This window comes from Chiloscyllium plagiosum, unplaced genomic scaffold (assembly GCF_037043375.1).
Source record: "Chiloscyllium plagiosum isolate Xiang-an unplaced genomic scaffold, Cpla_swu_hap1 HiC_scaffold_21, whole genome shotgun sequence".
Lineage (NCBI taxonomy): Eukaryota > Metazoa > Chordata > Chondrichthyes > Orectolobiformes > Hemiscylliidae > Chiloscyllium > Chiloscyllium plagiosum.
In genome coordinates, this window is record NW_028270159.1 from 68,527,060 (window position 1) to 68,815,417 (window position 288,358).

Here is a 288,358-nt window from a genome sequence, read left to right on the forward strand (position 1 = left end):
GGTGACAGAGCGATGGCTGGGCAGAGAGAGGGGCCAGAGAGGAGGACAGAGAGAAGGGGACAGCGAAGGGGACTGCGAGAGGGTGGACAGAAAGCTGGGACAGAGAGTGGGGGCACAGAGAGAAGGGGAACAGAGACAGGGGGACAAAAGGGGTGACAGAGAGTGGGACAGAGAGGGGGAGACAGAGAGTGGGGGGACAAAGAGAGGGGGACAGAGAGTGTGGACAGAAAGAGCGGGTACAGAGAGGGTGAACAGAGAGACGGATACAGAGAGAGGGGAGACAAAGAGAGAGGGGGACAGAGAGACGGGGGAACGAGAGGGGGACAGAGAGTGGGACAGAGAGATGGGGCAGAGAGAGGGGACAAAGAGAGGGGGACAGAGAGAGGGGACAGAAAGAGGTGGCACAGAGAGAGGGGGACAGAGAGGGTGGACAGAGAGAGGGGACAGAGAGACGGAGACAGAGAGAAGGGTGACAGAGAGAGGGGCAGAGAGTGGGGGGAGAGAGAGGGGACAGAGAGTGGGACACAGAGAGGGGGCAGAGAGAGGGGGCACAGAGAGAGGGTGGACAGAGAGAGGGGACATACAGACGGAGACAGAGAGATGGACGACAGAGAGGGGGACAGAGAGTGGCACAGAAAGAGAGGACAGCGAGGGGACAAAGAGAGGGGGACAGAGAGAGGGGACAGAGACAGGGGGCACAGAGAGAGGGGACAGATAGGCGGAGACAGAGAGAGAGGGGGCAGAGAGGGGGACAGAGAGTGGGACAGAATGAGGGGGCAGAGAGTGGGGGGAGAAAGATGGGGTCAGAGAGTGGGGAGACAGAGAGAGAAGGGCGACAGAGAGAATGGGGACAGAGGGAGAGGGGGACAGAGAGGGGACGGGAGAGGGGGACAGAGAGAGGGTGGACAGAGGGAAGTGGAGAGAGAGAGAGAGATAGGGTGGCCGAGATGATGCACAGAGAAGGGGACAGAGAGGAGGGACAGAGAGAGAGGGGGGCAGAGTGATGGGGACAGATAGGGGGGACAGAAAGAGGGAGGAAAGAGAGAGGGGGACAGAGAGAGGGGGAACACAGAGGGGGCGCAGAGAGAGAGGGGATATAGAGAGGGGGACAGAGGAAGAGGGGCAGAGACAATGGGGACAGAGAGAGGGGCCAGAGAGATGGGGACAGAGAGAGGGGGCAGAGAGTGAGATAGGGGACAGAGACAAGAGTGGAGAGTAGGAGGGGGGCAGAGAGTGGGGGGACAGAGAGAGCGTGACAGAGAGAGAGGGGGCCGCAAGGGGTGACAGAGAGTGGGACAGAGAGTGGGGGCACAGAGAGAAGGGTGACAGAGAGAGGGGGACAGAAGGGGTGACAGAGAGTGGGACAGAGAGGGGGAGACAGAGAGAGGGGGGACAAAGAGAGGGGGGCAGAGAGTGTGGACAGAAAGAGCGGGCACAGAGAGGGTGAACAGAGAGACGGAGACAGAGAGAGGGGAGACAGAGAGAGAGGGGGACAGAGAGACGGGGGAACGAAAGGGGGACAGAGAGTGGGACAGAGAGATGGGGCAGAGAGAGGGGACAAAGAGAGTGGGACAGAGAGAGGGGACAGAAAGAGGAGGCACAGAGAGAGGGGACAGAGAGGGTGAACAGAGAGAGGGGACAGAGTGAGGGGGAAGAGAGAGGGGGCAGAGAGAGTGGGCACAGAGAGAGGGGGACAGAGAGAGGGTGGACAGAGAGAGGGGACATACAGACGGAGACAGAGAGAAGGGCGACAGAGAGGGGGACAGAGAGTGGGACAGAAAGAGGGGACAGAGAGAGGACAAAGAGAGGGGGACAGAGAGAGGGGCCAGAGAGAGGGTGGACAGAGAGAGGGGCCAGAGAGAGGGTGGACAGAGAGAAGGTACAGAGAGACGGAGACAGAGAGAGGGAGAACAGAGAGGGGGACATAGAGTGGGACCGAATGAGGGGGCAGAGAGTGGGGGGACAAAGAGAGGGGGGCAGAGAAAGGGGACAGAGAGCAGGGTAGAGAGAGGCGGCAGAGAGCGTGGGGAGATAGAAGGGGTCAGAGAGTGGGGGACAGAGTGTGGGGGACATAGTGGGGGGGGGGGCAGAGAGAGGGGGTCAGTGAGGGAGGGACAAAGGGGGGAACAGAGGGAAGGGCGGTGCAGAGGGAGGGACAGAGAGAGCGGGGTCAGAGAGAGGGGATACCGAGAGGAGGGACAGAGGGGCGGGACAGAGGGTGGGAGGACAGAGAGAGTGGGTGACAAAGAGGGGGGCAGAGAGGGGTTCAAAGAGCGGGGACAGAGAGGGGGTAGATAGAAGGGATCAGAAGGTGGGGGGCAGAGAGATTGGGGACAGGGAGTGGGGGTACAGAGTGTGGGGACAGAGTGGGAGACAGAGAGATTGGGATAGAGAAAGGGGGGACAGAGGGGGCAGAGAGTGGGGGACAGAGAAAGTGGTTTCAGAGAGGAGGTCAGAGAGAGAAGGGTACAGAGAGAGAGGGGTGCAAAGAGAGGAGGGCAGAGAGGGGGACAGAGAGAGGGGGGCAGACAGAGGGGGACAGAGAGATGGGGACAGACAGAGGTGGACAGAGAGAGGGGGTACAGAGAAAGGGAAACAGAGAGAGGGGCGGGACAGAGAGAGGGAGGACAGAGAGATTGGGGACAGAGAGAAGGAGGACAGAGAAATGGGGACAGAGAGAGGGGGCAGAGAGAGAGGGTGACAAAGAGAGGGGGACCGAGAGGGGGTACAGATAGCGGGGACAGATCAAGTGGGACAGAGGGAGGAGAGAGAAGGTGTCAGAGAGTGGTGGGCTGAGAGTGGGGGCAGAGAATGGGGTTATAGAGTGTGGGGACAGAATGGGGGACAGAGAGAGGGGGACAGAGAAAGTGGGCAGAGAGAGCCGCGGAGCAGAGTGGGGACAGAGAGTGGGGGACAGAGAGAGGGGGTCAGAGAAAGGGAATACACAGAGAGAGGGGGTAGAGAGAGGGAACAGAGAGATCGGGGACCGAGGGGGGACAGAGAGAATGGAAGGGAACAGAGAGAGAGGGGACAGAGACAGAGAGTGGACAGAGAGTGGGGGGGGGACAGAGAGAGAGGGACAGAGAGAGGGGGGACAGAGAGAGGGGGACGGAGAGAGACGGGCGAAAGAGAGAGTGGGGACAGAGAGAGGGGTCAGAGAGGGCACAGAGAGAGAGTGGGGACAGAGAGAGAGGGGGACAGAGATAGGGGACGGGAGAGGGTGCACAGAGAGAGGGTGGACAGAGAAGAGGTGGAGAGAGAGAGAGAGACAGAGAGAGAGAGAGAGAGAGAGAGGACTGAGAAGGTGGACAGAGAAGGGAGGGGGGCAGAGATAGGGAGCGGCAGAGAGAGAGGGACAGAAAGAGGGGACAGAGAGAGAAGGAGTACAGAGAGACGTGAGGCAGAAAGAGGTGGTCAGTGTGGCAGAGAGAGGGGGGACAGAGTGATGGGGGACAGAGAGAGGGGGACAGAAAGAGGGAGGAAATAGAGAGGGGGACAGAGATAGGGTAATAGAGAGAGGGGGACAGAAAGAGGGAGGAATGAGAGAGGGACACAGAGAGAGGGGGACAGAGAGAGAGGGGATATCGAGAGGGGGACAGAGAGCCTTGGATAGAGAGAGGGGAACAGAGAGAAGGGGGCAGAGACAGTGGGGACAGAGAGAGGGGGCAGAGAGATGGGGACAGAGAGAGGGGGGCAGAGAGTGAGATAGGGGACAGAGAGAAGGGTGGACAGCGGGAGGGGGCAGAGAGTGGGGGATAGAGAGAGCGGAACAGAGAGAGAGGGGGACAGAGAGGGGGTGACAGAGAGATAGCTGGACAGAGAGAGGGGCAGAATGGGGGACAGAGAGGGGGGCAGAGAGAGGGTGACAGAGAGAGGGTGGACAGAGAGCGGGGACAGAGAGTGGGGGCACAGTGAGAAGGGGGACAGAGAGAGGGGGACAGAAGTGGGGTCAGAGAGTGGGACAGAGAGAGGGCAGAGAGAGAGGAGTCAAAGAGCGGGGGACATAGAGAGGGGACGGAGAGGGGGACACAGAGAGAGGGGAGAGAGAGAGGGGGACAGAGAGGGGAAACAGAGAGACGGACACAGAGAGAGGGGAGACAGAGAGAGGGGGACAGAGAGAGGTGGGACAGAGAGGGGGGACAGAGGGGGGACAGAGAGTGGGACAGAGAGCAGGAGACAGAGAGAGGGGGACAGAGAGCGTGGGGAGATAGAAGGGCTCAGAGAGTGGGGGGACATAGAGTGGGGTACATAGCGGGAGGGACATAGAGAGGGGGTACAGAGAGGAGGGACTGAGGGGCGGGACAGAGAGAGGGAGGACAGAGAGGGGGGTGCCAAAGAGGGGGAACAGAGACGGGGTACAAAGAGCGAGGGCAGAGAGAGGGGGGAGATAGAAGATGTCAGAGAGTGGGGGGCAAAGAGTTGGGGACAGAGAGTAGGGGTACAGAGTGTGGGGACAGAGTGGGGGACAGAGAGAGGGGGACAGAGAAAGGTGGGGCAGAGGGGGGCAGAGAGTTGGGGCAGAGAGTGGGGGTCCAGAGAATGGGTCAGAGAGAGAGGGAGTACAGAGAGAGAGGGGTACAGAGAGAGAGGGGTGCAGAGAGAGTGGGGCACAGAGAGGAGGGGACAGATAGAGCGGGGGACAGAGAGAGGTGGACAAAGAGATGGAGGACAGAGAGCGCGGGGACAGAGAGAGGCGGACAGAGAGAGTTGGACAGAGAGAGGGGGACAGAGAGGGGGACAGATAGATGGGGAAAGAGAGGGAGGACAGAGAGCGCGGGGACAGAGAGAGGCGGACAGAGAAAGGGGAACAGAGAACGGGGCGTGACAGAGAGAGGGAGGACAGAGAGAGGGGGACAGAGAGAGAGGGGGTGACAAATAGAGGTGAACAGAGGGGGGTACAAAGATCGGGGACAGAGAAAGTGGGACAGAGAGAGGGAGGAGATAGAAGGGGTCAGAGCGTGGAGGACAGAGAATGGGAGTATAAAGTGTGGGGACAGAATGGGGGACAGAGAGAGAGAGATTGAGAAAGGGGGGATAGACAGAGGCGCGGAGCAGAGTGGGGACAGAGAGTGGGGTACAGAGAGATGGGGTACTGAGAGACGGGGTTCAGAGAGGGGAGACACAGAGGGAGGAGGGGCAGAGAGAGGGGAACGGAGAGAGAAGGGCGACAGAGAGAGGGGGACAGAGAGACGGGGCAGAGAGGGGACAGATAGAGAGTGGGGACAGAGAGAGAGGGGGACAGAGTAATGGGGATAGAGAGAGGGGCGACAGAGTGTGGTACAGAGAGAGGGGCAGAGAGGGGGTGTACAGAGAGGAGGGGAGAGAGAGGGGGACAGAGAGGGTGGGACAGAGAGAGGGGGGACAGAGAGGGAGGACAAGACAGAGGGGGTAGAGAGAGGGGGTCAGAGAGAGGTTTGTCAGAGGGGTGACAGAGACGGAAGACAGATGAGGGGGAGAGAGGGGGAAGAGAGAGTGGAGACAGAGAGAAGGGGACAGAGGGCGCGGACAGAGAGAGAGGGGACAGAGAGAGGGAGGACAGAGAGAGGGGGGACAGAGAGGGGCAGAGGGAGGGGGTTTCAGAGAGAGGGGCAGAGGGAGGGGGTTTCAGAGAGAGGGGCGGGACAGAGAGAAGGGGCAGAGAGAGAGGTACAGAGAAAGGGGAACAGAGAGATGGAGACAGAGAGAGTGGGACAGAGAGAGGGTTCAGAGAGAGGGGGACAAACAGAGGGAGGAGCGAGAGAGGGAACAGAGAGAAGGGTTCAGAGAGGGGAACAGAGAGAGGGAGGGCAGAGAGAGGGGGGCAGAGAGAGGGGGACAGAGAGAGGGGCGGGACAGAGAGGATCGGGACAGAGAGGGGGTACAGAGAGAGAGGGACAGAGAGAGGGGGACAGAGAGAGGGGGGACAGAGAGAGGGAGGACAGAGACAGAGGGGGTAGAGAGAGGGGGTCAGAGAGATGGGTGTCAGAGGGGAGACAGAGAGGGGGGACAGAGAGAGGGGAGACGGGGTAAAGAGAGAGGGGAGATAGAGAGAAGGGGACAGAGGGCGCGGACAGAGAGAGGGGGACAGAGAGAGGGAGGACAGAGAGAGGGAGGACAGAGAGAGGGGGTCAGAACGAGGGGGACAGAGCGTGGGAGGACAGAGAGAGGGGGACAGAGAGAATTGGGACAGAGAAGATCGGGACAGAGAGAGAGGGGGACAGAGAGGGGAGACGGAGAGAGAGGTGGATAGAGGGTGAGGGAGTACAGAGAGATGAGGGACAGAGAGAGGGGCGATGGGGGCAGAGAGAGGGGACAGATAGACGGGGACAGAGAGAGAGATGGGGGCAGAGAGGGTGTGACAGGAAGGAGTGGTACAGAGAGAGTGGTACAGAGAGGGGGAACAACGAGAGGGTTGACAGAGAGAGGGGTACACAGAAAGATGGGGGACAGAGAGGGGGACAGAGAGAGTGGGGGGACAGAGAGTGGGGGACTGAGAGAGGGGACAGAGAGAGGGAGGACAGAGAGAGGGGGCAGAGAGAGGGGGGACAGAGAGAGGGGGCAGAGAGAGGGGGGACAGAGGGGGGGGGGGCATAGAGGCGGGACAGAGAGCGAGAGGACATAGAGAGGGTGACAGAGAGAGTGGGATAGATAGAGGTAGGGCAGAGAGAGGGATACAGAGAGAGGGGGACAGAGAGAGGGGCGGGACAGAGATGATCGCGACAGAGAGAGGGGGGCAGAGAGAGTGGGGACAGAGAGTTTGGGACAGTGAGAGGGGACAGAGATGGGAGATAGAGAGAGAGGGGGGTAGAGGGAGTAGGGGTAAAGAGAAATGTGGGACAGAGAGAGGGGCGATTGGGGTCGAGAGAGGGGGACAGTGAGACGGGGACAGAGAGAGGGGGCAGAGAGGGGGTGGACAGAAAGAGGGGGAGATAGAAGGGCTCAGAAAGTGGGTGGCAGAGAGTTGGGGACAGACAGTGGGGATACCGAGTGTGGGGACAGAGTGTGGGACAGAGAGGGGGGGCAGATAAAGGGGGACAGAGGGGGTGCAGAGATTGGGGGACAGAGAGAGGGGGTTCAGAGAGGGGGGTCAGAGAAATAGTGGGAACAGAGAGATGGCTGGACAGAGAGAGGGGGCAGAGAGGTGGACAGAGAGAGGGCGACAGAGAGAGTGGGACAGAGAGAGGGTTCAGAGAGAGGGGGACAAACAGAGGGAGGAGCGAGAGAGGGAACAGAGAGAAGGGTTCAGAGAGGGGAACAATGAGAGGGAGGGCAGAGAGAGGGGGGCAGAGAGAGGGGGACAGAGAGAGGGGCGGGACAGAGAGGATCGGGACAGAGAGGGGGTACAGAGAGAGAGGGACAGAGAGAGGGGGACAGAGAGAGGGGGGACAGAGAGAGGGAGGACAGAGACAGAGGGGGTAGAGAGAGGGGGTCAGAGAGATGGGTGTCAGAGGGGAGACAGAGAGGGGGGACAGAGAGAGGGGAGACGGGGTAAAGAGAGAGGGGAGATAGAGAGAAGGGGACAGAGGGCGCGGACAGAGAGAGGGGGACAGAGAGAGGGAGGACAGAGAGAGGGAGGACAGAGAGAGGGGGTCAGAACGAGGGGGACAGAGCGTGGGAGGACAGAGAGAGGGGGACAGAGAGAATTGGGACAGAGAAGATCGGGACAGAGAGAGAGGGGGACAGAGAGGGGAGACGGAGAGAGAGGTGGATAGAGGGTGAGGGAGTACAGAGAGATGAGGGACAGAGAGAGGGGCGATGGGGGCAGAGAGAGGGGACAGATAGACGGGGACAGAGAGAGAGATGGGGGCAGAGAGGGTGTGACAGGAAGGAGTGGTACAGAGAGAGTGGTACAGAGAGGGGGAACAACGAGAGGGTTGACAGAGAGAGGGGTACACAGAAAGATGGGGGACAGAGAGGGGGACAGAGAGAGTGGGGGGACAGAGAGTGGGGGACTGAGAGAGGGGACAGAGAGAGGGAGGACAGAGAGAGGGGGCAGAGAGAGGGGGGACAGAGAGAGGGGGCAGAGAGAGGGGGGACAGAGGGGGGGGGGGCATAGAGGCGGGACAGAGAGCGAGAGGACATAGAGAGGGTGACAGAGAGAGTGGGATAGATAGAGGTAGGGCAGAGAGAGGGATACAGAGAGAGGGGGACAGAGAGAGGGGCGGGACAGAGATGATCGCGACAGAGAGAGGGGGGCAGAGAGAGTGGGGACAGAGAGTTTGGGACAGTGAGAGGGGACAGAGATGGGAGATAGAGAGAGAGGGGGGTAGAGGGAGTAGGGGTAAAGAGAAATGTGGGACAGAGAGAGGGGCGATTGGGGTCGAGAGAGGGGGACAGTGAGACGGGGACAGAGAGAGGGGGCAGAGAGGGGGTGGACAGAAAGAGGGGGAGATAGAAGGGCTCAGAAAGTGGGTGGCAGAGAGTTGGGGACAGACAGTGGGGATACCGAGTGTGGGGACAGAGTGTGGGACAGAGAGGGGGGGCAGATAAAGGGGGACAGAGGGGGTACAGAGATTGGGGGACAGAGAGAGGGGGTTCAGAGAGGGGGGTCAGAGAAATAGTGGGAACAGAGAGATGGCTGGACAGAGAGAGGGGGCAGAGAGGTGGACAGAGAGAGGGCGACAGAGAGAGGGCGACAGAGAGAGGGTGGACAGAGAGGGGGGACAGAGAGAGTGGGGGACAGAGAGAGGGAGGAGAGAGATAGGGGTGACAGAGAGAGGGAGGACTGACAGAGGTGGACAGAGAGAGGGGGGACAGAGAGAGGGGGCATAGAGGAAGGGGACAGAGAGCGTGGGGAGATAGAAGGGGTCAGAGACTGAGGGGACAGAGTGTGGGGGACATAGTGGGGGGACAGAGAGTGGGGGTCAGAGTAGAGGGACAGAGGGGGGAACAGAGAGAAGGGCGGCGCAGAGGGAGGGACAGAGAGAGGGGGACAAACAGGCGGGACAGAGAGAGGGGAACACAGAGAGAGGGGCAGAGACAGTGGGAACAGAGAGAAGGGGCAGAGAGATGGGGACAGAGAGGGGGGGCAGAGAATGAGTGGGGGGACAGAGAGAAGGGTTGACAGCGGGAGGGGGGCAAAGAGTGGGGGGACAGAGAGAGCGGGACAGAGAGCGTGGGGAGATAAAAGGGGTCAGAGAGAGGGGGACAGGGAGAGGTAGGGCAGAGAGAGGGATACAGAGAGAGGGGTCAGCGAGAGGGGTGGGACAGAGATTATCGCGACAGAGAGAGGGGGACAAAGAGAGTGGGGACAGAGAGGTTCGGGACAGAGAGAGGGGACTGAGAGGGGAGACAGAGAGAGAGGGGATAGAGGGAGTAGGGGTAAAGAGAAATGTGGGACAGAGAGAGGGGCGATGGGGGTCGAGAGAGGGGGACAGTGAGACGGGGACAGAGAGAGGGGGCAGAGAGGGGGTGAACAGAGAGGAGGGGTACAGAGAGACTGGTACATAGAGGGGGGCAGAGAGAAGGGACAGAGAGGGGGTGGACAGAGAGAGGGGGCGATAGAAGGGCTCAGAAAGTGGGGGGCAGAGAGTTGGGGACAGAGAGAGGGGGTTCAAAGAGGGGGGTCAGAGAGATAGTGGGAACAGAGAGATGGCTGGACAGAGAGAGGGGGCAGAGAGTTGGACAGAGAGTGGGCGACAGAGAGAGGGCGACAGAGAGAGGGAGGACAGAGAGGGAGGACAGAGAGTAGGTGCACAGAGAGAAGGGGGACATAGAGAGGGGGACACAGAGGGGGGACAGAGAAAGGGAGAGAGAGGGGGTACAGAGAGATGCGGGACAGAGAGAGGGGCGATGGAGGCAGAGAGGGGGACTGAGAGAGTGGAGAGAGAGAGAGAGAGAGAGAGGCGGACAGAGAAAGGGGCCAAAGAGAGGGGGACAAAGAGAGGGGGACAGGGAGAGGTCACAGAGAGAGGTGGGACAAAGAGAGGGGGACAGAAAGAGGGGAAAGTGAGAGGGGCACAGTGAGATGGGGACAAAAAAAGGGGGTCAGAGAGGGGGGACAGAGAGACGGGGAAGAGAGAGGGGAGACAGAGAGAGGGGGGCACGAGAGGGGGACAGAGGGGTGAGATAGAAGGTGTCAAAGAGTGGGGGCACAGAGTGTGGGGGACATAGTGGGGGGACAGAGAGAGGGGGTCAGAAAGGGGGGACAGAGGGGGGAACAGAGGGAAGGGCGGTGCAGAGGGAATGACAGAGAGAGGGGGAATGAGAGAGGGGGTACAGAGAGGAGTGACACAGAGAGGGGGACAGAGAGTGGAGGGACAGAGAGAGAGGGACAGACAGTGGGGGACTGAGAGGGGGGACAGAGAGGTGGGACAAAGAGGGGGAACAGAGAGTGGGGTACAGAGATGGGGGACAGAGAGGGAGACAGAGAGTGGGGTCAGAGAGAGGGGGACAAAGAGAGGGGGACAGAGAGAGGGGGAACAGAGACTGGGGGGACAGGGAGGGGGAAAGAGTGCGCGAGGGATAGAGAGTAGGAGGACAGATAGAGGGAGGACAGAGAGAGGGGGAATGGAGAGGAGGACAGAGAGTGGGACAGAGAGAGGGGGCAGAGAGCGGGGCACAGAAAGAGGGGGACAGAGAACGTGGGGAGATAGAAGGGGTCAGAGAGTGGGGGGACAGAGTGTGGGGGACATAGTGGGGGCAGAGGGAGGGGGTCAGAGAGGGGGGACCGAGGGGTAAACAGAGGGAAGGGCGGTACAGAGGTAAGGACAGAGAGAGGGGGACAGAGAGAGGGGGTACAGAGAGGAGGGACAGAGGGGCGGGACAGAGAGGGGGAGGACAGAGCGAGGGGAGATAAAGAGGGGGACAGAGAGGGTGTACAAAGAGTGGGGACAGAGAGAGGGGGAGATAGAAGGGGTTAGAGAGTGGGGGGGCAGAGAGTGGGGGGACAGAGAGTGGGGGTACAGAGTGTGGGGGCAGAGTGGGGGACAGAGAGACTGGCGGCAGAGAAAGGGGGACAGAGGGGGCAGAGAGTGGGGGAAAGAGAGAGGGGTTTCAGAGAGAGAGGGGTTACAGAGAGAGAGGGGGACAGACAGTTGGGGACAGAGAGAGAGGTTTCAGAGAGGGAGTCAGAGAGTGAGGGGGTACAGAGAGAGAGGGGGACAGATAGTGGGGGACAGAGAGACGGGGTTCAGAGAGGAATTAGAGAGGGGGGACAGAGAGAGAGGGGTGCAGAGTGAGAGGGGGACAGAGGGGGGACAGAGGTGGTGGGGGTCAGAGAGATCGAGAGAGGGGATAGAGAGGGGAGGACAGTGAGAGAGGGGACAGAGAGCAACGGGGACAGAGAGAGGGGGTACAGAGAGAGGGGAACGGGGGGTGCAGAGAGAGTTGGACAGATAGAGAATGTGGACAAAGAGAGGAGGGCAGAGAGAGGGGTCAGAGAGGGGTGACAGAGAGTGAGGGACAGAGAACGGTGGTCAGAGAAGAGGGACAGAGAGAGGGGGAGAGATAGTGTTAGAGAGAGGGGGACAGACAGAGGAGGGACAGAGAGAGGTGGAGGAAGAGGGCGGGCGCGAGTGGGGTAGAGAGAGGGGGACAGATAGTGTTAGAGAGATGGGGAGAGAGAGAGAGAGCGGGAGACGGGAGGTGGAGACGGGAGGGGGAGAGTGAGGGGGAGAGAGAGAGCTTCAGTGAGTGGGGAGAAAGGCAGATAGAGAGGGGAGAGTGAGAAGGCGAGTGAGGGATTGAAAGAGGGACCGGGTGAGAGAGGGAGAGAGAGGGGGGAGAGAGTTCGGTGACAGAGTTGGGGGAGACAGTTAGTGAAGAGAGAGCGAGGGGGGAGATAGAGCAGAGGTAGAGAGAGGCGGGGAGAGAGAGGAGGTAGAGAGAAGGAGAGAGAGAGAGGGTAGTGAGAAAGGGGGAAGAGAGCGATGGGGTAGAGAGAGAGAGAGGGAGTGAGGGAAGGGGAAGGGGAGGAGGAGAGCGGGGATAGAGACAGCGGTGTGGAGAGAGGGGGTAGAGAGAGGGGAGTAGAGAGAATGGGAGAGAGAGGAAGAAGGAGGGGAAGGGGGGGGAGAGCCGAGGAGAGGGGAGATAGAGGGGAGAGAGTGGGAGATAGAGGGGTTGTAGAGAGAGAGTCGTGGAGAGAGAGGGGGAAGAGAGAGAGGCAGTAGAGAGAGAGGGGGAGACACTGAGCTGGACTGAGTGAGGCGGAGAGAGAGGGGGAGAGAGAGGGGTCGAGGGAGGGGGCCCAGAGGGAGGGGGAGAGTGAGGGGTCGAGGGAATAGGTGAGAGAGGGGACGACAGAGGGGAGAGAGCGGGGGAGAGAGGGGGTGATGGAGAGAGGGGAGATGGACAGGGGAGTTGGAAATAGGAGTTGGAGAGGGGAGAGAGAGGGGAGAGAGAGGTAGAGATGCAGGGCGGGGAGATGGAGAGAAGGGTAATGGAGAGGGGAGTTGGAGAAGGGAGAGAGAGGGAGGGGAGAGAGAGGGGTCAGAAGAGGGGTAGAGGGGGGAGAGAGAGGGAGGTAAAGAGAGGGGAAGAGAGGGGGAGTAGAGAGAGGGTGGAGAGAGAGGTTGAGAGAGAGGGGAGAGAGAGAAGCGGAGAGTGAGGTGTGGAGAGAGGGGAGAGGGAAGGGGTAGAGAGGGGGGTGAAACAGCTGAGAGAGAGGGGGTGAGAGAGTGGGGTGAGAGGGGGTCGAGAGAGGGGAGCGGGAGAGAGGAACGAGACTGGGTGTCGAAAGATGGGCGAAACGGGGGGCGAGAAGGGGGCGAGAGGGGGTCGAGAAGGGAGCAAGGGAGGGGGAAAGAGAGGAGGAGAGGGCGAGAGGGAAAGAGGGGGAGAGACTGAGGCGGAGAGAGTAGGGGAGAGAGTTGTGGGAGAGAGGGGTGGGAGAGGGGGAGAGATGGGGAAAGATGGGGAGAGGAGGGACAAAGAGGGGTAGAGGGGTGAGAGAGGGAGAGAGAGGTGGGGTGAAGGAGAGAGGGGAGAGAGGGGGAGAGAGTGAGGGGAATAGTTGGGGGAGAGTGTGGGGGAGAGTGAGGGGGAGAGTGGGGGGAGATATTGGTGAGGGAGAGTGGGTGAGAGTGGGGGGGGGTGAGTGGGTGGGGAGAGTGGGGAGGAGAGAGGGGATGGAGTGAGGGGAGGGAAAGAGAGAGTGGAGGGAGAGCGAGGAGATAGAGAGGGGGAAGAGAGAGGGTGAAGAGTGAGGGGGAGAGTGAGGGTGGAGTGAGTGGGGTTGAGAGAGTGGGGGAAAGAGTAGGGAGAATGTGGGGTGGAGAGAGAGGGGGAGAGAGGGGGAGAGAGCGGGTGGGAGAGAGAGGGGGTAGAGAGACGGGGAGAGACAGGGAGAGAGACGGAGAGAGACAGGGAGAGAGGGGGAGAGAGGGAAAGAAAGACGGGGAGAGAAGCGGGGTGAGAAAGACGGGGAGAGATAGACGGGGAGAGAGAGACGGGTAGAGAGCCGGTGAGGGTGTCAGAGCGAGCGAGGGGAGAGAGAGTGGGGGGGGGGAGAGGGGATTGAGTAGGGGGAGAAAGGGGAAGAGTGAGAGGGAGGGAGTGAGGGAGAGGAGTGAGAGAGAGAGGGTGAGAGAGAGGGTGGGAGAGTGAGGTGACAAAGTAAGGGGGAGACCTAGTGAAGAGAGATATGGGGAGAGAGAGGGGAAGAGAGTGGGAATGAGCGATGGGGCAGGGAGAGGAGAGAGAGTGAGGCAAGAGAGAGGGGAGAAGGAGGACAGAGCGGCAAGAGAGAGGGGGCGAGAGACAGGGGGCGAGAGAAGGAGTACTAGATAGGAGGTGAGAGAGAGGGGGTAGAGAGAGGGGGAGAGAGGGGGAGTACGAGATAGAAGGTGGGAGAGAGGGGGCAGAGAGAGAGGAGAGAGGGGAGAAAATGGGCGGAGAGAGAGGGGGTGACAGAGAGAGGCAAAAAAGGGGAGTGGGCGTAGAGAGATTGGGAGAGAGGAAGAGAAAACGGGGTAAAAAGGGTGTGAGAAAGGAAGAGAAATTGGGAGAGAGAGAGTATGGGGAGAGAGAGGGGGAGAGAGAGGGTGGAGAGAGAGGGGGGTGAGAGAGGTGGGAGAGAAAGGGGAGAGAGAGGGGAGAGAGTGGGAAGAGAGAGGGAGGTGAGAGAGAGGAGAGAGGGGGTTAGAGAGAGGGGTAGAGAAAGGGAGTGAGAAAGGGGGAGAGAAAGGGGAGAGAGGGTTTGGGGGCGAGGGAGGATAGTGAGTGATAGGGTGAGAGAGGGAGGAAGGGGAAAGAGGGACGGGGGTGAGAGAGGGAAGGAGCGAGAGAGGGCGGAGAGTGAGGTGACAGCATGAAGGGAGAGAGAGGGCAGAGAGGGGGCAGAGAGAGCGGGGCGAGAGAGGGAGGGTGAAAGAGGGGAGAGAGAGGAGACAAGGGAGAAGGTGCAAGGGAGACCGGGAGAGTGAGGGGGAGAGAGAGAGGTGAGAGAGAGGGGCAAGGGAGGGGAGAGAGAGGGAGGGGAGAGAAGGGGAGGGGGAGAGAGACGGGGAGAAAGAGGGGGAGAGAAAAGGGAGAGAGAGTTTGGGGACAAAGTGGGAGAGAGAGGTTTGCGTGATGGGGGAGAGACGGGGAGAAAGAGGGGTAGGGAGAGTGGGCGATAGAGGGGTTGTAGAGAGAGTGTCGTGGAGAGAGGAGGGAAAGAGAGACAGAGGCAGTAGAGAGAGAGTGGGAGAGAGTGAGCTTCCACCCTCGTCTTCCCCCTCGACTTTCCCCCTCGACTTTCCCCCCTCGACTTCCCCCCTCGACTTCCACACTCGACTTTCCCCCGACTTTCCCCCTCGACTTTTCGTCCCCTCGACTTTCCCCCTCGACATTCCCCCCTCGACTTTCCCACCTCGACTTTCCCATTCGACTTTCCCCCCTCGACTTCCTCCCTCGACTTTCCCCCCTCGACTTCCCCCCCGATTTCCTCCTCGACTTTCCCCCCGACTTTCCCCCCTCGAATTCCCCCCTCGACTTCCCCCCTCGACTTTCCCCCCAATTTCCCCCCTCGAATTTCACCCCTCGAATTCCCCCCTCGACTTTCCCCTGGATTGAATGACAGATTAAAAAGAGGATCTCTTTTAATGCAGCGTTCTTTCTCGAAATACAACAGGGCCCTCACATAAACCCCGCAAAAACACACAAGCCCGTCCTCCCCTCCCTCCCTCTGTGTCTATATATATCGATATATAACGTTAAACATCACACAACACTAGCTTTCTGAGAATCCAGTTACACTATAACCTGGTGTTGTCCCAGTCCAACACCGGCATCTCCATCATCGAAATATAAAGATCACCATTGAGCTTTTCACCAGATGCTTCCCCGTCTTGTGCTCTCCCCATCTGAGATCTCTCTCTCTGTTCTCTCTCTCTCTGTTCCACCCTCTCGCTGTCTCCATCTCTGATCTCTCTTCCCTCCCTCTCTCTGTTCTCCCTCTTACTCTCTCCATCTACGAGATGTCTCTGTTTCTCCTGTCTCTCCCTCTATCTCTCAAATCTCTTCCTCTGTGTTCCCCCCTCTCGCTGTCTCCATCTGGAAGATCTTTCTCTCTGTCTCTAGATTTCTCACATGACTACGCACATGGCTCTGACATTAGAATGGGGCTTTGGAGAGAGTTTCTCATGTTAAGGTATTAATTCCTTCCTCCGGGACTGCTTCCTCCCAGTTCCTGGGGCATAACCTGTTTGTGTCACAATCCAAAGGCCCCAGTTTCTTTAACCCCAAGCCTCAAATCCATTTTAAACCAATGAACCTTCCACTGGGACAGTCTCTTTCACTACTTCCTCTCTCTCTCTCTCATTCTGTGTCTCCCGCCCCCTTCACACCCCCATTCTCCCTCCACCACTCTCTCTGTCCCTGGAGCTGGAGTGAGAGAGGGAGGTCGTGACATCTGTGGGATCAGACTGTGCAGCAGCTCCCCTTCCATCTTCCCCGTCCCTTTGTCTCCCACAGTCCAGACCAGAACCCGCCCCCTTGTGGTAAAAATCCCAGAGACAGCCTGAACACCACCAGTCTTTTCCCCACCCGTGTGGATGTGTGTGTAAATGAACGACAAGGAGACAGGACAGTTTCTGATTATTCTCTCTCTGTGTCTGATGATTCCTCGTGGCAGAAGTGATTTAATTCTCTCTGTCTCTGCGTCGTCCCGAGCTTCAGCTCCTGGATCCAATCTCTCCCTCACTCCCAGGGTTAGGTGAGCGGGGGGTGGGAAACACACTGAGAAATAAAAACAAATCAATTTGAAATAAAATACAACAGTGGCACCAAAAGCACAGCAAGATCCCACAGCTCTCTGCCTTCCCCAATCTCCCACGTGACCCTGGTTCAGTTTAATTATTGCAGGATGAATGAAATGCTGACCATCACAGCGACATTGAAATACACAGACATCACCGCAGAGCAGTTTACCAGAGGCTAGAAACGTTAATAAACACATACGCACAGCAAGATCCCACAAGCAGCAATCTAACCCCACACACATCGTGGGTGATGCTGGTTAAGGGTTGACATATTCGTGTAACATCCCAAGGCTCCAGTTACCTTAGCCCCAGGCTTCAAACCTGTTCAAAACCGACAAGGCCACAATCCGACCGGACCCGGTAAACCAGAGGTCCCGGTAAAAGCCAACCCCCCCCCCCCTCCCTAGAGAGAGGAGATTAAACCTCGGGGTTATACATAGACAAAACTCACCTCGGCCCAACAGGCTGCAGTCTTTCATACAGGCCTCGGGACTGCGTTCCTCCTCTGGAGGAAGCTCTTGTTTGAAGGTTTCCTGCTCCCAAACACACTCTTTTCAAATCCTCAAGTGGCCCGGAAGATCCCTTTGGGAGGAAAGAAACAGCATTAGTGGAAGGTTGAGGAGGAAAATCTTTCACAGGGAGATAGCACAGCAAGATCCCAGCTTTTCCACCCTCAGTGAGACAGACAATTTCTCAGCAACATGCAAACACAAACACGTCGGGTGATGAGTTGAGTTTTCATGTTGAAAAGTTTTTGAAATGACGGGTTAGCTGATTAAAACCACTCACTGCCTGCAACGATGGCATTAGGGCAATTAACGCACAGCAAGATCCCACAAGTGACAGTGGTGCAGAAGCTCAAAAATCTGATATTTTTTATTTCCAGTTTAATTATTTGCTGTCACCCCAGAATCAAATATTGCAGCTTTTCACAATCTCACACTGCCCCTCCATCTCTCTCTCCTGCTTCTCTTGCTCTCACCATTTTCCATTTCTTTCTCTCACTCTCTTTCTCTCCGTGTCGAATTCGATCATCCTGGCCTCTCTATGACCCACTTTCCTCTGATAGTGTGACAATTCTTTCTGGAGTGTCAGATTTTTGGGTTACAATTCCCTCCTGAGGGAGTCCGTCTCCCAGATCCTGGGGGTTTCACCTGTTTGTGTCACCAATGCCCCAATTACTTTAACCCCAGGCTTCAAACCAGTTTTAAAACCGACAAGGCCGTGATCTGACAGGTCCCAGTTAACCAGAGGTCCCGACAACCCCCCCCCCCCCCACCTCACCCCCCCTCCCCCAGAGGAGATGAAACCTCGGGGGATGAAACAGACTCCCACTCACCTGGGCCCCAAAGGGTGCAGCCTGGCCAACAGGCCTCAGGCCTGTGCTTCCCCCCTGAAGGTTGTTCTTGTCCAAGGCTTTCCTGGCCCCCAGGCATTTTTGATCTTAAATTTCCTGCTTTCCCAACAAAAGTTACTCGGGATAAAAGAGAGAAGAGATGAGTTGGTAGGGGGCCGGCGGAGCGGGAGCAGTGTGATGCAAAATTACACAGCAAGATCCTAGTTTAAAAACCATCCCACCATCCCTTTCTCCCATCCCCAATGCATTTCATAACCTCACAGCAACATCAAAATAAAAACAAATCATTAGAAAGCAATTAACTAGAGGCTGGAAACATTATTAAACACACAGAAACACACACACACACACTCTCTCTGTCTCAACCAGTCGGGGAGGGCTGCTCACTCTCCATACAGAGAGAGAACAGGGTTTGAGAATGAATCTGACCAATTCCTTGCGCACATTTATTCTGGGTGAGGGGTTAGTGAAGCCCACCCCTGCCCTCTCTGACACGTTGCATCGTCTGTCAGTCTGCTCTCTGGGGAGGGCTCTGTCTGATTGACATGTTAATTCCCAGGACAGGAGCCTTGTGGGATCTTGCTTCCCACTGAGGTGTTAATTCTGGAGCAACAAAGTGTAGTCTTTCCCAGTTGCTACAACTCTCTCTTTTTTAAGCCTTGTTTCTTGTGTCAGTGCAGTGTGAAAATATTAAAGATTACTCCCACACTAGCGTCTCAGAGCCTGAGACACACACACACACACACACAGGGCTGGGAATGGAGAGGGGGATATTTGCTGAGGATTTCTTGGAATTTTCCTGCTGTATGTGTGATTCCCAGAATTAATCTCTGTCTCTGTCCCTGTCTGTCTGTCGCTGTGTGTGTCTCTGTCTGTGATTCTCTTTCTCTCTGTCTCTTTCTCTCTGTTCCTGTCGCTCTCTCTCTGTCTCTCTCGCTTTCTCTCTGTCCCTGTGTGTCCCACTCTCTGTCTCTCTCTCTCTGTGTCTCTTTCTCTCTCTGCCCCTGTATCTCTCTCTTCTCTCTGTCTCTGTCTCTTCTCTTTCTGTCCCAGTGCGGTTTATCTCTCTCGCTCTGTCTCTCTCTCTCTCTCTGTCTGTCTGTCTCTCCCTGCCCTACTCTACATCCAGCCATTTCTAACTGGATGTTCAATCTTTTATTGCCTTTCCCTTTCTCAAAAATATTTGCAGAGTTTGGGAATTTAAATCATGGATCACGTGCATGCCCCTCAACACCCACATTTCACCTTCTATGTTCCCCTGCCTTCACCCCCCCCCACACACACATAGACAGACACACACACAGAGACACAGATACAAACAAAGACACACACACAGACACACACACAGAGACACACACAAAGACACACACACAGACACACGCACACAGACATACACAAAGACACACACACAGACACAGACGCACAAACAAACACACACACACAGACACACACATAGACACACACAGGCACACACACACAGACGCACAAACAGACACACAGACACAGACAAGACACATACACACTTTCACTCACTCATTCTCTCTCTCTACACTCTCTCTAACACACTCGCTTCTACATACTCTCTCAGTTACACACACTCTTACACACACACTCTCATACACACTTTCTGACACACGTACCCCCACACACTCACATTCCCCATCTCATATATTCTCTCTCTCACACACTCACTCTCTCTCTCCAAAACGCTCTCTCTCACACACACTCGCAAAGTCTCTCACATACACTCTAGCACACTCTCCTGTCACACACTGACACTTTTTCTCACACTCACAATCGGTATTTCTCTTGTGCAGACTCATACAGTCTTGTCCCCTCTCTCACACACACTGTCTCTCTCTCACATACACACAATCTCTCTCTCTCTCTCTCTCTCTCTCTCTCTCTCTCTCTTTCTCTCTCTCTCCCCCGTCTGTCAGGCAAACACTCCACAGAAAGTGTGATCACAAAACCTTCCTCTCACATGCAGACACTCGCATGCACACACACACTCTCACATGCATGTGCTCTCTTTCTCTCTCGGACACACACACACTCTCATGCTCTCACATTCTTTCTCACATGTGCACGCGCTTTCTCTTGCACACACAAACACATTCTATCGTGCACACTCTTCCACACGCAGACACTCTGTCTCTCAAACATGCCCTCTCTCTCACGTACGCACTCACTTTCGTTTCCTTGTACACACACACTCTCTCACATGCACACACACACTCGCTTGCAATCACCCTTTCACATACACACAGACACTTCTGCTCTCTCACTCTCACACTCTCTTTGTCTTACACACACACACACACTCATTCTTGCACACACACAAACTCTCGCACAATCGCCCTCTCTCTCTTCCCTTCACACGCTCTCTCTCGAGTTCACACACGCACACTCTCACGTTCGCAAACACTCTTTCTGTCTCTCTCTCTCTGCCCCTGTGTCTCTCGTGCTCTCTCTCTGTCTCTTTCTCTCTGTCTCTGTCTGTCTGACTCTCTCGCTGTCTCTCTCTCTCTGTCTGTCTGTCTGTTTCTCTGTCTCTCTCTCTTTCACTGACCCTCAATCTCTCTTTCTCTCTGTCCCTCTCTCTTTCTCTCTCTATCCCTCTGTCTCTCTGTCTCTCTATCCCTCTCTCTGTCTCTCTGTCCCTCTCTCTCTGTGCCTCTCTCTCTGTGTCCCTCACTCTCTGTGTCTGTCACTCTCTCTGTGTCCCTCTCTCTGTGTCCCTCACTCTCTCTGTGTCCCTCACTCTCTATGTGTCCCTCTCTCTCTCTGTGTCATCACTCTCTCTGTGTCCCTCTCTCTGTGTCCCTCACTCTCTCTGTGTCCCTCACTCTCTATGTGTCCCTCTCTCTGTGTCCCTCACTCTCTCTGTGTCCCTTACTCTCTATGTGTCCCTCTCTCTCTGTGTCCCTATCTCTCTGTGTCCCTCCCTCTCTCTCTCTCTGTCCGTCACGCTCTCTCTATCCCTCTCTCTCTCTGTGTCCCTCACTCTCTCTGTGTCCCTCCCTCTGTCTCTCTGTGTCTGTCACTCTCTCTGTGTCCCTATCTCTCTCTGTCCCTCCCTCACTCTCTGTGTCCCTCTCTCTGTGTCCCTCTCTCTCTCTGTCTGTCACTCTCTCTGTGTCCCTCTCTGTCTATGTCCCTCACTCTCTATGTGTCCCTCTCTCTCTGTGTCACTCACTCTCTCTGTGTCCCTCTCTCATTCTGTGTCCCTATCTATCTGTGTCCCTCCCTCTCTCTCTCTGTGTTCGTCACACTCTCTCTATCCGTCTCTCTCTCTCTGTCCCTCACTCTCTCTGTGTCCCTATCTCTCTGTGTCCCTCACTCTCTCTCTGTCCGTCACTCTCTCTCTGTCCCTCTCTTGTTGTGTCCCTCACTCTCTCTGTGTCCTTATCTCTCTGTGTCCCTCCCTTACTCTCTCTGTGTCCGTAACTCTCTCTGTGTCCCGCTCTCTGGGTTCCTCTCTCTGTGTGTCCCTCACTCTCTCTCCCTGTCCCTCTCTCTCTCTGTCCCTGTCTCTGTCTCTCTGTCCTCTCTCTGTCCCTCTCTCTCTGTCTCTTTGTCCCCTCTCTCTGTGTCCCTCTCTCTGTCCCTCAGTCTCTCTGTCTCCCTCTCTGTGTCCCTCTCTCTCTCTCTCTGACTTTCTGTCCCTCTCTCTGTCTGTCTGTCCCTCTCTCTCTCCCTCTTTGTCCCTCTCGCTCTATGTCCCTCTCTCTGTCTCTCTCTCGCTCTCTCTCACTCTGTCCCGCAGTCTCTCTGTCCCACTCTCTCTCTCCGTCTCTCTCTCTCTGTGTCCCTCTTTCTCTTTGTCCCTACCTCGCTCTCTCTCTCTCTGTCCCTCTCTCTCTCTCTCTGTGTCCCTCACTCTCTCTCCGTCCCTCTCTCGCTGTCCCTCTCCCTTTGTCTCTCTGTCTGTCTCTCTCTCGGTCTCTCTCTACCCCCTGTCTCTCTGTCCCTCTCTCTTTCTGTCCCTCTCTCTCTGTCTCCCTCTCGACTTTCCCCACCTCGAGTTTGCCCCACCTCGACTTCCCCCCTATACTTCCCCCCTCGACTTTCCCCGCTCGACTTCCCACCCTCCCGACATCCCTTCCCCGACTTACCCCCACCCTCGACTTTCTGCCCCTCCCCTCGGATTGAATGACAGATTATAAAGAAGATCTCTTTACCCCGCCCCCAAAACACCTAAGCCCGTTCTCCACTCTCTCTGTGTCTATATGTATCGATTCACAACACTAGCTTTCTGAGAATCCAGTTACACTATAACCTGGTGTTGTCCCAGTCCAACACCGGCATCTCCATCATCGAAATATAAAGATCACCATCGAGCTTTTAACCAGATGCTTCCCCGTCTTGTGCTCTCCCCATCTGAGATCTCTCTCTCTGTTCTCTCTCTCTCTCTTGCCCCCTCTCGCTGTCTCCATCTCTGATCTCTCTTCCCTCCCTCTCTCTGTTCCCCCACTTACTCTGTCCATCTCCGAGATGTCTCTGATCCTCCCCATCTCCCTCTATCTCTCAAATCTCTTCCTCTGTGTTCCCTCCTCTCGCTGCCTCCATCTCGAACATCTTTCGCTCTGTTTCTCAGATTTCTCACATTTTATCCTCCCGGACTATGCACATGACTCTGACATTAGAATGGGGCTTTGGAGAGCGTTTCTCATGTTAACGTATTAGTTCCCTCCTCCGGGAGTCCTTCCTCCCAGACCCTGGGGGTGCAACCAGTTTGTGTCACAATCCCAAGGCCCCGGTTCCTTTAACCCCAGGCCTCAAATCCATTTTAAACCAATGAACCTTCCACTGGGACAGTTAGCGCTCTCTTTCACTACTCTCTGTCTCTCTCTGTCTCTCTCTGTCCCACCCCCTTCACACCACTATTCTCCCTCTACCCCTCTCTCTACAATTCCTACAAATATCCTGTCAAGGTAACTTGTTCAACTCCAACTGCCACCACTCTCTGTGTCCTCCTGCAGTCACTCCAGTCCTCCTGTTCTCAGTAACTCCAATAGTCATTCCATTCCTCCCTAATTCTGTAACTACCCCCAGTCAGTCCGATCCTCTCTCGTTCTGTAAATTCCTTCAGTCACTCACACCTCCCATTCTTTATAACCTCCCCCAATCACTCCATCCATTCCTGTCTTTGTAACCTTCCCCAGTTATGATAGTCTCTGTATGGGGTGAAAGCAGGAACAGGGCACCGAATAACATGGTCAGTTGTGATCACATTGAATAGTGGGGCAGGCTGGTGGGGATGAATGGCTGACACCTGCCATTCTTTCCTATTGTTTTGTGAAACTCCCTGCCTCTGTGTCTTGTTTATTCCCTATTATGCTCTCAACTGTCTCACCTACACAAACTCCTATCACTCGAACTTTCTCAGACCACTGAATCCGCTCTGTCAAAACTCCTCCAGTCTATCCAAACTCTCAATCTGTTTACTCCACCAGCCAGATATCCCTTCCTATTTTGGTAAATTCCTTTAGCTGTTGGAACTCTCCCTTTGTCTGTTACATAATATCCTGCAGCGTCCTTAACTTTGTGTGCTCATCAGATCCATACAGTCGTCCCTGCCTCTGTGACCTAATCCCACACACTGACACTGCTCTGACATTGAACACTTCTCTGCCTCTGTTAACTCCTTCTGGTCCTGCAGACCTCCTTGTCTGTATAGTCCTGTCTAGTTCATCACTCCACATTGTCTCTTCTGTCTAAACCAGACTCCGTTTCCCTCCTTCCAACTGTAACCTCTTCCAGACCCTACAATCATCTCTCTTTGCAAATGATCCAGCAGCTATGTCACTCCCCATCTGTCAGGCCATCTCCAGTCCAGGCAGATTCTGCCAGACTAAATCTGCATCTCTTGTAGCTCCAACTGTCATCGCTATCTCTACAATCTCCCTTTTCCTACAATCCTCCCTGTCTCTATAACGCCTGCAGCTCGAACTACCACCTCTGCCTATGTAATGCCCAGTCGCTATAATCCTCCATTTTTCTCTTTCCTTTAGGACTCATAGCCCTTTACGTCCATGTGGCATATGTCATCTGACAATCTATTTGATTACTAACCAGCATCAGTGTTCTGAAACCACCCGAATTCTGCTACATCCTTCACTCTCTCCAAACATTCTTTTATCTGTAGCCTTCTCTCGTGCCTGCATTTCCCTTTAAATCCGGATTTAGGTCCATGCTCAGGGAAGCAACGTCTCAGTACCGACCCTGTAAGAACTCTAACGATTCTTTGCTGTATCAGTAAATTTACCTTGTCTTCTAAATTCTAATGAGTTCAATTTCAATGTTCGCCATATCTTCACATCAATATCCCCACATTTCGAGGATCAGTCCAGTGACCTCTGGTTTGAATTGCCTCCAATGCAAGAACATTTTTCCTCGAGATAGAAAACCAAAACTGTTCACAGGGTTCTCGGTGTGCGCTGATTCCGGCTTTCTATTGTAGTTACAAGCCTTCCCTATTTTTATTCAAAACTCCTTTTGAAATCAATGCCAGCATTCGATTTGAATTCCTTGAAGGCCTGCTGACCCTTTATCTTATCTTTATGAGATTTTTGCAAGGATTCCCAAATTAGTCTGTGGCGTAGCACACTGCAGTTGATCTGAATCATAGAGATGCCAGCAATAATAAGTAAAATGCTGGAATTTAAACGATATGCCAGAAATGATAACTGCACACTTAGAAAACAATAGAATAAGCACAGCCCACAAGGCCATCACGGTGGCACGAAGGAAGTACGGCTTTTCCCATGGTTAGCATTGCTGCTTTACAGCGCCAAGAACCCGCGTTTGATTCCAGCCTAGGGCAACAGTCGATATGGAGTTTGTAGTTTAGATCAGATTCCTTATAGTGTGGGAACAGGACCTTCAGCCCAACAAGTCGACACCGACCCTCCGAAGAGTAGCCAACGCAGACTAATTTCCCTCTGATAAATGCACCTAACACTATGGGCAATTTAGCATGGCCTATTCACATGACCCCCACATCTTTGTGACTGTGTGAGGAAACCGGAGCACCCGGAGGAAACCCACGCAGACATGGGGAGAATTTGCAAACTCCACATAGACAGTCGCCCGAGGTTGTCATACAACCAGGGAAACAGGTGCTGTGAGGCAGCAGTGCTAACCACTGAGTCACCATGCCGTCACCTTCTCCACACTTTTACGTGCTTTTTTTGGGTGCTCCAGTTTCCTCCCAAGGTCCAAAGATGTGCAGGAGTAAATGATTTCGCCAAACTAATTCGTCCCAACTTGTCAGGGATGCGGCGTCAAATGCATTAGTCAGGGGTAAATGCAGAGTAATGGGATAGGGGAATGGGTCTAGGTTGATTACTCTTTGGAGGTTCGGAGCGTTCCGGTGTGGGCCAAATTGCCTGTTTCTGCATTACAGGAATTGTGTAATTCGATGATCAGGTATAATGTAAATCATTCAGACAATCGAGTTGAGTGCATCATTTCATTATCGCTGAATTGTTTCTCAACCCCATTCTCTCACCTGTTAAAAAAATCACACAACACCAATAATAGTCCAATAGGTTTATTTGAAAGCACTGGCTTTAGGAGTGCTGCTCCTTCATCAGGTGATTGTAGAGAATAAGATTGTAAGACGCATTCTGTGTTTTACAATCTTATTCTCTACAATCACCTGACGAAGGAGCAGCGCTCCGAAAACTCATGCATACAAATAAACCTGTTGGAAAATAACATGCTGTTATGTGATTTGTGACTTTTTACATCCCAGACAAACAGCAACATCTCCAAATCATATTTATTTCTGAGTCAAATACGCTGTTTACTTAGCCACCACAGCCCCTGGATCAGTGTGTTCCACAGGTTCATCACCATCTGGACAAATAAACAACTCACTGTTGCCCTTGGGCCCTGGTCTATCCTACGAGTTGAAACATCTCCACCACATCCACTCCACCCAGACCCCTCCGTTTTCTGTAAGGTTGAATGAGATCCCGACAACTCCTCCTAAACTTCATCGAGTACAGACTCAGCGTCTTCAACTGCTCCTCACGTGACCACCATTTCACCAGTGGGATCGTTTTTGGAAACCTGTTTCCCGTACCCTCTCATCTCCTTTCTCCCGATTGTTAATGTGTAGTGTGTACAGTGTGGTCCCAACATGTCCCCTTTGGAGTTCCACTTGTCAGCTACTGACTCCTTTATATCCACTCTCTGTCTTTGGACAATGCCAAGCATGTTGTTATCAAAGCGAGATTTCACTTCAGAAACAATGCTGGATTTGTTTTTCTTTTCTATCCGGCTGTAAACAGCAGAGTTGAAGAAAGGTTTCTTGCAATTTTCAGAAACCTTTCAACAAGGTAACACTGATGAGGTTGATTAGCAAGGGTGGCTGATTTGAGATTGGAGGGATTGCACTGGCATGGATTGATTTTTTTAACAGACAGAAAATTAGCGGGAATAAATTGATTACTGCTTGTCGCCTAACTATTCACAAATGGATTTGAGAAAAGAGAATTTGTTTTTGACCGCGGAATATTTTATTTGTTGGTGTGAATACGAATGGCAGAATGCACAAGGGTAGGCGAGGGGGTGGTGGTAGGGGATATTGTTTCTTTGACGTTTCAGAAGACTTTGGACAAGTTTCCTTAAGAGCTAAGAAGTAACTAGGGAGAGAATAGGACCTACTAAGGATCAATGTGTTCAACTATGTATGTAAACAGTGGAGCTGAGTGAGATGTTGAATAAATATCTCCTTTTAGTATTGACTGTGGGGAAAGGCATGGAAGCTCGGCATCTTGAGGAAATAAATGTGATGCTTTCAGATTAATGTCCACAACAGAGAAGAGAAGGGGCTGGAATATAAAAACAAATAAAGATAAATCGATCCTCCGGATCTTATCAGGTGTATCCCAGGATATTGTGAGCATCGTTGGAAGAGATGGCATTGTCCTGAACAGACATTTGTATTATCAACAGATGCAGTGAGGTGCCAGAAGACGAGAGGGCGGCTATTACTGTTGTATCGCTTAAGACGTCCAGGGCAAAGCCAGAAAATTATAGACCAGTGAGACCAGTGATGGGTATGTTGTTGGAGGAGATTCTGGAAGAAGTGCTACGTGCATTTGGAAACGCAAGGGATGATTAGAGATAGTCATCATGGCTCTGTGAATGGAAAACTGGGTCTCACAAAACTGATTGTTAGGAAATTACACAAGAACAGTTTATACTGCAGCGGGGTTATTTGAAAGTACAAATAATCCCGTTGGACTATAAACAGATGTTACGTGATTTTTAACTTTGTTCACTCCAGTCCAACAGCAGCACCTCCATTCAAACACGATTCACTCTTTGAGGAGGTGGCCAAGAGATAGACGAAGGCAGAGCGGTCATCGTTATCTATATTGGCTTCAACAAGCACTTGACAAGTTTCCGTGTGGTAGACTGGGTAATAACTTCAGATCAATGTGTGAGGATATTAGATCCAGGAGGAGCGAGTGAACTGGATATAAAATTGATATGATGGTAGGAGACAGAAGGTGGTGGGAGACATTTAAATTTTATAACCTGAGGCATGTGACTAGCCGTATAGTGTATCCACTGTTTGTAACTTGGATAAGTGAGTTGTATACGAATATTGGTTTCATGATAAGTGGGTTTGTAGGGATCACTAAAATTGGTGATAAAGTGGGCTGTGCTGAGGGTTGTCTCCGATACAATGGGATTAACATTATTTTCGGGGATAATGGGCTGAGGAATAGCAGGTGGAATCTAATTATATAAATGTGAAATATTGCATTTTCGTGAGACAAACCGGCCGCGACTTATGCAGTTAATGTTCAGGTCCTGGGTAGTGCTGTCAAATAGTGTCATGGGAATGCAGGTGTACAGGTATTTCAAAGTGTCATCACAGGTAGACACGCTGGTGAGCAATTGTTTGTTATGCTTGCCTTCATTGGTCAGAGCAGTAAAAATAGGAGTTGGGATGTCATGTTATGGTTGGACAATACATTGGTGAGGACAATAGAAAAGCATTGTAGGTCAGTCAGAAGAACTCATTTGGTTCATTTATGTCGTTGCGGGAATGACATCTGACATTCAAACCTTGTCTGTTTGATATTTGACTCCAGATCCACAGCAATACGGCTGACTGTGAGATGTGCACTGGGTGATTAGCAGTGGGGCAAAGAATGATGATCCAATCATGAACACTCACATTACATGAATGAACAAATAAAGGTAATGTTTCCATCCCTACGACTGCAAACATTTCTAGCTGCAGCAGCTGGTACTGGCTTTGTAAAAAAAAATCAGGCCCTGGTCTCTGTCAGTAACACTGTCAACATCTCCAGCACAATCACCTCTACCGGTTCCAATCGTGTCATTACCCACTGACAATGATTCCTCATCCCGCTGCAATGCTGCAGCAAGAGCATCCTTCGCATTCCCCTTAATACTTATCTTGAAAATATTCTCTCGGTTCAGAATTGTTATTACTTTTTGGTCGCATAATCTAGTATGAACCATTTCGTCCTGAGTGAGGGACAGGTGGGAATTTCTTGCTGAGGTTCTGACTGGTTCAATCGAATGTCTTGTTGAATGTTTTATACTATTCCTGTAAGTATTTTTCAATGTTTCCTTACAGACACAAATTCCAGTCTCTTTACCTTGTTCTGGTCGCAGTCTCATCTAATTGGCTATTTTTATTTCTCGTCGTAGTCTGTTCATTATGTGATTCACTTCAAAGTTTTGTAATTCACTTAGCTTTCACTTCATCACAATTTCTCAATGGATCTCTCAGTGTGGCATCACGCATTCACTCAGGTTCATCGCACTGCAGTCGATCTGAGACAGTTCCGTTCGTAGCCAGTTGCACATTGTGTTATTCAAAGAAACACTGTTAAAATAATTCTCTGAACTCCACTTCCAATACCATTATTGCTCGTGTAATTGTCCCAGAATATGCGAATATTGAACTTTCCCAAAAGCATCAAAATGTTGCTAAAAAATTCCATAATATTCCTGTTTTATGTAGTGATGAGCAGGGAAATGGCTAGCACGTGACAACTGGTAGAAATCCTGACCTTAATACCTTTGAAGTCCTACTTTTTAAACTTAGCTCCAAACGCTCGAGGTCTGCTTGGAGGACCTCATCCTGTTTCTTCCCTTTTATCTTTGGTGCCTCCATGTACCTCGACAACTGCCTCTTCACCATCCCCCTTCAGAATATCCTGCAGTCGACCTCAGTCAATCCTGACAAGTGCACCTCGGAGGCAACATACCACTGTGGAATCTCGCTTTCGACCACGGATACGCCCTTTACCATTGATTTCCCTTGGACTGTCGTCCTTCCACTCCTTCTCCGCCCTTCTGTACAGGAAAGCGTGCTGCAGTGCCATGAAAATGACCACTGCTGTGTTCCCTGGTAAGCCATCTCCCCAAAATTATCTGTAATAGTTTACCTTTTTGGAGGGAGACGATGGAAGGGGACATTTAGACTGCCATTCTGCTCTTTCTATGTCTTCTGCTCACCACTTCACTTGCCTCTCTCCTTCAGCAATCGCAATCTGTGGTGTGGTGAATTCGGTAGACGCGCTATACACGACATCCTCAGCATCACTAATACACAAAGTGAGTCCATCCGCATTTCAAGAGTAATCTTATGATCTAACGAGAGCTACAACTGGATATACGTCCTGCACGCGAAGGATTCAGGGATGTCAGCTGTGTCACTGAGCTCCGACATTGAGCAAGAGGAGCAAAAACCGGGTCTCTGAGCTCTTGTCCTTTTTAATCATAAGCTTAACTCAATATTAACTTAGCTAAACGAAAAATGAAAACCAGGAAATGTTTTTAACCAATCACATAATAAAAAAAAGGAAAAAACACATTATCGTATCAACACACATCTGAGTTCTGAGGTAATGGGATCCTGGGCATCAGAAGTCATGAAGGAGATGGGAGTGAGTAGGTTGTGTCGCATATTTATGTGTCAATATCTTGGCCATGGGGGACTGAAGAGTGCCGTGATAAGTGGAGATAAGCAGGAGCAGGCCGAGACATTCGATCGACCTGGTCCAGTCGGGTTTATGGATTTTGTGAAAGAGATAGAATTGGGTGGTGCAGTGTTGGGGAAATATGAGACTGAAAGCTGAGGATGGGAGATCAATTGTGATGATGAGATTGTGGACAGTCTTGGAGATGATAGATTGATGCTGAGTGTTTGTGTCTCGCCAAAGTGGTGGGAAAAGAAGGTGTCAGCATAGATGGTACTTGGCCTCAGAGATATAGAGGAGAGTGCACCAAACAACATATGCAATTCCCTTGTTGGCAGGCATGATGGTGAGGTTGGGGTTGGAGAGTAGCGATGGGAGAGCTGCGTGTTGTGAAAAACCGAGGAGAGGGGATGAGAAGTGTGGAGAGATTGAGGTGGTTGATGGCACGATGGTAGCTAGAATGAAGAGGGTGACGGAAGGTAAGAGGTCAGGACCGTGTGCACAGAGGACACAGCTTGCTAAAGTCCGGAGAAGGGATCAGTTGAGTGTGAGTGTGAGTTATGATAGAAAATGTAGGCACGGAATTGCAGGCGACAGAAAAAGAGTTCAATGTCACTGCATCTATGGCATTTGCTGAAATGAGTAAGTAGTAAAATGAAGGTGCATACTTTGCTGAGGACTAACAATTCCTCCTGCGTGAGGGTAATGTCTGGGGATTTGAGATATCCGACAGTGCTTAAAACTGGGGGTGAGTGTTGAACTAGATTTCCTTTTGGCGTTGGTGACTGTGGAATGGGGATTTGCATGGGAGCGGTCTTGTGATCGGTGGTGATGCCAGGGCAGTTGCATAACCTTTGGCAGGCGTGGACGTAGAGTATTATAAGGCACAGGCAGACGTTATGTCGGCAGCAGTACACGGGGAGGAAAAGATGCATGGTGATGGACGCAGAGGGGGAAATAACCTTGTCGGTGGCACCTGTATGGATGCAATTGACGTTGTCAGTGGCGTTCCCGAATGTGGTGAATTCAGAGGCATATGTGCAGTTGGCAGCTGCAGAAGTGATGTCATAGATGATCTGCAGCGTTCATGTTCATGGACATGCTGTGCTCTCCTTTTACCCTCCTGTGACCTCTGCGTCTCCAACTGCCATCGCAACATTAATCACCTCCATCCCTTCACCCCTCGCAGCTACTCCAATCTGCTGTACTCACAACGCGCTGCTGTCTGATCACTCTGCTTGGACCCATACTCACAATCAAACCAGCTGACAAGGGAGGCGCAGTGGTTGCATGGCAAACCGACCTCTACACATTGGGGACAGAGATAAACTCGCTGACAATTCATCCTACGATCTCTTCGACGACGACCGCACTTCTCAACACCAAATCATCATCTCCCAGACCATCCACTAGGATATGTAGAGCAGCCATTCTTCCACAGTGACATCGGCACAATACCCTACCGTCCACTCCCCTTCACTGATGACTGCGCCGGCGCTGTTTTGTGCTCCCACAAGAAGTTTCGACAATTCACTTGCTATGATAATACATTCCACAGTGAAGTCAAAATCACTGGGACCATCTCCAAAACCACCCTGCCATTTGTTTAACTCTCATCCCCATCTTCATCAAACGACTTAACATAACTACATCGACTTCATCTCCTCCCCAACACCCAACCCAGTTTAAGAAAAAGATACACGATTCCGCACTCCTAGTTTCTTCAAGTTCACCATATCGTCCTCCAGGATGAGCGATTCGGCTGTGGAACATCAGAGAATTCGTCCGACTTCAAGAACCAGAACTTTCCCTCCACTGTATCAACAACGTCCTCAATGATTAAGTCCTCAAACGCATCACCTCCATTTACTGCAACACTGCCTTCGATTCTGACCGCCCCTCCTCTGCTATCACACGATTACAGGATCCAAGAAACGTACATTCCAACGCACCAATCGCCAAATCCAGGGTATCATCCTCTACCCTTTTCATCTTGCACAGTCAGACATCATCATTCAAATATATCGCTCCATCCCTCTCTACATTCCATAGCAGCCAATTATTGGCAACTTCCTCTTTGTTTGACCTTTGATGTATTCAGACGTTTGTGCCGCCCACACGTCCCCATTCACCTCTTTCCAAGGTCCCAACGAATCTTTCCAACTCAGGTGGAGATTTACTTGTATGTCCTCAATACTCATTTGTTGCATCCATTGCTCATAATGTCGTTTCCTCTACAATGGAGAGACCAAGTGCAAACTGGCGGGATGGTTCAAGGATCATCTGTGGTCTGCATAGACCAATCAATGGCACATTCCTTTGGGCATCCTTTGCAACACCTCTTTCACTCCCCCGATGACAACTCATTTTTTTGCCTCCTCCAGTGCTTAAACAAGGGCACCTACACACTGGAGGAGGTAGACCTCATCATCTGCCTGTACAGCCAATCACCACACGACCTCAGCATTGAATTCTCTGTCTTCAACTCTCCCCTCCGCCATTCCGTCCAACATTCAGCTCTCCGACTCAGCTCCACACTCTTGGCCTGATCTACAAAACTACATGTCCATCTTCCTTCCCACGTATCCGCTCCACGCACCCCACCAACCAAGTAAAATCACCTCCTATCTTTGTCCAACAAGCACTATCCCTACTACATTTCCTTTCGCTCCATCCCACCCCCATTTGTTTCTCAGCCCCTTGCCCCTCCCTCATCCAGAAGAAGGGCTATGCCCGAAACGTCGACTCTCACACTCCTCAAGTGCTCCCTGACCTGCTGTGCGTACTCAAGCACCAGAATCTCCCGACTTTGAGTGTCCAAGATCTGCAATCCCTGCAGTCTCCCACAAGAGCAGCGTCAAATCACTAGAAGGTACTATTGAGGAGATGATTATGCAAATTGCAGACGCTTAAGACTGAATGCTCAGTTTCTAACAGGACTGCAAGTTAAGCTATGGCACTTGGACAGGTTAAAGACACTCAAAATTGGTTATCGATAAAACAGGGACATGGATTGCAAACTGTTATTATATGAGCATGCTTATGTTCGAGGTGAAAAATTGTCACTGTGGCCACGTCATATTCTGATATTCACTCTCTACCTGTGAATATAATAACAACCCAAACTAACAAAGAGTTGAAGCACAGATCAGAAAAGGTGATCAAATTAACCAATGCAAGTCAGATACAAAGACATGCATGAACTGAGCTCAAGATAATTTTCTGCCTGTTTTTGCTCCACTACCCTCCCAGTCACCATTAAAATCATTTCTCATTGAATATGACCCATTCTTCCACGTTCATACCTGAATATTCATTTTACATACATTACTCTCTGAGTTATTTTGCACTTCACTGTTTCTGTACACCAGCTTTCTTGTTCCACCTCCTCTGTGTCAGTCTATATTGTGTATTTAATGAAAAACTAACTGTTTATCAGTTGAAATGTGCACTAGAACAGGAATCACACCGTTTACCCTGTCACTCTGTCCACAGACTCTGCCAGAACCATGGAATTTCTCCATCGTTCTATGTTGTGGTTCATTAATTCCAGGGCTGGACAGGATAGATGGAAATCAGATATTTTTATGTCTGCACGTCGGGAAAATTGGGCAAATTTCCTGTCGTTCCTGCTCCCCATTCCCTGGCACAATTGCATTAGAAGATCGAAAGATTTGATCAAACAAAATATTCCTTCTTTGAAAGAGAGCTTTGGTCTCTGTTTAGTTCTGTAGGTGACATGGTTTTACAAAGTGTCGCTCCCTCGTATGTCGAAGCAGCTCAATCGTTGGGACCATAGTTCGCCATTCATTAACTCAGGTGACACACCTTCTGGTGGCATATTCCTGATCTCACAGAGGAACCGTGCTGCTGTCACAGAAAGCTTCCCAGCAATTTCAAAGCAACAGAGCATTTATTCACTTGTTTGCTAGTTTGGATCACGTTTTTTCTCCTATCATTAATATTTGGCCTGTTTACGGTGAAGGATCTTTATTCAGCTAGGTTGAAGTTTTTTTTTGGTAATTCATGATTCGTTTACTCTGTAGTGTTTCCATATGCAAAAACAGGCAGAAAATTATCTTGAGCTCAGTTCATGCATGTCTTTGGGTTGTTATTATATTCACAGGTTGGGTTAGTTTGGGTTGTTATTATATTCACAGGTAGAGAGTGAATATCAGAATATGACGTGGCCACAGTGACAATTTTTCTCCATTAAAGAGAGTAGTGGAACATAGCAAATTCAGTGTTCAGGTGCACGGTTCTCTGAAAATGGAGTTACAGCTAAACAAGGCAGCGGATTGTTTTTTTGGGAAACTGGCCTTCAAGAATCAGGGCATTGTGGACAGAGTTTGATAAGTTATGTGCCGTTCCATCGGACTTTGGTGAGGCTGCATTTGTAGAATTGCATTCAGTTTTGTTCGGTGGCAGAGTGTTTTGGGCGGCACAGCGGCAGAATGGTTAGGACTGCTGCCTCACAGCGCCAGAGACCCGGGTTCAATTTCTACCTCAGGCAACTGTGCGTGTGGAGTTCGCACATTCTCCCCATGTCAGCGTGCATTTCATCCGAGTGCTCCGGTTTCCTCCCACAGTAAAAACATATGCAGGTTAGGTGAATTGGCCACGCTAACTTCACCGTAGTGTTAGGTGATGGGGTAACTGTAGAGGAATAGGTCTGGGTTGGTTGCTCTTTGGAGGGTCGCAGTGGACTTGCTGGGCCGAAGGGCCTGTTTCTACGCTGTAAGTTATCTAACCATCTATCTATCTATCTACTATATGAAGGATGTTCTTAAGCTGGAAAAGGTGCAGAAGAAATTTGCAATAATTTTGCCAGGACTCAACAGGCTGAGTTATAGCGATGGTATGGAAAAAGTCGGACCGTTTTCCTCAGTGCATAGGAGACTGAGGAAGGAACTTATAGAAATAACAATGTCATGAGAGGCAGGCATAGGGCGAATATACTCAGTCTTTCTACCAATGTTGCGAAATAAAGGACTAATCAATTTAAGGTTAGAGGGGAAGAAAAAAAGGAACCAACCACGCACATTTTTAAATAATATGTGGTATGCATGTTGAATGATCTGCCAGTGGAAATGGGTGAGCCCCATCCATTTGCAGCACGTAAAGCACATTTGGACATATACACGGATACAAAACGTTAAGAAGGTTATTATCCCAGTGATGGGAAATGGAGTTACAATGGATGGACATTTTCGATGGCTTGGACCAGATTGAACTAAAGGACGTTTCTCTGTGCTGGACGACTCTGCGATTTTGAAAGTCAATCAGATTAACAGCCATTCTTCGAATGTTTGCAAATTCCAGACCCAGCCTTCGCAATGTCTTTTCCTATGACTGCCGCAATAACTTCAATAGCAGTCTAGCAAAATGTATTGAACTTATATTAAGTGGAAATATCCTTTGTTGATTAGCAAGTCAATTAAAAATAAATCGAAATAATCTACCTCTACTGTCCTCCAAAATATTAGCAAGATGTTGTTACTCTTGTTACTCAAACCGTCTTGTTGTTTTCTTTGTTAATTATTTGAATAATTGAGTTAACCGGGTATTTCACCATGCTCTGGAGTTGATCTCTGAACTTTGATTGTGTAACAACGTAAATAAATGTGTTGGTGCAGCAACTTAAGTTCATCAGGATGTTCCCGGTTTGTTGAAGAATATAGTCAGAATCACTGTAATCTCTGTGATCTGTCCCGGTTATGTTGTAATAAAAAAATTCAATCAGATACGTCAACCTCAGAAGGAGGAAGTTTCCCGATATGGTGAAGAGTAAAATTGCGGACTTCCTCCTGTTCTCCATCTCTGGGTCAGTGCAATTGCTTTCCTTGTTCTGACCCTTCAGCTGCTTACGTACTCGACTGACGATAAATACATATCTGACTGTCAGAACATTGAGAATAAGAATTAAAGCGAATGGAAGTAATGGAGTTAATGCTGTAACAAACCAGTCGAAGATGATCCAACCTATGTCTGCTTCTCAACACAGAATGTTGGTACATTGTTGATGATAACTCCAGGTTCAACTGCAAAATGGTGGGCAATATTTTTTAAACAAACAAGAATGGACGTTGTTAAAAAGACAATGGTCGCTGCACGCCCAATGCAGTATTTTGTTTTCAGGTTCTGGCAGCAAATGGCCACAAATCGATCAACGGTGAAAGTGACGGTGAACCAGACAGAACCTTCTACTGCAACACGGCTTAGAACAAGATTGACACTACAGGAAAAGTCGAAGACCAGGAAAACGCCCGGAGAGTAATAAGAGCTGATTCGCCACACTATGACATAAGTGACAATGACCAAAAAGTCCGCTGTTGCCATAGCAATCAGGTAACGAGTGGTGCTGCTGGAAAGACCACATTTTCTCCGTGTGAGGATCATAATCGCCATTGCATTAACTGGAAGAAATGATTAAAAAAGAATGTTATTGATTCGGATCCTGAGAGTTCAACAAGGAAATTTTGTGAAAGAGTCATGGGCTGACATCAGTCCATAAACCAACAGTTCATATGCTCATGCACAATTGCAAATTCATGATTGGCGTTAGTCCTTCATTTACAACCGCGAAAACAGCGAACAGTTTGATGCGTCTGTGGTATATGCTTAAATCATTTTCTTGTCTTATGTTTTAACACAGAAGACAAATCGATTGCATATATTTTCAAATATGCAAAATATTCAAAGATTGTTCATGAATGCCCTGGAGGGATGGAAATCTGCTAACCATATCTGTTCCTCAGCGTATGTGACTCAAGGCCCCCAAGCAATAGCGTTTACCTTTTCTGTCCTCTGGGCAATGACGGATGGTCAACAAATGCTGCTCTGTTCAGTGATGTCCACATGCCATACTTTTTTTAAAAAAATAAGTAATATAAGCAAGGGAAGAAAGCATTGAACTATGCAAATTCAGTCAGCGTGGTAGGTCTTGAAATGATGCAAAATTGAAACATGAAGGAATCTCCTGGTCACCATTGTGATCCAAGGTAAACACCTGCATCAATATTTTCAAATTCTTTAAGAGTTAAATTCGATATTGTGATGGCCGGTGAATTGAATGGATAAATATGCACGAAGATGTTGAAATTTATCTGATTTTTTTTTTTTGTCACGATTTAGTACTAAAATCGGAATGTCTCAATCAGATGAGGCCTCATTCTTTTTAACTCATTGTGATTGGAACGCTCAGCTGCTGAACCTTTTGTTCATTTGACAGTCGTTCCTTGATTTAATTTTCATATTGTTGTAATGCCTACTTCATCGTAACAACACAATTAAATGCAGTGAAATGTTTTGGTTCATAGCCATGACAAAACAACATTTTGAGTAACTAAAGATTTAGCCAATAAAGAAAGATACAGGATGAAGAATGAACATCAGTCCTGATCCAGCTCATTACCTGAACGACACCATCCAACCACCACTGTTTTGCTGCATTTTGCACCACAAGCAAACAACATCGAGGTTGCGACCCTCAGGTGCTATTACTGCTGCTGGGCGATATTCCTTCAACACAGTCTGCTCAGCGGACTATGTTGGATCGACCAGTATCAGAGTTGTGTTTCTATTCGTAGGGCTTACCTCATCGATATTCATATTATGTCCGACTGCCAACACCAGTGCCAGACCCATGCAATATGCTGATACACAGGTGGATATTATGCTAATGTGCCTACCTCTCCAAAGTCTCCTCTGTAATTTATTAGCCTCTGACTGCTAGTATTATGCCTGTTCAGGAAATGTAAGTCGATGCTCACTCTTCTCCGTGCTTATTGTGCTCTAGAGCCACGTTTTCGGCTTACACAACGTCCATGCTCTGGGTCTGCCCGGAGTCTACGGTGCACTCGCCCGAGGTCTGTGCCCTGTGCCTGACTTGAGTCGATTCAAATTCAACGAGCGTGTTTCTCGCTGTCCATGATCACCAGAAGACAATTCGGTTAAAAAGAGATTGAAAGCATGCAGCTTTCTTATTAAGCTACTGTGAAATACCTCCAGTGAAATGAGTTCTTCCACTTAATAATCAGGCAAAAACTGCTCACAAATTTTGAAGATGAAGTCTCAGCAGAAACTGACACTGTTCGAGTCATATGTTCCTGCGTATATCCTTCAACACTCTTCACAAAAGGGCCAACAATTTAGTCGCCTTCTTGATGAACTATGCCATGGAACTCTACGTTAGTAAAGCAATTGTAGTAGGTTACATTAATTCTCATATTGCATCACAATTTGTGTAGTTGGCAAATGAGTTTAGGAGCTGCAAGCTCATATCAGAATTGAACGTAATTCATGCCTTTAAGTCATTATGCCACAAGGAATATGCATAGATTCATTGACTTTGTTTAGAACTGCTGTTTTCCAGTTGTTGCTCTCACAAACATTGTGCTCTACATAATGCCTTTTGGGATGTTGCCTCAATGAAAGGTAATTCCCAGATGATTCCATTCCAAGTCAGCATGGTGTTTGATTTTGAAGGAAGCTTGCAGTTGGCAGTCTCTCCATGCATTTGCTACTGTCCTATTCTAGTTTGGGCATATCAGACGTCTCGAAGGGCCTGAAGAATTATACAAGTTTAGTTTCTGAAGCTGTATCTTCGAGATGTTGGAAATTATTTGCACTGTGCATCTTTAGTGAGTAGCGTGCAATATTGCTGTTGTTTTAAGAAGTGGACTTGGACCTGATTCTTTCAGAGAGATTGAACAAGAGGTATCGATCTGTCAAGTGTAGCATAAGTAGCTTGTGACCTTTTACCTTTTAAATTTTGAACAATAGAAGCACAATTTCGAACAGTAGATGGGTATTGACAGATCTCACCACAGAACAGTATTAATTTTGTTTAGCTTTTAGATTCGGGGAAATGTGCTGGCGTTTTCGAGAAGCCGAGGCTTTCTTTCAGCTATCTCGGTTATAACCAGAAGCTGGGGTTTCTCTTCTTACAATGGGTGTTGCATGTGAGAAAAATGTGTTTATGGAAGGTTGCTCGTTTCAAACAGTTACTAAGTAACAGTTACTGTATTCACTGCCGTGTTAAGCTTTACAATAGAGTTACCTTATTCTCAGTTCTCATTTCTTTGTTGTGTTGTAAATATAGTCTTGAAAAAGTACTTTTTGGAAACGCCAGCTCGTCTAATCAGAGAGTAACGGTAGGTATGTTTATCCGAACAAACGAGGACAATTTCGTCTTTCATGACACAGAATAAGATATACCAACTTGAGGTCATCCTAGTTGGAATGAAATGAAACATTTTTCATTTTAAAGACTAACCAGCCAAGTCATTTCTGGATTGGCCAATTGTGTCGTCGTCAACAATCTGGTAATTTTGAGTCACACATGGAAGGAACACTGATTAGCATTTCTCCCAATTTTGCAACTACTTCGAGACGAAGGCTTGATGAAGAAAATGGCTAACATTGATTTTGCTAAAACCAAAGTCCCATTGCTGGACCGTGGCATGGTACATATGAGGGCAGATAGCCTCACATCTGTGAAATAAATGGTTTTGGAGAGTTTTACACACCGTCGATGAAGAATCCGAAAAGATACTGGGTTTTAGTGTTATTTAATTGTAAGTTCGTACTTAACTTTAGCAATGTGGTTGCTCCACTAACTGAATTATTGAAGAAGGTCAGAAAATTCGAGTTGACAGCAGACTGTCAGAAGACATTTAAAATATGTAAAGCTGGTTTTAACCACTGACCTGGGTTACCCACATTTCATCACACACAGCCATTCGAGTTAGCTGTCAATGTGATATATGTGCATGTCAGTGCTGTCCTTTCCAAGAAAACACTGAGATGATGGAAAGTCAATGTGAGTATTTTTCCAGAAAATTGAATGATCATCAACGGAAATGTTCCACAATAAAGAAGGAATCCTTAACCCTGGTGGTGGCATTAAAATATTTCATAATTAATCTTTGCAATGTCTGGAAGGAATGTCTATACTGATCATAACATGTTAACGGTTTTGTGAAAATGTAAGAACAAACCATCCATACTGACTGGACGGACATTATTATTGTAGCAAACTATTTTTAAAAATTATACACATGGCAGGACGGTAGAACATAATTGCAGACGCATCGAAGCGCCTTTGATGAGGGAAAACATAAGCGTTCAATGTTAGGATTATGCAGAATGAAATAGACGATAATAGTGAATGTTTGCAAACTTAGTGTGAGTGTTATGATTATGCATTGTATTTTACTAATATTACTGGGTATCAAATATGAAACAATTTCTTGGATATTGATGGTTATTTGCAATGGGTCTATCTGTCAATCCTGGTATTTTAAGATATGTATTCTGTCCTGGTTTGTTGTATGGCAGAGATTGAACAAAAGACATGAGTTGACTGTGGTAATATTCTTAGCTTGTGAGATCGTTTTATTAATTTGGAAAAATAGAAGCAGCCTGGATGGGTGTGGGCAGTTCTCACAGGCCCGGAATTTAAGGCATTTTATTTTGGATTCCGTTTAAGCTGCTGGAGCTTTGAAGAAGTAGAAACTATTATTTCTCTCTCTGGGTTACAGCTCGAATCTTTCATTTCTCCAGGTACTGTGGGCGTTAGACTGAGAATGTCTGGTTTCTGAATTTGCATTTTGCAACGTTGTGTATTTTTGGATGTTACTATAGTTGAATAGTAAGTTAGTAGTAATTACTGTGTCCATTTTTCTGTTAAGTTTAGCAACAGAATTAATTTATTCTAAGTTTTTCTTTCTTACATTGTATTAAAACTAAAGTGCCTCAATAAACTGGTGTTTGAGGAAAGCCACGTAGATTGACCATTTGATTTACATCTGCAAGATGACACTTAATGGTTTCCTTTAAATATGTTAAGGCTGCCGTCGTAAAATATTTTGAGTGGGACTGGTCTGGTCCATTGAAGGAAGCTATCCTTGAAAGCGTTAGTAACATGCCAGTCACTTGATAATTTGCTTACATTTTAGATGCATTTTCTGAAGCTTCTTGAAGCTGTAACTATTTAGAAACTTGCACAGTATTTGGACAGACCCCTGACTTGAGCTCTGCCGACAGCAAATGTTTCTTGGAAGTCAGGATTGTGTTATCTGCCCTACATTTCTCCGATCTTCCTTCTACTATAGCTATAAAATTAGCTTAGTTCATTTTCTGGTGAATAAAGCTCTCCAGGACGTTAGTAATTGAGGATTCAGTTGCGGCCACTCAATTGAATATTCTAATACCTTTTGCGCCCACCGTCAACAGTAGACACGCCTGCAATGCGCATTCACTGAGATCAGGATCTGGAAATCCATTTGTTGATTCTTCCTCATTTATTTCCGCAGTGAGAGCAAATCATTTCCTTATAGCCATCGGAACTATGCTGATTTCGAACTCTATCAATACTGCTGCATTGTCTGTTCATCAAAAGCATTGAAGTGCATGTATTCAGGGGCTTGACTTTCCAACACATAAGGAGCAATGGGATGCAAAATGTACTAAGGCCGCGGCCATTGATGAACGTCGAGGAACGGGCTGTCAATAGATGCTGGACAATAATGGCAGCAATATCCACTTGAATTGAACAATCAAGAAAACCATTCAAGCAGGCAAAAGAGGCTGTGCAATACAGTGTTTTACTGAATCTGATCGCAGAGCGTGTCCAGCTCAAGAATATTTCGAGTTTTTGCTGAAAAATGAAATCACAGAATAATAAAGCAAATAAAGAGCTTCTTTTGTCCACCTCGTGAACACTCACCACAAACCCAAAGTGATTAAGTTCAACTTACCAATATTTTCCAAAACATCCCACTAAGCCCTTTCTATCCATCTATCCATTCAAATGTCCTGATTACACGGGCCGCAATTACCTCCTCTGGCAAGTCTTTTCATACATGCAATACACTGTGAGCGAAACCTTTGCCCCTCAATTCTCTTTCAAATGTTGCCACCTCATCTAAAACCTATGCCATTCAGTATTAGCCTCCCAAACTCTGGAAAAATACAGGAGGTAGTGACTCTATCCATGGTTCTTATGATTTTATAAACCGCTGTATGGCCGTCCCTCTTTATTGAATCCAGGCCCAGCTTAGTCATGTTCTTCCTGTTATTCCAAATACGATAACACAAAACCTTAGTTTGTCTAATTCCTACGGACTTAAAAAAAATAAAATGCTTTACATTCTACGTTCAAGTAACGCATAATTCAAAAATTAAAATATTTCGTGGCAGAATTAATAGAGACACCAGAAAATAAAAACAAAAGCATGCATGCCATCGTTGACCATATTCACTCACCAGGAACTCCAATAAAAGCAAGTAACGTATAACATATCTTCATGATACCGTCCACAAGCTCATGCATTTTCTCAGTCAAGCTCTGTATCTTTATGTTGAAGGCAAGGTCGTTATGTTTAAATTTGTGTCAGGACATTGCAAAGACGTTCAATTTATACCTTAAGAGAGATTGCCATGGGAACACAGAACTTGCGAATTAATGTGTCTTATTGAAAATGTAACGAGGAGTTTGCTGATTAGAGTCAGTCCCTGATGGAGCACAAGCAACGCAGCAGTGGGACTGGACTAATCTTCTAAATTAAATGAAAAACAAAGCAGGAATTTCGTTTTGTCAGCAATGTTCTATTTTATTGTGCAAACTTTCATAGTTCAATTCTTAGATCTGATGTTTTGTTTTCTTTTATACTTCTATAATATCTATGCATTACCTACTGTGTAAAAGCTATTGTGGATCCCAAATTTCCCTTCAGTAGTTGTTATACTTCCTTCCAAAACTCATGAAGTTCAAGTGGTGGAGATGCAAGTATAATGTTGTTAGTAAGGATGAGTGTTATTTTTGTGTCGTCCTGTTGACTTTCGAAGTTCCAAATATTCAATTGTCTGTCCGATGACCAAATTTCTATATCCTTGTATGATTATTCGCATCTACGTGTCGGGATTCTTTAATAAATTTATTTTTAGTAAGTACATGTATACATATTGACTTATTACAGACATTTAGAAATTAACTTTATTGCTCTAGGTCTAGAGACAGATCGTTCACAATCCAATAGAATCAGCATATTTCTTGCCGTCAAGGATATTCACAAATCAGACATGATTTCTTTTGACGTTAATATTACAGATACCTTCTTCATATCCAAGATTCAGGAACTGCATTCAAATAGCAGTTTTACCATGAATATGCACACATTAAATCTGCCTTCAAAACTAATTTGGATGGTTGCAATTATTTTGCAAGTTGAGTACCAAGCTAACTTGAAACACACTTTCTAGGGTTCTGCAGTTGTGCTAATTCTCACAATTGACAATCTGAGGCAGCAATGATCACAACCATACAAGACAATTGCATGACATCTAAATCAAGACCATCCTTCACTCTATAATGACTTACTGATAAGTCTTGATTCTCATAAGATGCAAGTCGTTCAACAAAAAAAGATGAAAAATCTACGCATCCAAGTAATATCGCCCTGTAAAGTTTGAAAATCTTCAATAACATAGATAATATTCTATAGAGACATGGCCGGCAACTAACATATCCGAGCCAACTAACCGAGTATTTCTAATATATAAAACGAATCCATTGCTTGCATATAATGCAGGCAAACAATCTAATGCAGGAACAGTTGCCCACATTGATTTTCCAGCCGTTAAGGTCCAATCGATTTCTGCTATCTAATTAATGCTATAGGATGACTTACATTACGAACAATCCTGCCTCTTGTTTCGAATGGGCAATCCAGGCAATTACGTAACAAAGAATGTGATTCCTTGCCCAATTGTTTCTCACTATTCTATTATCAGAAACATTATGGGATGTGTCTTGAAAAGTAGTGTGACATATAAAGAGCTACCATCCTCACAACGATGATCTGTTGTTGGCAGAAAAGAAGATCAGTTCAGACTATCGGGACATATCAGAACTGTCACAGCTGGTAGAAAAGAAGATGGTGGTGTTTGAAAAAGGTTTAAATTCTTAGCAATAACTTCGCTTTTAAGGTGTTCCTCTGTCGAATACCCTTAGCCTAATCATACACTAATGATATATCACATTGTCATAAGCTTGTAACAATCTCATTTGTACATCTCCACTGAGGATGCCAAGGCTTGTGTAATATGACTGACACCTCGGATCCTAAATCAAACCATGGCTGAGTGTTTAAGAGCTCCACAATGTCCAGATTTGGTGTGTTAATTTCAAGCCATTTTTGCCCATGAAATTTTGAGGCAATGACTAATTCTAACTTGAATAACAGTAGACATTATTTCTCCATATTTATTTGGAGCTGCCGTTGCTAATCATCTGGGTATGAGCATTCTGATAGTTAATTGAGACCATTATATGAGCCCACTGTCTCCCTAAGTGACTGATTTCAGAACTCTTTCAATTGACGCTTCCGATTGATTCGCATTGCTTCTGTTTTTGCAGTCACATTTACACCCGGCCCGCCAAATCAGACAATGTCCTTCCCAAAAGCACATTGTTGAACTAAACGTCATTGTCATAAGTTTTCAACTATTATAAGTGTTCCGTTAAATTAGTTGATTTATATTTAATTTTAATTTTAATTCACGATTTTATTAAATGCATTTTATCATTTTCCAAACTTATTTGACATTTGTTTTCATTTGTGATTAAGTATTGGATGACAACAATATTGTGGCATGGTCCAGGAAAAATAGTAGGAGGTATGGCTGAGGTGCAGGCAGCTGGGATCAAGGAAATCGCGTTAGGTATTTAGGGAAAATCGGGATTTACTGAAGAAAGCAACCAGGAATGCAAAAAAGGGGCACGAAATAGCCTTGGCTGAGAAGATTAGCGTGAAACCAACAAAAAGATATTTTCCTGTATTTGAGGAAAACGAATAACTATAGAGTGGAGAGGACCCATCAAGAATGGAAGTGAACATGTATGCGTAGAGCCAGAGGAACTTGATAAGGTCCTCAATGAGTATTTCCCCTCTGTGTTTACCGTGAAGAAATACATGTAGACTCGTGAACCTGGGGAGGTTCGTTGCCATTTCTTAGGGACTAACCTTAGCACAAGAGAGGAGGTGTTTCATATATTTAATGTGTTTAAGTATGAAGAAAGATAAACTTCCTGGTCCTGATCAGATATATCCAAAACATTGCAAGAGCACAAAAATAATTTTGGGGGGCCTCGCTGATGATTTGCATCATTTTTACCCACGGGTGAAGTTCCAGAAGACTGGTAAGGTAGGGAATGTTGTTTCCTTATGAAAGGAACGTTGCAAAGGCAAGTCTGTGTAACGTAGGCTAATAAGCCTAACATCTATGGTAGGTAACTTACTTGACAAAGTTCTGAGCGATAATAAATACGTGCATTTGGAAAGACAAGATTGGTTGGGAATAGTCTGCATGACCTGATGTAGAGGAGATTATGCTTGACAAAATTAATAGGGGGTTTACCAGAAGGTTTGACAAGATTATGGTGATAGATGCAGTGTATATTGATTTCAGTAATGCCTTTGTATAGGGGTCCACATTGTAGGATTCTCTAGCAGTTTCGATTGCATGAAATCTGGGCGGAGACAGCAAATTGGATGGACAATTGTGTTGATGGTTGGAATCAGAGGGTAATATTGGAAGGATGCTTGACAGACTGGAGGTCTTTGACCAGTGGAGTCTCTCAGGACGCCGGGCAAAGCTAATTGCCGTTTGTTATCTATATCAATGTTTTGGAGGAAAATGTCCTAGGCATGAAGAGAAAGTTTGTAAATATATTCTCGGAGTAGGTGTTGTGGACCGTGAAGAAGGTTGTCAGAAATTGCATCAGGACCTTAATAATCTGGGGAAGCAGGCCGAGAAATGTGAAATCTATTTTAGTAGTGACAAGTGTTAGGTCTTACATTTTATAAAGTCAAACCAAGGTAGAAGAATCACAAGAATGGTAGGGCCTTGCGAAGTGTAAGGCAATAAAGGAACTCTGGTATTCAGGTGCACGCTTCATAGTTTCACATTTTCTTTGAACTGGAGCCAGTTCCGCTTTTCATTAAGACACATGACAGATCAGTCCATAGTCTCAGCTCCTACTACTTGCACTATCTCCAAAATCATTAATTCACCCACTATGTAAAAACCCATCGAATTGGGTGCGAAGGTTATTAAATGAAATTGCCTTCACTTTTTCCTTTGTCACAAATTTTTAGAAGTGGGGTCGCAGGTAGACAAGCGAGTGAAGAAGGGATTTGACACACTGGTCTTCAACACGCAGGGCATTGAGCATAGAAATAAGGAAATGATGTTGCATTTGTAAAGACGTGGATGAGACAGCACTTGTTGAACTGTGTTCAGTTCTGATCACCTTGTTGTATCAAGGATATCAATCAAGTAGAAACAGTGCAGAAGAAATTTACTAGGATTTCGCCAGGATTCAACGGTCTGAGATGTAAGGAGAGAATGGAAAATCAGGACTTACATCCTTAGAGCGCAAAACAATATGAGGACTGGAATGGGGGATATCGTATACATGTGTATAAGGTGATGAGAGGCGTGGATCGGGTGAATACACTCAGTTCGTTTCCTCGGTTTGGGTAATCAACGGCTGGAAGGCATCATTTTAACGTTCAAGAGTATAATCAATAGAAGAAAGCAAGTTGGATAACACAAGGGGTTGATTGCAAGTGGAATGCGCTGACAAGGGAAATTGTTGAGGCGGGTACATCAACAAAATTTAAAATGCACTTGAACAATTACGAGGATTTGAAATATTTAGAAGGATGTGGGCCAAGCGCTGAGAAATGTGGTCGGAGTTCATGGACATTTTGTGCGGCATGGACTAATTTGGGTCGAAGTGCATCTCTCTGTTCTGTAGAACTCCATTTATCAATGAGTCTCCAACTCTACAAAAAGGGATACAAGGTCACAGCTCCCCGAAAGTGATAACACAAGTAGATAAGATGGTAAAACCAGCAGACTGCGTACTCGCCATCATCGGTCGTATGGGTGATTGAAGTATTTAACAAGTCATGTTGCAAGTTTGTAAGATTTAACTTCACCATATTTGAAGAATTGCGAGCAGTTCGTACATTCAGAATGTTGGAAGGATGTGGAGGTTTTGGAGAGGCTGTAAATGGAGTTGATGGAATATAGACTTGATTGGAGTGCACTGGTTACACAGAGAGCATGGGCAAACTTGGATTGCTTTTCTGAGAGCATCGGAATCTGAAGAAGCATAGAAGCATATGAAAATGCGCAAGCTACTGGTAGCATGGTTAGACAGAACGTTTCAGAACGTCTCAAAACCTACCTGATTAATATCAGTGAATAGCCAGACTGCCAAAACTAAATCAAACCAGACAAAGCAGAGCTAGACACTCCATTTTCATTGTAGAAGTGCTTTATTTTTATTTGAAAGCATTTCAAGTAGATTAACTCCAAACCGATCAGAGTACGTGTCTTTACACCCTGATGGAAAAATAGTTTAATCTAACTTTGTGAAAGGAGGAGTATCATCACGCCCTTTATAAAAATTAACCATCAATGTCCAAAGATAGACTCCTTTTAAAACCCCTTATACTTAAGTTGTTAGTATACTAAAACCCCCACACACGTTACATTGACAATAATCGTGCAAGCATGAACTAGTGTATTTTGTTTCAGTCTGCATCGCGACTGCCATCAAAAGCACATTTTTCTCATTCAACTCTCGACAATACTTCGGAAATCATGGTTCTCTCGTCATGTTGCATACACCACTTTCATATTAAATAACTGAATCACCAAGCTCCATCGAAACAGTCTGGCATTTTTGTCCTTGCGTTTTGTTCCAAAATCTTCAATTAATTATGGCCAATGTCTGTGACAGATACGTTACTGAAAACATAAAGATTGAAATGATGTAATACCAACAGCATGATCAAACTGTCGAAAATTTCTGCTGATTAATGTGCATTTTTCTGGAAAAATACCCAATAGGTCTTTCAATCTTCTCTTCATCTTCGTGTAAGAGTACAGCACCGATACCCATATCACTTGCATCGATATTCACGTGAAAAGGCTTTGCGTAATTAGGTGTGGCTGATACTGGGGCAGGAGGTAACACAGCTTTTACGCTACCAAATGACTTTGACAGTGTGCTGTCCAATGAAATATCTCCCATTTCGTTATCAATTCACAGAGTGGAGCAGGCATATTGCCAAGATTTGGTGCGGACGTTTGATGAAATGCAGTCAGTCGCAGGAATTGTATTAACTGTCTTTTTGTGCATGTTATGGGAAACTCCCCAGGTACCTTTGTTTTTGCATTCACTGGGACAACTTGTTCATGTACAATAACATGGCTCAAGAAGTTGACTTGCCTTTGGCAAATTCACATTTCGCCACGTTTCTCCCCAAGCCTACCTTCTGAAGTTAATCGAACAAATCCCATAAATGTTTCATATGTTCCTTCCATGTGTTAACTAAAAATGACCAGGCCGAAATATGTATGACACAAAATTGGGTAATCCAGAAATGACCTTATTGCTTTTTCTCTGAAATGTCGTTGGTGCGTGTTTTTCTATTCCAATGGCATGATTTCAAACACAGTCCATTTGATGTTAAAAAAGCCAAAATTATTTTTGAACTTACAGACAGAATTACCTGCCAGTATCCTCTGAGAAAGTCCAATTTAGTAATATAACTTGCTTTTCCGACCTTATGGACACAGTCTTACATACTACAAATGGGACGTGCAGCAGTCTTTGCGACGGCATTTAACTTGAGAAATCATATTTGTGTACCATTTGCCTTTGGCACCATGACAATGGGTAAGCTCCAGTCAGTGTAACGAATTTCGATGATGTAATCTTGGAGCATGCGTTCAATCTCCTTTTGAAGCTGTGCCAATACTCGTGTGTTATGCTTAAAAGTCTTTAGATTACGTCGAACAGCATCTTCACGATAACATAATTAATTTACGACTTCCCTGTTTATTTCCAAACGTCTCCCAACCTGAAAATAGTAACTCTTTCAGGTCATTTCGATTTTCCACTGCAAGATAAAACAATAATATATTCAAAATTTTGACAACTTCTTCATTATGCAGGTTCATTTGATGTAAGTCCCATTCAGACTCCTCTGTCCTCGGTTCTTCACTCTGTGGTGTAATAAATAATGTAGTCTCCTTTTGCTTTCGTTCCCTGTCAAAATACCTTTTGAGCATATTTACATGACACATTCTGAGATTTCTTTCTGTCTGGAGTCCATATGAAATAGTTCACCTCACTCAATTTCCTTTCGACTTGATAAGGCCAATAAACCTTGATTTTAAAGGGTACTTATCACGGGACATAACATTAACACCTTATCTCTCAAGCAAGATTGCGAGTTTTCGATTTCTTGTCTTTTTCCTGTTTCATTGTGCGCTGTGATAAATTTTAATGCTGTCAGGCCAACTATGCCGCTCGATGTCGTCGTTGCCAAAAATGCAACACATAGTCTAAATATGTGTTTGCTCAATACTGATGACCAATTTCACATTAATAAATTTTGATGGTCCTCTCACTTCATGCGTAAATCTAATTCAAATGGAGGGTTCAGAATAGGTTTAAAAGCACGTTGCCAGGGTATTTGGATTACAGCTGTAAGGAGAGTCTTGGTAGACTGTGGCTATTTTCCCTGGATTATCACATTGTGACGGGTGACCTTATAGATGTTTATAAAATCACGAGGGACACGTTTTGGAGACATGGACAAATTCTATTCCCTGTGGTGGGGGAGCACAGAAATAGAGGGCACAGCTTTACTCTAACATGGGAGAGATACAAAAGGGACCTGAGTGGCAACTTTATCACAGAGGGGGTGGTGCGTGTCTGGAATAAGCTGCCAGAGGAAGTGATGAAGCCTGGTAAAATTACAGTATGTAAAATGCATCTGGATGGGTGTATGAACAAGATAGGTTTGGAGGGATACGGACCAAGTGATGGCAAATGGGAGTAGATTAGTTTAGAATATCTGGTCAGCATGGAGGAGTTGGATCGAAGGGTCTGTTTCTGTGCTGTGCTTCTCTGTGAGTCTAAGATTCTATGACTTAATTTGGTAGATTCATTTGCTACATCACTGACCGCAAAAAGTGCAAAACAGAATTCCCTTATCAAAATTATCTGGTCTATTGTTGAAATGAAGTCATCAACATGTTATATAATGTCTATTATCACTTTTCGTGCACTCCCTCAGATTCTAGAGGGTATGTAGTTAATTTGTACTGTTTTATTCTTAAGCAGTCCATAACCTTCTCCAGTAAATTTGTTGTAAAATGTTCCCCTTGATCTGATAGTACCTCTGTGAGTAGTTTGTATCTAGTGAACATTTTGAGTCACTCATCCAGAATCCTTTTAGTTATGATATTCCATAATGGAAAAGCTTCTGCCAATTTAGTGGACACATTCGTGAATGATAATAAATACTGATTCCATCCAGTTGTTATATGCTTAGGTCATACGGAAACTTGGGAAAGGTTCACATACATTTGCATGGTGCACGTTTTATTACTGTCTGTGGTTTTCAAATTACCTGGTGCATATGATGTCTCTGGCAAAATTCAACTGCAATTCTGTGCAATGCAGGGCAGTATCTTTTTTTATTTCTTAGATTGCGTTTTTATCACTCCGAAATGATCCTCCAATGGTAGTCCTTGAAGCATCTGCAACACTTCCTTTCCAGAACCCACTGGCAATACGACTTCATGAACTTTTGTCCATTGATCATCTGCCTGACGGTGTGATGGTCTCTATTTCCTCATTAAGATATTTTTATAATAATATTCAGGGGTGCAGCAGGACTCTTTTTCTGCGTATTTTTTGCATGCAATTGATTTAACTTTTAATTGCTCTGCCGTAGCTCAGTTAATTCTTCTGAACTAAAGATTTCGATATTCTCATCTATCTTCTCCTGGTTTGTATCAACCATTTGTTCAAACAGGGTTTCTGCCTATTTCACCTGTTTTCTTATCTGTGCTATTTCGTCTCTCCTGTCTCAGTTGATGACTTGGTGACCCCATTATCACATAAACAGGAAAATTCCTAGGATGAGCGTCCAGCGAATGTTCAGTTGCCTGGGTTTCCACTGTCTTCTCAACCACAGTAGTCATCACTCCTACCTGTGAACCAGCTATACCATTTAAAATGACACATTGCATCCCTGGACTTTGGAGTTTGTCCACTACTCCTACCATGACTTCGCCAGTCTTCACTGGACACGCCAGTCTCACTTTACATAACTGAGCGCTTCTTGCTTCACAATATATTCCCATTACGTTTACCTTTCCTAGGAATGGCCCTACAGAGTTGTATCTGGTCATCTTTCAACATCACAGTTTCAGAGGATCCTGCATCTGTTTATGTTGCATCTTATTGACGTGCTGCCCCTCGCCTTTCTGTCTAAACTTTACCAATGCAGGTATGCAGTTTTTGAAGACATAGCACTTCCTCCTGAGGCAAACTTTTAAAAGGATACACCTTCTGGTGCAGCTTGGAAGCCTCCACTCTGCTTCACATAACAACTTCAAAACGTTCAGTGTCTTATCCTATTTTCCTACACCTGGTTTCCAAGTGCCTTCCTAAACCACCAAAACTCAGATTTCTTGCGACCTATTATCTTGCATTGAAAATAACTGAGGTTTGAAACACCTCTTTCTTTGTTATCCTATGGTAAACTTTTCTTATGATCTCACCGAGATTTTCCACGCAAGATTTCCACGCAAGATTTTCCAAAATTGCTATCGCTCCCGGATTGAAATTGATTTTCGAATCCAAACTTTGATGTATGTACTGGCTCGTAATCATATGCCACTTCAGCTGCTAATTCTAACATTCTAAATCTCTCTCTTTTCACATGAGTTCTCAGTACTTCAGGAAGCGACTTTTGAATACCTCCAAAATATTTGTCTCTCTCAGAACAGCATAGTCTTGCTCTATTTTTAAGTCTCATCCACTAAGCAAACTTATTTTGATCCTTACATATGCTGGCAGATATGCTGAGATTTTCCAGCATTTTCTCTTTTTATTTTAATTGATCTTTGCACCAGGACTGTGTCTACAGTCGGTTTATACATCATCACTTTCCTCCTCACTCAGCTTACGATCAGCCTTTTCTTTTTCTCCATTCTTTCAATCTGACTTTCCAGGAGCCAATTTCTGATTTCCAAACACAATGTGTTTTGTCCAAGTCTTTCTTTTCTCTCATTCTATCTCTCTTTGTCACTCTTCTCTCTCGATATTTCTTTCTTTTTCTTCTGCTAAAGCGATTCATTCAATTTTTCTCTGTTCTGCGCTTTTAATTTTAATTCAAAGTGTTTAATTTCTGTTTCACTGTAGCTGCCTGTTGCCTCTAACTGAAAATAGAATGTTGAACATAGAACATAGAACATTAGAGCGCATCATAGGCCCTTCAACCTCAATGTTGCGCCAACGTGTGGAACGAACCTGAAGTCCATTTAATCTACTCCAATCCATTTTAATTCACCTGTTTATCCAAAGATCACTTAAATGCCTTGAAGTTAGCGAATCTACTACTGTTGTTGGCACTGCGTTCCATGCCCCTACGAGATTCTAAGTAAAGAACCTACCTCTGACATCTGTCCGATATCTATCACATGTCAACGTAAAGATTTGTCCCTTCCAGCTAGCCATCGCCATTCGAGCAAAAAGGCTCTCACTGTCCAACCTATCTAATCCGCTAACTTTCTTACATGTCTGAATTAAGTTACCTGTCAACGTACTTCCCTCTAACGGAAACAGCCTCAAGTCCCTTATCCTTGCCTCGTAAGACATTCCCTCCATACCAGGTTGCATCCTAGTAAATCTCATCAGAACCCTTTCCAAAGCTTCTACATCCTTCTTATAATGTGGTTGACCAGCACTGTACGCAATACCCCAAATGTGGCCGCATCAGAATTTTCTACAGCTGCTGCATGATCTTATGGTTCCGAAATTCAATCCTTCCAACAATAAAAGCTTACATGCCGTATGCCCTCTTAACAACCCAATCAACCTGTGTGGCTACCAGGTTGCAAATTTGAAGATCTATGTACCTGGACTCCGAGCTTTCTCTGCTCATATGCAGTACCAAGAGATTTTTGCATTAGCCCAAGACTCTGCATTTCGGTTACTTCGTCCAAAGTGAATCACCTCACACTTTACCTCATTAACCTCCATTTGCCTCCTCTCAGTCCAGCTCTGCAGATTATCTATGTCTCTCTGTCACCGACAACATCTTTTGCCATTATTCACAAATCTACCGAACTTCGTATCTTTCACAAATTAGCTAACCCATCCTTTTGTATCCTCATCCACGTCATTTATAAAAATGACAAACGATAGTGGTCCCAGAGGAGAGATTTCCGGTATGCTTCGCTTTCCATTGAATTTTAATCATCTTTAAATGTTGAGATGGCCTTTCAGTTAATTTACCTGATGAGATAATGGCGTAATTATCTCTCCCTTCTTCAAGAAAGAAGGCGGTCCCATCCACTGCTTGTCTGCTAGTTCCAGCAGCTTCACCTTAATCACTTTTCTCAAAACGCCCAAAGTCACTTCTTCCACCCCCAGAAAATTGTTGGACAATGGAAGAGCCATTGCTATCGAAAGAACTACTTAAACAAATAGAATTCCACATTCAAAACTAAACACAAACATACAAACAACCCTTATCCCAACTAGGAAGCAGAAGACAAATGCCAAAAAGAGACCCTCCCCACCCCGCCAACTGTTATGGACTAAGGCAGACACCCTCAAAACATTTCAGGAATGGCGTCCAGATCATTACTTTGCCATTTGTTTTAAGCAGGTCTACCTTGGATTATTACAGGCGGGAGTCAGCTGATCAAACCAAATTATTTTGAAAGAAATCAGAATTGAATTGCGAAAGTATTGAATTAAACACAAACAAAGGAAAGCAGAATACAGGACAATGTAACAGATTTGAAAGACCAGTATGTTATATCAACATAATTATGTGTCACTCATAAATGCAAAAATCCCCATAAATAATCCTTGACAAACACAGGGTCCTACACGAGAGAGATGGCAGCATGGATCAACATCTTCCATGTAGCTGTTTCTTGGACCAGCAGCCACAGAACCAGCCTGAATGCGTTCAATGAATACCCAGCCTGCTGTGACGAGACTGCTCATCCTGGCATGGTTATGTCGTCCATGACATTTCTTTCAGAGAGGTTGTAGACGTCCCAGAGTCCGAAACAGCTACAGTTTGGATGTATTTTAGGGCATGTTTGTTTAAAAATAACTGATACTGCCTCAAACAGGACGCTTTCAAGTTTGTTTTTAAATAACTTGTCTCATCAAAGGAAAATGGTCAGTCGTAGCACGTGAGTTTTTACTTCAGTTGAGCAGCAGTATGTATGAAGAAAGGGGGCCTGGAAAGCCCAGGCTGGACTCTCCTTCTAAATGCTAGCCTGTTAGCCCTAGTTTCATTTTTCACCTTTCGGACAAATGTATTTGGCATTTTTACAACTAGTTTGGAACATCATCATTAATTTGGGATGGTATCTTGAGTTCGGATATAATAAGTCATTCTGTGTTCGGTTTCCTGTTCGTTGTGTTTCATTCATTCACCTCATAAATAAATTCAACTTTTGTTTTAAATCAAGATGTATGACCAGCAAATTTTCTCAGTGAATATCGATTTTCCAATTGTTTAGTTCAAAAATAAGGTAAGTGTCTGGGCTACCTTCTTGAAACGTTTTGAATGAGCCTGGCTTTGTCCATAACAGATTGGAGGCTCTTTGCGGGATTTGTTTGTTAGTCCAAATTGGGATTTAGGATTTAGGATTACTTTGACTCTCAGAAAGCGAGTGGAAGGCGTTAGTGTTTTTATTTCGGGTATTGATATGTTTGGGTAAACAGAGCTTGAATTGGCAATGCATCTTTCTGTCACCAAGAGGTTTCTGTTGGTGTAAGAAGTGACCTTGGCGCTTTTCCAAAAGGTAGGTAAAGCCAAGGTGCAGGAATTATGAGACAAGCTACAGTTGAGGCTACCTCATCCCGTGACGAAAGATGAGATGTTTACAGCAATAGCTCAGCATTTACATTTGCCGGAAACACCATCAGGATTTGGAGAGGTTCCTAAAAGCCAATTGTGAATGATGCAGCTTGAGATAGAGGCGCGAGAACAAGAAAGGGCAGCAGAGAAGTGAGAATTTTAGTTACGATTGATGGAAGAGAGAGAAAAAGTGAGAGAATTTGAACTGGAGAAAATTGCACCTCAAAGGAAAGTCAGCTTAAAAGAATGGAGATGAAGGCTGAAGATATGTTCACCGAAGAACAGCAGAAATTTAAAACGGCAAAGTTAGCAGTTCTATAGTTTGATGATGATGAGTTGGCACATGACACACGATTTGCCTTCCCCAATCAACTGCAGTCCACGTGGGATAGAAATTGGGGCAAGGAGAATTGCTCACTCGAAACAGAAAGGTTGTTATCAGTGTAGATCATAAGATAACTTAACACGGGATAAGAAAAAAAGCAAACAATTGATGCGGACGTTAAAGTTAAAAAGCTCCAGTGTTTTCATTGCAATAAAGTGGGTCACATAAAATCACAGTGTTAATGGGCTAGGAGAAGCACCGGAAAGCTCAATGAACGGAAACAACACAAGCCTGGAAGTTTAGTTGCCGTGTAGCAGAAAGCCCAATGGAGGCTAAAAAGCTGCAATATGCAAGCTGATCGAAGGTAAGTTAAAGAGGAAAAATCACATCTGCGGAAACATTTCCCTGCAAAGGTAAAGTTTATTCACATTGGCCAAGAGTAGCAGGTAAAGCGGTTACAATAGTAAGGGAAACGGAAACCTCTCAGTCTATGATGCTGAAAGATGAGGAGGTATGTGCTACTGAAGGACTATTGCGAGAACAGGTTTGGGGAACGTGAATTCACGGTGAGACAAAATATGCACAAGCATATAAAGTGAGGCTACAGTGCTCAAAAAAGTGTGGTGAATATGTGATAGGAGGACTGGACAAATTTCAACTCCAAGAATACACGTTGTCCTTAGTAATGGCATAGCTGATTCAACAGTTCAAGTGCTGATGAATGTCATCCAACAGACAGTTGAGTCTCAGGCAACTGAAGTAATGCAGAAGACACAACGTGTTTTTTTTTCAGATTATGTGATAACATGGTCACAACGTCACCAATGAAAACTGGAGTGATCAAAGAGTACAGTCAATGCGGCTGAAGAGGCATTAGGCAATGATCAGACGATCAGAAAAAAAACCCACCATGCAGAATCTTTCACTCAGCTACATTAATTGAGCTACAGCAGAAAGATGAAAATGTAAAGTTATTATATCAAATGATATATAAAGAGAAGAAATCGGAGTGTATCCTTGAATTATATTACCTTAAAATAAACTCTCAATGAGGATATGGACACCACCATATATTCAGTTGACAAATGGACAGAAAGTTGGCACTTCGTCTTGCGTGTGGGGTATAGAAATAAGATTTTGCCAGTAGCGCATGAGCGACCAAGCGGACGTCGTTTACAACTGAGGAAAACATAGTATCAAACATTTTTACTGGCCTGAAATGCACAATGGTGTCGTTGATATTTGTTAAACATGTCATACCAGTGAGGCAATTGGTAAAGCACAGACGGTAATAATACCTGAATCTGTTATATTTATTCCAGTATTTGAAGAATATTTCACAAGAATAATAATTGTTTGTGTCGGACCCTGACACTGTATGTTAACAGTAATGAGTGAATGGACGAGATCTCTGGAAGCCGTTCCATTACGTAAAATCACAGCTAAAAGGACTGTCAGAAAATAAATCAAAATTTTAATGAGATACCGACTCCCAATAGAGATGTAGTCTGATCAAAGGTCAAACTTCAAATCAAAACTATTCAAGGAAATTATGAAGAGCTTTGGAATAAAGCAATTCAAATCTACTGAGTACCATTCAGAATCACAGGGAGAGCTAGAATGGATGCATCACACATTAAAGATCATTTTGAGGGTTTACTGTCAAGACTCTCGGATGATTGTGATAAGGGAATTCGGTTTATGCCTACTGCAATCAGAGATGTGCCAAATGAATAAACCAAATTTAGACCATTTGAATTAGTATTTGATCATGAAATGAGAGAACCGTTGAAATTCTTAAAGGTGAACCGTGGTTTTCAGTAGATTTGTCGCTCAGGTTATGTTCTGGATACATTAAGGATTCTGATTGAGGAGAAGTTGGTAAGTCACAATTCAGAGACCACGACATGTCAAATATTGAGGGACGACTAAATAGAGCAGGTGAGTTGGCTCGAATGCATTTAAAAGCATCAAAGCATACAATAATACAAGAAGCAGACGAAAATTCGCAACTTTGCTTTCGGGAGTAAAGTTTTAGTGTTAGTTCCAGTAATAGGTGAACCTTTAAAATCAAGGTTTTTTCAATCTTATTAAATCACAAGAAAACTGTGTGAGAACTACTTGATAGGGTCTCCAGACAGAAATAAATCTCACAGAGTGCATCATGTGAATATGCTCAAAAGAAATTTTGACAGGGGAGGACAGCAAAAAGGAAAGGTATAATGCTTACAATACAGAATGAAGAACCAGGTTCAGTGGATTCTGAATGAGACGTTCCTCAGATTCAGTTGGGCAATGAAGAAGATGCTAAAAAAAACCTGGATAAATTATTGCACTATCTTCCTGAGGAAAATTAAAATGACTTGGAAGAGTTATTAGTAGTCCCTGGGAAATATGCGGAAATAAAATGGGAAGTACTGACCTAATGGTGCATGATGTAGATTTAGGAGATGCTGGTACGATAGACCAACAAACCTACAGGCATAACCTTCTAAAGTTGGCAGAGTTTCAAAGGAGATTGAATGTAAGCTCCACAACGACTAAATTTAACTGAGTTAAAGTGACTGGATCTCATTTATGGTAATAGTGCTGTCGATGGAAGTGCTGTGCGTTCGGTGTTGTACTCCTAAAGGGAGACGACAAAAGATACAAAGACTTTTCGGGTTTTCCTCCAGGAAGTTAATATTCATCAGCAGAAATAATTAACATTTGAGAATGAGACTTTGAGCTTAGTGTTGGCATTACGACTTTTCAGTGTTCTTTGTCAACAGTAACGCATCTGAGATAATCATCTACACCGACTGTAACCAATTGAAGCGTTTGGAGAAATTTAAGGACAGCGTTATCAGACTATTTCGATGCAGATAGTTGTTCGAGACAGTCCAGTGTGTATGTGACAGAACGAGAAAATGTGACGCCCAACGCATTGCCTCGAGTCGAATAAGAAATGGAGACGTTCAGTGGCAGGAGTACCAGAGACTGAAACGGAATATTGTTGTGCATGTATGCATTTTTATAGTCAGTGTAATGCATATGCGTGTTTTCGGATACTAACCACTTTTTTCGGGGTTTTGATAAATGAAGCCATCTTAAGATACTGATAGTTCATTTAATAAGGAGGGAGGAGTGACGAGGATGCTCATCCTGGAAAGGTTATGTCGTCATTGATATTTTGCAGAAAGTTTATAAACGGACCAGACTGCGAAAAATCTGGGAGTTTCGATAGATTTTAGGGCACATTTCTTTACAGCGAACAGATACTGCCTGAGGCATAACACCTTTAAAAGCAAAAGTCTGCATCATCAAAGGGGAGTGGTCAGACAGAGCAGCTGAGTTTCTGACTCAGTTCAGCAGCAGTATGGGTGAAGGAAGTATGTTGTGGCCAGCTCAGTTTGGACTCTGTCTCTCCTTATAACTGCAAGCCTGTAAGCCCTTGTTTCCGTTTTACTTTTCGTGTCAAGGTGTGTTTATTCGAACTGTTGCAATTAGTTTTGTACAACATTATTAAGTCACGATATTCAGTCGGGTTTGGTTAGAAATAAGATATTCTGAGGTCGGGTTTCTGTTTTTTGTGTTTCATTGATTAACCTTGCAAATAAATTCAGTTTCCTATTGAATACTAAGTATTCTGACCGGCTTATTCTCTACTGGAACATCCTCTGTATACGAGCTTAAATCAAAGAGGAAATTTAGCGTCTGGGCTAACTTCTTGAAATGTTTTGAACACTGCCAAAAACTAATCAAACCAGGGTAATGCTGATCGGGGAGAACTGGTCACTCCCCTTTCATTATCCAAGTGTTGTGTTTTAAAATTGACAGCAATCACAAGTAGATCCACCCCAAACATTTCGGAGTCTTTTGTATTTACGAACTCCTGAATGAAAAAACCAAGGTCAATGTAACCTTGTTAAGGGAGCAGCATCATCACAATGAGAAATAGGAAAATTGGAGACGAGGAGGTATAAAACATAGAACATAGAACATAGAAGAATACAGCGCAGTACAGGCCCTTGGGCCCTCGATGTTGCGCCGATCCAAGCCCACCTAAACTACACTAACCCACTATCCTCCATATACCTATCCAATGCCCTCTTAAATGCCCATAAAGAGGGAGAGTCCACCACTGTTACTGGCAGGGCATTCCATGAACTAACGACTCGCTGAGTGAAGAACCTACCCCTAACATCAGTCCTATATCTACCCCCCCTTAATTTAAAGCTATGCCCCCTTGTAATACCCGACTCAATACGCGGGAAAAGGTTCATACTGTCGACCCTATCTAACCCCCTAATCATCTTGTACACCTCAATCAAGTCACCCCTAAACCTTCTTTTCTCTAGTGAAAACAGCCCCAAGTGCCTCAGTCTTTCCTCATACGATTTTCCTTTCATACCAGGCAACATCCTGGTAAACCTCCTCTGCACCCGTTCCAATGCCTCCACATCCTTCCTATAGTATGGCGACCAAAACTGCACACAATATTCCAGATGCGGCCGTACCAGAGTCTTATACAACTGCATCATGACCTCAGGACTCCGGAACTCAATTCCTCTACCAATAAAAGCCAGTACGCCATATGCCTTCCTCACCGCACTATTTACCTGGGTGGCAACTTTCAGAGATCTGTGTACATAGACACCAAGATCCCTCTGCTCATTCACACTACCAAGTATCCGACCATTAGCCCAGTACCCCATCTTTTTGTTATTCTTCCCAAAGTGAATCACCTCGCACTTAGCTACATTGAATTCCATCTGCCACCTTTCTGCCCAGCTCTGCAGCTTCTCTATATCCTGCTGTAACCTGCCACATGCTTCCTCACTGTCAACAACTCCTCCGACTTTCGTGTCATCCGCAAACTTGCTCACCCAACCTTCTAACCCCTCTTCCAGGTCATTTATAAAAATGACAAACAGCAATGGTCCCAAAACAGATCCTTGCGGAACACCGCTAGTGACGGCACTCCATGAAGAAACTTTGCCATCAACTACTACCCTCTGTCTTCTTCCATCCAGCCAATTCCTAATCCAAACCTCCAACTCACCCTCAATGCCATATCTCCGTATTTTCTGCAGTAGCCTACCATGGGGAACCTTATCGAACGCCTTACTAAAATCCATATATACCACATCTACCGCTTTCCCCTCATCAACCTCCTTCGTCACCTTTTCAAAGAATTCAATAAGGTTTGTGAGGCACGACTTGCCCTTCACAAAACCATGCTGACTATCCTTGATCACATTATTCCTATCTAGATGTGCATAAATCCTATCCCTTACAATTCTCTCTAAGACTTTGCCCACAACAGAAGTGAGACTCACCGGCCTATAGTTACTAGGGCTATCCCTACTCCCCTTTTTGAACAAGGGAACCACATTTGCTATCCTCCAGTCTTCTGGGACTACTCCTGTAGACAAAGAGGACATAAAAATCAAGGCCAATGGCTCTGCAATCTCCTCCCTTGCTTCCCAGAGAATCCTAGGATAAATGCCATCAGGCCCAGGGGACTTATCTATTTTCACCTTTTCCAGGATTTCCAACACCTCTTCTCTACATACCTCAAAGCCATCCATTCTACTTATTTGTGCCTCAGTATTCTCATCGACAACAATGCCCTGTTCCTGAGTGAATACTGAAGAAAAGTATTCATTCAGTGTCTCCCCAATCTCTTCCGCCTCCACACGCAACTTCCCCCTACTATCCTTGACTGGACCTATTCCTACCCTAGTCATTCTTTTATTCCTAACATACCTATAGAAAGCCTTAGGGTTTTCCCTAATCCTATCTACTAAGGACCTTTCGTGTCCCCTCCTTGCTGCTTTTAGCTCTCTCTTCAGGTCCTTCCTGGCTACCCTATAACTCTCAATCGCCCCAATTGAACCTTCACGTCTCATCTTGAGATAGGCCGCCCTCTTCCATTTAACAAGGGATTCCAATTCCTTATTAAACCACGGCTCCCTCGCACGACCCTTTCCTACCTGCCTGACAGGTACATAATTATCAAGGACACTCAATAGTTGCCCCTTGAACAAGTTCCACATATCATTTACACTCTTGCCTTGGAGTCTACTTTTCCAAGCCACACATCCTAAGTCATGCCTCACCGCATCATAATTTCCCTTACCCCAGCTATAATTCTTGCCCTGTAGTACACACTTATCCCTCTCCATCACGAGTGTAAAAATCACCGAATTATGGTCACTATCCCCAAAGTGCTCACCTACCTCTAATTCTAACACCTGGCCTGGTTCGTTACCCAGAACCAAATCCAGTATGGCCTCACCTCTTGTTGGCCTGTCTACATATTGTGTCAGGAAACTCTCCTGCACACATTGAACAAACACTGACCCATCTAACGAACTTGAGCTATAGCTTTCCCAATCAATATCAGGAAAGTTAAAGTCCCCCATAACAACCACCCTATTACTGTCACTCATCTCCTGAATCACCTTCCCAATCCTTTCTTCAATGATTCTAGGACTATTAGGAGGCCTGTAAAAGACTCCTAACAGGGTGACCTCTCCTTTCCTATTCCTAACCTCAGCCCAAACTACCTCAGATGGCAAGTCCTCATCCATCGTCCTTTCCACCGCTGTAATACTATCTTTGACAAGCAATGCCACACCTCCCCCTCTTTTACCCCCACCTCTAAACCTACTAAAACATTTAAATCCCGGAACCTGCAACAGCCAATCCTGTCCCTGTTCTAGCCATGTCTCCGTAATAGCCACAACATCGAAGTCCCAGGTACCAACCCACGCTGCAAGTTCACCTACCTTATTTCGTATACTTCTTGCATTGAAGTATACACACTTCAAACAACTTCCCTGTTTACAGGCACCCTCCTTGGAAATTGATGCCATGTTCCTCACCTCCCTACACTCCAGGCCCTGCACCCTGAAGCTACAATCTGGGTTCCCATGCCCCTGCCGAGTTAGTTTAAACCCCCCCCAAGAGCACTAGCAAACCTCCCCCCAAGGATACTGGTTCCCCTCAGGTTCAGGTGTAGACCATCCTGTTTATAGAGGTCCCACCGTCCCCAGAAAGAACCCCAGTTATCCAAAAACTGGAACCCCTCCCTCCTGCACCATCCCTGAAGCCACGCATTTAATTGTTCTCTCTCCCTATTCCTCGTATCTCTATCACGTGGCACGGGTAACAAACCAGAGACAACAACTCTGTTTGTTCTAACTCCAAGCTTCCAACCTAGCTCCCTGAAAGCCTGTCTAACATCCTCAGCACTCCTCCTACCTATGTCGTTGGTGCCAATGTGGACCACGACTTCGGGTTGCTCCCCCTCCCCCTCCAGGACCCGGAAAACACGATCAGAGACATCACGTACCCTTGCACCTGGGAGGCAACATACCAAACGTGAGTCTCTCTCGTTCCCACAAAACCGCCTATCTGTGCCACGAACTATCGAGTCCCCAATTACTACTGCTCTGCTCTTCTTCACCCTTCCCTTCTGAGTAACGGGGACAGGCTCCGTGCCAGAGACCTGAGCCCCGTTACTTACCCCTGGTAAGTCATCCCCCCCACAAGTATCCAAAACGGTATACTTGTTCTTGAGGGGAATGGCCGCAGGAGGTCCCTGCACTGGCTGCTTCCTCCCAGTCCCCCTCACTGTAACCCATCTATCTGCCATCTTTGGAGTTACTACTTCCCTATAACTCTGATCTATGACCCCCTCTGCCTCCCGAATGATCCGAAGTTCATCCAACTCCAGCTCCAGTTCCCTAACACGGTCTTGGAGGAGCTGGAGATGGGTGCACTTCCTGCAAGTGTAATCGGCAGGGATGTCGATGGCATCCCTCACCTCATACATGTTGCAGGAGGAACATTGCACTGCCTTCACTGCCATCCCTCTAAAGCTAACTGTTTAAACAAAAACTGTGTCTAAATAATACAAGCAAAATTCAGCACTTACCTGCTTGCCACAACAGATGTTATTATTAGGTTAGAGGAGGAGGGCGGGTGGGAGGCACTACCCGTGTAGTGCCTCGGGTTCCTCTCCTTCACGCTTTTAAAGGGGGAAAAAACTAACCCAGCTAAGCTTACACTAACTGCTTCCGGGTCTCGGCTGCCCCTCTGCTTGCCGTCACTTCCTCTGCTGCTCCCGCTCTTTCTGTGAAGGAGAGAGAAAACAAAACACCGATGCCCGCTACAGGTAAGTAATTTTGAAAAAAACTCTTACCTTAGCTGTAGTCTCCCGGGTTCACCTCAACTCGGCCGCTGCTCCCACTCAAATGACCGTTGGTGGTGAAACAGTGAGTATTTATACTCAGTTCTCCTTCCCGGCTGCCCCTCTGCTTGCCGTCACTTCCTCTGCTGCTCCCGCTCTTTCTGTGAAGGAGAGAGAAAACAAAACACCGATGCCCGCTACAGGTAAGTAATTTTGAAAAAAACTCTTACCTTAGCTGTAGTCTCCCGGGTTCACCTCAACTCGGCCGCTGCTCCCACTCAAATGACCGTTGGTGGTGAAACAGTGAGTATTTATACTCAGTTCTCCTTCCCGGCTGCCCCTCTGCTTGCCGTCACTTCCTCTGCTGCTCCCGCTCTTTCTGTGAAGGAGAGAGAAAACAAAACACCGATGCCCGCTACAGGTAAGTAATTTTGAAAAAAACTCTTACCTTAGCTGTAGTCTCCCGGGTTCACCTCAACTCGGCCGCTGCTCCCACTGGTATAAAAGTATGGAAGTTTGCCACAAAGATCTGAACAAAAATGTGGCAACAAAATATTAATTTGTTTTCATCTCAATCTATAGCAACATTACAGTGTGGGAAGAGGCCATTCGGCATATCGTGTTTGGAATGACCATCCGAAGTGCATCACATGTGGAATCAGACACCCAACGTATTCTCATTTCCACTACTCTGTAATTCCCTGGACGAAACTAGTCAATTTAGTCCCTGGTGCTGTGAGGCAACAGTGCTAACGCCTGAACGACTGCACCACCCCTAATTCAGAGATTCATTCGCTGAGAAAACATAGCACTGATACAATAATTACATCTGATACAAATGATTTTCGCTGTTTTCTATTTCTGAATTGGAAAAAAAAGTTATTCCTTTCGACTTCAATTGACATGCATATCACAATTCTGAAAGTGTGTAATGTCTCAGTTCTTGCAACGCGAGATTTTCTGTTCATTCTCTCTTCAATTGGAATGGTCACGCAAAGAACTCTATTTCGGTAGAGTTGAAAAGGTTCAGTGAATTGAACTGAAAAAGGACGCTTGTTTAACCTGTCGAGAGAAAATCTTTTCATTCCTGAAATGAACCTCGATTGCTTATGCCATTATTCGTTGAAACTTTGATTATGCTATAGAACTGTTTTGAATATTATCAGTTCTGTGGAAACAGTTATCTGAGTTTACATTTGTGTGATTTTGTGTGTTTATGCAAAACAGTTCTGCGAAAGATCGAGTGAAAGTATTTGAAGGGTCGCCCAATCACACGAAAGGGTGGCGCATCTTCGTTATCAAATTATGGAGCTCTACCACACAGAGAAAAAGTTATATGGCGCATTGCGTCTGCTCTTGTCAGAAGCAATCACTTTTTCAGCACCAGTCCCACAGTCTTATATGAATTCACATCGCAATTGCAAACGTAAATAAATCATAATTGATATGATTGTTTCTGTCTTTAGCACCCTTAAATCAGTAGGTTCCGTATCCCCATCAGAATCTGGCTTAAAAACGAATTGCTGACAAGTTCTATTGAATATAATTCAGTGTGTTGACACTGACAGACAATGAGGGACATAGAAAGCATTTGATAAGGTGTCACTTTGCCTGTTGGTAAGCAAATTAGAATAATTTGATGGGTCGTTGGCAGCAAGTATAAGACGTTAACGAGAAGCCTGGAAACACAAACTGGTTAAAAGATTGCCATTTCTCAAATTGGAATCAAGGGGAAAGTGGTGCATCTACAGATCAGTTCTGGGCCCACGTTGTGGTTTATATTAACGAGTTAGAGTTGTGTGTTGAGAGCAAAATCTCCTGATTTGCATACTGTACTAAACAAAGGAGAATAGAGCAATGTGAAGATAACGTGAAGCGACTTCAGATGGACATTGACATGTTAGTCAAGTAGACTGACAAGTGGCAGAAGAATGTACATGCAGAGGAATGTACGAAAATACATTTCTCTCAACGAAATATCGAGAAAGAGTTCTGAATTAATGGTGCAACGTTGAAGGAAGTATAACAACAACTTTGTGGTGCAAGTGCACATATTATTAAACGAGTCCAATTAAGTTCGAGCGTCCATTACGAATGCTTGTCGGATCTTTGGATAAATACACAAATGCATGGAGATTAAACCAAGGAGAGGACGCTACATCTCTTCAAAGCTATAACCGGACCACATTCATAACATATTGTGCTCGGACTGGGGGTGCTATTAACGGTAAAGTGAAAAACGTCAGGTGAGAGTGAAAAATAAATCTACAAGAATGACACCAGATATTAGGCACAGGAAAATATTAATGAAGTTAGACATATTCTCCTTGGATCTGTAGAGTTTGAAATTATGCACAGTTTTGTCACAATAATTAAGAATATCCTGCTTCCACTAGTTGTGATGTCAGTAAGTAGGGTCATAAGTACAAGATTATCAGTAATCGAGATACGAGTGAAATCAGAGGCAGAAAACAACTTTTATGTGCAGGGAATTGTTTTGAGATGTATTATGTTGCTTGGAAAGTGTTGAAGCTGCATTCCACATAAGGTTACAAATTGAGCTGAAACAACATTTGGATGTGATGGGAATTGAGTCTACAGAGAACATGCTGGATAATAGGACTTACTGGATAACTCTTCCTGGGCCTGGCAGAGTAACGAAATGCTTAGAAATGTGTTGCAGTAAAAGCGCAGCAGGTCAGGCAGCATCAAAGGAGCAGGAGAATCGACGTCTCGCGCATAAGCTCTCCTTCAGAAGAAGGGCTTATGCCCGAAACGTCGATTCTCCTGCTCCTTTGATGCTGCCTAACCTGCTGCGCTTTTACTGCAACACATTTTAACGCTCTGACCTCCAGCATCTGCAGTCCTCACTTTCTCCTCCCAGAAACGATATGTCAAATAATCTCCTTCAGTCTGGTAAAATTATACTATTCTTTCAGAGTCCTGCAATATTGCGAGAAATTATCAGTGTGACAATCTGGATCAGTGACTATTTTTCACTTACACCTGTTCTGAAATATTTTTATTTTGAAATATACACGGCCCTGACAAAAAGCATGTGAAGTCACGACACGAAAACCAGCACTGTGAAAACCCCCTTCTGTGTTATGTTGATATTCATGGATGTTGGTGTTGACAATACGTCCAGTATATGTGTGAGCAAAAGTTCTGCTAACTGCATTTTGGATTTGGAGCTACGGTTTAACCTACCGCAGAGCATCTATGATATTGGGAGTGGTGTGAATAACACATTCAGACAGGTGTTTATACACAGATGAGGAGAACATAAGGAGGTAAGACATGGTGTCCAATGGCAGATGGAAATAAAATCCTCTATGACCATCTCATGTCTTAAAATGTATACAGTCTTTTAACATTGGGAATGATGACTTCACACAGAAGAATTGGGAGCCACGTGCAAAAAGCAACCAGTTGCTCTGCTGCACAACGGGGGAGGAGGAAAAGCAGCACACCTGCAATGCAAAAGATTTAGTTGTCATGATCGTCGGGAATTCTTACGAGACTGCATGCGAGTGAGTAAAGGGTTAGTAACTTCGTTCATAAGAATTATGTGGAATGATGATCCATGAGTGAGGGCTTAAAGTTTCTCTTTTTTTTTGTTTTCGTAGGACGTGAACAAAGGAAGAGTTGCACCTGAATTGGAGCGAAAACAGTGCCTCTTGGAAGAATTAACCTAATATGCGGTGGGAATTGGATCTTAAGAGAAATGTTCACAGGCGAGCTGCGCACGACAAACCAGAAGTGGTGACAACTGAGTCGGGAAGGCAGGTAAAGAAAATGGCAGTGACAGCAAAGTAGTGATTGAGATGGGTCAAAATGGATTATGCCTTATTTGTTCAGACCACTGAGTGTAGGAGTGGGAACATAATATTGCGAATGCATGAAACGTTGATGAGGCTACCGTTGGTGTGCTTTGTGCAATCCAGACGCCCTGCTACAGAAGTTATGTTATTAAATTGAAGAGTGCGCAGAAAAGAATTATAAGGATGTTGCCATAATTGGAGGGTTTAAGTTATATGGGCAAACTGCATAGACTGGAACATTTGCAATTTCATTACAGGAGGTTGAGATGTAACTTTACACGGGTTTTTAAAATCATGAGGACTTAAGGTAAGATGAATCCCTAATGTAGGGGTATTCAAACTGAGAGGGCACTTTTATTTCACTTGAGATGAAATAAAATGACAATAAACCTGAGGGGCTTTCACCCAAACGGTGATTCGGACATAGGATGAACTTTTCGACAGTAATATGAATATGTAAGTTCTAGGCGGATATAAATCGAATGCAGGCAAGTGAGATGAATTATGTTCGGGAAACGTGGTCTGCACATAGGAGCAAGAGTGGAAGTGCTGTTTCTTTGCTGCATGCTGGCATTATGTTCTATGACTCGCTATGGCTCAACGTTTGAAGCGATATGGGGAAGAGTGGCATGGAAATAAAGTTATTGTTAAAATCAGATCAAACGTAATAATTTTGGAAAGAAAAAACTACGTTAGATCCATATATTGTTCATATTGTTTATAATATCCTGATCTTATTTTTTTTTGAACAAATACTTCTTTGGAAGCGATTGAAGACACCTTCACTCGTGGCAACTTCAGTAAACCTTTGTCAATGATTCAAAACCTCCTATGCACATATTCATATCGACACATTTTCATTTTGGCTTTGAAGTTACTCAATATGTTTGCAACATTCAAATGATTTTCTGTTGAAACATTAGTTCTCGCCACGCCCACTATTTATATTCTTATGTAGCATATTATATTAGTTTTATCTTTTTATTCTGCAATCACCTTTGTAAAACATTCAAAAATTGTTGTCAGCTAATGCAGACGATGGTTTCAATTACTGTGGCAAATGCCCCTACGTATTGTGTCATTCGTAAAATCCCTACAAATTGGAATGAGGCTATTGGAGAGTGAAGTGTCAAATAGGAATCTTCAGTGCTGTGTTGCTCAGAACAAGCAATCTTTATTAAGTGTTCTGATACCATGTACGTATGAATGGCCGGAGACGACTCCAAAACGGTGTTTCTTGTGGGACGTAGTTGCCCTCTTAAATGCAGTTGGGAGCATACGTCAATTCCATCTGAGTTCCAAAGCGAAATGCTACGAATCATACTCTTTGCAATACAATAATTGCATGCAATATTGATGTCAGTGTTAGCCACATCCAAATAATCTATAAACATAATCTACTAAAACACGATCACTGATGGACAACTGTATAGTCAAGTGTACGTACTTCTGTAATCACATGATGTCTAATGGATGCCTTCATTATGTACCTTAGGTCATTTACAATGCTTCTAAAGTTCTTATTCCTTGCCAGGCATTTGCTAGCTGCCCGGCATTACTTACCAAAAATCTGAATATTTGTTTTTCACTGAGAACGCGTCTAAATTCTGTACAAACTTTAGTATGGAAGGATATTAATTTCTACCATTTGTTATAAAGTATTTCAAATGAATTCCAAGATAAAGTTACCATAATACAGCTGACAAATTAAGAAAAGGTCATTCTCACTTCAACCTGAGAGATCAAATGACAATCAATGTGACTTGCCAACTTATTTACGACTCCCCGCTATTTCCTCTGGAAGATAACTCAATAATTTATCCCAATTTTGACAACTTCCTCATTAACAAATTTAATTTGAGGAATGTCCAATTCAGAAGGCTGTGAACTTAGATATTTCTTATATGTCACTTAAGTAACAACTATACCTTATCGCTTAAAGCAAAATATCATATTTGTGATTTCTTATCTGCTTCCTGTTTCATGGTATGCTGCGATACTTTTAAGTAGTGTCTAGCCAACTCCAATTCCCTGAAATTTGGAAAAAGAGTGTTTAAATACTTGGTCTCTGAATCCTGACTTACTCATTTCTCCTGAAACATTTTTAACGATCTTCTCACTTCATGCCCAAAAACCAATTCAAATGGACGCATTTAGCCAATTCATATGGTGCATCTGTGATCGCAACCATCTGGATAGTCTTGACTATACGCTCTCAACATAATCTTTAATGTGTGATGCCACTTTTCTCCCCTTCCCTGCAATTACAGATCGTATGAAGTATAGTTGAATTATTGTAATTTTAATTTGTCCATAACTTCGTTGAATAACTTTAATGTGAAGTTTGACCCTTGATCTGACTATATCTGTATTGGGAGAAATAGTTGAGTAGTTATCATTTTAGATGTGATATTGAATTTTGGAATGGCCTCTTGAAATCTCGTCGATACACCCAGTATTATTAACACATCCTGATTTACAACTTTTTACCTGAGGTAGGGGAAATATGTGTCTAAGCCTCCTTTAAAAGTTTTCGCAGATGCAAGAATAAGTATTAGATGTGAAGGTTTTATTACTGCCTGTAGTTTTCCAAATATCTGACAAGTATTTCTCATCTGTAAAAATTCAACTATATCCTTGTGCAGTCCAGGCCAGTAAAACTGATTCTGTATTTTAGCTTGTCTTTACCTCACTCCTAAATAATCCGCAAGTGGTAGGTCATGCGCCACTTTCAACGCATCCTTTCTGTACACAACTGACAATACGATTTGTAGAATTTCTGACCAGTTCTCATCTGCCTCAACCTGTTACTGTCTCCGTTTCCTCGCTAAGACACCATTTCTATGGTAAAAACATTTCTGGATGCATTTGGATTCCTTTTCTGTGTGTGCCTTTTGATAAAACTGCTTTTAATTTCCACCTTCCTGTTGTAACTCAATTAATTTATTTGAGCTAAAGATGTCTGCATTGTCATCTATTGCTCGCAATTTGTGCCAACGATCTGATCAAACAACTTTCTTACCTGTACTCTTTGATCTGTCCTGATCCTACTAATGAATTTGTGACTTACTTACCTCATCGTCAGGGAAGATTCCAGGATGTGTGTCCTGCAATTGCCCAGTTCCGTGAGTTTCCACTTGCTTTTCAACCACGTTAGACAGCACTGCAATCTGTGAAACAGCTATATCATGAGCAAGTACAAATAGTCTTCAGAGAGCTGATAGTTTGTCCTGTACTGCTATCATGAAATCTGCACTCTTTACTTGACACCCTAACCACAAATTACATAATTGACCGCTTTTTGCCTCACCGTGAATTCCCGTTGATAGTATCTTTCCTGGCAATTCAGGAGTAAGTATCTCCACATTTTTCACATCATAGACTGAGAGTATCCTGTGTCCCTCAGTTTTGTAACCTCTTTACCTGTTGCCCCTGCCCTAAGCGAATGAACTTTACCTTTGCAGATGTGTATTTTAAGAAGATGTGGTACTTCCTCATCAACCAATCTCTGACCAGAATATACATTCGGGTGCAACTTTCTAGCTTCTATTGTGTTTTCGGTTAACACTCCAACACAATTCATTGGATTTTCCCGTTTTCCTACATGTGGCTTCCCAGTGCCTCCCCTAACCCACCAACACCGTGACTTCATGTGGTCTACTTAATCGGAATAAAAACACCAGAGTGTTTTTTTGACTTCTCTGCTAGCCTTAAGGTTTCCATTTTACCCTGTGGCAAGTTGTCCTTATGATTTTCACCGAGATCTATATTTCCTTTTCCACTTGAGGATTGTTCTTTTACAGAATTTCTATCCCTCACAGATCGATATTGATTCTGGAAGCCAAACTTTGCTTTATGGTCAAGCTTGTAATAAACAGCCATTTCAGCTGCGAATCTTGGCGGGACAACTTCCTGCTCATCGATATGAGTTCTCACGACGTCATGAGGTGAAGTTTTGAACCCCTCCACAATAATTGTCTCTGGAAAAACGTTGTACATTTGCTCTATGTTTAAAGTTCTTATCCACCAATCAAAATCACTTTGTTTGATTTTCAAAAAACAGTATTGCTTTAAACAGGATCCTTCCTTAGATTCCTGAAACGTTGTCTGTAGGCTTCTGGCACAAGCTTATGTGCACTTAAGATGTCTTATTTCACCTCCTCATATGCCTCATATACCCCCTGTGACAATGATGTGAATACCTTATTCGCTCTACCTGCAGATGTGGTTTGGATCAACAAAATCCACATGATTTCTGGTTACTGCATTTGTTTCTCCACGTATTCAAATGAGGTAAAATACGTTTCTGCATCCTTCTAATCAAGTTAAGGCAATGGTTGAATATATTTAAACAGATCAATTCCAGGTCTTTAACTACCATAGGTTTGCTCACCCTCACTAAGCTTACCTTCAGCCTTCATCTTCCTCCTTTCATGCTGACTTTCCCAAGTGTCAATTTCTGAAGTTCAAAAGATTTCTTTTTTTTCTCTCTCTGGTTTTAACCGTAATTTAAACGGTTTCAGTTCCGTTTCCCTTTCGTTGTCTTTTGCCTTGAACAGCAACTGTTTCATTTCCAATTGAACGTTAGCCTTCTCTAAAGATTCTGTGAGTGTATCCAACAAATATGAATATTGAGCTACTGCTGTAATTATTTCTTCCTTCTTCACGGAAGGAGGCAGCTCCAAATCTCTCTTGTCTGCTGCTTCCCACAGCTTAGTCTTTACTGTTGTGGCACAGGCTAGATCAGGAAAGAACCCTCAAAACAAATCAAGAAAGTAGCCCGGGCTTTAATTTTGCTCTTTGATTTTTAGTACGTGTATAGTGGATATTCGACAGAGAATCAGATGGTCGAACTACGTTGTTCTATGCAAAACTGGATTTATTTACAACATTACTGAAGGAAATAGAAAGAGCATAAATCAGAATATTGAATAACCTGTCCTAACCGAAAACACAACAGTCTATCCCAATTTAATGATGATAATACTTTCAACCATCACCATAAATAACACACACACACACACACACACACACACACACACACACACACACACACACACACACACACACACACACACACACACACACACACACACACACACACACACACACACACACACACACACACACACACACACCCCTGAATTCCAACCAAATCAGAGAAAAGCCGAGATTCGGGAACTGGCCACTCCACTTTAATTATGCAAGTTTTTTTTTCAGAATCTCACATCCCAAGGTTTTGCAGTAGACCACAAATGAAAATGGATTGTTGTTTTTCACTGACAGTAGATGATTGGACTGTATACGTCTGTAATATTACTGCTTCACTATTTTTTCCTGTGTTGTTCTGCATGGAGCTGAGGAAAATGAATCATTATCGGGGTTGTTTGAAACCAAGATCATTAGCTGTCTCATAATTAAGGTGCAGGAACGCAGTCAGTTAGCTGTATCATTGTTGTAGTTCTAAGAATATTGGTATAAGACGCCTGCATGTTTATGTACTATGCATTCCGAGAACAGTCAATAATTGGACAATATGTCTTGCAGGTAATGTTCCCATTAACAGGCCGTCAAGAAAGGGCAAGTGACAATACCAATAATAAAGCTCACCTGCAAAACATTATCAGTTGACTTCAAAATCTCCAGCAGAAAGATCCACGTTGCTTACCCTGGCTGGAAGAAGAAGGAACTTGACTGAACAGAAAATCCCTTGATATTTAAGTAAGTTAACTATTAAATCAGACTTGTCGTTGCTAGCATCAAAGAATCACAAAAGTGTTTTGATGGGTAACCCTCAACGTTTACAAATAATTGACTTTAAGGCTGTGTAACTGGCTGAATTTCTTTCCACAGACTGCTCACTAGCACGCTCAATCTGTGTCCACATGCTGGAATTTTCCAGTAGAATATTATGGTGTTCAGCACTGATGCCTCACAGCGCCAAGGACCTAATTTGAACCCCAGCCTTCGGTGACTTCCCGTGTAGAGTTTTCACATTCTCCCACGTGTGTGTGTATTTCGACACACAGTACAAGGTGCGCAGTTTAGGTGGCTTTCCAACTGTGGCCAGAGATGTTTGGGCGAACGATTGGAAATGTAGGGTGGAGTGGTGACTCTATGTGGGATGTTCTTCAGACATTTGTTGCGACTGGCTTGTTTCCACATAGTTCTGATTCTATAATGCTATTGTTTAAAACCTTCCAGATGAACGCAGTCAAAGGTAACATGAAGGTCCTGATGAATCGAGGGCCAGTCTAAGTTCTCAGGGCGATGTATGAGCTAAGTTCCCATCAGCACATCTTCTCTTACACGTTCACTTGAAAACAAAATTGTAACACTCAGCTCTGTAAAACAGAATCGACATTTTTGCCAGGCAAATTTATCTCCTGTTGAACATGTTTCCTTTTGGTTCCCTTCAAAGTTATAATTCCATACGCCTCACTCTCCTATCAACCTTAACCAGAATCCAAATTCTGCTTTGGAAATTTTTTTCGGAAACAAAAGTCACAATTCGAGACTGCAATGTATTTGATAATTAACTTTAGTCACTCACCATCACAAATCATTAATCTGATCACGCTTGATCGACCAAACAAAATATCATCTATTAGTGATATATTCCTTACTAACAGTGTGTCGATTCAATTCTAAATTGTGATTCACAGAATTGTTAAGTAAAGAAGGAGGCCATTCAAATCATTGCATGATCACAGTGCTATGTCCACGCTTTCTGACTTTCTGCAATTTCCCAGCATTCTCCAGGTAATGATGTACTTTGTATCTGGTTAAAGCTTATATAATGTCCTTGAAAGAACACAATACAACAAATTCTTGATCTAATTACTCGCTGTGTGAAGTTTTTTTCTCACATCACATTTAATTCTCTTTTTATTTATTTGATATCTCCACTGATATTGTCAACATTATTTTTCCGACTGGAAACATTCTATCACTTTCTTTTCTGTCGGGAACTTGCATGACTTTGAAAACTTTTTTCAAAAATGTTCTTTCAGCCTTCTGCGACAGAACCTCATGGCTAAAATGTCTCATTGCTGGAGCCTGTCATGGCTAGGTGGTTTTCCTAACCTGCTGGAGTATCTTTTGTTCATTATTTCCCCACGCATTCTCAATTACATCTGGAAGCAGTCTAGTAGTCCATCCTGGTTTCTGACTCCCTTCATGCTGGTAAATAAACTCCTATATGTGTTGGTCAGAATTAAGGCAGTGTTTCCAATCCTTGTTCCAATCTGCATTCCGACCACATCACTCTCTCTTGGAATTCACAGATTCAGCCTCGACTGCTAACCCATGGCCTGCTTCCTGAACAAAACCTGCAGCTGACTCCATCTGATGACAAAGACAAAACCGTCTGATTTTAAATTTCCGAAACATGCCGGGTATTTTCTCGCCTCACCCTGTAAATATGCCTCGGCCCAGTCCATTTCGTGGCAGCCCGTTGCTTGTGTCGCCCTCGCCGGTATTCTCCAGCGCAACCGCTTCACACCACTCTCTGCTGGGTCGATGATTGACAGCAGCGACTGAATAACAGGTTTAGGAGGGCAGGCTGGCTTGTCTTCCAACCACTGAGTGAGGGAGAAGCGGGGCTGAGCCGATTGACAGTGGAGGCCACTGAGTGAGACAGTTTGATCTGTTCTCACTTAAACAAGATGGACTGGAAAGGAGCAACCCATCTCAAAGACAGTTTCTGTCCACAAGGAAGATGGGGGATCCCATCACAATGCGCACAACAGATAGCGCTAAAGTATTGCCAAGAACCTTCAGGCAGAAATGCGGAATGATATAAATCTGTGCGATTCGGTATCAACCCCCTCTGAAGCTCTCCAGCATCGACGTATCAGAACAGCAGGCAGTCATTTGGACCTTTGAGCTTGGCCTGCTGCTCAGTCCTAAGATGAATGGTCATAATATTTAGTGCATCGCTATCGTTTTCACAACAGCGAACCTAATCCAGTGTAACCACAACATTCGGATTGACGCACATTCTTTAAAACTGGTCTTGATAATGTGAAGTCCACAAAAACAGGACAACTCAACCCCACCGATTATTCTACTAATGTCGATCAACTCTCCATCATCAGCAAAATAATGCAAGGCAGTAACAACAGGACAACCAGGTTGTACTCAATCGTCAATAAACAGATCAATGATACTGTGCATTCAATCAGAGCCACTCCGTTTTATTTTTGTCGTCAGTACACAGAATTTTTTTTTTACCAGGATGCTGTATGATTTCAAGTGAAGGACGTCGGGGGAATGTCTGAGTGGCTTGAGACTAAATTCGTTCGAGAGAGGACGATGAAGAGGTGACTTAATAGACACAGGCAAGATGATCAGAGGAGGAGATAAAGTGGACAATGGGAGTCCATTACTTCGGGTGGTGATGGCTAACTCGAGGGGACATAGCATTGAACTGAGGGGAGACAGATATTGGGCAGATTTCAGAGGTAGCTTCTTTACTCAGACCATAGTAAGGGTATGAATACATTTCGTGCAAAAGTTCCAAACTCTTCAATTTTTGGGCGAGAGTGTGGTGCTGGAAAAGCATAGCAGGCCAGGTAGCATCCGAGGAGCCGTAGAATCGACGTTTCGGGTAAAAGGTCTTCTGCAGGATAGTCCTGATGAATGCTACCTGATCTGCTATGCTTTTCAAGCACACCACACTGGACTCCAATCTCTAGCATCTGCAGTACTCGCTTTTGCCCTTTTCAAACTTAAGGGCATTTAAATGGTCATTTGATAAGTAGATGGTGGCATTGGAACAGTGTCGTGGAGATGGGCTTAAGGTGGCTTTCAGATGTCGGTGCAACTTCGAGGGCCGAAGGGTCTGTACTGTGCTGTATTGTTCAATATTCTATGTTCTGTTTTCAATGTACTATGTTATATGTTCCATGCTCTAACTTCAGCAGAAGCAGTCCCCCAACGTGCATCATTCGATCATCAATTAAAAAAAGAATTTCATCTCTTTGACGGAGCTTAACAGGAGATTGGATTTGAAACCCAATCGTATGGCCGAGATGGAGGGACATTATGAAGCATGTGCATATTAACAGTAAAATCCAGTCGCTTTCATTACTCATGAAGATGCTGTTGCGTCAGCATTTTGAATATTGCAGCGAATCCCTTCCCACACTGCGTGCAAGTGTACGGCCTGTCCCCAGTGTGAGGTCGCTGTGCATTTGAGATGGACATTCGAACTCACTCCCACAGTGATAAAAGCCGAACAGTCTGTCATTAGTGTGAACATGTTGACGGGACATCAGAGCTCCAGAGCATTTTCAGCACTTGGCACAGTCCGGGCAATTTTCAGGTCCGTCCTTTGTGTGAATTCGCTGTTGTTGGAGCAGGGTGGATTTCCAATGAAATGTTTTCCCACATTCTGAGCAAGTCAATGGCCTCGCCCAATATGGATCTGCTGGCATTCAATGAGAACAAGATGATTCTTTGAACACATTTCCTCAGTGAGAGAGCCTGAATAATATCTCATCACTGTGTGCATGTCAATGGGATATCAGTGACCCAGAGATTTTAAAGCATTTCCCATCTTCTGGACAATTAAGTGATTTGTCATCTGTGTGAACTTGCTAGTGATTCAGCAGGGTGGTTGATGGAGTGAATGCTTTCCTACAGTCGGAACAGAAGAATGACCTCTCACCACCGTGACTGTATTTAGGTTGTGAAAGGGCAGATGTTCTGTTGAAGCCTTGTCCACACGGACAGCACGTTTACGGTTTCTCCCCGCTGTGAATGATGGTTTTCCCTTCCATTTTCAAAATCCAATGTTATTCAGGCTGTAAACAATTGTAATTGCGTAAAATACAGAAGTGATGTTTGGTTTTAAGATTCCTCCGTGCAAATCGTCCTCCCCTGTTAAATTCGTTGAAAATATTTTTAAAAAGGGACTGGTGAGAGCCCAGTAAATGAAGAAAACAAGATAAGTGGAGGTGAAGAATGGGCAATTCAACCAATAGAGTCTACTCTCACCATTCAATAAGATCAGGGTTGTTGTGATAATCGTCAGCTCGACTTTCCTGCCTTATTCCCTTAGCCTTGATTCCCTTACTAATTAAAAATCTGCTTCCCTCAGCCTTAGATACACTGATCAACCAATCTCGAAAGCACACTGCGGAAAATAATTCCACAGATTGAGCACCCTGAGAGAAAGAATTCGTCAACATCTCTATCTTAAATATGTGACTCCTTTCTCTGAGATTATATCCTCTGGTCCAAGGCTCGCAGACAAGTAGAAGCAATAGTTCTGAATCTATCCCGCCAAACCACTCTTTTTTTTTTACCGTTCAGTAACGTCTTGTCTCATTCTTCTAAATATCGATAATGTCAGGAGCAGTCTGGAAAATCTCATCCCTCGAAATAAATCAATTCATGTCCACCATCATTCCTGTGAAAGCTTTCTGGACTGTCTTTCCTGAAGTAAGGCGATGTGCATCTTGTGTTGTTTTAGCAAAACTTTCATAGTTTCCCGGCATTTTCTTTGCGATAAGATAGACATATCATTTAACTTGCTTATTACCATCAGAACGTGGATGCGATATTTTCATCTTTCAACAGAAGGCTCCACAATTCTCTCTGTGCTGCAGATTTCTGCATTTTTCCCCAATTAATTAACATTCACCTCTTCGATTCGTCCTGTCAAAATGCATAAACCTCATTTTTTCCCACACCATATTCTATCCGCTATGTTGTTGTCCACTTGCTTAGTTGTCTATAGCCCTCTGTAATTTGTTGTTCCATCCTCACGAGCTGCCTCCATGTCCGTTTGGTGTTCTGCAAACTTGATTACAGTGCATTCGTTTCGATTGTACAGGTGACTTGGAAGAAGTGCAAATAGAATTGTGGTTAGTATTTATTATAAATAGATGTCGCTTCAATACTGATGAACGTAGGTTTCTACATGTAACCATTTGCGATCATAAAGATGTTTTTTTCGTCTCAACTCAGTGTCTTCAATTCATTACCTAAGTCTTGGTCAATATCCTTGGCTGACTTTTCTCCTCAGCAGTATTAGCTCAAGGGTTCTTCCTTTTTGAATTAATCTCACCTGCAATACCATGCAGAATCAATTTTTGAAATCCAAACATATTTGGTCTGTTGATTTCCCCAAAATCTATCTTGCTGCTAACCCCACAAGTTATTTTAATAAACGAGTCAGCTGTGGTTTCCTCTTCACAAAATCATGCTGATTCTGGTTGATTTGATCATGTATTTCTAATAGCTCTGTTGCTTCCATTTTTACAACAGAGTTTCATTTTCCCAATCACAGAGCAGTTTGCAAAATGCAGCTGAAAGTATCTGCTAGTCTCTCAGGCTGCACACAGAACAGGTGAGTAGGAAGCTACGATATTTATTTGTGAAATACCCCAACTGATCAATAAATGTCCTTTTGACTGGCTACCGGTGTGGTCAAAAGGACTCTGGGCTCCATGGGATGGTGGGGAGGTGGGAAGCTGATGAAGGAGGAGATGTTGACTGAGAGGGGTTTTATTGGCTGCAGCTCAACAAGAAATTTCGTGAACCCCCAAACCCAGCCACTTTCACGACCACTAACATCACTAGTAGTAAGTTTATGTCAGTATCAACAATAAGAAAATAAGACAAAAGCAGAAATCAGGGCATTTACCTGACCGACACTGGTCCAGCATTCAATGACAGCTGATAAGTTTCTCAGCTGTCTCCCTGTAACCCTTAATCTCCTCGACAGTCGAGAACCTATCCATCTCGTTATTTAATACACTGAATGAGCTGGCCTGCACACCCCTCTGTGTCAATGAATTCCATACATTCACCATTCTCTGGCTTAAGACGTTGGTCCTTATCTTCGTGCTGTAAGGTCTTCCCTTTACTCTCAGACTGTGCCCTCGTGTCCTCGTCTGTTCTCGCAATGGAAACATCTTCTCAACATCTGCTCGGTCCAAGCGATTCAGCATTATGTCTGTTTCGGTTGGATCCCTCCTTATTCTTCTAAACTGAATCGAGTGGAAAATAAGTATCCTCAAACTTTCCCCAAATGTTCAGCTTTAAATTCCGAGGGCCATTCTCATGAACCTCCTTTTAATTCGTTCCAGGGCCAGGACGTCCGTCCGGAGATATGGGACCCAAACTTCAGATAACACTCAGAAATAAATCCGTCCTTTCATATGCAAGTTCTGGCAAAATACATACCATCATTGTATTTGTTGTTAATACCTACTGACTCACCGTGAAATTTTACTTTGAGAGTCGTGGAATGGAACTCGCGGTTTCTTTGCACTTCTTGATCAATATAAATTGAACCTGGCCTTTCTTTCCCCGTACCACGAGCACCTCACTATCTCTAATTGTATTACACTCACTCCTTCGTCACCAGTTTGGTTGGAATAACGAGCTGAGACAGGAGACACTGCAGACTTACTGCAGAATGCTGTAGTCATGGCAAACCTGAAAAACTGATCATTCTCATTATCTCCAGTCACCAGTCTTTCACTTTACACCAACAATAAAGACATCATTGTCATTCTATTATTGTGCTGACATTGCGTTTACTTTGCAGTTGTCTATGGATTGTATATCGAAATCTAAAGGCTCATGATATTTTGAGGAAATACATGTTTCCTTCCCTGAGAAAGAAGTAAGAGGCAGTTTTTTCGGAGCAAGTCAGTCCGGTTCTGCACACTGCAGTCGAGGGCTAGGAGTGCGTAGGTAGAGTGGTCGGGGGTTCTCCTCCGCAGCTCCAACCTCAAAGTGTGTCCAGCTTTGAGAGTTTACACAGAGCAGAAATCGGAAATGACGTATGTGGATCGAGAGTTGGAGAGTGAAAAAATGGGCGAATTCCATATGCAGAGATAAAGATTTGCAAATAGAGGCAGTTATTGTGGTACACAGTGAAAGGCTCAATTCTTCATTCGACAAATTTGATTAGATTTAGATTAGATTAGATTACAGTGTGGAAACAGGCCCTTCGGCCCAACAAGTCCACACCGACCCGCCGAAGCGAAACCCACCCATACCCCTACATTTACCCCTTACCTAACACTACGGGCAATTTAGTATGGCCAATTAACCTAACCTGCACATCTTTGGACTGTGGGAGGAAACCGGAGCACCCGGAGGAAACCCACGCAGACACGGGGAGAACGTGCAAACTCCACACAGTCAGTCGCCTGAGTCGGGAATTGAACCCGGGTCTCTGGCGCTGCGAGGCAGCAGTGCTAACCATTGTGCCACCGTGCCGCCAGAGAACGATCAGAAACGAAAAGAAAAGAGCTAACCATTTATTCAAAACCTTTCACCAGCTCAGGGCAACGGATGCAACATTAGAGCTGGTGTACCATTTTAAATTTTTTTTTATATTGACGGTTTTAAGCTTTTGATAGATTTTGATAAATATGCTGCTTTGCAAGATAAAAAAGATGATTTCCCTAGCATTATCATATCGCAAAAATAACAAAACGGTTTTGTCCATCTGAAACTTTTACGATGATTCTCTCACAGATATTGCCAGGCCTGCTGAGAATTTCTATCAATTCCTATTTTATTTTCAGATTTCCATCATTCACGGTTCTTTGTTTAATGTTAACCTTAGTAGTGTTTGCAACAATATCAATTACGTGCCAACTACAGAGAATATTTCCTGATTCAAAAAATCCATCAGAAATGCTTGTCACCATGATGTGTGAACAGAGTGGAACTCCTATTTCATGACCGGGCACCAAGCCCGGGTGGCAGCGGTGAGAGTGTCGCATCTTGACCACGAGACTACCAGGGAGGCCAACACGTGCCGTGATATCTTTGTTCCTTGACACTGTGTTTGCCATTTACTTTGTGACCATTTTCGCTGCAGATCAGATCCTCAATTTCTTCCAGTTATTACAGTGTGAAGAAATGCTATGTGGACCATCGTTCGGTGTGGCTCACAGCCATTTATCTATTCCATTGCAAGTCTCCAGTATTTATTTGAGAGCCACGTGTGCTGTGGTGTTTGCAGGGCAAACGGGAAAGTATTCCTCTTGCGATCGTAAATGACTTAATAATGGGCCTGAGTTGACTTGGTCCCATTGCGTTATAATCCCCTTAAGTAACACGTCCTCATTTTAACTCACGCAGACGCTTGCCCGAGACGGGTAGATGCCTCACGATTATATCCACTCCATGTCCTTCACGTCAAGTCTTTGGACCCCAACACAAGATTCGTTGACAAAAGGCAACTTTAGGTGTAACGCAAGCCATTTCCCCAGACAATGACAACCGTTGTGGTTAGGTGAGATATTAAACGGGCGGTGAGCTGGGATAGAGCCTCCAACCTTATCATGTGCACAAGAAATTTCAAAATCACACTGACCCAAGGAGCCTGGCAAGACAGCACTCAGCGAACATGTGTCAGGAAATTTCCATCAGGAAATTTGTCAAATTCAAATATGGGAAAGCAGAACGCTCCACTCCAGGTAGGAGTCAAACTGACAATCTTCGTACCCAACGTTAGACACGTGACCCATCACGACATTACGATACCGCAAACACGTGCGTCATAGCTTGTTGGTTTGTAACGGGGAGATAGGCATAAACAGATTTACAAGGTGAACAACCAACAAATGTAATGGCTGCCATGAATAACGACCCCAGATCTAACAAACGGTCCCTGTTAACTTTGTTTTCTCCATAGGTTCTGTCAGACCGCTGAGTTTCTTTGCATTTGTTCAGATTTATGTAAATCGGAATGAAGCTTGAAACAATTCAGCGTATATGCTGCTTCTGAAATTTAATAATTAGTGATGTGTAACGACACGGCAGTGAACCTTCTGTAAATTAAACTGAACACCATGATTACCTCATCTCGCCTCTTAATATGTTAAAATATGAATGATACAAAACTCCAAAATTCCACGATTTAAAGAAAAGGGTATCGATTCATTTTAACAACTATTCACAAATCAACCATCGCTTTCTCTTAACTGCTAAATATCTGCCTCTAACTCAATAAAATTGTCCAGTTCCAATGGAACAGTTATTGAAATTATAGCAACTTAATCTTAAATCGATGCAGGGGCTGTGGTTGTCAGTATGTTCCTTTTTCTGGCTGAAGATCTCCTTGCATCAACTTCGTCCTTTTACTGCAAATATGTTTCAAATTATAAAGGTACCTTGGATCGAGAGTGTTTCGTTGACAGTTACACTCTTGATATCAGTTACTCTGTCTGACTTTGAAGCTACCTGCCTTTTTTATGCCTCCAGGACTAGATCGTCGAATTCCTGGATGTTGGCAAAAGCCATAAATTCAAGTTGGATTGGGTTTGCATTTCCTGGGGCATAGGAAAGACCGAATTGTTAAAAGGTAACATACTCAGGTATCTATTTCACAGCCAAATCTGCCACATCTTCAATTTTCCCGAACACTATGAGACTGCTGGTTAGTCATGTGGCAGATATTTGTAAGCTCTCAGTTCAGAACAACATTCACTCTCCCTTAACGGTACACTATACGCCTTCAACTTCATAACAATTATCTTCACGATAAATTAGTAGAATTCATGAATTCGAACTCCCTGAACGGGAATGGAACACTGACTGTGGTTCTGAGTGCATCAAATCCTCACCAGTAAGCTATCAGGGAAAAAGACGGCTCTCTTCTGTCTTCTCTCACTGATTCCGTTTTTAACTTTTCAGTTGCGATCATTTTGCCTCCAGATCAATTTCTCCCTGTCAGTGTGTTTATACGGCATGGAAAATCACCCTTTGTGACATCGTCTCGATGAAGAATATCAAGGATCCGTCTCATGCATGTCCAAGTTTCCAGCGCTTGTGTGTTCTGACCTTTCAAATGCTCATGGCAATGAGGTTACCCCTTAATCGCCAATTGCAGAGGAGAAAGTTCCAGACTATCAAACTCCGTTCTCATCCCGTGGGGAAACTGCAGGTTTTGGGTCGGTGCATTTTGGAAATTGAAATTTGCACAAGAGCAGCGAGTATAACTATTTAAGCTCACTGTCCTTTCCATATCCCAACTGACCACAAAACATTCTCATTATCTGGAGAAGTAGGTTGTGTTCCACCTAAAGCTGCGTTTTGTCGGAGCACCTTGCCGACGTTAAGCACATGGAACTCTCAGGCGATATATCGAAATGTTTCCCTCTGAGTCTGGTACACTTCTGGTTCAGAACTTGAGTTTCCTGATTATCAAAAAAAAAATTTCTGGACCTGAGAGAAATGGGCGTTGGTTCAGATGGGTTTTCAGTCTGTCAAAATGAACACAGCTGGAAGTCCTTTGAAATTTGCGATCTGACGAAATGCAACCCGCAGTCCCAATGGATTCATAACTCATCACTTCAACATAGAACATAGAACAATAGCCTATCTGTAGTTGTGGCTGAGTGGTGAAGGCGATGGACTTGAAATCCATTGGGGCATTCCCACGCAGGTTCGAATCTTGTCAACTACAGAAGAGGGTGAAATTGGAGTGGGTGGCACAGTAGTTAGCACTGCTGCCTCACAGCGCCAGAGACCCGGGTTCAATTCCCGCCTTAGGCAGCTGACTGTGTGGAGTCATGCACATTCTCCCCATGTCTGGGTGGGTTTCCTCTGGGTGCTCCGGTTTCCTCCCACAGTCCAGAAATGTGCAGGTTAGGTGAATTGGCCATGCTAAATTGCCGGTAGTGTTAGGTGCAGGGGTAAATGTAGGGGAGGGGGTCTGGGTGTGGACTTGTTGGGCTGAAGGGCCAATCTAAACTAATCTAAACTCTACAGCACAGAACAGGCCCTTCGGCCCACGCCCCCACCACTCTCCCTGGAAAAAGAACCTACCCCTGACATCCCCCCTGTACCTTCAACTCTTCATCTTAAATTTATGTCCCATTGTAACACTCTGTTGTACCTGGGGGTAAAAGTCTCTGACTGTCCACTCTATCTATTCCCCTGATCATTTAATAAACCTCTCTCAAGTCACCCCTCATTCTTCGCCGGTCCAATGAGAAAAGGCCTAGCATTCTCAACCTATCATCGTACGACCTATTCTCCATTCCAGGCAACATACTGGTAAATCTCCTTTGCATGCTCTCCAAAGCTTACATATCTTTGCTAAAATGAGGCGACCAGAACCGCACACAGTACTCCAAATATGGCCTTACCAAGGTCCTGTACAGCTGCATCATCACCCCACGACTCTTGAATTCATTCCCTCTGCTAATGAACGCTAATACACCATAGGCCTTTTTACAAGTTCTATCCACCTGAGTGGCAACTTTCAAACAGCTATGAGCATAGACCCCAAGATCCCTCTGCTCCTCCACCTTACAAAGAACCCTACCGTTATTCCTGTATTCTGCATTCTAATTTGTCCTTCCAAAATGGACAATCTCACACTTGACAGGGTTGAACTCCATCTGCCACTCCTCATCCCAGCTCTGCATCGTATCTAAATCCCTTTTCATCCGACAACAGCCCTCCTCACTATCCACAACTCCACCAATCTTCGTATCGTCTGCAAATTTACTGACCCACCCTTCGACTCCCTCTTCCAAGTCATTAATAAACATTACAAACAGCAGAGGACCCAGAACTGATCCCTGCGGAACTCCACTTGTAACTGGGCTCCAGGCTGAATACTTACCATCTACCACCACTCTCTGACATGGACCGGTTAGCCAGTTCTCTATCCAACTGGCCAAATTTCCCACTATCCCATGCCTCCCTACTTTCCGCATCAGCCGACCACGGGGAATCTTATCAAATGCCTTTTTAAAATCCATGTACACTACATCCACTGTTCTACCCTCATGCACATGCTTGGTCACCTCCTCAAAGAATTCAATAAGTCTTGTAAGGCAAGACCTACCCCTCACAAATACGTGCTGGCTGTCCCTAATCAAGCAGTCTCTTTCCAGATACTCATAAATCCTATCCCTCAGTACCCTTTCCATTACTTTGCCTCCCACGGAAGTAAGACTAACTGGCCTGTAATTCCCGGGGTTATCCCTGTTACCTTTTTTGAACAGGGGCACACCATTTGCCACTCTCCAGTCCCCTGGTACCACCCACGTTGACAGTGAAGACGAAAAGATTATTGCCAACGGCTCTACAATATCCTCTCTTGCTTCCCACATAATCCTAGGTTCCAGGTACTTTCTCTCTACAACTGACGCATCCATCAGCAGCAGTGGCAAGCAATGTCAAGCTCTCATAGTTATTTACGTATTTAACTGATACTTCATAGCACTGTTTGGAAACTGAATATTTCCACGTAAGAACACAAATGAAGGCACAAAGGAAGATGTATAACGAATGTCTCCTTGTTGAGTTAAAGAATGTGACAAAAGATACATATTCGCTGTGAAAGTTCAGATAAAGCAGGAACAATAGTTCGATTTTTCATTTTTCGTCATTTCTGGGAGGTGTGTTTTGGTTATTATGACAGAAGTTATCGCTCATTCCTAATTAGCCAGAAGTCAACTCGGATAAATGCTGCAGATTTTCAGTCAATAATGACATTGGGCAACATGATCATATAAAATACTCGAACACCTGATGAGGAGCCAAATACTACTGTAAACAGATACCTATGAACGTGCATTAATTGGGAATATCGCAATGATGAGAAGAAACAAAAAATAGTGATGGGGCACGTATCAGCATTTAACATAAGCGATTCTAAGATATGAATTCATGCAGGCATGGTCTGTGGCAATTGTGGCATTTGCAACATTAAATTTTCTTAGACGTTCTTTGAGGTGATTCATCTTTCTGATGGGAAAGAGAGTTGGACACACATGGGTGAGTTAACACGCTGGTTCAATGAAATATTCTGAATGCATGTGTTGTCAGTTATTTGCCCCTGTGGACTTGATTACTGTAAATAAATGAGGGATGATTTGTTTGCGTCTTAGAGATAATGTGGGAAGCTTCGGGAGTACTTCCACTTTTTGAAAGACAATGCACGGTGCAGCGAACGGCCCATTCTTTGCAATTTGCTACCCCATTCTCGCACTTATTGGTGTCCCTGGTAAATAACGTTAACTACAAAATTTTGTTGTTTTTTTTAGCTACGAATGTGTTGCGTCTTTTATTCATGATCAAGCTCATGTTCTTATATGTATTGAAAAATTTTCAATTATTTGTTAATGTGTGCACGTGGTAATTTATATGGTTGCATTCTATGATGTGATACAGTTTAAGGTTGAATTAGAAATTAAAATTACAGGGGTTCTATTAATATTAATCCACTATTTTCAGAGCATTGCGTTTTCGTTTTTAGTGTTGGACAAAAGAATCCCGTCGTAATGCAGAAACACGGACTACGACGGGGTTGTGCGATTATTATATTACAATAATTCTACTTGATAGTTGCGAGATCAAATATAATTTAGTTTATTGGCATAGCAATCTACATTTTGATTATTGGATCGATGCAAATATTGCAGTCTAGTATGTTCACAATGGAGATTTTTAATGAGATTTGGGGACTTCCTTTATTCATTCATGGCACGTGGTCGTTGCAGTACTTGATGTTCAACCATTGAATTTCAGAAAGGGTTGAGGAATTGAGTGGAAATGCAATTTTAAAAAATGGATTATGTATTCAAAATGTTACCAATGGAGTATTTTCCGTATGGAGTTTGAAATGGGTCAGCCTATTTTACTTGTGTTCGATGTGGTTGACACTGACATCATGAATGTTGGTTGCTTATCTTTGATTTCTATTTGAAATCGTCGGGTTTGACTTGATCCATAGAGGATTGCCTTAAATACGAAGGGGTCTTTCATGAGAGCTTAAACAAATGAAGGTCACCATGAGAGACATAAGGATAAAATAGAATACAGTGCACAAAGCTTGAATATTTCATAACATAACAGAGATAATTGGAAATAAGATGGAACGATGGAGCCATTGAGACATGAAATCGCACAATATATCGTATGGGCAGTGGAAGACATCATCACCACTTTTGGACATATATCAGGAATTCAAGAAATGGCAGATTTAGAGATCAGCTGTAACCTCAGTTAATAACAATATATGACATCGATTGACGTGACAAGGATATGTGTTAATTGGAAAGTTAGAAAGTTCCATCGAAATGCTGTTGGATGTAGACATATTTTACATCAGCAAACATAGTGTTGCTGGATGGATGGGACATGGTATGCATCAAAACGTCGCAGCAAATATTTTGCATTTTGCAGATGCTTATTTTGATAGCGAGACGTGAGTATTGGTTCACTGTCAAAGGTGGGGTGGGGGAGGCATTGAATTTATGAAGGGGTAGTTTGTGTTACTCCATGTGCTGAAAAGTAATTAATCCAGCACTGGATGTCAAACATTTATCAACGGATTTGACAAAACCAGAATCTTAAAGGATAAACTTGAGCAATACATTAGATGATTCAAAAGCTGGTGGCATATGTATCATAACATATCTCTGTCTCTACCTCTCACAGCAAACTTGATAGCAATTGCAATCCTCTCCCGAGGACGGTGTGGAATTTCCCGGTGCATCACCTATTATTTGGTGGCAATAGCAGTGAGTGACTTCATTGTCATCATTTCCGCTGTTGTACTGAACCGGATTGGACGCATTTACTTTCGGGACAGTTACCTATCCACCACGCTTGCTTGCAGACTCGGTGCAGTGCTGGTCCGTTGCAGCCGGGATGGTTCAGTCTGGTTGACCGTGGCCTTCACTTTCGACCGCTTTGTAGCCATTTGTTGCCAGAGATTGAAGGCCAGATACTGCAAGGAGAAAACTGCATCGTTGGTAATTGGAGTAATCTATGCCATGAGCTGTATCAAGAACATCCCTTTCTACTTCATCTATCAACCTTTGCACACTGTGAATGGAGTGGGCTGGATTTGTGACGTTCGAGTGATCTTCTATACTTGGCCAATCTGGCAAGTCTATGACTGGTTGGACCACACATTTACACCTTTTCTACCATTCTTGCTTATCCTGCTTCTGAACAACTTGACCGTAAGGCACATCTTAGCAGCCAGCAGAGCACGCAGGAGGGTCCGGGGTGCCGACAATCGTGGTGATGTGGAGATGGCCAATCGCAAGAAGTCCATAGTCTTGCTCTTCACAATCTCCATCAGCTTCCTCCTCTTGTGGGCAAGCTATCTCGGGCATTTTCTCTACGTGCGAATTACAGGTGAAGGCTACTTCTCTGGCCTGGATTTTAATGACCCACGGTATATAATTCAAGAGATGGTTAATATGCTTCAGTTGCTCAGTTCCTGCAACAACGTCTTCATATACGCAATCTCCCAGAACAAGTTCCGAGAGGAGATAAAGAAGGTGCTGGTGTGTCCTTTCAGCACGATCACTGCTGGATTTAAACAGGAAAAATTGAGAAGAGAGAAACGCTAGTCATGTGTGTATAAACTCAGCAAATTCAAGGTAGCAAAGCCAATAGTCAAGCAAATTCAGTTTCTTGTTGACTACGCAGAAGGATCCGAAACGTTCAAATGTGATGGAATGTGACAGAAAACCTCGATCTGTGAGTGGCCTCTCAAATTTAAATAAGGCGTCATGATGTTAATATTTCAAAATAGAATGGGAAACGGTCTCCTCAGCTCCTTTACAAAATATTTGTTCGGAACTTTTCACCACTGAAACCAATCTTATTGTTTTTTTGTGCTTTTATCAATAATTCTGAATGATTCTGTGCACGTTGTTTTATTACAAGTCCTGCTTAACTTCAGAAAACTAATCAATTGTCTGTCAAAATTCTACAGTAAGAAATAGAGCATCTCAGGTAATCGAAACGGTTCGGCGATGGGCTAGAACAGTTGCTACATGTCATATGGATAGAGTCAAAGAGATGCGTCATTTCAGCAAACGCCAAATAAATTCATGCCAGTTCCACGTGCAAATATAATACAAAAGAAGACATGTTTTGCATCCTTTACAATTGAAAAATGTTGAGATTATGGTTAAATATGCACCGTAATAAAAATTAAAACAACATACAATCATAAAACTTCGCAGATCAAAAGAAGGCTATGAAACACAATGTGTATACAGTAGCTCAGGAAAGAGCGAATCAGCGAAGCCTATTCTCCCGGCCGATTTTCGGAGCCCTCTGACGTCGTCACTTTCAAACGTCTATCCAAATATCTTTTGAAACGTCATATGGAATCTGTCTTACACTTTCCTGGACAACACACTCCAAATTCGAATAACTGTATGAGTAAAGAAGTCTCTCTTCACCTCACTTCTGGCTCTCTTGTTAACAATATTGATACTTGTACTCCTTTGTTTCTAATGCACCATTTTGTGGAAACAGAATGTCCTTTGGGCGGCACGTTGGCACAGTGGCTAGCACTGCTGCCTCACAGCACCAGAGACCCGGGTTCAATTCCCGCCTCAGGCGACTGACTGTGTGGAGTTTGCACGTTCTCCCCGTGTCTGCGTGGTTTTCCTCCGGGTGCTCCGGTTTCCTCCCACAGTCCAAAAATGTGTAGGTCAGGTGAATTGGCCATGCTAAATTGCCCGTAGTGTTAGGTAAGGGGTAAATGTAGGGGTATGGGTGGGTTGCGCTTCGGCGGGGCGGTGTGGACTTGTTGGGCCGAAGGGCCTGTTTCCACACTGTAAGTAATCTAATCTAATCTAATCCTTCGTTGCACTCTAAATATTGTCTGTAATATTGAGCTGACCAATAAGGTCATCTTTTAATTTCTCTGCTCCAAGCAGAATAAACCTTTCTAACCTTCCTTCCCAAAGGACATTTTCATTTCTGGAATAATTGTAGGAAATATCCCTTGTCCTCTGTCCAGGTTTATGATATTCTTCTTTCAGTAAGGTACCAGGAACTGAGCCAGAGATCCGGTTCTGACAAATGTTTTTTTTAGAGGTGTAGCAGCACTTCTTCCTTTTCAGCATTATACCTCACTGATAAATCCAAGGATACAAAACGACTTCTTAACAACTCTTTAAGCTTTACTGGTTAACTTCAGAGAATGCTTTTTTGTGCTTTGGCAGGACCACACTCTCGACCCTGTTCTCCAGCATCTGCAGAGCTCACTTTCACGTTATTCCAGCCTTAGCCGCTCTCCTGCATTTCCGAATCTCTTACAAATTTATAGTACAATTAATATTGCAGAATGTATAATATGCCTCCTTTATCCTCCTTGTATTCCCATCGATATCGTGATATATTCACTCTAGCATTACGTAGCCTACAATTATTACTCATATGCACATATTTAGTTTCAATCATATTTATCTTTCTTTTGAAATTCCCCCATTCTCATCCAATGATTTATCAACCATAATGCATTACTAATTAGCTTAGTCACGTTCAAAGTTTAGATGCCTAAGATCCAGCCGGGGATCTTAAACATAGCCTGATTTCGACCCACTTCCAAACAATTTTCTGTATTTGCCGTATTCTGATTACTATTTTTCAAATGCTCCGCCATTCTGCTGTTCTCCACATGGCCTGCCTCATTTACTAGAACCAGATTCCGGACAATTCCATGTCTGGTACGACTGGAAATGTACTCTTCCAGAAATGTATACAACGTACTTTGTCGACATTTCTGACTTTCATTGTCCCATACTTTACACTTCTCACAGTCCGCCCTAATGTATGTAAAATACAAAATATTACAACCCAAATTGCCCAGCGAGTTTCCTTGATCTGCACGCCAATGCTCTCATTTACTTCGTCCCCAATAGTTGAAGATCTCTGGTAAATACCCACAAGCTCACCACTCTCTTTCTGCTTCTGACCTGCAGGCATGCAGGGCAACGGCATCATATGACTGAGATGCTTTCTGTGAAATGCTGCCTCGCTTGCCAACTTCATAATGATTTTGAAGGAGAGTTGTGTTCAACAGGAGGAAGAAAATCCAACAGAAGGTGGCACTGAGAAGAGACTGTTGAGGATTCTGAGAGAGGTTGCCTTGCTCATCATAATTGTGAAAGGCCCCTTGAAGGATCCAGCGACACAAAAGAGTGAAGCCCCAAAATTAGATAACTGTAGTGTTTCCTTCCCTTCCTCCATCCCCGCTGAAACGAGAGAGAGAGAAAGAGAAGACTTTAGAACGACTGATCATATTTAAGGGACAGCAGGTCATCAGCATGTTGCATCATCTTGATCTTCCAATATGGCAGAAACTCGGGGAAAGCTCATGATATTTGGGCTATATAAAACGTGTGAGGTTTTGGATTACTAAGGTATCAAGAATGGTCAGATCTGCCTTTAGTGTCAGACAGTTACAGTTCTTGAATAACACGTGGTTGACTTGGAGAATCAACTTTTCGCACTGTGCAGCATTCAAGAAAGAGAGAGGTTTCTGGAAGAGTCAACCAGAGGGTTATCACGTGACATCGTGATAAGCAGTCAAGGAGCAGTGCAGAGATGGCACGTGAACTGGTGACCATTCGCCAAGGGAATAGAGAAAGCAGGTGCAGGAAACACAGTATCCTTGGTTCTGTGTCACATGTATTATATTTTGGAGTCCGATTTGTTGAGCAACTTGAGTGAGTCTGGGTGATGACGTGAGAGAAAACCACAGTACCATTGTGTCAAGGATACGCTGAAAGAAAACGGAGCGGCTGGAAGGCAGATTAGTCATGGTGTGTGACTCAATCGTTAGAAAGAACTACATTTAGTTTTGCAGCTACATCGCGAGGACGTTATGATGTCCTGTCTGCGGGTGCAAGTGTTTGAATCATAAAGAGAATGATTGCATAAGTTAGAGTAAAACGTCAGTCATTGGGGTACATGTTGGAACCAAAGAGATGGCGATGGACAGCGTGGAGAACATGCAGGAACCGTTCCGTGGATTTAGATGTAGATTGAAAAGCAGGAACGAATCCATAGTAGTAATGTGGCAAAAATCTTAGAAATGTTTTGCATGCCACGAGTTTCACCATTTACGCAAAACCCATCAGCATGACTTGAGGGGTGACATACAGTGGAGGAGTTCTGATTTCGCAGAGACTGGGATCATTGTTGCGCAGCACAATGGTCTCCTGAAGAGATGTGCTTCTCCTCATCACAAAGAGTACAAAATTTGTTGGGTGGGATTTAAATTTACAAGGTCGGAGAGTGAGATGGGTAATGGGTGGAGATTCGGAAAAAAAACATGTGAAGGCAAAAAATGAGAGTGTGAAATGGGGAAGAAGAAGTGATGGAAGTCATGCGTATTGACAGTGCCAAAGAGATGGGTGTATTGAAATGTGCAAGAAATCGAGCAGGCAGGTGTGGAAATATTCGTCAAATAAGAAAAAAACTGGGGAGCAAGATCCAGAAATTGCTTTCTGGGTTATGATATTGCTGCATTGAAAGAAACAAATCTTTTATAAGTTAAGCAACCTGTGCTCCTGTGCAATATTAAATAAGGCAGGTTCCAGTGCATCCTAAATAGCAAGATCTATTTGCAAAAGTTCAGAATGATGTGCTTTTAATGGCAGTTAATGGAACTTGAAAGGTTTGTATAAACAAGTGGAGTCATATTACAGGAGTTTCTGTTGTACCATGCATCTTTCCTGCGCTCTCAGTGGAGGAATATTTCCGGAAGGAAGTCAAGAACAACTGTAATGAAATAAGACTAGATGAACCATCTTCACAGACATCTTAGCGCACAGATAAGAGTACAAAGAGCCAGAAGAAATGTACGCATTATTTCCCTCTCACAACCACATATATACCCATACATATGAAAAGAAACCATCGAATGCAACAACATAATAAGTCAGATGACGCAAACAACCAATTAGAAATGTCATCAGCATGATCATTTACCACAGTTTGTTTTTCTGAATTGACTGTGACTCATGAATAAAACGGAAAAGAATGAACACGTAAACCTATTTGGAGTTATGATTTGGTCGTTTCTCTTGTCAGAAGGACTAAAGTTAAAGGTACACATATTGAATTGTGTTCTCATTAAGATTCAATATATCGCCTCTTTCCTTGAAGAACTGAAGCTGTACACTTATATGTACCCCACTGGGCAATATATTTTTGTAATTTTATGTGGTTTGTTCGACTTAGAACAGATAATGTTTCCTGTACTTTTGCTATCCTGTGTGGGTTTAGGAACTGCTTCTATTATAACGAGAATTCGTTTTTGCACGCAGAACTATGAAAACTGTATTATGCTGTCAGACCACAACGATCCCCTTTAGGAACTATTCATTCTGTGAGGATTATCTTCGCACAATCTCACTCTCTGGGCACATTCCTACCTATCGTTTACTCCTGCATCCCGCCCCCACACTTCCTCTAACATTTATATCTTTCCTAACTGCAAACAACTCTGAAGATGGATACTGCACCCGAAGGAAAAAGAACAAATAAACTTACAGCACCGGAACAGGCTCTTCGAAACTGCAAGCCTGCGGGGATCCAGAGCCTCTATCTAAACCTGCCGCCTATTTTGTATGGCTCTATTCCCTTTGCTCCCAGACCATTCATTTGTATGTCCAGGTACATCTCACCGACCGCCTTTATTATTGTCCTACCACCTCCGCTGGCAACGCATTCCAGGCATCCACCCCCTCTCTGTGAATAACCTTCCCCTAAACGCTTCCCATCTCACTGTGAACTCGAAACCCCAGGAACTCCCCGAATGTTAAGTCTGGTTCTTTTTCCATAGAAGGTACATGAGATGCAGAACCTTTCCAGTAACACACTTCAAGATTACTTAATGAAAAGTGTGATGAAGCACAGGTGGATTGGTTGGGCCGGGAGAAATTGAAATAAACAGGTGTATAATCTCTCTTGCTTTTGTAGGTGAGCATTATTATACAATGGGTCAAACTCACAGTGTAGGAACGGAAGGGCAAATAATAACAAAATCAGAGAGTTTTGCAGGACAGAAGGGCACCATGTGATCATCTGCACCCACTCCAGAAAGAGCTCCCCCGGTAGTACCACTGTCCAGCGCTGGGTCGGTCGTTCCCTATCTTCATCCCTTTAAAACATATATTCAACTCTCTTTTGAAACATTCTATGTATCCTGGCTTCAACACTCTCCCTACCAATGCATTACAACTCAGACAATCTCTCTGTGTAATGACATTTCTCTTAAACAATAGACAATAGGTGCAGGAGTAGTCCATTCTGCCCTTCGAGCCTGCACCACCATTCAATATGATCATGGCTGATCATCCTTAATCAGTGTCCTCTTCCTGCCTTATCTCCATAACCCTTGATTCCACAATCCTTGAGAGCTCTATCCAACTCTTTCTTAAATGAATCCTGAGACTGGACCATCACTGCACTCTGGGGAAGAGCATTCCACACACCCACCATTCTCTGTGTGAAGAAGTTTCTCCAAATCTCTGTCCTAAATGGTCTACACCGTATTTTTAAGCTGTGTCCTCTTGTTCGGAACTCACCCATCAGCGGAAACATGTTTCCTGCCTCCAGAGTGTCCAATCCTTTAATAATCTTATATGTCTCAATCATATCCCCTCTCGGTCTTCTAAACTCAAGGTATACAAGCCCAGTCGCTCCAGTCTTTCAGTGTAAGGTAATCACGCCATTCCAGGAATTGACCTCGTGAACCTACGCTGCACTGCCTCAACAGCCAGAATGTCTTTCCTCAAATTTGGAGACCAGAACTGCACACAGTACTCCAGGTGTGGTCTCACCAGGGCCCTGTACAGCTGCAGAAGAACGTCTTTGCTTCTATACTCAAACCTTCTTTTTATGAAGGCCAGCATGCTGTTAGCCTTCTTCACGACCTGCTGTACCTGCATGCTTACCTTCATTGACTGGTGTACAAGAACACCCAGATCTCTCTGTACTGCCCCTTTACTTAAATTGATTCCATTTCGGTAGTAATCTGCCTTCTTGTTCTTGCCACCAAAGTGGACAACCGTACATTTATCAAACATTAAACTGCATCTGCCATGCATCTGACCACTCACCCAACTTGTCGAGGTCCTAAAATCCTCATCACATTTCACCCTGACACCCAGCTTAGTAACATCAGCAAATTTGCTCAAGTTATTACTAATACCATCTTCTATATCATTATCATATATTGTAAAAAGCTGCGGTCCTAGTACTGATCCCTGATGTACCCCACTGGCCACTGCCTGTCATTCCAAAAAGGAGCCGTTTATCACTACGCTTTGTTTCCTATCAGCCAAACAACTTTCCATCCAAGTTAGTACTTTGCCCCCAATATCAAAAGCTTTCTGAAAGTCCAGGTACACCTCATCTCCTGGATCTCCCTCGTCCATCTTCAGAGTTACATCCACAAAAAATTCCAGAAGATTCGTCAAGCATGATTTTCCCTTCATAAATCCATGCTGACTCTGACCTATCCTGTTACTACTATCCAGATGTGTCGTAATTTCATCTTTTATAATAGACTCCAGCATCTTTCCCACCACTGAGGTCAGACTAACTGGTCTATAATTTCCTCCTTTCTCTCTCCCACCGTTTTTATAAAGTGGTATAAAATGAGCCACCCTCCAATCTGCAGGAACTGATACAGAATCTATCGAACTGTGGAAAATAATCACCAACGCATCCACGATTTCTCGCGGCACCTCCTTCAGTACCCTGGGATGTAGACCATCAGGCCCCGGGGACTTATCAACCTTCAGTCCTAACAGTCTCTCCAACACCAATTCCTGGCAAATATAAATTCCCTTAAGTTCAGGTCCTTCAGCTACTGTTACCTCAGGGAGATTGCTTGTGTGTTCCCCAATGAACACAGATCTGAAGTACCAATTCAATTCTTCTGCCATTTCTGTTTTCCCTTAATATATTTCCCTGTTTCTGTCTTGAAGGGCCCAATTTTAGTCTTAACCATTTTGTTGCCTTTCACATACCTAAAATAACTTTTACTATGCTCCTTTATATTATTGGCCAGTTTACCTTCTTACCTCATTTTTTCTCTGCTATTTCCTTCTTAGTAATCCTCTTTCGTTCTTTAAAAGCTTCTCAGTCCTTCGTTTTCCCACTTATCTTTGCTATGTTATACTTTTTCTCTTTTAACTTTATATGTTTCTTAACTTCCCTCGTCAGCCAAGGCCACCCATGCCTCCTCCTAGGATCTTTCTTCCTTTTTGGAATGAACTGATCCTGAAACTTCTGTATTATACACAGAAATACCCGCCATTGTTTCTCCACTGTCACCCCTGCTAAGATATTGCACCATTGAACTTTGGACAGCTCCTCTTCACCTCATTCCTCGTCGTCTCACTAACAATATTGAAGTTACGACTACACGTCACTGACATATTAATTAATCGAAATAAAATATGCTTTTTACACGATTAAAATCATACAGAATTTTAATTACGTCATTGGGATCACCTCCTTATCTTCTCAGCTTCTAGAAAAACATGACCAGTGTCTCCAATTTTTCCTTGTATCTAAACACTTTATTCTGGTACGATTGGACGAAATCTCCTTTGCACTCTTTCCATAGCCTAAATTGGCGCCATTACTGAAAAAGTTACTCTACACGTGGACTCACCAATGATTTTTAGCGACGTGGCATCATTATTTACTTGTTGTTTTCCTCCAGATCCCTGTTTAAAACCTCGAACATCCTACAAGTCTTCTGAAATAATGTTTCAAATTATCTGTTCACCTTCAGAGAATTATGTGGAATGAACCCTCATTCTGTCCTCTCCTGTGCTAATCTCAAAAGTGTGCTTTTGAGCCCGAATTTGTCTTTATATGTTTCTGAAACCAAACTGTAGTACCTCACAGATTTCTGCATTAAATGTCATCTGACAGGTAACTGATCATTTGAACAAATTTTCAAAGTCCGTCTTAAGTCTCTCAGCATCATCCTCACAATTCACAACTCTCACTGGCGTCGTATCATCTTTAACTGTAGATCAATAAGTAACTCCAAATCGGAGAAAAGGAAGATCCCCACAGTTTGCAAGGGAACACCATTTTCAACTCATGTTCAATGTGAGAAATGACCAGCTGTAACTATCATCTGTTTCATTTCCTTTCGCCAACATCGATTGCATGCTGCCAGAGACACACCAATCCTAAGCATTCCTCCTTTGGTAATTAACCTGTTATGAGGAACCGTATCAAAACATTTAGGAAAGTCCAAATGTACAGCATCCATAGCGTTATCGTGATCTGCTACTTGCATCACCTCGTCAATGAAATGAACCAAACTTTTCAGACATGAACTGCTTTTCGCAATGCTATGCTTGACTGTCTGGAATTACTTCAGTTTTCTCTACCTGTATATATACCTTATCCCGTGTTAGGTCTGCGATCAGTTTTCTAATCCCGATGTCAAACTGACTGGTTTGTCGTTTCGTCAGTTATTCTTTATCCCTTTCTATTGAACAAAATCTAGGGAGGCAGACCTTAAGCATTAACACGATGCATATTGGGAAACCTCACTGTCCAAACAGTGGTTCGGTAAGACTCCGAGGTAAAGCAGCAAGTTAAAGAGTTAGATGGGATACAAGATCCTTGCTGAGCTACAGGCTGACCATTAAATAAAAAGTGCCAGTATGGTTCACGGAGGTCCCAAATCAGGACCCAGCTCTCGGAGTCAGCTCTAGTTGATGATACGTATTCCAGAAGTGGACAGGAGTGAAAGTTACCACCTAATATTTTGTTTACAGAGATCAATAACAGATGTCCTTGATTAGAGAAACATTGTAAACTAATTGGCGGGGCTTTGCATGCTTGACCAACTAAACTACATGCTCGAGTAACACATCACAATGGGGAAACATTAAGCAGGAGGACGGAGGGGCCTTGAACAGAGACGCTACACTTCGCCATTACCGTCTAGTGAGAGATGAACTAATTTATGTACAGGAGGCTGTGAGACAGCTTATTAAAGCTCCATGCCAAGGACTAATATTCTGCCTGCTGAGTGGCATTTCAGCGAAATGGTTACTTAACCGGGAGGGAAGCCATTAAGAGCAATATGATTTCCACAAACTCTTCTTTTGTTACATAATCAGTTGAGCAGGGTCAGGAGCTTCAGTAAAAGAGGAATGTAAGCAGAGCCAGGAGATTGTATGGACATGGAAGCTCAGATTCGGACTGATAGTCCTCAGAATAAGAGGTCTCAGCGATGTTAGGTGTGGAGTCTGGGGCTCAGTGCCCAGATTAGCCAGGCAGATGCTGATCAGCGGAAATTATAATGGGACAGCGTGTAGCAGCAGTGAAACAAAGCATCCACAACCTGCTTAATGAAACTATTAAGGACCGCGAGAAGTGAAAAGAGAACAAGGACAATAAATCCTTCCAGTAGGGCGCTGCTGCAGGACCCGAGCGATGAGCCCACCCAACTCCACATGTCCCACCAGGAGCTGGGCTCCCTTTGAGGCGGTGTTCTCTTGTAACGAAATTTGTGCGTCCACACGAATATTGCTTTGACTTTGACTACTGTGTGGCATGCTCTCAGAACCAGGCACCGGCCTTGTCCCCTCGGCTCCAATTTTCCCTGGTCCCAAGACTGGGTGTACCTGTGAATATAAACTTTGGACAGTTTTGGTTAACTTGTGCAGATATTTCACACTTGTCCTCCACTATTGTGGAAGCAGTGTCAGACGTTGGAAGCGTTCCCATTCATCTCTAAATACATTTGCTATTATTAGGCAATATTTGCAACAATTTACTCGAGGCAATTCTATGAAATTAATTTGTGAACAAATGAAAGGGCCGACCACGCAAGCGAGTGGTTCGAGAACCCCCCTTGCTAAAGTGTGTACAACTACGCTCATAATCAGCTAAAATAGGAAGGATGTTTCCACAATGCTCCGTAATGGTGGGTCACACCAAAAGCTCAACGAGAGTCAGTGAGTAGTTTTGCAAGTTTTCCTTTTGTTAGGATGCAAGCATGTTGGTCCGAGCGTTAGCTCCAAGGCAGCCCCACGGGCACTTCGCTTCTCAGTGGCCACATTTCCACAGTTAAGGTAAGGGCCTGCCATTGGTCCTGGGGTTTTAGCTCGCTTGTTCCCAGTCCCAAAGGTGTAGTACCGGGTCCTGCTGTCATGTTTTCCATGGTCCTCTCTGGAATCGGTTCTCAACAGTCATTGCTGGGTGGATATCTGAGGTTGATGTCGCCCCCCACGTGCATGTAATCTCAATCAACGTCTTCAGTGTTGGCACACGGCGTGCATGGATCGCGAGGTTGTTGGGCATATTGTCTTTTGCCAGTAATTTGTATCGTGGCATTGTGAGCGGCACGGTGGCCCAGTGGTTAGCACTGCTGCCTCACAGCGCCAGAGACCCGGGTTCAATTCCCGCCTCAGGCGACTGACTTTGTGGAGATTGCACGTTCTCCCCGTGTCTGCGTGGGTTTCCTCCGGGTGCTCCGGTTTCCTCCCACAGTGCAAAAATGTGCAGGTCACGTGAATTGGACATATTAAATTGCCCATAGTGTTAGGTAAGGCGTAAATGCAGGGATATGGGTGGGTTGCGCTTCGGCGGGTCGGTGTGGACTTGTGCCGAAGGGCCTGTTTCCACATTGTAATCTAATCAAAAATTCTGTTCTCCCCATTTGCGAACAGAAATTCTTAGACGATTTAGAAATTGACAGTACTGAATTCATGATCTGTGGGATAAAAAACATTCACAGACCTCGAGCTCCAGGAAGCAAAACTTAAACATTCAGTGACCAACAAAAAAATGTGATTTCAACGCAAACCACAAAATCATCCCTTCCTGCTCGTTTCTGCAAGCTTTAGTTCCTCAACGCTGAGGTGGGATCTTTTGCTCTCTGTCAACTTTCATCCTTTTCCAGTTTTTTTACCATCTGTTGCTTCCTTGCTCGTTCGGGGAATGAAACATTCACATTTCACAACAGTCAAAATGAGAGAGTTTCAATTCTAACAACATTTTCACGCCAAATTGTCTGTGCTTCTGATTTAATCCATGGCCCAGGGGAAATATAATGGAGTCTTTAGTGGTCGTCAAATGTGTCGCCTACACTAAATTCATCAATGTTTGGAAATCCTGAGGCATGCAAATATAAGTACAAAAGATTTGTACTCGCCAATTAAAAAAATGTTGATCACTAGAGTGGGTCAGGTCTTCTTGCATCATGCTCCAGACTTCAGAGCGGATCCAAGGCTTGTGAACTTGGATTTATGTCTCATAATCCTCGGACAAGCAAGTTTTTTTTAAAATTATCAATCACCGTAAATCATAAGATGCTTGCACCATCATGGCCTTTCCAGAATTTAGACCATGTTGAATATTAACACGAAGAGCTTGTGGACAAGTATCGTGAGCTGCAACAGTATTTCGACCAGCTTTCTGCCCCTGGCCATCCCTCCTGCTCGTTTGGCAAGCGATAACAGCGGCAATCCGGTCTGGGACGGTAGTTGTTTGGAACAAAGGGGATTTGGGTGCTGGAATGGTGGGAGGGTTTACGAAAGAGTTCCCTGGACGCTGATCTCGATTATGTTTATCGGGGGTTGATGGCTCTTTGCCACTTCCTTAAACTCAACAACGGAATTTCTGACCTTCAATGTTGCACCTCGTCTGTTTACCATGGCAAACCATAATCTCCTCTGAGCGGGCAAATGTACGGCGACCCGTCTACACGAGATTGTCTCGAAACCCAGGGCTGCACTTTGATCTTGTCTGGCACCGGGTCCAATTCATCAAGGCTTCACCAAGCCTGGCAATCAGCAACGTTTTTAATCCTAGGCATTTAGATCTGCCCATCTTCCATCGCGCCACAAGGAATGAGCCTTCAGGCTGAGATCAGGAGTTTGCCAATTTATACATTAAGAGACACTCTCTGCCTATTATTTTGCCTTGCCTCAGGGGAACAGCCAGCAGGGGCAAGTCAGGATTAAATCCTTAACCAAATGTACGGCTTTAATGTGATCATTTTATTATTTCGTCTTCCCTCAAGGGATCAGCCTGCAGACTCAGGTCAGGATCATGCCCTTAATCAATTTTAGCGATTTGATTAGCTCTACACAATACTCACCCTTTGTTATACACCAATTCAAATTATTGATGACACTAACATCGGTTCACACAAGGTCATCTATTGAAGGCGAAAATGCCAGTTGTTCAACGAAATCTTGAGAGGCAGAACGCGAGCAGTAAGGATTTTATTTCAAGCTGAATCATAGGTAGAACCTCTGTCCTAACCGTGGATCGGTAGGACTCCGAAGCACAGCAGAAATTTACAGATCTATGTAGGAACCAAAAACCAGGCTGAGACACAGGCTGACCATTACTTACGAAGTGTCAGGATGGTCTCAGGAGCTACTGAAACACGGTTTAGCTATCGGCATCAGCCCTAATTGGTGCTACGTATTACAAATGTGGACCGGAATGAAAGTTATCACGCAAAATGCTTTTTACAAAGATCCGTTACACATATTAAACAGATGTCCTTTATTAGAGGAACCACACACATTGGTAATACACCATAAACTAATATATGGAGCTAAACATGTTCGAGCAACGAAGCTACTTGCTCCCTCAATACATGACAGTGGGGAAACATTGAGCAGGCAAACCGAGGCGCCGTGAACAGAGAGGCTGCACATTGGCATTATTCCTAATGAGAGAGGAAAGAATCTATGTCTAGGATCATGCAAGCCAGACTCTCACAGCTACATGCCAAGTACGAGTGTTCTGCTTGGTGCGGGGCACTTCAGAAAAATAGTTCCCCCACTGAGAGGATAACCATAACCAAAAAAATGACTTCCACACTCTTGTTTCCTCAGACCCCGAGTCTACCTCTCTTATGTTCTGATGTCTTAATTACTTATTCATTTATGTTTTTGTTAAGATGTTGCAATTTTGTTATTCATGTATTCCCTTTTACGCTTACCATCTTATGATCATATTCTCTGATGCTCCTGTTTTCTTATCCTGTGACTTTTATTCTCCTCAGTTATTACACTCTTCTATTCTTTTGTCTGATGCTATTATCTCCTACCCTTTTCTGTTCTCATTTCGTTATGTTGTTATTCTGTCATTCATACCTTTACTGAGTTCCTTGTGTTATTATTCTATTGTGTTGATGTTCTGTTCGGTACTTCTCTTACGTTCTTATGGTCATATGTTCTCATTATTTTCTTCACTTTCGATCTTTTGATTCAATTCTCCTCTCTTCTTATTCAGTCTGCTGTTCATTTCTTATGTACTTGTCTTATTGTGCTCTTATGTTATTATGTTCTTATTCAGTTTTATCGTTATGTTCTCGTACTTTCATGTTATTATTAACTTACGTTTTTTACTATGCTCATTATCATGTTCCATTATTCTCTGCTGTTCTTATTTTCTCATTCGGCTCTGTATTTACTCTCTTCTGTTATTCTCTATTGTAATCGCATGCTATTAATTCAAATATTTTTATTCTTTTCTTTTCTCATTCTCTTATGTTCTTAGTCCTTTATGTTCTTCTAGACCTGTATTCTTATTCATGTATGTTGTTACTCATGTACTTTATTCTCGTACTCGTGTGTTATTTTATTAGATTCGTACTGTCTTATTTTCTTACGATCTTTTACTCTCATATTCTTATCATTTTTTTTCACATATTCTCTTCTGCTATTTTCTATTATGTTCTTATTGCCTTATATACCATCCTCTTTTTTCTTGGTTGGTAATCTTATTCTCTTATTCAATGATGATTCTATTCACTTATATTCAGAATCTACTTTTCATATGTGTTTGTATTCAATCGTTAATATCTGTTCCTCATCTCTTCTGTTTTTATTCTCTTGTATTCATTTTCCATGATATTCTTGTTCTCTTGTGTTCGTAATCTCTAATTTACTCACATGCACACGTATATTTTGTGGTGTGAATTTACACTTGCAGAGTTACATTGTACTTTGCTCAAAAAATGCATGCATTCATGTAGAACTCTGATCTCAAAAACTGCATGAATTTTTGTAAAACACTGTTATTTCACTTTTTAGTTTAGAATCAATTTAAACATCAGGTCATAGACAGAGAACATAGGGGCCTAACACCTTCAACATATTGTCTCGCTATCACCATTGTTAACAGCTAACCCAAGAATGCAACTTAAAAGAAAAAAGGTTTTGTGATTTACGCATGAAATAAGTGAAACTATCACTGTATTCTAACAGATGAAAGGCTTATCAGACAATCAATTTTTCAATGTATAATTTCAGTTACATTACACTGTAAATTTTTGCTATAAGTTCTGTGTTACGACCGAGCCCTCCACTATCACCTGATGAAGGAGCGTCCCTCCAAACGCTCGTGAACTTCCAATTAAACCTGTTGGACTATAACCTGGTGTTGTGTGATTTTTAACTTCGTACACTCAGCCGTTTCATCATGAACCAGTATCATTTCACTTTTCTCATCCTGCAAGGCAGTTACATCCACTTCAGTAACCATTTTCCGGTTCAAATATTTATGAAAATCACAGTTTTCCTGCATCTGTTTATATTCTGTGTTTGGTTTACATTTAAAATCTAGCTTTCCTTTCTTTGTTGCTTGCTTAATGTTTTTTAAAAAAGTTTCGCAATCTTCCTGCTTCCCAGAAATCTCGGCTTCTTTGTAAGCCTGGACATTTCATTGGATCCCTTCCATTATTTCCTTGATTGTCCAAGGCTGGCTCTTCGTACCGCTGTTATCTTTCTTTTAGACCAGAATGTACTATCGATGAACATTGTAAAATATCTATTTTAAAGTCCTCCAGTGTTCCTCAGATATTTCGCCGTATAACTTGTTTTCCTCGTCTAATTTAGCCAGCTCCTTCTTCATTCCATAGCTTCCCGTGATTTAGCATAATTCACTGATTTCAAATGACATCACTTCACCCTCCATTGCTGTCTGAAAATCGATTGTACTGTTATCTCTCTTCCCCAGAGGCTCTTCGACGACGGTAAGTTATATTATGTTTGACTTCTGTTATGTTATTATTCTCTTATATTCTTATGTTCTTCTCCTGCTGTTATTCTGTATTGTTCTTATTCTCTTAATCTCTTTTTCCTAATTACTTATCCTCTTCAGTTCTTATTCCCTACAGTTATTTTCCCTTATCTTCTTATTCTACAATGCATTTCACTTCTTATCCTTTTATTAATATTCTTTTTATCGCTTATTCATTACTGTTCATTCATGAATGTTCTTATTCTTGTATTACATGTTAGTGGTAGTTTCGGATTCCCTTATATTCTTAATCTATTATGTTGTTATTTTATTGTGGTTCTATTTTCTTATTCTGTTATGTACTTATATGATTATTCTGTTTGGATAGATATAGGTTTGCTCGCTGATCTGGAAGGTTCGTTATCAGACGTTTCGTCACCATGCCAGGTAACGACTTCAGTGAACCTTCAAAAGAATCACTGTTAGCGGTGCCCATTTTCTTTTTCGATGTTTGAGTTTCCTCGAATTGGTGATGTAATTTCCTGCAGTGATGTCAGTTCCTATGGTGAAATCATTTCCTGTTCTTTTTTCTCCGGGCGTGGTAAATGGGATCCAAATCTGTGTGATTGTTGACAGAGTTCCGGTTGGAAAGCCATGCTTCCAGTAATTCCCGTGCCTACCTATGTTTGGCTTGTCCTAGGACGCATGTGTTGTCCCAGACGGAGTGGTGTCCTTCCTCATCCGTGTGTAAGGATATTTGGGAGAGTGGAATCTTTAGTTATGTGGCGAGTTGATGTTCATGTCTCCTGGTGGCGAGATTTCTGCCTGTTTGTCTAACGTAGCTTGGGGCGACACGGTGGCTCAGTAGTTAACACTGTTGCCTCACAGCACCAGAGTCCCAAGTTACTTCCAGCTCCAGGCGACTGTCTGTGTGGAGTTTGCACATTCTCCCCCTGTCTGCCTGCGTTTCCTTCCGGTCCTCCGGTTTCCTCCCACAGTACAAAGATGTGCAGGTCAGGTGAATTGGCAATGCTAAAATTGTGCATAGGTTAGATGCGTTAGTCAGAGGGAAATGAGTCTGGGTAGGTTACTCCTCAGAGGATCAGTGTGGACTTGTTGGGCCAACGGGCCTGTTTCCATAATGTAAGGCATCTAATCTAGTGTTTGTTACAATTCTTGCAAGGCATTTTGTAAAATATATTGGTTTTACTTGTGGTATGTAGCGGGTCTTTCAATTTCATGCTCCCATGTCCTTGTTCAGTTATGTCCTCACAACCTTATGCTCCTATGATCTGCCACAGTTACGTTCTTATTCACCTCAGTTGATTTCCCTTACGTTTTATGATTTATTCTCTTACGTTCATCTTTCAAAATCATGAATGTTCTTATTTACCTATCACTTACGTTCTTATTCTTTTATTCTCTAATTCTCATATTTTAACTTTTTACTCTATTTTGCTCTTACGTTGTTTTTCTTTGTTTTGTTCTCTTATGATTTTATTGTCTTACTCTCCTATGTTCATATGTGTTTAGCTTTTTAATCTCCAATGTACTTATTATTTAAGTTCTGGTTCCTTTGTATTTTTATTCGCATATTCACTTTGTTCTGGTTCTCATATGCTCTTGTTTCCGTATTCTGTTGTGTAATTATGACCTGACTATCTTATGTTTTTATTCTGTGCTCTTTTTATTTTCTTCTGTTCGCATATTCTTATTGTCCTTTGTTCCTATTGTCTCATTCCTTTATGTTATTTCTCACTCATATTCTTATTGTAACCTTATCTAATGTATTTATTCTCTTAGTTTCTCATTATCTTATTCTCTTTTTCTCTCATGATATCATCATATTAATGGCTTACATTCTTATTATCGTATTCTCTTCTGTACTTACCATTGGCTGGTCTTACTCTGGAGTAATCTTATGTTCTTACTCCCGAATATTCTTTTTGTTTTATTCTATTATGTTCTCATTGGATCCTGTTGTATTCTCATTTACTCTTATTCGGTTATTCACTTACTGATGTCTTTTTTTATTATTATCATTGCCTTAAGACTGATGATATCTATTTCTCATGTTCTAATTCTCTCGTTCTCTTAGGCTTGCACTATTATTCTCTTCATTTTCAATCTTTTATTTTCTAATCATATTGTCTTAGTCTATGATTGGCTGATGTCCTTATTCTCTTCTGTTTTTATTTACTTATGTGTTTATTCTTTTGTTCTCTAATTTTCTTATTCATATTCTAATTCTTTAATGCTCTTATCTTCTTGATCCAATATGTTCTTATTCTCTTAGTCACTTACGTTCCTATGTTCTTACCCATTATGTTCTTATGAACTTGTGCTGTTTTTCTCTTTGAACCTTATGTTTCACTCTGCTGTGTTCTTATTTTCATATCCTAAATGCATCTATCTTCTTATTCATTTGTTCTCATATGTTCGTATGTTTGTATGTTGTTATTATCGCAGGTTCGTATTATCTTACCACCCTATTCTCTTACCTTCTTGTTCACCTAATAACTTGTGCTCAAATTCGCTTACTCCTTTTGACCTTGCCTTCCAATTCTATTGTGGTCTCATTCACAATGTTCTTTATCTCCTAAGTTTCTATGAATATCAATTTGAATTTTCTTATGTCCTCATTCGCAGATTCATATATATGTTCTGATTTACTTGTGTTCTGATGTTCTCATTCGCATTTGTTTCCTGTCCTCACGCTGTTGTGTTCTTATTTAATGATGTTTTATGATCGTATTTTCTTTGTACTTATTCTGTCACCCTGTAGTTATCGTTTGTTTTATATTCTGTTCTGTTCTTGTTTTCGTATGTTCTCCTGTTCTTCCTTTCTTATATTCTCAAATTCTCTTCATCCATTATGGCCTTGTTCTCTTATGCTATTGCTCACTTGTGTTCTAATTATTTTGTTCTTGAATTCTTTTATTTATTTTTTACTCTCTGAAGCTCTTATTTTCTTGTTCTACGTTCTTATTCTCTTTTATTCCTATTCTATTATTTTCATTTGTTCCGACGATCTTTCAGTCATATTCACTTAAGTTGTTTTTTACTTGTTCTTTTCTTTTCTAATCTTATGTTCTGATGTTCATATTCATCACACATCTTATGTCTTAATTATCTTATTCTCATCTGTTCTTAAGGTCTTATTATGTTAGTCTCTTATGTCCTTATTATATCATCTTTGCTTTCACTTATATTCTCAATCGCATATTCACTAAGGATGCGATGTTTCATGTTTTTGTTATCTTACCGTCGTATTGTCTTATGTTCTGAATCACTTCTGTGCCTACGCTCTTATGTTTCCATGATGTTACATTCTTAATCTGTTCTGTTAATATTATTTGATTTTTATTACAATTTTAACTCTTTTGTTATCATGTTCTCAATCCCTTATGTTCTTACTCAGTTATATTTTTATTATCCTATTCACTTATGTACACATTCCCTAATATTTTCATTCTCTTATTCTGTTACTGTCTTCGAGCCTTGTTCTCTTTATCTCGCACATTCGTAGACGATTATGTTTATATTTTCTTATCTTAGATTCTTATTTGTGTCTTGCTCTATTAGATACAGATTCTCTTATATTCTGATGAACTTAATTTCTCATGGTCCAATTCTCTTATTCTCCAATGTTCCTATTTTCGTCTATTCTTGTACTCTTATATTCTCTGTGTTTTATTCATTTCTTCCACTGTTCGTGTACTCGCATTCTCTTCTGTTGTGATCCTCTTACGTTCTTAGGTTTTTAGTCTAAAAGTTTAATTGTGTTTCTCAAGCTCTTATTATCCTATGTTCTTACTACCTTCTGTTTCTATAATCCGCTTCACATATATTCTTTTTCACCTTTGTTCATTTATCTGCAATTTTTTTATTCTGTTTCCCTATTGTTGTGGTTCTGTTTGCCGAGCCGGGAATTTGTGTTGCAGTTATTTCTTCCCCTGTCTAGGTGGCATCCTCAGTGCTTGGGAGCCTCCTGTGAAGCGCTTCTGTGATGTTTCCTCCGGCATTTATAGTGATGACATCACAAAAGCGCCTCACAGGAGGCTCCCAAGCACGAAGGATGTCACCTAGACAGGGGACGAAACGTCTGCAACACAAATTCCCAGCTCGGCCAACAATGAGCACACAAGATACAAATCTTCTCCCAAACTCTGTTTCCTTATATTCTTCTTTTCATGACTATAAATCGTCTTATGGTCTTCTCAACTTATTTTCTTGTTATCTTGTTCTCTCGTACTTATATTGAAAGCTTTGTTCTCTTATGATATTATGTTGTTTTTGACTTATTATTTTTCTCTTTATTCTTTATGAGGATGCGGGCATCGCTGGTGAAGCAGCATTTATTGCCCATCCCTAATAGCCCAGCGAGTAGCTGAATGTCAGCCACTTTGTTACTGAGCTGGATTCACATGTAGGCCAGACCAGGTAAGTATTGACAAGTTCCTTCACGAAAGGGCATTAGTGAGACAGATGGCGTTTTTATTTCGAGCAGAGGCAATGGATACAGAGCAGTCATTAGATTTTTAATTCCAAATATTTGTTGAAATCAAATTCCGCATTCTGTCATGGTTCGATGGATTTACAGTCCACTCATTATACAATTAAGCCATCACATCCCCATCACATTTTATGAGCATGCTTCTGGTGTTATTCTGTTCCTCCTCACATACGTAGTTTTGCACTTATGTTGATTTCTCTTTAATTCTTATAATTTTAATTTCTGCATTTATTTTGTTATTCATAAATGCTCTGACGTCTCATTTCTATTACTCTCCTATGCTATTCTCCTCCTACATTTTAAACTCGATTGTGTTTCTTATTTTAAAATCATGTACCCTTGTGTTATTATTCGCATATTCACTTACGTTCTACTTCCTTTATGTCCTTATTTTCTCATTCAATTATGTGCTTTTTCTCTGGAGTGCTCATTATCTTAAGAGATAATTCTTATCTATTTTTATTCTCGTATTTTTCTTAATCTCTTTTGCATTTATAGTCTCACTTTCTTAAGCTCTTATATTCTTATTAAATTATTACCAGATGCACTTATTATCTGATGTTCTCAATCTCTTATTTGATCATTGTGCATTCTGTTCTTACGCTTTTCTCACCCTTTAATATTCTCTTATTCATAATCTCGAACATTCTTATTCTCTTATTCGCTTGCTTATGTATGTGCTTATTCTATTATTTTCACATTGGGTCAAGTTTAAATTACACAACACCAGTTTAGAGGTGAACAGATTTCCCTGGAAGCATTATGTTTCGAAGCGCTGCTTCGTCATCAGGTGGTTGTGGAGCAGAATCATAGGACACAGAATTTGAAGCAACAAGATTGAATTGTCATGGAATTAAATATTTAACAAAATTAGCTTTAGTCCTTTATCATTAGGAATAATCATGTTATTTTCAGTTCCTTCATATGTAAATCCCAGATTTTTAAAAAAGTTATATGACCAACACAGTTTTAAAAATAGGAGCCATTTCAGATCAGATAATGCATTGAAGGTGTGAGGTTAAACTCTGTGTCCCAATGTTCGTTCAGACTGATTGCATATCTAAAATGGGATTTGCAGAATCTTAAATGAATAATGCAGTTTTCGCGCAAAATAAAATGTTGTGCAGCAAGTACGAATTCATACAAAAAACTTTATATATGTGTGAGTGCAGGGGCGGCCAAGTGAGTGTGTTCATGTGGGTGTGTATGTGGACACGTGAGTGTCCATGAGAGCGTGTGTGTATGTGTGTGCAATGGGGTATATGTTATTGAAAGGGTGCGTGCATGGATTTGAGTGTGGGGATATATGTGTGTGCGCATGAGGGAGAGCTTTTGTGTGAGAGAAATTTTGTGTGAGTGTCCAGGTCTATAGCTGTATATGTGTGTGTGCGCACGCGCCTATGTGTTTACGTGCATGCGCGTGCTCGTGCTTGCATTTGTGTGCATGTTTGTGAGATAAATCTCAATGCAGTGAGGTCATCTGTGGTGTGACATGAACTCAAGTTTATGCTTGACGCCATCCCCATGGGTACCAAACTTGGCTGGCAGCCTCTCTACGGCCACTGTGCATTTTTGCCTAGCTCGCAGTCAGCCTTGGAGGATGGAAAACCGAAGATTCAAGGCCGAATGTCCTGGACCACTGAAGAGCTCCCCGACTGCGAGAGAACACTCCTGGTGGGTGATTGTTTCCGGTTTCGACTCAGCCTTTGTTGTTGCCTCTGCTCTTTATCGCCAAAAACGCGTATATGTTGCATTCTCATGGACTCCTGTTCTATTATTGTCTTTTTAAATTTTTCATTCTTTTAGTTTGTTATGTCTTATATTGTTATGATATTCAGATTTCATGTTCTTATTGTCTCGTTCTCTTAGTGCTATACCTTTCCTCTGTTTTGTTTTTATTCTCTCGTGTTCTCATGCATTTAATCTTATGCTCTTATTGTATTACTTGCTTACGTCCTAACTGTCATGATGTTATTCATTCATGTGTCTATGTTCTGATTCTGTTATCACGGTCTTCTTCTCCAATGTTCTTATTCTCTTATGTCTCTATATTATATTCTTATTCACTTTTCGATTTTTCACTTCAGTTCTAAAATGTTTATATCTTATGCGTTTAAGTTTACGATCATAAATGTTATTATGTTCTTATTCCCTTATTCTCGTATGTTTTAACTCGTCATTCACTTTGGTTCTTATTTAGTCACAATGCTATTCTCTTATTTTCTAATTCACATATTGATGTATGTTCGAATTCACCTATATTCTTATTATCTAACTTTCACATTCCCTTATGTCTGTATTTGGATACTCACTTATGTTGTGCTGCCTTCGTGTATTGTAATTCTCTTTTGTTCTCGTGGTCACACACACCTGTGTTCTTATTCAAATATTTTCTTATTTTCTGTTTACCTTATGTTCACATTATATTATATTCTTATTCAGTCATATTCTTATTCTCTTGTGTTTTTATGTTATTTGTCTCTTATTTTCCCCTTTATTCTTCCCCATGATTTTACGGGCGTATTTTACCAATCACTTATGTTCTTATTCCTTTGCTCTTGAAATATTTTAGAGATGTTCTTGTTCTTTTATGCTCGTCTGTTCTTGTCTTTGCGTGTTTTTATTCTCTTGTGTTTTATTCTATTCTGTTCATATGTTCCTACTGTCCTATGTCCGCTCTAACGTCACTATTTTTTCTATTCTTGTCTTGTTCTCATTTTAGTGTTCGCAAATGCTATGTCGGTGTTATTTTCTTATTTCCATATTATCTTATGCTCTGATCTTATTAATCACTAATGTTTGTACTGCCTTATCTTCATGTTCTCTTTTTGTTCTTATTCACCGAGACACTTATTTTTTAAGTCGCTATTGTATGTATTCCATTATATTCTCATTATGTTATGTTCTTATTCTGTTGTGTTCTTAGTCTCTTATGTTCTTCCTCTCTGATATTCTGTTTTCTGTTCTACCTTATATCCTTATTGTATTATTTTATCAGTCAGTATTATTCTTATTGTTTTGGTCTTGAATTTGAATATTCATGTTCTTAATGGAGTGTGCTGTGATCTTCTTGTTCTCCTGTGCGCTTATCCTCTTGTGTTCTTTTTTCTAAAATGTTCATATATTCCTGATATGTTATGTTGGTCTTCAGATATGCTGTTTTTCTCTTTTTTGTGAATTTTCATTCACTTACGTTCTTACCTGAATATTTACACATGTTCTTATGGTCTTATTCTCTTTGTGTTATAGTTCACCTATGATATTATTATTGTACCTTCCTATTCCCTGATGTTTTATTTGCATATTTACTTCTGTTCTGATTTGCTTCTGTACTTATTCTCTTTCTTTATTAACTTACGTTTTTATTTTGTTGTGTTCTTATTCTCCAATGTTAATGTACTTATTCTCTTTTGTTGTCGTTTTTTCATTCCCTTATTTTCTTCCTAAGTTATTGTCTTATTAATTTATTCTCATGTACTGTCATTCTCTTATGTCCTCATTCTCTTCTTCTGTTATTCATTTGGAGTGTTATCGTCTTCATCTCTAAATTTCTTATTCACTTACGTTTTTATGCTGTTATTTATTATTGCCTTATGTTGTATTCTCACGTATTCCTATTCTCGTCAATTCGTTTTCTCCTACGTTAAAATTCTTTTATTCTCTTTTTCTAATATTCATATTCTATAGGAATCTTTTGTTTTCATTCTTTTATGTTCATATGCCACTAAACATATTCTTAATTTGTCTGTTTCAAATTCTTACATTCTTATGATTATCCGTGTTATTCTTTCTTATGTTCTTACTGCTTGACATTCCTATGTTCTGCTCACTTATGTTCTTCGTCAATTACTTTGAATTCTATTTTAATCTCCCAATTTTAGTCTCTCATGTTCTTCTTTTCCTAATCATAAATAATCTTATTTACTTATTCACTTACATTCTTATTCTACTTTTCTCTAATTCTGATATTCTTTATTTATTCTCAAATGATCTTGTGTGTTATTCTTATGTTCTTTTTCTTTTATTTTCCCATGTTGCTGCTCTCTTATGTTCTTGTTCACATCGATTGATTTCTTTTTCGTTCTTATTATTTTATCTTATGTACTCCTTTTCTTGTTCATAAAAGCACTTTGCTTTTGTTTTCTGAAGGTCTTATTCTCGTACCATCGTACGTTCTTATACTCTTACATTTTAAACTCTACTGTACTTTGTATGTCCTAGTATATTTATGTTCCTATTCACTTAGTTTCGTATTTTCCATTTATGTAATTCTCTGGTTCATGTGCTTATTCTCTAATGCTCTTCTGTTTCTGTTCTCCTGTTTAATTATTCCACTGTGATCCTATACTGTTATGGTCCTATTTTTATACTCACTTATGTTCTTACTCACTTAGATTGTTTTTTTCGAATTAGATCTCATTTTTTTTATTCTATGTTCATATTTGCATATTCATAAATGTTCTTATTTCCTTATTCTCTTATACTCGTATGTTGTCATTCTTTTATCTTTTATTCGCATAGGTTCTTCTTATTTTATCACCTTCTTCCCTTTTGTTCTTATTCGCATATATAACTGCTCAAATTTTCTAACATTATCATTGTCTTGCCTTCCCATTCTCTTATGTTCTTATTCATATATGGACTTATAGTCTGATGTTTTTGTTCCCTTATGTTTTTGTTCACTGTTGTTCTCACAGTCTCACGCTCTTATTTGCTTACTCACTTGTGTTTTGTTTTCGTATTTGCATCTGCACATATTCCCTTAATGCTGTTTTTATCTTATGTTTTCATTTCGTTCTGGTATTATTTCCTTATGTACTCCATCTCTTACATTCTCATATTCTCTTCTTCTGTTATATCCCTCTTCACATATTTATTACTCACTTATGTTCTTATTCTTTTGATCTCGAATTCTGTCACTCTTTTTTTTATATGTACGTCTTTTCTTGTTCTCCCATGTTCATGCGCCCGTGTGTTCTTGTTCTGTTAAATTCATATATTTCTCCTCTCTTATTTTTGTATTCACTTATGTTGTTTTTCTCGTTTGTTTTGTGTTTATATTATCTTCTGTTCTGAGTTTAATATTCATAAAATGTCTCGCGTACTTATTCTACTCCTGTGTGTCATATGCTCTTATCATGTTGTCTCTGACGCTCTTATTATCTTAGTTTCCTGTTCTGTAATGTTCTTATTTTCATGTTCACTTATGTTCTGATGCGCATAATACTTAATGTTGTCATTATCTTACTATGTTAATCTGTCCTGTTCTAATTCACTTTTGTTCTTCTATTCTTTATCATAGTTTTATTCAGTTCTCATTCCCTAATGTCTTATTCGTTCATATGTCATTATCTCATTGTCTTTTGGGCTCATTCTCCGTTGTACTCATGCTCTTATTCTGTTATTCCTTCAGAGAAATATTCTCTTAATCTCTGATTTTCTTATTAGAACTCAGAACATAGAACATCACAGCACAGTATAGACCCTTCGAAATTCGATGTTGCGCTTCTCATGTCGTCCATGTCTGAGGTCCATCTATCATACACTTTTTATTTTCATCCCCATGTCTAACGAAAGACCATTTAAATGCCCTTAAATTTGAGGAGTCTAAAACTACTGCAGAGAGTGCGTTCCACGCTCCCCCCTACTACCTTCTGAGTAATGGAACTACCTCTCACATCTGTCGTACATCTACCACCCCTCAATTTAAACCTTTGTCCTCTCGTGTTAGTCATCAGCATCAGGGCAAAAAACGCTCTCACTGTCGAAACGATGTAATCCTCGGATTATCTTGTATGTCTCTATTAAGTCACCTAAAACGTTCTTCTCTCGAACGAAACTGCCTCAAGTCCCTCAGCCTTTCCTCATGAGATCTTCACGCCACACCAGGCAAAATGCCTCCGTATTTTGTGCAATCGCCGACCGTCTGGAACCTTATAAAATGCCTTAATGAAATCAATATATACCACATCAATCGTTTCAGTCTCATCCACGTGTGTGGTCACCATCTCAAGAACTCAATAAGGTTTGTGGCGCATGGCGTACACTTTAGATACTGTATTGATAATACTGTATTCATAATACTGAATCAACTTATTCCTCTGCAGATGGTAATAAATCCTGTCTCTTCTATCCTTTTCCAAGACTTTACCCAAAAGCCAAGAAATGTGCACTAGTCAATATTTACCAGGGTTACCTCTACTCCACTTATTGATCAATGGAATAACATTTGCAACCCTCCAGTGGTCTCGCACGATTCCTTTGACAAAGACCAAAATTAAGGCTCTGTATTCTCCTCGCTGGCTCCCAGGGAACCCTCTGGCACAGGGGTTTCATCTATTTTCACACTTTGCACAACTGCTAACACTTCCTAGTTACAAACGTCAATTCCATTTAGTCTAGTTGCATTTGTCTCAGTGTGTTCCTCGAAATTATCTTATATTCCTTAGATTTTGAATTCTCGTGTTTTATTTTCCTATTCTATTGTGCTCGAATTCTCTTCAGTTCTTTTTCTCATATCTTCTGATGATCTTACTCTCTTATCGAATTACTCCTTTACACTTATTTTCTTAAGATTTTTCATCTTCTGTGTCTTTTGTTTGGAATCGTTATCTCCATTTGTCTTTTCTAAGTTCTTATTCTCTTTTGATGTTACGTTCTTGATCTCATATATTCTTACTGCCTTCTGTTCCTGTATTATGTCTCACGTATATTCTTATTTACCAATGTTGATTTCTCTTTAGGTCTAATGATTTTATTCCGGTATGTTATCTTAAATGTAATAGTGGCTTGAAGTAACTTTAATTAGGGCATTATTTGCATCAGTATATTATTTTGGGTTTCAAGGCAGAAAGTTTTAAGAGAATGTGGGTTAGAATTAAAATTGTTTGTTGTCTAATGATGAATTTTAGAGTTAAGAGACAAATTGTTTTTTTACAGTGGAAATTAGGAGTTTTCTGTCACTCCTACTTTACCAGATTATGAAGTGAGATGGGATTTTTTGGGTGATTCCTTCATAAAGCAGAAGTGCTCACCGCCGTGTCGAAACAGTTTGGGGCTCGAGTCCATGGTTCCGACGGTTTTAGACAAATCCAATCTGGATTTGGAGAGATTTGAGTTGATTTTTGGTTGGAAAGGTCCAAACAAAATGTAAACACATGCCAATTAGTGAATCACATCTTTAAAACAAAAGTGAAGGTGAGATTTTAATTTCGGTTACTTGTGTTTGGTTAAATGGAAAGTGAGATAATTGGCTTTAATATTGCAAACATCGCTCTGGGATTTGAAGACTATTCCCAAATATGTTGGTAAAGTTCAGAAAGACAGAAATACGACACAAGTTTTAAATTAGCAAAGAAGTTAGAATGTGGTTTAACAAAGGACAAATGTAATACTGAATGTGCTAGGGAGTTAATCAAGCAGGTAGGTCTGTCAGAGAAACAAACAAGTGCAGCAGAGTTAGAAAAAACACTTATATTATATGTTCGGCAAATGGAGTTAGAAGATAAAGAAAAGGAAAGAGAGACACAAAGACAGAGAGAGATACGAGATAGAAAGAAGTGAGAAGAGACAGAAAGAGTAAGAGAAGGAAAAAATAGAGTGAAAAGAAATAAAGAGAAGGTGCTGAGTTGAACAGGGAGACATCGAAGACGGGAAAAAAAGAAGAGCGAGAAAATAAAGAGAAAAGGAGAGAGAAGTTAATCTTCAGAATTTGCACCATATCCAGGAAAGTCAAGTTAACCATGTGGATATGAAGAGAGAAGATTGTGATACACACAAATATGTTAAAGCGCATCCACATTTTGATGAGAATGATTTAGAAGCCTTCTTTATTTCATTTGAACAATTGACTCGGCATTTGGAGTGTTTGAATTGTGGGAAATGTTCGTTCAAACTAGGTTGATAGGCAAAGCGAGTGAGGTATTTATAGTGCTGTCAGTTGAGTGGTCAAGTGATTATGAAGATGGGGAGAAAGTGAGGTCTGCAGATGCTGGAGATCAGAGCTGAAAATGTGTTGCTGGAAAAGCGCAGCAGGTCATGCAGCATCCAGGGAACAGGAGAATCGACGTTTCGGGCATAAGCCCTTCATCAGGAATTCCTGAAGAAGGGCTTATGCCCGAAATTTGATTCTCCTGTTCCCTGGATGCTGCCTGACCTGATTATGAAGATGTCAAGCAGTCTGGTTTTGATTACTTATGAATTCGAACCAGAGGCGTATCGACAGCGGTTGAGAAAAGTAAGGAAGGAACAAGGTCAGACCTATGTTGAGTTCGATAGAATTAAAAATCGTAATTTTGATATTTGGTTGCCATAGTTACAATAGCCAAGGCCGACGTGGCTATCAGAGAGATTAATCTTCTGGAGGAGTTTTGAAGAACTCACTCTCAGAGCTGACAAGAATTTGTGTGGATGAACAATAACCAATAAGCGAGAATAGCAGCAGAGATGACAGATGAATACGCACTGTTGCATAAGGAAACGTTCAGCTTTTGACAAGAACTCCATCCTGTGAGGGACCGAAATTTGGAGACGTACTGATCTCAATCTACAAAACAAAACTAAGAGCACGTTGGCACTAGTCTACAACAGGTTAACAACGAAGCCCAAGAGGAGGAAAAGGAAGGGATATCCGGCAAGTTTTTCCACTGTGGTAAAGGCGGACACATGAAGTCACTGTACTGGTCATTAAATTAAGCTACTTGGGAAAAGATGTGATGAAAGACGCTAAGCCATTGGCATTCGTGAATGTAGTAAGAGAATCCCCTAAGTAAAATCGAGGAGCTACTGGATAGTGCACAGCTCATATACGAGCTGGGTATCGAGTGAGTCCCTGATCTGGAAAATCATTCATCTCTCTGGGTAAAGTTTACTCAGAAAGAACACACAGATAAGGGAAATATGTTACTATTTTCAGAGATACAGAATCGAGAAGTGAATGTTTTTGCACACGTTCTGACATGTTCCCCGAGAGAACAGTGATTTGTGGGATAGTTGGACAGGAATTTAGAGTATATTGTAAGATCAGTTTGGAAAGCAAACTCAAGACAAGTTGGGGTAGTGATCGAATGTGAGTTCCAGGAATACAGTTTTTTCTTGGGATCTATTGATCAGTATCCAAGGTGGGAGTGCCACCAGTGTTGTGGAGACACCAAGGGAGACCAGGGAATTGAAGAGTTAAAAGGTAAATAACCTGGCATGTTTTCAGACTGTGTAGTAAAACGATCCCGCTATCATAGGTCACTGCACGAAGTAGAATGAGAAGAGAAAGACGAAGAAATTGAGCTTCAATTAGCGGGCACACTGTTTGATGTAATGGTTCAGGAAAACTGGAACTGACAGGGGGTCAGGCAGAAGTGACTAAATGGAAGGCTAATGGACTTACAACTGAAAGACGAGACAATAACAGATAGATATGTCGACGTATACTCAGAAAATAAGTCAGAGTTTATTCCTGATGGTTATTATTTTAAAATGGACACCATGCAGAAGAGCGTAGGGGAGAACTGGGCTGAAATGCACAAGCTTGTGTTGCAAATAGCAATAAAGGAAGTATTATGGGTAATGCATGAACTACAAGTACGAGGTCAATTGTGTGGAAATACGATTCAGGCTGAGGTACAAAAGCATTTATATTGGCCTCAAATGCAATTAGGATGTAAATAACGTTTGCCATACATGTCATATGTTCCAAATGCTACGTAAGCGACAGCAGTAATAAAAACAGCAACTTTATTGCCAAATAACACATTGGAAGAATCTTTCATGCAGGTGATGACTAATTCTGCACGTCCCCTCCCCAAATTAGAAGCGAGAAGCAGTGCTTGCTAACCATAATGGAAATGGCAGATTTGCGGAGGCAATTCCATTATGGTGGAAGAAGAAAATAATAATGGTCGTGGAATCAATAGCTTTCTTCACATGGTATAGGCCACCCAGGAATATTCAATCAAACTAAGGCCAAATGTTACTACTCGGCTATCTGACGAAATGGTGGATGGATGAGGAATACAGCACTTTTAAACAAGTGCGTTCCATCCTGAATCCCAGGGAGCTTCAGAAAGGAGGCATCAGATGCTGAATACCTTGTTAACAGGGTACTGCCAGGGCTGCCCGAATGGTTGAGATAAAAGTATCCGATTTGCATTGTTTGCCATTGGGCATGCCCCAAAACAAATCTTCTAAGTTTATGCCCTTTAACATAATATTCGAGCATGGAGTGAGAGGCCTTTTGAAAATAATTACAGAGAAATTCATAGGGCCAAAGTAGGAGACCGCGTACTTGGATTATGTATCGGAGGTGATGCAGAGATAAAATCGGTTCGGTGAGTTAGTTAAACAACACCTGAAGTAGCACAGCGTAGAAAGGCACGGGGTCAGATAAAACCTCTGAAATTCGGACGTTTTCCGGTGGGGATGACGTATAACCAGTTGTAATATTCACTCAAAAGCCAGCTGTAGTGATCCTTATCAAATTGAGAAGAAAAGTTGAGTCAGGAAAAACGGTTTCATAAAGATGCTGGATTCAGTATTGGGGTCCCAGCTTCACTTTATACATAAATGATCTGGATTAAAAGGCTGGTGGCACACTGGCGAAGTTCGTCGATGATACAAAGTTAGGTGGACAGGCAGGTAGTTCTGAGGTGTTGGGGAGGCTACAGAAAGGCTTGGACAATTTAGGAGTATGGTACAAGATATAGCTGATGCAATTTAATGTGAGAGAACGCGAGGTCTTGCACTTTGGAAAAAAAGAACAGAGGCAAGGACTACTTTATGAACGGTGAGAAAATTCATTTTTCCAAGGCACAATGGGATCTGGGAGTGTTAGTACACTGCGGAGTGATTTGCAGGTTGAGTACGTGGTTAAGAAAACAAATGCATTCTTGTCATTTCTCTCGAGAGGGTTGGAATGTAAAAGCAGTGAGTTGCTACGAAGACGTTATAAAGCTTTGGTTAAGCCCCATTTAGAATACTGATTCCTGTTGTGGACCAAACCTTAGGAAGGACATACTGGCACGAGAGCTTCTCCAACGGAGATTCACACAGATGTTCGCTGGAATGGTATGTCTAACAAACGATGAATCGTTGAGGATCCTAGGATTGTATTCGTTCGAGTTCAGAAGGCTGAGGGGAGATCTAATAGTAACATACAAGATGGCTTGGAAAAGGTGGACGCTCGGAAATTGTTTCTGTCTCGTTAGGATACTAGGACTCGTGGGCCCAGCGTTAGACTGAGAGGGGGTCAACTTAAAAAGGAAATGAGGAGACATTTCATCAGCCAGAGAATGGCGGACCTGTGGAATTCACTAACTCGGAGCACAGTGGAGGCGGGGGCATTAAATGTCTTCAGTGAAGAGATTGATAAATGCTCAATCTCACAAGGAATTAAGGGATACGAGTAGGGGGCGTTGAAATGCCCATCAGCCATAACTGAATGGTGGAGAGGACTCGATTGTCCAAATGGCCACTCTTATCTCTTATGGTCTAATGGTCTTATGCGGATAGAAGAAAACTGTGACGGGCATGTAATATGAACACGTTTAAACCTTGTTACAACAGAGAGAGGGCATTGGAAAAAAACAGAGTTAATTACTGCCCAACAGAATGAGAAGACAAATTCAGATGATGGGGCTTTTGATGGACCGCAAATTAAACAATGAGGAAGTCCCTGAGCACTGTGATGCGTCAGTGAGCTAACTGTCAAAGATAGCAGCAGTATGACGACAGTTGCAAGATTAACATGGGGAGGACTAATGCCATTGTGCATGGGGTAAAAGTAGGAAATTCTGTTCTGATAAAACAACACCCCTATAGGATTATTCCTTTCAATGCCACGCAAGTGTGGAAGGAAGTGGATGGGAGCTCAACGAAAATATTACCGAATCGACTCAGACTGTACCAAGAAATTTGGATAAGCTAGCAACATTAGGTAGTGGGAACTACTACGTTGTGATGGGCAGATACCTTTATCAGAGAAATACAAAGAGGTTTGAGTGTTCCTGACTTCAAATAGGTTACATCAATTCGAAGTGATGCACATTGGAATGAAAAATGCACCAGCCACATTCCAAAGGCTCATGACCTTATGGCTTATGGCTGCGTTAGGAAAGCGTGCAGTCCATCCAGATGATGTCGTGATCGTTAGTAAGTCATGGGGAGATCGCATGCTGCAATTGGCATAGCTCTTTGAAAGATTAAGAGAAGCAAAACTAGTAATAATCTGAAAGAAATCAACATTCACGAAAGCAGAGGAGAGGTTCTTGTTACATAACATCGGTCATGCAATTTGGACACCAACAACATACGCGTTGGAGCTGTACTGCTGTTCGAAGATCATGATGGAATTGAACGCCAGTTGTTTACTGCACACTAAACTCCACACCCACAAGAGAAAATACTCCACCATCGAAAAAAAAGAATTACTGAGTTTCGTACTGGCCTTCCACCAGTTTAATGTTTATGTGACAGATTGAAATCCTTTTACATTCTTGGAACGAATAAAAGACAAGAATGTGAGTTTTATGCGTTGGAGTCTTTTGTTGCAGACTCTTAATTTAGACATTGTACATGTTATGGCTCATAATAATTTGGTTATAGGTGCGTTATTGCTGATTTAACAGAAAAACTATAGGTTGAACGGATAACAATATTTTGTATATATATATATATATATATATATATATGTGTGTGTGTGTGTGTGTGTGTGTGTGTGTGTGCGTGTGTGTGCGCGCGCGCAGGAATTAGTATGAAGTAAAATTAAGCCCCAACGTATTTCCTTGCAATGGTGGATAAAACCTGAAAAAAAAAACGTTTTTCACTGTAATGGTTCATATCGTTTTCGTAAGTGGGGCGATGTTATAAATTTGCGGGTGTCAAATGTACATTAAAAAGAGAGGGAAGGCTGTTTGTCAATGAGAGCTTGCAGGTACCAATGACTAGCAGTATCAGAGTGTACTGGAAATTTGAAAATATACCATATTTCATTGTGAAACAAACACCTGAATATCGGCTGTTGTTTTTGCAATGATTCAAATTGATTTTAAAAAATCAGCTTAAATTAGGCCCAGCAAATTAAAAACTGATTATTTTGAATTTATTGTTTTGCAAATATCATACCACTGATATAATCCAATGCTTGGGCAGTAAAGAATCAGACATCTTGACAGTTAGACAGAGTGAGACTTAATGTCATCGATAGAGTAAACTGTCCACAAATTATTCCCTATCGAAGTTCCTTTTTCATACGAAATATCCTTGAACGAAAATATCGAAGATGACCCAGGGAGACCTATAGCCAGAGGGAGATGGAAACTGTCACTGAAAGCCGTTGTGTGGTTTTTAAATTAAGTTGATGTATTTTTAATATATGGTTATTGGAAAAGTATGTTGCTGTACAGTTGAAGGCCAATAACAATTAGTTAAGAGAAACTGGTTTTAAAGTTGTAAATGGTTTTGCTAAATGTTCACTTTTAGAGTTAAGGAACACATTGAATTTTTAAAATGTACTGGAATTTAGGAGTTCTTTGTCACTCATACTGTGACAAATTCTGAGGCGAGGCCAGTTTCCTGGGTGTTTGGTTTGTTCAGCAGGAGGGTTTTCCACCATGTCGAAGCAGTGTTAAGCAAAACAAAGCTGACACAACCAATTACCGCAGAGTATCCTGAAAAGTTAACAGAATAATCTCAGTGATTCCTATGGGCAGGGACTACTGAACTGCCTTCCCATGCTTCATATGCAACAACGACACCATGTTTTCTTTTCTCTGTGACTGCCTTTGGGAGTTTGTGGTGGAGGCTGTACGAGAGAGGAAGTCGTACGAGGATAGGTTGAGAGTTCTCGGCCTTTTTTCGTTGGAACGGCGAAGGATGAGGGGTGACTTGATAGAGGTTTATAAGATGATCAGAGGAATAGATAGAGTAGACTGTCAGAAACTTTTTCCCCGGGTACAACAGAGTGTTACAAGGGGACATAAATTTAAGGTGAAGGGTGGAAGGTATAGGGGAGATGTCAGGGGTGGGTTCTTTACCCAGAGAGTGGTGGGGGCATGGAATGCGCTGCCCGTGGGAGTGGTAGAGTCGGAATCATTGGCGACCTTTAAGCGGCATTTGGATAGGTACATGGATGGGTACTTAATCTAGGTTAGACGTTCGGCACAACATCGTGGGCCGAAGGGCTTGTTCTGTGCTGTATTGTTCTATGTTCTATGTTCTATGAGAGGATTAAGGTTGTCAGCATTCCAGTGATATGTTATCGTTAGTTATTGTTTATCTGCAGTTGATATACTATCTACTGATAAATGTACATTCTTGTTTAATATAGAAATGAAATCCCTGCATGCTGTACGTGTTTCTGTATTTGAATATATATATATATATATATATATATATATATATATATATACACATATATACACACACACACACACACATACAGCCAGATCTGATTGCCATTGCAGTAATTGCTGAGGCTAATTGGATTTGTGTTAGCCATGTGAATTGGAAAATATGTCAGCTCGGGAACAGGCAACTGCAATTTGCTGACGACATTAAAACAATTACTATCTGAAAGTTCATAATGTTTGACGCCGAGCAGAAGTGCATTGGCATAGTCGGGTCTGGGCACAACATAGAGTAATCGGGTCATAGAGATGTACAGCATGGAAACAGACCCTTCGGTCCAACCTGTCCATGGCGACCAGATATCCCAACCCAATATAGTCTTACCTGCCAGCACCCGGCCCATATCCCTCCAAATTCTTCCTGTTCATATACCCATCCAAATGTCTCGTAAATGTTGCAATTGGACCAGCCTCTACCACATCTTCTGGCAGCTCATTCCATAGAGGTACCACCCTCTGCGTGAAAACGTTGCCCCTTAGGTCGCTTTTATATCTTTCCCCTCTCACTCTAAACCTATGCACTCCAGTTCTGGACTCCACGACCTCAGGAAAAAGACTTTGTCTATTTATCCTCCCCATGCCACTCATAATTTTGTAAACCTCTATAAGGTCACCCTTCAGCGTCCGACGCTCCAGGGAAACCAGCCCCAGCCTGTTAAGCCTCTCCCTGTAGCTCAAATCCTCCAACCCTGGCAACATCCTTGTAAATCTTTTCTGAATCTTTTCAAGTTTCACGACATCTTTCGGATAGGAAGGAGACCAGAATTGCACGCAATATTCCAACAGTGGCCTAACCAAAGTTTTTGTACAGCCGCAACATAACCTCCCGACTCCTGTACTCAATGCTCTGACCAATAAAGCAAAGCAGACCAAACGCCTTCTTCACGATCTTATCTACCTGCGACACCACTTTACCGGAGCTATGAAGCGGCACTCCAAAGTCTCCTTGATCAGCAACACCCCCTAGGACCTTACTAATAAGTGCATAAGTCTGCTAAAATTTGCTTTCCCAAAATACAGGACCACGCATTTATCTGAATTAAACTCCATCTGCCACTTCTCAGCCCATTGGTACATCTGGTCAGATCCTGCTATAATCTGAGGTAACCATCTTCGGTGTCCACTGCAAACTTACTAACTGTATCTCTTATGTTCGCATCCAACTCATTTATATCAATGACAAAAGGTTGAGGACCCAGCACCGATCCTTGTGGCACTCCACTGGTCACAGGCCTCCAGTCTGAAAAGCAACCCTCCACCACCACCCTCTGTCTTCTATCTTCGAGCTGGTTTTGAATCGAAATGGTTGGATCACCTCACTTTGTTAACCAGTCTCCCATGGGGAATATTGTCGACCTCCCTTATAGAAGTCCACAGAGATCCCGTAAACGAGTCTGCCCTCATCAATCCTCTTTGTTAATTATTCAAAAAAGAACTCATTCAATTTAAGGAGACATAATTTCCCACGCATCACGCCATTGCTGACCATCCATAATCAGTCTTGCATTTCCAAATACATTAAATCCTGTCCCTCACGATTCCCTCCGCAATTTACCCACCACCGACTTCAGACTCACAGGTCTGTCGTTGCCTGGCTTTTCCTTTCCTCCTTTCTTAATTAGCGGTGTCATGTTAGCCAGCCTAGTCTTATGGCACCTCACCTGTGATGATCGATGACACAATTTTCAGCAAGTGATCCATAAATCACTTGTCTCACTTTTCACAGAGTTCTGTGGTGTGACCTGATCACGTCACAGGGATTTATTAACTTTTAGCCGGTCCAATACATCCGGCGCTTCCTCTTCTGTTACAGGCCTTTTACTGCAGATAACAACATTCATTTCCCCACAGACTACATCTTTCATGCCACAGTTGAAACGTTATCGATGGGGCAAGGGCAATTATAATGCGATTAGGCAAACTTAAGATGCATAGAACAGGGTAGCAAAATGCGAGGGATGCAGACAATGGAAATGTGGAGCTGGTTTGAGGAACAGATATTGCGTTTCCTCGATAGGCATGTCTCGGTCAGACAGGGAAGAATTGAAAAGGTAAGGGAACCATGGTTTACTACAGAAATTGCATCTTTTGTTCAGAAGAAGATTGAGGCTTATGTGTTGAGAGACAAGGTGGTTCAGATGATGCGATGGAGTGTTACCAATTAGCTAGGAAGGATTTAAAGAGATTTTTCAGAAGACGAGCAATCTTCAGCAAATAGAATAAAGGAGAAATCTAAAGCCTTCTGTAGGTATGTGAGGATTAAAATGATGACTAGGGTAGGAATAGGGCCAGTCAAAGACAGAAGTGGGATGTTGATTGGGGACCCTGTGGAGATGGGAGAAGTACTAAACGAACATTTCCCATCGGTTTCCACTCAGGTAAAGGAGAATAATGTCGGGGTGAAGAATGAGATAAGAGATATTAGAATAGAAAGGATCGATGTTAGTTATGAAGACGTGTTATCAATTCCAGAAGGAGTGAAAGTAGACTAGTCCCCTGTGCTGGTTGTGATTTGTCCGAGGATTCTCTGGAAACCTAGGGAGGAGATAGCAGAGCATTTGGCTTTTATATTTGAGTCGTCATTGTCTACAGGTTTAGTATTAAAGGACTAGAGGATTGCAAACGTTGTGCCCTTGACAGCAGAGATGACCAAGGTAATTATATATCAGTGAGCCATATTTCTGATGTAGGAAAGGTTTTGGAAAGAATTATAAAAGGTAAGATGTATAATCATCTGGAAAGCAATAATTTGATTTCAGATAGTCAACATGGTTTCGTCAAGAGTAGGCAGTGTCTCACAAACCTCATTGAGTATTTTTTGATAATGTGCCCAAGCATGTAGATGAGGGTAGAGCAGTTGTCGTGGTATACATGGATTTCAGATAATCCTCTGTTAAGGTTCCATGTGATAGGCTGTTTGAGAAAATGCAGATGCATGGGGGTGAGGGTGATTTAGACATTTAGATTAGAAACTGGCTTCCTGAAAGAAGGCAGCGAGTGGTAATTGATGGAAAATATACAACCTGGAGTCCAGCTACTGGTGGTGTGTCACAAGGATCTGTTCTGGTGCCACTGCTGTTTGTTATTTTTATAAATAACTTAGACGCATCATAGGTGTATGTATGAGTCAATTTGCAGATGACACTGAAGTCGGTGGAGTAGTGGGCAGTTTGGAAATATGTTACAGGTTGCAGGGTGACTTGGATGGACTGCAGAATTGGGTTGAGAGGTGGCAAATGGAGTTCAATGCAGCTAAATGTGAGTGGATGCACTTTGGGAAGAATAACAGGAAGGCAGAGTGTTGGGTCAATGGAAAGATTGTTGGTACTGTGGATGTGAAGAGGGATATTGCAGTCCATGTGCATAGATCCTTGAAAGTTGCCATCCAGGTTGAGAGTGCTGTTAGGAAGGCATGCAGTGTGTTAGGTTTCATTTGTAGAGGGATTGAGTTCCGGAGCCGCTTTACCATGCTGCAAATACACAATACGCTCGTGGGGATGTATGTCGGGAAGAATGTGAAAGCATTGGAAAAAAGTGCAGAGGAGATTTAGATTAGATTCCCTACAGTGTGGAAACAGACCCTTCGGCCCAACAAGTCCACATCGATCCTCCCAACATAAACCCACCCAGACCCATTCTCCTATATTTAGCCCAGCTAATGCACCTGGCAATACGGGCAATTGAGCATTGCCAATTCACCTGAATTGCATATTTTGGAACTGTGGGAGGAAACCGGAGCAAACCCACGCAGACACAGGGAGAATATGCAAACTCCACATAAACAGTTGCCTGAATCTGGAATTTTAACCGGGTCCCTGGCGCTATGAGGCATCAGTGCTCACCAGTGAGCCAGCATGATGCCTGGTCTGGAGGGAAGGCCTAATGAGTAAAGGCTGAGAAACTTGGGTCTGTTCTCATCGGAAAGAAAAAAGGCTCAGAGGGGATTTGACAGATACATACAAGATGATCAGTGAATTAGATAAGTAGATATGAAAGTCATTTTCCTAGGATGATGACGTCAGTTTGTATGAAGGTACATAACTACAAATTGAGATGTGATAGATTTGAGACAGATGTCAGAGGCAGGTTCTTTACTGAGACAGTGGTAAGGGCGCGGGATACCCTGCCTGTCAGTGCAGTTAACTCAGCCACATTAGGGAGATCTAAACAATCCTTGGAGAAGCACATGGGTGATGATAGTATTTTGGAAGGGGATGCGCTGAGAATAGTTCAAAGGTCGGCGCAACATTGAGGGCCGAAGGGCCTGTTCAGCGCTGTATTTTTCTATGTTCTGTGTTCTATGTCCTTCCCCACAGTAAGCATTCATACAAAGCACAAGTTTCATATCTCCCCCATCTAGAGCCGCACCAAACAGAGATGGGCTTATTTATTTTTATGGTGTCCCGGTACTCTTCGCAGACTCCTCTTTGGCCTTAATGAATTTATAAAACCAGTTATGACTGATTTCAACAAAGCAGCATGCTGCAATTGAGCTATGTAGAACTCAAAACTACAATAGACCGATTCAAATTAAGACGTGTTATCCATTACACCACAGGGCCGACCCACCGTCGACTTCCTTTCACCTTTTCCATGTATAATGGCGACATTTATATCGGGGGGGATACAAGATTACCAAGGTGAAGAACCAGCAAAGATAATTAGCGTCACTGCTTTAATTCAATACGTCACACTTTGTGAAGCAGTGCCTTTCACTGGCAACTTGAACACATTCGTCTTCACGTGCCTCCTTCAGTGTTGCCTGCATGTCTGCTGGACGTTTCCACTGCTGTATTCACAGTCACTACGCTATTACATGATCCACTCCAGTGAAATGTACTTTCATAATCTGAGTCATTGCGTCTTCCTTTCAAGACCCTAAACAAGTTCAGCGAGAAAACTCTGGTCATTTCTAGCCCGGGGTCTGGAATCAGACAAGTATCACGACACCCTTATTGGTGCTGCCTGCTCACCGGATACCAGCACATCAAAATGAGGCCCTGTGACCACCAGCCTGTTCTGTGCCTTCCTGCAGAACATCTGCTGAACAACATCATATTATCACAGCTCCTCTTTCTTCATATTGAAATCCAGTGCGATAATTTGAACTTTTTCGAAACTTGGAGTGAGCGACTTTGCAGCTGAAGTTTGTTATGGAGTCAACGACAGACACAAGAGTGTCTACAAGTCAGGTTTTAATTTTACAGTCATCATCGCAGGAGGTCCCTGTTCAGTAGTCCGAGTTTACATCGCACAGACCTGGATATAATTCCCACTCAGGTAATGAAGATTAATTTCTCTTTTTGTGAATTATTAGAATGAAAACAAATCTTGCTTGCATACAGAGCGCACATCTAGATCCTGCCAGAATCGCTCAGTAATTGTTTCCATCCGTATATAACGACAAAGGCAGCAGATACACGGGAGACGACCACCGCAAATGCCCCTCCAATCATATCATCTTTCCGAGTTGGATGTATCTCGCTGATCCTTCAGTGTCGCGGAGTGTAAATCCTGGAAATACCCCACGAGCTGCATGTCTGTGCTGAGGCGTTGAAAGCTTCAGGAAAGTAATTCATCCCCTCCATCACTGTGGTAATTCTGGATATGCAGTGAATCCTTTCCCATTGAGTGACGACTATAATCCAGGAATCCGTTTCGAAAATTTAAAGGTTTCTATCAGACATCTGCAATCGTTTGAAATAAGTTGAGACGTGGACGAAGACAGTGAAATAAAGTGATAGATAATGATGCCTGGGAGGCATAAGACAGGAAGTGAGAGCGGGACTGATGGTGCAAAACTCAATGTCGGTGCCATTGGGTCAGCTTTTACTGCCCAATATTTATACTTGCTTACACATTACAGCTAGTCAATTCACCGCAATGACCTTGTTCCTCTTGATGTGAGGTCCCCTCTGTGTGTATTAACGTGGTTCATGGGCCCCGAGAAAATGAACACATCCTCTTTCTCCTGTCACTTTAACCAGGTGAAAATACCAGTTTTAAATGAATCCAAGAATAGATTATGTTTTTCTGTGCCTTTTCAGTGGAGAATTTTCAGCTATAAACTGTTTGTATTTGAAAATTCGAGGATTGAATACAATTCTCTGTGAGCAACATTCATGTGAAAACACATGTCCAAGGACTGTGAGGAAGTGGTTAAGCAACTCCACATATGGATGAGTGAGGGGATAGTTGCTGTGGTGCCGTGGCTTAGTTGGTTAAAGCGCTTGTCTAGTAAACCAGTAGATCCTAGGTTCAACTCCCAGCGGTGCCTATTTGTCGCGTTCATACATGGGCTTGGTGTTTCAAGTCTTCGTGAAAATAACTGAGCATCTTTTTGGACTTTCACCCTGTTATGATTTGGTGATCCAGGTTAAGTTCCAACAGTGAATGCCATTTTTTAAAAAATATTCCGAACTATTACTTATGTCTGTGGTTTCTTTCCATTATTCCACAAGCACTTCTGCTTCTCCTCCTCTTTTATTCCCCATCCTTCATTCCCAGTTTGGTCGGAATAACGAGATGAGGCAGGAGACGCTGCAGATTTGCCGGGGAATTTTGTGGTAATGGCAGAGATACCACTAGCTGATCACTCTCATTCTCTGATGTTACCGTTCATACATTTAAACCAACAATATACACATCGTTGTGCTTCTTTATTTGTAGTGTAATTGCATGTTTTTCTTGTGGATTAGGAATTGTATTTTGAATTCGGAACAGTCATAATTGGTTGAGGACGAAGTGTCGCCTTGCCTGGTTTGAAGTGACAGACACATTATCCGGAGAATGTGAGCCCAATTCAACGCACTCCAGTCAGTGGGCAAAAAAACCTCTCAGCAGCTGCACACTCAAATTGTCTCGAAATGTCAGACTTTTCATAGAGCCGAAATAGGTAAAGAGCTGTATGGACAGGCAGAGTGTCGGAGAATTTGTAACAGGAAGAGGGAGAGGTGGATGCACAGAGACAAAGAGAGTCATATCGAGACACATGCTGAGTTAGACACTGAAATGACCAATTCTCTATTCGACATTGTTGCAAACTGAGAGAAAGGAAACGAAAGAAGGCAATCATTTAAGCACAGCCTTTCACCAGCTGAGAGCAACGGAAACAGCATTACAGTCAATAAAGTCCTTTGAATTTGGAAAGGTGACGGTTGTCTGTCATTGAGATATTTTGATAAAAATCCTGATTCAACAGATAAGACTGATAATTTTACCAGCATTATTATATAGAAATGTATAAGTAACGTGTTTCTGTCGATCTAAAACTTTAACTCAGTTTCTCTCCACAGATGCTGTCAGGTCTGTTGAGTTTCTCCAACAATTCATATTTTTGGTTCAGATTTACATTATCAAAGTAACATGAAAATCAACATTCTGTTGATCGCTTCATTTTTAAAACCCATCAGAAAATAAAACTGGTTACACTCTCAGACACAAATATACACTACAACGACTATGCACATGCAAACCCACTTTCAAATTTAGGCCGTGGCAGACCCAAGACCGAACGTCTCCGTATCGTATTCGAGTCGAGACAACGCGTTGGGAATTCACGTTTTCGCGACCTGCCAAATGCACAACTGTCAAATTGACTGGCTGTAACAACAAGCTCCATCGAAACAGCCTGTCCTTGGCAGAGTGGGAGCGGGAAAATAATATTGATTCATGGATAAGTTTTCAACTACAAATTCACTCTGTCATCACGACCACGTTATTACATCTCAGGAACAGTACCTGACTATACCGCACCTCAGCAGAAAGTGATAACTTTAGATGCTGGAGATCAAAGTTAAGAAGTGTCGCACTTGGAAATCACAGCCTGTAAGGCAACATCTGAGAAGCGGGGAATCGACGATTCAAGCATTCATGATGAACATCTTGTACGCGAAACATCGAATTTCCTGCTCCCCGGATGCTGCTTGACCAGCACCACACCTTTTGCCTCTATTCCCACCTCAGCTGATCTGCTTCGGAAAATTGATGATGAACTTGCCAGCATTCAGTTTGAATCTTCTGTCACATGTTTGACAGCTTGCAACATTCCATTCCTCATAAAACTCAGATCATCCAAATTACTAAATAAAAATAAACTGTGGATGCAAGAAATCTGAAACACAAGCATAATTCCTGGAGAAACTCTGCATTCTCTGATATCAACTGAATAGTTGAACATTTAAACTGTGAACAGGAAAAGAAAAAGCCGCAATTTGATAACTGCAACACTTCGTTTCTCCAAAAAAATACATCATGAAATGCAGTGTTTCGACCAGGCACTCACCGTCTCAAATACTGATTGGAGTGGCGAAATAAATGTTGGCCCAGTCATTGCTGAACAAATGAATAAAAAGAATTATTGCGTTCCTAATCAGTTGCTACCCCGGCAGACCATGTTAATGTGATCCACAAAGCAGGACAGCCAGGTCCCTCTGTATTTCAGAGTCCTGCAATATCTAATTTAAATAAAAGGGTCATTATTGAATGTTCCTGCGAACATCTCATTCTCCACTTCATACTACATCGGTCAATATATTACTCACAAACTTCCTCATCTCGACATCACTCGATTTTTATATCATAAACGTTCTCTTCATGGTTTACCTTTCAAACTATTTTCCCAAGTACATGCCCATTTTTATTAAGTCGAAGACTAAGATGATGTCTGTTGGAAATCCAAATTTCGCTCTATCACACTTTGTCCCTTGATTAGTGTGTCCGTGTAAAACACGTTAAATTTGTGTCCTCTCGTTTTGAATTCCACCATCCTGGGTAAAACCATGGCCTAGGCCAGTCACCGATCCAACCCCAATCATGATTTTATAAACATCTAAAAGTTTACACACCAGCCTGGAACACTGCCGGGAAAAGCCCCTGCTCAAACACTCTCTACTTACCACTCAAGCCATCTCGACACTGTAACATCCTTGTAAATCTATTCTGCACTCTTTCAAGTTTTAAAATATCTTTCCGGTTGAAGGTGATCGGAGTTGTCAGCAGTATTCTAAATGTGGCTCCACTAATGTTCTGTCCCGCCAGAACATGACGTGAACTTCAATAATCAATGTTCTGACTCATGAAGGCAAGCGTGCCAAATGCTTTCTTCACGAACTTTTCTACATGTGACACCTATTTTCGTGCTCTCGTAATCTTTGCCTTGACTTATAAAGTCGTGCCTGTCTTTTTAACTACTATATTCTGCTGCCTTCACAAATCTGTGGACCCACATGCAAAGTCACTCTTGGGTTTCCCAGTGCCCTACCGTTCTTTGAGTACTCCCATGACGTGTTACTTACAAAATGCATCACCTGATGTTTTTATTGTTATTTTCAGCTCCCCCTATCTGCCCATTGGACAAATCCACCTCTGAAATCCTGGAACCTAAGATCATCTTCCTCACTGTTCACCACTATGCCAATCTTCATATCCTCCTCGAATTTTCTTATCATTTCCCCAACATTATTTCTGTATTGTTTATGTGCAATCACAAACATTAAGGGACACAGCATTGATCCTTGTGGGACACCACTGAATACCAGTTCCACGTCTCAGAAACAGCACTTCCCTTTGTCTGCAACCACCCAAATAAGTTTGGAACAAACTTACCACGTGACCCTGTATCCCTTTTATATTAACCCTGTTACCAGTCTCCGCTGTGGGAACTTGTCTAAGGCTTTCTAAAATCCTCATAAACTAAATCAATTTCACTATCCTTGTTTACACATCTCATCACTTCCTAAAAAAATGTAATCTGATCTATCAGGCATGAATTCCTCTGACAAAAGCATGCTGACTCTCGCTGGTCAAACTTTCTCCGAAGAAGTTGCAATTAATTCTCTCCTTAAGAAGCTTTTCCAAAAGTTTCCCTACATGTGATGTTCGAATCACGGCTCTGTAATTTGCTGTATTATCTCCGCCAGTGTTATTGAAAACTGGAACCACGTTAGTAGTCCTGAAATCCTCGAACAACTCCCAGGTGGCTAAAAAGGAATGTAAAACATTGATCAGAACACGCGTAATTTCCTCTCTAGTCTCACAAAGCAACGTGAGACACAACCCCAACCCGATCTGGGCATTTGCCCAATTTTAGCCTGTCAAAACCTCCAATGCCATCTCAGTCACCATGTGAAACGGCTCAAAAAACTCTCAGTCCCTCGTCCCTGCATTCTGTACCCATATATTACCACATAAGGACTGTTCCCCGGCTGCATATGTAAGCTGATTTACTCAGTTATCCTATTTACTGGCACAACTGTACTATCATACTGGAGGGAGACCATTCAGGTATTATAAGAGGGAAAAATAACTGTTTCAGCCTTTGCGCCTATAAATGCTTCAGCTTCGATAACTAATGGCACAATGTCACAGTGAGAAAGGGTTTTAGTGTTATCTATCTGAAGAAAAAGTCACTAAGTTCCACCTCCTGCAGAAACTCCAGTCTGTTCAGATTTGGCATGAGTTTTGTTTTTCTCTCTCTCTGTTGTTGATCGCATTCAAAATAGAACTGCATGACAAATCCCATGTACATGATTGCTGTATTAATAGACCTAAGAAGTTGATGCCTATGGCTCACATTGCAATAGGAATAATCGACAAGAGAAGTTTTGAAAAGGAACAGAGTACTGTCTTCAGTACAGAGGATCATTGAGCACGGACGATCTCAGGCTACCAAAAGGGCACACGCACGACCTTTATTCCTTGATCATTCACAGTGTCAGATGGCCTGAGATAGAGATGTGTGCCAAGGAACACGTTCAAAAGCAGAAGGTGCTGGAACAGCTAAGCAGGTTTGGCAGCATCTGAGAAGAGAAATAAGAGTTAGCAGTTCCGGTCCAGTGACTCTTCCTCAGAAATGATGGTACCTATGAAATGTTGCTGAAAATCTGCAGTCCTCACTTTCTCCTAAGAAATGTTGACCTCTCTGCAGAAGATAGGGTGGTGGGGTTGGGTAAGAAGTAAACGGTAATTGGTGTAGAACTCAAACAGAAGAAGAAGAATTGGGCAAACTAATGGATAATGATCAAGCTGAGAGGGTGAGTAGCTTTTTTCTGGAGACTGTTAGTGACTAAACATAGATAGCGTGTAATGGCTGCATATGTGATGACAAGGAGTTGTGTGTGAGGTGGAGGGCAAGGAGATGGATGAGTTCAGGGCATAAAAGTATTGATACTGATGGAGTCCGGAGGGCTGCAGCATCCCCAAATGGAAAATGAGATGTTGTTCTTCACGCATGTACTGAGCATTTCTGGAACACTGCAGTAAGCCTGAGACAGAGATGTTGGCCAAGGAACGGGCAGGTCCACTAATGTGGCGGGGAAATGGTAGTTTAGGGTCTTTCTTGAAGATGGAACTTGGATTTTCTGAAAAGCAATCACTCAATCCACACTTCATTTCCCAAGATAGTGGAGACGACATTGCGAGCAGTGAATGTAGTAGACTGGGTTGTGCGAAGTGCAGGCAAAGTGTTTCTTCACCTGGAAGATGTGTTTGGGCCCTTGGATACTGAGGAGGGAGGACGTAAATGGACAGTTGAGGAGAAACAAGATGTGAAAAGGAAGGATTATTTAGGAGATTTTATGAGAGATGTTGGAAATCATGAGGCGAGGAAAGCTGTCATGAAGACCGTTTATCAAATGATTGTAGCAACTGGAACAAGGTTGACGAGGTAATGACACAAATCATTACGAATTAATATGTTTTAGTAGCCATTACGGAGACATGGTTACAGGGTGGTCATTACTGGGAGTGAAATATCCGGGCTTTTCAGACTTTTCTGAAGGGCAGACAGGAGAGTCTGATATTCAAGTACAGCTTCAACGCGGTACTGTGAGATGGTATAGGTTCGATAGAGAATGAGTTTGAAACCATTTTGTTGGAAATTTGAAATTCTAAGAAGAAACTTGCACTGAAAGGCGTAGTCTGTAGACACCAAATAAACGATTACATTGGAGAGGTGAATACACAAAGAAATAAGTAATGCTGGTCAAAATGGGCCGGATATTAACTTTGGAGATTTTAATCGACCTTTTGGTTGGTCGAACTAGCTCAGTCTGTGTTGCATTGAGGAGGACAATGCTTGATTTAATCGTGATGGTTTTCCTGAACAGTATTTCAAAGAAACGGCGAGGTAGCAAACTTTGTCAATCTGGTCCTCTGTCGTGAGACAGGAATAATCAAATACCTCATCGTTAAGGATCCGCTTGGAAGGAGTGATCACAGTATGGTCGAATTGAGAATGCAGATGGAGAGTGTGAAGTTAAAAACCAATGCCAGATTCCTGTGTCTGTACAAGGGGCTCTACAATAGAACGGGGATAGCCTGGCTAAAGTAGACTCAAAAAAGAAATAAATATGGTGGGTCAGCCGATGAGCAGAGCTTTCAATTAGATTTTTCAAAGTGATGATCAAAATTATATTCCAATGTAAAGGAAGGACAGTAAGAAAAACTGTAATCAAGCATGGTTGTCTCAAGAAATAATGGAGACTATCAAATTGAAGGAGAAGGCATACAAAGTGGTTAAAATCAGCATGAAACTGGAAGATTCGGAAAGCTTTCTCGGTCCACAGAATGCCACAACAGTGCTGAAAATAACCGCAAGAAAGAACATGAGAAAAAAGAAACTCGCAAAGATTATAGGGATGTTTCACAGAAGTTTCAACCAAAAAATGTTTGAGGACACCTGTCTAGCCCTCCATGAGATTCTGGATGGTATGCAGTAGATTTGAGTTGTTTTATACATAATCTGTCAAGAAGGACTCTGAATACTAGGGATGTGTTTTGATCTTGTTTTGCACTGTAGGAATTCAAGATCGAGTTTTCCTTAAAAGCTTTTTTCAAGGAATCATCAGTGATAACTGTAATCTGCAGACGCAGTCCTGGATTAGTATAGGTAGAACGAACAAAAATAGAATGTCTTTATTAATTAGTTGAAACTAAGAATGATTTGGGACTGATGAACTGATGAGGGATGTCTGTAATTTGTAGAGTTATGGAATATTCACAATAATGGACGACTTGCTGCCTGATATGAGAGGCATATGGGAGTGGATTGTGAGAATAGAAGCAATAGATCAGCTGGACTGTAATATATGTCAGGATGAACAAAGTTGAAATACTGCGAAAGAAATTACCAGTAGAAAGGATATCATTAAAAAAAACCTGAACAACGGGAATTAAGAAATGAGGGTTTAATACCTTAATGGCCAAAAGAGTGTACTTATGATGAAAATCTGTGCGATGAAATGGAAGGATTAATTAAGAATTCCAGACCTCAGGATCAATGCTTCCGTGAGTTGCTTTGGGGGGACTTGTTTGCATACGTTTGGTATTGTGACTGCGGTACCTTTTCGTGGCCGTGTGATACCTGATGAGCTCATTATGAACTCTCAGTTTGTTCCCTTGGCCGATACCTGATAATTGTGTGGTCTCGAAGTTTGGGATGTATCTGACTCTTCCCTTTGTTTGGCATGGCACCCGTGTGATGCTTCTCCTTGAGGTTGTTACCTCGCCACGGGTTTTGTTTGATGTTCTGTCCCCGCTGACATTGCATCGACCGAAACGGAAGAGTATCCCTGATTCTGCGGTGCCAATGGACAGTTTTCATCAGCGACCGGGTATTCCCAATGTATTCAAGGCCAAGAATGAGATATCCGTGGGCTGGGAGTCACTTATCCCTGTCATTGGTACTAGCAAGAATGCTGAGTGAATTAATTATATCTATTAAAATCATCCGAGATTTATTTATTGCTTTAATTATGGCCTTTCCACATAAGCTGCGCAGTCGGAAGGCATGGCAGACAAGGCAGTCCTTCGACTCGTTGTTGGCTGAGAAAGGTGCGCTCTGTGTACAGTTTTGGGGACATTCATAGCCCGGAGGGATACTTTACACGGACTGTAGCGAGGCTGTGGAATTTATGGAAGGAGCTTAAGGAGGATGCAGGGTCTGCCCATCGGGTCTGTTGTCTTGTTGAATAGTATTTTGAGTGGATGGGGAGCTTGGTTCGTTAAGACAGGGGTTGTTGCGGGTATCCTGTTGCTGGGAGTATCAAAATACACAAGGTTATGTGTCAAAGCTGGTAGCTGGGACTAGCCTTGATGGATGCCTGATGAGCCGCACTGCATGATGGGCTGAAATGTCTTTTTGAACTGTGTGAATGCTCGAATGCAAGTAGAAACTACTCTACAGATGAAAAGATCAAAAATAAAAATGCAGCAGCAGTTTCATTGAGAGTAATTGCGGCAGATTCGTCGACTTCTCACGAAAGACAAGAGTGGTCCTAAAGGAAGAGGACTAAATTGGTGGAAGGCCAACTATATCAGCATTCGACTGGAGCTGGGGAATGCAGATTGGGAACAGGTGTTAGAACGTATATCCATATTCAATATGTGAGTGGTTTTTAAAGAAAGGTTGATTAGCGTTCAGGAGAGAGGATATTCCTGGAAAATGAGGGATAGAAATGGCAAGACAAGGGAGCCATGGATGCCAGGTGAAATGCCAGCCTAGCTAAAAGGAAAACGGATGCGTACTTAAGGTCCAGGTGACTGAAGACAGACGAACTTTTGAAAGAACATGAGGAATGTACTGCCAATCTGAAACGATGAGTTAAGAGGCCTCAGGATAGCGATATGGTGGATGTTAATTTTAGGAATAGATGTTTTATTACTCTAGTTCAAGCTGGCAGAAGGACGGAGGAAGTGTTGGGTATTCCAAAAGGTTTCTGAGGGAAGTGAGAGAGGAGATAACCGAGGTTTTAACAAATACCTTTCCAACATCATTGAACACGGGTGTGGACCTGTAGCATTGGAGAATTGCTAATGGTGTCCCCTTGTTTGAGAAGGGTAGAAGGAATACTCCAGCAATTACAGACCTGTGAGCGTGTTTTCACTGACAGGGAAGTTACTGGAGAAGGTACTGAGGATTAGGAAATATTTCCATTTGGAAGAAAATGGGCTAATCAGTGAGAGGCAACATGGTTTTGTGCAGGAGAGGTCATGTCTTACAAACTGAATAGAATTTTTTGTAAAGGCGACAAAGTTGAATGATAAGGGAAAGGATTCAGATGCCATGGACATAGACTTTAGCTAGGCTTTTGATAAAGTACGCAGATGGAGAAGGTGAAGTCACATGGAGTCCAGGGTGCTTGAACTAGATCGGTAGAGAACTGGCTGGGCAACAGGAGACAGAAAGTGGTAGTTGGAAGGGACTTTCTGAAAATGGAGATATGTGACAGTGGTTCCACAGGGATCTGTATTGGTCCACTGTTCTTTGTGATATATAAAAGTGACTTCGAAGAAGGTATAGATGCCTCATTAGCAAGTTTGCAGATGACACTAAGGTTGCTGGAGTAGCAGATAGTGATCCGGACTGTCAGAGAATACAGCGAAATAAACATATTTAGGAATGTTGGGCAGAGAAATGGCACTTGGAGTTCAATCCATGCAAATGCAAGGTGATGCATTTGGAAGATTCGGTTCAAGAGCGATTGTTCTGAAAAAAAGAATTGCCCTGGGGAAACTTGATGGACAGAGAGATCTGGGTGTTTATGTCCATTGTTCCCCGAAGGTGGCGACGCAAGTCAGAAGAGTGGTCAAGAAGACATACGGCATGAATTCCTTCATTGTACGGAGCATTGAGTACAAGAGTTGCCAGTTCATGATACAGTGGTATAACACTTTGGTTCAGCGACATTTGGAACACTGTGTACAGTTCTGATTGTCACATTGCCAAACGGGTAAGCTTTGAAGAGGGTGCAGGGAAAGTTTACCATGGGGTTGCCTGGCATGGATGATACTAGCTATGAGAAGAGGTGGAGTAGATTAAGATCTTTTTCATTAAAAAGCCGGAAGTTGGGGGAGGACCTGATAAAGGTCTACAAAATCATGAGAGGTTTGCAGGGAAGATAGTAAGAAGCTTTTTTTCCCAGAGTGGGAAACTCAATTACTAAGGGTCACGCGTTCAACGTGAGGGGTGGGGGATGGAATGATTAAGGGAGATATGTTTGGTACTTTCTTCACACAGGGGGTGGTGGGTGCTGGTAAGGGTGGGAACAATAACATCATTTAGTATTCATCTGGGCAGATACATGAATAAACAGGGAGCAAAGGGATACAGACCGTTAGAAAATAGGCAGCAGGTTTAGATAGAGGATCTGGATTGGCACAGGCTGGGAAGGCCGAAAGGCCTCTTCCACTGGGGTAAGGTTATTTGTTGTTTGTTCTTTGTTCTATTCAGCCTCGCCAACTTGCAAAACCGTGCAAACCTGACAACATCCCTGCTAACATTTCCTGAGCAATTTCACGTGATGTTCTTTAATTTTTCAATAATTCTGAATTACAATGAACTCCTTGAAAGAGAAAGTTAATGCATTGACTGGCCGCAAATGTCAGTGAGTTGGGAAGGACAGCGAGTACAGTTGCACTACAGTGTAGTGGTCGTCACGCTTGCCTCATGCGCAAATGTATCTGGCTCAAGTCCCCACAGGGACACACATGTTCCGTTGTTAATAGTGGTAGCTTTTGGGATTAGCGTGAAGGGAGCTTTCTTTTTCGTTGATCTCATCAGCAAACCTCGCTTTGAATTTGCTCGCGCATATCTGCTGCATTGCTGACAAGGAATACAATTCCGATTAATTGCTGAGTGCAACTTTGTTAAATTTCTCTCCTCACTGATCCTGAATATGTACCACTGTGTATGGCACCGATGGACATTCTATTTTAAGAGCGCAGTTGCTGGGCACTGACTTTTCTGCAACAGTAATTCCGGATTTTCCCATGCGTGCAAAAGCGGCCAAGTTCACAGATAAGGAAATCCCGCAGTGAATACTGGATTACTGGTATACACTTTGTTCCAACTGATTCCCAAAGTAGGCTCTCTATGGCCTCATTGGGATGCTGTGTGTTGTTTGTCAACGTGTGTGAATCAAAACCAGAAATCCTCAATCATGCTTTGGAGCAGTTCACATGTTCAAGAGTTTTAAGCACCGGCTTTGTTTGCAGCTCATTCAGTCAACAACCTGAATGTGGGGATTTACAGTCTCAGATGAACCTCTTAACTCGCGATCTCATACAGTCGCTAATGTTAACTTGTGCTCTGAAATCTAAGCCGTGTGGGAACTGAAGCTGAGGAAATGACAGACAGGCTGCTGAATGACATTGTACCCATTTTATTTTCCTTCACATCACAGAGGATCAGGAATGTCTAAATTGAGAGGGATAAGAAAGTGGACCACATGCAGTTCTGGTGAAATAGGTAAAAACCAGGAATGCAGATGCTGCAAACCATAGTCTAGATTAGAGTGGTGCTGGAAAAGCACAGCAGATCAGGCAGCATCCGAGGAGCTGCCCTGCTCTTCGGATGCTGCCTGACCTGCTGTTCTTTTTCAGCACCACTCTAATCTAAGCTCTGGTGAAATACCTACTTTCTGATTCAGTCAGCAACAAGAGACGTGAAGGTGACTCAGGCGTGATTCTGTGGTGCCAGTGTTGGAATGGGCTGGACAAATTTAAAAGTCACCTTTCAGGCAAACGTCCTTCATCAGGCCCAAAACGTCGATTTTCCTGTTCCTCGGATTCTGCCTGACTTGCTGTGTTTTTTCAGCATTATTCTTATTTTGACTCTAATCTCCAGTATCTGCAGTACCCACTTGCACCAAGCTAAAAGGCACACAATACCAGGTTAGAGTCCAACAGTTTTATTTGGGATCACTAGCTTTCGAACAACTGCTTCATCATCAGGAAGTTGTCACCAGATGAAGAACAGCACTTCGAAAGCTAGTGCCTCCAAATAAGGCAGCTTTACTATAACATGGCGTTGTGTGATTTTCAGCTGTGACTCAGACGGGAGAGCTTTTCACACCTCGAATAAAAGAGCAATCACGTGCAGTTTGCAGTTCTTTGAGATCTTGCAATGACTTTTACCTTCTGTCAATACGCATAGACACTGCCTTTTGTATATCTCTCAATAAGAACCGTGGGATTAGTAACATTCAGTGAGTTCGCTTCTCTTCGGTTCCCAAATTGGTTTCCAACTCAGCTGGCAGCCATGTGACAATTGATCGTGCCCTGATGTGGAAAGCTGCGCAGGAAAACGCCTGGTTAAGGGCAAAGATCTGGAAAATATCAATTTGTACCAGCACAGTATCCAACAACCTCGAAATGTGAGCTCTCCTTCTCGGGTTCTGCTGCTAACTTAGATTTGAGGCGGAGGAACTCCTTTGAACCGCTAATTTTGCAGAACAGGCGCTTGAAATGACCGTATGGTGAGGGTATCATCTGGTTGCCGACCTGCTTAGCTTTGTGAGCTTTGCGTGTTTGGTAGCCTGGCTGAGCAATCTCAGGCGCTGAGGTCAGGTTCCAGTTTAAAAAAAAACAGGGCCTTGAGTCCCACTTGTGCTGACTGATTATTATGGCAACGTGAGGAAGTGGGGGCGGGCGGGGGGAGCTGTGTTGAAGTTCAATGCAGTAAAACATAATCATTAGCTCCAAACCATTCTGTGAAGTGGGAGAGCATAGAGCCTCCAACCAGTAAGTATCCACGCTGTGTTCCCCTGGTGCTGTGGTTTTCACTTTCACCTCCTACTCGAAAGTCCCCTGGCATAATCCCGGGCACATGCAAACTGCGCTGCTGTTTTATATTCCAGTCAAGGTGGGTCAAGGAATGGCTGAGGGCCTTGAGGCAGTTCTCGTTAGGGAGAAGAAGGTTGCGAGGCGACTTAATAGAGACATACAAGATAATCAAGGGTTAGATAGGGTGGACAGGGAGAGCCTTTTTGTAAGTATGGGAACGGCAAACACGAGGGGACACAACTTTAAAGTGAGGGGAGATCGGTATAAAACAGATATCAGAGATAGGAGAAAGTGAGGTCTGCAGATGCTGGAGATCAGAGCTGGAAATGTGTTGCTGGAAAAGCGCAGCAGGTCAGGCAGCATCCAGGGAACAGGAGAATCGACGTTTCGGGCATAAGCCCTACTTCAGGGCATAAGCCCCTCTTCAGTCTGAAGAAGGTCTTATGTGCGAAACGTCGATTCTCCTGTTCTCTGGATGCTGCCTGACCTGCTGCGCTTTTCCAGCAACACATTTCCAAATATCAGAGATAGTTTCTTTACTCAGAGAGTAGTAAGGGTATGGAATGCTTTGCCTGCAACGGTGGTAGATTCAGCAAGTTTAAGTGCATTTCGGTCGTCATTGGACAGGCATATTGACGTACATGGAATAGTATAGGTGGGATGGGCTTCAGATTAGTATGACAGGGCTGCGCAACATCGAGGGCCAAAGGGGCTGTACTGTGCTGTAATGTTCTATGTTCACCAGTATCTTTGAAAGTGAATGGAGATCATTATTTCACCTCTGTTGTGAAACCAAATCCTGCATTGAATCTATTCGTTGTTATTTGGTACTGTGGTGGAAGGGAGGGCAATTGTGATGTGAAACTTTGTTAAATTTATCTCATTTCCTCCATTTTTGTCCTGGTGAGAGAGGCTGGTGACTTGTCTTCTCGATCCGGTGGAAGCACCAGCACATTGTTGATCTAATCTAATCGAGACTGGAATTGATGATCTTCACTTTTCATGGTTCACCGTTACTTTATTCTTTCTGATATTACTTCAACACTTTCAGTATGTTTGGAATTGGCTCTCTGCCATTTGTCTGAGCAGCTGGTAACCCAGACCACTCGAACTGTCTCACAGACATCATTCACACTTGGGTCAGAGTTATTTTCTGCAGTCAAAAGTTTTCACTGAGATGTTGACAATGTGCAAGGAGAATGGTCTTCTAGCAGCAAAAGTCAGGAAAGCCTTCGGTTATGGGCAGTTTGGAAACATCGACCTTCTGGTATACCCGCCGAACACACTAAATTATTACACCACAGTGCCTGGCGCCCAACGCTCCTGCCAACAATCTATTAAAGACAGTGTTCAGCAGTTGGATTATCACAAAGGTGCAGAGCACAGGAACAGGCCCTCCTGTCCAATTCGTCCATGCAGTCCAGATATTCGAAATTATTCTCGCCCTCTTTGCCATTACTCGCCCCATATCTCTCTCGACTCTTCCTACGCATGTAACCATTCAAATGTTGAAATGGTGTGAGTGTACCAGACTCTGCAACTTCCTCTGAAAGTTTATTCCACACACGCACAAACTTCATGTGAAAAAAGTCCCTCGGATCACTTTTAAATTTTACCATTCTCACCTTAAACCCTCTAGTTTTGAACTCACCTGCCTGAGGAAATAAACATCCTTGACTATTGTCTCTACGTGTGACCCTTGTGATTTTAAAATCTTCTATGAGGTAAATAAGGGAAATAATGAAAGAGAAGCTCAGTGTGAAGGTGTCAGACACAAGAGATTCAATTAAAATTGGAGGGTGCTGAAAGGCAGAGGGAGATCGATGTGAAATCACAAGCATCACTGGACCCCAAATGTTAACTCTGCTTTCCTTTCCCAGATGCTGCCAGGCCTGCTGGGAATTTACAGCAATTTCTGGTTTTGTTTCAGAAACAGAAGATGGGAGAGGGTTTGTGGATCAATCAACTCTCTCTGCTGTGGAATGTTTGATTTCCCCGATCCTCAGGTCACTTCTGCCTCACACTGAAACCTCATAATCCTGTCCTTCCGTCTCGGAGAATAAACCGTTCATTGTGTAAACCCACACAGTCACAAAAGAAGACTACTTTCCGTGTGAACTGCGTAACGTTCGGGGGGAGTTACCGTAGCTTTGTATCGGAACCTTCTGAATCAGTTAATTCTAGTTCAGCTCCATTTGGGATGCAGCCGTCACTGTTAGTCCCCCTCAGGAAGCGGCCATTCTAATTCCATTAGACACAATAAAACAAAAACGACAGAAGATGGAATACAAAATAGACAGGCAAGAGGCTGGAAGAATACACTAAACCAGGCCGCATCCGGAGGTGGAGACGTCGACGTTTCGGGTGTAACCCTTCTTCGGGACCAGGTGTTGAGTGTAAGGGAAGCTGCGGATATAGGGGGTAGTGGGGGCAGCGTGGTGAAGTAATCATTCTCATTTTGCGACTCTGAACATTCTGCTTGGTGCAGTTTTGGAGTGGAACCTGCACCCTTGAAGGGGATACCTTGCATTTTACATTCGGGTACACCTACAAACTTGTCTCTAGCATTTCCAGTGAAGCGGGGACAGTTTTCACTCGAAACAGGAAACAGAGAGAAAGAGATAGCGAGAGAGAGAGAGAGAGAGAAAGAGGGAGAGCACCAGAGACAGGGGGTGAGGGACAGAGAGAGAGACAGAGAGAGAGTGAGAGATAGAGCGCAAGGGAGAGCATGTTTTGGCTGGTGACATTGCCAGTGGAATGGAGAGCTGGGATCCAACTAGGAAAACTAAGCTGTAAAATGAATGTACCGAGCGTGGCGCTCGATTTCACACCTTCAGATTTATGCTCTGCCGCCTGAGGTAGCTGACGCTTACTCGCCATCACTACAAATAATAACAAAGAAATGGACAAATAGTGCAAAGGTTCTGGATGCTACCGACATTCTGGCAATAATACTCACGACGTGTGCTCTGGAACTTGACACCTGCCAAGCCAAGATGTTTCAGTACCAGTACGGCACTGGCATCTACCGACAGTGTGGATAATCACCGACGTATATTCAGCACAAAAACACAGGACAAATACAACCTGGCCAATTTCGACTCCATCAGTCTGTTTTCAATCATCAGTAACGTGATGAAATGTCATCAACAGTGCCATCAAGCCGCGTCTGCTCAGCAATAACCCGCTCAGCGACGGCCACATTGGGTTCTTCCAGTACCACCCAGATCCTGAGTTTGCTACAAATTTGATTCACAATCTGAAAAACGGTTGAATTCCAGAGGTGAACTGAAGGACACAATCAAGTTATAGAGAAATTCAATATGAAGCAAACTCTTCAGCTCAAACTGGTCAATGCGTATCATGGTGCTCATTCAGCTACTCCCAAGTGCCTGCATTTGATCCATATCCCTATTAACCCTTCCCATCTCAAATCTCAAGTTGTCTCGAGAGTGTGACTTAAAAGCTTTTCTGGGATTTACATATTGATGTCCAGAAACGTCATGCTATTTGGGATGGTTTAAAGTATTGCAGCAGGGAAATGGTAACGTAAATTGTTCTTCTCGCGTCCAGGAGGTTGAAATTAGTAGAACATAGAACATGGAACAGTACAGCATAGAACAGGCCCTTCAGCCCACGATGTTGTGCCGACCATTGATGCTCATGTATGCACCCTCAAATTTCTGTGACCATATGCATGTCTAGTAGTCTCTTAAATGTCCCCAATGACCTTGCTTCCACAACTGCTGCTGGCAACTCATTCCATGCGCTCACAAGTCTCTGTGGAAAGAACCCACCTCTGACTTCCCCTCTATACTTTCGTCCAAGCAGCTTAAAACTATGACCCCTCGTGTTAGTCATTTCTGCCCTGGGACATAGTCTCTGGCTATCGACTCTATCTATGCCTCTCATTATCTTGTATACCTCAACTAGGTCCCCTCTCCTCCTCCTTCTCTCCAATGAAAAAAGTCCGAGCTCAGTCAACCTCTCTTCATAAGATAAGCCCTCCAGCCCAGGAAACATCCTGGTAAACCTCCTCTGAACCCTTTCCAAAGCATCCACATCTTTTCTATAATAGGTCGACGAGAACTGGACGCAGTATTCCAAGTACTGTCTAACCAAAGCTTTTTCGAGCTGCAACAAGATCTCATGACTCTTAAACTCAATCCCCATGATAATGAAAGCCAGAACCACATGCTTTCTTAACAACCCTGTCCACTTGGGTGGCCATTTTCAGGGATCTATGTACCTGCACACCAAGATCCCTCTGTTCCGCAACACTGCCAAGAATCCTATCCTTAATCCTGTACTCATCTTTCTAATTCGACCTTCCAAAATGCATCACCTCGCATTTATCCAGGTTGAACTCCATCTGCCACCTCTCAGCCCATCTCTGCATCCTGTCAATGTCCCGCTACAGCCGACAAAAGCCCTCTATACTGTCAACGACACCTGCAACCTTTGTGTCATCTGCAAACTTGCTGACCCATTCTTCAATCCCCTCATCCAAGTCATTAATAAAAATTACAATCAATAGAGGCCCAAGGAGAGAGCCCTGTGGAACACCACTCACCACTGACTTCCAGGCAGAATATTTTCCTTCTACTACCACTCACTGTCTTCTGTTGGCCAGCCAATTCTGTATCCAAACAGCTAAGTTCCCCTGTATCGCATTCCACATGACCTTCTGAATGAGCCTACCATGTGGAACCTTATCAAATGCCTTGCTGAAGTCCATATACACCACATCCACAGCTCGACCCTCATCATTTTTTCTAGTCACATCCTCAAAGAACTCGATAAGGTTTGTGAGGCATGACCTGCCCCTCACAAAGCCGTGTCTAATGCATTTAATCAAACCATGCTTTTCCAGATGGTCATAAATCATATCCCTCAGAAACCTTTCTAACACCTTGCAGACGACAGACGTGAGACTTACTGGTCTGTAATTGCCGGGGATTTCCGTATTTCCTTTCTTGAAGAGAGGAATTACATTTGGCTCTCTCCAGTCCTCAGGTACAACTCCAGTGAGAGCAAGATGCAAAGATCTTCGCAAGTGGCGAAGCAATTGCATTTCTCGTTTCCAAAAGCAGCCAAGGAAAGATCTGGTCCGGGCCTGGCGACTTGTCAATCTTAATGTTTGACAAAATTTTCAGCACATCAGCTTCCTCTATCTCTATCCATTCCAGCATGCACACCTGCTCTTCAAAAGTCTTATTCACTACAAAGTTCGTTTCTTTCGTAAAGACTGAAGCAAAAAAACTCAGTTAGCGCTTCCCCTACCTCCTCAGATTCCACACACAAGTTCCCTATGCTATCCCTGATCGGCCCTCTTCTTTCTTTGACCATTCCCTTATTCCTCACATAAAATGCCTTTGTGTTCTCCCTAATCCGTTCTGCTAAGCCTTTCTCGTGCCCCCTCATGGCTCTCCTCAGACCATTTTTGAGCTCCTTCCTCGCCTGTCTGCAATCCTCTAGAGCTGAGCTTGACCCTAGCTGCTTTCACCTTATGTAAGCTACCTTTTTCCTTTTGACGAGAAGCTCCACCGCTCTCGTCATCCAAGGTTCCTTTGTCTTACCACTTCTTGCCTGTCTCAGAGGGACATATTTATTCATCACTTGCAACACCTGTTCCTTAAACAGTCTCCACATGTCTATAGTGCCTTTACCATGGAACAATTGCTCCCAATCCATGCTTCCTAACTCATGTCTAATCGCATCATAGTTTCCTCTTCCCCAATTAAATATCCTCCTGTTTTGCCTAATCCTCTCCTTCTCCATAGCTATGTAGAATGTGAGGCAGTTGTGGTCACTATCCCGAAAAAGCTCTCCCACCACAAGATATGATACCTGCTCCTGCTCATTTCCGAGCACCAAGTCTAGAATGGCCTCTCCCCTCGTCGGCCTATCAACGTACTGAGTTCGGAAACCCTCCTGAACACACCTTACAAAAACAGCTCCATTCAAATCTTCTGCTCAAAGGAGGTTTCAATCAATATTTGGAAAGTTAAAGTCACCCATTACAACAACCCTACTACGTCCACACTTTTCCAAAATCTACTGACTTATGTTTTCTTCCATCTCCCTGCTGCTATTGGGGGTGCTGTAGTAAACTCCTAACGAGGGGACTGCTCCCTTGCTGTTCCTAATTTCCACCCATACTGACTCGGTAGGCAGATCTTCCTCGACAATGGAAGCTTCTGTAGCTGTGATACCCTGTCTGATTAGTAGTGCTACAACCCCTCCTCTTTCCTCCCTCCCTATTCATTTTAAATGATGTGAGAAATATGGTTTCAGTGATGTGAGAAATATGGTTTCAAGGTTGCAAGTGTGCACCGGCAAGAAGGAAAGTGGTTTAAAGTGTGTCTATGCCAGCGCCAGGGGCATTCTGGATAAGGTGGGTAAACAGTCAGTATAGGTATTCAACTGGGACTTTGATGTTGTGGCCATTGCAGAGATATGGATAGAAGAGGACAGGAATGGCTGTAACAGGTTCCAGAGTTTCGTTGTTTTGTAAAAACAAAGAAGATGGTAAAAGAAGGGGGGTGGTGGCATTGGTAGTAAAGAACGGCATTACGGTAGTACAGAGAATTGTTGAGGAATCAGCTGCTGTGGTAGTATTGGCTAAGGTTAGAACCAAGAAAGAAGCATTCACCCTGTTGAAGGTTTTCTGTGGACCTGCGAATAGTTCCAGAGATGTAGAGGGGAGGATAGCAAAAATAATTCTGGACAGGGACAAGAGTAACAGGGTAGTTGTCATGGGAGACTTTAACATTCCAAATATTGACTGGAAATCTAATAGTTCGAAACATTAAATCGGTCAATGTTTGTTCAATGCATGCAGGTGTGTTTGCTGACACCGTGTGTAAACAGGCCAAGAAGGTGCGACGCCACGTTGAATTTGGTACTGGATATTAAACCTGGCCAAGTCTTAGATTTTACGGCAGGTGAGCACTTTGTTGATAGTGACCACAATTTGGTTCTGTTTATCTTTATGATCGAAAGGGATAGCTATATACAGCAGAGCAAAAGTTATTACTGGGGTAAAGCCAATCATGACAGGATTAGGCAAGATTTAGGATGATAGAATGGGGAAGGAAACTTTAGAGAATGGCACAATTGAAATTTGGGGCTGATTCAAGGAACAGCTACTGCGTGTCCTTAATAACGATGTACCTGTCAAGCAGGGAGGAAGTGGCCGAGCGAGGGAGCAGTGGTTCATGAAAGAAGTTGAATCTCCTGAAAGAGGAAGAAGAAGGCTTATGTAAGGCTGAGACGGGGAGGCTGGGTTACTGCGCTTGAGAGTTACATGTTAGCCAGAAAAGATCGAAAGAGAGAGCTATGAAAAATCGGGGGGGAGGGGCAGTGGGGAACTTGAGAAGTTGTTAGCAGGTAGGATCGAGAAAAACCCTCAATCTTTCTCGGCGTATATCAGGAATAAAAGAATGACCAGAGTAAGTTTAGAGCCAATCAAGGGTAGTCGTGGGAAATTATGTGTCAAGTCAGAGGAGACAGTGAAATCGCTAAATGAATAGTTTTCATCAGCATTCACATTGGAAAAGAAAAAATTTGTCGAGGAGAATACTGAGATACAGGCTACTAGACTGGATGGGATTGAGGTTCACAAGGAGGAGATGTTAGCAATTCTGGAAAGTGTGAAAATAAATAAGCCCACTGAGCCCATTTGGGATTTGCCCTCGGATCCTCTGAGAACAAAGGGAGGAGACCACAAAGCTTTTGGTGGTGAAATTTATGTCGTCATTTTCTGCAGGAACAGTGCCAGAAGACTGAAGGATAAAAAATGTTGTCCCCTTGTACCAGAAGGGGAGTAGAGAAAATGCTGGTTTTGATAGACCACTAAGCCTCACTTCTGTTATGGTAAAGTGTTAGAAAAGGTTTCAACAGACAGGATTTATAATCATCTTGAAAGGAGCAAGTTGACTCAGGACAGTCAACACGATTTTGTGAAATATCGGCCGTGCCTTACATACTTTATGAGTGTATTGAGAAGGTGACCAACCGGTGGATGAGGGTAAAGCGGTTGATGTGTGTATATGGATTTCAGGAAGGTTTTGGTAAAGTTCCACACGGTAGGCTATTGCACAAAATTTGGTGGCATTGGATTGAGTGTGATTTAGCCGTTTGGGTCAGACATCGGCTAGCTGAAAGAAGATAGAAAGTGGTGGTTGATGCGAAATGTTCTCCCTGGAATTCAGTTATTCGTGGTGTACCTCAAGTATCTGGTTTGGGTTCATTGATGTTTGTGAACGACTTGAGTAGAGTCTAAATGGCTACGATACTAACTTTTGCAGATTTAAACTTAGTAGAGTTGTAGATAGTACAGAAGAATGTTATGGGTTACAGAGGGACCTAGATAACCTGCAGAGACGGGCTGAATGGTGGCAAATGGAATTTAATTGGGAAACGTGTGAAGTGATTTAGTTTGGATTGAGTACTAGGAATAAAAAGTACTGCAGTAATGGTAAGATTCTGAGCAGAGAGACCTTCAAGTATTTAGACCATTGGGTTGCCTTCTAATCAAGGTGTGACATGTATCTGAAAGACGAGTTGCAGCTGAACTGGAGGGGCACACATCTCCTGTGTAGGCGATTTGCTCTTGTGGTTCAGGAGGGGACTGGGAACCAGAGTTACATATCTGAGATGGAGGTATTGTAGATGAGGCAGTGACACGATGTAGGGAATCTATCGGGAAGGATTTTCATGCAATGAAACAAAGGGATCGGTTAAAGTGTGTCTGCTTTAACGCAGAGTGTCAGAAATAAGATTGATCAACTTGTAGATTGGATCAGTACTTGGGACTCTATGTTGTGGCCATAACGGAGACATGTGTTGCACAGAGGCAGGAATGATTGCTACATGTTCCAGGATTTAGAACTTTTAAAAAGAACACGGAGAGTGGAAAAAGTGGAGAGGGTGTAGCATTGCTAATCAGTGAATGCATCACAGCTGCTGAAATGAAGATTGTCGAGGAAGGCTTGTCTACTGAGTCAGTATGGGTGGAAGTTAGGAACAGCAAATGAGCATCTACCTAATTGTTTTTTTTTTGTAGACCCCCAAATTGCAGGAGGGAGATCAAAGAACTCAAAAGCCGGCAGATGTTGGAAAAATACAGATGGAGCAGGGTTGTTGTTATGGGCGACTTCAACTTTCCCAATATTGACTGGGCCCTCCTTCATTCAGATGGTTTGAATGGAGCCGTTTTTTGTCTGTGTTCAGGAGGGTTTCCTTACTCAGTATATTGACAGGCCGACAAGGGGAGAGGCTATTTTGGATTTTGTGCACGGCAATGAGCAATGGAGAAGACTTTGGTGACAGTGATCACAACTGCCTCAGATTTACCATAGCCACGGAAGGGGAAAGGAGCTGTTACCATGGAAATATATTTAATTGGGGAAAAGTAAATTATGACGCTATCAGACAGGAGTTGGAAAACGCAGATTGTGAGCAATTGTTCCACAGAAAGGGCACAACAGACATGTGGAGAAAGTTAAAGGTGCGGTTGGTGCGAGTGATGCATAAATTTATTCCTCTGAAACAGGCAAGAAGGAGTAAGATTAAGGAGCGTTGAATGACGAGACAGAGGTGATTCTCATCAAAAGAAAGAAGGCACCTGCCATAAGGTGGAGGAAGCAAGGATCTATCACAGCTTCAGAGGATTACAAGCTGTAGAAAAGAGCTCAGAAATGGAATGAGGAGAGCTGGGGTGAGTCGGCATGGAAAAGGCTCTTCAGTCAGGAATACAAAAGCATCAAGGAGAAGGTGGGGCCGGTCAGGGAGAGCATGGCGAACTTGTGTGCGTGGTGTCTGATCAGATAGGGGAAGCCCTACATGAGTTTTTTTGCTTCAGTTTTCACGAAGGAAAGGGGACTTAATGAGAACTTTGAGGCGCTGGGAAATAGGCTTGAACAGATAGAGATTGAGGAAGTTGATGTGCTGGAAATTTTGGCAAACATTGAGATTAATAAGCCTCCAGGGACAGACCAGATTTCCCCTAGGTTGATCTGGGAAGGGAAACAGGAGGTTCCTAACCTGCTGACGAATACCTTTTCTTCCTCACTATCCACGGAAGTCATACCAGAGGATTGGAGGGATGCGCTTGTTGTTGCTCTTCTCAAGATGGGTAATGGGCAAATCTCTGGCAATTGCAGAGCAGTCAGTCTTATGTCTGTGGTCAGCAAGACTTTAGAGACAATTTTGAGGGATAGGATTTATGATTATTTGGAAACGCATAGCGTGATTAAAGACAGTTAGCATAGCTTTGTGAGGAGCAGGTCATGCCTCACAAAGCTCGTTGAGTTATTTGAGGAGGTGACGAGACCGGTTGACGAAGGTCGAGCAGTGGATGTAGTCTACATGGACTTCAGCAAGGCATTTGTTAAGGTTCCCAAGGATCAGCTCATTCCTCAAGACAGCAATTATGGGATACAGGGAGGCTTGGCTCCCTGGATTCAGAATTACTTGGCTGGCAGAAGGCAGAGAGTAGTTGTCGATGCAAAGTATTCTGCCTGGAGGTCAGTGGCGAATGGTGTCCCGCAGAGCTGTGTTTTTGGGCCTCTGCGCTTTGTACCTTTTATAAATGACTTGGATGAGGAGGTTGAGGGGTGGAAAATTAAATTTGCCGATGATACAAAGGTTGGAGGTGCCGTTGATAATATCCTGGGCTATTGTAGGCTGCAGCGTGACATTGACAGGATGCAGAGTTGGGCTGTGAAATGGCAGATGGAGTTCAACCTGGATAAATGCGAAGTGATGCATTTTGAAAGGTCGAACTTGAATGCAGAATATAGGATTAAAAACAGGATTCTTGGCAGTGTTTAGGAACAGCGGGGTCTTGGTGTTCAAATGCAGAGAACCCTCAAAGTTGCTACCCAAGTGGATAGGGTTGTTCAGAAAGGATATGCTGTTTTGGCTTTCGTTAACGGGGTATTGCGTTTCAAAGCCACGAGGATTTGATGCAAAGCCCTGGTGAGACCACACTTGGAATACTGTGTCCAGTTCTGTTCGCCCTATTATAGGAAAGATACGGAGGCTTTGGGGAGGGTGAAAAGAAGGTTTACCAGGATACTGTCTGGACTGGAAGGCTTGTCTTATGAAGAGAGGTTGATAAAGCTCGGACATTTCTCTCTGGAGAAACAAACACCGAGATGATAGTCAGACACCTTTCCCCAGGGCATGATTGAGTGCACGAGGAGTCATAGTTTTCAGGTGTTAGGAGGAAGATACAGAGGAGACTTCAGAGATATGTTCTTTACACAGAGAGTTGTGAGCACATGGACTGCATTGCGAGCGGCTGTGGTGGAAGCAGAGTCATTAGGGCACATTTAAGTGACTGCTGGACACATAGACAGCGGTAAATTGAGAAGAGCGTATGTTAGGTAATTTTATTTTAGATTAGGAATAAGCCTCAGCAGAACATCGTGGGCCGAAAGGCCTGTTTTGTGCTGTACTTTTCTATGTTCTATGTCACACGTTCTATTATTAGATAAGCTGACGCCACCTTGAGAATGCAATTCTGATATTTACATATTAAAGAACCTCAACCATCATATCCCATTTCAAAAGATGATAGGCGTAATTTACATTTGTTTCAGAAGTATAACCTGGTGTTGTGTGATTTCTTGTTTAAACAACTAAAGTTGTCATTGTCCTGTAACAGTTTTGGTGTAAATTCTGTGTTGTACGATCATGTTCCACAGCCACCTGATGAGGAGGCAGCGCCTTGTAAGCTAGGGCTTCTAAATAAACTTGTTGGACTATGATAAGGCGTTGCGTGATTTTTAACTTTGTCCACCCTAGTCCAACACTGGCACCTCCAAACAATTCCTCTCTGACTGAATCCTTCAGTGTTTTCACCCGCCACCAACTCCATGCAATGGCGTGGGAAGGCCAGCAGAGAGGGAAATTTGTTGCACTGTTTCGACTCTGCTCCCGGGGACAGAAAATTTCTGATTAGACCACATTGGAGTAGCAGCCCATTGGAACTGAACAGCTTGACGTTGAAAAATAGGGAGCTAAGGCATTTGTTATCATTCCATTGGTGGTTGGGTTCTTGTGACGATTTGTGATAGCATGCTGCAACTTCACGCGTCGAAACAGTTCATATGTCGCTCTGTGTGAGTTTGTTGAACTGTTACTGAACAGTAAGGTCATGTATTTAACAGTGAAACATTTTCTGTTTAACCATTCTGTTTCGTTTCATTAGAACCCACTGAATAATGTAATTTTGATGGAAGGTGACAGACGTTTCTAAGCTGAAAGAATTACCCAGAAAGAAATTCTATTTTCCTGGCCAATTCATTTGCGTTGTGCTACAATAGGGAATCCGCATTTTCTCAGCTCATCGCTTTGCCTGCATTGGTATAAAGACACTCTGTCAGGAGTGTGATGGAATACTTCCCACTTGCCTGAATGGGTCTATCTCCAACAAACATTCAAGACACTCGATACCTTCCAGGACAAAGTAAGCCGCTTCTTTCACACCACATCCACAAGCATCAAATGCCTCCACAACTAAAGCTCAGGAGGAGCGGTACGTACTATCTATAAGGTGCACGGTAGAGGTTCATCACAAATCCTCAGACAGCAACTGACCACTTCCATCCAGAAGTACAAGGCCAAGAGATACATGGGAACACCACCCCAGCAAGTTCCCCTCCAAGTTTCTCACATTCCTGATTTGCAAATATAGAACGGTTTGTTTCGTAAAATTGGGTTGAATTCCCTGACGACCCTCCCTTGTAATTATGTGGGTTGACATATAGCACATGCACAGCAGCAGTTCAAGAAGGAAGCTCACAAACAACTTCCCACGGGGGAGCTAGGGAAGGGTAATAAAAACTAACCCAGCCAGCGATGTCCATATCCCATGAGTGAACTTTTAAAACTCATTTATCCGTCGGGAAACAAAATGACCCTCCTGTGCATTTACTTGATGAGTTTTATTTTTTCATAACACAAGGAATTCACGTAACCAGGTAGTTTACTGTGTTACTGATATTTGCTCTGAACCTAGACAATGTTACTACATCAATAAATGTGTTTGTGCAGCAAGTTAGATTCCGCAACATGAAACCAACTTTCCTCAAGTGAAATAGAAAAGGCGAGTAATCATCAGGATGGATTCCTTGAATGATATAATATAAGAAATCTATAACAGTGATTAACCACAGGAGGATGAAGCTCCCAGATATGGCGAAGAGCGAAATCATAGATTTCTTTCTGCTCTCCATCTCTGGGTCTCTGCGTTTCTCTCCTTTGATCTGACGCATTAACCGCTTCAGAAATTGACTGGTTATTAAAATGTGTCTGACTGTCAGAGCATTGTGCAACAGAATTGAAACGAATGGTAGTAAAGGGGTAAAAACCGTATCAGGTCAATCGAATGCCACCCACCAAGTCTCAGTATAGTAGCTTGACTTTCTTTTACTGTAGAATGGCACATTATTGATAATCCACCGAGGCTCAATTGTAAAATAGATGGGGATATTTGTCAAAACGAACAGGGTGCATGTTGTTGTTAGAACCACAGTTCCAGTTTTCTCAGTGCAATTTTTTGTACTCAGCTACTGACAACAAATCGTTACAAATCTGTCAAAGGAGAAAGTGACGGTGAACCAGACAGAACAATCGGTCGCAGCAAACGTTAAGACCCGAGCAACACTACACACAGGAGGGATGGGCAAAAAACAGAGTGGGTAATAATAATAGATAAATCTCCTCAGTATAACACCAGAGATAATGACCATCAGATCGGCAACTGCCATCAGCACCAGGTAACGAGTCGTGGAACGAGAAACTCCGCAATTTCCTAGGGAAAGGATAATAATCACCAGCAAATTAACTGTGGAAGACAAATGGGAAAAGAAGCAATGAATGATTGATTAGAAACTACTTCGCCTGTTCCAAAGAAAAGCAGTAAGATTTTACCACCGAAACCCAGTGCACTGTGTGAGTGGAAGTGGTTGGTGTTGAGTGGGTTTGAAGTCTAACACTTTTGGAGCCACCTCAGATGCTCCTCCAGCCCAGTCGTTTCAGAGATTATGGAGTTTTGACAGAAGTTGAGCGCATGCTAGGAGAGCAAAAGGAATTCCAGGTAACTATTTGAATGTTTGGAGTAGACTCTTTAAGTTATCAGCTCCAACTCTGACAAGAGGAGAACCCCATTAGAAAATTCTCTCCCAGCTCACTCATAGGGCTGGTGATTGGACTGTCAATAAAGCAATCTCAAGCCTCCTTTGATTGGTTTATTTTCCACTCTTATCACTGAATGAAATTCTGATCAGAGTCACATCAGGATCAGGAAAAAATGATTATCAAAAACTGCACAAGATTTCAAACAAGACACACAGGACAACATTCCTCAGCATGCCCGGGCTGGTTAAGGACAATTTGTGCGTGTTAGGACTGCAGATATATTTACACTGTAAATCTACACATCTGTACATGACAAGTATCTCAACATGCAGGGAGGAGGTGGGATATCTCCCAAGACTGGAATTACTTGATCAAAGACAGTGAGGACGAAAGATTTTCCAGAAGATATGTTAGTTAGATAAAGCTTTGTAAACTACCGTGCAGGACATATCCTTCGATTCCTTTACTTATAGAAAAAAATGACATCCGATTTAAATTTCAAAACTGATGAAGCATCCACTGCTGTTTGCGGAAGAGAGTTCCAAACATTTCCCATCGTTTGTGTGGGGAAGTGATTCCCACATCTCTTAACTTTCTCTCCCCCATATTCATATTGTGCTCCTTCATTCTAGAATCTACCAGGAATGGAAATAGCTAATCTTTCCTCTCTTTTGCCATTAATATTTTGAAGGATTTCGCTCAGATCATCCCTTAAACTTCAAAATTCGAGCGAAATCAGGCTTCATTTGTACAACAAAAGCAGAAATTTCACAGTGGGACTGACAACATCTAGATGAGAGAAAGCTGAGTTAATGTTTCCAGTACACTGACACTTCTTCAGAACTAACCTGCCTGATCGCTCCGCATAATTTCAAATCATGTGAAAGTGGAACAGTTGATAGAAGACTGTCATCTGAAACTGCTGCAGCAGCAGTGAAGTTGGGTATCTCTGTCAGTGGAGAATTGGACCAAGAATGGTGCTCAGTGAATTGCTATCACTGTTCTGGTGTCTGGATAAGGCTAACCAGTAGTGAACTGAAGACGTCATTCTTATACAGCAAAAGGTTAAGAGCATATTATCAGCAGATTTAAACAAATTCAATTATCATGATGCCTTACCAGGAATGCCAGCAAAGGCAAGGGTGGTGTAGGAGACCAGGTGATCAATTGGCCGAAACATTTCTTCCATGCAAGATGATCAGTCCCTTCAGGCAACTGGCAAGCTCCTTGTTTGAAACTCTGAGCTGATGCATTCCCTGAAATGCTGCCTTATTACTGTGTGGAAGCTCCTTGGGGAGATCGAAGTTACACATTGACTCTATTTCGCAGCTTTTTTTTGCTGTTTTCCAATTTTCTGTCAATGAACAATTTAATTACAATAACACGCTTAATGCCAATTGTCAAGGAATGTTATTGCTCAGTACATCATAATGAAATAAGAAAAACACAGAATCTGGAATTTTACAGCAATAACACTGTCCACGCAAACACCATGAGTTCTATCCTTAGATTAGAAACTATTTCAACCAATGCTGCATCAAGATAGTTTATTCTAAGTGTGAAAATATTTTTCAGAACTGTTCTCCTTTACTCTTGTCTTAGGCGTCAGGCCCGCTGGTCTATAGTTCCCTGGTTTGTACTTAACACCATACTAAAACAGTGACACGACGTTTGCCAACCTTCAGTCTTCCAGCATCTCACCTATGACTATCGATGATATAAATATCTCAGTAAGGGGCCCAGCAATCACTTCCGTAGCTTCCCACAGAGTTCTAGGGTACACCTGATCAGGACCTGGAGGTTTATCCACTTTTATATGTTTGAAGACATCCAGCACTTCCTCCTCTGTCATATGGACATTTTTCAAGGTGTCCCCATCTATTTCCCTCCATTCTATATCTTCCATGTCCTTTTCCACAGTAAACACTGATGCAAAACACTCGTTTATTATTTCCTCCATCGCCAGCAACGCCTCACAATGGCGGCCTTGTTGATATTTGAGGGGCCCTATTCGAGAACATAGAACATAGAACAATGCAACGCAGAACAGGACATTCGGCCCTCAATGTTGCGCCGACCTATGAACTATTCTCAGCTCATCTCCCTACACTATTCCATCATCATCCATGTGCTTATCCAAGGATTGTTTCAATCTCCCTAATGTGGCTGAGTTAACTACATTGGCAGGTAGGGCATTCCATGCACTTAATACTCTCTATTTAATGAACCTGCATCTGATATCATCTTAAATCTATCAGCCTCCAATTTGTAGTTATGTCCCCTCATACAAACTGACATCATCATCGTAGGAAAAAAGCTTTCACTGTCTACCCTATCTCCCCCCCTGATCCTCTTGCATGTCTCTATCAAATCCCCCTTCGCCTTCTTCTTTCCAATGAGAACAGCCTCAAATCTCTCAGGCAACATACTGGTAAATCCCCTCCACAACTTTTCCAATGCTTCCACATTACCTTTCCAAACGCACATACTCGAGATAAACATTTGCTCTGATATCTAAAATTGTCCACAAAGTGCAGACACATGCAATTTCAATCGCAATGTCACCAGCCCAGCTACAGCTTGTCATGTTGACAAATATCGTCTGGATAACCGTATCTTCAACGATCGCACACTGTGCTCCTTGGTACTCACAGACCTTTGGAGTCATGGCGATATGCTGCTGTGCAACTGCTACGACCCTTATGCCAAATGCATTTGAATTGTAATCTAACAGTGGGATTCTTTTCGCTCCCGAATGACACAGTTACTTTGGTGTCAGCAACAGCTCAGAACTCAGTTGCACGTTTTGTTCAATAGCTCATGTTGCTTCTGCAATCTTCGCCTGACAGCACATTCAGCAAGTTATCACGCCTTCCTGCAGCGTTTGTCCGCGACAGATCAGCTGCTAAGATGATTGCTTCAGACAGCGCTACATCCTACATTTGAAAGTGGAAAAGATGGAAACATTTATAGGCTGCATAGCCTGTCACTATCTTCCCGGGCGCGACAGAGGCTGGGAGCTGATCTTATAGAGGTTTTTCAAACATGAGGGGCATGAATATGGTAAATAGACAAGTTCCTTCCGCTCAGGTGGGGCAGTGCAGAAATAAAGGGTATAGATCTGGTGTGGGAGGGTGAAACTTCGAAAGGCAATGAGGGGCAACGGCTTCACGCCGAGAGTGGTGAGTGTCTGGAATAAGTTGCCAGATGAGTTGTTGGCGGCTGGTACAATTCCAATACTTTTAAGGAATCTGGACGTGTATTTGAATAGCAAGGGTTTAGAGAGACATGGGGCAAGTGCTTGCAATCGCGGCAGGATCGGTTTAGGAGATCTGTTGGACATGGACGAGTTGGACTGAAGTCTGTGTTTTCCCTGCTGTCCATATCTAATGGCTCTATGATATTGCTGCGCACGTTGCTAACAGGGTGGGAGGGTTATATGATAACTCCAATGTTGATGCATGAGAGTTGAGCCAGCGAATTCATTCCCCTGGAAGGCGTGTGAAAAGTATTGATAGAGATCCAGCAAAATAAAATGAACACATCTTTGATTTGATTTGAAACCTGAACTCTGTTTCTCGTCTGAGACTGTGCCCGCTCTGCTTCATACCGCATACATTTCATGTTTTGCATTTGGATTCTGCTTAACTCTGTTTGCTAAATCTCTCTCATGCCCCCCTTTTGCCCTCCTTATTTCTTTCTTAAGTGCACTCCTATTGCCTTTGTTCTCTTCCAAGGATTCATTCGATCTATCGTGTCTGTACCTGACATATTCTACCTTGCTTTGTTAACCAAATCCACGATTTCTTTGCTCATCCAGCATTCCCTTCACCTACCAATCTTTCCTCCAAACCTGACACGAATATGCTGTCTCTGGACTCTCGTTATCTCAATTTTGAAGGCTTCCCATTTTCCAACCATCCTTTCATGTGTGAATATCTGCCCCAATCAGCTTTTGAAAGTGGATGCCTAATATAATCATAATTTGCCTTCCTTCAGTTTAGAACTTCAACTTTTAGATCAGGTCTACCCTTTTCCACCACTATTTTAAAACTAATAATATTATGATTACTGGCCCCAAAGTGCTCCCCCACTGACAGCCCAGTCGCTTGCCCTGCCTTATTTCCCAACATTCGGTCACGTTTTACACCTTCTGTAATATGTGCATCCAGATAGTTCATCAGCAAGTTTTCTAGTACATACTTAATAATTTCCTCTCCATTTAAACCCTTAAAACTTTGGCAGTCCCAGTCAATGGTTGCAAATCCCCTACCATAACCATCCTATTATTCTTACAGATAACTGATAACTCCCAACAAATCTGTTTCCAAACTTACCTCTGTCTATCAGGGTCTCTGTGGTACTAAGTGCCATTATCTATATGTCAGCCTTACTTCATCAGTCTAATTTCCCATTCTGTCTATCTCCCTGTCTCCTGTATGTATTCAGGAAGTTCCTGTCTCCATAGATCTCACAGTTGCTGAGTGTGTCGTCCATCACGTCATTGAAGATGGTTTGTTATCCAGGGGGACAAACATTAATGGAGGCCTGGAGCTTTCAATAAATCCTGCAGCGAGGTAAGATCACTCACTGTGAACAGAGGAGAGATCAATTGGAGGGTTCCAATCATCGGCTAACAAAGTGTGGCGTAGATACATTTCTGGAGTTGAAGCACAGTACGGACACACTCCAGGCTTAAACACCATTCCTAATTTAATGTATGTTGTAGTAAGACGGCATAAGGAGTTCACAGTCATCAATCCAGTCCTGTACTGTCTCGTGAGCATCAGTACAACACAGGTGAAAGCAGCGCTACCAAGAGACGGTGGCAATGCTTCCAGGGATCCTTGTGTTCTGTGTTCCCTCTCTGAAACTGTATCTGTGGCACATTTTGTCGACCAGTGTCTTCAATCATTCTAACTCCTATAACAGTTACCATCGTTGTAACTTTCTCGTCTCGCTTATTTCTCCACATATTTGAAACGTACTCCAGCCCAGAGGATCATCCCTATCTCTGTAAATTGTGATTGACTCCATAGCATGTCTTATCTCGGTATCCTTCTCTTCCAGTAACTGGAGACATTTAGCACAGAAACAGACTCTTCAATCCATCTCGTCCATGCGAACCAAGTTACCTAAACGCATTTGCCGGCGTTTGGCCCATACCTCTTCAAACCTTCTCCACTCCATGTACCTGCTCAAGTGTCTTCCCCATGTTTTAGTTGTACTTGTTTCTAACATTTCCTCTGGTAGTTAGCTCCATACAGAGAAAATAGAGAATCGAACATTCAACATTGCAGTGCAATGCAGACCCTTCGGTCCTCGATGTTGTGTGAACCTGTCAAAATAATCTGAAGCCCAGACTACCGGACACTCTTCCATTTTAATCCATATGTCTGTCCAATGGCCATTTAAATGTCCTTAAAATTACCACTGTTGCAGGCAGGGCAATCCACAACCCTACACCTCTCTGAGTAAATAAACTACCTCTAACATCTGTCCTATTTCTATCACGCCCCGAATGTAAAGGTATGTCCCCTCGTGCAAGCCATCACCATCTGAGGAAAAAGGCTCTCATCATCCATCCTATCCAAACCTCTGATCATCTCATATGTTTCAATTAAGACTCCTCTCAACCTTCTTCTCTCTAATGACAACAGCCTGAAGTCCCCCAGCCTTCCTTCGTAAGACCTCCCTTCCATTCCAGTAAACATCCCAGTAAATATCTTGTGAACCCTTTTCAAAGCATCCACATTCTTCCTATAATGTGGGGATCGGAACTCCAACACCATCCGCATCAGAGATTTGCACAGCTGCAGCATAACCTCATGGCTCCGATACACAATTCCTCTATTAATAAAAGCCAAAACAATGTAGGTCGTCTTAATATCTTTATCAACCTGGATGGCAACTTTCTGTGCATGGACACCGACATCTCTCTGTCTATCTACACTACAAAGACACTTACCACTGGCGTCGTCCTCTGCATTCCTGTTACTCCTTCTAAAGTGAACCACCTCACAGTTTTCAACATTAAACTCCATTTGCCACCTCTCAACCGAGCTCTGCAGCTTATCTATGTCCTCCTGGAACGAACAACATCCTTTGGCACTATCCATACCTCTATCGACCTTCGTGTCATCTGCAAATTCACGAAGCTATCCTTCTACAACCTCATCCCAGTCATTTGTCAAAATGAATATCACCGCTGGCACCAAATGAGATCCTTGTGGTCCAACACAAGTTAATGAACTTCAGAATGAACACTTCCAATCAACCACAACCCTTAGTCCTCTTTCAGCTCGCCAAGTTTGACCTGAACCGCTAAATCACACTCAATCCCATGCCTCCATATTTTGTGCAATAGCCTACCGTAGGGAACTTTATAAAACGCCTTACTTAAATCCATGATTATCACATCAACCGCTTTACCCTCACCCACCTGTTCATCACCTTCTCATAAAACTCATTAAGTTTTGTGAGGCATGATTTACCCTTCACAAAACCGTGTTGACTATTCTTAATTAACATATTTTTTTCTCAATCATTATAAATCCTATCTCATACAACCCTTTCCAACAATTTACGCACAACCGAAGTAAGGCTCGTTGGCCTATAATTGCTAGAGTTGTCTCAACTCCCCTTCTTGAACAAGGGAGCAATATTTGCCATCCTCCAGCTGTCTGGCACTATTCCTGTAAACAATGACAAAATAAAGATCAAAACCAAAGGCTCTGCAATCTCGTCTCTGCCTTCCCAGCGAGTTATCGGATAAATCCCATCTGTGCCATTGCCCTTATCTACTTTCACACGTTCGAGAATTGCTAACACCACCTCGTTGTGAACCCGACTCCAATCTAGTCTGGTAGCCCGTATCTCAATACTCACCTCAATAACATTGTCGTTTTCCACCACGAATGCTGATGAAAAATATTCACTGCTTAAACTATCTCCTCTGACTCCACATACACCTCCTACTACTATCCTTGATTGGACCTAATCTTACTAGAGCCATTCTTTTATTCCTGATAAACCTTCCGGGTTTTCCTTGATACTATCCGCCAATGGATTCTCATGTCCACTCCTGGATCTCCTCAGCTCTCGATCTAGGTCTTTCCTAGTTAACCTGTACTTCTCAAGCACCCTAACTGAGGCATCACATCTCGTCCAACCATAAGTTTTCTTCTTCCTCTTGACAAGAGATTCAACTTCTTGAGTAAACCATGGTTCCTTCACTCGACAGCCTCATCCCTGCCTTACAGTTATATACTTATCAAGGACATGCAGTGGCTGTTCCTCGAATAAGCTTCACATTTCAATTGTGCCATGCCCTTCAGTTTCCTCCCACATCCTATGCATCCTAAATCTTGCCTAATCACATCATAATAGCCTTTGTCCCAGCTATAACTCCTGCCCTGCGGTATATGCACATCCGTTTCCAGCGCTAAAGTAAATATAACCGAATTGTGGGAACTGTCACTAAAGTGCTCACCTACCTTCAAATCTAACAACTGGCCGGGTTCATTCCCCAGTTCCAAATTCAATGTGTCCTCGACCCTTATTTTCTTGTCGACATATTGTGTCAGGAATGATGAAATACAAACAGACTGGAACTGCAACGTACCCAGAAAAACTAGGGAATGGGAAGAGATTGCAGTCGAAGCTCAGAACACAGAGGCACTGCAACCCCAAACGTTCATTGATACAGTGTTTCGAGATTAATTCTGATGTGGTTTTGTACTATTCGGCTCTGATCTGTGAGCAGAACCAATGTTTTTATGTCAAACCTATGTAGCTTATGGAAAAAAATGCCTGCTGGAAGGCAACTACAAAATCTGTTGAAATAATGCGATATAGATTCAAGTTAAAGCTGTACTATCTCTTCATTGGACTTCTTGCATCTTTTCAAAAGATGGCAGCTGATTTTGGTGATCAGGTATCGCTTACTATTTGATTAGATGAAATCGTGGAAGTGGTTTCTCTCTTCCCATTTATTTCCTCTTGTATTGGCCTTCACCAGTTAAATATCACCCCACTATTTTAATAAAAAAGCCAATGCATGTGGGATCTCCTTAGTGCTGTCCAGATGATAGCCCTGCTTCTGCTCACTTGCAACTTTATGCTGATATCTGCTTCTCAAAATATCTCAATATATGGTCACATAATGGTATAGGAACTGAACAGGGCACAAAATAGTATGACAAACGCTTCAACTGCTGCAATCCAATGAGGGCTAGATTTTCAAACTGTTGTTATCACCAGGGTGTTCTTTGGTGCCACACTCAATATTGAGAATGACACTTAATATTTCTGCTAGTCCACAATTACTCGAAGAGAAAACACTTTTATCAGCTTTATCTAAGCAACTTACTGCAGATGCTAGAATCTGAAACCAAAAGAGAAAATGCTGGAAAATCCCAGCAGGTCTGGCAGCATCTGTACGGGGAAAAGAGCTGACGTTTCGAGTATAACTGACCCTTTGTCAACGCTTTGACAAAGTGTCAGGTAGACTCGAATCTTCTGCTCTTTTCTCTCCTGACAGATGCTGCCAGACCTGCTGAGATTTTCCAGCATTTTCTCTTTTACCAGCTTTGTTGCTTTAAATAATTGTGTTTTGTGTCGATGTGTGTGTGGTTTGTTTCTATTTATTTCTGTTCCTCAGTAGCTTGCAATTCTTGCTGTATCTGCTCAAAGGCAATGTAATGTTGCCGTTCTTCTCTCTCCACAAGGACATTGTTGCTCGTGTTCCTCTGAGATCAGTGCAAAACTCTCCAAATTAATTGTAAGCCCTACACCTTTTGGTAAAGATTCACCTGCAATTTGGGGTGCTATTTAGAAAGTTGAGTATTGATGGGAAAAAAATGGAAGCCTTTTCTGATCAGGATATTTTCAACAGTAGCAACACAAAGGGAGAAAACGTTTAAACTATCGAGGCAATGAGTGCTGATTGTTAAAAGCATCGAGATTGGACGAGAACTGCCAAGCCTTGTTGTTTGTTCTGATTCAACAAATCGACGGTTTCCGTTCTCAGTTTTATTTGGCAGGACAATGCCTTGACTAATCAGTCAACCTGCCCTTTTAAAATTTATCAACGGTAAGCTGTCAACTGTCCATCCTCATCTAACTAGTCCGTTGTACATTGATAACATCTCCATTAATCATGGTGCACACTTTCCAACCAATCAGTACTCTTTTCTTGTGCAGTGTAAAATATTGTTCCCCTTTATGTTGATATTCCTGCAGCTATCCTGATGAAGTAAGATTTTTTAAAAACTGGAACAACACATGTGCTATTTTAAAGCAGTACCCAAGATGTGGATTTGAATATGGGAACTTTTTGCAAATGGGGTATCCAAAATACAACTGATATGATTAAAACGGAATCTAGGTTAAGGACTCGGAATGGTTTAACCCTCTGAAAAACCTATTCTGTTCTTAGAAATCTGCTTTGACCATTGTATCAGTCTGGATGTTGGAAGATAATTTTCGAAAATTGATCATTTATGTTAACTGCAATGTAATACATTGCTGAAACGTTGGAAATTGCACTTTATTCCATTCATAAAACGATGATATTTTGTGAAATCATGAGATATGCACAGCGCAAATGCAAGTCCCATTTAATGTTGTTTGGACAAGGCTGTTAAACTTAAATTTGTGTTTATCGAGAAATGACTGAGATCTTAACTGGCTCAGAGCCATCTAATGTTTTAACTTTAAACTTATGTATATCTTCAAATTCTTCATGGTCTTGATCCACGCACTGTCTTCTACCCTCTATATAAAAACCCTGTTCTTTGGTTTTCTGATTGTTGTATTTCTTCCTTTTGTCCATGTTTATGACCGAGCACCCTTAATTGGCTTTATTCTCTTGATAACTTCCTCAGATGACCTCTAAAACTCATTCACTCTTTTTGAACGCCCCTGTTTCATGTGTCTGGTCATCCTTCCTAACTCTTCTGGTACATGCCAATAATTTTCTCCTGTTTGGCAATCAGTACATCATTTGCAGTTAAAGCGCCTCATAAATAATGATGCTCACTTTGGGAAACTTAATTCATGCTAATTGAAATGTATCTGCGAAACCTCTAGCAAAACTGAGGCAAGAAACAACTTCAAACTGTGTGCACATCTGATCCAAAATATTGCTGCTTCTCATTAGCTTTTCAAATGCACTGATCCATTCCAAATAGTGGACTATACATTGACATTCAGAGAAAATTGTTTCTGATGGATGACAGTGGTTGTTTCTGTACTTCTTCCATTTTTATTTATCTCAGCCCAAGTCATAGTTCTGAATTTCAGAGTACGTCAAGACTGTTTTTGTTGAACTTTATCAATATTGACCAGTTTGCCACACTTTCATGTTCTTGCATATTGGAACCAGGTTTACATTAATCAGACTGGGTTCTATCAGCCCTGCAGGGACAGGCTGCAAGGTCATGAGGTGGATAATAGGCTGTAAAATTTCAAGGGAAGAAAAGAGTCAAGATTAGAGTGGTGCTGGTAAAAGTACAGCAGGTAAGGCAGCATTTGAAGAGCGGAAAATCGACGCTTTGAGCAAGAGCCTTTCATCAGGAATGGTGAAGCCTGCTCATCGGATGCTGCCTGACCTGCTCTGCTTTTCCCGAATCACTCTAATCTTGACTCAAATCTCCAGCATCTGCAGTCCACACTTTCACCTAAGGGAAGGAAGGAGTTGCAGTGCCTCTTATATTTCCATCTGAATGGTATTTTATTGATTTCAAAACAGGGAAAGGATGGCCACTCAGTTGGACAATGTGGAGTCTGTTCCCATCAATGCTGACATTTTATTAGCAGTAGGTGGGTCCTCCATTGTCTGGGATACCAAATCCTGAATACTAGAGGCATGCCTGAAAACTCAGGATGTCCCACCTAAACAAGACCATATAGCTAACAGCAGCGTATCCTAACTGAATACTGGAACAGCCTCCTGTCCACGATCGCAGTCATTACTGGAACTGGAAATCCAAGAAAATGAGTAGAAGAGGCCATGGGAGGCGGAGTGTGCACAATGTTGCCAGGGCCAGGTTGGCAGGTTCTGCTGAGGCCATTAATGATTCATTTAACATCCTTCCAGTTGGCTCATGGAACTTCACCAAGCGGGAGTATTATAAACACAGCTATTTCAGTGCAGTCAAGCTAAAATTGAACAGCGGCCATGCGAGAAAAAATATTCACGTTCAATGCTTTACACTTGAGACGTTTCTGTGTGTGTTTGTGTGAAAGCATTTGGAATATTGTTAATACTCAATTCGTTTCATACAATGGTGATTTATTGTTTATTCATTTGTGGGACTTGGGCGTCGCTGGCTGTCCAGCATTGATAGCCCATCCCTAATTGCCCTCGAGAAGATAGTGGTGAGCTGCCTTCTTGAATTTCTGCAGTCCACGTGCTGTGGGTTGACCCACATTGCCAGTAGGGAGGGAATTTCAGAGTTTTGACCAAACGACTGTGAAGGAATGGCGATATATTTCCAAGTCAGGATGGTGAGTGGCTTGGAGGGGACTTCCAGATGGTGGTGCTCCCAAGTACCTGCTCCCCTTGTCTTTCTGGATGGAAGTGGTTGTGTGTTTGGAAGATGCTGTCTTAGAATCATTGGTTAATTTCCGCAGTGCACCATGTAGAGTGTAATAACTGCTGCCACTGAGTGCTGGTGATGGAGGGACTGAATGTTTGTGGATGTGGTGCCAAACAGGCAGGCAGCTTTGTGTCTAGCTTGTTCAGGATTGTCAGAGTTGCACCTATCCAGGTAAGAAATTGAGGGTTTAGTTAAGAAAACGAAGGAAACAGATGTAAGGTATAGACAGGATAGACTAAGTAATCCTAAAAAGAGTATAACAGCAGGAGGAGTATATTTAAGAGATAGCTTTCGCAGATAGAATTAAGGAGAATCCAAAAGGTTTTTACAATACATTAAGAACAAAAGGGTAAGTCGGGAGAGAATCGGACCCCTCAGAGATCGACAAAGCGGCCCTTGTGTGGAGCTGGAGAAAATGGGGAGATGCCAAACGAGTATTTTGCATCAGTATTTACTGTGGAAAAGGATATAGAAGATAGAGATTGTCGGGGAATAGATGGTGACACCTTGCAAAATGTCCATATTACAGAGAAGGAAGTGCTGGATGTCTTGAAACGCATAAAGATGCAGGGAATCCCGAGGGACAGGATGTGCATGTATTTCAAAAGGCAAGGACTTATTAGGGATTGTCAACGTGACTTGGTGCGAGGGAAATCATGTCTCACAACTTGACTAAGCTTGTTTGAAAAAATCATAAAGAGGATTGATGAGGACAGAGCAGTACAGGTGATCGATATGGACTTCAGTAAGACATTCGGCAAAGCTCCCCAGAGCAGACTGGTCAGCAAGGTTAGATCTTAAATACAGGGTGAACTAGGCATTTGGATACAGAACTGGCTCAAATGTAGAAGACAGAGCGTGGTGGTGGAAGGTTGTTTTTCAGACTGGAGGCCTGTGACTAGTGGAGTGCCACAAGGATTGGTGCTGGGACCTATTCTTTTTGTCAGTTATAAAAATGATTTGGAACCGAGCTTAAGAGTTACAGTTAGTAAGTCTGCAGGTGTGTGGGCAGCGAAGAAGGTTACCTCAGATTACAACAGGATCTCGACCAGTTCGGCCAATAGGCTGAGAAGTGGCAGATGGAGTTGAATTCAAATAAATGCGAGGTGCTGCATTTTGGGAAAGGAAATCTTAGCAGGATTTAGGCAGTTAATGGTAAGGTCCTAGGGAGTGTTGTTGAACAAAGATACCTTGGAGCGAAGGTTCATCTTAATTCCCTTTTGGATTTCGTGGGGACTCAGAGAGTCATAGAGATGTACAGCACGGAAATAGTCTCTTGGGTCCAACTTATCCATGTCGGCCATATATCTCAACCAAGTCTAGTCCCACCTGCCAGCACATGGCCTATATCCCTCCAACTCTTCCTATTCATATACCTATCCAAATGTCTTTTAAATGTTGCAATTGTACTAGCCGTCACCACTTCCTCTGGCAGCTCACTCCATACATATATCATCCTCTGAGTGAAAATGTTGCCTCTTAGGTCTCTTTTGTATCTTTCCCATCCCACCCTCTCGTTCTGAACTCCCCCATCCCAGGGAAAATAAATTGTCTATTTATCCTATCAAAGCCCCTCATGATTTTATAAACCTCTATAAGGTCACCCGTCAGTCTCCGATTCTTCAGGGAAAATAACCCTTGCGGTTTCAACCTCTCCCGATGGGTTAAATCCTTCAATCCTGGCAATATCCTTGTAAATGTTTTCTGAACACTTCCAAGATTCACAACATCTTTTCTGATAGGAAGGAGACCAGAATTGCGCGCAATATTCCAAAAGTGGCCTCATCAATGTCCCGTACAGCTGCACCATGATGTCCCCACTCCTGTACTCAATACTCTGACCAATAAAGGAAAGCATACAAAACGTCTTCTTCACTATCCTATCTGCCTGCGACTCCGCTTTCAAGGAGCTGTGAACCTGCACTTCAAGGTCTTTTTGTTCAGTAACACTCCCTAGGACCTGACCATAAGTCCTGCTAAAGTTTGCTTTCCCGAAATGCAGCACACCACATTTATCTAAATTAAACTCCATCTGTCACTTCTCAGCTCATTGTCCCATCTGAAAAAGACCCCATTATAATCTGGAGTCATCTTCGCTGTCCACTACACCTCCAATTTTGGTGTCATCTGTAAACGGACCAACTATATATCTTATTATCACATCCAAATCATTTACATAAATGATGAAATGTAATGGTCTTCGCAACAATCTTTGTGGCACTCCACTGGTCACAGGCCTCCAGTCTGAAAAACCACCCTCCACTCCCACCCTCTGTCTTCTAGCTTTGAGTCAGTTCTGTATACAAATGGTGAGTTGTCCCAGTATTCCATGAGATCTAACCTTGCTCACCAGTCTCTCATGGGAAACCTTGTTGCACGCCTTACTGATGTCCATATAGATAATGTCTACCACTCTGCCCTCATCAATCCTCTTTGTTACTTCTTCAAAAAAACTCAATCAAGTTTTTGAGACATGATTTCCCACGCATAAAGCCATGTTGATTATCCCTAATAAGTCCTTGCCTTTCCAATTACATGTACATCCTGTCCCTCAGAATTCCCTCCAACAACGTGCCCACCACTGACATCAAACTATCTGGTCTGTAGCTCCCTGATTTGTCCTTACCACCTTTCTTAATCAGTGGCATCACGTTAGCCAACCTCCAAGCTTCGGGCACCTCACCTGTGACTATCAATGATACAGATATCTCAGTATGAGGCCCTGAAATCACTTCCCTAGTTTTCCACAGAGTTCTAGGGTACACCCGATCAGGCCCTGGGGATTTATAACTTTTATGCGTTTCAAGACATCCAGTACTTCCTCCTCTGTAATATGGACATTTTTCAAGATGTCACCATCTATTTACCTGCATTCCACATCTTCGATTTGCTTTTCCACAATAAATATTGATGCAAAATAGTTGCTAAGTACCTGCCCCATCTTCTGCGGCTCCACACAAAGGCCGCCTTGCTGATCTTTGAAGGGCCCTATTCTCTCCCTAGATGCCCTTTTCTCCTTAATGTATATATCAAAGCCCTTTGGATTCTCCCTAACTCTGTTTGCCAAAGCCATCTGATGTCCCCTTTTTTACCCGCCTGATTTCTCACTTATGTACACTCCAACTGCCTTTATACTCTTCTAAGTATTCACTCGATCTATACTGTCTAAACCGGACATATGCTTCCTTCTTTTTATTGACAACCTCTACGTCTGCTCTACCTCATGGAGGAAATGTTTTCTCTGCCCCTGCTCTTATCAAAACCTTTCATAATTTTTGACTCCTCAGCCGATTTGCTTTTCAAGAAAGAAGGGAACAGCACGACAACTCCTCCAAAAATATACACACTCAGAAATTTGTGTTTCACTCTTTTAAATCTCTCTTCGTCCTCTCCACTGCTTGTGTGTCCATTCTATAACGTGGCAGCAGGAACTGCAGGCAATACTTTTAATTAAATTCGAAACCAGATTTAGTAGTAATTTAGCAAGATATCCCTACTTTCAAATCTCTCCATTTATACTTAGAGCTTTGGTTGTGTTTTGATGGTCTTCGTTTTCCTTTGCAATTTTTTTAGTGAATGATGTAATTGTGTGAGACCCCTTTATCTGTCTCTCCCAATTAGACGTGCAAATTCGAATAAGTGACCTGCTACACTATTCCTACCAAGATACATCACGTTACATTCATCTGTGTCGAATTTCGTTTGCCAATTATTTCACCACACTGTAAATTTATTAATGACCTCCTGTAAATTCTTGCTGACCTCAGATCTGACTAGCTTACCAGATTCCCAGCAATTTGATGCCATTGAATTGCTAAATACTTTTATTTTGTAATAATTAGAGACAGTATTTAATTTGCAGTTATACTTTATTGTGCTTTGGGGATTTTTTTGTTTAAGTACTCAGTGAAGTGCAGTAATTCACATGATAACTGTAACAACTAAATGTAAATTGACGGGTTGATAAAAGTTATTACAAATGCAGAAATAATTAATAGTTTCCATTAACTGCAAGCTCTAGAAATTGAAAAGACACCCATCCTTGATCTTAAACTAACTGATATTTAAAGAATGATATCATTCATGTAAAATGCAGCATGATTAATGAAGGACTCCCTCTCGGTTTCTCCATCTTCACGGCCACATTCAGTAATATAATAAGAGGCTCAATAAGCTGCTTGTTTTCACTGGAGCATCTGAGGGCAAGGGGTATAAAATCTTGAGTGGCGTAGTTATAGTGGATAGACAGGATTTTTTTTCCTGGGTTGAGGGAGTCCAGAACTAGAGGGTGTAGGTTTAGGGTGAGAGAGGAAAAAAAATGAAAGGGCCCTAATGGGCAACCTTTTAATGCAGAGGATGTTGCATGTATGGAATTACCTGCCAGAGGAAGTGGTGAAGGTTGGTACAATCTTCATATATCATATCATATCCCTTTTCTCCCTCCTGATTTCTCTTTTTAAAAATGTACCTACAACTCTTATATTTTTCAGGAAATTCACTTAATCTCATTTGCCTCTATCTAATATACAACTCATTTTTATTCTTAACCAGAACATGAGCATCTTTATTTCTCCATTGTTTCCTCCTTTTACCACCCTTACCTTCACTCTAACAGGAATGCAATGCCGCTGACGTTTCATTATCTCACTTATGAAAGCCTCGCACTTGTCGGCCCTCCCTTTACATGCAACCAATTTACTCTAATGAACTCTTAGAAGTTTTTGTTTCATACTATCAAAGTTTCCCCGAATCCAATGAGAAACCTTAACTTTTATACAAGACCTATCCTTTCCATAAGTATTTTCAAACTAATTGAATTATAGTCACTGGCCCCGAAACTGCTCTGCTCCAAACACTTCAATAACTTGCCCTGCCTTATATCACAAGACAAGGAGAAGTTTTTTTTTCTCTGTGGTGGATGCATCTACATATTAATTAAGAAACTTTTGTTGACCACATGTACCAAATTCCTCACCATCCAAGTCCTTAACATTATGGCTGTCCCAATTTATGTTTGGCAGGTTAAAATTCACTATTATTACAACTCCATTATTCTTACATATAAATGAGATCTCTTTACATATTTATTCTTCAATTTCACTATGACTACTGGGGGAGTCGATTACAATCGCATCGTCTTCTTATTTCTGACTTCCATTTACTTACCTTTACTGGACCATCCCTCAGAAATATCCTCTCTTACTTCAGCAGTACTATCTCACGACAGGAAAAAAAAACTGACGGGAAGCGCCTTCTCGATCTTCTGACTTCTGCATCACCTTTTGATGGTGTGAATTGCCCTTACAGGACTCTGTGCATAAATTAATCTAGCTATCCTTAATAACTGAAAATAGAAAACGTAATAGGTGACTTGGTGATGGGAAATATAAAGGTACATTGTGCCGTAAGGCAAATTCTGGATATAGCACATAACAGAAGAAAAACTAACTCCATTCTCACTGCTCAGGTCTTGTCTGGGCTGCTGCACCTTCAGAGTATTTTCTATTTGCTTTTTCGATGAAATCAAACTCATCCCAATCGCTGTTTTGTAGTAGTCAAACATTTGTTACCAGAAGTTTGCTTTTTCAGGATGTAAGTCGCCTTTTCATCGACATCCTCGGAGTTCAATTTTGGTGTACTTGTTGTGACAACCTCTGCCTCGGTCCAATAGGCACAATTAAAGAAGAAAAATGAATAACAATTTAAGGTCATTTATTGCGATGTTGGAAGAACAAGGTAGAACTTCAATTTTTTACAGATGTTGCAGGTAAGGACATCAAATGGAAAGTAACAGATGTTCCAGTAACGACCTCCTTGTGTCAGATATATCTCAGTCTCGTGAAGGTGTGACGTGCTTCTTTATTTTGTGATGAACTCAGAAGAACATATAATAGTAAAAGTGTAAATCCAAAGGTGAGCAGAAGGAGAGGATCATCGGTGTATGTGTGCTCAAATCAGGGAATGTACCATGACATGTCGACAGAAGAACAAATAAATACCAACTTCATAAATAGTGCTGCCGCCAACAAGCACAAAGGAATTCTGTTAAACTGAAATAAAACAGTCCGTTGTCTCACCTGGAATATTGCATCCAGTTTCATGTGCTACATTTTTGCAAAAAAATGCAAAGTCATGAGAGAGGGTGCATGACTGATTCGCAACAGTGTTCCTGGGATGATCCATCTCATCGAATTTGAGAAATTTGAACTGTTCTCTGCTGAACAGGAATTTTTAATTTGAGTGAACCCTTAAATCCCTGATATATTTTGGTAGATTCGCTTAGAGAGAAACTGTTCCCGCTGAAGAAGAATTCAGAGCATTCAGACACTTTCTAAATATAATTGGCAATCGAAATATCACAAAACAAGATAAAGTGAAACTTACTTGAATGCAGTGAATGCTTTAGATAATTTCTACTCCTGTAAAATGTGCAGCAGACTCAGGATTAATTATGACATTCAAGGTGCATTCGCATTTTGCCTGGCGTGATGCTGTGAAACAGCAGTTGTGATTGATCTGTGGATAAGCACATCGACCTGGACCCAATATACTGACCACTACAGCGGACAGCTGGAACTGACAACCGGAAGCGGCAGATTCAAACCACTTTTAATGCCGGAGGAAACATCACAGAAGCGCTTCACAGGAGTCTCCCAAGTACTGAGGATGTCACCTAGACAGGGGACGAAACGTCTGCAACACAAATTCCCAGCTCGGCGAACAGAACCACAACATATGCGACCAATGTTCTTACCGCTTAGGGAGAGCCTCTGTGTGTGCCGATTTTCTTCAAATGAGCAGTTCATTTCAAATTTGAGAAGGCATGCGTGTGTAAATTTCTGTATTTAAGTTGATCATTTGTCCCTTGCAGAGGTATAAATTTCATGTTTAACGATGAAATGATAAATTGAAATACATGGGAAAACTTTGTTGTGTGAATTTTTTATCAGGTCTCGAGTAGTTACAGATCGTTGGGTGTTCTAGATATCAGATTTGGCGCAGGCAAATCGAAATTGATGGATTATTTGAAAAATCTACAATTGTTTTCATAAGGGATTCCTACTACATATATAGCTTCCTGAACTAATAAACTATAACCAGTAGAGACGTCTTCGGAGTCTCGAGACCAGATCGGATCCAGACTCTGCAAACAGTTGCAATGATTGGTGCTGAATTCCGACTGTACATCTGAGTACTGCCTTGCCTGATCGAAATCGAGCTGTGATTTATAATTTTTGAGGGTTTCTGTTCAATAATATTCCTGTATAAAACATATCACAGCCTCACTTAATGTGATTCGAGAGGTGTGGTGTGTCAAATAGATCCTAGAATTTATGCTCCATGAGTCATATGTGTGAGAAAAAACTCCAGTTGAGAGAATCCACCCTTGGTTTGTTCATCTGTTGTGCCTGCATATGTGACTGAACGTTGACATTTTTGGCTGATGAATGTTTAGTTGGACATTTGGGGTGTCGAGTTATGCATTACTAACCCAGGCTGTCCTGACATTGGGAGTACTTTTAGTTTTAGTTCTTAAACTGTTTCAACTTTCTAATTCCATTGCCTGCCTTTTATACGTTTCTGTGGAGCAATGTTCCTGATTTTTATTATCACATGACCCGTGGGTGTGACGATTTGTGCTTAAGAGGAAATGGTGTCTCATCATTCTGCCTCTGGAGAATTCTCTAAGACAGACAGTGTGAAAGATGCATTTATATTAGTGGTCCACTTGGTGGCGCAGCATTAACCTTATGACTGGATGAAACACAACTGGACAGATCAAGTGAAAAGGGTTTGCTGGGAAGGGAGTGGGACGTGTAAACTTGGGAAAATTTAATTTTACTTCTTGGACTGGGAGAAAGAATCAAGCAAACCCAAACTTAGTGCATTTCATTCAAGATTTATTAACCATTTCAGAAGCATTTTTATCGAAAAGCTTATGTTAAAGTTAATAGAAGTGAATATATGTTGTGGTTCTGTTCGCCGAGCTGGAATTTTTTGTTGCAAACGTTTCGTCCCCTGGCTGGGCGACATCATTAGTGCTTGGGAGCCTCCTGCGAAGCGCTTCTTTGATGTTTCCTCCGGTGTTTATAGTGGTTTGTCCCTGCCGCTTCTGGTTGTCAGTTTCAGCAGTCCGCTGTAGTGGTTGGTATATTGGGTCCAGGTCGATGTGTTAGTTAATGGAGTTTGTGGATGAATGCCATGCCTCTAGGAATTCCCTGGCTGTTCTCTGTCTGGCTTGCCCTATGACACAAACTCCATCAACAAACACATCGACCTGGATTCAATATACCAACTACGACAGCGGACAGCTGAAACTGACAACCGGAACCGGCAGGGACAGACCACTATAAACACCGGAGGAAACATCAAAGAAGCGCTTCGCAGGAGGCTCCCAAGCACTGATGATGTCGCCAAGCCAGGGAACGAAACGTTTGCAACAAAAACTTCCAGCTCGGCGAACAGAACCACAACAACGAGCACCCAAGCTACAAATCTTCGCACAAACTTTGAACACTTACGGGTGAGAGACGCTGAGACAAGCCAGGAAATGGGAATCCTGCGCTAACCGACTAAGCGCCACATACGAACAACTCCGGTTCCTACACGAATGCCGAAAGAATCGAATCCTTCCACAATGTGTCAGATACATACCACCAGTCAACAACCCACAAGCCAGGGAAACAGCCAAGCAGAACGGATTCAGGATGATCCAGGTAATGATCACAGACGCGCACAACCGACTTCACAGATACAGACATGAAATTGCGCGCCAAAAGTCGTTAATTTCAAAAACCACGAATCAGGAATGGACCCGGACCATAGAACAGGCTGTCACCATAGGACAGAACAGGACAACACACCGCAAAAAAAACGGCACTAAAAGAAAAACTGGCCAAACTAACACACAACAAAGAGGACACTACAACACACACCTGGGTTAAAAACCTCTCCCACAGACAGCTCACAGACACGGAAAGAACAATACTGGCCAAGGGACTCAACTACAACCACAGGGACGCCAAGACAGCAGACTTCCTAGCAGCACTAGAATGCACACTCAGGAACAATGGACTGACAGAAGAGACACAACAAACAGTGAGACAAACTGTCGTACCTATGATAATAAGGAAAAGACAAACACATAACCTCAACACCAAGGAGAGGGAAGCACTGAAATCACTAAGAAACGATAAGAACATAATCATACTACCAGCAGATAAAGGCAGAACGACGGTCATCCTAGATAAATCTGATTACATCCGAAAAGCACAACAACTACTTGCAGATATCATCACCTACCAAATGAAGGAATTTGACCCCACACCACAACACAACAATAGGATAAATAACACACTAAGGAATCTACAAAAAAAAACGGACAGATAACCAGAGCTGACCTACAAAGAATGAAACCGGAAAGCAACAACACCCCCAGATTCTATGGATTACCTCAAATACACAAACCAGACATCCCACTCAGACCCATAGTATCACTGTCAGGGACACCATCATACAAACTGGCCAAAGAACTACAACAGAAACTGAAACACCTGGTCAGCAGATCCAAACACTCTATACAATCAACACAGGAATTCTTGGACATCATCAGAAATATACACATAGACAAAGAAGAAACCATGATATCATTTGACGTGACGGCACTGTTCACTTCGATTGACAAAACCCTAGCCAGAGAAACAATAGCCAACCTACTGGACATACAGAACAGAAAACAGAACGCTGAACCGATCAACAAAGACGGCATACTTAAACTACTGGACTTGTGCCTCACAACACACTTCACATTCAACAACCAGATATACGAACAAATCAACGGAACACCCATGGGATCACAAATCTCGGGACTCATAGCAGAGGCAGTTATGCAAAGGTTAGAACAAACATTCCTACCGCAAATTCAACCCAAACTCTGCGTCAGATATGTCGATGACACGTTTGTAATCATTAAAAACACGGAAATAGAAAAAACACACCAGATCATCAACGCCACACTCACAGGAATCCGATTCACGAGAGAAGAAGAAAAGGATAGCCAACTCCCATTCCTAGACGTGATGTACAGAGAACACCGAACGGAGAATTCACTACAATGGTATACAGGAAAGCCACACACACAGACCAAGTCCTAAACTATGAAAGTAACCACCCCAACACACACAAACGAAGCTGCATCAGCACACTATTCAAAAGGGCCACAACACACTGCAGTGCACCAGAACTGCAAAATGAAGAAGAGGAACACCTATACAAGGTATTCGCCAAAAACGGATACCCGCGCAACTTCATCAACAGATGCCTAAGAGAAAGACCACGGAACGAGGACATACCACAACCAAAAGGATTAGCCACACGACCATACATCAGGAGCATCTCGGTACTGACAGCCAGAGTACTGCGACCCCTAAGACTCATAACGGCACACAAACCAACAGCCACGCTCAGACAACAACTCACCAGAATGAAGGACCCGATACCCAACATGAGCAAGACGAATGTAGTGTACAAAATACCATGCAAGGACTGCACTAAACACTATATAGGACAAACAGGAAGACAGCTAACAATCCGCATACATGAACATCAACTAGCCACGAAACGACACGACCAGCTATCCTTAGTAGCCACACACGCAGGCAATAAGCAACATGAATTCGACTGGGACAACACTACTATCATAGGGCAAGCCAGACAGAGAACAGCCAGGAAATTCCTAGAGGCATGGCATTCATCCACAAACTCCATCAACAAACACATCGACCTGGACCTAATATACCAACCACTACAGCGGACAGCTGAAACTGACAACCGGAAGCGGCAGGGACAGACCACTATAAACACCGAAGGAAACATCAAAGAAGCGCTTCGCAGGAGGCTCCCAAGCACTAATGATGTCGCCTAGCCAGGGGACGAAACGTTTGCAACAAAAACTTCCAGCTCTGCGAACAGAACCACAACACATTTAAAATAAACCTTCTGTCATAAACTGTTTGTTAAAAATGTTGGATAAAAATTCAATGTTGCCCAGTGGGGCACCACTTGATATAAAATAATATCTTTTGAACTGTGTCAGCGCCTGGTAATTCTCCAATTCAGACATACTGTCAGCAGCAGGACATCAGAGGCTATTTCACAAACAGCAAAATGTATGTTCAAAGGATAATTATCGAAAAACTACACTATACCGTCTTTGCCATTTTTGGTGTTCCTGGTAAGTCTTGAAACAATTCAGTTTTACAAATCTGTGCATTAAATCATACTTATTTCCACTCTATGATTAATAGTTACTTCGTTTCCATTTAGCATGGCAAATACCGATGGCAGATGACAATGCCCCACTTACTGATTTTAAAGTGAATAGTTTATTGATTAGGAGGCTCCTCAGTAATGTGCAGCATTGCCTGTTTCTCTATACCACGCAGAATGGGTTGGCTCTGAGGCCACACTGTTGGATTTTGAATGAGCACTGGCCCTGGCTGGTCGAGAGAGTGTTGAGGAAGACCGTTCTCTCTCCGTGGTAGTTCAAACCCTACTATCAGTCAGATGGTTTTTGTAACGACCGACATCTTAGTAACCTCTGAGTAAGGTGTTTCGAATTCCTTGATGCAAAGCTATTTTGTTGGTGGATCTCTCTCAGGTATCTTGTTCCAAATGGGAGAGCAGATATCGGGTGGGCAATGTTTTGTTTGAGTATGTCATTACGGAGTGACAAGTGAGTGTCAGCACAGATTTCTTTGAACAACTTGTGTGTTTTCGTCAGTCCGTGGGTGTGTGGGGCCACGATATATGTGAGGACAGATTGCTGGGAGGGGTGTTGAGCACAGGGTTCCAAATACGATGTGTCTTTCTGGATTGTTTGTTTCTACAAAAGACATGTGAGTCGTGTTATTTATCAAAAGATGCACAGTACTGTAGCGCGGAGTCGAATATTAAAATTAATGAGATCTTCAATTTTGTGGCAGCAGCAATCCAACAGCGGTGAAACAGGTTTGTCAAACAAGATATTTCCCACTTTCCCTTTGTTGTGTTATATTTCGATGGTCCCCAAACGATACTGGTCTATATGAATGGCATATAAGGGCATTTGATTGGGATTGTTACTCCGTATTTGGATCTGAATTTATGTTTATATTCATTATTATTATTCTTATTATCGTCGCTGTTATTTTTCCGGTTCTGTCATTTTGGAGATGAACATCCGGGATATAATTTAGACCAATTTACTGTGAAACCGTCGTGTTATACATTGGACTGCAGGTCTCCGTCAATTTTGATAAATTCCTATTATTGTACCCCATCCAGAGGACTCAGAACTTTGGAGATTGTGTGGAACAATAGGTTTTCCCAGATGGAAGAGTAGTCGGTTTGGGGTGACTGAAGTACAATTTAAGATATTTCATTTTATTTTACTGCTCCAAGGTTCCAATAAGGCTCACGAATATCTGGCAAAACGGAGTAGAATTTAGCCCTGCTGCGTGTGCTGATGTTCAGAATTGAGGTGATTGGTGAGTTAGACAATGTATCAGAGTCACCAATTGATTTCTAATCCATCAGCAGCGCACTGCTAAACTAATATGTACCGTTTGTCGACCCTGCTTTGAATGACGCCCTTTGTCACATGGTGTGGGGCATCAATGCGATTTTCATTTGGCGTATCTGTCCAAGCAGTGATTTTGATTAACACCACACAGACAAATTTATATAGAGATATAAATGCCAACAGTTGTATTTGCTTTGCTATATCGATGCAGTTCAAGATCTTGAGCCGATTTGAGCCAACCTACTTCTTAATAACGTCACATGTTCCTTGTTCTCTGAATGAGTGGAAAGCAGAGGTGAGTGGGAAAAACTACTCACCTGTGTTTACTTTGTGGGAACTTGTTTACGACTAAACCTGTCCCGGGTGAGGATGAGCATTCTGGGCATTGACCCCACGCAGGGCAGTTCAGCACGTCCATCTCCTTCTGCTTCGATGAAATGTTTCATGGTTTTCGAATCACTGTATAAAGTGAGGTGATTTATTGAAGGTCACATTGAGGTGCTGAGCTATCCCAGAATGCTTTGAGGCAATTGAGGGGTAGGGATTATCTTGCTGGTGAGAGTGAAGTAAGAATACAGGGACCTGCTGTTTTGCCCAAATGTCAGGGTTGCCACATCAACACTGCTTGCTGGGATATATCTGGTACAGGGTTTGTTACATCACGGGAGTGGATCAGGCAATTTGATGCAATAATGGCCTGTCTTCTTCCAATCCAAAATGGTTCACTTGAAGGAAAATGCAGACTTGTTAGTCAAATAAATTTTATTTCTTACCCAATTATCCTCTGTAAGTTTCAGAGAACACAGATTACTATCATAATGCCAGAGGTTAGTACAACACAGTAGACTGAGAGTTCTGGGGCAAAAACATTCTGCGATGGATTCTTGGAGTATAATTGTGTCGTGAAGTTTGGTCTTTCCTTCTCCAGAGTATCTTACACCCTGATATGGAGTGCTGTCTGAATGCTGATCCATCGACATACATAATGGTTATATTTATCCCTTCACTTAATGGCCACTGGACTGGGGCAGGATGAGTTCTTCATGTGTGATATTAATGTTTGCGGTTAATATGTCTGAACTATTTCTGTCGTGTAACTTCTCAACTGTAATAAAGAAAACCTTTTGTCTGCAGCTTTCAGGCACTCTATATTATCCCGCGATCGACTGGAATGTTGTGTGCAATTGATCTGGATCTCCAGGAATGACTCTATTTGAAGTGCTTACTGATTGTGTAATTGTACTGAACAAGGATCACGAATTTCAGCCCGGATCCTCTGGCTCCAGTGGTCACACGATACGAGGATGATATTCCATTATCGAATTGCACTGAGTGTGGGAAACTGCTCAAATAGAAACTTATGACACAGCATTCTTGCTTTTCTGTTGAGACCTGTAAATGTAGCATTATCGTAAGTGTGGAGCACTGAGAGGAGACTACCTGTGAGTCCAATTGTAAGTTTTGCTAAGAGTATCTTTTACTGTAGACCTATATTGCATGTGGGTCAATAAACTGACACCCAATTCCAGTGACAGAGTGACTGCAAAGGTAACTATGACCATAAGAATATGAAACAGTGAGTGCTTCGTTTGGATGACCATCCTCATTTTTGTACTGTACAGTGATGAAGTTCTCAATGCAGTTTGTAAATATACAATGGTTTGCTACTAGGAAAATATTTGCAACTGGTTGATTATGTTTGGTGCTAAGTTTACAAAATGAAATGTCCCATTGAAGATAAACAGATGCAATATTTTCCGAAAGCAATAACGGTCATTCAACAAAATTCCATGAAGACATCATCATGTTGATTCAAGCAATTTTTTTGATGCTGATTAATCTTCTAGCAAGGTTCGGACAAGTTGTGCTCCATGGCTACACTAATGTCTTATCTGAACATTAATAAGTATGGATATAGAGTTGGAAATGTTGTCACGACTTGCCATCTGTATCTGGTTAGAATAAGATTAACAATTGTTAAATCTGCAATTCATAATCTGCCTACAGTTAATTGTTCGGAGATCGCTGCCCTACACTTTGTGATGTGTGGCTTCATTAGGAGGAAGAGCACTCGATGAGAACTGGGTGCATCAATCAGTTTTAAGGCAACATATAAAAATAAAAATACGAATAGCAATCGGAAAAAAAGTCTGTTTCAACAATAACTAAATTCAGTAGCTGCAATATTACAGCTATCTCTAATAAATGACAATAAGTGCATCGCATCGAATTAAGCCTTTCCATTTACGAAGTGTTCTAACCCTGAATGAGCAGCACACATTAATGAAACTCAGTTGCAGTCTCCATCATTCGTGGAAATATCATTTCCGTAATCACATCACAAAACGCTGTGTATTCTCTACCTATCTGTCATACCCATGCCACTTCAAAGCTTACAAATTCAATTTCCTGATTTATAAGCATTTCTCTTCTTTTAGCGTCATAATGGCAAACATTCCGACTCTCTGGGGCTCAAACTCTGTCACTTGCTTTTTGTATTTTGTACGATGACCTCTGACCTTCCCAATATTCACATGTTAAATCTGTCGTGTGCCACACTTAGGACTGTTTGCCTTACATTTACCGTAGGATTGGCTTTCTGTTCATCAATCAATTGTGCCTATTTTTACAGTTAAATTCTAATTCCTGAAAAAACATTCAATTCTTTCACATACAAATCACAAACAGTGAATCACAATAAGGCAGCCCTCAAAAAAAAACAAAGAACTCAATGAGATTATATTCTGGTAATCTCATTCTACCTGGTTTCATCCTGACCACAGGTGAAAATGGTTTCGGCTGCTGTAACACAATCATTACAACTGTCGAACGTCGCTGCAGCAACTATTCATGGTCATATACTAGGCCCAAAAATCTGTATCTGCCTCAGCAATGCATTTCCTTCCACCATCAATTCCAAATAAAAGATATTTTCTTGTGATTGCACAATGGTTAGGACCATGTATGATGCATTAGGTAAGGAAGAGGTCTGTGCCAATATACAGTAAGATAAAATTTCGTTTAGTCTGATAAGTGACAAGCGTTGGCTTCAAAACGAAATGCAGAAATTTTGCAATCCATATGTATGTAGGGTGTCTCCCATTCTTTGCTTAACTGATCCAAAGTGTCTTTGTGGTGGATGTTGTGGTCATATGGGAAACCCCAGCCAGTCTGTGTAGTCTGTGAAGCATATGAAATCAACCACTGCCGACACCAAAAAAAAATACATGATCGTGCTTTCATGAGCAATCCGCTGATCATATTCTTCACTATGTCTTTTACAAGTGCAAATGGTCTATTTAGAACGTGTTTACTGTTATGTGGTTCAAATCCTTTAAACTTTATATTACAAGGTACAACAATCATCTTTTTGTCTTTCCATCCAGTGTACATGAATAATGCTCCATCAGCAACTTGAAATCTCTTCTTGTCCTTTCTCTTACAGTTAGTCTCGTGGTGATTGTAATTTCAGCTCGAGGCAAATATGGTCTTTCCAAATGCAGCACTATCTACCTGGTGGCCATGGCAACGTCTGACCTACTATTCATTGTATTTTATGTCGTACTACTCCGATTTCAAAAAAAATATTATCCACGGTGTTTCCTGAGCATCACTCCGGTTTGCTTTCTTATCAATGTCGTCCACCACCTGACCATTGATTGTTCTGTCTGGTTCACTGTTGCCTTTTCTTTCGATCGATTTGTCGCCATTTGTTTTCATCAGATGAAAACTACGTATTGCACAAAGAAAACTGTATTTTCTTTTCGTTAAAAAACATTCCCACGTACTTTCGAGTTAAACCTGGAACGATTATAAACAACATTAAATGGTACTGTCATGTCTGGTCCAGTTATTATTACGACCGTCGGTGGATAAGTTTCAGATATTTTGAACAATTTTTAACACCAATGTTCCCATTCATTTTTATTCTCTTTCTCAATATTCTGACTGTCAGACACATCTTCCAGGCTACTAAGGTGCGTGAGGAATTGGGGAATCAGAGAAAAATAGAGAACGATCCAGAGATAGAGAGTCAGAAAGAAGTCTGCGATTTTACTCTTTGCCATATCTGCCAGCTTCATAATCCTCTGGTTGGGCTATATTTTATATTACTTTAATGCTGGTTATTCATTGGATTATGCTGTTTATCGTCTCTTTGAAATAATTGTATTTATGCTGCGGAACATAAGCTGCTGCACAAATGCATTTATTTATGCAGTGACACTGAAAACGTTCAGAGACCAGATAAAGTTTGGTGCTAAATATCCAGTGATAAAAATAATTCAATTAATGAATAAATCCAAGTAATTGAGAAACAAGGTTAGATGCAGCAAATAATGGAACGAGGAGTCTACGTGAGGAAAGGACTGAAAGGATAAGAAGGAATAGAAACACGACAATACGCCTTTTCTAATGGGCAAGGAATGACTCCTGCTGTTTTCCTGCATCGTTTCTCTCCATCCAGCGGAGGTTATCCACAGTTTTGTGTTTATTTTTAAACGAAAATCCTGCAAGAAAGTAAACAATCTGAACTAAAATAAAATTGCCAAACAGGCAATGTGTAACCACATGGTGCAGATGTGCGCTCAATATTTAGGGAGAATATTGATGCTCAGCATCACAGCAACAAATTCCCCGTCTCCACGACCGATAGTAGCAATGCGTACCATAGACAAGATACACGGCAGAAATTCCATACAAAGCAACTTCTGAACACACAGCACTCTTATCTGGAATGCAAAGTGCAGCAGATAAATGGGAAAACCACCAATTGAAAATTTCACATCAAACCACTCACCACCCTGGCTTGAACAAAAATTCAGTTCCAAAAAAGTGCCAATGTTTGAAAATCCTGGAACTGCTTCCTTTACAGTACTGTGCATTTAACTGCACAAAATGGAATCCAACCGTTCAAGAAAGCAACCTCCCACCGCTTCCTCCAGACCTGCTACGTAACGGGAACAAAAGCCAGCAGACAGCCAGGAATGCCAAAAACCCATGAATAAATTATAAAATCATTACACTATTTGCTGCCAAGATTGCATGCTATGCGTCCATAAACTCAGTTATCAGAAAATTGAGAATTGATTCAATTGATATACATAAGATTCTGAACGACAGAGGCTTTATAGGGGAGATGATGAGAAATTATTCCCCCGGGTGCGGTAATCTTAAACACGTGAACGCAATCTCAAGTCAACGAAAAGCTGACTTGGGAGTGAGAGGAGGTGACGCCTTTTTTCCTCAAAGTATCTCGGAGTCTTTGGTATTTGATATCGCTGGAGATTGTGGGTACTCCCCCACTTCGTTCATTTCAGGCTGAAATGGACAACTTTCTGGTGTCTCAAAGCATCATGGGAAATGGAGAAGACGCTGTATTTGAAGTCTGAAATCAGCCACAATCAATTTGACGAATGGAACAGATCGAATAAACGCGTCTTCTCCTGCTCATTTCCAGGGCTCTTGTTTTCTTTACTGAACCATTCAGCAATCCGTTTAGATTTGTTTCCATGAAATCTTTTGTCATTTAAAGTTTGCAGATTCCACCTTATCTCAGACCATTTCAATTCTTCTTCAGCACCACTCCTGTTCCAATTGCTAAAACAAACTTTTCTAACTTCTGTTAGTTCTGCCGAAGTATCCCTTAAAACAAAGGTTAACCTCTCCCTTGCCCATTTCCATCGCACAATTCCCCGCTCTCTCTGGATGCTGTCCCACCTTGTTAGTTTTCTCAACATGGCCTTCTCAGAAGCAATGGATCCACCCTTCACTCTTTCTGTGACAGGATGCATTCTCCAGTTCAACTCCTTAATATTCTGTTCCTTCATAGATCACATTGGTTCAATAAATGGATATGAGAGACGTTGTGATCACTCAATACATGGGGTGGGGCATGCCTTCCAGGGGCGAAAGGCCAAAATAACGACTGAACGTACTTTAGCGCTTCGTTTATGCTATCTCCTGGTGGAGACTTAGTGTATCTGCAGTCTAGAGGCAGATCTGCTAAATGTATGTAGAAAAAAGAAGTAGAAAAACGGATGGATGCACCTTCAGCATGCATTGCAACCCTCTCCACGGACAACAGGCTATATAACATGAAAGGGTAAAGGTAGCTGTGTGGAGGTGATTTGGAAGTGGGTGCACTAGTACAATCGTTGTATGTGTGCTTTTCACTTGCCTTACCCACACCACATACTTCTTCCTCTGAAGAACCCCGAGCGAATTAGAAATGGTAAATCCTAACAGAAACCTGTTCATGGAATGCTTATATTAAACATACGTGAGAGGTATTGGCCTGGTTATGAGCTTCCCTCACCGCCAAATACCGCCACTCAATGTGTGGTCAGAGGGGTAGGGTAGGGGTGTGTCTGGTGGGATGCTCTTAAGGGAGTCGCTGCATACTAGATGGGCTGAATGGCCTGTTTCCACACTGTAGGTATTCTGAAATTTCTATGTTGGTCTCCTTGTTTGGCCACAATCGACAGGGCCCCACCTATAAGTCTTGCCCTGATTTATCTCGTCAAACTGCAACACATCACATTTCACCGAAATAAACTCCATCTAACACCTCTCATCTCACTGACGCAAGGACCCATTGTAATGTGAGATCATGTTCTCCACTGTCGACCACACCACAAGTTTGAAATTATCTAAAAATTTACTAAACGTGCCGTGTATGTTCAAATCATAATAATTTAGAACGGTGACACATGGCAGTGCACACACAACTGACCTTTGCAGTAAGCCCATTATCCCTGACCTCAAGTCCAATAAACGAACTTCCACTGCCACGCTCTGACTCCAACCTTCTATGAATTTTGTATCCAAGTGGCTAGGTCTCCCTGTATTCCAGGCAATCTAACTTTGGTAACCAGGTGGTATTCGGAACATTGTCGGATGTTTTACTGAGTTCAATAAAGCCAATGTTCACTGCTCTGCCCTCGTCGATATTCTTCTTCATATCTTCAAAAAGCATCTATCAAATTAGTGAGTCATGGTTTCCCATGTATAATGCTCTCTTCTGGTCCTATCTTTCCAAATACATTTAAATTCTTTTCCTCAGAATCACATTCAGCAACGCCACCACCATTGACGCCAGTCTACCCACAAAATAGTTCCCTGATTTTTCCTTACTTTCTGAAAGAATGGCACTACATGAACCACCCTCCATTTTTATTGCCACGTCACTTATCACATTCGATGATACAAATATATCAACAAAGGGCTGAGCAACCACTTCGTTAGCTTCCCGCAAAGTTCTGAGGTAGAAATGACAACCTCCCAGGGATTTATGCGCCTTTATGCATTTTAAGATGTCTAGCATTTCTTCTTGTAGTTCACATAATTTTTAAGATGTCACTGTATATTTCCCCAAATCTCTCGCTATTGGAACCTTCTCCAAACAATTTACTGAGTGAGAATATTCATGTAGTATCTCACCCATTTCCTGCAGTTTAACACATGCAAAGGCTGGCTGATCTTTAAGGTGGACTATTCTCTCCCTAGTTATTATTTTGCCAGTAATTGATATTTTGAATTTCTTCAAAGTCTTGTTAACGTATTTCATCAGCCATCTCAGGCCTCTTTTTTTCCACCCTGATTTCCAGCTTGACTATGCTGCTTTCTGCCCTTATGCTCTGTTAGACATTAACTTGATCCAAGATTTTCACCTTACAGTTAGAGGTGGGAAGGGGAAGAAGCAGGCAGTGCAGGGTTCCCCTGTGGTCGTTCCCCTAAAAAATAAATATACAGCTTTGGAAACTGTTGGGGGGGACAGCGTTGCAGGTGTAAGCTGCAGTGAAGGGGTCTGTGGCTCTGAGACTCAGAAGGGAAAGGGGGAGAGGAGGAGAGCGCTAGTTATAGGGGACTCTCTAGTTAGAGGGACGGACAGGCGGTTCTGTGGACATGGGCGAGACTCACGGATGGTTTGTTGCCTCCCGGGTGCTAGGGTCCGAGACGTCTCAGACCGTGTCTTCAGAATCCTTAAGGGGGAGGGTGTGCAGCCAGAAGTCGTGGTGCACATTGGCACCAACGACATAGGTAGGAAGAGGGGTGGGGAGGTCATTCAAGAGCTGAAGGAGTTAGGCTGGAAGCTAAAAGCTAGGACAGACAGAGTCGTCATCTCTGGGTTGTTGCCGGTGCCACGTGACAGTGAGGCAAAGAATAGGGAGAGAGTGCAGTTGAACACGTGGCTGCAAGGATGGTGTAGGAGGGAAGGCTTCAGATATTTGGACAATTGGACTGCATTCTGGGGAAGGTGGGACCTGTACAAACAGGACGGGTTGCACCTGAACCAGAAGGGCACCAATATCCTGGGGGGTAGGTTTGCTAGCACTCTTCGGGGGGGGGTTTAAACTAATTTGGCAGGGGGATGGGATCCGGACTTGTAGTCCAGCAAGTAGGTTAGCTGTTTGTCAGGATGCCCAAGACTGTAGGGGGGCTGTGGAGAAGGTAGCACGGACAGGGACTACTAGCGGACACAGAGATGGGCTCAAGTGCGTATACATCAACGCAAGGAGTATCAGAAATAAGGTGGGTGAACTTAAGGCGTGGATCGGTACCTGGGACTACGATGTTGTGGCCATCACGGAAACGTGGATAGATGTGGGACAGGAATGGCTGTTGGAGGTTCCTGGTTACAGGTGTTTCAGTAAGATTAGGGAGGGTGGGAAAAAAGGAGGGGGGGGTGGCATTGCTAATTAGAAATGGTATAACGGCTGCAGAAAGGAAGTTTGAGGGGGATCTGCCTCTGGAGGTAGTATGGGCTGAAGTCAGAAATAGGAAAGGAGCAGTCACCTTGTTGGGTGTTTACTTTAGGCCCTCCAATAGATGCAGAGATGTGGAGAAACAGATTGGGAAACAGATTTTGGAAAGGTGCAGAAGCCACAGGGTCGTAGTCATGGGCGACTTCAACTTCCCAAATATTGATTGGAAGCTCTTTAGATCAAGTAGATTGGATGGGGCGGTGTTTGTGCAGTGTGTCCAGGAAGCTTTTCTAACGCAGTATGTAGATTGTCCAACCAGAGGGGAGGCCATATTGGATTTGGTACTCGGTAATGAACCGGGACAAGTGGTGGGCTTGTTAGTGGGTGAACATTTTGGTGATGGTGACCACAATTCTGTGACTTTCACCTTGGTTATGGAGAGAGATAGGTGCGCACAACAAGGTAGATTTTATAATTGGGGGAAGGGAAATTACGATGCTGTAAGGCAGGATTTGAGGAGCATACGTTGGGAGCATAGGCTGTTAGGGAAGGATGTGGTGGAAATGTGGAACTTTTTCAAAGAGCAGATACGACGTGTCCATGATATGTATGTACCTATCAGGCAGGAAGGAAATGGTCGTGTGAGGGAGCCTTGGTTGACGAGAGAGGTTGAATGTCTGGTAAAGAGGAAGAAGGAGGCTTACATAAGGTTGAGGAAACAGGATTCAGACAGAGCAGTGGAGGGATACAGGATAGCCAGAAGGGACCTGAAGAAAGGGATTAGGAGAGCTAAGAGAGGGCATGAAAAATCGTTGGCGGATAGGATCAAGGATAACCCCAAGGCATTTTATGCGTATGTGAGAAACCTGAGAATGACGAGAACGAGGGTAGGTCCGATCAAGGACAGTAGTGGGAGACTGTGTATTGAGTCGGAAGAGATAGGAGAGGTCTTGAACAAGTACTTCTCTTCAGTATTTACGAACGAGAGGGACCGTATTGTAGAAGAGGAGAGTGTGAAATGGACTGGTAAGCTAGAAGAGATACCTGTTAGAAAAGAAGATGTGTTGGACATTTTGAACAACTTGAGGATAGACAAGTCCCCCGGGCCTGACGGGATATATCCTAGGATTATGTGGGAAGCAAGAGAGGAAATTGCAGTACCGTTGGCAATGATCTTCTCGTCTTCACTGGCAACGGGGGTGGTACCAGGGGACTGGAGAGTAGCGAATGTTGTGCCCCTGTTCAAAAAAGGGAATAGGGATAACCCCGGGAATTACAGGCCTGTTAGTCTTACTTCTGTGGTAGGCAAAGTAATGGAAAGGGTACTGAGGGATAGGATTTATGAGTATCTGGAAAGACACTGCTTGATTAGGGACAGCCAGCACGGATTTGTGAAGGGTAGGTCTTGCCTTACAAGTCTTATTGAATTCTTCGAGGAGGTGACCAAGCATGTGGATGAGGGAAGAGCAGTGGATGTAGTGTACATGGATTTTAGTAAGGCATTTGATAAGGTTCCCCATGGTAGGCTTATGCGGAAAGTCAGGAGGCATGGGATAGAGGGAAATTTGGCCAATTGGATAGAAAACTGGCTAACCGGTCGAAGGCAGAGAGTGGTGGTAGATGGTAAATATTCAGCCTGGAGCCCAGTTACAAGTGGAGTTCCGCAGGGATCAGTTCTGGGTCCTCTACTGTTTGTAATTTTTATTAATGACTTAGATGAGGGAGTCGAAGGGTGGGTCAGTAAATTTGCAGATGATACGAAGATAGGTGGAGTTGTGGACAGTGAGGAGGGCTGTTGTCGGCTGCAGAGGGACTTAGATATGATGCAGAGCTGGGCTGAGGAGTGGCAGATGGAGTTCAACCCTGCCAAGTGTGAGGTTGTCCATTTTGGAAGAACAAATAAGAATGCGGAATACAGGGTTAATGGTAGGGTTCTTAGTCAGGTGGAGGAACAGAGGGATCTTGGGGTCTATGTACATAGATCTTTGAAGGTTGCCACTCAGGTGGATAGAGTTTGTAAGAAGGCCTATGGAGTATTATCGTTCATTAGCAGAGGGATTGAATTCAAGAGTCGTGAAGTGATGTTGCAGCTGTACAGGACTTTGGTTAGGCCACAGTTGGAGTACTGTGTGCAGTTCTGGTCGCCTCACTATAGGAAAGATGTGGAAGCTTTGGAGAGGGTGCAGAGAAGATTTACCAGGATGTTGCCTGGAATGGAGAGGAAGTCGTACGAGGATAGGTTGAGAGTTCTCGGCCTTTTCTCATTGGAACGGCGAAGGATGAGGGGTGACTTGATAGAGGTTTATAAGATGATCAGAGGAATAGATAGAGTAGACAGTCAGAAACTTTTTCCCCGGGTACAACAGAGTGTTACAAGGGGACATAAATTTAAGGTGAAGGGTGGAAGGTATAGGAGAGATGTCAGGGGTGGGTTCTTTACCCAGAGAGTGGTGGGGGCATGGAATGCGCTGCCCGTGGGAGTGGTGGAGTCGGAATCATTGGCGACCTTTAAGCGGCATTTGGATAGGTACATGGATGGGTACTTAATCTAGGTTAGAAGTTCGGCACAACATCGTGGGCCGAAGGGCCTGTTCTGTGCTGTATTGTTCTATGTTCTATGTTCTATGTTCTATATGCCTCTTTCCTTTTCCTTGAGCAGAGCTTCAATATCGCTAGTCATCCAGCACTCCCTGAAACTACCAGGCTTGGCGGTCTCACTAATATGAACGCATATGTTCTGGACTGTCTTTATACAATTTTTGAAAGCCTTTCATTTCCGAACCATCCATTTACGTATGAAAAGCGTCTCCTAATCAGACTGTTAATGTGTTTGTCCGACACTTTCAAAGTTGGCATCAATCCATTTCAACATTCTAATGTTTGCGTCAGGCTTTTCCATTATTATATTACAACTAATAATTCCCGCAAAACTCATTCGAAAGTTTGAATGGACTCACATAACAGGCTAACGCAGCTGAATGGCTTCCTGCTGTTCCTATGTAACAGACTCGAGAGATTGAATGGCCAACTCCTGTCTCTCTGTAACAAGACAGAGATGCCGATGGTCTTCTCCTGTCCCTCTGTAACAGACTCGAGAGCCTGAACATCCTTTCTCTGTTCTTCTGTAACAGGTCCAACTCTATTTAAAAAAAGGCAACCTGTGCATGATGAGTAGTCCTTAAACTGTTTCTAATGGGGATCCTTCGCATTTCAGTTACAGAAACATAAAAAAAAAACACAATGCCCTCTCAGCAACAACTCGTCCAGCTGCCGTTAAACTTCTCTTATTTTGAGTGATTTCTATTGCAAAATTTGCGAATAGGCCATCTTCCCAACTTTTCTAGTACAAATACGCTCGTGAGCATTAACTGGCCACCTCCAATCTCTAAGAGGCATTTACGGGCAGAATTGCTTTTTCCTGTTCCTGACCAGTCGTTTCAATGCGCTAAATGATGCCTCAAGATTAAGAAAAGATTTGTTAACCGTGCATTTAAAACTAGGAGCAGCATTACACGAAGTCAATTGGCAACAAATATAGTTAAAGTATCTGGGGACTTCCACAAAAGTCATTTTATGCAGCTGGTCGTTATATTATCTCTGTCTCTTTATATAACACGATGGAACATATACAACCTTCCAGTGTTCTGCTACTATCGCCACATAAAAGGTAGAAACATTGAAAAGGTTGATAGTTCATCTGTCGGTAACTTTCATCCATTCCATCGAGACTGTTCAAATGTTCCCCTTTGTTGATGTAGAAAAGTGATGTCGGGAAAGAGTTAACTGAATCTGGTTCAGCGACTGTGATTAATGTCAGTCTCCATGGATTTTCATTATCCTGGTTGAGTATTTTCATCTTTTAATGATAAATATATTCCGTTCAATGTGCATGCCCACAGTTGAAGCGGGAGCATCATTGACAGCACTAATGGGGATCAGTAGATCCAAAGAAAGGGGAAGCAGCGGTCAGAATCTGAGAACATTAGACTGGAATGTTCTAACAATGGATCAGAATCTGAGAACAAAACACTGGAATGTTACAACATTGGATAAAAGTTTATCCTGGGATATTTGGTTTCTTTCTACATACGTTTGGTTTCCTTTCTCGTATCGGATCGAATATGCACTTTACATTATTCAATATTTTTATTATCCAATCTTGGCTATCGTTAGTTTTCCTGGTAAGTATCTCTCTACATTAAGTACTTCTATAAACCATGTTTAAATTTATTACTGCTGTTCTCATTTATTCGAATCGCTCTGCTGATATTATTTCTCTGGCTGGGACTTTGAATCCAGATATTCAATCTATAAACCACCACGAACTTCATCAGTGAAATCGCTCATTTATACTTTCGGTCTTTGCTTCTGGCAGTGTCCTTCTTGGGTCTCTAACATGACCTGCTCAGTTTCAGATGTGAACTGTGATTCATTGTGTTACAGCCATCGTCATTTAAATATTCACAGCAGAGAGGTCACTGCCTTCTGTTTCCTTCCTCTGACTCTGTCCAATCCCTGGCCAATGTATGAGGCTGAAATGGACGAATCACAACGATAGTGATCCCTTTGGCCATGGTCTGATTCCGAACACCATACCCTGGCCATTTCTAGTTTTAAACATTCAAACTTCCAAAATATAACGGACGGGCTCATCTGATCTTCTATTTCAGTCTTGAGCTACGAAATACGGTCTTATTGATGGCAATTTTCTATTGTTGGCACTCCCATCTTCAAACCTGTAGAAGCAAATCTAGTCGATACTTCATGGCCTGTATCCGAACTGACACTAAAGATCCATTCATCCGTCGCTCATTCTTGTGCACACTCATCTCTATTGTTATCGCATCTGGCAATTATCTTAATATTCACAAGTACATCAACACATCTGTCTATGAAACATCCATCAGTTTCTCTCTGTCGATTGCCCAAACCCTTGCCAGTTGTTAATATTTCAACAGATTACACACACGTGCACGCGCACACATATGCACATACGGACACATAAATACACAGACAAACTGTGAATGGTTTGATTTAATTGCAGATTGGACTCGATGGGCCAAATGACCTTAGTTCCACATCTAGTTCTTATCGCCTTATGATCCTAAACTTACACACAGCCTTGTTCTGGTGCAACGGAGATATAGATACATCAATTGTTGGGAGTTCCATTTACTGTGACTCACAGCAGGAATTTCAAATTTCCCATGCCAGGCAGTTTCATCGTGTAAGTAAAGCGCCAATTTTCTGGCAAATGTTTTCAATACTGCAAGTGTTGGTCAGGCAGTCCCGTTTACTGAACAATGCACGAGTACAGTCTGCACAGTTCTCCATTCTGGGCTGTGACCTTATCCCAATTGATGGTGTCTGGATTAGTTCCGAGATACATATTTGGACTTTGATGTAACGAACCATTTCATCTAATCTGGCAATGTTCTATTTTTATGATTAAATGCTTCAAGGTCTCACTGCTGCAGTTATTCCCACTACCTTGTCTACTTTGCCATGTTTCCACAAGGTGCTCTGAATTGACCAGTTGTCTGTTTCTATCTTTAATATGCATTTCACTGTCCCTCTGTGTCTTTCCTTGGTTTTGGGTTTTGCTCTGTAGTGTATCGAGTGCTGGCATCGTGACATTCAGAAACAATCAAATGTTGTGTGTCTCATGTGGTGCTGCATGTTGGACTGGGGTAGAGGAGAGTTCGCCAGCTTTGACAGTCATCTCGGAGACTTGTCTGTGCCTGCCCAATTAACGCCTGTATTTGTCCCTCGCAGGTAATCGTTTGGTCAGTGAGATAAGGAAGCCCCTCCAGTGTTACTATGATGGACCAGGCATCTAGCTTGTAGCTGAGTGGCGCCTGACGGATTCTTGTTATTGAGAAGTTAGTGCAGGTGCTTCGTCCACTATTTTCATTCAGATTCTATGATCTAAAACTTGCCAGCATGAGTTGGTGACATACCTAGAATGTCAGCACCTATGTCACCATTTGGTGACGGAAGATATACACACAGTATATGATGGATGAGGTGAATGTTTTCTCCCTCAGCAGGAGGGGTCCGAGCGTATCCTTGTTTTCCCAGAATATGGAGATTCCTGTTGGTGTCGATGGCTAAGCGGGGTCTCCATGTCAATGGGGAAAGGCAGATGAAGTGTGTGTTGAGAGATTTATAGCTCAGGTTGAGGTTCTGACAAGCAAACCTACATCCAAGATGTAGAGAAATGAATGAACACTCACTCCATTAATGCTGAATTTTTACAATACATAGTACATCATGTGAATGCCAACTCTCTTGCCAGGAGACACAGCCCCTTCATACAGAAGCAATCAGTCATTCTCATAGTCTTCGTTTCTCCACGTAGAATAAAAGGATGGCCTCTCGGATAAAGGCTTGATGCACTTTTAAAAACACCCTCCCTCCAAACTCCCCAGTGCCAACAAATCATATCAAAATATCCCATGTGACCTGACAGCAATGTGGCCACTGGGAACATCAGGAAGCAGACAGTCAGAGAGACGGGTAAACACATGCGATGTCTGAATGGTTCAGCGTGAATCTTCCATTACCCAACTTTTCAATAAGTCTCGTAATCTCTCTCCACTTGAGAAGCTTAGTACCTTCCATTCTTTCCGAAAAAGAAAGATAACTTTTCACTTCGTATTCTATTTATCAAACTATTATCCAATGAATTTATCCATCTGTATCTATTTGCAGAATCCTCACCATCGTAGTGTCATCGCCATCTTCACTACAGAATAGTTCTTCCATTCCTCCAATTGATTATTATAGATTGTACCTAGTTGAAGCCGCAGAATTTGTCACGGTGTGACTCCACTGTTTCTTTTTAAATTTATTCATGGGATTAGGGCAGCGCTGGATTGCCCAACATTTATTGCCAGGAGGGCAGTTACGACTCAGACATCTTGCTGTGAGTCTGGAGTCACATGTAAACATGCTTTTCACAGCAGAGACCGGCGGGAGCTGGGCGGAAGTGAAGTTGGAGAGCAGAGCAAGTCGGGAAGGTAAATGATTGACATTTAAGAAATTACCTCGACGCCAATGGATTTTTCACAGCAGAGAGCGGCGGGAGCTGGGCGGAAGTAAAGTTGGAACGCAGAGATTGTCAGGAAGGTAAGTAATTGATATTTAAGAACTTATCTCGACGCCAACGGTCTTTTCACAGCAGAAAGCGGCGGGAGCTTGGCGAAAGTGAGGTTGGAGCGCAGAGCTGGTCGGGAAGGTAAGGGATTGATATTTGAGTTGGTGTGTTCTAGACCCTAGGCCTTACAAAGTAGGTCCTCCCTCCCATCCACCTCCTCTAACCTAACTTTAAAGTCCACAGGTAAGCTACTCAGTGTTCTTGTTTTGGAGACTCAGTGTAGAGTTATGGCAGCGCAGGCAGTGGAATGTTCCTCCTGAGGATGTTTGAGGTCTGGGTGACCACCGATGCTCTGCCAACTTCATCTGCAGGAAATGCAGTCAGCTCCTGCTCCTCACAGAACGCGTTAGGGAACTGGAGCTGGAGTTGGATGAACTTAGGATTATTCGGGAGGCTGAAAGGGTGATAGATAGAAGCTACAGGGACATAGTTACGCCAGAGAACAGAGTTAGCTGGCTAACAGTTAGAGATGGGAAGGGGAGGAAGCAGGAAGTGCAGGGATCCCCTGTGGTCCTTCCCCTCAACAATAAGTATATGGCTTTGGATACTGTTGGGGGGGACGGCCCAGCAGGGTTAAGCTGCAGTGACCGGGTTTCTGGCACGAGGTCCAGCTCTGAGGTTCAGAAGGGAAAGGGCAGAGGAGGAGAGCGCTAGTTATTGGAGACTCTGTAGTTAGAGGGACAGACCGGCGGTTCTGTGGACATGGGCGAGACTCTCGGATTTTTTGTTGCCTCCGGGGTGCCAGGGTCCGAAATGTCTCGGACCGAGTCTTCAGAATCCTTCAGGGGGAGGGTGTGCAGGCAGAAGTCGTGGTGCACGTTGGCACCAACGACATAGGTAGGAAGAGGGGTGGGGAGGTCATTCAGGAGCTCAGGGAGTTAGGCTGGAAGCTAAAAACTAGGACAGACAGAGTCGTCATCTCTGGGTTGTTGCCGCTGCCACGTGACAGTGAGGCAAGGAAAAGGGAGAGAGTGCAGTTGAACACGTGGCTGCAAGGCTGGTGTAGGAGGGAAGGCTTCAGATATTTCAAGGATGGTGTAAGAGAAAGGGCCTCAGGTATTTGGACAATTGGACAGCATTCTGGGGAAGGTGGGACCTGTACAAGCAGGACGGGTCGCACCTGAACCAGAAGGGCACAAATATCCTGGGAGGTAGGTTTTCTAGCACTCTTCGGGGTGGTTTAAACTAATTTTGCAGGGGGATGGGATCCGGACTTGTAGTCCAGCAAGTAGGCTAGCTGTTTGTCAGGATGTCCCAGAATATAGGGAGGCTGTGAAGAAGGTAGTACTGACAGGGAATACTTGCGGACAAAAATGTTGGTTCAAGTGTGTATACTTCAACGCAAGGAGTATCAGAAATAAGGTGGGTGAACTTAAGCGTGGATCGGTACCTGGAACTACGATGTTGTGGCCATCACGGAAACGTGGATACAAGAGGGACAGGAATGGTTGTTGGAGGTTCCTGGTTACAGGTGTTTCAGTAAGATTAGGGAGGGTGGTAAAAAAGGAGAGGGGTGGCGTTGCTAATTAGAAATGGTATAACGGCTGCAGAAAGGCAGTTCGAGGGGGATCTGCCTTTATAGGTAGTATGGGCTGAAGTCAGAAATAGGAAAGGAGCAGTCACCTTGTTGGGTGTTTACTTTAGGCCCTCCAATAGATGCAGAGATGTGGAGAAACAGATTGGGAAACAGATTTTGGAAAGGTGCAGAAGCCACAGGGTCGTAGTCATGGGCGACTTCAACTTCCCAAATATTGATTGGAAGCTCTTTAGATCAAGTAGATTGGATGGGGCGGTGTTTGTGCAGTGTGTCCAGGAAGCTTTTCTAACGCAGTATGTAGATTGTCCAACCAGAGGGGAGGCCATATTGGATTTGGTACTCGGTAATGAACCGGGACAAGTGGTGGGCTTGTTAGTGGGTGAACATTTTGGTGATGGTGACCACAATTCTGTGACTTTCACCTTGGTTATGGAGAGAGATAGGTGCGCACAACAAGGTAGATTTTATAATTGGGGGAAGGGAAATTACGATGCTGTAAGGCAGGATTTGAGGAGCATACGTTGGGAGCATAGGCTGTCAGGGAAGGATGTGGTGGAAATGTGGAACTTTTTCAAAGAGCAGATACGACGTGTCCATGATATGTATGTACCTATCAGGCAGGAAAGAAATGGTCGTGTGAGGGAGCCTTGGTTGACGAGAGAGGTTGAATGTCTGGTAAAGAGGAAGAAGGAGGCTTACATAAGGTTGAGGAAACAGGATTCAGACAGAGCAGTGGAGGGATACAGGATAGCCAGAAGGGACCTGAAGAAAGGGATTAGGAGAGCTAAGAGAGGGCATGAAAAATCGTTGGCGGATAGGATCAAGTATAACCCCAAGGCATTTTATGCGTATGTGAGAAACCTGAGAATGACGAGAACGAGGGTAGGTCCGATCAAGGACAGTAGTGGGAGACTGTGTATTGAGTCGGAAGAGATAGGAGAGGTCTTGAACAAGTACTTCTCTTCAGTATTTACGAACGAGAGGGACCGTATTGTAGAAGAGGAGAGTGTGAAATGGACTGGTAAGCTAGAAGAGATACTTGTTTGGAAGGAAGATGTGTTGGGCATTTTGAAAAATATGAGGATAGACAAGTCCCCCGGGCCTGACGGGATATATCCTAGGATTATGTTGGAAGCAAGAGAGGAAATTGCAGTACCGTTGGCAATGATCGTTCCGCCTTCACTGTCAACAGGGGTGGTACCAGGTGATTGGTGAGTGGCGAATGTTATGCCCCTATTCAAAAAAGCGAATATGGATAACCCCGGGATTTACAGGCCAGTTAGTCTTACTTCGGTGGTAGGCAAAGTAATGGAAAGGGTACTGAGGGATAGGATTTATGAGTATCTGGAAAGGCACTGCTTGATTCGGGACAGCCAGCACGGATTTGGGAAGCGTAGGACTTGACTTACAAGTCTTATTGAATTCTTTGAGGAGGTGACCAAGCATGTGGATGAGGGTAAAGCAGTGGATGTAGGATACATGGATTTTAGTCAGGCATCTGATAAGTTTCCCCATGGTAGACTCATGCGAAAAGTCAGGAGGCATGGGATAGTGGGAAATTTGGCCAGTTGCATAGAAAACTGGCTAACCGGTCGAAGTCAGAGAGTGGTGGTAGATGGTAAATATTCAGTCTGGAGCCCAGTTACAAGTCGAGTTCCGCAGGGATCAGTTCTGGGTCCTCTGCGGTTTGTAATTTTTATTAATGACTCGGAAGGGGGAGTCGAAGGGTGGGTCAGTAAATTTGCAGATAATACGAAGATTGGTGGAGTTGTGGATAGTGAGGAAGATGTTGTCGGCTGCAAAGAGACTTAGATATGATGCAGAGCTGGGCTGAGGAGTGGCAGATGTAGTTCAACCCTGTCAAGTGTGAGGTTGTCCATTTTGGAAGGACAAATATGCATGCGGAATACAGGGTTAACAGTAGGGTTTTTAGTAAGGTGGAGGAGCAGAGCGATCTTGCGGTCTATGTTCATAGATCTTTGAAAGTTACCCCTCAGGTGGATAGAGCTTGTAAGAAGGCCTATAGTTTATTAGCGTTCATTAGCAGAGGGATTGACTTCAAGAGTCGTGAAGTGATGTTGCAGCTGTACAGGACCTTTGTTAGGCCACATTTGGAGTACTATGTGCAGTTCTGGTCGCCTCACTTTAGGAAAGATGTGGAAGCTTTGGAGAGGTTGCAGAGAAGATTTACCAGGATGTTGCCTGGAATGGAGAATAGGTCGTACGAGGATAGGTTGAGAGTTCTAGGCCTTTTCTCGTTGGAACGGCAAAGGATGAGGGGTGACTTGATAGAGGTTTATAAGATGATCAGAGGAATAGATAAAGTGGATAGTCAGAACCTTAGTCAGAACCTTTTTCCCAAGGTACAACAAAGTGTTACAAGGGGACATAAATTTAAGTTGAAGGGTGGAAGGTATAGGGAGGATGTCAGGGGTAGGTTCTTTACCCAGAGAGTGGTGGGGTCATGGACAGCGCTGCCTGTGGGAGTGGCAGAGTCAGAAATATTGGTGAGCTTTAAGCGGCAATTAGATAGTTACATGGATAGGTGCTTAAGCTCGGACAAATGTTCGGCACAACATCGTGGGCCGAAAGGCCTGTTCTGTGCTGTATTGTTCGATGTTCGATGTTCTAAACATGGAAGTTTCCTCCCTAAAGAACATCAGTGAGTTAGATGGGGTTTTCTAACAATGGATTCACGGTCATCATTAGACAATTCACGTTTAATTTTGCTGAATTCATATTACATTATTTGCCACAGATGGATTCGGACCCGGATCCGCAGAGCGTTATTTGCGTGCTGGCATCAACAGTCTCGTGATAACACCAGTCAACCATTCACTGCCTGCTGATTTAGCAATCAGGTGCTCATACCCCGAGGCCGTGGCCTTCCAATTTCTTTACTGTTAACTCCTTTGAGACATTCCTGTACATCACATTCGAAAAGCTGAATAATAACGGCAAGATCCGTCGGTAATTCAGCTCCTCGAACATCCTTTGCAATTTAATACAACTATGGATGATGTCACCTTCGCCACGGTTCCACTTTACTCTCAAAAACGCTTCATTTCCTCCATCTCCCAGATCCACTGCATTCTGGGACAGTGGCTTACACAGAGTCACAACCCTTTCAGTGTAGGAAGTTCTCCTCACCTCTGCTCCGCCTATCCCTAAATTGAGATCTCTTGTTTTGATTGGAACCACATGAGGAAATATCCAGAACCACAACTACATTGTCAATTCCCTTTAGCATCTTTCACAGTTCATCGACATCGCCTTTCGTTTTTCTAAACTGTAGAGAGTAATGCCTGAATTCCTCCATCTCTCATTGTACGAAAAAGCTCATCTATGGAATCAATCGAGTGAATCATTTCTGAACTGCTTCGAATGCAACGGCATCTCACCTCAAAGAATGTTCATAGTCCTCCTTTTACGATCTCACTAATGCCTTTCGTATTTGCAGCAACACTGTCTTCCCTTTCTCCTCTATTCTTTTGTAAATGAGCGCTGCAAATTCATATGACTGTCTCATCTGCCGTACCTGCATGCTGATTTTCTCTGATTAGCACAAGAACATCCAAATTCCTCTGAACTTAAGCATTCTGAATTTTCGCTCCATTCAGTAATAGGTTGCCTTTATGTTCGGCTGAAAAGAATGGATAACTACATATTTATCCACGTTAAATTTCACTGCCAAATGTTGCTGAAATCACGTCACCAATCAATATCCATTTTTTAAAAATTGTCTCATCATCAGTGCAACCTTCCTTCGCACTTGAATTAGTTTGATGTGAACATTTGTCTGTAGTATCTTCTGTCCCCTCCTACGTAATGAAGTAGATTAAAATAGAAATGGCCTACACTCTATGACCACAAAACTGCCATCCAGGAAACTAGACATCCCTGTTCAATATCAATGCATTTTGTTGGTTCGCCAAACAACGGTCCAAGCATATGAGTTATTTGTAACCGCAAAGGCTCTTATCCCATTGATTATACATTTATGCAGCACCTTATTAAACGCACTTCGTAGATCTACATTAAATAAATCACCAGAATCCCGATTATCCACCTCAATTGTCACATATTTAAAGAAGTCAAGCAAATAAATCAACCATGATTTCTCCTTCATAAAACCAAGCTGACCCCCATGGAGTGTGGTCTGACTTTGCGAATCTTTGCGAATATTAAGGAGTGATGAATTCCTTAATGAAGGATTTAACAATTTGTCATCAATCCCAGAAGTTTGCTCAATACTTTTTATTCACCTCTGAAGATGATTATTCTCCGTTTAAAGGGAGAAATAGATCAGCCAGAAATCTTGGCACACATCAATAGCACAGGTGGAAAAGGCAATGTCGACGTCAAAAGTGATTCTTAGGAGTTAGGTTTAATGTTAAAAGGCAGGACAGTTCGTCTCGTAATCTCAAGATTGCTACCAGTTTCACGGGCTACTGATGTTAGGAATAGAGTGCGAGTGAAAATGAAGACGTGACTACGAGGGATGGCGCAATAGGGAGGACTTCAGGCGTGTGGATCATTGGAATATGTCTGGGGAAGGGGGTACCTGTACAAGAAGGAAAGTTTGCACCTGAACTGGAGGGGCATCAATATCCTGGGCAGGTGGTTTGCTAGACCTCTTTGGGAGAGTTAAAATCAGTTTGGCGGAGGGGAGGGAATCAAAGATATGGATCTGAGGATGAAGTAGCAAGTACGCCAGAAGTGTCAGGAATAAGGGTGATGAACTTTCAGCATGGAACTGTAATTGGAAATGTTATGTTGCAGCCATTACGACTGGCATATTATACAGGCTGGAATGGCTGTTAGATGATCCAAGGTTTAGATGTTTCAACAGGAAAAACTGGGAGATAGAAAAGTTGGCGGAGTGACATTCCTAACCAGCGATAGTACTACAGTTGAAGAAAGGGAAGTTGCAAATGAGAATTTCTCTGCAGACTCGGTATGGGTGAATTCAGAAAAAAGGAAAGAAGCCGTCTGGTTTTTGGAGTTTTCCGTAGACCTCAAAATAGCAACAGAAACATGGAGGAACAGCTTGGGAGGCAGATTTTGGAAATGTGCAGAAATAATACGGCTGTTGTCATGGGTGACTTCAACTGGCCTAATATTGTTTGGAGCCTCCGTAGTTTAATTGCGTTGTTTGGAGCAGTTTTTGTCAGGTTTGTCAAGGAAGGAAACCTGACTCCGTATGTAGATCAGACGACAAGAGTGGAATCAATACTGGATTTGATGCTTGGCGACGAGACAGGACAGATTTCAGACACCTCAGTGAGAGAGAATTTCGGTAATAGTGATTGGAGCAGAATGTATGCGAAAGTATTCAATTGTGGTAGGGGTATTGCAACGCTATTGAGCAGGCACGGCCGCCTAAATTGAGAACACACGTATCAGGAAAATGCATGACAGAAATGTAGAGGAATGTCTCACTGAGGCAAAGAAGGGATGGCAGTTTGAAGGAACCTTGTTTGACAAGAGATATGGGACATCTAGTCAAGAGGAACAAGGAAGTTGACTGAAGTTTGAGGAGAGAAGAAATGGGCGGGGCTGTCCAGGGTGACAAGGTATCCAGGAATATCCTGAAAATGGACTTAGGAGAGCTAGAAGGCGGCATGAAAAAGTTTGATTGGCTCGGGTTAGGGAGAATTCTTCTACATTTATGTAAGGAACAAAAGGATGGATAAAGTGAGTGTCGGGCCGTTCAGGGATAGCGAAGGGAACTTGTGGCATGAATCTGGGGAGGTTCCTGAATAAATTGTTTACTTCAGTATTCCCTACTGAGAGGAATATTGTCATTGCTGAGTACAGCAGGAAAAAGACTGATACGCTCGATCAGCTTGACGTTAAGATGGAAGATCCGCTGCAAACCTTGAAAAAAAAAACGATTAGAGTAGATAAGTCTCGCTGTGCCACACCGGATATACTCAAATTTACTACGGGAAGCAAGGAAATAAGTTGCTGTGCATTTGGCTGATCATTGCATCCTGGAGAAAGTGAGAACTGCAGATGCTGGAGATCAGAATCGTGAGTGTGTACTGCAAAAGCACAGCAGGTCAGGCACCATCCAGGCAGCAGAAGAATCGACGTTTCGGGCATGAGCCCTTCATCATGAATGAGGCCTTATGCGTGGTGAAGACCTCATGCCTCAAAAGTCAATTATCCTCCTCCTTGGATGCTGCGCAACCTGCTGTATTTTTCCAGCACCACATTCTCGACTCTAATCTTTGCATCATAATTGTCCATTGGAGAAGACCGAGATGGTTGGACTGTAGCAAATGTTTCTATTGGGGTATTGCATATTGGCAAATATGCTTAACTCTGGGAATTACAGACTATTCAGTCTTCTGTCTGTTCCAGGCACGTTATTGGAAAGCATTCTGATAGACAGGATTTATAAATACTTGGAAAACGATTAGAGATGGTCAGCATGGCTTTGTGAGATTCAGGTAATTCCTCATAAGACTTATTGAATTGTCTGAAAATGTGGCAACCATGTTAATGAAGGTGGAACAATGGATGTGGTGCACAAGAGTTTTAGTACGGCGTTTGATGAGGTTCCCCACAGTCCGCTCATTCACAAACTAAGGAGGCATGAGTGACAGGGAAAGTTGCATGCCGAGAGATGGGTTGTAGTCGATGGAATATACTGAACCTTCAGCACTTTGAATAGTGGTTTTCCATCGTTCTCTGCTCTGGGACCTTTGTTCTTTGTGATTAATATTTAAATGACATGCATGAGGAAATGGAAGCATAGGTTCGTAAGCTTTACAATAAAATAATGGAGAGTCGTGGTGCATAAAGTGTAGGAGTGTTGCAGTTTGCAACAGGGCACTGCAGGATTTAGAAGTAGGCTGCGATGTCATAGGTGGAATTCAACATGGAAAGGAGTGAAGAGATTCATTTTAGATAGTCGAACCTGATTTCAAAAAAGGGGTAAAGAAAGGATTCTTGGCAATGTATCGGAACAGAAGCATCAATAGATCCCTCAATGTTGTGACCCATCTTTATAGGGATGTAAAGAGGTTATATGACGTGTTGGCTTTCATGAACAGGGAGGTCCACTTGAAAAGCCGCGAGGTGCTGCTTCAGCTCATTAAAGCCCTAGTCAGATCACATTTGGAATATTCGATTCAGTTCTGGTTGCCAGGAAGGATGGGGAGGCTGAAGAGGTGAATTGCTAAAATGCTCCCTCAACTGAAGGGCATGTTGCATGAAGAAAGTTTGAGGCAGCTAAGGCTTTTCTCATTGGAACGAGGATGGATGAGAGGTGAGTTGATAGAAGTGTACAAGATAATGAGAGTGCTATATAGAGTGAATATTAAGAAACGCTTTCCTCTGAGAATTTAGCTGTCACAAGTGACGCATCTTTTTCGTTGATAGGAGGAAGATTTAGCGGAGATGAAGATGTTGATCCTTTACCAGAGCATGGTTGGTGTGCGTAATGCAGAATCAGATAAATTAGGGACATTTAACCATCACTTGGGTGTGCACATGAATTAAGGGAATGTAGGTTTGTTTCCTTCCGTGCAGACCTCCGATGTACATGGAGGTAAGTGAGTCCAGAAACCAGACATCAACGTTGACAATGACATTGTAGATAGTCCTCACCAATGGGTACCTGTAATATTAAAAATGATCCGGATCAGCACATACATCAGTAACTGAAAGAAACATTGCAGGAAACGGCACCAATGAGAAAGATAAATGGTATGTTAATCTTCATTTCATGGCGATTTGAGTTCAGCAGTAAGGATGTCTTACTGCATCTGTACATGTCCTTGAAGGTACAGAATCTCGTACATCGTGCAGTTTTGTGTGCAGTTTTGGTCTCGTTAGTCATTAAGAACAAATCTGACATTGTGGAATTGAAGTGAAGGGTGACCAGACTGATCTCTGCGATGATAGGCTTGTTGTGTGAGCAGACTTTCTGTCGAATGGGTCTTTATTCTAAGTGGTTAAGGAAAATAAATTAATGTCTAAGTGCAATGTATAAAATACTGAAAGTCGAAGACAGATTGGAAAAAAGGTCGACATTTCGTCTCGCTGGGACATATAAAACAAGCATCTACAACATGAGTTACAAGCAGCCCACTCTGCATTAAGATACGAATTATTGTCTGCTCTCAGCGACTGGTGAAACTGGGAATTTTCTACCACATAAGCTGTGGAATCCAAGGCACTGAATATGAATAAGGATTTCTATCACGAAACGAATGAGGAGAGAACAGGGGTATGATGAGGAGACAAAGAATCAGCTGTCATTTTATAAAATTGCGGAGAAAAATCGATGGACCGAAGGGGTTACCGCAGTTACTGTTTTACAGTTTCCAATGTTCACTCACATCAAGGGATATGTACACACTGTGGAAAAATTGCATTGTGGAGATATTCGGACATTATTATTGTCTCAATGTATTGATTGGACTACTCCTTTCACGACGTTTCTGTGCACTCGGTGTGAAACCCCTGTAAGTGCAGACACAAGCTCTCAGTTTTTAGGTAGGACGTCTCTGTCGGGTACACCGGTCTGTGCTTTCCATTTGCTTTTCCGATACTGAGGCTCATGTCAGGTGTTCTGTCCAGTTACATTATTTAAGATCTCGAAAAACTTTGATAAAGTTGATTGTCTTCTATGACCGCTTCAAACACCATTGAAGAGTTTGTCACATGTCTGCATGTCTGGAGTCACTTTTCAGCCAGACCAGGAAAGCACGAGAGATTCAATTTATTAAAGTTCATCGGTGAAATAAAATGGTGTTTACAATCGCCATTGGCTTTGAGGTCATTATTACTGATACCAAGAGTTTAGATTTCGATCTTATATGAATTGATTTTAACTTCCACCAGCTGGCAGACTATTAGCCTGGACTGATTATACAGTGATATTTCAAACCAGCGCCATCGCCACATAGGGAGCTATTGGATACAACTTCGAGCAGGTTATATCTGCACTGCTTGTCAATGATTTAACTATCTTGATGAGACTGAGTGAGTGGCAATTTTTACGATTGTAATTATTTTCCTCTTGGATGACTGGATATGGTGGGGTAATTTTTCACATTGCCAGGCAGATGGCAGATTTGAAGTTTGAACGAAACAGCTTCCCAAGGGACACAGCTTGTTGTGCAGCACAAATTTTCAGTCCGATTGAAGGAATTGAGTCAATCGCCTTCATCGAATCCACTGTGTTCAGGTGTTTCTTCATGTCAGGGGCCACGAATTGAATTAGTTAAAGAGTGTCATCGGAAATTCTGTGGGCATGGTGACAAGGGTGAGGTGAATCATTCACTCCACACTTTTTCCTGAGGACTGTGCAGATATACTTCCTTAAATTTACACTGACACGCAAGGCGTTTCCATTATCCATGATGTGTAAAATACATGGTTGTTTAATCGTCCATCACTATTTATTACTGAATGTGTCAGAATTGTTTATCTACTCGTCTTGTGATCGTTTCGCTCTCCTCTATCAGATGTGAGTTCTGCTGTTTGAAACGTTAGCAATAAAGTGCGGCAGGTTTAACGGTTTTAGGTGGGCATCGTTCTGACACTGCCATCTTCACCCATACTTGTCACTCAACAAAACGTTAGCCTGTTGATAATGATAGACTGAGGGATTATCCTGGGGGAAAATACGCATTGTCATTGAATACGATTGCTGCATAAATCTGTTATAAAGTTGAAGTTGTGTACTGTACCTTTAAGAGGGAGTAATTGCTGTTCTGCACTGAGAGCTAACAAGCACCTGAATCATATTATCACATGGCAGTCTCAGTGCACTGGAAAACTGAAAGAACGTAACATTTGTCTGTGAAATGGATACCTGAGTTGGCTTATGTTTTGGCAATAATTTGAATTTAACCAATCAGTTTAAATTATGCTCCGGGTTATTAAAACCCAATTGACTTCATTTTTATTTCTTTGCCAACACTTCCGATTAAACAATCTGATGTTGGGGATGTAAAAATGAAGCAGTTTGAAAATCAGACAGAGAAGCTGCCATCATGATGGAGAGAGAGAGAGATCCAAGACATTGAAATACTCTATCAAATGTCCCTTTTCATTTGAAACCGCTTCACTGTAAAGGAAAGAAGACGGACAGTATAGACGTTAGCGGCTACATGTTTTTTCAATTAAGTTGTGTAATATTAATGTGTCTTTTTTCAACAGTATATTGATATCGAGTTGGACGTATGTAATAAGCAGTCAAGAGAAATAGGGGCTGAGAGTTGTGAATAGTTATTTCATGTTCATTGTTACAGGTAAAGAATAAATTGATAATACTTTCCTTCAATAGTGGATTGTGGGAATTCTCTACCACGCATATTTTAACAGATTAACAGACGAGGTGAGCATTTCTGGGTGTTTAGTTTAATTCACAGAAGGGTTCACGGCCCTGTTGTAACAAATCTACAGCACCACATCAGTATACAGAATTGTCCATTGAAGAAATTTTACTGAGCGAGATCATTGAAAGTATTTATCATGGATTTTCGACTTGGAAGTGAATTGAGTGAATTGTAGATTTGTTGTTGTATTCAGAGTTAGAGAGACATAAACTCTGAGAGTCATGCAATATGCAAACAGACCCTTCAGCACAAATCGTCCATGCTCACCAGGTTTCCGAAAGTGATCTGATCCGATGTTCCTGCGTTTCGCACATACAGTTTAGAAATGGAAGATCTGCAGATGCTGCAAATCAGAAAGACAAACAGAAGCTGCGTGAAAACCTCAGCAAGTATGGTAGTATCTGTGTCGAGAAATCAGAGTTAACGTTTCAGATCCAATGACCCTTCCTCAGAACTCTGAGGAATTATGCAGTTATCTCAGCAAGGCCGCGCCACAATTTCTTCCCTATCTTCCCGCAAGGATCTCGGCTACACTTGAACAGGTACTGGATATGTATCTACGGTTCTGCGTTTTTGGTATCTCTAGCACTTTCTCTTCTGTAATGTGCCCTCGTTTCAAATCAGCACTATATTTATTTATTTCTCGAGTTCTGGAGTTTCCATATTTATCTACGCAATAAATATATACGCGATATATTTATATAAGATCTCACCCATCCAGCAGGAAAACTCTGCAAGGCAGAGGAGTGGTTGAGGTGGAGTTCTTGTGAGGAGTGTGAGGCCAAGCTCTTATGGACTGTATTGTTGAATTCTTAACTGTGTTTCAGTGATTTCCAGTTTTGCAGGAATGACTGTAATGTTTTATATTTTAACTTTGTTTTCGTTGTTTTTCTGCTTTACACCAAGATTCTGCAGCCTGAGCGAGAGTACCTTTGTCCCTAAGATTACATCACATGTGGCAATATGTAAACCTATCACTGTACTCATGTGAGTACATGTGGCAATACACCCATTGGACGTTATTCATCTTCAGTGGTTCCACACATCGATGACTGATTGATTTTTAAGAAGTCCTGTACTCTCCCCAGTTTCTCTTTTACCCTTAATATTCTTGTGCAATCACTTTCAATAGTATTGAATAGTATTTGCCAAAGCTATCTCATGCGCCTTTTTGGCCTCTACATATCCCTCCTAAACCCTCCATGCTCCAAAGAACATTCACTTGATTCCAGCTACCTATATCTGACTTACGCCTCCATATTCCTTATTATGCGTGGGAATCTACTAGAAACTATTTGTTGTTCTGGGTGTGTGTGTGTATTGATGTATAGTAAAGGAGGGTTTCTTGTGGTTTACATCATATTTTGCAAGTAATTCAAACTTTCCATATGTTATGTCAGTTTCGATTACATCAATAATTATCTAAATACAGTGACACATTGGAAAATGTCACTCGGCTCTCATGAAATTGATCACTTTAGCTCCAGGTTGATGTATGCTTTGTTTGTTTCTTTCCTCATAGCCAATGTAGTCACCATCTACATCCTGCTTTATAAAGATTGTGGATTGTCTCCATGTATCAGATGTTACCTGGGGTCGATGGCAATAGCGGATCTACATGTCATTACCCTTGACTTGACAATGACACACATTCCCATTGTTTATCGGGAACAGTTTTATTTCCTGCGGGACATTGACGTATGTAATATTCATGCCGTCCTGCTTTATGCAGCCACTGACTATTCTGTCTGGTTCACCGTCACTTTCACCTTTGATCGGTTTGTGGCCATTTGTTGCCAGAAGCTGAAAAGTAAATATTGCATTGAGAAAATGGCGACTGTAGTTCTGGGAACAGTGACTGTGATGAGTTGTCTGAAGAACATTTTCTGGTATTTTATGCTCACACCTTTGTATTCGCTGACGATTGAGTCCTGGTTTTGTGAGGGAACAGATCAAGTTTACTATTCCCGTGACTGGGTCACAGTCGAGTTCCTCCACCACATTCTAAACCCGGCTCTCCCATTTCTCCTGATTCTGCTGCTCAATGTTTCCACAGTCAGACACATTTTAGCGACCAGCAGAGCTCGCAGGAGACTCCGGGCTCACACCAGTGGGGACGCTCAGTCTGACACAGAAATGAGAAATCGAAAAAAATCCATCATTTTGCTGTTTGTGATCTCAGCTAATTTCATCCTGTTATGGTCAACGTCAATGGTGTATTCTATTTGGAGACGTATGTGGAATATTGTGTATACCACAGTGTATCTTGATCCCTATGTTCGGGAATTGGGCTTCATGCTGCAGCTCCTCAGTTGCTGCACAAACACTGCGATTTATGCCGTCACCCAGACTAAGTTCAGAAAGCAGCTGAAAGATCTGCTGAAATGTCCCGTTACCCAAATTAATCAATCAATCAATCAAATTGCCTCATTAATCAATCCGTCCGGGGATTTATCATTTCAGTTCAATATGTCTGCAATGGAGGAACTTGTCGCTATGGTAAAAGGTCGAGTGCAGTAATGGTTTGCCAACCTCATCCTACAGTGGATTACAGGGACATATATTAATGTTTCTCTCAACTCAGGGGCCAATGAGAAAAGGCACGATCCCACTTACTGTGTCTATCAATTCAATTTGTGAATAATAAAGATGTTCATTAAAAAGTGCTGAGCAGCAGAGTGAACGACATTATGGTTTGTCTTTGTGTTGAAGAAGCTGAGCTGGAGAGATATAAAATAATCTCCAACTCCTGGTCCTCAGTGTAGGGAAGGGGACCGGCACTGAGCTCTGCAGTTGGTTTAAAGTCACTCGGTCCTTGCTTTCACCTCTGGGTCCCCCAATTTGAACTGGCCTTCGGCAGTAGTTATCTGTCTCCCTTTGCCCCCGCCCACCCCCCACACCAATGTACCGCTTCCAGTCTCACTCAGTAACTCTATCTCTCTCTCCTAATCCCACTTACGCACTTTATTTCATTGTCCTTCCCTTATACATTCTTCTTCACTCTCTATCTTGCACAGTCTACATTCCAATCTCTCTTTCTCTCTCTCCAAAAAACTTTTCCACAAATTCTTCTTCACCTTCCTTTGCCAAGGAACATGAATTCTTGGGTTAGTTTGTAGCTTCACGACAACGCTAGGGTAACAGTATGGCGTTTGGGACAAATGGAGTTGTTCATGGACACAGTGGGTCTGAGAACACTGACCGTTACTGGGGGTAGCTGTTGAGGTGGCGCTATACGCTGTAGCTGGGGCTAAAGAGTGGGGGTGGTACAGCAGGCTATTCCACAAAAAACAGATTGTGTGGCACCACTGTCTTTTACTCCAGGAACAGAGTGGTGATGGAGAAAGAAAAACATGTCAAGGGGATTAACTGAGGAGGAGTTCACAGATCAGCCTTCAGAATAGGGAGTCTGCAAGTGGAGTGCGCATGATGGTGGGGAATTGTGCAGGGCGTGAGCGTGACATTGCAGGCGTGTGTGGTGGAGTGCGCGTAACGGTTTGGGAATGTGCAGAAAAATGAGCGTAATGGTGGGGGCTGGTCATTTGTTTTACAGCAGGAACAGCGGGCGCGAGGATAGTGAGCTGCCAGCAAAGAATGTGAAGTCTTTAAATATTTACCTCGAGCAATAGGGTCTTCCTTTTGTAACAGCAGTGAGTGAGAACCACGGGGCTGCCGGGGAAGTAAATGAAAACTTTAATACTTACCTCGTGAATAGGAGGAGTGCATGGCGAGCAAAAGTGGACAAGAGAATGCCGATTACGTGAAGTAATATATTTTGGGGGTTGCATTTCCCGAAACGCTAATTAGGTAGTGTCCCCCACTCATCCTGCTCTTTTAACACGATAAATCAATTATCTGTGCGCCATATTGCCAAGTTGTATTTTTTTTTGCCAATAGTTTCTTTCGAAATTTGGAACGGTTGTGATGGAGTTTAGGGCGGTTGACTGCTCCTACTGTCGAATGTGAGAGGTAAGCGTCAACTCTAGTGCCCTGCTGACTTCATCTGCTGGACGTACACCCAGTTTTAGCTCCTCGAAAACCACGTTCAGGATTTGTAGCTGGAGCTGTATGAGCTTTCGTTCAATCAGGAGGGTCAGAGGGTAGTTGAGAGAAGTTACATGGAGGTACTTACAACTCCGGTTCAGGAGGAAGTTAGACAGTTTACACTTATGGGATGGAAAATGATCAGGCAGCCAGTGCAGGGATCCCCTGTGGCCGTTCCCTCAATAACAAGTATACCCTTTTAGATATTGCTGGGGGGACGAATTCCCGGGGACAAGTCATAAGGAATAGATCTCGGGCACAGAGTCTCTCCGTGTTGCTCAGAAGGGAAGGGTGCAGAGGAGCAGAGCATTCGTCATTGGTGATTCCAGAGTGAGGGGGACAGATAGGAATCTCCAGGTGAACGAGAGAGACTCATAGTTGCTGTGTTGCCGCACTGGTTCGAGGGTTTGCGATGTCTCGGATCCTGTATTCGGAATCATTAATGGGAAGGAGGAGCACTCCAAGTCTTTGTCTATGTAGACATCAATGGCTCAAGTCGGAAAATTAATGGCGTTTCAAGACAGAAATTCAGGAAGCTGGGGCGATAGCTCAGACCTCGAATATACAAAGTTTTTATTTCTTTTTTTTACACATGCCACGTGCTAGTGAGGCGAGAAACGGGGAGAGAGACGAGTTAAAACCCTGGCTACAACGAAGGCGCAGGAGGAAGGCTTTCATATGCTTGCATAATTGGGGGACGTTTTCTGAACGAGGGACTTCTACAAATGGGATTGTCTGCACCTGAACAAGAGTAGTACCAATATCTTTTGTGGAAAATTTACTAATGATCCTCAGGAGAAATTAAACTAATTCAAATGGGGGGGGGGGGGGGTGGAAACCTAAACTGTTATTTCAGTGTACAGGAGGTTGAGAGTAGTGCAGTCATGAATGAGTTTTCAAGGTCACAGGAGTGTACGGGTAGGCAGGAAAGTGGCTTGAAGTGTGTCTACGTCAACTCCTAGAACGTTCAGATGAAGATGCGTGAACTTGCAGCATGGGTTCCTACACAGAACTCAGATCTTTAGGCCACTTCGGAGACATGGATAGGAAACGGACAGTCGTGGTTGTAGCATGTTCCTGGATTTCACTAAGATGAGGAACGATTGTAAAAGTGAGTGTGGTGTGGAATTGTGAATCAAGGACAATACTGCAGTGGTTGAGAGGACACTTGAGCACTCGCCTACTGGGGTTAGAAACATGAAAGGAGAAGTCACCCTGTTGGGAGTTTTCAAAGGGTCTCCGAATATTTCCAGAGACCTCGAGTAAAGGATAGGAAACATCATTCTGCAGAGGAGCGAAAGTAACTGGTTACTTGTTATGGGAGTCTTCAACTTTAGCAATATTGAGTGGATACGATGAAGTGTCAATATAAAGCCTAGTTTTATAAAGCCTATTTTATCAATATATAACAGGTTATGTAAAACTAGCCTGGGTTTCTCAATATCGTTTTCCAACCCACACAAACTGTGGGTGACCGTCTTGTGCGACAGAATGATGTTTTTTGTTACTGTGGAACAGATATTTGGAGCAAGCAGACTCCACCTGCACCTGTGCAGGAGGTTTGAGGAGCTGAATAAAACAGCAACATTCGACTGAGTAGCAAGTGTGGCTCAGAAGACACTTGTCACTGCTCCACCAGACACTATGACCATGTCTGATCTGACTGCGGTCTCCGAAGCACGTTTTTGTATGTATACAACTTTCCTAAATTCACTTGGCTGTCAAATGTTGAACAAATATAACTTTGATCAAATGCAAATAGCCAGACACCACAAAACTCTGAGAAAGGGAATTCCCACTTGAACCGCCCTTTCAGAAAGTCTTGTTAGTGTCCCGTCCAATGTCGCAGTGTCACCAATGCCTTTTTCTTCCCCACTCCTCCATTGGTTTCAACAAATTTTAAATGTATCCATTTGAGTGATATGCAGAACGACACAAATAGCAGACTGGAGCATTTTCTACAAAAACGCACGACAAACAAATTCATAAGAAATAGTAAATTTGCAAATTATTCCCAATGTTATTCTGCCTTTAAAATTATTCTGCCCACTTAAGTTTCTGGAAATAAGCTACGCACAACTGTTGCATTTGGATGAATCCCTTTGCTTCAGATAGTGGAACGATGCCAATGAATCCTCATGAGGAATCCTCCACGAATGGTAAAGATGACTCACGGATTTTCTGTTGTCAGGCGGAAGCAAGTAAGAGAGAGGGAGCAATCGGCTGCTGATTCTCAGGTGGGTAATATTTTTACCCCTCTCTGTGTGGAAGCATGCAATAATGCCAACTGAGCATCAAACTGCACCGTGTGCACTCCCTTTCAACATTGCCTGGAACATATGATTATGGACTATATGCAGGTGCATCATTGTTGTTATCGTACACAGCGCCATTCATAAGCTAAATATGTCCCTGCTTTATAATTATATTACTTGTTTATATGCGTCCGTGAAATTTAAAAAATTGATTTGGAATCTTACTATTATGCGTTAGTATCAATAAATCTTATTCATAACATTTATTCTCTAGCTTACGTTTCCTTAACAGAAGAAAACATGTATCAAGCTGTTCTACATTTCTGAATGTCGTATTTCCATAAGGTTTCTCATCTGAGATCTTAACTGACAACCTTCCATAACAAATGGCCTTCATTGCAGGAAGAAGGAAAGGGAAAAATTTTGAAAATTTTCGAGAAGGATTATATCTTTTCGATTACTTTAAGGAATCAAAACTGCACACGATGTATCAGCTGTGGTCGCAGGAATGCCCTGTACAGATGCAGTGAAACATTTCACATTAAGCCGGGCACACATTGCCAAAAGCAGCAACATTTCATTTACCTTCCAAACCACACGCTGCATTTACAGACTAATCTCAAACAATTCATGGAGCAGGAACATGGAAATCGCAGAGCCCTGCAATCTTCCTTCATAGTAGAAATAATGAAATTGCAACTCAACAGCTTTGAAGGATCCCTCCAGAATTAACTAATTCTAATCTTATTACGGATGTTCAACCATAAAAAGAACAGATCTACTTATTCAGCAGCAATCAACAGTTTTTTGAAACTATTCTGAACAGTAATAAGTTTTTAGAAATATTATTTAAATAATCACGGAGACAGATTTCAACATGATTGTGAAACATTAAAGAGATGCCAGACATATCTTGTCAAAAAGCCAGACACCACAGCGGTCTGAAGACACAGCCGTGGGTGTACAAGGATTACAGTAGGGCAATGAGGACACAGCCGTGGATGCATAGTGAGAACAGTAGGTGGCTGAGGGCAGAGCCTCAGGTGTGTAGTGAGTACTGTCAGGGGCTGGAAACACAACCGTGCGTGTGCAGGGACTACAGTAGAGGGCTGCGGACACAACCGGGGGTTTACAGTGAGTAATGTAGGAGGCTGAGCACACAGCCGATTGTTTCCAGAGAGAATGATAGGAACCTGAGGACACAGCCATGGATGTACATGGTGTACAGTAGAGGGCGGAGGACACAGCCATCAGTGCACAAAGGCTTCAGTAGGCGTTTGAGAGCACGGCTATGGGTGTACAGTTAGTACAGTAGGGTGTGAGGGCCCAGCCGTAGGTATACAGGGTGTACACTAGGGGGCTGAGGATATAGCTATGTGTGTAAGGGAGTATAGTAGGGGGTTGCAGACATAGCCATGGGTATACAGCGAATACAGGAGGGGGCTGCGGATCCATCCTTCAGGAGCTCCAGTGTTGAGAGTTATTGTGGACAAAGTGCTGTTGCCTATCTTCACTATTGCGATCTGTGAGTCAGAAAGCTGAAAAATCCCAGTTGCAGGGAGCGGAGCCGAGACAAATCTCAAATCTTACTGAGTTTTGAAATTAGTCTTGAGGGTATAATGGTGTTGAAGGCGCAGCTTTATATGATTAGCAGGAGGCCAACTTAGGTGTCCTTGTTTTCCAAATGTTCAGGGTTGAGTACCAGTTAGGGACATGCTGTCCGCTGCGAACCCGTTGTGTTGGTGGGCACATTGTGGGAGATTGTGACAGCCTGAAAGACTGAAGTTGAATTGGTCTATGAGCAGCCTTTCGAAACACTTCATGATTTTGGAGTTCAGAGCCACTAGGCGGTAATTCTGAAGGCACATTGCATGTGTTTTCTCACTTACGGGGATGATGGTGATCTACTTGAACCAGGTTAGGACTTAGACTAGTTGGAGGGAGAAGGTGCCGATGTTTGTGAATATGTCCGCGAACTGGTCTGCACTGGATCTGAGTGCTCATCCGGTAACACTTTCCAGACCCATCGTTTTCCCTGGAATGACTCCCAGAAAGAGTGATCTGACATTTGCCAGTCAAGGGGACATGAAACCATCTTGTTTCAGTCTAACCTGCAGGCGAACATATTTTCCCGATTTCCTTGTTGGTTTTCAGCACCCGGATGTTCGGGGAGCCGACGATGCGATTGTACAGCTTCAGGACGTGAGCGAATCATGTCTTGACAAACTCAGCCTTCACGAGAATAGGACATCATGAGGTCAGAGTTCATGCAAGGACAAGTTATTGGGATTGTGTCCCAGTTGGTCTCTGCCTTCTCTGGATTGTGCATTTAGGGGTCCAGACCGTATCACGGTCGGTGTCTTTGAAAATCCAGGATTTGTCAGGGGTTTGTCTCTGTCGTCAGGGATTTCTCAGAGGTGTATGTCTGTGGGTCCCTGCCTTATCAGGGTTGTGGCTCTTTCGTTCCAGGGTTTATCAGGGTTGTGTATCTGTGTTAACGGGCCTCTTACGTTTTGTGCTGCTGTGGATCCTGCCCTTTTCATGATTATGTCTCTCTAGGTCCCTGCTTCACAAGGTAATGTCTCTGTCTGGCACGGCAGACTCAGGGTTATCTCAGTAGGTCCCAACCTCGTCAGGGTTGTGTCTTTGGGCGTCCTGACTTTCTCAGGATTGTGCCTTTATGTATGAGTACTTTCTTGTGATTGTGTCTCTGTGGGTCTGGGCCATGTTAGGGCTGATTCGCTGTCGATCTTGGTCCTTGTATGGTTATGTATCTGTGGGTACTGGCATTCTCACAGATGTGCCTCTGTGGTTTTGGACCTTCGCAAAATTGTTTCTCTGTGGTTCCAGGGCTTCACAGGGGGTGTGCGTCTGTGTGTCCTTGCCTTCTCAGGCGTGTGTCTCTGTGTGTTCGGGCTGTGGCAGGGTTGTGACTCTGTGTGTCAAGGCCTTCTCAGGGTTTTAGCTCTCGAGGATCAGGGTTCTGTCTACAGTCTCGGTCTTTTCCGAGTTATATCTGTGTGGGTCAACGCACTCTCAGTGTTGTGTGACTGTTGGTAAACGCCTACTCAGGGCTTTGTCTCTGTGGGTCCTGGCCTTCTCAGCATTGTGTCTTTGTGGATCCAGCACTTTTCACACTTTCCAACACAGAGAGATCCCCAAACATACATTACAACCACACACACATGCCCCTCTCACACAGCTCCCCACACTATCACAAAGCTCTCCCACGATCACACAGGCCTCCCCAAGCACACAGCCGCCTCATACACAGCTCACTCTACGCAGAGCCCTCCCACACAGACACATCCCCCACACACAGAGAGCACCCACACACACAAATGCCCCACACTCCCATATAAACAGCCACAAACAACCCCGCCCGCTCACTCAGCTCCGCCGCACAAACACAATCCCCATTACACAGACCTTCGCACACTCAGGCAATCCCAACACAGACACAGACACCTCACACACACAGACCTCTATAAAGAGCCCAAAAGCACGTCTCCCCACAGATAGCTCCTGAATACACAGTCCCTCTACACATAGCCACCCACAGACACAGAACTCCCAACACTCAACCCCACACATAACACCCACGAAACACACGCATACCCCTGCTCACACACTGCGCAGGCACAAACTCAGCTCTCCAATACATTCAGACATAGCTCTCCCATACACACACACACGCACTCACACACACAGCCAAACCCAACAACACACACCCTGCCCCGGCTGAAACCACACAACAAAAACATCACCTCACACAAACATAGCCCCATCAGACATAACCATGGCCACAGACACATGATCCCCCACACACAGACCACACTCACACACAGCCAAATTCCACACATACACAGACCCCCACGTACGCGGACTCCTCCACACAAGCACTCAACAGCCCCCACTACACACAGGGACTTCCCACTCCAAGCTCCAAAACATAGCAACGACTCAGACACTCAATTCCCCACAAAAACGCATCTCTCCCACTATCTAGCAGACTCCCCCCACACAGACCCCTCAGACACACAGCTCCCCCACACACAGCCTCTTACACACATTCCCCACATACACACAAAAATCCCACCACTCACAGACAACTCACACACATAGCCCACATACACATCGCACTCCCACGCACAGAACCCCTCAAACACACAGTACCAACCACATGCACACATCGACAGCCGTCCCACCCACACACAGAAGACACCTGCCATGCTCACACAGCACCCCCAAATACACAGACAGTCCACCACAAAAGAAAAGCCCTACCACTATCACGCAGCCTTTCGCACATACACAGCGCCATCGCACACAGAGCCCCGTGCCCACCGCTCCACGCACACACATAGTCCTTATACTCATGCACAACCTTCCTACACACAGAGACACACCCACACACAAAGCAGAATCCAACTATACAGCCCACCACACATACTGCCCACAACAGACACCACCCTACACGAAAACAGTCCCCCACACAGAACCACCCACACAGACACAGTCCCCCATACCCATCTGTTCGCAAACTCAGCGCACCCCCACACACACATAGACTCCAACACACGCCGAACACCACACACAAGAGCCACAACACAGAGCCCCCACACAGAGAGCCTGCTTGCATGCACCCACAAACGCACAAAACCGCCGTGCATTCACATCTATCCAATCATACACACAACCCCAAAATATGCATAGCACTCTCCCAAACACAGTCCCCCACCGACAGCCCATCCACTCAGAGACAGCGCCCGACTCAGGCGCACACATTGCCAACTCACGCAGCCCTCTACTCGCATACACATAGACCACATTCACAGCCCCCACCCACACACAGTTCCCGCAAATATATACCCGACCCACACCTGCAATCTCCAGCTCACACACAGATCAGCCATACAGACAGACGCCCACATATACACAGCACCCCCTCATTCATAGAGCACCTCCACACACGCTCCCCACCAAAGCCTTCCCTCCAGGTGCAATAGACTCCCCACACACAGAGCGTAGCCACACAAAGCTACCCTATATATTCTCCTCCACACACAGCCTCCCCCCACACACTAGCAGTCACCACACACTAGGCTACCCCCAAACATAGAACACCGGATGCACAGCACTCCCCACACACAGACCCACACAGAGCCGATACAGACCGCAGAGCCCACCTCCCTCGTGATGCAGCCCCACTCCCACATACACAGCCGCCATGCACACGGAACCCCATACTCGCAGACACCCCAACACACAGCACCATCATTCACACAGAAACACCAAATACATACAGCAAACCGACCACACGGAGCCCTGACCACATACAGACCCAACCATCAAAGTCAGCACGCCCCACGCACTCAGAAACCCGCTCACTCGCAGCCACCCAATGGCATAGACACCCTAAACCGCACACAGCATTCCTGCATACATTCAGCCCCAAGACTCACAGCACCATACTGCCCACACCCCCTGCACACACAGCCTCCCCCCACGCTCACATACTCCCCACACACCAGAACACCAAATGCACAGAAAATTCCGCATACATCGTCCTCCACACACTGTACACCCACAAAAAGCCGCGCAGGCACTGAGTCCTCACATACGCAGCCTCCCCCCACACACTAGCAGTCTCCATACACGAGGCTACCCCCACAGTCCGCCAAACACATAGTCACTCCACAAAGCACTCCACACACAATCATCCAAACCCACACATACACCCATGCCAACATGCGCAGCCATCCCACAATCATAGCGCCACATATATCAAATCCCCACACGCACACACAGCCCCAATACACAGATATCTCGCACTCACAGCCCCGATGCGGTCAGCACCCCCAAGCAGCTCCTCCACTCACTCAGTGCTCCAGACACACATACAGCCACCTCCCCACATATAGAGACACCTACACCCACGTCACACCCCCTACGCACAATCCTCTCACATCCACAGCGCCCTCCACACACAGCGTAACTGCACACACAGCCATAGCAGACAAAAAGACATTTCCTGCGTATCCCCCAGCGCTTAGAGCACACACACCCCAGCTGCACCCTTACACTGCTCCCCAATGCAAACAGACACCCACACACAGTGACCCTCACACACTGCCGCCCCCACTCAGCCACCCGCCACAAAAACGCAGTCCTCACACACAGAGCCCCCACGACACAGCCAGCACACACACTCACAGACACCCCCACACAGACACCCCCCACCAATACGAAACATCCCCAAACACTTAGCATATCCCCTCCACACACAGACACTCCCACAAGCACGGAATTCCCCCACACATATCACTACACACACTCAGCCGCCGTTACACAAAATGCATACACCCGCATTCTCAACCCCTTCACACACACGATCCCCCAAATACATCCCACCCACGCAGTTTCAGATGCCCACACATTCAGACCCCGTCACACAGCCCCTCACCCACATTGACACCGCCCCCACACACAGACCCCCCAACAAACTGGCAGCCCCTCACACATGCAGACTCTCAAACACCGAGATCCCCACACAAAGCACTTCACACACAGCAATGCTCACACATTTAGCAACCCCAACACACGCTGCTCACCAAAAACACCCACAGAGCCCATACATACACCTGCCCCCACACACATATACCCACTACAGACAATTGTTCCCCAAAAAACCCCGGTATCACACAGCCCTCCCCACACACACAGCGCCGTCACACACACAACACGCCTCACACACAACCACCCCACACAGGCATAGCCCCTCACATGTACACAGAACCCCCAGACATCTGAACCTCACATACGGAGCGTCCCACACGGGAACAGATTCCACACACATAGCCCACCGCATCCACACACAGCCCTCTATCCACACAGCGTTCTGCCACACATAGAACACCCATGCACACTTCCAATCTGCACACGGAGGGCCCCGCACACACAAAGCGCCCCCACACGCAAACACTCACAACCAACAGGGCCTCAACTATCGCCCACCACATACAGAGCCCCAGCAAAAACATCCACTACCCCTACACATTCACTAGCTCAAGCACGCCCTTCGCACTCTCAGCTCATCCCCATTCACACATGTAACCCCCCCGTTAACACAGACCCCCACTCAGAGCCGCAATACATAGACCCCATTCACAGAACCCCAACACACAGCTACCTACACACAAAGATCCCCACAAATAGCCCTCCACTCACACACGGAGCTGCCTCACACACACAGCCCCAATTACATAGCCCGTGCCACACACAGCAGACCTATATATACAGCCCCTCCACACAATACAAACCGCACAAAGACAACACCCCACACACAACACAACCTATTCACCCAGACCCCCACATACACTGTTCACACACATACAAAGACCCACATACATTGCCCTCCCCACACATAGACCCCGATGATACGGCCCTCTCCATACACACAGCCCACACACACACACATTCCTCTTCCACACAAACAGTCGCGCTAACACACCGAGCCCACAAACACACAGTACCACTCACACACAACACAGCCCGCCTGCACACACAGAGTCGGTTTTCCAGCACATATCACCCCCGACATACACCCACACAGGTCCATCCAAAAACACGGCCTTCCCACTATCACACAGCCATCCCAACATACCCAACGCCCCCATACACAGAGCTCCCCACACATGCAAAACCTCACTCGCACAGCGTGCGCGCGCGCGCACACACATATACAGCCTTCCCTAAACGCACTATCCCCCACAAAAACTACCCACAGACAGACACACACACGCCCCGCCAAACGCAGTCACACACACACACACACACAGCCTTTCGCACACGCAGCCCACTGCCACGGCTATATAGACTACCCATGAGAGAGCCCTAACACACAGCACCACACGCATGCATCACTTTGACAATAATCGTGCAAACTTGCGCTACTACATTTTGTTTAAGTCTGATGTACTCCTGCCACCAAAAGCCTCCACTTTTCATTCAAGTCCCGACGATTGGTTGGCGAGTATAGCCCCAAGATTACTGACAAAGGTTTGCAATGTTCCCTTGACGGGAAGATTGTCCTGTTTACTGAACAGTACACGAGCATAAGCAGCACAGCTCTCAATGCTGGGCTATAATCTTGTCCCACTTTACAGTGTCTAGTCTGGCACTGTAAGGTAAATTCAGAATTTGATGTTTAAAATCATTTTGGCTGCTTTGGCAATGTCTTTATTCCTCATTATTATGATTTGCATCCTCCAAGATCTAACCACTACAATTAATCTCACTTCCTATCCTATTTCCCAAGTTTCCACATGTTCGCAGTTAATTACTTGTCTCATTTTCTGTTTCATGCGTGATACAGCATGGAAATAAACTTCAGTTCCAAACAGTCCATGACGATGAGATATTCTAAATTAACCTCGTCCTATTTTCCAGCACTTGGGCTCATATTCATCTCAACCATTCGTATTCATGTGAAGATCCAGATGCATTTTAAATGATGTAATTGTACCAGCCTCCATCACTTCCTTTGGCAGCTTATTCCATCCTCTGTGTGGTAATTTGCCACTGATGACCAATTTCATTCTTTCCCCCTCACTCTAAACGTATGCCCTCTAGTTCTGTATTCCCCCAACCCAGCGAATAGATCTAGTTTATTCACTCTTTTCCTGCCCCTCATGATTTTATAAACGTCTTTGAGGTCACCTGTCAACCTCCGGCACTATAGGGAAAGGAATGATCCCCTATTCAGGCTTTCTCTCCAGCTCAAACCTCCAACGCTGTCAACATTCTTAGAAATCTTTTTCTGAACTCTTCCAAATTTCAAAACATCCTTCCGACAGGAAGGAGACCAGAATCTTCCAAAAGTGACCTAACACATGTCCCGTAGAACCACAACATGACCTCCCAAATCTGTGCTCTGAATTATAAAGGAAAGCATATCAAATGGCATCTTCACTCTTCAAATCTTCCCGTAACAGTACTTTCAATTAACTATGACCCTGCAATCGATAGTCACTTAATTCAGCAACACTCCCCAGCACCTTACATTACAGTGCATACGTCCTGACCTGATTTGTCTTTCCAAAGTGCAGCACCTCATATGTACCTGAATGAATAGGCATCCGTGACTCCTTGGACCGTTGGCACATCTGATCAAGATACCGTTGTACTCTGAGGTAAGCTTCTTCGTTGCCCTCTACCCCTCCAACTTTGGTTCATCTGCAAACATACTAGCTTTACCACCGATTGTCGCATCCATTTATATAATTGAAAAAATTAGTGCACCCAGCACCGATCCTTGTGGCACATCACTGGCTATAGGCCTCCAGTCAGAAAGGCAAGCCTCCACCACCATCCACTGTCTTTTACCTTAGAGTGAATTCTGTATCCAAATGGCCAATTCTCCCTGTCTCCATAGGTTTTAACCTTGCTCACCAGTCTCCCGTGAAGAACTGTGTTCAATACCTTACTGACATCCATAAGGACAACTACTTGTGTGTGTGTGTGTGTGTGTGTGTGTGTGTGTGTGTGTGTGTGTGTGTGTGTGTGTAATCAACCACACCGCCCCGTGGCCCAACATTTCAACTCCCCCTCCCACTCTGCCGAGGATATGGAGGTACTGGACCTCCTTCGCCGCCGCTCCCTCATCACCAGACGACTGGAGGAAGAACGCATCATCTTCCACCTCGGAACACTTCAACCCCAGGGCATCAATGTGGACTTCAACAGTTTCCTCATTTCCCCTTCCCCCACCTCACCCGAGTTCCAAACTTCCAGCTCAGCACTGTCCTCATGACCTATCCTACCTGCCTAACTCCTTTTCCACCTATCCACTCCACTCTCTTCTCCCTGATCTATCATCTTCATCCCCTCCCCCACTCACCCATTTTAATCTATGCTACATTCTCCCCACCCCCACCCTCCTCTCGCTTATCTATCGACGCTTCAGGCTCACTGCCTTTATTCCTGATGAAGGGCTTTTGGCCGAAATATCGATTTCGAAGCTCCTTGGATCCGGCCTGAACTGCTGTGCTCTTCCAGCACCACTAATCTAGAATCTGGTTTCCAGCATCTGCAGTCATTGTTGTTACCCTGTAAAGAGATCTGCTGTATTCACCTGGGGTTTAGAGAGACGAACTTCTGAAACTACATTTAATTGAGGAGCAGTGTGCTTAGGGACGCTGATTGAACAAGGAAGCGAGCACAGAGTGGTGTCACCTTCTTCAACACGATCTACAACTTCACACTATGGGGAGGACGGTGCTGCCAGTGTCTGTTAGGAGCACAGTTTCATTCATCTTTAATGATCCGGAACTTTCCAGGCAGGAGTGGATGACATATCCAACATCTTCTAGTATGTCAACATCAATGTCACCATTCAGTCACGAATGATATATTTGATGGATGAGGTAATTGAAATGTTAACGAGCTAACGAGTGTATCTTTGTTTCACAGTACAGATGGTTTATATAACTCTGCATGGCCCCCAGGTCAATGGGGAGACGTAGAGGAACTGAGGACCGCTCACTCCATTCACGTTTCAGTGTGATTCATGGACAACACATCATGTTGGTGAATCCTCGCAGTCCTGGTCGCTTCCATAGCCTCTTCATTCAGAAGCAGTCAATTATTCCCACTATGTTCAAGTCTCCATGGAAAAAGAAAGGGTGGCCTCTCCGATGAAGGCCGTCCCCTTGATACGTGGCACAACTCACCATCCCCTCACCTCTCCCCATCATCAACCAAACATATCAACATATCCCGTGTGTAGTGAGAGTCAAGGGGCAACTGGGAACATAAGGAAACAGACCATCAGGGAGATGGAGCAACACTTTTGATGTCTGAAAAGGTCATAGTGAAGCCTCCAGTGCACATTGTATCAATTAGCTCTGTTTTCTCTCTCCGTTTCAGAAGCATACATACCGTCATTCTTCCTGAAAAAGAAGACAGCTTATCCATCCCATTATACTCCACTTGCCAATCTATTATCCAGTGACTTTCGATGTACATATCCATTTGCAAACACTTCAGGCTATCTTGATAATTTAATGTCTTGCTTATGTAAGTGTCATCACACAATGTAGTAACAGTGCATCTATTCCATTTATTGATATAGATTGGAAGTAGCGGAAGACCCTCCACTGGTTACATTCTGTCGAACTGATGAAGACTCCTTCATCTCGAGTGTCTGCTTCTGTTTGATAACTAGCAGTCCCCCATTCCTATTTAGCACATTCGAAAGACTGATTAAGAAAGAGGAGCAACAGTCAACAATTCAGCTCCTCGAGCCTGCTTCAACGTTTAACGCAATCATGGCTGATTTCATCACGGCCTCAGCACCACCTGCTTGCTCTCTATATCGCTTAATTCACTCAATTTCCCAACTTCCACTGCAATCTGTGGCAGTGAATAACAAATATTCACAACACTTTGAGAGAAATAAGCGCCCCTCACACCAGTTTTAAATCTGTTCTGCCTTATACTAAAACTACGATATCTTGTTCTACTTTGCCGTACATGTGGAAACGTCCACTTGCGTAGTAGCAACACCAGTTCCTACATTTATACGGTAACCTTCTACAAATAAACAAGGAAATTGAAATTCCCATTTTCATTACATGATGTATCCAAATATGAGTTTCCTGCGATATTCCCAGCACACCGAGGTCCCCTGCACCGAAGCACTCTGACGTTTGTCTCCATTTAAACAATGATTTGCCTTTCCATGCTGGCCAAATTGACTAACTCCATATTTGTCCACGTCAAGTTCCATTGCCAAGTGTTGGCCCATTCACCCAAATTATCTATATCCGTTTGTAAATTTATTACATTTTCTTTGCAAAGCAATTTCCCACCGATGTCAGTGTCAGCTGAAAATCTATGTGCAGTATTGTCTATTCCGTCAAATGACAAATAACGTAGATTAGAAATAGGTGAGCTGAAAATGTGTTGCTGGAAAAGCGCAGCAGGTCAGGCAGCATCCAGGGAACAGGAGAATCGAACAGGAGATTCCCCATTCCTGAAGAAGGGCTTATGCCCGAAACGTCGATTCTCCTGTTCCCTGGATGCTGCCTGACCTGCTGCGCTTTTCCAGCAACACATTTTCAGCTCTGATCTCCAGCATCTGCAGACCTCACTTTCTCCTCAAAGATTTCAACCTACTGCGAATCCTCTTACAAGGATGCCTTCCTTGAAGAAGCTCTCTTCCTCCCTCTACAAACATTTCAGTGAGTCCCTCTCTCACTGCACCCCCCAGGTCATCTCCTCTGCACAGAAGCTCTTCAGCCACATTCTCAAACAGACTCGCTACCACAGCCATATCTCCTTCCTCAGCACCTGCCTACGGAACCGACTTATCCCGCACGGACTTTCCTCATTCCTGAAGAAGGGTTTATGCCCAAAACGTCGATTCTCCTGTTCCCTGGATGCTGCCTGACCTGCTGCGCTTTTCCAGCAACACATTTTCAGCTCTGATCTCCAGCATCTGCAGACCTCACTTTCTCCTAGAAATAGGTGAGGCCTGAAAAGTGAAATCTATTGCACTGCACAAATTGCATTTTGCCAACAGAAAATGACTCATTTATTATTTCGGAATGCCTTTTGTCGATTCACGAATTCCCTATCCAAGTTTATCAATACATCATAAACCCTCTGAGCCTACTACTTCATCTTTGCGAAGAGCCATAACCAATGCTTTCTTGGAGACCAGTTACATTACATCTCCAGCATTCGCATTATCTGCTTGGTTTGTCCCATATTTAAATAGCTTAAATTAACATTTCAAAGATGATTTATCTTTTGTATAGGTCCTGTGTGGAGTTTCTACTCTCGCTCCATGTCGGCGTGAGGTTCCTTTGGGTGTACTGGTTTCTTCTCACAACACAAAGATGTGCAGGTGAGCTGAATTCGCAATGTTACGTTGCCCATCATTTTCAGGGATGTATCGGTTACGTGCATTAGTCAGATGTAAATGTAGAGTAGTAGCTTCACGGAAATGGTCTACGTGGGATACTTTTCAGAGCGACGTTGTGGCGTTGTTGTGCTGAAGGGCTTGTTTCCACAATGTAGGGAACCTCTTCTCAAAACATATTGACTTTGATGAATTGCTGTTTCCTTTTTTAATGAAAGCTACAAGGTGTACAAAGCTTTATTCAGTTCCCACCAGCAGGAAGAAAAGAAACACCCAAGTGGTCAGTGACAACCAGTGCCCTTCTAAGAGGCCAAGGGTGCGTAACCAAACAGTGTGGGATTAAATCAAAGCAGAGTCGGAGGGGGAGACAATACACTCCACTCCCTGCGGGGCCCACCTCTCCCTAAACACATCGAGGTTGTTGGTGGACACAGCGTGCTCCATCTCCAGAGACACCCGGGCTCTGACATAACTCCAGAAGAGTGGCAGGCAGTAAGCCCTAACGACCCCTTCCACGAGCCGCTGCCTGGTCCTGTTTATGGCCAGTTTGGCCAGGCCGAGGAGTGGGTTGCAGTTTAATTCTGCAAGTGTCCTGTTGTTAATTCCTGTATAATGAATTCTAACAATTATCTTAAATTACAATAATTGTTTCATTGTATTTTATTCCAAAGTGATTATGATCATTCTAAGTTCTTCAGTTTTGTTAACCTTTATGTTTTCTTTTAATTCCTGTTTAACGGGAACAAGGCTCGATTGCTGAATAGGAAGCATGAGTGGCTGAGTGGACTCATCATCCTTTTAGTGGACAAAATTGATGGGCTGACGTCTTTATAGTTTTTTCCACATTTTCCCTCCGATGGTTACAATGTTCTCCTCCTGATGATGATGCACCAGAGGCTTGAGTGATTATGGAATATTCCTGTTGTTATGCAATGTTTCGAGGAGCAGAATGGTCTCCTTGTGTTCGCCGATAAAAGGCTGAAGATACTGAACTGTCTTCTCCTGTGCTTGAGGGAGTAGTTCGTATTCTCCTGCTCCCATACAACAGACAAGTGAGTGGAACTACCACCTCCTTTCTCATAAAAATTCGGCATAATTTGTGCCTTTTTCCAATTCCTATGCTGCAGGCTCGATAGGCTGAATGGTCTCCCCTTATTCCAATTTACCAGTCTCCAGTCTTTCTGTGGCCTCTTCCAGTTCCTGTGTTACAAATTTGAAAAGGCTGAATGGATTGATTCTGTTGCTGTGGAAAAAGATACTAGTGCTGCATGGCCTAATCTACATCTCATTTTATAAGCTCTCCGGCCTGATTGGCCTCCTCTTCTGCTGCATATTAGACACTTGGGGGTGAATAACCTCGTCCTGTTCTGATGTAACAGGGTGGAAGGGCTGAATATTCTTCTTCTGTTCCTGCATCTCAGGTTGGAGACGTGTACCGGATTCTTCCATTTATTGTGTACTTGGTGTCTGTTGCTGACTCCCTCTTTTGATCAATGCAAAAATAAGGTCATCTTTCATTCTTGTAATCTCCAATGTTTATTGGATCAACATGATCAAACATTTGACGGAACCATCTCTGAGTCGCTTCCAATATGACAATATTCTTTTTTCAGCGAGGAGACTATATCTGTACACACTAATCCAGCTGTGATCTCATTTTGATTGGGAACTGCGGCAGCAATACTTTCCCAACCTACTGTAAGGTTCCCGCCCAGATCCAATCAGTCTCAGCTGGCTGTGGATGCTTAATCACATTTATGGATATGTACATTCTGTGAAATAAGCGTATTGGGCTGATATACAGCCATTAACGAGAATGCTGGAGGCTCCATATGTTGAATGGCCTACTCCTTTCCTGATATTTCCTTGCAGTCTATGGTAAAATTCAATAAGTGCTATCAAAAGCTCTCAGATATTAGGAAGTAGGCCTCTTCAGGATCGACAGGACGGTGATTCCAATTCCGTGTTCGAATAGTGTGTCTGGTGCCGGGTGTTCTGACCGATTTTTTACTTGATGACGTTGGAGAAATTTGATACAATTGAGGGACTTGCTTGGGGAAAAGACCTTAGCTATTTATCTTAACCATGCCCCTCATCATTTCATAATCTTCTATGACTTTAGCCTTCAGTCTCCTGCGCAAAGGGAATAAAATGACAGCTTATCATTATATCAGAAAACCTCGATGCTCCGTCATTGCAAAACGTTGACCTGTTTCCGGTTTATAACATTCTTTCGAAAGCATTGCGACAAGAATTGTAAGCAATACTCCAAACGCGGCTGTACCATTTCTTGTACAGCCACAATATGATTTCCCAACTCCTATACTCAATGCTTTGACAGATGAAGTTAACCCTGCACATCGCCTTCTGCATTTTCGTGTCTGATTTCGACATTCAGCCTTTTGAAGAAACTATGTACCTGCACACTACATCTCTCCGCATGACAACATTCCACAAGGCCATACCGTTAACTTAATGAATCCTGCCCTGGTTTTGTCTAACAAAATGTGACGCCTCACATTAATCTGCATGAAGTTCCATCTGCCAATTATCGGCCCAATGGCCCGGTTGCCCATGATTTCATTTTCCTTCTGAAAGACCTTCTTCACTGTCCAACATACCAGCAAGTTTGGCGTATTCTACAAACTTACTATCCGTACTTCGTGTATTCTCTTCCAAAAAAATTTTATAAAAATAACGAACAATAATGGAAACAGCACTGGTCCTTCAGTCACACCTTTGGTTACAACAAATCTCACCCAGCACGCTCTATCTGCTACAGTCAAGCCAATTTTGTATCCAATTGGCTAGATACTAGACGCGGTTCAGCGTGGAGGTTGGGCCCAGTGCAATCTGGCGACTGCGCCAGGCGGGGTCTGACTACTTGACCTGCTATGGTCTGGAGACTGAGCCCAGTGTTTTCTGTAGAACGGGCTCGGCATGTTCTGGAGACTGAGCCCGGTGTGGTGTGGAGACTGGACCCGATGTGGTTTGTACATTGTGCCCAGTGCGGTCTGCACACGAGGCCTGGTGCGGTCCAGGGTCTGGCCCCGGATGGGGTCTGGTGATTGAGTCTGGTACGGTCTGTAAAAAGCACCTAGTGCTATGTGAAAAATGGGTCTGGTGTGGTTTGGAGACTGGGTCCAGTGTGGTTTCGAAATGTGTTGCTGGCACAGACTGTCGCGAAGGTACTGTTAATTGAGTCACGTTTTCCATTTCTATTTGTCTGCTGGAATTTGATTTATTAGACTTTCAGTTTTGAACAGAATACTTCAGAATCTGTACCTCGGTATGCTGTATCTTAGATGGCACCATAAACAAAAACATGACAAAACTTGTACTGCTGCCGTTAAAGTGTACATGACAATGAAGCTAATTCAATTCAAATGTGAGAGATTCTTTGTTTCCTTTCGCAAATGAAGCTGCTGCTTGTGCTGTGGAATGGAGTGCACAGTAGAGAGGGGTATCACAACACATTAAAACAAGAGGGTTGAGTCAAACACAGAGGGAGGCAAAGAAAGAGAGAGGAGGGACATTTGGATCCCCATTTCAATGCAATGACTTGCAAAGCAAGAGAAATCCAATTTCTCAGGCATATAGATGTAGAGGTACACACGTTAATTTAGGAAAGCACACTAACAAAGACAGTGACAAACACTTATATATGGGTGGCACGGTGGCACAGCTGCCTCACAGCGCCAGAGAGCCCGGTTCAATTCCCGCCTCAGGCGACTGACTGTGTGGAGTTTGCACATTCTCCCCATGTCTGCGTGGGTTCCTTCCGGGTGCTCCGCTTTCCTCCCACAATCCAAAAACGTGCAGGTTAGGTGAATTGGCCATGCTAAATTGCCCGTAGTGTTAGGTGAAGGGGTAATTGTAGGGGAATGGGTCTGGGTGGGTTGCGCTTCGGCGGGTCGGTGTGGAATTGTTTGGCCGAAGGGCCTGTTTCCACACTGTAAGTAATCTAATCTAATCTAATATATATACACACACACTTTCAAGAGCATTCAGATGTATGCAACCCTTCGAACTCTCCACTCTTCAAGCCTGCCTTAGCATTGAATACTGCAGGGCACGTGACGGAGGTATTCGAATACCTCAGCGCACTTTTGGAGCAGTGACTGTAATTCTCTTAGCGTAAAATTACTTTTGGAATAGAATTGGGCTGGTGCCCAAGTTAACGTTATAAATTTGGGCAAGGATCATTATGATAGTATTCGTGACCAACTGTCAGTAGATGACTTGAGGGAAGATGTTCAGAGGTAGAGGAACGTCAGGCCCACGGAAGAATTTCAAAAGAGGGATGATGAAAGTCGGGTGCAGCGTGTTCCTGTTAGTGTGAGGGGCAATGCGAGCAGAAGAAGGGAAGATGATCTCACAGGGTTATTAAGGCTCTGGTCAAGAAAGAAGACAGAGGTGTATGTCAGTTATAGGCTGTGGGATCAGGGGAATCTCTTGTCATACAGCGTTGAAGAGTACACGTAATAGGGAAATGAGGAGTGCAAAAACTGGACAACAAAAAGCTTTGTCTGATAATGTTAAGGAGAATGGAAATAGATCTTTAAGGACATTAAGACCAAATGAGAAACTAACGAGAGAATAGAGCGCCTCAAAATTCAAAGTGGTGAATTTGGTTTATTAAGTTTATTGTCACATCTACTCACTTGAGGATAGTGAAAATTTTCCAAGTCGCTACATGTGACGCAATCTTAGGTATAAAGGGAACCATCCCCGCCCTCTGCCAAGGTACAGCATTTTAGTGCAAAGTGGAAAAATAAAGAAAACGAAGTTAGAATTTAAAACATTGCCTGCAAAAGTGGGGGAAAACACATTTTAACAATTCAACGACACCGTCCATAAGTTCCAGGCTGTGCTGGGTTCACATTCATCAAAAGGAGTCGACCTGCCACCATTGCACTGCATTACAGCCAGTTTCTGCTCGATGGGGGATATGCTAAACAAATATACGCCATCTGTATTTACTGTGGGAAAAGGCATGGAAGCGCGGGGACTCGGGGAAACAGAAAATAAAGTGATGTGTTCAAAATAAACCACAACATCAGAAAATGAATTGCTGGAAGTCTTAAAATGCATAACCATAGATAAATACTCAGGACCTGTTCAGTTGTATTCCAGGTCATTGCAGGAAGCTGGTGAAGAAATTGCAGTGTCCCTTGCTGAGATAATTGTTTCGTTCCTCGAGTTCTGGTTTCGAACGTTTTACTCTGATTTCTCTGTACAGATGCTGCCAGACCTGCTGAGCTTTCCCACTTCCTTCTTTCTTTGCTTCCTATTGACAAAATCTACAGTTCTTTCATTTTTATTATTTGTACCATTGACAACCACTGATGAGGCAATGGACGAAACGAACATAGCTAATGTTGAGAGATTATTTTCAAAAAGGCTGCAAGGAAAAGCCACGAAACTCGAGACCAGTGAGTCAGATGTCAGCATGGGTAAATGTTTGGAGTAGATTCGGACAGACAGAATTTACATGCATTTGGAAAGTCAAGGACTGATCTTGGATAGTCTGTAATTTCTTTAGTGTCGGAAAATGTGTCTCCCAAACTTGAGTGAAATCTTTCAAGCAGTGACCACGAAGATAGATGAGGGAAAACAGCATATGTTGTCTACTTGGACCTTAGTGGGGCCCAACACGGTTCCAAATGGAAGACTGGGTAATAAGATTAGATTACAAGCGATCGGGATGACCTCATCAAGAAAGAAGATGCAGGAATAGATGCAGATGAGGCGGTGGAATTGGGAATAGGGGATAACGTTTTTACAGAAGGCAGGATGGGAGGAGGTCTACTCCATGTTGCTGTTTGATTCACTGCGCTTGTATCAGATGTCCGTGGTTAGTTGGTCAAGAGAGATGGAGAAGTCCAAGAAGGGGATGGAAGTGTCAGAGATGGTGCAGGTGAATTTGAGATCAGGATGAAAGGTGTTATTGAAATTGATGTCCTGTTCCACTCCTCGTGGGAGCAACAACGACAAAATTCCCTTGGTCCTCACCTTCCATTCCATGAACTTCCACATCCATTACATGATACTCCACCACTTCCGCCAACTTCAAACAAATCCCACCATTGGGATATACTTCCATCCCCACCCTGTGCGAACCACACGCACGCACCTCCCCTGTCAACTCCTTCCAACGTGCTTCGACAGCTGATAGAAATTTAACTGTACTTCCATAAATGTCAACTACTTTATCCATTACACCTGATCTGGTCTCCTCTTTCTCGGCGAAACAAGACGCCAAATTCTGGATCGTTTCAGAGAACATCTCTATGAAACCTGCACCAACCAACCCCACTCACACGGGGTTGAATGCTTTAACTTCTAATCCCACTCCACCAAGGACATGCAGGTCCTGGACCTCTTCCATCACCAAACTCTAACCACGCGACGCCTGGAGGAAGAGCGCATCATCTTCCGCCTTGAGAACCTGGAAACACACAGGATTCATGTGGATTTCACCAGTAACCTCATTTCCCCTCCACCCACTTTATCCTAGTCCCAAGTATTAACTCGACACAGCCCTTTTGGTATGTCCACAGTACTTCCAATTCTTCTGCTCCACATTCCTCTGTGACTTATCACCTTCTCCCCCTCCTTCATTTACTTATTTTTTTCACAGCTACCTTCCCCACATCCCCAACCCTCGCTCAGCCGCACTGCCTACAAACCTCATTCATGATGCAGGGGTTATGCTCAAAGCGTCGATTCACTTTCTACTCGGATGCGGCTTTACCTGCTATGCTTTTCTTGCACCCCATTCTTGACTGTGATCTCCTACATCGACAGTTCCTTCTTTCTCGTGAACGAACTTATACTGATGGGTTAAATTCGAATTAATGTCAAAATACCAATCAGCCCAGTTACCTGTTTTGTAGCTGATGATGCATACTTTCAATCTTCGAGTACACGTTCAGTCCAGTGGCTTGTAATACGATAGGTCCTTGTAAGCTCTCAGTGCAAACAACATTCATTCTCTCTTAAAGGTACAGCAGACACCTTCAGTGTCATAAGAGATGTCATGTTGCGGGTGTACAACATGTTGATATTGTCACATTTAAAATACTGTGTTTAATTTGCTTCAATCTGCTGGATATATATTGTTAACCTTAAGATGATGCAGAAACGATTTCCGGGGAGGTTGGCGGACTGGAGCGTTTGAAATCGAGGGAGAGGTGAGAAAGATCGGGGCTTTATTACATTGGAGCACTGGAAGCTGAGCGATGACCTCACAGATGTTTACAAAATCGTAAGTGGCACGGATATTATAAATAGCCCAGGTCTTTTCTGCCGGGAGAGGAGAGTCGACAAATATAGGGCAAAGGTTTATGTTGACGGGGGCTTTATTTTTCGGATTCCTGACAGTAACAGTTTCACTCAGAACAGGTGTATGCATGGACCGATATGTCGAAGGAAGTGTTGGAAGCTGGTACAATGACGACCTTTTTAAAAAGCACGTCTGGATGAGTAAATGAATGGAATATATTTAGAGAGATATGTACCCACTGCTGAAAACTGGGCCGAGATTATATTGTGTGATCTGGGCATGGACAAGCTGGCATAATGGGTTTGTTTCTGTGCTGCGTGTCTCTCAGACACTAGAAGAGGGATAAAAAGAACGTTTACAAGGGACGTTCTAGTAGTAATGCACATATCTAGACTTTTGTGGTGCCTCTCTGTTTATGTATATTGAAGGTTGAGTTAATTTAATATTTGACAGAGAAATAATTCATCGATTATGGGATACAGACAAGAAACTGTGGCTGAGTCCACAGCCTGATCAGACACAATCTTCGTGCCTTGTGAAGAATGTTCAAAGTATCTAATGACTCACACCTGCCCGTCTTTCCCATGTCCCAATGTTCCATTCAACACCTCCAAACCGCTAGATAGAAGTAGTTTTAGGCCACTTAATCCGATAATTTAGCGTACAAAAATAGAGGAGATCATTCAGTCCATGAACACTGTCACACTCGGTTCGGGGGATTTGGAGAAAGTAATGGGAAAGCCCCAGTTGGTATGAAAAAGGGCTCTCACCTCTCTCGTTACAGGGCTTCTCCTCTATGCAAGTTTAGCTGCATTTGTTGGTCAAACTGGAGATCAGGAGTCACTGTGAATATAGCCCCATCACCTTACCAAGAGATGGTAGACGAAATCATCTGTTTTCCATGACAGCACCATTCAATACCAGAGATATAGGAAACTAACAGCCACTGAAGTTCGAATAACAGAATGGGATAACATCAGAAACAGGTCGTTCCATCCAAACCCGACCCCCAAATCTGTCTTGTCCTCCACAAAGATCATGGCTGATCTGCTATACGTCTCAAATCCTCCTAAATGTCAAAATCTTCAGTGTTCTCAACTCTTTGCTTGATCAAAGTCGACGTATGCCCTCCTTATATAGTTTCAGTGTTCTAGATGCCCTAAACCCTGGAAAAGCGGTGCCCTGACATACACTACGCTGTGTTTGAAGGAAATAAACACTCCCTGCTCCTCCACCGTGATCGCTTGATATGATCGGAAGAGATGAACGACAGTTCACAGTAACTCTCTCTGATGTCAAGGCAATGTTTGACTGAGGAAGTCAACAATGAGCAAATCAAAATTAGAATGGGTGGGAATCCGTTTAAACTCCTAAATGAGTGCAGTCAATCACAGCACAAAGGACAAATTCTGTTTCTTGTGGATATCCATCATCTAAATACCTGGACATCTCTGTGGCAATGCTGAGAGTAGTTTACTCAACTACTTTCTTCTACTCTACTACTTTACTTTCTTCAACTGCTTAATCAATATCTTTTCCAATCATATATTCAAAGTGGGGATGTCATTGAGGATTACACGATGTTCAGAAAATGTGTCACCCTTTTGCTCCTGAAGCAGTATGTGTCCATGTGCAGTTAGATCTGGACAATATTCAAGCTTGTTCTATTAAAGTGCATTTAATGATCATATAACAGTACTGCGAAACTGCACATTTCTTCAGTTAAAATTGATGATTTCATTCAACTCCTCACGTTGCATCACAGGAATATGAGGAAGTCATTCAGTCTTTTGAAAGGATTGGACAAGAACAGTGATAGCGCATTCAGTCCCTCCAGCCTATTTTCCAGGAAGAAAATGTGTCTCGTACTATGGATCACAATAGAGCTCCTCAATAATTATTTAAGGCGATAGCCGAGATCGTAATGGCTTCTTATTTTATAGGGGAATATGAAGTGGCTGTTGCAGATGCGATCTGATTGGTTTTAAGTTTGGTGTTCACATAAAAACAATTTATTTACACACTGTGGGTAAACCACAAGCAATTAAAAAGGAATGTATAATAACCTCATTGGAAATCTGAACAACATATTAGATACATTAACCATTACTAAATTAAAAGTTCTAACGTAGCAATAAGGTATTCAAACACCCCCGTGCATAAATGAACATTTCAGACACGAATTCTCACAGACAATTCTCTAAACGACGAGAGAAAAATCCAGAGAAAATTCAGGCCGAGTAGCAGCCAGGAAACATTCACTGAAGCTTCCAGTTCTGTTCAGACCCGACAAAACCACAAACCAGAAATCCCAATCTGTGAGAGCCAACCACACCCATTCAGACTGCATTAAAATAAGGCCGAGACGTCCCAATCTGTTCACACAAGTGGTCTGAACTATCCAACTTGATAACTGCCATTCAGTGATTCTCTTCCAATAATCCAGGAGCAAATACCCTCTTAAAACAATAGCATTTTCACATTAGTCAGCAAATGCAGCTGTTTAACAGGAACCAAGTTTAACACAATCAGGCATTTGGCCTAGGTCAAATCCGAGGTGGAAGATGCTATTTAGAGTCTCTCACACAGGGACAGAATTAAACATTTCATGCTGGAACATGACACAGAAGTGTACCAGAGGCTTCACAGTCAGACTGCGCGATATTGTTCCTCGCAGATCAATTGAACATGTAACACGTGGTATGTTAATGTGGTTTTCCAGCAGAGAGATGGACAGCAAAATGTTTTGTCTGAAGTTTCAAGGAGATATCTTCCATCTTCGAGAAGGCAGCCAGGTCTTCTCAATGGAGGACACAAGCTGGCAGGAATGGCTATCTGTATCAGAAGGAAGGTACTGATAGTGATGTTGGGGATTGTCAACAACATGACCTTCTGTACAGGGCCGCACACCGAATCCACATATACGTGCAGAGTACATTTTAAACCTATACCTGCCTCTCAATCGACCTGAGGCTTAGCAGCGGCATATAAATTGTTATGAATATCCAATATGATTGAGGATTTGACTCTCTAACTTTAAATAATAATGATGTTGTTCATGTTGATCTTGTTCAGGGCAAATGTAGCATAGTGCAGCCTACATTTACACCCTATGATCTCTCTGTCCTTGCTTGCTATGATCTGCCAATATTGCTGACAAACAAAACATTTCTCTGCACTTAGATACACGGGACGATAAATCAAATCAATCAATACTGTGTAAAATATGGAAATTCTCTCCCTATCAATGACTCTTTTGGAAATAAGTGATTACTTCCAAACCTCAAGTTTCAATGCAATCACCACTTTTTCTTTCCTGAACTACAGATTAAACATTCCGTTTCTGCAGTCTCTCTTCATGGTCGACCTCTCCTGAAAAAAAGATCAAATCTGTATGCAGTGCCCCAAATACTCTCACATTCTACATTCAAGTATCCGATATGACCACTTATTTCGAGCGATGGTTTTTCCCCTTCTGTCATTCAAACAGCCCTCCACTGCACCAACACCATTCGTCGTTCGACTGGTCTCAACACCCACCCCCCAAGAACACAAGAAACACAGAGGTGCGTGTGTCCTCACCTACCGCCCCACTGTCTTCATATTCAACGTATCATTCTGAAATATTGCTGCCAATTTCAAATGGATGTCACCACCAACAGCATGTTCTATTCCCCATCTCTCACTGTATTCCACAAGGACCATTCCCTTTGCCAGTCCTTGATTTGCGCCACGAACTCCACGAACCCTCTGGACCTCCAGGGGTCGTCCCTTGCAACCAGAAAAGATGCAACAGCTGACGGCACACCAACACTCTCACCTCCATTCAAGGTCCCAAACAGTCCTTCCAGTTGAGACAGAGGTTCACCTGCCTTTCTTCTAAACTAATTTACTACATCAGGTGCTCCTGATGCGTTAATCTCTATTTTGAGGAGACAAACGTAAACTGAGAGAACTTTTTGTCAGGCATCTGAGCCTGGTCCGCAGTGACTGAAGTGTCCTTTCAGTCTCCGCCCATTTTAATTCTCTTGCCCACTCCCTTTCCAACATGACTATCCATGACCTCCTCCATTGCCACAACGAACAAAATCGTAAAAGTGGAGGCACACATCATTTTCTGCTTGGCCAGTCCACAAAACCGAGGACTCAAAATTGATTTTCCAATTGCAAATAATCTCATATCCCATCCCCCCACTCACTTCCCAGAGCCTCCCCTACCTTGCACTCATCCCTGTCACCAAGCCGATTCATTCTACCTGTCTTCATCTATGCCCAATTCACCACCTTGACCCCGCCACCCCTTTTCCCTGCATTGCCCTCCTCAACCCACCCCAGTCCTGAAGAAGGTTTACACCCGAAACGTCGCTCTGTCCATCTCCTGATGCTGCCTGCCCTTCCTGTGTGCTTCCAGGCTGCTGCTTGTCTTCCCTGGATTCCCATATCTCCTGTTCTTTTTGTCTGTAACCAAATCCGTTCTCAACAAACCTCAACATTTGCTGCCAGTTGACTTTGTTTATCTAATAAAGCATCTTTCAATGATGAGCAACATGCCCTTTACTGCCCGATCAATTACACGTAAGTATGCATTATTTTGGTGACTCATGATCAATGACATGCCTGTCCATTTTGGACGACATTTCCGAACGTCGCAGCATTTCATCAACACCATTGGAGATGTATGCTGTTTTTTTCCCACATACAAATCATTTATGTGCCTTGCAATTTGCTGTGATTCGAATAGTGACACATGTGGTACCCATGCATAACTGCCTGCAACAAAAAATTGGTGTTGTTCTCTGTATTGTCTCGTTATCTAATTTTCAATACACGTCGATTTTTATGGTCTTTCATTCACCTTTCAGGAAACCATATGAAAAACACTGCAAATGCAAAATACCAATCCGACTGATTCCAATCTGTGAACGCCTAAAATAACACAAAATCTGCAGGTTTCTCCAAGGTGAATCCCCTTTCCGGAATCTAAGCTTAGCCAAGGCATATAATAATTCTGGAAGTGTCCAGTTATCACTTTCCTTATATAAGAAAAACGAATACTTGCCTCATAACTGACATCAATATGTTCGACACGTAATTCTATTTCGTTTTTCCTCCCAGTCCCATATAAATACTTTGGGTTACAATACCTACTTATCATTCTGCAGGAACGAGAACTTACAGAATCTGATGATATTGAATGGTAATGAATTCTCGTAGTTCCAAGGTTTAAAAGGAATTTGGGTGCGTACATGATTGGCAAGATTTGGAGAGATATGGGTCAAGCGCATGCAAGGTTCGTGAGCTGAATTTGGAATTATGGTCAGCATGGAGTGGCTGGACGAACAGTCTGTTGTGTTCCTACTCTGCTGTGTTACTCACATACACAACATTTCTTAACGTCAATCGAAAGGTTGCTACGACATTGACGTTTCCTCCAGCACAACAGCAAACAATCTAAATAGTCTCACAGCACAACTGCTCCAAACACAGATGCAGAAAGTCCGGATTTCTCAGGACGTTCCTCTTGCTTGTCTAATAGGGCAATGTTGTACATATAACACTATGCACATCAGTCATTTTCTTCAAAAGCTAAAAACACCTTCTTACAGAGTCTATTCGTATAAACTTTTCCGATGTTTTGACTGTTTCCCGAAAGTAAATATTACACTTACAATTGCATTATTTATTGGGACGATAAGGGCAAGAACAAAATCTTTGTCATTGGTTCCGAAACAGAAAGGAGTAGGAAACGGAAAGGAGTAGGGGACGGTGGCTCTGCAGTCTGTAGAGGTGTAAAGTGATATCTCGCAGGTACCAGGATGTTGCTGATACATGTAATAAAATGGAATTCAGAGAAAGAAACAGAATATATTCGAAAGAGGGAATAGTGAGTCAAAATATACACATAGCAAGTCACTTTGAAATGTAAAGGCGGAAGAATGATGTGTGTACAGTGTTTAATCCGTATACGTGTGTGTGTGCAGTTAACTAATATTCTTCGTATGTGAACACCATATTCAGAATTAACAATGCAGACACAGAAACGAATTGTGACGCATAACATGTGCAATAACTAGATAATGTTGAAATGCTATTCAATCTTTAGCTGAGGTGTCATGTACGCAATCGGTTAACGACCACCCCGCCTACCCAAACCCTGGCATTTTTTTCTCCTCTCGATTACCATTATCATTAGTATGTGTATCGTCATTTCCGACTCCGGGTCCCCACCTTATTTCAGTTAATCTCCTTTCTTCCAAGAACTAAATACATTGACCTACTGTTTAGTGACAACAGCTGTTGTTATTATTGTGGTTCTGTTCGCCGAGCTGGGAATTTGTGTTGCAGATGTTTCGTCCCCTGTCTAGATGACATCCTCAGTGCTTGGGAGCCTCCTGTGAAGCGCATCTGTGTTGTTGCCTCCGGCATTTATAGAGGTTTGTCTCTGCTGCGTCTGGTTGTCAGTTCCAGCTGTCCGCTGCAGTGGCCAGAATATTGGGTCCAGGTCGATGTGTTTGTTGATAGAATCTGTGAATGAGTGCAGTGCCTCAAGGAATTCCCTGGCTGTTCTTTGTTTGGCTGGTCCCATAATAGTAGTGTTGTCCCAGTCGAACTCATGTTGCTTGCCATCTGCGTGTGTGGCTACTAAGGATATCTGGTCGTGTCGTTTCGTGGCTAGTTGGTCCTCATGGATACGGATCGTTAGCTGTCTTCCTGTTTATCCTATGTAATGTTTTGTGCAGTCCTTGCATGGGATTCTTTACACTACGTTGGTTTTGCTCATGCTGGGTATCGGGTCCTTTGTCCTGGTGAGTTGTTGTCTGAGAGTGGCTATTGGTTTGTGTGCTGTTATGAGTCCTAGTGGTCGTAGTAATCTGGCTGTCAGTTCACAACTGTCCTTGATGTATGATGACTTGGCTAGTCCTTTGTGTTGTTGCATGTCCTCATTCCGTTGTCTTGCCCTTAATCATCGGTTGATGAAATTGCGGGGGTATCCGTTTTTGGCGAATACATTTAGAGGTGTTCTTCTTCCTCTTTTTGCAGATCAGGTGTGCGGTGACCCTTTTGAAATGTGACCCTTGATGCAACTTCTTTTGTGTGTGTTGGTGTGCTTGCTTTCGTAGTTCAGGACTTGGTCTCTGTGTGTGGCTTTCCTGTATATCTTTGTGGTGATTTCTCCGTTCGGTGTTCTCTGTACCATCCCGTCTAGGTGTGGGAGTTCGTTGTCATTTTCTTCCTCTCTAGTGAATCTGATTCCTGTGTGTGTTGCTTTGATGATCCGGTGTGTGTTTTCCTCTTCTGTGTTTTTAACAATTACAAAGGTTTCATCCACCTATCTGACCCAGTGTTTGGGTTTAATTTGCGGTAAGACTGTTTGTTCTAATCTTTGCATTACAGCGTCTGCTATGAGTCCAGAGATGGGTGAGCCCATGTGTGTGCCTTTGATTTGTCCATATACTTGGTTGTTGAAAGTTAAGTGTGTTGTGAGGCACAAGTCCAGTATTTTGAGTATGCAGGCTTTGTTGATAGGTTCCCCGTCTTGCTGTCTGTATTGCATGTCCAGCAGGTTGGCTATTGTTTCTCTGGCTAGGGATTTGTCGATAGAGTTGAACAGTGCCAATACATCGAATGAGACCATAGTTTCTTCCTTGTCTATGTGTGTCTTTCTGATGATGTCCAAGATTTTCTGTGTTGACTGTATAGAGTGTCTGGATCCTCTGATCAGGTGTTTCAGTTTCTGTTGTAGTTCGTTCGCTAGTTTGTGTGATGGTGTCCCTGGTAGCGATACAATGAGTCTGTGTGGGATGTCTGGTTTGTGCACTGTAGGCAGTCCATAGAATCTTGCGGGGTGTTGCTTTCAGGTTTCATTCTATGTATGTCAAACCACGTGATCTGTCCATTTTTGCAGGTTCATCAGTGTGTTGTTTATCGTATTGGTGAACTGTGGGGTGGGGTCAAACTCCCTCTTTTGCTAGCTGTTGGTATCTGCAAGTAATTTTTGTGCTTTCCAGATGTACTCTGCTTTGTCCAGGATGACCGTCATTCTGCCTTTCTCCGTTCGTAGTATGATTATTTTCTTATCGTTTCGTAGTGGGTTTTTTTAGTGCTTCCATCTCCTTGGTGCTGAGGTTGTGTGTTTGTCGTTTCCTTGTTATCAAGGGAATGATACTTTGTCTCACTGTTTGTTGTGTCTCTTCTGTCAGTCTATTGTTTCTGAGTGTGCATTCTAGTGCTGCTAGGAAGTCTGTTGTCTTGGCGTCCCTGTGGTTGTAGTTGAGTCCCTGGGCCAGTATTGTTCCTTTCATGACTGTGATCTGTCACGGAGAGATTTCTAACCCAGGTTTCTAACCCAGGTGTGTGTTGTGGTGTCCTCTCTATTGTGTGTTAGGTTGGCCAATTTTTATTTTCATGCCGTTTTTTTTTTTTGCGGTGTGTGGTCCTGTTCTGTCCTATGGTGACGGCCTGTTCTATGGTCCGGGTCCACTTCTGATTGGTGGTTTTTGAAATTAACGATTGTTGGCGTGCAATTTCTTGTCTGCAATTGTGTAGTCTGTTGTGTGCATCTGTAATCATTACCTGGATCATCCTGAATCCGGTCTGTCTGGCTGTGTCTCTGGCTTGTAGGTTGTTGACTGGTGGTCTGTATCTGACACATGGTGGAAGGATTCGATTATGTCGACATTCATGCAGGAACCGGAATTGTGGCGCTTCCACGGTTCGCCCTTAGGAAGGGCGTATGCCCGAAACGTCGATTCCCCTGTTCCTTGGCTGCTGCCTGACCTGCTGCGCTTTTCCAGTAACACATTTCCAGCTCTGATCTCCAGCATCTGCAGTCCTCACTTTCTCCTCGAAGAAAGACTGCATACTCAAACTACTGTTACTGTTCCTCACAACACACTTCACTTTCAACAACCAAATATATGGACAAATGAAAGGCACACCCATGGGCTCACCCGTCTCTGGACTCACAGCAGACGCTGCAATTCAAAGATTTGAACAAACAGTCTTACCGCAAATTCAACATAAACTCTCGCTCAGATATGGAGATGACACGTTTTTCATCATTAAAAACAGAGAACTAGAAAACACACACCGGATCATCAACGCCACACTCACAGGAAGCAGATTCACTCGAGTGGAAGAAAATGACAACCAACTCCCATTCCCAGACGTGATGGTACGGAGAACACCGAACGGAGAATTCATCACAAAGGTATACAGCAAAAACACACACACACAGAGACCAAGTCCTGAACGACGAAAGCAGGCACAGCAACACACACAAAAGAAGTTGTATCAAGACACTGTTTAAAAGGTCCACCGCACACTGCAGCACACCTGAACTGCAAAAAGAGGAAGAAAAACACCTCTACAATGTATTCGCCAAAAACGGATACCCCCGCAATTTCATCAACACATGCCGAAGGGAAAGACAACGGAATGAGGATATGGCACAACACAAAGAACTAGCCAAGTTACCATATATCCAGAACATTTCTGAACTGACAGCCAGATTACTACGACCACGGGGACTAATAACAGCACACAAACCAACAGAGAATTCCAGACAACAACTCAGAAGGACAAAGGACCCGATACTCAACGTGAGCAAAACCAACGTAGTGTAAAGATTCCCATGCAAATACTGCACAAAACACCACATAGGACAAGCAGAAAGACAGCTAACGATCCGTATCCATGAACACAAACTGGCCACGAAACGATACGACGAGCTATCCTTAGTAGCCACATACACAGAAGACAGGCAACATGAGTTCGCCTGGGAAAACACTACTATTATAGGACAAGCCAAACAGAGAACAGCCAAGGAATTCCTAAAGGCATGGCACTCATCCACAGATTATATCAACAAACACATCGACCTGGACCCTATATTCCGGCCACTGCAGCGGACAGCTGGAACTGACAACCGGAAGCAGCAGAGACAAACGTCGATAAATGCCGGAGGCAACAACACAGAAGCGCTTCACAGGAGGCTCCCAAGCACAGAGGATGTCATCTAGACAGGGGACGAAACATCTGCATCACAAGTTCCCCACTCGGCAAACAGAATCACAACAACGAGCTCCCGAGCTACAAATTTGCTCACAAACTTTGAGCTGTTGTTTTTCATTTAGTGGAGATAAACGGTCTAGCATCAACCCAGTGTTTTAACATATTACACTGTTTTAACGTACTCTACAATGTACAGTAGCAGATAGGAATTGCCAAAATAAATAAGGAATTATGCATATTTCTGTAGTTACTCAGAATCTCTCTATTTCGCATCTTCTCAGCTCTATACCCTCTCTTTATCTCTCCATATCTAGTTAATAACGCCTTCAATTGTTGTCCATATCCTATCTCTCAAGTCTCGTTCTTTCAGTATATACCTATTACTCACGTTTGGATGTAATTATAATTGAGTGACATCACTAAAAGACACGATAAATGACCTGTCCAGATTTAATGGGAAGGGGAGCCGAGTTGGGAAGACGGTGAAGCAGCAATGGCTGAAGTTTGTGAGGATAATTCAGAGGCAGAGCTGACATTCGTCTTAAGGAAGACAATACATATTCGGTGATGAAAAGAAAACCATGTCTGATAAGGGATGTCAGTGACAGCAGAAAACCTAAAGAAAAAGCATAAGATCTGCTGGATATGATGAGGGACACAAAGGAATATGAAGCCTTTAAATAACAACAGAGGGCATCTAAAAATGTAATAATATTTTTAGCTTGTGAGAACATTTATAGAGCTTTCCCACAGATTGCACAGTAACATTAGGAAAGGAGTAGGCCATTCGAACATTTCCCATCACAGTTCATGACCGAAGGTCTCTTCAATGCACTCTAGCCACACAGCGTACATACATACCCCTTACTGTCGGAAACTGTAGCGCCAGAAGCGCACAGACGGTTAGGGAATATCAGAGAAGCAGGAGAGACGACCTTTCTGGCGTAACACCTTCATCAAGAATGTTTGTGACGGGTAGGGTCCCCGCAATCTGAATGAAGGATTTATACCCAAAACGTCGATTGCATGCTCCTGGGATACCCCCTAACCGTTTGGTTCACCCTGTGTTCAATCCAACACAAGATAATAATAGCTGATCCTCTGTCACCACACCATACTCTTGTCCTTTCCACATACTTTTAGTGTCTAGAAATCCTAAGTTATATGCAGTGCCTTTACTTCCACAGCCATAAGTGATAGAGAATTCCGCAAGATCACCAGTCTCTGAGTGCAGACACTTATTCCCGTCGCAATGCTGAGAAGCTTTCTGAATCTATCAGTGTGTCCCCTTGTTTTAGATATCGCATCCACAAGAGTTATCATCCCTGTTTCCAACCTGTGTTACTCTGTCAGTATTTTAGATATTTAACTGAGATCTCCACACACATTTTCCTAAACTCTATGGAATGCAGGCCCAGTTGACAGGAATTCTGATACCACAACGTTCCTGTCATCCCAGAGACCAGTCTTGTCAACATTCACTGTATTCCCTCAATCTCAGCTTTGTCCTTTATTCGGAAAAAAAAGCCAACACTGCACAGAAAACTGCACAATATTCGAGTTGTTTTCTTATTGAGGCTCTGTAAAGCTACAGTAAGACATTCCAGTCATCAAATCCCCCTGAAACAAAGGTCAACGCTTCATTTACCTTCTGAAAGCTATGTTGCAGTTATACAGGACACAGGTGCAGCCGCACCAGGAGTCTTGTGTTCAGTTTTTGGTCACCTTGCAATAGGAAGGATATTATTATTCTGGAAAGAACACAGTAGTTTAAAATGATGTTGCCACGACATAAGCGTCTGAGTTATCGGGAGAGGTTGGACAAGCTCAGATATGTTATCTGTTAAAGCATAAGAGTCCGAGGGAGGATCTTAAAAACTCAAACCGATCATGAGAGCTATGTATGAGGTGTGTGATTGTAGTTTTTTGTTTACCAATGTTGGGGTATCAACAACAATAGGATATCTGTTTATCGTACAGGGGAAAGAGTGAAAGAAAACCTAAGGGGCAACACTGAAACGCAGAGGATGGTACGCATATGGAATGAGCTGTCAGGAAAAGTGGTCGTGGTGGAGACATAAACAATGTCTAAAAGGCTTTTGGACAAATACATCTATAGGAACCGTTTATAAGAATATCACCCCAGTAATTGGAAATAGGGAAATGTTGGTCGGACTGCACCAGATTGGGCCACACAGACTTTTCCGTACTCTCGGAGTCTTTGCTTCTATGTCTCTCTGGGGCTTTGTTATCGGTCTTGCTGCAATACCACATGAAGAATGTCCTTGAAAAAAAAACATCGAGATGATAATTAGGTATTACTTCATTCTGATAACATCAGGCTGACTATCACTTATGAATCTTTATCATTAATCGGCGATCTATTTCATCTTCCCTATTTTCTCCAATAGTTTCCTTTAGAGAGATCCGATATCCACTGGTCTACAGATCTATAATCTATCTCCACCACGTTTCCTTGAGAGTGGAACCACACTATGTTCACTGGTCATCTTGTCGAATCCTGTATTTGCATTCTTCTTTAAGTAATTCAGATCCAACGGACTCGTGTGACTAGCTATAATATTCACCAGCTTCCTTCACAGATTTCACCCTGATTTTTAATGGGGCGTAATTGCTTCCTGTTCTTCAGTTCAGCTTGCCATTCGTTTGGAATAACTTGGAATTCTCGTCAACCTTGCCTGTGCTCTGCAGTCGCTTCTGTGTGCATTTTCTAGGTTTCATTAAGAATTCTTTGAAACTCTACAGAACATAGGTCGAGTTTACTCATCAGACAATCATGCCATGTGAGGGATTAATCTGGAAAATGTTCATTCACGACATGTGCTCAAGATATTCTTCTTTTGATCAGGACACCAAAACTGCGAACAATATTCCACGTACATCCCCATCAACAAAATTTGTAAGCATGCAGGACGCATTTACTTTTAGTGAGAGCACATTACTGCAGATTCTGGAATCTGTATTGAAAAATTCAAATGGTAGAGATTGCAGTGGGTCAGACAACGTTCATGGAGAGACAGCAAGTTCATGTGTCGAGTCTCGATGATGCTTCATCATGTACATTCCGGTTCTTCTTTACGTGAAGGCAAACCTAACTTTTATTTTCCCGTTTGCCGATGTTCCCTTTGTTACTTTATCATAACTTACCGTGTGAGGTCTTTCGAAATTTCTCCTGAATATCTAACATCCAGTAGTTATCCACTGACTATGCGTAAAGGAAATACCTTCAAGCAAGAAGTTTGCAAATTATGACTTCCCTTTCATAAAAGCGAAATCGTTCTTGTGTAAATTGCTGCTACTTTTTAAGTGTCCGTCCAATATCATATTCTTTATAACCAATACCCTCCTGTGAATGATACGCTTTCTGGACTATAATTCTGTAATTTCAAAGAACAAAGAGCTGTGGAGCACAGGAACAGGTCGTTCGGCCTTTAAGACTGCGCCAGTCGGATTTCTCTACATAATCCTTCGACTATTTTCGAAGGATCTGTGTCTGTCTGATTCATACCCAACCATGTATTTGTCCAGATGCATCTTAAATGACGCTTTCCTAACCGCTTCTACCACGTCCGTTGGAAATGTGTTTCAGTCACTCACTCCACTCTGTGAAAAGAACTTGCCACGCATTTCTCCTGGAAAGTTTACACCTCTCACCCTGAACTCGTGACCCCTAGCTTTTGAGTCGCACACTCTGTAAAAATAAGCTTCTTGCTGTCCAATCTGCCTGTACCTCTCGTGATCTTGTTCACTTCAGTCAAGTCCCGGCTCAACTTCCGTCTTTCGAATGAAAAGACCCCTAACCTACTCGACCTCCCTTTATAGTTTGCGCCGTCCATAACAAGCACACGTTTTTGAACCTCCTCTACACCATCTCCATAGCACCCTCAACCTTTTGGTAATGTGGCGACGAGAGCTGTATGCAGTATTCCAAATTGGAACTAACCGAAGTCCTATACTACTAAAACATGACCTGCTAACTCCTGTACTCAACACGCCATCCGATAAAGGAAAGCATGCCACATCCCTTCTTGACCAATCTATCGACCTGCATCGCCTCCTTCTGGGAACTTAAACACCCAGATCTCTCTGCACATCAACTTTCCTCAGGTCTTTTTCATTTACTCTACAGTTCACACTTTAATTGGATATTCCAAAATGCATCAGTTCACACTTGCACCTCTGCCTCGTCTTCCCTTCATAAATCGAATGAATATATATATATATATATATATATCAAAATAAATAGCAGAAGATACAGTATTCACTAATGCAATCAATAAGTTTATTTATGCTTCTTCGAAATTCTGGTGCGAAGTCAAATTGGTCCATCAGACTTAACAATTCTCAATGCTCAATGTTTTCAAATTCTACCTCGTCACTGATATTAATGATTTTTGTCCTTAGTTACACAAGTTCCATGGCCACTTGATATTTCTGGGAGATTTCCTGAGTCTTCCTGCATGAAGACAAATACAGAGCAATTGGTTAGTTTCCCTGTCCTATCTGTGTTGTCTACAACAAATTATTCTGTCCACTCGCTGTTCCATATTTGATCTTCCAGCCATTTGTCCTTTGAAATATTAACGGGAGCTTTTCATCAATTTTTATGTTTCTTTTTAATTTGTATTCATCTCCTCTTTTTGAGATACTTATCAATTTCTTCATCTACCTCTGTTGTGTCGTAATGACTCTGAATCCACAACTTTCAACATTTTATCTGACCCGTCCTTTGATCGAATGCAAACCTTAAATGCGTTTGTTAAACATCGTTGAGTTACCTTTCCGTTTTTCCGTTTTGTAGCATGAAGGGAGATGTGTATATTGTACACCTTACAGCTTTTCTATAAATAACGCACTTCTTCTCATATGGTTCATCATGGTCTTCGCGGTGTTTTGCATTGCAGCATGTCCCCATCAAGAATATCGGTGTTGATGGGATTAACTTTGTTGCTTGCTTTCAGGGCAAGTGAATCGCTCATTGAGCTAATCGCTCTCTGGCTTAATCGCCACTAATAGACATATAAGTGTATAGGAGCTGCGAAGGTTTGCTTTCCCAAAAAAGCAGCACGTCGCATTTATCTGAATTAAACTCCATCTGCCACTTCTCAGCCCATTGGCCCATCTGGTCAAGATCCTGTTATAATCTAAGGCAACCCTCTTCCCAGTCCGCTTCACTGCCAATTCTGGTGTCATCGCCAATCTCCTAACTATACCTCATATTCACACATTCAAATAATTTATATAAATGACGAAACTCCGTAAACCTAGCACGGATCCTTGTGCTACTCCAACAGTCATAGGCCTTCTGTCTTAAAAAACAACCCTCCACCTCCATCCTTTGTCTTCTACCTTTGACTCAGTTCTGTGCTAAATGGCTAGTTCTCCCTGTATTCCGTGAGATCTAACCTTGCTCAGCAGTCGCCCATGGAGAATCTTGTCGAACGCCTTACTGAAGTCCGTATAGATCACATCTAACGCTCTTTCCTCAAGAACCCCCTTTGTTACTTCTTCAAAAAAAAACTCGATCATGTTTATGAGACATGATTTCCCACGCACAAACCCATTTTGACGATCCCTCATCAGGCCTTTCGTTCGCAAACACATGTACAGCTCTTCCCAAGGTGGAATGTGAGGAGTTCTTTCTCCATGAGTCGGGTGGTCAAATGTTGACGGTGGAGGAGGCCAAGGACATGCATATCCTTGATGGCGTGGGAGAGTTTGACTTTGAATTCCTACAGTGTGGAAACGGCTCTTCGGCCCAACAATTCCACACCATCACTCTGAACCGGACCCCATGGAAACCCATTCCCGTAAGCTTTATTGACAAATGACTAATGCAGCATGCCTGCACATCCCTTAAAGCTACGGGCAAATTAACACGGCCAATTGCCCTAATCTGCCCATCTTCGGGTTGTGGGAGAAAACCGGAACACCTGGAAGAAAACAGGAAAACCGCATTCTGGCAGTCACTGAAAGCTGGAATTGAACCATGGCCGCTGGCACCGTGAAGCAGCAATGATAACCACTGAGCCACCATGCCAAGCGAGGGCGATTTGTCGTTTAAAGCAATTGAGCGGTTGCGTTAGTTGATCATTTTCTCCCAGAGATATTCTCTGAAACGATCCATAAGTTGGCATCCTGTCTCCCAAATGTCGAGGAGTCCACATCGGGATCGACGGGCACAAATGTGTGGAGCTGCAAGTAAATTTATGCCAGATGTGAAATGATCCTTTAGGACCTTGGATGGAGGTGCGGGGGAAATATGGCTGTCGGTTTTGCACTTCCTGTGGTGGCATTGGAAGGTGCCAGGAGTGTTGGGTAGGCTGGTGGGGGAGTGGGGGTGGTGGGGCGGCGTGACCTGACAAGGGAGCAGCAGAGGAAATGGTCTCTGCGGAAAGCTGATAGTTATGGGCAAGGAAATATGCATCTGATGGTAGTGTCCGACTGTAGGTGGAAGGAACGGCGAAGGATGATGTGTGGTGACTGCTGTTTGTTGCGGTGGATGGTGAGGACTAAGGCACTCTGACATTGTTTTGGTGGGAGAGGTGGTTTGGGTTTTCAAGAGTGGAGAGATATAGAGGCGATGCGCTGGAAGGCATTATCCACCATTTTCGAGAGGAAAATGTGATCCTTGAAGAAGGAGACCCTCTGGGATTTTCTTATTGGAATTGCTCATCCTGGGAGCAGACGCTGCGGAAGTGAAGGAATTCAGAATAAGAGATGGCGTTTTACAGGAGGCAGGTTGGGTGCGTGTATATTCCAGGGAGCTGTGGGTGTCAGTGAACTACAAGATGCAAAGTTGAGTATGTCAACATTGATGGAGTTGGAGAGGTCCAGGAAGTGATTGGGGGAAGGTGTCTGAGATGGTCCAAGTGAATTTGAGGTCGGGGTGCAATATGATGGTGAAGTTTATGAACTCTGTGGCGCCGATAAAGTCATCAAGATAGCGGAGGGAAAGGTTGGGAATTGTGCTGTTATACCTTCAAAAGATTTCCTGGAACTTTATGTACCGGACATTGTATAACTGACATTCCCCAGAACATTCTGTACTCAACATTCTACAAAGGAATTTTCCCGGAAAAGTCTGTGAAGAACCTTGTATAACTGCCATTGCGAGGAACATCCTGCACCCGATATTCTATAACTGACATTCCACGGAACACTCTCGACCCAACATGGCACAACTGAGATTCCTTGGAATATTTTGTACCCAACATTCTACAACTGACATTTCCCGGAACATTCTGTACTAAACATTCCAAGACTGACATTCCCCGTCATTTTCTAAACCCGTCATTGTGCAACTGACGTTCCCTGGAACATTTTGTCCCTGACATTACTTGTGAACGGCCGGACTTCGGTGAATTGAGCAAACGATAAGATCTCGAGGGAAGAGATCCCGTTCCAGGGAGAAGGAGATAATGTTCCGAAGTACCCTCAGGCAGTTAAAGCGTTAAATACTCTTTCCCACAATTTAGCCGAAAAGACAGAATTTTCCGAACTTCATTTGTCTTCAAGGAACTTCGAGAGAGCATGCAGAACAGAAACGTTTTCACTCACCGTATTCCGAACTGGAAGGAAGTGACTTGCGTCTGCTTTCGAGTGATTGATTGCGTGGGAATATTCCAGAAAACACCTGTTGTTATGGATATGTCTCTGTGTGTTTGGGGATGGAGGGCATTTTGTTTTTTACGATGTATTTTTGCCAGCAATTCAGACTTTCCGTATTGTTATTCCACCTCAATTTTCATAAATCTCTAAATACGGTGACACATTTGAAAATTTCACTGGCCCCTCTGTCAAACTGGTCACTTTGTCTCCAGGCTAATGTATGATGTGTTTGTTTTTCTTCCTCACAGTTAACGTAGTGACCATCTACGTTCTGCTTTATAAAGATTGTGAATTGTCTCCACGTGGCAGACGTTACCTGGGGGGCCATGGCAGTGGCGGATCTACTGGTCATTATCCTCGACCTTATAATGAGACACATTCCCATTGTTTATAATGAAAAGTTTTATTTCCTGTACTCCATCCCCGTGTGTAATATCCACGCCGTCCTGCTTTATGCAGCCACTGACTGCTCTGTCTGGTGCACCGTCACTTTCACTTTTGATCGATTTGTGGCCATTTGTTGCCAGAATCTGAAAAGTAAATATTGCAGTGAGAACACGGTGGCTGTGGTTCTGGGAACAATGACTGTACTGAGTTGGTTAAAGAATATTTTCTGGTATTTTATGCTCGCAACTCGGTATTGGCTGGGGCACACACCCTGGTTTTGTGTGGCAGCAATCGGTGTTTATGACTCCCGTGTCTGGATCACAATTGAGTTCGTCCACAATATTCTCACCCCAACTCTGCCATTTTTCCTGATTCTGTTGCTCAATGTTTTCACCGTCAGATACATTGTAGTGACCAGCAAAGCCCGCAGAAGACTCCGGGCCCACACACATGTGGATACTCGTTCTGACAAAGAAATGAGAAATCGAAAAGAATCCATGATTTTACTGTTTGTTATCTCAGCTAATTTCATTCTGTTATGGTCAATTTTAATGGTATATTTTGTACCGTATTTGGTATATTGCAGATATCTATGTGTATCTACATTTATTTATGCGTGAATTGGGCTGCATGCTGCAGCTCCTCAGTTGCTGCACAAACACTGCGATTTATGCCTTGACACAGTCTAAGTTCAGAAAGCAGTTGAAGAACGTGCTGAAGTACCCCCTTCCCCAAATTTATCAATCGATCAAATTCACTCATTAAGCAATCCATCCTGGATGTTCGAATTCCAGTTCAACATTTCAGTGGTGAAGTCGCACGTTGCCATGGCAACAGGCTGGTTTATCCAACCTTATCGCACAGCAGGGTTACGGGGACACATTTCAATATCTCTCCTAGCCCAGGGGCCAGTTATGAAAGGAACCATCCCACTTACTGTATCGATCACATAAATGTGTAAACAATAAAAACCTTCATTAAGAAGCGCCGAGCAGCAGAGTGAACAATATTGTTTTTTGACTTTGTGTTGACGAAGCTGAACTGATCTTCAGGGAAGAAGAGGGGATTGGGCCTGATCTCAGAAGTTGAGTTTAATTCACCCAGTCCTTGCTATCACCACTGGGCAAACCCACCAATACATGGACTACGGCACAGATCATCTATCGACCCCGTTTTCCCAATCTCCACTCAACAAAGTTCGTCTCTCTCTCTCTCTCTCTTTCTCTCTCTCTGTCTAACCCTATCTTTCTCTCGCTCGATCACTCGTTCTCTCACTTCCCCGTATCTTACACCTTTTTTTTCTCTCTCTCTGTCTGCACAATCTATCTTTCTCTTCCTCTCTCCCTTTCACTTTCCTTCTTCAAATCTGTCTCTTTTTCTGTCATACATGCCACAGTTTCTCCAGCAGAATGCAGTCTTCTCTGTCTGTGAGAGGGATGGAAAGTGAGAGAGAGAGAGAGTGAGAGAGAGGGACAGGAAAGAGAGAGAAATGGGAGAGGGTTGGGGTTGGGAGAGTGGAAGGTGGAAGAGTGTGAGGGTGGCAGGGTACTGGAGAGAAAATATGGGTGGAGAGAGGGGTAGATTTCGGGAGAGTGGAGACAGGCACGGAAACAGTGTGAGAGAGAAGGAAAAAGAGGGAAATGCTGAGGGGGTGAGGGAGTTGGAGAGGGGACAGAAAGTAGAGAGGGGGAGAGAGAAGGCGGCCGGGAGAGGAAGGCTTGGGAGAGAAGGAGAGGGAGGGAGAAAGGGAGGGAAATGGAAGAGAGTGATAAATTGGAGGGAGAGAGGGAGGGAGGGGAGGTCGAGAGATGAAGGGGCAGGAGAGAGACAGAGCGAGAGAGAGTAGGGAGAGAGAGGGAGTGGGGCGTGGGAAAGAATGTGAGAGGAGAGCGCGAAAGGGGAGAGAGAGGGAGGAGAGGGAGGAGGGAGAGAATCAGCTGGGGAAGAGAAAGGGGAGGTCGAGTGTGCGGGAGAGACCGTGAACGAGAAGACAGAGATTGAAGAGGACAGGAGAGCGCGAGCGGCAGGGTGGGTGCGAGGGAGAGCGACAGGAGAGAGAGAGTGAGGAAGAACAGAGACGTAGGGAAGTGGAGAGAGAGTGGGAAGCGAGGCGGAGAGTGATTGTGGGACGGAAAGGGGAGAGAGTGGAAGAGAAGAAGCAGGAGAGAGAGGGAGAGAGGAAGATGGAGGGGGAAGGAATTGAGAAATGGGAGAAGAAGAGGGAGAGGTAGGGGCCAGTGTGGGAGAGAGATAGAAGAGAGAGGGGAAGAAAGAAAGTGAAAGGGACGCTCGAAGATGAAGTGAGGGGGAGAGAAAGTGTGGTAGGGGCTGAGGGGGAGAGAGAGGGAGGTGAGAGACAGGAATAGTGGTAGCAGAGAGGATGTGGTGTGGAGAGATGGAGGCGGGGAGAGAGAACGGGGAGTGAAGAGACAGAGGTGGGTAGAACGACAGCGGTAGGAAGACAGTGAGGGAAGAGAGTGCCATGCAGTTAGACAGAGGGAGACAGGAGAGAGGGAGACGGAGACGAAAGTGAGAGATACAGACGGACAGAGGGGGGAGATAAAGAGAGGTGTGGAGAGAGTGGGTGGAGAGAGAGACAGTTTGATAGAGAGGAGCGGAAGTGCAAGAGCGAGGGAATGACAGGGAGAGAGACGATGTAGAGTGTGTGAGGCAGGAAAGGTAAGGTGTATGGAGGGTGTGTATTCTAGGGAGATTTGGGGAGAGAGAGACAGAGTGATGGAGAATGAGCGAGAGTAAGAGAGCGAGAGGGAGGAATGTAGAGAGGGAAAAATGCAGGTGGTGGAATGAGAGGGACAGATAGACAGAGAAGGGAGAGCGATGGCGGCGGTTCGGGAGTGGGAACTGAGTCGGAAAGGGAGAGACAGACGGGTTGAGGGAGAGATGGAGAGGGAGAGGAGCAGACCGAGCGAGCAAGAGAGAAAGAAGAGAGAACGCGGTGAGGAGAGGTTGGGAAGAGAAAGAGAGTGGGGAGAGAGAGGGATTCAGGGTGGAGGAGAAGAGAGAGTGGGAGGAATGGGAGACGAGACGGATGGGGAAGGGACCGAGCGAGAGAGTGGGAAGAGAGTGGGGAAAGGCAGAGATTGAGAGGGGGAGGTGGAGAGTGAGAGCGTGAGGGACGGGAAGAGAGATAAGGATGTTGGGAGATCGATTGAATGAGGGAGAGATAGAAGGAGGAAGGACCAATATAGAGGGGGATTTGTGAGAGACAGAACGAGAGAGGCTGGTGTAATAGAAAGGTGTCGAGGGATAACGAGAGAAAGAAGGACTGTGGGACAGCGAGGGAGACAGAGGTACAAGGGAAAATGAGTAAGGGGAAGAGAGAGAAATGGAGGAGGTGAGAGAAAGGGTGGTAGGATGGGAGAGAGGGGTATAAGAAAGATAGGGAGGAGGGAACAGAAAGCAAGAGAGAGGGTGAGGAGGGAGAAAGAGAAGGAGGAGAGAAAGAGCGAGGTTGAGGAAAAGAGAGTTTGGTGGGAGAGACAGTGAGAGGGCGGAGAGAGAGATTGACAGGAACGACAAAACAGAGGTATGTTGCGAGACAAAGAGTGAAAGATCTGTACAAAGTGACAGTGAGGCGGGGGAGAGGGCGGGAAAATAGTTGAGAGAGAGCGGGAGGATGGGAGAGAGCGGTATAAGCACATAAAGAAAGGGAGGAGGTATCAGAGCGCGCGAGAGAGAGTGGAGTGGAGAGAGAGGCGGCAAGAGAATGTGTTGAGAGAGGGCGCAGGAGGGATGAAGGAAAAAGGTGAGGAGGAGCAAGGCGGTGGTGGCAAAAATGGAAGGGGAGAGACGGGGAAAGCGATATGTGATGGAGAGAGGGAGGAGGATAGATAGAGGGAGGGGAGACAGGGAGGGAGAGGGAGCAGGAGAGCGAGGGATGGGGAGAGACAGAGTGCGGGGTGAGTGGAGAGCAAGCGAGAGAGCGCTGGGAGAGAGAGTGAAGAGGCGAGAGAAAGAGAGTAAGGGTGAAGGAGAGAGAGATATGGTTTAGTTAGGGAGTGAGGGATTTGGAATCAGAAAGGGGGAATGAGAGAGAGGAATGTGAGGAGTGATAGAGACGGGCGGGTAAAACGGTTTGAGTTCTAGGGAGAGACAGAGAGGAGGAGGAGGCAGAGATGGAGAGGAAACAGCGATGCAGAGAGGGAGTGGGAGAAAAAGAGAGAGGAAGTGTGAAGAGACAATGTGAGAGAGATTGAGTGTGGTGAGAGAGTGGGATGGAGAGGAGTGGAAGAGAGAGAGGAAATCTGTAGGAAGAGAGGGGGGAAAGACAGAGAGAGTGGTGGTGAGGCAGAGAGAGAGCGGGAGTGATTAGGGAAAGAGAGAGAGGAAGTTGGAAAGGAGACAGAGAGGAGGGAATGGGAAGAATGAGAAGACAAGAGAGACATGGGAAAGGGAGGCATTGGAGAGAGTGGGAGAGAGAGCATGAGGGGGCAAAAAATATATGGATGGTGGGTGAGAGGGAGTGAGAGAGGTAGAGAGGGAGGAGGGAAGATAAAGTGAGACACAGAGGAGTTTGGAGAGAGAGAAGGTGAGAGAACGAACAGTGGGAGTTAGAGAGACGGAGGGAGTTGGGATATAGAGGCACAGGGAGAGAGAGAGGGTGGAAAGACAAGGAGAGGAGGAGCGAGAGGGTAAAAGAAGGGGAAGATGAGGGAGAGAGTAAGGGCGGTGCTGAGAGAGAGGGAGGGTGGTTTAGAAAAAGATGGAGGTGGAGGCACAAACAGAGAGGGGGTAGAGAGAGAGGGGGGAGAACGAGTAACGGAAGAGGGGAGAGCAAGTGAGACAGAGAGCGCGGGGGGAGAGTGCAAAGAGGGAGCAAGAAAGAGATGGACGGTTGAGGGACAGAGAAGAGGAGGATACAGAGAGGAATGGTGGAGAGAGAGGAGGGGAGACAAGGTGGGAGAATGAATGAGATGGAGAGTAAGAAACTGAGAGTTGTGGGGATAGCGACATTAAGGCAGGGGGTGAGAGAGAGAGGGCGGTTAGGGAGAGAGGGAGGGTTGAGAGTGAGGGAGGATAGAGGGAGGGGCGTCGAGATAGGGAGGCAGGATTCAGAGGAACTAGGTATAGAAAAGAAGGTGTGGAGAGAGAGAGTAAATTGGGGAGAGCGAGAAAGGGGTGTGGGCAATCGGGTGGGAGGAAGGGAGGGAGGGCATGAGGAGAGAGGGAGTGTTAAGATAGAGGGAGATGGGATGGAGTGGAAGAGAGCAAGACTAAGAGAGTGAGAATCAGAGAGGGAGGGCTGAGAAAAAGAGAGGCAGAAGGAGAGAGAGATGGAGATAGCTTGGTAGAGGGAAGGGGAGGAAGTGAGAGCGAGGTGGGCAGGAGGGAGAGAGATCGATGAGTACAGAGATGCAGGCGGGAAGAGAGAGAACGAGTGGGCATGGATAGAGAGATGTATGAGGGAGATAGGGGTAGACATGGCCGCCGTGTGGGGTAGAGAGAGAGGAGCAGGAAGGGAGAGAGGGAGGGGAGAAGTGATAGAGAAAGATAAGAAAGAGTCAGTGGGAGGAAGGGGAGTGAGGGAGGATTGAAACAGAAAGAAAGAGGGTACAGAGACAGAGAGGGCCACAGGGAGGTTGAGAGAGGGCCAAAGGGAGGTTTGAGAGAGGGCCAATGGGAGGGTTGAGCGCGCATGGGAGGGTGAAAACAGATGGAGAAATGGATTTTCAACGAATGGGAAGGGGAGAGATAGGGAGAAGGGAGAGGAGTAGGGATGGAGGAGCCAAAGGGAGGGGAGACAGAGAAGGAGAGGCCGGGTGAGGAGGGAGAAAAGGATGGGGAGGGAGAGAGAGCGAGGGGGAAGTGACCAAGTTAAAGATATAGCGTGGGAGAGAGCGAGAGAAGGGGAGAGAGGAAGTGAACGCGTGAGTAAAAGAGAGAGAGAGAAGGGGAGACAGAGAGAGGGAGTAAGAGAGCGAGGAATGGGAGGAGTGAAAGAGAGAGGCGGGTAAGAGATTGAGCGCTCTGGGGAGAGACAGAGAGGAGGGGAGATAGAGAGCGAGCTGGGTCAGAGAGAAGAGAGGGAGTGGGAGACAAAGATAGTGGGAGTGGGGAGAGACGGGGCGAAAGAGTTTGAGTATGTTGAGAGAGTGATGTGGGGAGGTAGGGGAAGAGGGAGAGGAAAGCTGGGGGAAGAGAGAGAGAGAAGTGGAGAGCGAGAGGGGGGTGATGGTGCAGATAGAGACCGGGAAAGATGAGGGAGAAAGAGGCAGACAGGACAGAGTAGAAGAGAGAGGGGGAGGAGTAGAAATGGAGACAGAGAGGAGGGAATGGAAAGAGTGAGACGAGAAGAGACAGAGGAGCAAGAGAGGCGTTGAGAGAGGGGGAGGAAGAAAGAGAAAGGGAGGATAAAGTGAGATTGGGCGGTGGCAGAGAGAGTGAGGAGGAGAGAGCGAGGAAGGGGACAGAGAGGGAGAGGTACAGCCTGAGATAGGGAGGGACGAGGGAGAGAGGGTGGAGGGAACGACAGCAAAAGAGGCAGAGCAGTTTGGAGACAGAGAGGGCCTCGGAGATTGTTGAGAGAGACAGCAGTGGGATTCAGAGAGGGGAGACTGAGGGAGAGAAGAGAAAGATGGAGGGTAGAGAGAGAAGGAGAGGACGAGTGAGGGGGAGGGGAAAGAAAAGGAAGGCGATGGAGAGAAGTAGGCCTGGGCTGAAGAGAGGGAGGATGCTGAAGAAAGATGAAGTGGATGCCAGAGAGAGACGGAAGCTCAAGGCAGAGATATGGGGAGAGAAAGAGAGTGAGTAAGATAAGGGAGGATGCGGGCTACAGAAAGCGGGGTAGAGAGAGTGAAGAGGGAGGGGGAAAGAGGTGGAGAGAAGAATGAGAGAGACAGAAGAATAGGGAGGGTGGCGAAGAGAGAGAAGGGGACAGAGATACGGAGAACGAAAGAGCAAGGGAGTAAGAGAGTGAGAGTGATGGGTATAGCGACAGTAAGGCTGCCACGAGAGAGACCGAGGGTGGATGGAGTTGAATAAAGGGAGAGTTAGGATTGAGGGAGGCGAGAGGAAAGCGTGTCGTGGTAAGGAGGTGGGAATATGAGGGAACGGGTAGACAGAGGGAGGGATGGAAAGAGCGAGACAGAGTTTGAAGAGATGATCGAGAAAGAGGTGGGGAAATCAAAGGCCGAGTAAGAGCGGGAGTGGAGGGGGAGAGAGCGGACGGTTAGAGAGACGGATGTAGCAGAGAGAGGAAAAGAGAGAGTGACAGAGAGAGAGGCGGAGAAGCTGGGCTGCGATAAAGAGAGAGGCAGGAGGCAAAGTGGTAGAGAATGAGGGCTAGGGAGAGAGAGGGAAAGGAGAGGAAGGAAGAACGATAGAGTGACCTGGGTAGGAGAAAGCGAGAGAGAGAGAGGATGACAGAGATATCGGTGGGGAGAAAGACATGGAGTTGGCAGGGGTAGAGAGATGGGGAGGGAGATATAGGAATACATGGCAGCCATGGGGGAAGAGAGACGGAGGAGGAGGAAAGGAGAGTGGGATGGAGAATTGAGAAATCCAGGGAGGTGAAAGAGACAGAGGGGGAGAGACAGAGCAATGGGGGATGGAGAGATAAAGAAAGGAATGGGAGTGAGAGCAGGAGAGGGAGACAGATGATTGTAAGGAAGGGGAGAGCGCTGGAGGTATGAGAGAGGGAGCGAAAGGGGAGAGAAGGGAGGAGAGAGAGGAGAAGGAGTGAAATTGGATGTGGGAGAGAGTGTGGATGGAGAGGGAAAGTGGATGAAGGAGCAGAGGGTGAGGCAGGTAGAGGGGTAGAGAGTAAGGGTTGTTAGAGAATGGTGAGAGACAAGCTGAGCTGGAGTGTGGTGGAAGGATCAGTAGAGGGAGCGAGTGAGAGAGGGAGGGAGAGATACGGATTGGGAGAATAAGAGAGACAGAGAGGGAGGGAATAGAGTGGGAGAGAGATGTCCTGGGTTATCGAGAGAGAGAAGCGAGAGAGAGGGAGAAAGAGTGAGAAAGAGAAGGAGGAGTGAGTGACACATGAGTGAACGAGAGGAAGGGAGAGAGAAAAGGAGCGACGGGAGAGAGAGATGGGGACAGGGCTAGATAAATTTTGTATTGTGAGAGTGACTTGGAGGGTTCAGAGTGAGAGATGGAGGGAGTATGGGAGCAGCAATGAAATATAATCTGCTCAGTGTGATTTCTGGTAAGTATCCATTTGTAAACGGTACTGTTGTGGAAATGCTATTGGAATGCTAATATGGACCAGGCTGACGCTCTGGCAGCTGTTGGATGTTAAAAACAAGTAACAAAATTTAGAGATTTAAAATCTCCTGGCAGTTATTGTGCACGTGAAGCCAATATCCATTGCAAATACCAATTTACTTTACCAATGTACTTTTAGGAAACAGGTATGTGATAAACTCTTCAATGGTGTCTGAAATGGCCAATCAAGACACCTAAACTAGTGCAATGTATGAAAAGATCAAACCAGGTAGAACACACGGCAACAGCCTCGGTGTCAGAAAAGGGGATGGGAGTTACAGTTCTGGCGACACTGCAGAGACGTCTTCGTCACATCTGAGAACTTATGACAAAATTTACAGACTGCACGGTGAAAGGAGAAGGAACAGATCATCCAACCCATTGTGTATTCGCCCATTCAATTTCATGACCGAATGTCTCTTCAGTGTACTTCTCCCACAACATGCTCATATCCCTTGTGATTAGCTATGGGAAAAAATGTAAAATAGGGTCTTTAGTTATCACTTCTGTCCATCAATGTTGCTTCCCCAGGAAATAAAGTGATGAATACGCCTCTATCCCAAAACCAGACATGTCCTCTCCTCATTAATTGAGAGTTGAGATCTCCTCATTTATATTCAGTATCTTGGCTTCCACAGCATTATGTGGGGGAGAATTCTCCAGGTCCACCAGTCTCTGAGTGCAAACCATTATCCTCATTTCAACGCAGAGTGTCCTGCTAAAACTTAAGAATGTGGTCCCTTGTTTGAGACGTCCCAGGCAGGGGACTTATCAGCCCTGTTACCAATCTGCCTCACCTCGTCAGATATTTATATATTTTCGTGAGATCTCCACTCATTTTCCGCAATCTCATATAAGACTGACCCAGTTGGCCCAAACCGTGCTCACACAATAAGCTTCTCATCACAGTGATCAGATGGACCTCCTTCAGTGCACTTGTGCAATGCCCGGTTTGTCCCTTATTCGGTAAGGCAACCAGAATTGCACATATACTGCACAATCTTCGCGATGCATTTCACCAAGACTGTGCACAGTTATGGTAAGACGCTCTTACTCCTGAACTCAGATCCCCAAAATCGAAGTCAAAACAGCATTTATCTTCCTTACTACGTTCTGTCCTGTAATGATGCCAACAATGACTGCTGTAGAAGGAGATTCAAGACCAGTTCAATGTTATAGCTAACCCCATCTTGGTCTATGTACACTGATCAGCGGGAAATTGCCATTCCGAGTATTGACGTCTATCTTCAGAACTCACTCCACTGGAATTCAGAGGTCTGTGCAAAAAAAAACAAAACAAGGAGCCTAAGTCTCTTTTTCGAGCAATATGTTTCAAACAGCTCCAGCCTTTGAAGCCTCTCCCTGTCGATCTAATCTTCCAACCATCACAACAACTTTGCATTTCTTTTTCAAACCATTTCAAGTTCCGCGAAATCTTTCCAACAGAACAAAATCAGAATTGCACAAAATATTCCAAAATTGGCCAAAACAAGACCACCCAATTCCGACACGCAATGTTCTGATCAATAAAGGTAAGCATAGCAAACGCCCTCTTCACTATGTTATCCACCTGCGTCTCGAATTGCAACGAGTGTGAACCAGCACTCCAAGACGTACAAGATTACCATAGGATTAGATAGCGCAGACAGTGAAAGACGTTTTCCTAGGATGATGACGTCAGCTTGTATGAAATGGCCCAACTACAAATTGAGGAGTGATAGATTTAAGGCAGATGTCAGAGGCAGGTTCTTCATGCAGAGAGTCTAAGGGCATGTAATGCCCTACCTGCGAAGGTAGTCAACTCAGTCACATTAGGGAGATAAGGACACGGCTGATTTTTGGACAGTGTAGGGGGGCGAGCTGGGAAGAGTTCACAGGTCGCAGGAACATTGAGGGCCGAAGGGTCTGTTCTGCGCTATATTGTTTTTTATTCTATGTTCTATGTCCCTCTGTTCAGCAATACATCCTCTCTGCAGACTTGGAAACAATGCATTTGATTCTCTCAAAAGAATGTTGATATGTATTACGAATAGGTAGCGCCCAAGCACCAAACTGTATGGCATCCCATGAGCCTTTCACTCCAAAATGAATATTCCTTTATTCTTGTGTTTCTAATGGAAGATAGTGGTCGTGGAGGAGTCCTGTGCTGCAGGTTGGCCACTCTGACTGCCTTGCATTTTTTTCTCCAGTTTCTTGTTTTTTGTCGTTTACTTAGTTAAATCTCAGCTCTGCCATCACTTGGATGGTGGCGATCGCCCAAAACTGTCTGCGTGCAGTTTGCACATTCTCCACGTGCCTGCGTGGGTTTCCTCTGGGTGTTCCAGTTTCCTCCCAAAGTCCAAAGTCAGATGAATTGTTCATGGCTGTTTGACTGTTTTTTGTGCATTAATCAGAGGTAAATAAGTCTGGTTGGTAACTCTTCGGAGGGTCAGTGTGTACTTGTTGGGCTGAAGAGCCTGTTTCCAAACTATTGGGAATCTAATCTGAAAAAGTGCACATCAACTTGTTTTGAGCTGGGGCCAACGAGTAGGCCTAGACCAGGGCCTGGAGTGTACACATAGAGATAGATCCATTTTGAGAACTTCGAGATTGGCCCAGGTTGAAGTCTTCGAGATGTGTCCACAATGTGGACCTGGAAATGGGCACAGGTGTGGACTTCGAGATGGGCAAATGGACGGTTCTTCAGGAGGGCGCAGAGTGCGAACCTTGACTGGACCCAGCGCACAGGAGAGTGGGTCATTACTGGCTTTTGTGAAAATGGCAGCAGACCTACAATCAGTAGCTGCTGCCGAGTTTTCATAAGATTTGTACCTCAGGTTGAGTTTATGGTTGTAGGTTTGCTCGCTGAGCTGGAACATGGCTACTGCATGGTCGGAGAGACCAGATCAGTGGCACAAGATGGCCCACGTGGATTAGCAAATTTGACAGCAATGGTCTCCAATGTAGATGGAACGGAGGTGTTGCTGGAAGGGTGGCGGTGCAGGAATCATCAATGTTCATGACTTGTCGCAGGATTGATGGACTCCCGCCAGTCTAAACTCTCCCTATTTCTTTGTTCTTATACTGCTCAAAATGACAGATTTCCTGTTAACAAATGAAAACATTCGCCCTATTTTATTGTATTTTTACTGCAAAATACATGTGTCAAGAAAATGAAAATTCTACCCACTGTTCCATGTCAACTCAACTATTCTTCAAACATTTCTTTATATTAACCCCAATCCAATAGGATTTGATATTTACCAATAAGATAAAAACATTAACAATGATCCTTTTTATAATCCAAACATATTGCAAACTGGTTTTCTGTAATTTATCGGTAAGTCGGTTTTTCAAATGGAATTTCTGCTTCATCAATCTATCTTGACTTTGTCTCTGCTGATTACTTTCAGTTCCAATAATTTCTCAAAAACTGTTTATTCAATAAATTCGTTTTATTTTTGCACACCAGACGTAGATTTCCCAGTATTGCTGGGAACCGTTTTGTTTTGATTTTTCCTTCTTCGAAGACAGAACGGAAGTGGCTGTTTCATTGTTCAGCCATTTCCCTGTTCTCCAATCTCAATTCATTGGTTTCAGAATGTAACAAGGGTGCAGTTGCTTTCTCCAACCTTTGCCATTGGAACACTTTTAGAAGCTGTTAAAGTCCACGCTTTTGCACAATGCTCAAACATTCTTTAGAAATCCATCAGTTCCAGACTCAACCTACACAATGATTGACCTTCCATAATCACAGATACCAGACGGAAATACAAAACGATCATCATTAGACCGACATTCAAAGATGAGGGCCTTAGCCGAGAATGTTATCACACTTCAGGTTCTCGTGCAAGTACGTTTTGACAGTTGTGAGCTTACCTGTGTCATCGCCTCTCTCAGGAAGTACATTCCAGACTCCAATAGAATTTGAAACAAAATAGATCTTCCAGTCCTCTTTTAACATCAAACACTTCATTTCCAAAGTGTTCTCCCTTGTTCCTCGCCCTTTGTCTTGAACCATCAACTGCTGTCTATCCATCATAACCATTTCACTTATAAACTGGTAACTCTGAAGCACGTCCCCCTTAGACTTCTCTGCTCCAAAGGAAACAACAAGGTCTTATCCAGCCTCTTAATAGCTGATATGCTCCAACCCACGGAACATCATGGTTAATCACCTCTATAACACAATCACATCCTTCCTGTGATGCGGCAAGAAGAACGAGACCCAGTATGCCATCTTGGCAGAAACAATGTCCTGTATTGGCCTTTTAATCAATGGCTTCATGAAAAAACACGATGCCTACGGTACCTTACACCTTCTTTAACTTGTCCATTAGCCTGTCCATTCACTTCAGGAATCCGTGTAGAATCGCCTCTTCAGCTGGCTAATGCGCTGTCATTCTTTGAGTACTCGCCGCCTCGTTCCTTCTTCCTCGGTGGATAACTTCATATTTCATGGAGTTACATTTCACCCGCCATTGAACTGCCAGTCTGACCATTGCATCCATATATTCCTGTAGCATAATGGCTGTGTAGATATCCGTGACAACTCCCTTTGCAGGGAATGCGCGAATATACTTATTACACCCCCCATTCATATTCCTCTCTACATCATTCAGAAATACCACACATAATGCGCAACACAGCGCTGATCCCTGTAGCAGACCAGGAGACCTTGTTCTCCTGCTGAAAAATGGCTTCAAATACGACCCACTGTCTCCTGCACTAAAATATTTTCGAATGTAATGTGTTAAAATGGTCATATTATAATAATATTTTGCTTTTTTAAATCAGTTTCATATTTGGGGTTTTGAACGAACTAATGAGGCGAGTATCTCAAACAAATTTAATCAAAGTTGTTGCACATAGCTAAATTCTGTTAAGGTTATCATCACTATTGTTGTTCAAATATTGCCTCGAAATGGAAATCTTTTATCTCCTTTCCGTAGTTTCTCCAATACATTCCTGAGCAATGATTTGATACTGACTTCTCTATGGTTATCTATTACATCCCTGATATATTTCCCATCCAGTGGAACCACATTAATTGTTGTTTGCTTCTCTGGCAGGTCCCGTGGCTATTTTGTTACATTTGATGTATGCTTAGAATATACTGGGATTCTCCCTCAGCTTGCTTGCCAACAGTTCTCCGGGTCCTGTGGTAGACAATCTCCTCCATGTGATTTTCCTAAGTTTCACTGCGATCACCTCTCATTCCTTGAAACTGTTGACAACAAAGACCGAGTTCACTCATCAGAAATCTTGGCATCTGAGGAATTAATCTGGAGAATTCCATACAGCAAATATAGTCAATATATGATGTTTTGCATCACGACACCAAAACTGTACACAGTCACCAGATACAGTCTCATGAACACTGTGTAAGTGTTGCAATATGTCCTTACTTTCAGTCGGATCAGATGCTGATATCTGTAATGAAAACAACAAATAGTCGGGTTCACAGCCGGTCAGATAGCATACATGGAAAGAGAGAAAAATAACATTGCAATCATCACCTGCACGCTTGAAATGAATTCAGATATAATTTTAAACTTCCTATTTTCAGGTGCTGCTCCGAATGCCCTTACTTTCTGAGTATCAAATATCACATCCTTTATAATAAATTCATTCTCGTTGTCCCTCTTCTTCCTTTTTTGCATCAATGGAATGCATTTATGATCTTTGAAAGTGAATAGGGAAGAATAAATTTATTGGCAACACAATCGATAGATCTTCCTGTGAAATTCTGGTATGAAGGACAGCTGGTCCATCAGACCCATCAATACTCAGTCTTCCAGATACTAACATGCCACTGAAATGCATGCTTTCCGTGTTTAGTTGCACATGTCGCATGATCCTGTGGTATTTCCGAGAGATGTTCTGTATCCTTCTCTGGGAGACGTGTCAAAACCCACGCATAACCCACCATGCCACATACATGTGGGAGGGGGGGGGGGACTTACCAGAGGTAAGCAATGGTGTTCAGGCCTCTGGCACGGAGCCTGTCTCCGTTGCTCATAAGGGAAGGGTGGAGAAGAGCAGAGCAATAGTTATTGGGGACTCGATAGTTCGGGGCACAGATAGGCGGTTTTGTGGGGGCGAGAGAGAATCACGTTTGGTATGATGCCTCCCAGGTGCAAGGGTGATCGTGTTTTCGGGGTCCTTAAGCGGGAGGGGGAGCAGCCAGAAGTCGTGGTCCACATTGGCACCAACGACATAGGTAGGAATAGGGCTGAGGATATTAGGCAGGCTTTCAGGGAGCGAGGTTGGAAGGTCAGAATTAGAACAAACAGAGTTGTTGTCTCTGGTTTGTTACCCGTGCCATGTGATAGAGAGTCGAGGAATAGGCAGAGAGAACAGTTAAATGCGTGGTTACAGGGATGGTGCATGAGGGTGGGATTCCGGCATCTGGATAACTGGAGTTCTTTCTGGGGAAGGTGGGACCTCTATAAAGAGGATTGTCTAAACCTGAACCTGAGGGGCACCAGTATCCTTGGGGGGAGGTTTGCTGGTGCTCTTCGGGGGGGGTTTAATGTAACTCTGCAGGGGCATGGGAACCTAGACTGTAGCTTTAGGGTGCAGGACCTGGAGTGTAGGGAGGTTAGGAACATGGCATCAATCTCAAATGAGGGTGCCTGTAAACAGGAAAATGGCTTGAAGTGTGTATACTTCAATGCAAGAAGTATACGAAATAAGGTAGGTGAACTTGCGTGGGTTGGTACCTGGGATATCGGTGTTGTGGCTATTACGGAGACATGGGTAGAACAGGGACAGGATTGGTTGTTGCGTGTTCCAGGCTTTAAATGTTTTAGTAGGGTCAGAGCTGAGGGTAAAAGAGGTGGAGGTGTGGCACTGCTTGTCAAAGATAGTATTACAGCGGTGGAAAGGACGATGGATGAAGACTCGCCATCTGAGGTAGTTTGGGCTGAGGTTCGGAATAGGAAAGGTGAGGTCACCCTGTTAGCAGTTTTCTACAGGCCTCCTAATAGTCCTAGAGACGTTGAAGAAAGGATTGCGAGGATGATTCAGGAGAAGAGTGAAAGTAATAGGGTGGTTGTTATGGGGGACTTTAACTTTCCAGATATTGACTGGGAAAGATTTATCTCGAGTTCGTTAGATAGGTCGGTGTTTGTCCAATGTGTGCAGGAGGGCTTCCTGACACAATATGTAGACAGGCCAACAAGAGGTGAGGCCATACTGGATTTGGTTCTGGGTAACGAACAAGGCCAGGTGTTAGAATTGGAGGTAGGTGAGCACTTTGGGGACAGTGACCACAATTCGGTGACTTTTACTCTCGTGATGGAGAGGGATAAGTGTGCACTGCAGGGCAAAAGTTATAGCTGGGGGCAGGGAAATTATGATGCGGTGAGGCACGACTTAGGATGCGTTGATTGGAAAAGTCGGCTTCAAGGAAGGGCGCAATTGATATGTGGAGCTTGTTCAAGGAGCAACTATTGAGTGTCCTTAATAAGTATGTACCTGTCAGGCAGAGAGGAAAGGGTCGTGTGAGGGAACCATGGTTTAATAAGGAATTGGAATCCCTTGTTAATGGGAAGAGGGCAGCCTATGTAAAGATGAGGCGTGAAGGTTCAATTGAGGTGATTGACAGTTATAAGGTAGCCAGGAAGGATCTGAAGAGAGAGCTAAAAGCAGAAAGGAGGGGATATGAAAAGTCCTTAGTTGGTAGGATTAGGGAAAACCCTAAGGCTTTCTATATGGATGTCAGGAATAAAAAGAATGACGAGGGTAGGAATAGGTCCAGTCGAGGATAGTTGTGGGACGTTGCGTGTGGAGGCTGAAGAGATTGGGGAGACACTGAATGAATACTTTTCGTCAGTATTCACTCAGGAGCAGAACATTGTTGCCGATGTGAATACTGAGTCACAATTAATTAGAATGGATGGCTTTGAGGTATTTAGGGAAGAGGCGTTGGAAATTCTCGAAAGGGTGAAAATAGATAAGTCCCCTGGACCTGATGGCATTTATCCTAGGATTCTCTGGGAAGCAAGGGAGGAGATTGCAGAGCCATTGGCCTTGATTCTTATGTCCTCGTTGTCTACAGGATTAGTGCCAGAAGACTGGAGGATAGCAAATGTGGTTCCCTTGTTCAAGAAGGGGAGTAGGGATAACCCTTGTAACTGTAGGCCGGTGAGTCTCACTTCTGTTGTGGCAAAGTCTTAGAGAGAATTGTAAGGCATAGGATTTATGAACATCTGGATAGGAATAATGTGATCAAGAATAGTCAGCATGGTTGTGTGAAGGGCAGGTCGTGTCTCACAAACCTTATTGCATTCTGTGAGAAGGTTACTAAGGAGGTGGACGAGGGTAAAGCCGTAGATGTGGTGTATATTGATTTTAGTAAGGCATTTGATTAGGTTCCCCATGGAAGGCTACTGCAAAAAATACGAAGGTATGGCATTGAGGGTGAGTTGGAGGTTTGTATTAGGAATTTGCTGGCTGGAAGAAGACAGAGGGTAGTAGTTGATGGTAAAGGTTCATCTTGGAGTGCATTTACTAAGGATGTTCCGCAAAGACCTGTTTTGGGACCACTGCTGTTTGTCATTTATATAAATGACCTGGAGGAGGGGCGAGAAGGTTGGGTGAGCAAGTTTGTGGATGATGCGAAAGTCTGTGGAGTTGTTGACAGTGAGGAAGGATGTGGCAGGTTACAGCGGGATATAGATAAGCTGCAGAACTGGGCAGAAAGGTGGCAAATGGAGTTCAATGTAGGTAAGTCTGAAGTGACTCACTTTGGTAAGAGTAACAAGAAGATGAGGTACTGGGCTAATGGTCGGATACTTGGTAGTGTGGATGACCAGAGGGATCTTGATGTCCATGTACACAGATTTCTGAAAGTTGCCACCCAGGAAATAGTGCGTGAAGAAGGCATGTGGCGTACTGGCTTTTATTGGTAGAGGAATTGAGTTCCGGAGTCCTGAGGTCATGTTGCAGTTGTGTAAGACTCTGGTCCGGCCGCAACTGGGGTATTGTGTGCAGTTTTGGTCGCCATACTGTAGGAAGGATGTGGACGCACTGGAACGGGTGCAGAGGAGGTTTACCAGGATGTTGCCTGGTATGGTAGGAAGATCGTATAAGGGAAGGCTGAGGCACGTGGGGCTGTTTTCATTGGAGAAATGAAGGCTTAGTGGAGACTTGATAGAGGTGTATAGGATGATTAAGAGTTTAGTTAGAGTCGACCATGAGAACCTTTTTCCACGCATGGAGTCAGCTATTACGAGGGGGCGTAGCTTTAAATTAAGGGGTTGTAGGTAGAGGACAAATGTTCGGGGTAGATTCTTTACTCAGCGAGTCGTGAGTGCATGGAATGCCCTGCCAGTAACAGTGGTGGACTCTCCTTCTTTATGGGCATTTAAACGGGCATTGGATAGGCATATGGAGGATAGTGGGCTCGTGTAGATTAGGTGGGCTTGGATCGGTGCAACATCGTGGGCTAATGGGCCTGTACTGCGCTGTATTTTTCTATGTTCTATGTTCTATGTTCAAACATCTTTTCATATATTCAATACCTGGAAAGTATTTTAACGTTTGTACCAGTATCTGCTTCATCAAGCTTGTACTTTCCCAGGCTCAGTGAGATGGATGCATGGTCAGCAGATGTCGTCGCACTTGATAGTGCACTCGTTCCACAAGGGAATTTTCTTCTCTTACAGGCATTTCTTCACATACTAACTCTTGCTGATCGACTATTAAGCAGCACTGTCCAGACGATATGTGACTGGGGCTCGTGACTGGGCTGAGTGCCCTCTTGCTCATTGTCGGGCAATGAACGTTTGCTAATTGTTAAATGATTGTAACCTGCACAACCACTCAGCTCTCTCCATCTCGTCGGAGTGACTTTTGACAATAAGATCGACTTGTCTCTCACCTTGATCACACGGCAGTCAATACCTCAAGATTTGTGTGGCGCAGGTTATTGTTCCGTGAAATTGGACCGCGACAAGCGAGTCACCCACAGCATAATTTCATCCCAATTCTTACAGTTGAAGACGTCTGCAGGACTTCTATTACACGAGATATTTGGACCTGAAACCTTTATTTTTTTCTTTTTATTTGCAACCTCCCTGAGTCGGCGATTTTCTTTTTACTTGAAAAGGGAGACGAGAATTCTTCCCTTAAACAATCGGGTTGAGTTTTGAGTTGAGAAGTGAGACGCAGTTTCCTCCATTACGAAACCTTGCTCTGTGTTTTCTTTACGATTACGGGATTGTGTTTTGACTGAAGAAGGTAAACGACGTTTTGTCCCTGAACCGACGATGTTCTGCGTTTTTATTTCACTAATAAGAGGTTGGGTTTGCGTTTAGAAGGCGTACGCGGTTCCTCATTTGATGTACGGGGTCCTGCGTTGTTTTAAATACTATTTTCTCGCCACAACACAGGAGAGTTTAATTCACCGCTGGCGGCGTTTCCCTAAGTTGCCGGCCAGAGTGTTTCCCTTTTGGCTGTGGCACCAGAGGCTTTTTTGCTTTCATTTTGTTTTGATCCCGCAGGATCATTTTCTTTTTCCTCTTATATTCAGTGAGCTTCGGACAACGACCTGTGGCAAGAGCGGTTGCTTTTGGAGGGTTTCATAAAATTCCTCCAGCATTTTGTCCTTTGAGCCAACTGGCATGAGTAGGGAGCTGGGTTCCCAATTAAGTAAGGGTTGTTCTGAATCGCTGAAGCAATTTGTGTTGAAGGAGACCCCGCCACACTTTGCCTTGTGTTGTTGGCAGGGATCCCGATATTTGTTGTCTGAATGTGTTTCTCTGTTGTATCTGTTTTTTCTTGTCAAGCTTTGCTGTTTTGTCTTGTTTGTGTGTTCGGCTTTGGCCTGTTTGTTTTGGTATTTGTCCTTTGCTTCCTGTTGTTCTTTTTTCCCATTCCAGGATAATGGAATCGCTGAATTCTAAATGCAGGAGAATGTCTGCCGGCAGGGACAAATGAAATTAATCTCGCTGATCAAGGTCTATTTGTGTCTCGAGGAAAACACAGAAACGTCGTGGTAAATATGCTCCAATCAAGGTAATAGATATCCTGGTCCTTTCAGGTCACCGGCCGATAATCTTTGAGAGATGAAATATACAGGGCGTTTGTTCTTTTGTCCCGTTCAAAAATAAAAAGGAAAGCTCGCCAAGGGCAAAATGCTACTAGAAATGCTGACACAATTCTCGCTAATCGGCCACAAGATATTGGCGTGATTACTGAACGGCATCCTAGTTTCCGGACAGAAAGCGATGCTGAGAGCATCTTAGGCTTTTCAAAATTAGCTTTTAAAAATTTGGTGGATCCAGGGTTATGACAGGTGAAACCCCATTTGATAAGCCCTGGACACACTTTAAGCTTCGCAGCATGCTCCGAGATTCCCCGATCCGTTAGAGTGTCCAGTAATATTTTTAATTGGCTTTACATATCTGCAGTAATTCCAGTTGCTTACTTCAGGATGTCCAAAATTTAATGAATTTGGGCAATTTTTCGGCAACATTGGGCAATTATTAAATGCTCAGTTGTATTTTCCCTGGGTGTGGGACTCACGTAGAGGCACGAACAACTTGCCATGCTCATTCTGTTAGAATTGCAAACGAAACAGCTGGAAGGTTTTAGATTTTGTTTCAGCAGCCATGTGACACAGCCATGATTTATGCGTCTTAGCTCCCTAACTTGAATATTCTGGAATGCGACTGCCTGATTACCCTTATAAGCATCATTAGATTTAAAATAATAATGGAAAATGATAGACCAGGTCGAAAAGTTGAAGTTCTAAATTGGAGAAAGGCAAATTTGGACGACATTAGGCAAGAATTTTCGAAAGCTGATTGGGGGCAAATGTTCGATAGTAAAGTGACGGCTGGAAAATGGGAAGCCTTCAGAAATGAAATAACGGGAACCCAGAGAAAGTATATTCCTGTTGGGGTGAAAGGAAAGGCTGCTACGGAAAGAGAATGCTGCTAAGTATAGGAAACCCTAAAGAAATTGAGGGTTAGTTTAAGAAAAAGAAGCAAGCAAATGTAAATTATACACAGGATAGATCGAGTGATTCCTTAGAAGAGCAAAAAGAAAACAGGAGTATATTTAAGTGGGAAATCAGGTGGGCGAAAGGGGGACATGAGATAGCTTTGGCAAATAGAAATAAGGATTATCCAAGGTGTTTTTACGAATACATAAAGGACAAAGGGATAACTGGGGAATGAATAGCGCCCAAGAAAGATCAGCAATCCGGCCTTTGTATGGAGCTGCACAAAATGGGGGAGATACTAAATAAGTGTTTTGCATCAGTATTTACTGTGGAAAAGGATATGGAAGATATCGATATAGAGAAATGGATGGTGACATCTTGCAAAATGTCCATATTACAGAGGAGGAAGTGCTGGATGTCTTGAAACGCATAAAAGTGGATAAATCCCCACCACCTGATCAGTGTACCCTCGAGGTCTGTGGGAAGCTGGAGAAGTGATTGCTGCGCCTCTTGCTGATAAATTCTTACCATTGATAGTCACACATGAGGTGTCAGAAGACTGGAGGTTGGCTAATGTTTTGCCACTGTTTACGAAGGGTGATAAGGACAAGCCAGGGAACTATAGACCAGTGAGCCTGAAGTCGGTGGTGGGCAAGTCGTTGGAGGGAATCCTGAGGGATAAGATGTATATGTATTTGGAAAGGCAATGACAGATTAGGGATACTCAACATGGTTTTGTGCATGGGAAATCATGTCTCACAAACTTGATTGAGGGTTTTGAGGAAGTAACAAAGATGATTGATGAGGGCAGAGCGGTAGATGTGATCTATATGGACTTCAGTAAAGCGCTCAACAAAGCATTCCATGGGAGACTGATTCGCAAGGTTAGATCTCATGCAATACAGGGAGAAATAGCCATTTGGATACAGAACTGGCTGAAACGTAGAAGACACAGGATGGTTTTGGACGTTTGTTTTTTCAGAGTGGAGGCCAGTGACGAGTGCAGTGCCACAATGATCGGAGCTGGGTCCTCTACTTTTTGTAATTTACATAAATGATTTGAATGCGAGCATAAGAGGTACAGTTAGTAAGTTTGCAGATGACACAAAAATTGGAGGTGCAGTGGACAGCGAAGTGGGTTACTTCTGATTGCAACAAGACCTTGGCCAGATGGGACAATGGGCTGAGAAGTGGCTGATGGAATTTAATTCAGATAAATGCGAGATGCTGCATTTTGGGAAAACAAATCTTAGCAGGACTTATGCGCTTAATGGTAAGGTCCGAGGGAGTGTTGCTGAACAACGAGACTTTTGAGTGCAGTTTCATTGCCCTTGAAAGTGGAGTCGCAGGTTCGATAGGATAGTGAAGAAGGTGTTTGTATCCTTTCCTTTATTGGTCAGAGTATTGAGTACAGAAGTTGGGAGGTCATGTTGCGGCTGTACAGGATATCGGTTAGGGCACTGTTGGAATATTGCACACAATTCTTGTCTCGTTCCTATCGGAAAGGTATTGTGAAACTTTAAAGGGTTAAGAAACGATTTACAAGAATGTTGCCGGGGTTGGAAGATACGAGCTATAGGGAGAGGCTGAACAGGCTGGGGCTGTTTTCCCGAGAGCGTCGGAGGCTGAGGGGTGACCTTATAGAGATTTACAAAATTATGAGAGGCTTGGATAGGGTAAATTGGCAAAGTATTTTCCCTGGGATCGGGGAGTCCAGAGAAGAGGGTTTAGCATGAGAGGGCAAAGGTAGAAAAGGAGACCTGCCGGTTAACTTTTTTACGCAGAGGGTGGTACGTTTATGGAATGAGCTTCCAGCGGAACTGTTGGTGGATGGTATAATTGCAAGATTTAAAAGGCATTTGGATGCGTATATGAATAAGAAGAGTTTGGAGGGCTATGGGACGGGTGCTGATAGGTTGTTCTAGGTTGGGTTGGGTTATCCTGTCAGCACAGACGGGTTGGACGGCAGAGTGCGTTTCAATGACTTTATGACTCTATGAAAGCAGACACACGTTTTAATGTAGCTGCAGTCATTTCACAACCTTTAACATTATAAGTGAGCACTTACTGGTCAGAATTACTTAAGGTTTCTCATCTGGGATTTATATTAATGGATTGGCACTAGATAATTATAATGGACTGCAGTGTTGGAAACTGTGCAAGTTTTAGATTTTCATTTTGAATTTTGAATAATTGAATTTCCATTGGTGACTTCTAAAGTGTCTTCATCACTTGTTTAGTTTCCACCTCTGAATTACCGTTAATGATTTATTTCATTTTCTTCTGAGACTCAATTGTACTGGCCCTGAATCACAAAATCACAATTATTTGGCAGGATTGATTGGTTTATTTCTTTATAAATTGTCAGTGCTCTATGTCCTTGCGTAATTTGAAATGCTGTTGCATTCATTCCTTATAAACTAAAGAATGGAAAGATACCTTACTGGCGAGTTGAAATAATTCTGCATGTGATAGGGCGATAGAGATATGTGCACCAGATAGAACTCGCACAAGCTTGGAGATGTTCTTTGATGACCTTGAATGGTTCGAAAAAAATATAAAAAACGGGAAACAGTGTAAGGCCACTAAGGCCGAGGAATATACAAACATTGTTAAAGATTAGAAAGTGGGTAGAGAAGATGCTGTAGATAATGGCCAAGAGTATGCTGCTGAGAAAAGCACAGCAGGTCAGGCAGAATGCGAGGACCAGGAAAGTTGATATTTTTGGCAAAAAAACCTTTATCAGGAGTTAGGCTGGCCGACGCGGGGATAGACAGATAAATTGGATGGGGTGGGGCTGAGGGTAATTTAGCTAGAGAGTGCAATAGGTGGCTGAAGGTGGGGGTGAAGGTGATAGGGCGGTGGAGAGGGTGGAACGGATAGATGGGAACAAAGATGGACAGAATGGACGGGTCCTGAGGACAGTGCCGAGCTCACAGGTTGGTACAGGAGGAAGGCGGGTGGAGGGGAAATGTGCAACCTGGTAGAATCCAAATTGATGTCATGGGTGGGAGGGTCACGAAGCGGAAGATGAATCGTTTTTCCTTCAGGCCTCGGATGGTAAGGGACAGGTTATTGAGGAGGTCCAGGACCTGCATGCTCTCGGCAGAGTGGGAGTAGGAGGTGATGTGTTAGGTTAATTGTTGCGGGTATCCCGGAGACGATGTAAAGGAAACCGCATCGGAAGCAAGTGATTTAGTAAATTATATGTGTGGAAGGACAGGTGGAACATTGGTGAATACGAAAGGCTTCTTTGCGGCCTTAGATGGAGTTGAGAGAGAGGAGAGGGCGCAGGTTTTGAAGTTCCTGCGTTGGCAGGGGAAGGGATCGGGAGAGGAGGGAGGAATGTTAGGGTGCATGATTCTGAGAAGGTAGTCTTGGAGGGAATTTTCATTACAGAATGCTGATCGGGCTGGGATGAGAAATATATCTCTGGTGGTAGTGTCCGTTTGTAGGTGGCAGATATAGCGGATGGTGATGCGGATTATACGGTGAGATGGAAGGTGAGGAACGGGATTCTGAATCTGAAGCGGTTGGATGGGTGGCTTTCTAGGGCGGAGATGCGGGATATGGATGAGATGCGCTGGAAGGCATCATCAGCCACGTGAGTGGGAAATTGCGTTGTTTAAAGAAGTAGGCCATCTGGTGTGTTTTGTGGACTTCCTGGGAGTAAATGCGGAAAAGGCAGAGGATTTTGGAATAAAAGATAACAATTTTGCAGGAGGCAGGGTGGGATGTTGTGTAATCCAGGTAGCTGTGGGAATTGGTGGGTCGGCAGAAAATGTCAGTGTTCAATTTGTCACCGTTGATGGAGATGGCGAGGTCCATGAAGGGGAGAGAGGTGTCAGAGACGGTCCAGGTGAATTTGACGTACCGGTGGAATGTGTGCTGAAGTTGATGAACTGTTCAACCTCCACGTAGGAGAATGAGATGCGGCCAAAGCATTCATCAATGTATTGGAGGGAAATGTCTGCAGTGTTGCGGGAGATAGACTGTTCCACGTCGCCGATAAAAAGGCAGGCACAGCTCGGGCACTTACGGGTGACCATGGCTACCCCTTTCCTCTGTAGGAAGTGGGAGCATTCGAAGGGAGAAATTGTTGAGTGTGAGGGCCAGTTCACTCAAGGGAATAAGAGTGACAGTGGAAGGATACTGGTGGAGTGGTCGGGAGAGGAAGAAATGGAGGGCTTGATGTCCTGGTCATGGCGGGTGGAAGTCTATAGGTACTGTATGTCCATGGTGAAGACGAAGCGTTGGGGGGGCAGGGAAACTGAAATCTTGGAGGAGCTACAGGGCGTTACTGGCATCCCAAACATATGAGGGGAGTTCCTGTCCCGGATTTGGGGTGGGGGAGGGGGGGGGGGGAGAAAGGCAACGTCGAGGTGTTTGGAAATGAATTCGTTGGGGCATGAACTGATTGAGATGACAGTTCGCCAGAGGTGGTCAGGCTTGTAGATCTTCCATATGGGTTTGAATCGGGTGGTGAGCAATTCCCGAAGCGTTGGAAGCTGTGGCTGGGAGATCCCCTGATGTGATGAGGTTGCGTACGGTCTGGGAGATAATCGTTTGGTGCTGGGAGTGAGGTCGTGGTCGAATGGGTGGTAGGAGGAGGTGTCTTTAAATTGGTGCCTGGCTTCAGCTGTGTAGAGGTCGGTGCACCAAACTACCACTGAACCTCCGTCTCTGCTGGTTTGATGATAAGTTTAACATTGGAGCAAAGGGAGTGGTGGGCTGGGCTTTGTGAGTGTAAGACCTTGAAGTGCGGAAGTGTGTGGACAAGTTGAGGCTGTGAATATCTCGTCGGCATTTCAAAGTAAAGGGCTCGAGGCCAGGAAACAGATCAGCATGGTTGGAGTAGGGATGTGGAGTGTTTTGTAGATGGGTTATGGGGTCCTTAGATAGTGGGAAGGAGTCTTCGTTGAAAAGGTGAGCTCGGAGGCAGACATGGCAGCAGTGTTTGATGTCACAACACATAATGATTTCGTGGGTATGTGAAGTGATGGGAATAAAGATACTGCCGATACGAATGATTTTTTGTTCGCTCTCAGTGAGGGGGAGATCTGGGATTCACCACATCCATCCTCGCAGCTGCCATAGTCACAACCACTTCAAATTCCACATACCCAATTCAACGCACACCGACAACGCGCCAAGCACAGATCTCAGTGTTACCGCCCCGCACCATAGAAAAGGTGGGTAATCATCAATAAGTCAAATAATGGCACTACTGGACCCCCTCTACCGCCCCCACTCCAGTTATCTTCATCCAACTCCATTCACGCATCAATGAATTCAATACATGTTGTGACATCGAACACTTCTTCCGCCGTCTCCGACTCTGAGCTCACTTTTTCAATCAACACTCACGCCCACCTTCCGAGGACCAACTCGTCCGGCTCCAACACACTCCATCTGCTTAGACGTGGCAGTCCGTTACCCGGCCGCAAACTCTTTCTGTCCAACTGCCACTGAGATATTCACTGCTTAACGCTGTCCACCACACTCCTCCACTCCAACATCTCATCTTCACAACATGCAAAAATCCACTCCCACTACTCCAACACCAAACTCACCTTCAAACCAGCGGACTAGCGGGCTGCAGTAGTAGTTTAGCGCACTGTCCTGTACACTACTGAAGCCGGTTGTGGATTTGAAAGACACCTCCTCCTACTGCCCCATCGACCACAACCTCACCTCCCATCATCAAACCATTATCCCCCAAATAGTACACAAACCCATCACCTCAGGGGGTCCCCCACCCACAGCTTCCAAACTCACAGTATGTGAACTCCGCACCGCCAAATTCCTCCTCGGTCCTAAGACCCAAATGCCTGGGTACCCCAGCACCTATCATCTCAGCCTTTGTGTGCGCCTCCAAATTCATCTCCATATGCCTTGATACTGTTCTAACCAAACCCAGTCTGGGAACACACCACATCTATTCGCGACTCCACCCATGCCCTCGACGTCCTCCAAGACTTCAGTTTCCCTGACCCCCAATAGCTCATCTTCACCATGGACATTCAGTCACTATACACCACCATCCGTCATGGCCAGGGCCTCCATTCACTCTGTTACCTCTTACCGATGTCCCCACTAGTACCCTCCCACTGACACCTTTATTCCCTTCGCTGAAGTGGTCCTTATCCTCAAACATTTTTCCTTCGAGTCCCACTTCTTTTAGATGAAAGAGGGAGCCATGGGCACCGCAAGGCCCCCAGCGATGCCTGTCTCTGTCGTCCAATGGAACATTCCATCCTCGTAGTTACACCGTCACCTCTCGCCACATTCTCCTCCGCTACATTGATGACTGCGTCAGCGCCACCTCGGCCTCCCATGAGGAAGTTGAACATTCATTAAAGTCACCAACACATTCCACATCATCTTCAATTCATCTGGGCAATATCTGATAGCACTCTCCCTTTCCTGGACCTCACCATCTCCACCGACGGTGACCAACCAAACACTGACATTTTCCACAAACTCACTGACTCCCGGAGCTACATGGAGTAAAGGTCCTCCTACCCTGCCTCCTGCACAAATGCTATCTTTTTTTCTCAACTGCTCTTCCTCCACCGCATCTGCTCCCAGGAGGAGAAGTTCCACCACAGAACATACCAGATGTCCTCTTTCTTTAAAGAATGCAATTTTCCCACCCACGCTGGGGATGATTCCCTCCAGTGCATCTCAACAACATCCCGCACCTTCACCCTTGAAACCCGCCCTCCAAACACTCAGCTTCTCACCACCAATCTCCTTATACATCCCATCATCCTCGATCATTTTTGTCAACTGCAAACGGACCGCATCACCAAAGATATAATTTTCTCCGCGAACATATCTGCTTTCCGGAAAGACTATTCCCTCCACAACATTGTCAGAATCACGCCCTCATAAAAAGCCACCCACCGCTTCCAATACCTTCCTGTGCAACCGCAGGAATTGCAAAACCTCCGACCACACCTTCCCACTCATCTCCTTCTAAGCCCAAAAGGAATCTGCCACATTCATCAATGTTTCACCTACGCATCCACACAAGTCTTTTCTGGTCTGTTGCTCTCGATGTTGTCTCCTCCACACTGGGCGTGACATTTAGAGGGCTTCAGATCACACCACTGGGTTATCCGCATCAATCAATCAGACCATCCCTTGACCAACAGTTCAACCCCCCCTCGCACTTTGTAGGGGACTTGCAGATCGTAAGCCTCCTCCATCGTCAATCCCTCATCACGCGACACCTGGAAGAAGGACGCCTCATCTTCTGCCTCGTAGCAGCAATGTGAATTTCATCAGTTTCCTCATTTCCCCATTTCGCCATCTTTCCCCAGCACGTTTCTCATGGCACGTCTCATCTGTCTATCTTACTTCACACCTGTTCAACATCACTCCCCGCTTCGATCTATCATCACTACCTCCACCTCAGCTACCTCCACCCCAGCTCCTCCCTCCCCGTCTCTTTCCTGATGAAGGGCTTTTTTCCCCAAAACGTCGGTTCTACTACTCCTCGGATGCTGCTTAACCTGCTGATCTTTTCAGCACTGTACTGTTGACTAAACAGAATGACATTATGCTCTGCAGGAATACCAAGCCTATGGCTGGCATACTGCCGGTATTTGAGGATGGTGATGACACTGATAGGAATGAGGAATGGGGACTTTATTCCTGGATACACAATGAGCCGTTAAGATCACCTAATTGTCCCCAGCACACCCCCTCATGACAAACCCTTCCTTCTTTTGAAACTAAAGCGTCCAGTCTTCATGGCTGATATCATGGGAATAAGCGGGATGAGCTATCCTAAACCAGCCACCATCCGGGGAATCAGAGTAATCAGAGCGAGATACTGAATGCATGATCAAAATGGCCCAATTTGCTCAATATGTCCAAAGGATGATACAGTTGTCAAGTCAGCAGAGTTCTGGGAGTGGCCTGAAGCTGAATGGTTTGTGTTATTAAACTGAAATAAGTGGTCCCTCTCTGAGGGAGGTGTTATATAGCCCACATTTGGAAAATAATCGAGAAGCTGATTCACTTTTGTTTCACCCGACGCATCTTCCTCGTGCTGTCACTGACATGATCCAGACAAACAATATGAACAGTCCAGGAATTTCCAGTCGCAAGTGGGGTGGACAGTGATTTTCTATTGGGATGGCCAGAACTAGACTGAACCACGACGCGACTTACAGGTAAAAGTGATTATATCCAGTGCCCTCGCGATCCCGCATACCATCTACTGTGTGTTAGACGTTTGATTGGGAACAAGGTATCCACTGGGGCTGGAAGGAAACTCCGATGACCACCCAGCGAGCACTGCTGAGCAACCCTTTCACAAGGGGACCCTGGATGTGGGGACAGACAGGCCTCAGTACTGCACATTTACGACCGGGGACGAATCAGCTATAACGCCTGGGAACAAATGACGAGCCTTTGCTTTAACTGTGGAAATATAACTACTGTGGGGGCGATGCGTCCTGAAGGTACACTTGGAGATAACCTGGTGATCGGCTTGCTTACATCCTAGCAAGGAGAAATTCTGTGAATATACACTGGCTGTCGTGATATATTTGATGTGACCCACAGTAACGTAGACTTGTGGAAACTCAGTGAATTTAACCTCCAAGGGACATCCTTTAGTAATCCTGATTTGTCCAACCAGCCTGGCGGTTATTAAAATCTTCGACTCACGCTGAAGTAACTGATACAGTCTCGAAAGGAAATGAGCGGGTAGTCGCTGCTACCAAGCAGGCAACATTACACTCCAATTTTCTCGTCCCATTGATTGTCCAGCAAAACCTGGTTCGAGACAAGATAAGGACGGGCAATTCAGATCTACGTAAGGTACAGTAATCACAGTGGAAGGCCCTGCTGAATTTCACAACCTATGGCTTTCAAACAGGGTTATCCCTCGATTCTCAAACCATAATGTGGGTGGGCACTGGTGGAAATGTTGTGTTCCTTAATTGCTGCTGGCTGTTTTAGTTGATCTCCACACTCACGTGCGAGAGGAGTGAATAGTCACTACTTCTTTACGAACTTGGTGGCACCCAGATGTTCAGAAAGCGGCTGAGTAAAGAGCTGAAGAATAACTGATTTGTCGAAAAACAAAGACAAATGCTGTAAAGGGAATGTCCTGTTTTTTTGTTGAACCAGTTCCTTGCGTCCTGGCACTTCTACTCGTCTCCAACTTGCACTGATAGGATTACATTGCATACATTTTTATGAATGTAGACTAATAATAGCAGATGTCTGAGTAGATAAAACAAAACAATCCTAACGGCTGACGACGCAGCGACAATAATGTTGAACAATTGGGAAATACCTGCATCTGTTAACCAAAACACTTCATATTTTATTTTCACATGTACGCCAGCCAAATAATTAGGAACAGGACCAATTGGGGCCTTGGTGAAAATGTCTGTCCCTTGACGTGCTGGTCATCTGCAAAATCAGTTGGAGGCCGAAAAGGACGCACGCGATGCAATGCAAAAGTGTGTGAAACCCCGGAGGAAAACCAGAAGGACCTGAAGAGATACCGGTTCAGCCTCCTTCCGTGAATGGCTCAGCCTGATCTCTCTGCCTTTCATGACATTCTTTATTTTCTTTCCTTCACTAACTATGATTAATTGGGACACAATAGATAACCTGATAACCTCCAAAAACAGGAGTCACATACATTAGTTTGTGCACAAAATTTCAAGAACTCTCGCTGATGGGCATGCACCCATATCCCCATCCGGTCCAAATTCGCACCATTGAGCCAGTATCGAATTTGAGCGACTTGCAGCTTGCCCTTGCATTTGAAGCTTCTCGACGAGAAATCGAAGTAAATCTACACACAATCCCATGTTTGGTTCAGTTCACTGTTGTCGCCATCCTCTCCAGCGAACTCGCAGGTGCCTCGATTTCCCCTTCCTGATGATAGCCCCGATGATGATTCCCAGTCCGTGCAGCCTTCTGCCCCTTTCCTTTCTGAACCTGAGGATGATCTGTCCGATCTCTAACCTCGACCCCTGGAAGTCACCCGGCACTGAGTGTATACCTCATTTTGCTGACACCTCCAAACTGTTCTGCCCAAAAAATGCTGTGAGATTATGAACGTTTAACCAGATTTGACACAACATGTCTATGGAAGCCATTTTTCACAAAACCATTTTTGCAGAAAGATGCAAACTGCTGACCCAGCTGACGGAAATTGAGCTGTTATATTGGATTTGATTCAAACGCAATTTTCATGGAAACAGCCTTCTAATTCTCTTCTGAACCCTCCACAACCTAAAATATCCTCAATATAACACGGTACCCAATGCTTGTCATAGTACTCCAGGAGACGCCTCATCATTGTCCTGTCTAACCTTAACATGATATCCCAATTCGTATGACCGAAGATTTGAGAAATTACAGCAAGCAGGCCAAATGCCTTCTCAACCTTCTTAAATGCTATTGCGATTCGTGAGACTTGGTTGACAAAAGGGTATTTTTGGCAACTAAATATCCTCAGATATCGATGCTTCGGGCGGGAAGTAAAGGGAGGTAAACGGGAGGGAGAAGCATCTGCAAACGGATTATGACATGATGTCGGAGCAACAGAGTGGTGGCGATATGAGATCTTAGTTTTCCAAATTGATTGGTATTTGTGTAGAGGTGGAGGTATGGATGGAGAGGAATTTGTACGGAGCATCCAGTAGTGGTTTCTATCGCAGTATGTAACCAGTCCAACTTGCGAAGCGGCTGCAATGAACCTGGTTTTCGGGAATGAGTCTGGCCAGGTGTTTGAAGTTTCAGTAGGGAATGACTTTGGGAATATTGGTCACAATACCGTAAGATTTACAATACTTATGGACAAAGACCAGTGTGGACCAAAATAAAGCTGCTAAATCAGGAGATATCCAATAACACCAAAGCTCGGGAAGAGATGGGGAAGATAGATTGGGAGCAGCCGTTTGAAAGTAATTCCGGATTTGATATGTGAGAGGTCTTTTCAAGCGAGGTTGATTCGAGTTCAGGAGAGATAGGTTACTGTGAAGATGAGGGATAGAAATGACAAGATTAGGGAACAATGGATGATAGGTGAATTTGTTGCGTTAGCTAAGAGGAAAAAGGAAGCGTGCCTGACGAAGGTTTGTAAAATATTGGAAATCTATGACCAAGCTGAAATGATGAACTAAGAAGGCTAAATGGGGCCATGAGACACGCACAGTTAAGGAAAATCCCAATCCTTTTTACTCATATAAATGGAAAAAGCGTGCAACTAGAGTAAGGATTGGCTCAACAAGGGCAAAGCAAAATTGTTATATTTGGAGTAATTGGAAATGCATGTGATTCTTAATGAGTACATTGCATCGTTATTCACCAGGAAGAGGGGAATGACGGTTGTTCAGGTTAGGAATAGATTTTGATTACTCTCGGGCAAGTCGGCATAAGGACGGAGGAAATGTTGGTATTCTGAAAGGCATGAAAGTGGAAAAATGCGTAGGTCCGGATGGGATCTATTGCAGGTTAATGAGAGACCAGAGAGAGGAAATAGCTGGGGGGTTTACATATATTTTTTCCAGCATTCCTTAACACGGGTGTGATCGGAAGAACTGGAGAATTGATAATATTGTCCCTTGTTAAAGAAGGAAACAGGAGTGATCCAGGTAATTATTAACCGGTGAGTCTGGCGTCAGTGGTAGGGAAACTTCTGGCTGAGATACTGAAGGGTAGGATCTACTACCATTTGGAGGAAAATAGGCTTATCAGTGTAAGGCGACATGTTATTTTGCAGCGGATATCATGTCTTACAAACTTAATAGAATTTATTGAGGAAGTGACAAAGTTGATATCGAGGGAAGGGTTGCAAATTTCATGTATGTGGACTTCAGTATGGCGTTTGATGTCACTCCCTGGTGGACAAGGGCAATTCGCATGGGGTCAAGCGTGCAATAGCTCAATGGATAGAGAAATGGCTTGGCAACATGAGACAGAAACGAATAGTGGAATCGAGTTACTCAAAATGGAGAACTGTGACTAATAATGTCCCACAGGGATTGGTGCTTGGACTACTTTCTTTTTATGAACATACATTTCTTTGGAGAAAGATATAAGTTGCCTGACCAGCAAGCTTCCATATGACGTTAAAACTGAGGGAGTAACAGATAGTGAAGAGATCTTTCAGAGAACATAGGAGAAAGCGAGGACTGCAGATGCTGCAAGTCAGAGTCGCGATTGTGTTGCTGGGGAAGCAAGGCAGTTCAGGCAGCATTCGAGGAGCAGGGGAATCTATGTTTCCAGCAGTAGAATGTTATCAGGAAGGAGGCTTTTGGGCCGGGTGTTGAGAGATGAAAATGAGAGGGTGGTATTGGGGACAAGGTGGCTGAGAAAGGGATAGGTGGATGAAGGTGAGGGAGAAGGTGGTTGGTCAGAGCAGCAATTGGTGGTCAGATGAGGAGGGCGGGGCCGAGTGGGCCGCTTGGGATTTGGATAATGTGGAGGCGTGGGGAAAAGAGGAAGCTGTTGAAATCCATATTTAGTCGGTGTGGTTGCAGGGTCCCAAGACGGAATATGAGGTGTTCCTCCTCCAGGCGTCGGTTGGTGTCGGTTTGGCAGTGGAGGAGGACCAGGACCTGTGTTCTTTGATTGAGTGGGGGGGCGGGGTGTTGAAATGTTCAGCCACGGGTGGTGGGGTTGGTGGGTGTGAGTGCTCCAGAGATGTTCTCTGAAACGATCGGATGCAACGCTTGCTGCAGATGACATTGGTAGAGGTCGAGATAAATTTCTGAAGGAGATGACAGGATCCCTGTGTTGCGTTTGGATTGAGGTGAGACGAGTGGCGTGGGCGCAATTTTCCGATTCCTGCAGTGGCAGGGCAAGGTGTCAGGCATCCTTGCAAGAGGATTCGCAGTAGAGTTAAAATCAACGAGGTAAAAACAATGACTGCAGATGCTGGAAACCAGATTCTTGATCAGTGGTGCTGGAAGAGCACAGCAATTCAGGCAGCATCCGAAAAGCTACGAAATCGACGTTTCGGGCAAAAGCCCTTCATCAGGAATAAAGGCAGAGAGCCTGAAGCGTGGAGAGATAAGCGAGAGGAGGGTGGGGGTGGGGATAGAGTAGCATAGAGTACAATAGGTAGTGCGCGCGCTGGTGGGGGGCGTGGACGTGACAAGAGAGTCACGGAAGGGAAAGTTTCTTTGGGACGCTGATTGAAACTACCAGGAACATATATCTTTGGTGGAGGGGTCCGTTTGGAGGGGTAGGAAGTCACGGAGAGTGATGCAATGCATGTGGAGGTTGATGGTGTGGAAGCTGAGGACCGGGAATACTGACCTTGTTGCATTTGCAGGGGTGGGGTTCAATGGCAGTGGTGCTTGACGTAGAGAAGATGCACTGGAGCGCATCATTAATCCTGTGGAAATGGAAGTTACTATCTCAAAAGAAAGAGGTTATCTGGGACATTCTGAGGTAAAATTAGTCATCCTGGGAACAGATGCGGCAGAGGCGGAGGAATTGGGAATAAGGGAGGTCGGATGGGAGGAGGCGTAACCTAGGCAGCTGTGGAAGTCGGTGGGCTCGTAATAATAGATCGGGATTCACCTGACCAATCTCGCCCATCACCCTTCCCTTCCAGGACCTTCCATCACCATCTCCGGCGACCAACTAACCACATACATCTATTACAAATCCACCGGGTCCAACAGCTACCAAGACTACACCTCCTCCCACATTGCTTCCTGAAAAACAGCCACTCCTTATTAAATATACTTAATTCCCCATGTTCGACAGCCCTTTGCAGTGAGGAATTACCACAGATTCCTTCCCTTCTGAAAAAAAAGAAATTACTCTTCGTCTCCATCTTTAAAGAGTCAGCTCTTTCTGGGATTTTATGCCCCCGGTTGCATATTTTTGCACAAGGAAACAAAGGAAGTGGCAACGTTAAATTTTGAGGAATGTGGAGTGGTGCGTTTCTGTTTAGAGGTCTGTGGCCAGTCGTGATTCTCAAGGATCAATGCTGTAATTGCTACTTGTTATTTTCATTAGTAAGTAAGATGGAAATTTCCGGAACCTGATTGGTAATTTTTCCGTCGACATTTGGAAAGTCATGTTCTAATTAGTAATATTTGAGGGAAATAGTGGGCAGTGAGGATATATGTTGAAGTTTGCAGCAATATGTTGATCAAATGGAATGTTGGACAGAGAAATGGAAAATTCAATTTCATCGGCAGAAATGTGAAGTGATGCATTTTGGGAAGTCAAGTGCAAGAAAAAAGTGCACTGCAAATGACCAGACTCTAAGGAACATTCTATACCGTGGGGTTATGGATGAAAATCCATAGCTCTCCGAAAATAACAGCACAGCAGGATAGATAATAAGGAATCAGCATGGCACGCTTCCCTTCCTCGGTCACAACGTTGAGTCTAGACATTTGCACGTCATGTTGTGACCTAATAAAACCTCAAATCGGCCACTTTTGCAATGTTGTGTGCAATTCTCATCGCACCACTATAGGGAGGATGTGGAGGCTTTGGAGAGGATGCAAAAGTGGTTTACTAGTGTGTTGCCTCGATGAAAATGTGTTAACGATAAGGAGAATTTGGACACACTTGAATGTTTTGCTTGAGTGTCGGAGTTGGAAGGTCGACCTTATACAGGTTTATAGCATCACAAGAGGCATGGATAATGTGGATAGTCGGAATTTATTTGCCAACGTGGAAATGTAATATTATAAGGCGTATCAGTTTAAGATGAGAGTGAGAAATTTTAATCGAAGTGATCGAATAAAGATCTTTTTGTCTAAAGTGGGGCGAAGCAACCCATAAGGTGGTTGAAGCGGACACCTTAGCAGCATTTTGAAGTGGTACTTAGATAGAAACATGAACGGGCAGAGAATAGAGTGGTATGGACTACTTGCAGGCAGATGGGATTAATTTGGAATGACATCATGGTCGGTAAAGCTATGGTGAACGTTCTGGCCTATTGATGTGCTTTCCTGTTCTATATTCTACCTTCCCAGCATCTACCTTGTCAAAGCCCTTCAGAACCTTGGATCTTTCATAAAGTTTGTCGCTCATTCTTTCAAATGTCCATGTGTTCAGCCTTAATATAGTCCAACTCTTGTCATCAGAAAATCCCTTCATTCCCATGATTAGCCAAGTGAAAATTCTCTGACCCTCCTCCAATGGAAGAATATCTTTCCTTTGGGCGCTCACGCTGTTCATGATATTCTAAGTGTGGTCCGACTCGTACCTCAGCCTGGATTTTCTAAGCACATTTTCCAAACAATACTTAATTGGTGATGTCTATTGTCTTGTCGACCTAAATCCTGTGTAACGGATTTTTAGGGCTAATTGGAACATCACAACATGGGATTGAGGGGCATCAAATTCAATCATTTGACACGACTCTGCCAGTTAATATGGTCATGGCTCATCTCTTTCTGCTCCCCGATGCACTGTTCTGTCAATACATCATTGTCCCTCAATCACCTGTCTATCAAAAAACAAATGAACTCAGCTTCGATAGAATTTAAATTTCCGGCCAATACAAATTTCTGGGAAGGAGAATGACCAACTGACTGAATTCCCAATTTGTGAATTTCTTCTCTGTTCTGACTCAGAGTGTCACTGTTTCATTTTCAAATTCCACTCCTCCACTGATCGCAAGAGACTTTAATTGTAACCAGTTTGATGACATGGCCAATGAAAGAGGACTCAGACTGGGTCAGGTTCAGTGAAAGGAACAATCAGGCAGGTTTTTATAGTCAACCCCAAATATATGTTGGAACCGAAAGGAGGAGAATTGTGGATCTGTGGTCAGCATTGCTGCCTCACACCAGCAAGGAGTTGGGTTCATTTACAACATCGGGCGAGCCGCTATGTGAAGTTTGCACAATCTATCAGTGTCTGTGGGGTTTTCGTTCAAATGGTTCAGATTCCTTCTGCAGTCAAAAGACATGCAGATAAGAGTGAATTGGCCATGGTAAAATGGCCATGGAAAATGTAGGGTTACAAAGATAGGGTAGAGGAGCAGCTCTGGGTGAAATGCTGTTCGTTGGGTCCCTGTGGGCTCAATGGGGCGGACTGTCCTACTTCCACACTGCAGAGGTTCTTATAGAATTACAATAGATTTTGACTATACGAACACCCCTTGCGTAAATACCTGATCCGCTCTGCTCAAGGTCTGGTATGTAAGATTAAGATTACCTCTCAGTACAAGAGTAAACTTTTCAAGCCTTCATAATATAAACCATTCTACTCAGGAACACGTGAAATGAAACATCTCTGAACTGCTTTCAATGTAACTGCACATTTTCTCAGGTAAGGACACACAACAAAGTATAACTTCACACACCGAATGGTAGGTTTACTTTAGTTGTCTCAGAGTGTTGTGAGCCTTTAGAACAGTCTTTCCCACAGAGTCTTGCAGGTAGATTTATTGAATATTTAATCGTAAAGAAGTCAAGAATTATCAGGGAGTGGACA

The 288,358-nt window shown here is 43.9% G+C and overlaps 1 protein-coding gene and 1 non-coding gene across 2 annotated transcripts; both read left to right on the forward strand.

Annotated features, from left to right (window-relative positions):
- Positions 1–83,198: 83,198 nt before the first annotated feature.
- Positions 83,199–83,280, forward strand: trnas-uga (transfer RNA serine (anticodon UGA)). The gene has a single exon. It is a non-coding gene; the product is annotated as a tRNA-Ser (tRNA).
- A 2,486-nt stretch (positions 83,281–85,766) lies between these two features.
- Positions 85,767–88,198, forward strand: LOC148146296 (putative G protein-coupled receptor 139). The gene is made up of 2 exons (XM_087998630.1): positions 85,767–85,836; positions 87,273–88,198. The coding sequence occupies exons 1-2, from the start codon at positions 85,767–85,769 to the stop codon at positions 88,196–88,198; spliced, it is 996 nt and encodes a 331-aa protein (XP_087854756.1).
- The last annotated feature ends 200,160 nt before the right edge of the window (positions 88,199–288,358 follow it).

Excerpts from the sequence above, each read along its gene's own strand:
- LOC148146296 (XM_087998630.1), top strand. The coding sequence starts at position 85,767 with ATGCACGGTGCAGCGAACGGCCCATTCTTTGCAATTTGCTACCCCATT. Across the intron at positions 85,837-87,272 it reads CGCACTTATTGGTGTCCCTG|CAAACTTGATAGCAATTGCA; the intron begins GTAAATAACGTT and ends TACCTCTCACAG.